The sequence below is a fragment of the Falco rusticolus genome, chromosome 3 (assembly GCF_015220075.1).
Source record: "Falco rusticolus isolate bFalRus1 chromosome 3, bFalRus1.pri, whole genome shotgun sequence".
Taxonomy (NCBI): Eukaryota; Metazoa; Chordata; class Aves; order Falconiformes; family Falconidae; genus Falco; species Falco rusticolus.
The window spans coordinates 80,615,306-80,903,663 of record NC_051189.1 but is presented as its reverse complement, the minus strand read 5'-3'; the positions used below and the strand labels follow the sequence as shown (position 1 = coordinate 80,903,663).

The following is a 288,358-nucleotide window of genomic DNA, read 5'->3' as shown; positions in this document are numbered from 1 at the left end:
TTTGTTGGCCTGTATTTCCATTAGAATCGATCATTCCTGATATAAGCACATTCCATTAATCAAACTAAAAGTGAGAGATATCAAATGCCAGTAATAACTTGGATATGATCTATTATCTCTTTAGTCACAGTGATTTCTAGTCTGTAACTCAACATTTATTTTTATTTTTTCATTTTCATTCTAACATAAAATTGTCTTAGAGGTCCACAGACTCTGGGCTATTCTTGCTTGTCCTGTTGGCTCCACAAATTTGGCATTATCTTCTGGTAATACATATGTAGCTATGGGATATACCTCCTCCCTGCAGCTGTAAGACTTTGTTACTTTTATGGGCAAAGTGAACTCTTAGCATCACCAGCAAGTGTGCAAGCCACAGGTTCATGACAGAAGGATGGATATTGACACCACTGCCTAAGGGAAAACTGGACACAGCTTGGGACTTTGCTGCTGTTCTTTCTAGTTTCAGCATGCCAACTCAACTTATCCAGGAGATATCTTAGCAGATGCAGAACTTCAGTTACAGCATATATAGAACCTGCAAACTTATCTGGAAGATGACTAGTAAATTTCGAAAGTTTTTAAGCTCAGTTAGCAACTGAGCAGTTGTTTTCTCATTTGTAATTTTGAAGCTTGACACCTGAGATTTATCTTTATATTATATCTGGCACTGAAGGCCTTTCCTGTATGTTCTCATTATTACAGGTACCACTGAAGTTGATGACAGTTGCTTGTTTCTTATCACCAAATAAAATTCCTGCTAGCAGCCTTTTAATTAATTCTGATGTTCAGTAGACCAATCATCAGAGAAAGGCAAAAGGGGTTCATAAGATTTCATTTTGTCTATGCTTACTCCTACTGAAAATTATGACTCAGTGGGAGAAGAGGAGGCCAATATGTAGCACTGAATGATTCATTACAAATATTTCAGAACTCTGACAGCAGTTATTAAAGCTTTTATAAGAGTGTTTCCTGGAGAGAATCCCATGGTTCAGATCTTCCAGTACGGGCAGACTTGGTTTTGCCCAAAACAAAAGTGGGCAACAGTGGGTTCAAGCAAGATTTATAGGCTTCCAAATTTCTAACTTCCCGTGAGATAATCTCAAACAATTTTGGATTTATGTCAATTTTCCCCAAGCTTTTAGAAGTGGCAAATAAAGACTGTATGTGTTTTGTAGATACAACCCAAACACAATTCCTGGGGAATTTGTTAGTTGGGTGTTAGTAAAGATCTAAAAAGTTTTTGACGACTAAGCGAAGGCAGTATATTTTTTATTAGACTAAATTGCATAGACAGAAAACCAGGAAAATTTTAATATACAGAAAAATTTCTTTGTGTATGGAGCAGAAGGAACGAATTTTAAAGCTGAACAGAAAGTTAAGTTCTTCTTGTGCAAACCAGAAATAAGCGTATCCTTATACCTGATCATTTTGCTGTGACTGCTGAAGCTTTTCTGTCTGAATCTCACTCAACCAAAAGAAGAGTAGACTCTTCCAGATGATTAGATACTGTATCAGTTAAAACTGCAGCAGCTGAAACAGAGGAGTCAGTGAGTACTTTCATTTAAAAGGAAAAACTGAAGCAGAAAATGTTTAATCTTGGATCACAAAATGTGTAATTGAGGTACAATCTGAATCCCAATAAACATAATAGTGACCCAGGTACCACCTGCAATTTCTTCACAGACAGCAAGCTGTAGGTGATAACTTCCCCATAAGCACCTGCCTCCAGGGAGCTCACCCAGCAAAAGCTGTCTCTGCTCTGCAGCATCTTAATTTCAACATCCACGCTATTCAACAAAGAGGTTGTGAAGGAATGGGTCACTGTGGAGGGGCACCAACAGTTCAGTCCTCCTACTCTGGGCCATCAGAGCTACGCATTGCCTAATCCCTGATCAGCACCATTTGCATGAGCTTCCTGCTGCCCAGATGTGTCTTTGGAGAAAAAAAATCTTGTTGAAGAAATGTGTGGACAGCATGATATAGCTGTAGCTGAGGAGCAACCTGATGACTGGGTGGTAGGAGAAAGAGCTGCATCCAGATCTGGCTTATGAATCAGTTTTGGACTTGTAAACCGGTCCAGCTGTCTGAAATCAGAACCTACAGCTCTTTCACCATAGGTCTATAGCATCTCTCACACTGAGCTGCCTGAGCTATGCTTTTCTGTAGTGTCTTTATTGAGATGAAGTATGTCGATTAGCATATGACTAACTTCCACTTTTTTGGTAGGAGAAAAAAACCAGTGTAAAAATTATATACCTTATTACCATACAGGATGTCTGTGATCGTGACTTCTAAAACTGGAAGAAAATACAAAAGAGACCTTTCTTAATCATTGCTTAGTGTTAATATAAAGGCACCAGAAGGAGCAGATGAAACAAACCATTTAGGTTAATATACACTTGTCAAGCAAGAAGCAGTATGATGGCATGACTCCAGCCTCTCAGAGGAAGGAAATTTTTTTGTTCAGTGAAAGCTGGTATCTCAGTAAGCCGCCCAGCACAAAAATAGGAAATGAAGTTAAGAAATGCAAAGCAATTCTATTCCTCCCATCTTTTCTCCCCACACTATTAAGTGATTATGTGTAATGTTATGGGAGCATACAGAAGAGAAAATAACCCTAGCTTGTCACCAGAGCTTCACAAAACTAGAAATAAGTTTTCTTTTATTGTCAACATACAATGACAGTTTTCATAGTACTATTACAAGTGTCAGCACCCTATAAATACTTATGTCCTGTTATGGGTAAGCAATACTTATGGGACAGAAACCAATTGAATGAAAACCTATCACTTGCTAAATGAAGAGTCAATGGCATGCCGACAATGTCATGTAGCAGATTCTGGATGACACACACATCACAGTTCATTTGGATGTCTCAAATTTAAAGTACAACGTACTCTGTTTACCAATCTTTATTTCATTATCTCATTAGGTAAAAATCAAACAAGAGTTCAATCCTCTTTCAACAGACTAGTCTAACTTGATCATTCCCTAATTCATACCTTCATTGATTCACAAATTCATTAACTCACAGAGGCACTAGCTCACAAATTCACTCTCTCATCCAGTGTACATGTTGCTCTCACTTTAGCTTAATGGCATTGCTCCCACTATACACCAGGCTTTAGCATGAGCTGTGTGTTAAGCAAAAACCTGTGCAGGAGTCAAGTGAACACCCACATTCCACCACTTGATATAGGCCAAAAGTCTAGTAAATCGCGTGCCTCAGTGAGTGGAGGTTCTGTTACTCCTTTTGCCTCACTGAGGGTGAGGGTAGGGGAGGACTCTGAGCAGTTTCATGGAAGTCTAGCATTACAGTTTCTTATTAGGTAACATACTTTCAGCATCATGATGTTAGCAATAAACCTGTATATATAAGTATGTTAATAGAAAACAAATAGAATACAGAACAACAATACAATGAGCATAAGGTTCAACATATGTGATACGTCAGTTGCAGATGATGCATAACCCTCAAAACTGTCATACCAATGATGTCTAGCAGTTTGTTCGATTCCTGTTGCAATCTTGACAATCTAGTCAGTAACACACCTGATAGCAACAGTCATCTGGTTTTGATAAGCAATTGCTTTTTTATATTTGGTGATTAAAATTTCAAATTCTTCAGTCTGAGAATGTGCCATGTCCCATATTCGTGCCAATGGTCCTATCTAAGTTGTAGGTCAGGGGTCCTCAAACTACGGCCCACCGGCTGGATACGGCCCCCCAGGGTCCTCAATCCAGCCCCCGGTATTTACAGAACACCCCCCCCCCGCCGGGGGCTGGGGGGGAAACCAAGCAGCCGCAGATGGCTGCCTGCCACTTCATCCGCGCGCCGGCCCCCTGGTTAAACAGTCTGAGGACCCTTGTTGTAGGTCAATATTCCACCAGCATCAATGTGAATTATCTTTTTGGTTTCTATAAAGTCACTGTCATTACGCAGAACATCACAAAGCAAACCCAACACATACATAACCCAATTTTCACTTAAGTACAACCATGCAGTTACCATACGTAGCCTAAATAGCAGGTACCTGAGGTCATATTACTCGTACAAGGGTCATGTAACCAAGGGCAGCACTGTTCATGGCATCCCCATTTTACATCCACGAGTATTGATTAGGTTACCTTTGTTACCCATGCATTTGGTCCCTTGAACTGGCAGCCATATTCTATTAGCTACAATAATGGGGAGTGGAGCCTATTGGTAAACGGGTTCTTCTTTCCTTACTTATGGTGCGGTGATAAATAGATACACTCAACAGACTACTTTTATTTGCTACCTCTAAGCTTTGATAAAACGGAGTTTATGATACTGGCACCAATCCATTAATAGGGTCCCTAACAGCAGAATTCCCCTATGGAACCAAATGGCCTGTGTTTCATATTCATTTATAACAAAGGTTTGCATGGTAACACAAGCAATGTCACTGCTGGTATTAGCCACAAATTTGTGAACACCAACTCATGTTTTCTTGAAAATCTTCCAGAGTGTTTTCCAAGGGTTTAGGCTAATAGTCAAGGTATTGGTAGTTGCATTTTTTCCATTTATTAAATCCATGGTTTGACCCATTATAGTTTGTTTGCTTAATGATCTTACCTTGGATACTTCATTAAATGGTCCTAGCCTGGATACTTTATTACCAGTGATTTCTAAGTTGATAGAAACCTGTTCCCAGTCCCCTGGAAAGATCCCTAACTGTGCAGGTTTTCCAACGGGATGCACTAGTGTTCATATATAGGTACTATCCATTGTAAGCAATTTGAATAAACATATGTTAATGTTGTCCCATTAAATTTGAATGTAAGATTCAAATACTTCAGAGGTAAAACCTGCATATTGTGGGGGAGATCCTTGGGTAACTATTACTGGTGTAGCAGTGGTAGTGGGAATCAGGGAAATTTCAAATTGCATACTGCCTACTGTGGCATACGAGCCATAACCAAGGTTACTTGGCTCACAGCCTCCTACAACGAATTTTAATGGTTCCATTCCCAGCAGGCATCACTGACCCCTGTTGTGTTGCCTGATATTTTTGCATGTGTACATTTGTATAAGAGGAAAAACTGAATGGGACCTTCAGTAGTGTTGCGATCATTTGGGGGGGGCTGTCTCTCCTTTATAATGTATTGGCTTCTCCACTCAATTCCAGGTTCCCAGATACAGATCTTTAAGCAAATTTAAGGTTCATAAGGGCTTTCAAGTGGATACCCTGCTTCTTGCTAGCCTACTAGTGGGTTTTGAATATGTTCAGCCACACACTCTTGTGTTGTCATGGAAGAGGTTACCATCATCCTTAGGTTTGCCTGATTATCGCATAGTGCATCAACATTTATCTAATAGTATCCTAGATATCCCAACACAAGGGTCAGAGCTGTTTGATATATAAAGGATCCCAACTTTGCAGATGTTGTCAACATTCTTTCTGATGACAACTTCCTGACAGGAAGTGTTGTTAATGAAGTTCCAGGGAACATTTAGTGTCCTCACTAGATGGACACTTTCCATAGCATGCAGGGCAAATGGCATCTTTCACTCATTCATGCAGGAGGTCAGTGGTTCCTAGGGAGTGAGAACAAAGACTTATGACTTGTACTGTATCCAAGCCTCTGTAATGACAAATTTCACTCCCATACTATCTGCAGCTTCCTATGTTCCTTTCCCTCAAAAGCACTGCAAAGTAACCCGGAGTTTTCCTAGTAATGCGTGTTGATTTCTCACCTGATCCACACTGAGGTGTTCAAAGCATCCTGCTGGCACTGGATAAACACAGGAGATTGTTCAAAACCTTTATACAGTGGACTACCTGTCCTGCCTGTCAGGATTTTAGAATTGCATGGTGTCCCGTAAGTTTCCTCCTCAATCAGTGCCACCTATGTGCCATTTGATTTTTTTAAGCAACATGCTTCATCTTTCTTCTCTACCATTACTAAGGTCAACAGAGTAAGTGCAAAGTCAACTTAACTCCATGCCCAAGACAGCATTCCTGTACTGATTTATTTTTAAAATGTGACCCATTATCTGACTGTATCTCTTGTGGCATTGGTGGTGTAGCAAATCATCGGTTTCATCACGCTACAGTTTGCAATCTGGATGCAGTGTGTGCAAGGTAAGCACTATCCAAACCACTCACTACTTCAGCCACGGTCATAATAAATTTCCACCCCTTGGAGGTACATGTCATGAGTCTGATATAGTCTACTTGCCCAGAACCCCAAAGGACTTTTCCTTCCCTAAGTTTTGCTTGTAGTTGAATAGAGAATTCTTAATTTCATTATCAAATCCACTGGTTGTCACTATATGATCTGTTTGTTTCTCAGTAATTGGCCAGCCTCGTCTTCACATGCTAATGCAAGTCATATGCTCCAGTGTCTCCAACTCATTCATGCAGTCATTCAGCACGCAAGGCAGAAAGCAGGCCTTGAGTACTAAATGGCTAGGAAAATGCCATCATTTTCTGGTGTGCTGCTATATGCCCTATAGTAATAGTACGACAACTGGAAATATATTTGCTGGCAACATTTGCTTCCCTGTATATTGAGATATATAGGGAATTTGCCCAATTTCCTAGCCATTTTGTAGCACTAGCCCATACAGCATAGGAATCAGCATACATGGCCCGTGCACCATTTCTAAGCACTAATACTGTGGCATAGAGCTCTCCTAATTGAGCAAAACCTTTTATTTGCTCAGTTACTACAGGTTCTTTGGCTACAAATACAGCAGCAGCCATCCCTTGCCATTTACCCTGTATTCTGTGAGCACTCCTGTCAGTAAACCAGACACAATCTGGTTGACAGCAGTTGAATTCGGGGGCACCCTGGATAAAAGAGCAAGGAGGCTCCATGTATTCAATGAGAATTCCTATATGCTCTGCTTCGGTAATTTTATTCTGCTTAGGTAAGCCATCTACAGTTTCATGGTGATAGATATATAGTACTCACCTTCGTACAGGGGTCTTACACACTATAACCTAAAGGTACTGGTTTACCAGCAAGCATAGGTTTAAGAATAGGTATTGGCAATGTAATTTTATGCTCCCTGGGCCAAGGGTTAGTCCTCTCTGTAAGCTGCTAACAGCATCTTTTCAAAAGTGGGATGATGGTGCTCGTCGCTCTGCCAGATATACATATATACTGCACAGCAGTGACCTCCTGTGGTAATTTTAATGTTTCTAGTTCTTTAGATAATACAGCATGAGCAATGGTCAGCGTTTAAAACATGCACTAAGGTTTTGTGAGTAAAACCTTAGTAAAAGCTCTGCAGGAGGTGTTTGTTCAGTACCTAGGCAACAGGTGCTGGTCCTTCCAGTTCAGCTAAAATAGTGGTTTTCAGGGAGGCAGTCTGCAGGCTGCCTGCTGAGGTCCACTGCTACGTGCTTGCTGCCCCAACATCATCAGGATGTAAAGTACGTTGTCAACACAAAATGCAAGTCCAGGGACTTCTAATATTTGTCCGTGCAGTATTTAGAAATAATACTGAACCTAATGCTAATGATCAAGCCTCAGCTGGGGTATGGTGGAGCTAGTTGGCTCTGGCTGTCCAGATTTGTGCTAGACAGCCAAGGGTGTTTCCCTCAGGGAAACACAGGGGCTCCCAGCAACCTCCTCTTGTGCCTTTCTGCGTTTGTAACTAACTGGGGCTAAACTTTTGACTAAAGCAACTTAGTTTGAATTTCTAGTTGTCTAAAATCTGTTTCTCATGTATACCTTTCCTTTTCCGCATCTTCCTTTTCCTTTTTCCATCGTACAATTTCCCCCTTCAATTCATCAATCTTATCTGCTGCTGCTCTAAGACTGCTACCTAATAGCCAGCGTATAGCATTTTCCCCCTTTCCCTTCTTTCTGCTACATCAGGAAGATTACTACTTCATGTCTGAAGTCCTACCTTTCAGGCATTTGCATTAGACAAATGACTAACCATTGGTTAAATGATGTTTTTGCATGGGTTGAAAGGAGCAACCCCTTCAGGTAGCTGTGAAATTCATACAATAACATGCTCCTGGTAGAGGTGTGTTGGAAGTCCCTTATTCATTGTGGAATCCATGTTCTTCACCTCTGTTTTCACCTTTTTAATTGCTAGCTTCCCTAACTATGTTGGGGAAACAGGGAAATTATAGCAGCACTTTTTCAATTGTTCTGCAGTTTGGACTAGTAAACAAGCACACTGGCTTGGAATACCTGCACTCACCTAGACATGAATATAGAAATGACCTAGTCGTGCACTTACTCACCACCTCACTGGGCTGAAAGTTCACTGGTGGAATACACACATTACCAACTTTCTTTTACAGCCCTCTCTTGTACCTGCTACACAAATCCTAGGTGTCTCCAATACCTGGCTCTTCACCTGCTCACCAGCTAGTCCAGCTTAGTTTAGGAGATCTCACTCACACACAAAAAAACGTTCTAAATGGAGTTTACAGAACAGACTGCAATCACCAGGCACAGCAGGATAATCGCATAGACCAGCAGCTTGCTGTCTTGCCATGGACCCCTTTCATTACTCATCTTTTCTCTGCCTTCCCACCTTTGCTATCCCTGCTGGGTACTCTTCAGAGTCCCTCAGAAAGGGTCAGCCCAGTGCCCTCCTTAGAAGGAGCATGGGGTCTGCAAGTCCCATCATACAAGGGGGCCAGGATCCATTTCCCCTGCAAGCACTTCCGATCTTTGCAGTCAGTCCCACCTCTTCCTCTTTTCCTGCTGCTCATAAGGGTGCTTTCCTCATCTCCTGGTCTCCAGTGTTCCAGCTGCCTCACTGCTAACCTTTGGCACCAGCTGGCATCACCACCCTCTTCTTAATTCTTCATGAGCTCTTCCTGGGCCAGGGCTTCTTGCCAACCCAACGGCACCCTGCATGACAGCACCTGTCACAGAAGGTACTTCCATACAACTGCTTGCTGCATTTTCTTTCCTTGAGTTGTATCTAACTGTATTTTTAGGCTTCCTTTTGATATGAGTGCATATGACATGGATTTTGTAAAACTCTTCCAGTGTCTGACTGTGCTCTATCCATCAGCTCTCATCATAAACTTGACAACAAAGCCCATTATAACCTGTCCAGAGGGTCAGTTAAGGCTGCCTGTTAGAGGGAAGTGTTTCCTCTATTGTTAATTTTAAATACCTGCTAAGTGTCTGCAAGATTTATGCGGTGTTTTGGCACAAATGGGAAGAGTATCTACTGCACCACAGAATAAAACGGGGAACTTAATTTTGACTGTTGGTTTTTATTTAAAAAATGAGCCATTTAGTGGTGGGCCCAGCTTCACAGATATTACTGTCCAGGTACTTGTACTCACTGTTAAGCCGAAGGCTGCTGTCCTGTCCTTTTGTTGGGCACAGAAACCTCAACTTCTTTAGAAAAAGCCTCACAGAAGATCAGCCCAGCCTGTTGGAAAATGAGGGTTTTTTTAATGTTTCTCTCATTTTCCTTGTACCAGAGCAGTATCTTTCCACAAAAGGAGTCCATCCTGTGTGCCTGTTTCCTACTGAAGGAGATTCAGTCCTTCAGTTCTGCTGTTCCCTTGGCTCCCTATAGCCCTTGAAAACCACAGCACTTGCAGAACCAGTTGCTTCTTTGGCTTCTCAGCACTATCCAGGTTGTGTCAGGCTGAGGGCTGGCTGCTACCTAAGGTATGGAAGCCCAGAGTCACCTCTGGGCAGGGCACCCACAACCAGCACCCACACCACAGCACACGTCCACTGCCTGTCTCCCACAGACAGGCTGGGACCACTGAACAAGAATTCTGTTTGCCAAGAGTAGTGAATTGCATAGGAAGTAAAGCCTAGGAAGGTAAAAACTAACTACTGGCTTTCATCCACACTTTAATATACGTCCTACATCATGTGATCAGGAACTGCATTTCTGGGTCCTATGCTGTGCCTGCAGGACTTCAGAGAAACACAGCTTTCTTCTCATTCATTAACTGCAATATGAAAACTGCAGAAGCTTGGGTGGACTACACCTTCCCTTCAGTAATAATCCAATGGCCCAGCTAGAAGCATCTTGCCAAGCACTACTAACAAAGCATCATCCCAGAGTGTTTCTCCATCATACCTATTGTACCTTCTTTTTCTCTGCATTTTAATCGTCCACAGCATCCTGCTGCCAAAGCCTTTGTGCATCCAAACCAAAAGGCTCTCTTCCCAGCTCTTAGCTGTTACCATGATGGTCATAAGCCTTAAACTTTCTGTGAATCATAAATTCTGGTAGAGATGAAACAGCTCTTGCAGGTAAAGATATAATGCTCATTTGTGCCAGGGATACATTCTTAAGTTGCACTTTATTACAGAAAGATTCTGAAAGGCTAACAGGCAAAGAAATAACCAAAGAAGTTATGTGGGCTCTCGGCTGACTTGCTGTGGCTCATCAGTTCCTGGGGGACTGGAGCAGTGCAAGTACCAGTCAGGCACAGCATATGCTGCTGGAGATGACATCCTTGTCTCAGGAGCGTAGTACCTCCATTGGTCTTAAGATAAAAATACAGGAGGAAGTAAGGGATACTGGGTTTTCTGTGGATTCTGTTGTTGCTGGTAGCAAGTAGTGACAGGGCAGCCATTCTGTTTCAGTTGCTTTGTAGAGAAGGCAACGAGGCATTATACTAACACCATTGGGTGTCACTGCATACTGCTGCAGTCCTCCAGAGGCCTTCTTTGCCAAGCTGTCCCATGTGGGAGACACATGTCGTACATGGACTAAAGCTCTCCTTACACTTCAGACTTGGTCTAAGGCTGGGTTGATGCCTCAGGCTGCCTGGTCCCCTTTCTGTGGTCATGATGGCATACAGGCTCCACAGTGGACAGACATTCCTTCCCCTGGAATATGCTCCTTGTCCTGCAGAAGCTTCTCAACCTCCTGGGGCAGGCAAGGTTAGCCACTGCCTCTCTCCTTGGCTTGAGAGAACTGGCTTAGCCCTCCTGAAGAAAGCAAGTCACCCCTTCCTCACCGCAACACCTGTTCCTCTGAAGCAGGGGGGGCCGGCATACCCCTGTCAGGAACTTTCTGCTCTTAGCTGGGTTCCTCTGATCACAGCAGGGGAGAAGTTTGGTTTGGTCCTGCCTGCAGACCCCAGTGCTCTGGCAAGCAGCAGGTCCTTGGCTTGCAGATTGCCTACAAAAAAGGAAAGAACTTAGATGTGTGAGGCAGGCACTACCAGCATAACTGGTCTTGTGAAGGCTGAAAAAAGCAGGCTAAACTGAAAAATAAAAATCCTTTCAGCCTTGCAGCCCAAGTATTTCTTACTGGAAGGGCTGCCAGGAGCTGCCTGAATCCACAGCTGAAAGCACAGACAGGTACACACGCAAGGAAGCTGCTACCTAGCCTATACCCCTACAGTTCAACAGTCTGCAGTGCAGGGGGGTTGTCTGTCTCCCATCTAGCAGCATTTCTTTAGCAGCCAGCTTGTCACTGGCCCTTTCCGTGGCATATTTGCAGACAAATGCAGACTGAGTAAAGAGGAAGAGAAGGAGGGAAGGAGGGCTAAGTGTAAATGCATGCTGGTAAGTCTGGGGGAACTCCAAAGAAACATCCCAGGTGGCTAGGTCCTGTGCTGCATCCCTGAAGCGTGATCTGCCAAGAGAGCACACACAGCTCTGCAAGGTGCAAACTCCTCCTCTGTATTCTAGGAAGCTCTGGAAAGGTGTACAGCATACAATTCATCAGGAATAAACAAGCCACTTTTGTTCTACTAGGAAACTACCACCCCGAGGATCCTGTGCTTCTTTTCCTACTGCAGACCACTAGTAAGGAGCTGGCCAGGCTTCTGAAGCAAACCTCACCTGTCAGGAACACGAGTCAAATCCACTGCCAAAAGAGGTAACATCGGTGTCCTTCTGGTTTGGGTCGAAAGGAAAACCAGGACAGCTAAGGGACATAATCCATCCTGCAGAGCGCAATACCGGCTGCATGAAGCTCTCACAATCCCTGTAACAAGATGTATCAGGGCAACTGCTTGGGACTCCCTCAGTGTGTTCCAAAGTGGACTTGTCCCTCATTTCACTGAGACAAAAACCTTTCTAGGCCTAGTCCCGGTGTTCATGAAGAGAGTGGAGAGACTGCTGCTGCCTTCCACCCCCTCCCGACCCAGCTCTCGGGCTGCCCTCATGTTCCACCCCCACCACACCAGCTGATGAGGTGGAACATACACTTGGGGAAAAGGGAAGAGGATCTTTCAAACAACCCCGTTCAGATCTTGGGCCTTTGGTGGCTGTCTCTCCGTATCGGTTGTGGTGCATGCACCAGACACCCTGAGTGAACCCAAAGCTCTGCAGTCTCCATTCCCTCCACACTGAGAGTGACAAAGGCACAGGGACAACCTGGAGCTGATGCCCCGCTGTGTCTGCCTCAGTGCCAATGATGTGAGGCAGGTGGCAGGGCAAAGGATGTCAGAAAATTGTCAGCAGGGTACCTTACTGCCTGTTACGGAATACCAGCTGCTGGTTTTTTTCTGTAAATCGAGACCAAAAAATGGAAACTCCCAGAAAGAAGACTCATTAACGAAAAGCAAGGCCATTTTTGTGACAGCCTGCAGCGCGGTCACAGAACCCAGGGCCTTGCGCCCCAAAACCTTGACCCTGCTCGGCACCGCCGACCCAAGCCCAGCCAAGGTCCCGAGAGGGCTCCCCCGGAGAGGGGCTCCAGCCCTCGCTGGTCCCAGCGCCGCCCCGGGCTCTGCGACCGACCGGTGGGCCACGCACCGCTTGCCCAGCCCAGGGCGGGAAGAGAAAGATGAAGAGGCATCCCGCCACAGGCTGCGGCCGGCGAGGGAGGGCGAGGGACGGACTCACCGTCCCGCCCGCCCGCGGGGCAGCCACCCCCGCAAGTCCCGGCTGCCGCAGCGGGGCGCGGGCAGGCGGCGGCCCCCGCCTGGCTGGGGTGAGCGTCACGGGCCTCGGGCGCCCCCCGGCGGCTAGAGGCCACCACCGGTCGCGGGCCGACTCCGCTGCAAGAGGGGTGTGGGGCGCTTGCAGCGGCGCGGCCGGCAGCCGGAGAGCGGCCGGGGCTGGGTGGGCAGGGGGCGGTGCCGAGGGCACCTCGCAGCGGGCGGGCGGTGCTCTTCGGGCAGGGCCGGGGCCGAGGGAGGCTGCCAGCGCTCCCCGGGCCAGGCGCCGGCTATGAGGAACGGGTAGCGCCGGCAGGGGCGCGGAGCTCGCTCGGCTGCGCTGCTGCCTGTAGCGAGTACGCGCTGCGCTGCGCTGCGCTGCGCTCCGCCTCGCACGGGCGCCAGGAAGGAGCGCTGCCCGGCTGTGCTGCTCTGCCCCCGTCCCGAGCTCTTGCCCCGCCCCGAGCCTTTGCCCCTCCCCGAGCTTTTACCCCGCCCCGGGCCGTTACACCGCCCTGAGCCCTTGCCCCGCCCCGAGCCTTTGCCCCGCCCCGAGCCCTTGCCACGCCCCGAGCCCTTGCCCCGCCCCGAGCCCTTGCCACGCCCCGAGCCCTTGCCACGCCCCGAGCCTTTGCCCCGCCCCGAGCCTTTGCCCCGCCCCGAGCCCTTGCCACGCCTCGAGCCTTTGCCCCGCTCCGAGCCCTTGCCTCGCCCCGAGCCTTTGCCCCGCCCCGCCCCTTTGCCCCGCCCCGAGCCCTTGCCCCGCCCCGAGCCCTTGCCCCGCCCCGAGCCTTTGCCCCTCCCCGAGCTTTTACCCCGCCCCGGGCCGTTACACCGCCCTGAGCCCTTAGGCCTCCGTGCCCGGGCGGCAGGGTGTGTGGGGTGCGCTCCGAGGCGGGCGCTGGCTGCAGGCGCTCGGGGGCGGCTCTGTCCCGGCCTGGGGCCGCAGCGTGCTCGGGTGGCGCCGTGTGCGCCTTTCCCTGTTCGGCGGGCCAGCGAGGGAGCTGCCGCCGCACCGCTTAGCGGGTTCCTTTTCCTGGCGTCTCTACTCCGGGGTGGTGGCTGTCGCTTGCTGCTGGCGCCGCTCGGTGCCGCCGTGCGGGGGAGGTTGCCGGGTGCTGCTGTCGGGTTTCCCTCGGGATGGCAGCCAACGGCACGGTAAGGCGCGGCCGCCTGGGCACCCTTGCAGCGCCCATCCCGCTCGTTTGCCCCCGGCATGGTGTCTATGGGTAGCGTAGCTCAGGGTCGAGCTGCCGACGCCGGGGGGCTAGGCCATCTACTGCAGCCAGGTCAGAGTGGGCACGTCTTTCTCGGTGCCAGGTGAAGAACTTGCTGTTTGGTTGGATGCTGGGAAGGTCTTGGTGGGGTTGGATGGAACATGGAGCTGATGGCTGGCTCTGGCTTACCTCTGCCGGGAGAGTGCCATCATCATGGGCTCTTCGCTGGCTGGTTCCTACCCGACGGAGTTTCCTCAAGTACTGTCTGAGCTCTAGGCACCTTGACCACCCCCAAGCCATTTTACCTGGTGTCCTCCTGCAGTCTGTCTGAATGCCAGCATTTCATCCTTTTGCAGAGCTCTTCTAGAAGATGCCAAGTGGAAAAAAGTGGTCTGAAACATTTTGCCCTCAAGATGAAGCCCAGCAGAGTACGTTTCTTGTACCCTGGTGCTTCTTTCACAGCTGTTTTTTGTATCTCCTTTTATAGGAGGTTTTTAACCAGTGCTTCAAGAGCACCTTCCTGAAGAGTCTTCAAGTGAGACAACGGACCTGGCCTTACCAAACAGTCTTGATTTTAGTTTGCTCACCTACCTCTTGTATCTTGAAATGCAAGAGGTGTATTCCAAAACACCGCAGGCAAATTTTTAAAGAATGTTCAATTTATTTGTTTGACTGCATGTTGATACTGCAGCAGAAAATTACCTCTGAGTGTTGGGACTGAACATACTGAAAATATTTTTCAGTCCAGTCTGACTAAGCAGTTGTTCAGGTGAGGGATATGTAATCACGGAGGTAAATCCCAAAGGGTACCCTTAGGAGCAAGCACAAAGACATTTCAACCTCTGAGGGTACATCTTTGACTCAGTTTGAAAAACATTGTTCCCAAGTGGGGCCTTGCTTTGGAGCTTTAAGCCTTTATGCCCCTTTGTTCTGGGTTGTTGGAATCTCAGTTGTTCTTCATATTATGGTTGTCACTGCACAGAGGAAGACTGGAGATCAGGGGGACCATTACATGCTTCTGCATGCCTTGGGATGGATCTTGTAGTTCCTCTGTAACACCTTAGTTAATGGTGATAATTCTTGTTCTTCTGGAAATTTTGTGAAGCAGCAAATTAGTGCACGAAGGCTTTCAGCCTTTGTGTGCATGGCAAAGTGATGGACTACTAGCCCAGGTGGAAGCATCCTTTCACCTATGCATCCTGTGGACCAGCCAGGCTGGGTTGAGAATGTTGTGACCTTAAGAAATAGGTGGGCCTGTGTATGAGTGGGAGATCAGCTGAAGGTGGTATCAGGGTCAGCATCAGTATTAGGCAATCTTCCTGCAGCACGGGTAAGATTACTACTTTGTGTCTGAAGCTGTCTCTTTCAGGCACTTGCCTGAAATGTATGTGTAAATATGCATACATACTTAACGTATATATGTACTGTAGCAAAAGGATTACTCATCTGAGGTCAGAATTTTACCTCAGAGAGAGATTTGAAAAGTAATCTAGATTTTTTTCCCTTGATCCTGGGGAAGCGAGGATTTCATCTGGGGGCTTCTAGCCTCCCATGCTGGCAGCAAGTATCCGTTGTTCTTTGTATGCCAGCCAGGCACAAAGCACATCACATTTTATGGCTCTTGAATCTGAGACTAATAAATGTGTATTAGTAATAAGTGTAGGTAGTAATTTTTAGGATATGTCATTGCCATCTCTTCACAAAGGGAGAAAATGCTTTAAACCAAGAACACGTAAAAAATGTCTTACATAGTTTGCTTCACCTGGGAAGGTTGATGGCTATTAAATAGAGGCTTCTCAAAGTGAAGATGCCTCCTCAGCTATAACCATTGAGATAGTGGCCACAAGGGTCTGCTTTTAATGCTGAATTTGCCCAGTAAAGTAACAAACAGCATCTGGTGGGACTGTAGGTGCCCTCCAAAACCAAATTCTTGTCTGTTCCCTTGTTCCTTTTCTCAGTTGTTAGCTGGTTTGAACAGTAGGGAATGTTTTGAAACTTGTAATTTATGCTAGCCTGTCTCATTTAATCCCAATAAAAGAAAGACAACATTTAAAACAATGTGCAAGACTTGCTAGCAGCCTTCAAGTCTTTTCTCATTGCCTTTCTTTTTACCTTTTTTTTTTTTCCCCCTTGACTTTAGTTTTGATACTTGGGTCTTTGTCATCTAGACAAAATCTCCCTAGGCTTCCCCCCTCCCCCTGCCCTTTAATTAACTCTTTAATTACTAGGCTTCCTTTTCTAGTGCTTCTTTTTGGTGCCAAGAGGAGAGTCTCATCTCTTTCCATCTACTATTTATATATCCTGCCTATCAAATCGTTTTTGTGCTGCCCCGTGTGCCATCATGCCTTCAATATTTGAAAAAAAGTTACCTGAGTTTGGTAATCTCTACTTGTCTAATTAAATTCTTTTTGTTAGTTGAAACTGTTGGTAACCGTCCTGGATCAGAAACTTCCATGGTATGTCAGATCTGAAATGGTACAGTTTAGTGATAGATGGAAGACAGCACTGCAATTTTTTGCACAGTAGGATAGCGTTTTTGAAATGTAAAGCACAAGTAGGCAGCTTCAGCAGAGAACGGTGTTGACGGATTTGAAAAGTAGTTCTAAGAGGCTAACATGTTTTGGTAACGTCCAGATTGGACAGCAGACACCCCTCTTCACCCGACATCACTGCTTCTGACATCACTGCATGCTTTTTTGCTAGTCTCATCTTTTTTTCTTTGACAGGTGTCCCAGTTTCTCATCTCTTTAAGCTTCAACGTAACTGCAGTCAGGCTGCAATCTTTACCAGATTCTGGAACTTCTGGTGAAACCTGGACTCCACTGAAGTCTGTAGGGATTTCAACACTGACTTAACGTGTTGGTTAGCACTGATGTCCTGTTTCAGAATCAGTAGAACTGTTTGTCCTAGGCTTCGTTTTCTCCTGGAAAATAAGAAAACTTACACTCTCTGAACATTCAGGTCTGCTTCTTTTAATTGGTTCACTGATCAGATGTATTCAAATGCCCTTATACTTTTCTTTGCTCTTTCCATACTAAATGTGCATGGGCTTCTTGAGAAGTTTATGGTGTATTTACATCTATTTTGGAATCATCTCCTTGTGGATGGTTTCATGGGAGTTGTTTTGTAGTGGCTGCAATCCAAGTGCAACTGAAGCTGATGCATCTGATTTTTGTACTCTGTTCATGATTTTTTGTTCTGTTACCTGTATTGCAGTAGGTATGTCCACATAGGTGGGAAGTATCTTTATCCTTTGTACACTTCTAAATTTATAGAGTAATACATTTCACTTCTAGTTACCCTTCCTGATTTTTAAAATAACCTGCAAGTAGTATCTTTTACCCCATGGGACTCTCCTAGGAGTGTTGCATGTTTAAAAGAGAGAATGCTCAAATAATATGTAGGTTCTAATTAAAAGGATTTATTAGTATAATACAAAATAATGTTAAAAAGCTTTGAAAACTTTGTGCTATCTTTAGGATTTTTTTCCCCTTGTCTTCATGCAGTGAAGGAAGCCGTGAATAGTCTATAAAGATGTTTTGTTTTTTCTTTAATCTCAGGATTTCTTAGCAGCTGTAAGTGAAAAATATTTGGGAGTTGTTTGGGATATTTAATTTAATGCTTTTATTTAGGAGGGAAGTAAGTTGACCTTTGAGCAGCTATTGATCTTGATCGAAGTTATAATAAACAGCTTTGATATGTGTTGCTAATGTCTCTTCATTGCTTTTCAGTTTTCCAACTTTCAGGCCTAGATTTTGTGATGTCCTTTCACTGGCTTTCTTGATGTCATCTTACCTTTCTGTATTTCAGTTAACACTGAGTTTCTTTAGTGATCATTAGCAAGTGAAAGATGATAAAAGTAAAATATACTTTTCTGCTCTAGGCTTCCCCCAATATAGCTGTGTTTGTTCAAATTTCAAACCTCTGTTCAGTGTACCACAACTGTTTTCTTATATGGGGTTCTATCCTTTTTATTAAAAAAAAAAGTAGTAATTAAAAAGGAAATGAATGTCTGGTCCTGTTGACTTTAGTAAGACTGGGATGTTTTTGTACACTGCATACAAAGAAATGAGCCCAGGTGAGAGGTTGCAATGGGTAAGTTTCAACTTGAAGCTTAACTTTGGGTAAAGTGTACTGTGAGGGAAAAGCTTGTGGAGAGCACATTTTGCATTATTGACATATTGAACAAACAGCTGATCTCACCTAGAATAACTAAAGTGCTGCTTTATTTTTTGCTATTCCTTTATACTCTACTCTTACAGAAATTACACAGATAAGATAGTTGTATTTGAAGATATTTAGGACCTTTAATATAACCTTCAAAAGCAAAGGTTATATTATCAGATAATCCTTATTATCATAATTCCTTTTCTTAAATTAAGATTTCTCTCAACACAGGTAAAGCTCCCAGCTATAAACCCTAAATACCCAAGCAGAATGCCAAATGTTTCTACAAACAAGGAATTTAGTGGGAAAAATAAGCTTTCCTTCCCACCTATGTAAGTAGTACGCTTATGAAATCCATTAAACTCCTAAGCCTGCAACTATTTGTGCATGCAAGTAGTATTACTCCTTGTAAAATTGCAGGGATCAGTAGATGTGTGTATGGACTTCGTGGATCCTTACTGCTAGTAAACTTGCCGTCATGTGCGATGCTAAAATAATTTTACAAACAACTATAATAGTAGCACTTTAACTCATATGGAAAAGCTATTCAATATACATTTACTTTAGGAAAACTAAGCATACTGTTGCATGTCTTCATGTAGCACTTTCATCGTATTCTAAATTGTATGGGTTTTTTCTCAATACCAGTGAAATAACAAGTATACCTTGTTAGTTCTGTAAGCATAGGTTACAGAGACACAAGTAAGACTACCATTTTAAGAAAACATAAACTGTAGCCCATATAAGGTCAGGCACAGCAAAAATACTGTAATGAACATCTGGAAGATAAGTCTTTTAAGCAAATTGTTGTATCATCTGTGATGTGATGTAATCACATCATCAGTTGTGTGCACAACTGAATTGTTTCTGTGTACTTTGTCTTAAAAATTTATTGCAGAGCGATCAGTAATCCCAGTATGGTTTAGAAATGTTAAGGATACAAAATAAGTAATTAAACTGTCTAATGAACTTGAGAGCAAATCTGTGATAAACTTTCACCTTCATGCAGCACAGAATGAGTACTGTCAGCCTTTTTTACTTACGCATTCTTTGTATGATTTCCCTTTTTCATTTTTTCACCTCTAAGACCAGCACTGTGTAAGTATTATACATGTAAAACTGCAATAAAATGGGTGGCTTTTCTCATGTAAGATTACACATTACTGAATCAGACATCATTATGTGCTTTGATTTTGTTAGTTTTGTTTATTAGATGATTACATGTAGAATATATAATTAGTTACTTAGAAATAAATTATAAGGCTATTGCCTCTTCTGTGCAAAATAAAATCTTCCCACCTAATCCCCGTTTTGGTTTATTTATGCTTTGTTTTCCTTAATATATTTGGATTTACAGGCCTGCTGAGAGAAAAAGTGAAGCAGTAAACTTGAGCAAATTAATTGGCAATGGTTATGGGACGGACTGGTTTCAGCAGTGTACTGGATGTGAAAAAAAGATTCAAAAAACATCTGAAAATAGTGAGCAGTCCAAAGGTAAAATTATTGAAAGCGGTTTCTTCTGAAGTGAGTTTGGATCTCAAGGTAACAGCAGAAGTTAGCCTGAACAATTTGTGTGGTGCACTCTGAGTATGATGAGACTTAATGAATTACTATGCTTAGCTTACAGTACGCTACGACCAGCTAAAGAAAAGAGTGTTCCTGTTTGTAGCTGGTGAATACTGGGGCTTTCATGGATTTTTTTTTCATCTTTACAAATGCAGAAGTAGGCTCTGTTCTGATCCAAGGGCTTCTGTGTGATGCGTTTTTGTAAAATGTTACAGACACATGCTGTTCTTCTGCCTAAATTTAAGCAGACCGTACAATATTAGTTGCCTATTTGTTGTGAACAGCATTTGGCCCCAAATGTTTTTCTGAAAACTTCTGTGACAAATGTCGTCAATACTTGTGCTTAAGAAATAGATGACTATTCATAAAAAAATTACCAACATAAATATATGCAGGTTGTTGAAGACTGTGTCATTGCAGCAAGTTTTATTCGAGTGAAAGAAAGTTATCCAGTGTTTACCTATGATTTTAAACCTTTATCATGCATAATGGTAATAGTGATTAAAGACATCACTCGAAAACCCCTAGATATAAAGGTTAAAAGGCAGAAAATTCCTGTTACTTCTGTCCAAGACCTTTTGCTTGGTCTTTATACGGTGGCTTGGTAACCATGGTAGTTACATCAGTTTTCTATAGCAATCTCTTAAAATGCTGTTGAACATACACATTGCAAGCTCCAGACTTTTTTTGTTGTTTGTATCAGTGAATGCTTATGTATACACTGGGGATTGCCATCACTCCCCTGACTTTGATACATCAATGTGTGAAAGTCTTAGAGACCAGTTAATTCAGTTTCTCTGGCAATTTAGCATTTCCTGGATTCATCTTTGTCTTCCAGTAATATTTTTTTTTTTGTGTGTGTGTGTGTTCAGAACCTCTTCCTCCGGGTGAGCATCAGAAGAAAACAGGCAAACAGAAAACCAGAAGTGTGTTATTGTTCAGAAGAAAAACTGCTATAAAACTATGGGATGAAGCCTGATCTTGATCTGGACCTGAAAGAGGGTGCACAATCTGAGAAGCCACTCTTCAAAGTCAGCTTCAGTATCCAAACTCTGATCATGCAGAGGATGCTGCCTTAGGAGGTGCAATGACCTCACAATTCAACTGTGGAGCCTAAAAGTGCTCTTCCTTAGTATGAAAGAAAATCTTGAATATTATTCTTTTGTTTTCAGGTTCAGTGTAGCTTTCCTGTGCACTGATATTTTTCTTTTCCATTACTGTGAGTAAACTGAAACGATTTGTGATTTTTTTGAAATGTCAAATTCATTCATTTGGTGATAGTTTATTTCTTTAATGTGAAGTGTTCATCTTTTAAGACATTTGGGATATATAAAGCAATCTGAAGAGTTTTCAGAGCAATCATGGTATTGGTTTGGTTATACCACTTATGCATAGAGAACAAAATTATAGGTATACTCTAAACCTGCTGAAAAGTCAGTATGCTGCATAGTTTGATATATAGATAGATCTTATTTTTGAGATGCTTTTCTTTCACAGATTCTGAGGTAACATGACACCTGCTTTACTCGTATTGCCCTCCTTTTTCAATCATAGCTATTCTGATTGAGACTGATTCTGTATTTCGGTGTAAAAGGAGATTTTTTTTTTTTAATGCTCTTAACAGTATGGTTTCATTCAGGCATGTACCTTGACTCAATTTTGACCTTGTCCTTTTCATTCTTACGCATATGTATTGAAGGTAGTGCTTGTATTTTCTTCCCACTTGGGTACTTTTGTCTGCTCATCCAAAGCCATTGGCAGCATGAGCATCTTGCAGCTCCCTTTTGAGATAGCGCTTTCTCTGTTCTCTCTTGTGCAGGACGAGTCCAAGACACATCAGACAGGGGATATAACCCATTCTGTATGTAAATCTATAACCCATTTGTGTTTGATTATAGATTAGCATCATACTGCAAACTTTGTAGGTAGCTTGTCTGTCTTGTTAGTTAAAAAAGTAATGGAATTTGTATATATTTTGATGTGAGAGAGAAACTGAAAATTTTAGTTGACCTTTGTATTCTTATGGTTGAAGTTATCCTAAGAACTTTAATCTTTTTTTATTGTAGATTCAGAGCCATCACAGTCTGAATAGGCACCTGCAGGTAGAGTCAAAGCCACAGTTTCAGGGACGTTAGAAGTAACTTAAAAAGACTATTGGGGAAGTAAAGCTTTATGTGGCTTATATAGTCCACTATTTACATGTTTGTCAGATAGCTTTTTTATAGTTAAACTCATTCCTGATTGAGAAGTTTATTTGACTTATAATATGGATGAACTTTATTGTGCTTGATTACAGCAAATTTTAAAGAACAGGCAACAGCTGTCAGTGCATTTTCCTAGACATTTTTCTTAATGTAATAAACAAAAAAACCCAAAGCCGAAGTTTTCTCCTACACTAGACTAGTGCTCCTTTGCTGCTGTTAAACAGTTATCATATTGCTGCTGAATTGACTAGACACAGGCACAGTATCGATGTGTCCAAACCAGCAACTTTGTTTAAGTACAGTTATACTCATGACCTATGCCATAAAGAAAGGTGAGGGGGAACTGTATGATATGGCATAAAATGTAAATAGAAAGAATCAAACTGGTATGGACCCTTGCAGTGAAAAAGGCAAACCTTCACTGGAAAGATGGCTTCTTAGCCGTTTATCCAGACCAGCTATTCAGCTTTCTAGGACAATTCTGTTGCTATGCCTGCTGCAGAAGAACTAGTTGATCAGTCATAGTGTTCAGCCACATAATTAAATTAAGACCTGCTGGCATTTCTTGTTACAGTCTTGATACACAGAAGATGAATCATTGGGTAACGGTGCTGTGAACTAGGCTATATATGATGTCTGCACTTTAAACTGTTAAATAAAAATTTTATTTATCCTGAAGTTCTGACTGAAAAAAAAAAATAGTATGTGCTAGATCCCCATGTTTATTCGCACCAGCAAAACAGTTTGTACTTTGTATATAAATCATCTGAATATTTTGAAAAAGCTAGATATGCTGATATTTTTAACACTTGTTCTTTTATCTACCTGAATTAGGCTGTATTCATGAAATCTTATGAATAATTAAATATTTATTATAAAGCACATTAGAATTTCAGTAATTTTTTTTTGCTACTACTATGAAAAGTGAAGGTTTTCATAAGGAAAAGAGTAATTTTTAGTTTCATTTTCAGAGTGCACTCAGTACATTATGCACCTCTGAATCCAAGAGCTGAAGATTTTAAGATGTATTACTGAATATATATTTCTTTGAACAGTATGTTTAGAGGATTTGGCTCGATAATGCTTTTCTTTAGAACTTTGATATGAAAATTGATTTGAAATAGGTAAACCTGTTGCTAATCTGAACCTTCACAATTTTCAGTGAAAGTTTGTGGAAGTTTTACTGTTGATGTTAGACCCAGCACCTGAATTTCTTTCCTGTTCATTCTAACCAGCAATTCAACTACATTTTATTTACAAAAATAAAAGGCTAAACCATACGAAAATATCTAAGTAAAACATGTGAAAATACCTAAATGTACAGTTATTGGTTATTCAGCAACATTTTCCAAATATAAAAAAGCTTACATCAGGCTGTATCTGAGGGGCGAGGGGAATAATTACTGCCTTCTGTCTGTTTTCACTTACAGTTTGTATTATGGATTATGTTCAGATACATTGAAACCATTAATTTTGCTGTAAAAGCAGAGCTTTTGGTGAGATCTACTTTTCTAGGTTAGAGTACAAGGAGATGCCAGAGCTGGTGCTCTTAGTATTAAAACCTGACCAGTAGAAAAACTGTCACCTGCCATTATAGAGAACCGCTAAAGACTAAGGTTATGTGAAGAAATCGTGTACATATAACAGTGAAGTTGTTGATACCGTTAGAATTTCAACAATAAACTTTTACATCTAATGCAGTAATCACCAGTAGCTGCATGATGTTCTCCTAAAAAATAAGTACATTTTATGAACTACTTAGATTTATTCAGTCATATGAACATGCCTAATCCATGAATTCAGCTATCTTTATTTGATAGAGTCTTTGGATAAGGTTATAATTTTTATTTCTAGTGTCTGTAAAATGTGTAATAGAGGGCTGGGTTTGTTGTGCCCAGTGAAACAGTAAAATAAGTTACATGTATGACACCCTTTGTAGCATACTTTCAGGGTATAACTATCAGCAATAGTACTAATATTCAGTCTCACTTTGATCTCTTGACTCCTCTTACTGTAGGAAAAACTTCTATTGCAAATACTAATTGTAGTTACACGCTTTACTGTAAAAAAACTGTACAGTTACAAAACATAAAAGAAAGGGGAAATGTGAAATGATGTTGAAACTTTCCAGAGTTAAGTAGCTTAACGGTTTTAATGCTCATCACTTGAGTAAGAAGGGTTTTGTTCTTGAGCATATATGGAATCTATTTCAATGTGGTTTTTTTTTCTTGTAGAAAGTTTTCTGAAAGGGGTTTAGTACACATCTACTGAAAAGGTTGAAGACAGTAATGTTACGGCAAAAAAACGCAGCAACCACCAAATAAGCAACTAGAATGGATATCTTAGTGTTTACAAATTTATAGATCACCTATTCACATAGACTTGAAGGTGCTTGCTGTGCCCAAATCCTCAACATCTACTCCATAAAGTAAGAATTCCTGTGTGGCTGCAATACTGCTGACCTGCAGACAAGAATCCTAATAATTCTTTTCTATTTGATGGTCTTGTTAAGATCTGTACAAAGCTTCCTAATGTAACTTTATTACTTTGAGTTGTTTAATGTCTGAGTCCTCTTCACTTTTGGACACTTATTCCTATGTATTGGAGTTCTTTTCCAGAACAGTCATATTTTTAGGCAATTCTTAGAGGCAGAGACAGAAGGACAGCTGAGATCCTAACTTGGTGATTCAGCGCTGTTTTGCTTTACTGTAGCTGTGTACTTAGAGGTATTTACAGTCCTGGATTTCAGATATTTTAAAATTGTACACCATATCCTGTTGTAAAAATTGTCTCTTTTTACCTTGGTCACCATTAGGTAATACTCACATGACATTCCTCAAATTCTTAAGTTTGCTAATGTGGCATTAATGTATACTCGGCTTTCCTTAATCAAGCCAAGGAGATGTTTGATCTGCACTGTTGGCCAGCTGAGTCTTCTTGGATCACAGTTTGAATACCATGAGTTAGAATATTAACAGCCTAAGATTTCTCTTTATAGGAGCAGGTAGAGAACCCTGGAATTTGTGTTTGTGCGTTCAGAATAATGGAGAGCTGCAGAAGAAGCATAACTTGCCAGTTCTCCAAGGGACATGAAATCAAAGCAGGGTAACAAATCAAAAAGCTCCATCTGAATACAAGGATGGAAATGTGTTGCTCAGGTTCACCTTACCCCAGTAATTATGTTGTTTTATTTACTTCTGAGTCAATGCAGTCATGCTACTGGCGCTTTTCAAAGTCATCAGCAGTTCCATATAAAAGCAGGGGAAGGTTCTGGGTCTGGAGGGGTTTTCAGTGTTTGTTTTTCAGAGACATGCTGAAGTCAAAAAGCTGGGCACTTCCGTACAAAGTCTAGCCTTAGTGTTTTAAATGCTGAAATGTTTATTTAATTGCATTGTGCTTCATCTCTGACCTGAATGCCTTTTAGTAATAAGTGAGATTTTTATATTTTTTTAAATACTGATTGCTTTGCAAGCCCAAAGATAAGACAAAAGTGCAATTACATTTTATGAAATCATCCAAGTATACTGAATACATGGAATATTTTTAAAATAGAATTCCAGATACAGATTTAAAAATAACTTGGCAGTTTATGTACTGAGGATTAATTTTCCTTTTACATGCAACCATTTCGCTGTAGTGAAGTCTAATGGCTGTTTTAATTTTTATGTGACCAAATATATACTTAATTCTTACCATTTATGTCTTTTTAGACTAAAATATAAACACGTTTGCAGATCAAGGGTATATATGCATTAACTTTCATTGTGTAGCAATGCAAACAAAAATTGAATTGGCCGATGCATTTCTTAAGCATCTAAAAGTTCATTGACTTTAGCATATCTGTTTCCTAAACACTTAAATCTGCGCTGAATATGCAGACTTAGTTGTAAAAGATGTAGGATGAAGCCATTTTTTTTCCGTCAGCAAATATTCTGCTTTTGCAGTCCTCTGCAGATTATTTTTCAGAATGTAGTTACATATTGTGCTATAGCCTGGGAAAAAGCTAGAAGGAGAAATACGGGAGTTCAGTCTTAGAATGTTTTGTCCTGCTATTAGTAGTTTTACTGATGCTAAATATGCAGAACGACAGAAGAATCAAAATGCAGTAGGTATGTGTCTGAATAGCTGCACTGAATTATTTGACCAATTGACTATAAAATGATATATAGTAAGCAGGAAGGATTATACTTTTGATTATAAAAGAACAGCCAGCCTTATTTTCCATAGATGTAAGTTTTCATCCATGCAATATAAAAGTTTGTAAATTGAGGCTAGTTGCAGGTTTTGCAATTTATGGTTGTAATAATCCCACTATGTAGTTGTGTATTTTTCAGTCTTCTAAAGTAACACATTAACATATTTCATAATTATACTTGAGGTGTTTTTCCCACTAAAATAAAAAATTGAATGAAAACCCAAAGATTAAAAAACCAGGAAGCTTAAAGTTAAATTTTAAAAAAGTTTTCTGGAGATTACTGAGAGCAAAGGTTACTACCAATTATTAGTCATAGAGCTGCATTATTTATTGAACGTTTCAGACAAAGTGGTAACTACAGTAACCTGATTACTCTTTATTTACAAAATAAGTAATTTACATTGACTATTCTCTTAATATATAGCTTAATGAGAAACCTCCTGAAAGCCAAAGCAGATTTTTCAGTGGACCCTGAGATCAAGGGGTAGGTAATATTCCTATTTAAAAGAAAAGTTTCTTCCACAGAATTAAAATGTTGTTCTAAGGTCCTTATTTTGGATTGTCTACTACCATAGCTTTCAAGTATGCTGTTCAAGGAACAGAAAAACAGAAGATGCCTTAGGAGGCTGTGCTTTTATTTTACCTATTGGAGATTTAAACAACTTGAGCAGGTGACATTTTTCTTAGTTTGTTAAGCAATCTCTCTTGTATGCTGTTAAGGACTAGAAATGCATCTGTGTGCAGGGCATTTCTCTCTTTTATATTCCCATACAAAGTCCTTTGGTGTGAGACAGGATATTAAGAGATTTTACTCTAAATGCCCAATACATGATTTTGTAAGAAATGCATCTTAGCAATGGCTTGTGCCCATTGTGTTTACCCTCCTGATGGACAGAAGGGTTTAGTTGCTCTGTCTCACAAGAATTCCCTATTATGACAAACTACAGTGTGGTTCTGGTAGGAAAAACTATGTTAAAAATTGTGTTGAAGGATTCTGGATTTAATGTCTTCAGTTACTGTGTGAACAATGTTTATGCTTACAGAGTATTTTATGTTTTTTTCTTTGGTTTTGCTTTAGATTTCTTGCTAATTGATGGAAAAGGGTAATCCTTTAATCATTTTAAGTTTGTCTGTTTCCAGCTTGAACCAGTTCTGCCAGATTAAGTACATCTTCTCTGGAAGAACTATTGCTTGTCCTATGTCTCTCACATAAAAACCGGGGACTTGACTCTCTAAGATAGACACAGGAAAGTGTGTGTCAAGCTAAGTAAATTTTGCAGTCTCTCTTTGCAGGCTCCTTATAATTTCAGACTTGTGGGATTGTAGCTCTATTTCCATTGCAAATGTTACTTCTGTAGCTAAATGCCATGGGTTCCTCTTGCAAAAGTTTTCATTTCTTGTTTGGGATCTCACTGGTGCTTTATGAGGAACAGGTACTCTTTCAGAACTAAAAATGGTGCAAGCTGAATTCACAGCTTAGTTTTGCTTATTTTTCTCAGGCTAATTGATGTAGCTCTAGCAGGGTCAGCTGTATCAAAGTAACGCTGGAGATGCCACGGTGACAGTTGTGCTGTGCTTGCCTGTCTAGCTTTAGGAGCCAAGGGTGTATTTTATATTCCCTTGCTTTGCAAAACTTTGAGCTTAGCTAGGAGCTATTTAATTGTGGAGAATCTGTTCTTTTTATTTAGGCAGAGGGGACTTGTGAGAACTTTGTGAATTAACAAACAGTTGCAGGCTAGCTGCTTTAGTGATGCAGTGTGTTAAAACCTGTGGATTGATGCTCAAGCTTGTAACTCTAAAAGATCATCTGACCTAAGATGGTAGTGTCACACTCTCCAGGTTTCTGTGTATGTTTAGGATGCCAGACATAAATCAGGTTTTTGTTATAATGAAGATTAGCCCTCTGTTGTGTTGGTTTGATTGATGTTGAGTAGATTTTTTTATTTTAAATACTACATCATTACCACTGGCTGGTGCAGAGGCTGAGTAAGCTACTAGTCAGGCAGCTCAGGTTCTGTTTCCGAGGCAATTTTTCAGACCCACATGGTGGTCTTTGTATTAACACTTGTTTTCCATCCAAAATGCAGACCTGCATTTTATATGCTTTGTAGCTGTTAGTTGGTTGACACACTGAATTTGATACCAGCAATGATACTCACTGGTGCCTGTTTTGCCAAGTTAGGTACACCTAACTTAGTACTTCTCAAGTAGAGGAAAGTGTTACAGTGCTGAGACCTGACAAGATCCACCTGTCCTGATGGGGAAAACACATCTTTGGATGTAAGTTGGTGGGAATGATTGAGAGGGCTTTACACTAGAATCAATGGTGGAAGGGGATACCAACAGGATTGCTGAAGGTAAGCCAACGCTTGAGGGTAGCAATGCTAGTGGGAACGTTTATGCTGCCCCTGGGAGCATTTGAAATGCTCATACACCAATGCATGCAGTATGAGAAACTAACAGGATGAACTGGAACTGTTGGTCAGTTCCCAGAGCTACGGTATCATTGGTATTAGTGAGATTTGGTGAAATGGTTCCTATGGAGTGCTGGGATGGAGTGCTACAGGCTGTTCAGGAGGGATAGGCTGGGCAAGTGTGGTGGGGGAGTTGCATTGTATGCAAGGGAGAGGTTTGATTGTACAGCCCTTACAGTTAGTGATGATGTGGTTGAGAGCCTTTGGATGAGGATTAGGGTGTGGAAAACAAAGATGTTGTAGTGGGTGTCTACAACTGATTGCCCAGCCAAGATGTAAGCACTGAGGAGTTACTCTATAGGCAATTAGGAGAAATTTCTGGATCAGTAGCGCTTGTCCTTATGGGAGATTTCAACTTGATAAACATCAACTGGGAATATCATACTGCTATGATGAGCAGGTCTTGGAAGTTCTTGAAGTTTGTGGAAGATAGCTTCTTGTCACAAATACTTGGTGAGCACACTAGGAAAGATGCTCTTATAGAGATGCTGTTTGTGAATAGAGAAGGACTTGTGGGAGATGTGATCATAAGTGGCTGTCTTGGCCACTGTGATTGTGAAATGGTTGAGTATAAAATTTTTAGTGTAATGAGAAAAAATAACAATGAGTTGCTACCCTGGACTTCAAAAGAGCAAACTTTAAGCCATTCAGGGACCTATCTAGCAGAGTACCCTGGGAATCTGCTTTTGAGGGCTTAGGAGTCCACAAGTGCTGACTAGTTTTTAAGAACCACCTTTCAGAAGCATGGGAGCAGGCAATTCCACTGTGTTTTAAGTGGGGCAGAAGACCAGCTTGGCTGAACAGGGAACTGCTTATGGAGTTCGAGAGAAAAATAAATCATATGATCTCTGGAACTGAGGTCAAGCTTCGCAGTAAGATTACACAGCTGTGGTTTGTATGTGCAAGGAGAAGACACGAAAGGGCAAAGCTCAATTAGAGTTGAAACTGGTCAGTGTTGTGTCACACAATAAGAAGGTCTTTTTTAAGTGTGTTAATAGCAAGAGGCGGTCTAAAGAAAACATTGGACTGATACTTGTTGAAGATGCACATCTGGCTAATGAGGAAGAAGAAAAATTGGAGGCATTCAGTGCTTTTTTTTGTCTCAGTCTTTAATAATACTGATAGACCTTGGGCTGCCCAGTCCCCTGAGTCAGAGGATTGTGAGTGTGGGAACAGTGACTTTCCATTTGTGGACGCTGAAATTGTAAGGGACCAGCTGTATCAGCTGAATGTTCACAAGTCCGTGAGTCTGATGAGATTAATCCCACAGTACTGAGGGAGCTAGTGGATGATATGGCAGGACCCCTCTCAATCATCTACCAAAGGTCTTGGGAGTCGGGGTGGGGGGTCCCTGATGACTGCAAGCTAGTCAATGGTATTCCAATCTACAAAAAGTGTGTGAGGGAACAACCAGGGAATGACAGACCTGTTAGTCTAACCTCAGTTCCTGGGAACTATTCAAAGCCATTTAAAGATTAATGCTACCATCAGGCACAGTCAACATGGGTTCACAAAGGGAAAGTCCTGTTTTACAGATTTGATAGCCTCCTATGACAAGGTCACCCACCTAGGGGATGAGGGGAAGGCCGTGGATGTAGTTTTTATGGAATTTAGTAGGGCTTTTGATACTGTCCCTCACAGCATCCTTCTGGAAAAGCTGTCCAGCTGTGGGATGAGCAGGTTCACGGTACGGTGGGTGAAGAGCTGTCTGAAGGGCAGAGCTCAAAGGGTTGTAGTGAATGGGAATGCATCTGACTGGTAACTGGTCACCAGTGGTGTTCCTCAGGGTTTGATTCTAGGGACAGTCCTGTTCAATAGGAGGAGGCTGAGGGGTGACCTGATGGCTTCTCTGCAGCTCCCTGAGGAGGGGAAGGGGAGAGGGAGGCGATGAGCTCTTCTCCCTGGGATCCAGCGGTAGGACACGTGGGAATGGTTCAAAGCTGTGCCAGGGGAGGTTCAGACTGGACATTAGGAAGCACTTCTTTGCCGGGAGAGTGTTCAAACACTGGAACAGGCTTCCTGGCGAGGTGGTCAGTGCCCCAAGCCTGTCAGTGTTTAAAAGGCATTTGGACAGTGCCCTTAACAACGTGCTTTAACTGGGTCACACTGAGCTGGTCAGGCAGTCGGACCAGGTGATCCCTGTAGGTCCCTTCCAACTGAAACAGTCTGTTCTGTGGTATGAGCAGAAGCCACCAGTGCTCTTTCCTCACCCCCTTCTTCTGCCGTACAAAAGTGCTCGTGAAAGACGTGCACTTAAAGACAGTCTGTACGAATATACATTTACAGATGTAGGTACCAATGCCGGCGCAACGCAGCCCGACTCCGCAGTCCCGCGGGTGCCAGCACGTACGTACAGGACGGCGCTGGGAGCTGGCAGCGCTGCGGGGGAGCGGCGGGGGCCGGCGCTGCCCGCACACGAGGCGCGCTGCTCTCGCCTCCCCACCGCCGGCGTCCGTGGGGCCGGTGCCACCGCCCCGAGCGGCCGCGCCGCCGGCGCGCAGGGAGTTAATGGCGCCCGGTGCTGCGGGCCCCGCCCGTGGCGGGGCGGTGCCCGCCCGTAGCCGGCAGGCGGCTGGGCCCCCGCAGCGCCCGGGTGCAGGAGCGGCGCGCCTCGGTTCGCAGCGGGCGGTTCCCGCCGCCGCAGGTGAGAGCCGGGCCCCGGCGGCTGCCGCTCGGGGGGCGCGGGGCGGGGTGGGGGGTGGGGCCCCCTGCAGCCCGCGGGCCTCCCTCGGCCGCCGCGGGGGGACAGCGGCGGGGACAGCGGGGGGACGGCGGCGGGGAGGTGCGGCGCCGCTGCTGCGGGAAGGGCCGCTGCCGCAGGGGTCTCGTCGGAGCGGGGTGCGGGCGTGCCGTGCCGTCGCTGCCGCGGGCAGGTGGGTGGGAGCTGCCTGCAGGTACCTCCGGCGGCGGAGCAAGAGGAAGGGATGTGCATGGTGAACGAGCTGTCGTTGTCTGTACCACCTCAAGAGGGAAGCCGCGGTGTAAATACCGATTTTGCGCTGATGCCGAACTAGAGCGTTTCCTTAAAGATACTATTAATTGGGTTTTCCGTTAAAAAAAGGAGAGGGAGGGGGAAATGAGAAACAATAATTGTCGCGGATTCTGCCCGGTTTTAAACATCGGCCCGGGGATTTGCACACTTGTTACGGCGGGCTGTGCCTGCTCTCGAGCTGAGCCCTTCTGGGAGCACATTTTTCTTGGACATCAGTTTTAAGTTTGGCTGAGGAACAGTGCTGAAGCCCTTGACGTGGCCATAAAAACTTCCTTCTCTTTAGGCAGTGTGAAATTTTTTGTGGCTTTATATTAACTGGCTGCCTGTTAGCTACCACCCGATTGCCAGAAGGGTCTGCTGTGGGAAAATGCTTCCGCACGCTCCTGTTCCTGCCAAGGCAGCAGCTTGGGGGCTGTGGAGAGGGTATTCTGGACTTTCGACTCGACCAGGGAACTTTGTTCTCTGTTTTTTTGAAGTACATCATTACCTAGAGGAACACAGAACCAAGAACACTGTTAAAAATCACGTAGTTGCTTAAGACTCTGAACAGCAGCTGAATGAGTATCCTCAGTTTATTTGCAGCGATTTGTCATCTAGGTACATCAAAATCACTTTGTTGTTTGTTCTTCTTATCTTCTAATGCCTTGTTAATAGGACTCAGAGCACTGTAGTTTTCTTGCAACAAGTTACACATTTTTCTCATAATATACATGGTATAATAGCGTAGTAGTAACTTACTCTAGTCATACCACCATAAAGATGCGTAATTGATTCTAAAAGCAACTTTCATACTTTGACTCCTTGAGCACAGATTCTAGTATACATTTAGACATGTTATGTGTGAAGTTTAGGTGTATTCAATAAAAGTTAGTATTTTAAATGAAGAAAACTAATTGTCCTTATACATTTTAGTACACTTCCATTATTCAGTGGCTTTTAATAGGTGGACTTCAGGTTTATTTTGTTTCATTCTTCAGTTCTTTCAAAATTCACGTATTACGTAGTTCTGTGGCAAGATTGATTTTTTTTTTTTTTTAAATTTATTTATTTATTTCCTTGTAGTGTAATCCTGGGGCTTTTAAGCATTCTAGTCCTGTCTCTATTACAATCTCTGTGCTGTCAGGACCTTTGCAAGGGAGGGTAAAGAAAAACTTTGTGATTCAGTACTTCCTGTAAAGACATTCCCAGGAATTAGCAACTTTGGCATGTAGCCTTAGTCACTTCTGAAAATAATAACAAATGAGTCAGTCTGTGATTAGAATTCTGTCATCCTATCAGCACCAAAGCCTCAGGGATACATTTGCCTATTTAAATGTAAAGGAGAATGCAGAAAGGTTTTTGGTATAGGTTATGGTAATGGATTAGGAAAAAAGATACTCAAGATGGATGATAAACTAGAGTGCTGCTGCTTTTTGGAGTCATATTTTGCTTTGGTCTTCCTCATCCTTAGGCTGGGACAGATAGAAAGTCTCTTCAGGTCAGTAAGCGGAGTTTAATGAAGAGGATATTATGAGTATGATGCTTCCTGGAGTCAGGTTTCGGGCATCATGACAGTCAGAGATGAGCTTTGGAAACCTTCTGGAGCCAGTGGTGAAAGGGCTAAAGCTATTTCAGCAGTCACTGACACTATGGGAGGTATATAGAAGAAAGAGGATTAGTTAGTCAGCTATGAGAATTAACTCCCTCTGGCCTGTGAGCCAATTGTTGTTTATACCACACAACAGAAGTAGTGGGAGATAAGAGTTATGTTAGCCAGGGATTAGTTTAGGCTTAAGTGGTTTGAAAGTGGTGATGCTCAGCCATAAAAAATCTGAGATGCTAATTTGCTATAGTTATAAAAGCTGTAGTGTGGCTGGATTACTTTAGGAGTTTAATATTCATGATAGTATCATTTGTATAGAAGCTTTCTCCCACCGTTAATTATGCTAGCTTTACAGATGGGAGTATTCTGATGCACTTACATCTGATTTTTTTAACATAATTCTAGGTATAAGCACACATGGCTCCAGGTGTCTCAAATGAGAAGAAAACTGATGATGAACAGTCTTCAAAGTAAGATTCAGAAATTAATTGCCTTGTCCAAGTTTATGTTTACCTTCCTTCCCAAACTCATTACACGCTCATTTAGTTTAAGATAAAGTTTAGGGTACAAATACTAATTATAACATCAGTTATCTAGTAGATGCTGTTTTGACAAATGGAGTCTTTATCTGCTTTAACTACACCTACACAGAGGGCTCTGCTGGCTAGCTGTTTTTCATTTTTTTCCAAGCATATGTGATGTCTTTATTTTTTAACCCAGTGAGCTGTTGAATTGTTGACTTTGGTTGCTGCATATGGCCAGACCTACCTGCTTCAAGAGTTTAAACAAATATTTCAATTTGTTTCTCTAATCCTTACTTTAAGCTTATTTTAGTAAAACCATACATGCATATTTAGTTCTCAGATACTCATGTTTTATTTAAACCCCCAGAAGTTGTAGGTGCTTTACAACAGTATGAGGGGGATAAATTGTCTGCTCCTTAGAGTTACAGGACAAAGATTTTTATCAGGCAAACTTTGCCTCTACTGTAAATCCATGGCATTGATCCTATGTACACATAGTAATACACGTACTGTTATTGCCCATTTTACCCCAAGGTCCAAGTCTGCAATTAGATCTGGATGGGCAGATAACCAGTATAAGTTAGTAAGAGCCCTTAGCTGCAGTGAGGCGGTGGGCTGAAGAGTGTTGCTGGTGGGGTATGAGATGAAGAAGGTAAAATACAGATGCTGCTGAGCAAGGAAGTTATTTAGGCCAGGCATGAGGACAGCGGTGTTGGAGCATACCACGTGAATTTCCCTGTACTTTTAATAGAGGCTTCGCCCTTTCCCATTTTGTTTCCTGGAGAGAAGCTTTGATTGCTGGTATTCTCATAAAGAAGGAAATATGTTTTGCTTGCCTGAGAAAAAATTGTAAAGTGATACCAAATCATGGGCTATTTGTATGTAAAAGCCATTCCAGTAAACATCAGCACAGCCAACTATGTGATCTGCATTAAAGAATGACCCATGAAATAAGGGTCAAGAGTCCCACAAAACTGAACAGGAATAATTCAGAGGAGACAGCCTGGGAATTCTGTTCACATGAACTGGCAAACTCCTGGGCTGTCTGCACTACTTCTTCATTTCTCACAGAGTCAAAGGTGTTGTTTGGAGGAAAGAGCAAAGGCAACTAAAGCCTTTGCTTCCACCTTAGGTGTGATTAGTATGAAGAGAGGCAAATGGGGCGTGTGGGAGATGGAAAGAAAGTACTATTGAAGGGGCAAATAAACCACCTGCCTTGTTGGGCTGCTTTTTCGCTTGCTGAAGGTGGTAGTCTGTGGTGGGCAGGGACAAATAGGATGGATTGGGATGATACCTCTTTCTTCGGTTGTGCAGCTGCTGCTGGATAGTTAGTGACATTGGAGAGAGAATTTCAAGAACAAAAAATGATTGTACTGGAATATTGAGGTGGTAACAATTTTCTTTTGCTTTCTGAGGAACAGTTCAGTGACCTTAGTGTGGGCATCCAGGCCACTTTAGGCTTCTTAAGGTAACCAATACATCCTGCACAGGACTGACAGATAAGACATAGGATCTACAGAAAAGCATTGCCTTTCTGGACAGGCATTAGGAGACAGATAAGATAACCTAAAACATCTAAAATAGCACTAAACACCTCTGTTTAGGCTTCAGTTGTTCCTGTGAAGTCGTAATTTTTTGCATAAACTCCAGGCAAGCTCTTTTGTTTCTCCTCTGACAAAGCAGTTTGAATTTGCTGAGGCATGCTGTGGCTGCAGTGAGCCTTCATTAAGCTATTAAGTCATCTTCTTGTGTCTGGAAGGTATTTATTGCTTGATTTAGTCTCTCAAAAACTACTTTGAAGTATTGGCCGGTATTTTGCTTAAGCTTGCGATTACTGGCTAGTTTTTACTACCTGTTTCAATTTAACTTAAAACATCAAGGACACAAGGCAGACATTTTATGAATCATTCAGCTTGCTTGCTTAGTCCACTATCAGATTTTCCATGAAGGTGATCCCATGTGCTACGTATCCTTGCCTTGTTGTTTCCTGGTTCTTCAGAAAAGCCTTTTTTTGCCCTTTTTTTTTTTTTTTTTAAACTATATCACTTTCTTGCAGGAAACAAGAGGAAGTGAACTATTACCTTTTCTTCTTTTCCTTTTTCTTGCATTTTTTTTTCTTTTTCTCTTTGCTTCAAATTCCCATTTGCCTCTTTCCTATCCTATTTCAGATCATCTGTACTTGTTACTAGTCCCATACTGTAGAGTTTTTTCCTTCTGACTGGGTGACACAGAGTTACAGTGATCCAAATAGCCAGAATTCCCCTTTGTGCCTGTCTTTAAAGCCCAAATCTTCCTACTCCTCTTAGGTGGCCAGGGGGGTCAGTCAAACTAGAGGTCAGGTTTGCTTTTCAGCTTAGTTACAGATTGTCTGTGTAGTAATGTGGCCTACTGAATATTCCCTGGTCCTACTCCTATTGTTCTGCTCACCATAAAGGCCCAGCCTGGTTCACAGCTTTAATACTCTTTAAGGTAAAGGTTGTGCTGTTGCAAATGCATCCTACCATCTGGGCTTTTCTTCAGCTATTTCATCCTGTGCCATGAATGGAAGTTAAATATCATATGTGATTTTATTATAAGACATAAGATGGTCAAGAAATTTAGAATTTCCTTAACATAATGCATGAAGAACCGAAATAAGGTAGTGCAGTCATGCTTAGGTGTGGCATTTTCCAGCTTCTCCTGCTTGACTTTGCAAAATTAGCATGTTCAATGTAAGGGTTTGTATGTACTCTGTGTTTCACAATGCTGCTGTCCTGGTAGAGAGAATTTTATTCATCTCTGCAACCCTCATCTGGAGAAAATGAAAGAAGACTTCCTGTACCATTTTGCTCTTGGGACTGGTACCCATGATTTTCCGACATTGTTTGGAGATGTAAAGGTAAGATGATTCATTTCATTCAGCAAGACTAAGCTTTTCTGCAGAAGGTGGAAGTGTAGCTGTCTTCAAAATAAGACTAAATGTATCAGCATGCCACCAACTGAGGAATAAATGGAAAGGTGGTAAGATTTTGTGGGTTCTTGTCACTTTCAATATCAAGCAAATGGGGATAATTGTTTCTGACTGTTTCTTTCCATCCAGTAAAAAAGAAAACACTGAACTTTCTGTTCAGGTAGAACTCCTTTTTGGGTGGCCTTTAAGTCAGTATCTGTCTTTTACTAGTTGAAACAAGATGAAGGTGTTTGAGTGCTATATAGAAGGGTTGGTGTGGTTTTTTTTCCCCCATGATTTTTCTTCATGGCCTTTTAGAATGATTACGAGAAGAACTACATCTGGGAATAGCTTTGTGTTAACTGAAGGTGTTTGCATCCTCATGTTGATCTTTGCATGTTCTTTGATATGCTGCATCGTGCAATTGATTTTGTTTTGTTGAATACTGTCCACCCCAGTTTGTATGTGTTGGAGGAAGTCCTTCACGGATGAAAGCTTTTATCGCCTACATAGCTGAAGAGCTGGGGCTTGGGAGCCCTGATTGTGACTATCCTAACATCTGTGCAGGAACTGACCGTTACGCAATGTATAAAGTGGGACCCGTTTTGTCAGTCAGTGTAAGTGCCTCACTGAATCAGGTATGCGACACAGTTCAATTTTGCTGTTCAAAGTAGAAAATATGAATGCACATTTCTTTTAAACACTTAATAAACAGAGTCAGGTTATTAAGTTTGTGTCAGCCACGCTCAAAATAGTGCAGTCAGCTAAATAAGAATTCCTTTTTAGCCCTTTCTTGTAAGAGGTCAAATCTCCGAGGCCTTCATTCCTTTGTTACCTCCTTTTTCTTTAGCGTACCACTGAGATATTGCAGGAATTGCCTTATAATTTAACAGACTTACTGTTGAGTCCTCCCTGTTATGTTTCCTGAATAATGGGGGGAAAAAAGGTCATGTGATGCATGTGGGGTATTGGAAGATATTGCTCTATTGCATCCAGAGCTAAGTAAGTATCTGCAGTGGCATTATCAGATATGCTAACATAGCTTAAGAGTAGCATTCCATGGGACTTGTGTTGCTAACTCATGTGTGCATTTTATAACTTCATACCTTTAATTTGTAGATATGATTACATATTTCAGTTGCAGTTACATAACTGTAGTATCATTCTGTACCCTTTCTTTTGGGTTGTAGTTATTGCATTGTCATGCAAGTTAAGGTGGATTTATGTTTGCTGAACTTCGTGGTGATAAACCACAAAGTCTGTGTTTTGAAAAAAAAATAGCTTAACTACTTACTAGCACTTCAGGTTGGTAAAAAAAAAAAATCAGAGTGGGGTTTTTCTTGTTTTTAAGAAAAGTTCTATGATGAAGTGCATTTGTCAACTATTAGGAAAGGACACCACTTAAACTTTTAGGAATATAAATATTTTGTAATTCATGATTTTTAGAAATATTGTACTTCATCCATAGGGTACCAAAGCCAGTGGGAGTCTTTCTGTTTATCTGCAGTAGCCTTTCAGTAGGCCCATAGGTTAGGTAGGGTTTTTGTGGGAATGAGTTGGAAGGAGATACTGTCCAGCTCCTTCTTCCATATATGTTTTGCATTGTCTATGTGAATGTCGAATATGAATTTCTGCTTTCATTTCAGCACGGTATGGGCATTCCTTCTATTTCAATCATGTTGCACGAGCTGATCAAACTGTTGTATCATGCCAAGTGTTCCAACATAACCATTATTCGCATTGGCACATCTGGTGGAATAGGTATTTCCCCTCTTGATTTCTTTTTATCTTCAAACCAAAACATCTTTGTAGGAGAGTAAAGCATCTCTCTTCAAGTAAGTGATTGATGGTGAGAACAGTTTTGCACAGGAGATGAATAATTTTACTTCCATAATTTTAAAATAAAAGGCAGTATCTGTCCTTGGATAGAGAAAACACACTTAAGAGATCTGACAATGTGAGGACAAGGACATTCCTGTCCTGTACGAGGTATGAAAGAATATATAGTGAAAAAGGAAAAATTTCATTCTTTCAGATATTATTTATAATAATAAACTGAAGCAGCTAGTCATGCACAAAAAAATCCCCTTGGTGAATTCAGGGGCAAAAGTGCCACCTTTAAAAGAAGCAGAGTTCAGTCAAGATGTGTATTTTATGTGTATGGAAACAGAGCATTAACTACATTGTGAAGCTATATCTGTTTATTTTTACTGCAGGTCTGGAGCCAGGCTCAGTGGTTATAACTAGGCAGTCTGTAGATGCCACCTTCAAACCTCAGTTTGAACAGGTTGTTCTGGGAAAGACTGTAATTCGCAGTACAAACCTAGATGAACAGCTAGCTAAGGAACTGATGCAGTGCAGTAAAGAAATCAATCAGTTCAATACAGTCATTGGAAACACGATGTGCACTTTGGATTTCTATGAAGGTAAGGCTGGTGACTAACGTAAGTGTATTGGTAAGCAGAGATAGGTAAGTAAGTAATAAATAATATTTTAACATTAATGTTCCAGTTCACTGAACAGAATGCATTTCCTACTTTGAGTAGTCTTGTCAACTGTAATTAATCTATTTTTCATATATGTTAAATCAAGCATTGTGTTTAGTAGTTTACTGTATTAAACTTTTAATTTTGTGGAAGTTTTGTCTTCCCCCAGCTCTAGTAGATCCTCTGAACTACATCTAGTACATCTACTGTACACTTTTCATGCACTCACCAGTTAGGTACATTTGTCACAAAATTTCTGTGATTTTTTGAGGCATCCTAGAGGATTAAAGGAGTGTGAATTATCTGTGGCTGTTTCGGGGTTGGTTTTTTTTTCACTGGTTAAGTATCTAAAGTAAATCTTTTCTAAAAGAAGTGTTGAGACTTGTTTCCAGTGCTCATTTTGAGCCAAGTGGTGGTGATCAGATGACTGAAGACAATATTCTGCTGAGTTGTGTAAATGCGGCTACATAGGAGGGGCAAAGCTCCAATGCTTACTTTGGGTAAACACATAGACATTCAGGTGATTTTTCATCTCCCATGTCTATTCACAAACATCTTTCAAATCTTGCAAGAACAGGATGTAAATGGCACCTGATGGCACCCGTCTTTCTCTAGGTGTTCCTGAATAGGTGACAAAGGGTGCAATGCAGAGGGGAACACATGGTCTTTCATAATAGTGCTCAAACTTGGTCAGAAACTGTCAGTTTGTGTATCTCCTCAGACACCAATCACAGGTGCAAGCTACACTAAAAAACATCAGGAATGTTTTCAGCTTATACAGCAAAACCAGAACAGGCTCAAGGACATTAATTTAGGAGTATATCTGCTGAGAAGAAAAAGATAGAGTAAAACACTGTGTAATTTAACTTTACTGTACCTAACCTGCTGCCGTTTTATCTGTAGGTGTTATTCTTGAATAATTGGAATAAACTAATTTTTTCAAAAAAATACAATAGTATTAAGCTAACTGGCTAAGAGACTCTTCACCTCTTACCTTAGAGAGTCTGTAAGTAACAAAACATTCATCCTTTTAAGGTAGCATCAGGATAGCATTTTCAAACCTGGCAGTTTTTCTAGACAGCGATTAAACAGAAAAAATGCAGCATTTCCATACAGCTTAAAGTTTGCTGCTGATTTTGATACATGCCACGCATGTGGAAATCTACTATTTACATTTTCCCATTCATGAATTTGAGAATTTAAGCTGGAGAAGATCAATTACTGGATTCATATTACAAAAAATACAAATAATATGTAGAAGCTCTAGCAATAGACACTTTGTCCTATTTGTGTTGTTCATGACAATAAAGAGTAGTAGTAAAAAGCTGGATACTTATAGGGGAAACTGCAATAACTGGGTGTTTTAGAAACTGAATTTGTTCTGTGGCTTCATCACTCTGAAAATTTCTACAAAATGACTTTGTAGGACAGGGCAGGTTGGATGGTGCAATCTGCTTGTATAATGAAGAAGAGAAGCTGCAGTATTTAAAGGAAGCTTATGATTCTGGTGTCAGAAACATAGAGATGGAGTCTTCCGTATTTGCTGCAATGTGTAATCTCAGCGGTGTCAAAGGTAAACTAACTTAAAGTCACTTTATTCAAGCTATAGGAAGTTTTCTGCATTGCAGGGGGCCTGTGGTAAAAACTGACTGAGGTGCTAACATGCGTTCTGCCTATTAAGAAAACAGTTTTGGTTATAGTTTTGTTGCTATGAATGTTTGATTTGTGTCATATATATTCACAGTTTATGCAAACTTCCTCACATCGTTCTTACACAGTTTAGTTCTGTCATTTGCTGTTCCAGCCCATGCAAGCACATAAATAATTAAAATACCTAATTAACCTATAGCATTAATTTGCTTTCTTCAGTTAGTTTTAGAAGTTTACAGGAAGCAACTGGTTAATTTAAGCAATCAGATGATACTCATATATATAAAACTATAATAACTTTCTGTACTTTCATATTAAATTGAAAATATTATGTGTCGACTTAGGGCTTTAGTTCTTGAACAGTTATAGATTTTTAGTGGCCTCATGAATAAATAATTCCTAATCATATAGACGTTTTTAATATTTTTACATAAGCTAACTAATTTTCAGTAAAGATCAGAAAGAAAAAAAAAAGTTTACAAATAATATGATATGGTGTCTTTCTACTTACCTTGTTAACTATAGTCTCTCACTTCCCTTGGCAAGGAATTTACCAATTTAAAACACTGATGTTTCTCAAACTTCCTTAAATTTGAGGACGAAATGAAGGAAAATAAACAAGTCATCCAACAGTTACATCAAACATCCTCAGTTCTTACTGACTTGAGGATGATTGATTAAATACCCAACCCATGCTGTCACTGAGCCATTAGGGTGCCTGGTCCTTTTGCTGCCTCTACTTTGTAGGTCTGTGATGTGTGTTACTGCTTGTGCTCTGCAGATTGTCACTAGCAGCAACCTCAGATACAGAAGAGTGGTGGTTGAGCTCAGATTGAGTGAAAGCCTCCTTTACATTACCTTTGGGGCTTTGATTACCAAAAGGTGGTAGATAAGCCTGAGATGATCTGTGAGATCCTCATGTACTTGCAGTGCTCCCCATCCATGGAAGTTGAAGCGGCTCATCTGCTAGTTCCTGAAGGATGCTATGCACAGCACAGGGATTTGAGTTGGGGATAAGGTAGATAGCAGAGGGCTCTAGCTACATCTGCTAGAACAGCGTCTCTCATCACTTCCTAACAATCAAGTCCTGGGTGCTTGTGAAATACATTTCCTAACCAGAAAAACATAAGAATCATGATACAACAATAAGTATCTGCAGCTGCCTGAGAGCTTTTGCTTTATTAATGTAGTGATCAGTTGCCTGAAACTATTTTTAACTTTTTTGTGTATCATCCACAGCACGCTAGTCCCCTAACATCTTACAGTATTGTGCACCATTTTTGGGGTTTGTTTTCTCTCATATTTCTAATATTCTAGCTGTTCATTCAAATGTTTATACTTTTGGACTGTAGAAGTGCCAGAATGTCATTCCTAACTAATGCTGTCTTTTAATTTCTAGCTGCTGTAGTGTGTGTCACTCTTCTGAATCGGCTTGAAGGGGATCAGATTAGTAGCTCACATGATGTACTTCTGGAGTATCAGCAGAGACCGCAGAAATTAGTGGGATATTTCATTAAGAAAAGTCTTGGGAAAGTGTGAAATATTCATCTTTGTTTTATAGAAGCAGAAGTCCTTTGCGCAGCTGAAGTCCTGGTCACGACTTGTGTGTATTAAAGGTCTTTTGCCTCAGAATACCTTATGGCATTCCATGTGTCTATGGAAATTAATCATTTATGTCACTGCTTTGGGAACTGACTGTGCTGAATGGACTTCAGTTAAGTATTGCTTAGTCACGTGTTGCTGGATATGACTCACTTTTCTGTGACTTGGAAAGTGGATGTGTTGTGAAGGAAAAGCCTGTTATAATATATGAAAAAGCTTTATTTATCCTTGCTGTAAAACTAGGAAGAAAATCAAACTTTTATTGCCAAGTACTTGCAAGCCACCAATTTAATTTTAACTTAAGAATGCTAATCCCTTTCTTGTTGTTATAAAAATTATATAAATTATAAATGTATTTGTTGCTTCACTTGTAAAGAAAACTTAAAGTGAATGCAGTTTATTTTTTTTGCAGACTTTGACAAATAAACAATACTATTTTCATATATTAAAATTTCATGACATTACAAAATGTGGGACTGAATTTTCTAAGCATTAAGGACTTGACACTGAGCTGTTGAATGTCTATACTTCATAGATATTGATCCAAAAAGGTCATTCATATCCCATTTTAACTATATGATTGAATCAATACCCAGGAAACATTTATGCATTAAGTAATTTTGCACTGAAGAGCATTAGTCCTTCGCTGAGACAAGGCTCCTGCTTACTGAAGAGGAAGCACACACATTCAGGAGATGCACAGCATGTTCACAGGACTGCATTATGGTAGTTCATTTTTTTTCCTTTTACTTTGTTTCTTTTTAAATTCTTTTTCGCCTCCATGTCTTCAGGACATAACACTCACTGTTGCAATGGTTCCCGGTTCTTCTGAAGACCTGGAGAATGCCTATTGACTGTACATGCCATCAAAACAATTTCTGCAATTTTTCCAGTACCGTTGGCCTAGTAATGAATCATACTCATTGCAGCTTTGCTGCTGTGGTTAGCATGTAAGTATGTGATCAGCTAAAGAAAAATGAATATTTTTTTTTTCCCTCCTGCAGTGGAGGAGTCGTCCTAGGAGGAGTTACAGGTCAAGAGAGTCTGAATAAAATCTCAGAACAGCTGTCACTGGTCCAGCTAAGGATTGTAGTCTGCAACACTGTTAACGAGCGTAGCGAGCTAGGTCTAAGAGGAAGTGATGTAGTAGTAGACACAATCACCAAGATGTGGCAGAAACTGGAAGCAAAGTAATGAAAACATCAATAAAGAAAGGGATGACTCCTGTGAACAGGAAACTGCCAATGAGGATTAGTAGTAAATTTGAAGAATTTTCAGCTGGAGAACAGGTAAAAATGTTAGATTTTTAAAAATTTACTTATTTAGTCTTCCTTTATTTTAAAAAACATTTTCTCATTTATGCTCAGGATATACAATGAATGTAAGTTTTCAGAGAAAGCACTTTTTTTTTTTTTTTTTTTTTTCTCTTAAGCTTAAGGAAAGGAGTTGGATGGGAACGGCTCTACATGTGTTTGAACCCTTCCTCCCTTATTTAAAAAAGCAAAAGTCAGTGCTTAATTGTTCCTATTGCTTGCCTGGGCATTGCAGGAAGCCTGTGAGGTCCCTTGAGAAACATGCAACAAAGCACATCCTTGCTTTGCAGCCTCCTGTTCCCAGTAGCAAGGAGATAAAAAGATCACTTAAGAAGCAAAGTGCTGCACTCTGAGCTCAAGAAAAGCTTATACCAAACTGACCAGTATGGGTTTGGAGGAGGCAGTGTGCTGTTGTAAAAGAAATACTTACTATGAATTAACTAAAGAGAAGAAAAATACCAAGAAAACAGAGAAACGCCTAATGTGGCTCTTTGAAGCTTTAAGGAAGCATATTACTGCAGTTGCCCTGGAGGTATGAATCTGGAATGATGTGATTTGTCTTTTTAAAGGAAGGACAGCAATAATTTGGAAACTGCTTAAAAAGAAAAAGTTCTTAAATCATTTAAGTGTGAGCTGTCAATTGAAACTACAAAGATTTTGTGTTTACAGTCATATAAAGTAGGCATATCTCTTTTGATAACTAATACAAAAATCTACGTGCTACATGCTGAAATATAATTAGCATTATGGCCTAGCTAACTTGAAGCTAAAGGTCAAGCGTTCATGGAGTGATGCAACTATGCTATTAAATCAATACACAAGACCCTAGCAGAAACCCCTGGACAAATGTAGCCATTCACTTTTTGCCAATATGTTCTTTCTCCTTCCCACTGTTCCTTAGGACACTGTATTTTCTTTCTGCTAAAATATTTTGCTTTCTAACGGATGGAGTAAAGGGATGTATGACAAGGTAAAATTTGCATTCAAAGGGGACCAAGTATCCTGTTGTTTCTACTGGTCACCATCCTGTAATGCTGTATTCCTAATGCAAGAGGGTGCTCTATAGACATTTTATGTGCAGCAAATACTTGGCTTCAGAGGAAACTTGCCCGAATGTTACCCTGATAAGAACTATTGTATTTTCCCTTGTGACTGCAACTGGGCAGAGAGATAAAGAAATGAGTCAGCTGTGTGCATCCGGGAGTGAAGTTACCTTCCTGTAGGTTTTACAAAGACATCCATAAATAATTATAAAATATTTAACAGGCTTTTATATGTGAATCAATTATTTAATGTTAGCCATTCACATTTGTTCTGTGGAACATGAATCAGGACTTGGACTGGTGATATTTTTAAAAGCATCTATGATATTACATATATGTTTGATATTACATAGTGCAGCGTCTCCTGGTAGATATACAAATCCTGCAAACCCTATACAGTTCAATTTCAAGTCAAAGGCCTGCTTTAGTTCTCTGTGCCACCCTGTACCTAGCAATAGACTATGGAATCAGTTTATTCCAGAGATCAGAAAAGGTAAAAGCAAAAGGAAAGGTAGAAGATATGAATAGTGTGGAAGTGTGAAGGGGGAAAATAGTGGTTTCTACAAATGGTTTGTTCTGTGATTCATGGTATTCTGGCCTGTTACTACCTTTTTATTAAAGAAATCATTGAGACCATGATGAACATATGCTAGAATGAATTTGTGTCACATTTGCAAGAGATTGAGAATGTGCAGTAACTTGATTAGCGACTTGGAGTGGATTTTTATTTTTGACATCTTGATAAATTTCAGAGAAGGATTTTCTTAAATGGAAGGTATGAGAAATCCCGAAAAGGAACATTTTGAAATGACCTATTGACAAAATGCTTAGAATATAAATATTTTTGTCTTTAAGAAACAGGCAAAATAATTCATTAATTTCAGTATTTCTTGAAGATATACACATGTAATATGCAATATCTCTTTTTTAACATTCTTCCTAAGTCCTTGCAAAGGCTTTTCAGTGCATTGTGTAACAGAACTGGATTTTCTTCTCAAGTCTGGTTCTCAATACATTCCTAAATAGAGTTTTTATATAGTTGAATCAGAAATGTGTTTAATTTCCATTGATAAGGTAGGTGAAAGAAACTAAAGTGTGAATGTTTCTAGATTTGCCCATCAACAGGCAGTTATGTTCTGGATGCAGCACTCAGTAGTGCAAGCAGCAAACTGAGATTTGGGCACTGGATCTGCATGCAACAACTTGAATACAAAAAAGCACAGAAATGTGATTTGATGAGATTATTGCTGTTTGCTACAAGGTGATGAGGTTTGCTTTCCTTTAACGTTTGTCAGTTTTTAAGTTGGAGTGACCTAAATACATGCTTTCTCTTTCTAAAATAATTACCATTTAATATTATACTCCAGAGTATGAATTAGATTACAGTTAAAAAAAATCTTCTGCCTGAAAGGCAGAGAAAGGAGGTCACTGAACAGAGCAACATTAAATCTGAAACTCTATGGTACAATAATAGAATAAAGAGTAATGCTGACAGGGACGATGCTTTTGCTCAGGCTGCAAACAAAATGCAGCAGTAGAAAAAGGTGGACAGAGCCGGTTTTACACGACACAGAAACCTGGTTCCAGATGCTTCTTGTTGGCACTGAGCTTGTAACTCTGAGAAAATTTTCAGTTTAGTATCAGTCTGTCATATTAAAAGAATAAAATTCCTAGAGCTGTCCAGAAGCTCAAACAAACCACTGGCCACCTTGTGAGATTGGGTCTGTTTGTTTGTTTAATGTGCTCCATTTTATTCAGCCCTATTATTTGACCTTGCCCACAACTATCTTTTTTATCATATCCTAACTTTGCATACAGGAAGTGTCTCTCAGGAAAGTTGTTACTAATTGATGTCATCTTGCATCTTTGCATACAAGTGCAAAGGCACTTTGTAAAACAGGTCTGTGCTATGTAAATATTTACAAGCACTACTTCTAAGAATGTTAAAAGGAAAGCCTTGTGATCACACAGTAAACCTTGTGAAAGGAATTGTGGGTGGTAATAGGAAAATATGCTAGTTTAGCAGATTCCCAGCCATATTCTCATATGATTTGACTGCATTCCTGTCTACCAAACAATATTTTTGGCTCCTGGGCTTTAACCTACTTAACATATGAAACTATGTTTCTTTGAATGTACTTGTCAACCTACTTTTAATTAGTTTATATTAAAACTGTAGGCTAGACATGGCATGTTGATGGTATATTATAAAGCAGTCAAGTTTTAAAACCAGAGTTGGATGCTGACAGAAGATTCTCTGCCTTTTCTGCCCTAGTGATTTTGGATATCTTGCATATTATAGGAGTATTTTTTTAAGTTAAAACCAAGACAAAGCCTGCTAAAGCTAAGTAGAAGCAGAAAAGGGCAGGTCACTGTCTTGTCCTCACTTGGAGACCCAATTCTGGGTGTATTTTTTTTTCCATTCCAGAAGGAATGAGTGGAGCACATGATGAAATAGATGACCTTCTAATTTGCCCTGAAATATTCAAGATGATGTTGACTACAGCTGCTCTGTTAAGGAGCCCTGAAAACATATAATTTATTTAGCCTAAAAGCAACTGTGCTGTGTTTGAACCTTTTAAAAAAAGTTGCTATTTAAGGCTGGTACTTGCACAGGATACTACTTGACACTGTACTGATGAAAGCTAGATCACTCAAAAGAGCTTCCAGCATGGCAGCAATATAGCTGGCATGTCTTTCAATAAATATTCAGAACTGATTTGCTTTTTCTGTCTGTATGCTTAATTTTTAATATTGTCTCTTTTGTGCCAAGGGTTTGTTTTAGGGGGTTGTGGGTGGTGGTATGATTTCATATTTCTCTTATTTCTATAACATTACAGATAATACAATCAAGCTTATACATCCTGCTTCTTCTAAAGTCACTGTTATAAGCAATTTCCCAGAATACCACTGCAGGGATTGTGCTTGGTTGAATGTTTATAAGGTATCTTTTACTTTCATAAATTTTGTTCTAGAAAAAACAAGTCTACTACTGGAGAGCACCATACCAGGCAAGAATGAATTTCTTTAGAAAGGACAATGTATGAGAGCAAATAGTTAACAGAACTCACTGGGGAAAGGTGTTTGTCTATTGGGTATCTTGTATAGTAACATAAGGAGTCAGTAGTTCATTAGTGCTGAATACTAATTGCATACAAAATAGTTGTTTCCTGTGTCCATGAAAAGCTGTTTAGCATTAAAAAACTGAATGCAACATTTATGAGTATGTAATTATATAGAGCATAATAAATATGCACATTATACAGTTGGCTGAAGAGAAATATGTAGAATTACGTGTTCAAAATAATTTGGCAAATGGTTCATGTGAGCTGTTTTGGCTTACGTACTGACCGTCAGGAACTGTCTTCTGTATCAGATGCTTTGATAAATAACGGCTTACAATTACGCTGAATGATTAGTTTATAATTTCCTACAAATCACACGTTGTAGATCCTGCTCCACAGCTTTCTAAAATGGCTGTGTGAACTCATGCATATATTCACAATATTCAATTATTGACAAATATTTGTTTAAAAATGCAAATTGTGCACAGAATTTTCATCTTGGCTATCTTAGAATTTCACTTTTGGTCCTAGTAAACAAATTACTGTACGTACTCTGAAATAGCAGGGATTTTAGTATTGCTTGACTAAAGGCAGAAACGTCCCTTATGCAAATGCCAGCCAGCTGTGAAGTGGAGCTCCTTGGTGAGGTAAGTTCTTTGTTTTCAGTTCTTTGTCCAGCTACACTTAGCCACCATAGGGCATGCCAAGAGGAGAGCTGCATAGTGGGGGCATGATGGGAGAGAGTAGGCACCGGGGACATGTGGCTCTGCTCCACAGCACTGAAGGAAGAATAAAGATAGTGACATGCTTGATGACTGCTGAAGATGTGCACTTTGATGGCAGAGTGGAGTGGGAAATAGAGGTTAATGGAAGAACAGAAGATGTGCTCAATGGACCCACATTCATGCATAATTAATCCTGTCTTAGAGGTACAAACATGCTTAACATCATTCAGGTAAACACTGAACTACTTAGTTTTCTAGTATGTCCTGAGGACTTTCACATTTCCATTTAAAGCAAAATGATTACTTTGTAATTTTTCAGTCTCAGAGCAGAGAAACAGAAATCCTGCCATAAAGAGGAATAAAGGTGTTCAGCTAATCATATTCTACATCTGTGATTTCTGCTTTGCTGGGAGGAGATTTTTACCACTGTATAAAAAGTTATGAATTCATGACACCGATATAATCTGCTTTTTCTCTACTCTTTGAACCCATGGAAAATGTAAAAATTCAACCATTTCAAATACAAAGATTTTAACAGATTAATCAGTCAATTTAACATGGATTAACTAAGATTCCCAACATGCTTTGGAGGGCCAAAACTTGCTGCTAAGTGACTCAAATTCACAGCTTGGGAAAGGGAAGCTCAGGCACTGGACATAAGGCACCAGCTGAACCTCATCCCATGGAGACTGGCAGAGCTCAGTGGACTTACAGATGCGCAGTTGCTCATTGCAGAAGTATCAGATTTACTAATTTTTTAGATTGCTGCCTTAGCTCAAATCTAGTGGAAGTCAGATTCCTCACTGCTGACTTCTGTATCCAAAAAGTTTTTACATTGATGGGGATTTTTCACTTAATGTGGAAAAATAGCTGTGAATGTTAAAATCTATCTTCCATTCAATACTAATAAATTTTGCAGAAAGTGTAATGATGCAATTTACTCAGCAATAGTGAGACATGAATATTTTGCTCAGACATCACACTGTCCTAACGTGTGTCTGTGTGACTCGTGATTCAGATTATAGGTGGTTTGAATTGCCTTCTATAATGGCTGTGTTATGTGTCTCCATTGACCATAAAGAGAGCTTTTGGGGATCAGATTCTACCTTAGGCAATTCATTCGTGTAGAACAAAATACACAGAAAGTTTGCTTCTCTGCTCACAGTGACATTCCCAGTCGGTAGGGCAGTCACTCTCACCCCCCAGGAAAACTGCACACAGCTGCACTGCCAGACACCTGCTGTGTCTCTGGGTGGCCCTGCTGCCACACATACTTGTAGGCTCCCCCCCGCCCCCACCCCCCCACCCACCCACCCCCGCTGCAGATCCCCACACACAGCTCCAGGAACTTTCCTCCTTCTTTGCTGAAGGAAATGCTGGAAGACTGATTTTCATCCTGGGCAGCATGTGGCAATCATTAACAGTTTTCTGACTCATCAGAATATTCCATCTTCATGTAAGTAATGTATACTGGAAAAGGAGAATGAAATGTCAAACACATCCTTTATAAGATAAAATTAAAACAGTCATATGATGATGCAATGGGACCACCAAGTGCCAAATGTGTACTTGTAAGGGTTCTAGATGTATACAGAAATTTATAAGGCTACGTGGTTAAGCAGCGCACTTATTTTCCTACTATGCTTTTTAAAAAAATTCTAAGCATATACATGCATGACATTAACAATGCAGTGACAGAAAGTCACCAAACTGGAAAAAGACAAATGTGTGTTGCTTATTCTTTTTTCCTGTTGTTTACATTCATTTTTACTCCAGAAAAATAGAAACAAGTGCAAAATATGTACTGTGGAGTAAAGCACCCTGAAGGCATTTATACAAACCCATCCCCTTACTGTCATTGCACTGAGAAGCAAGTGGAAAGATGAGATTCCTCAACGAATGCAAAACAAGAGGCAGAAACATAATCTCATCTTTTCTCAGCAAGCAGGAAAATCTCTTGCACCATTCTCTAGTGCTGGAATTAATCAGCTTCTGAATAATACTTTCAGACTGCTTAGGAAGATGATTGTATGTTAGAAAGTCTCAGTTTAAGAAGCCACTCTGCAAGTGGATGAAGGAAAGAGAAGACGATATGGGGCATGCTGTACACCAGTTCAAGGCTCTGTTTTGGAAGAATTGGCTCTGCCGTGTGAGGCAACCGGTGAGTTTTTGGAAATCATAAAAAAAAAGCAGTTTTTTAAATCTTCTTTTAATATCTGTTGGAAAGATTGTACCTATTGGTTTCCCTTTTTTTTTGCTGCAGATTGTTAAAGGTAGGCTGGCTGCAAGTGGTTCTTGTTTTGCCTTTGGTCACCTAATTGTTGGAAATACAAGTAGAGAATAACACTATATTTTAATTCTGAAATAGCCGAATACATCAATGCTCCCCAATTTGCAAATGAGATAGGAAATCTCATAAAAGTTTTGATGAACCACAGCTTATCTTTAAATTATCCATGGATGCTACCAGTGCTTCTAGCAGTGGTGAGGATGAAAATAAATTTTCTTCACATTACAGGTACTCATTTGTAATGTAATAAAACTTGCAAAAATGTGATAAAAATCTAGATATGGGGGAATGCAAGGACTGTATGTTAAAATTGTATATACTTCTAAATTACTTTTCGTACCCACTTTACAAAGCCTAATGTAACCTTTCAAATTCCAATATGCAAAAGAACGTGGCAGCTACTTCAACAGCAGTCAAAATTAAAATAATACTTAAATGTGAGATGAGATGTCATTTGCTTTTGCTGTGATTGATGTGATAATTTAATATAGAAGGAAGTGAATTTTCTCAAGTGAGCTAAATTTTTTTGCGGGAAAAAAATGTCACTTCAATTAATAGTTTCTCATTGATTTCCCTTGTCTGTGATGATCTGGGGATTTGCAATGAGGCTTCTTGGTTGCTTCAGATAGGATTGCCTCAATTAAACATACAGCTTTTCATTTCAGAAATATTTCACTTAAATAAAATTGTGATTTAGAGAGACAATTTCTTCTCCAAATGATTTCAAGTGATGTTTTTTAATATGAAAAGTATTTCTGGGAGGGATACTGTTGGTTATATTCTTATTCATTCCTAAACACTTCTCTATGCTGCCTGTCCCTTGTATGTCAGGGTGCATTAAGCAGCTTCTCAGTATCTCCTGTTCTCCTCCATACTGATCCATTTCTCTTCTTTCTCTGCCTAGCTTTCTCTCTCATATATTTAAGGATGAAATCTTCATTTATGTACGTTTTCATTTTGCCTAACTGGTAGCTTTCCCAAAGAGAGAGCTCACTGAGATGCATACTTCCCCAAACTAGGAATTACAGTGAATGACCCAAAGGAAACTTAATTCTGCCTGTTCAGAACTAAAAGCTGCCCTGGGAAATTTTCAAAACTTCCTTATATACTCATTGTGCAAACACTGAGCTGTGAAGGTGCTCCATATGCAGTTATGCAAGAAGAAATCCAGGTGGATTGTCCACCTACGCAAAAGACAGGTCAGACCCTTGTGAATCGGAACAGAAAAGCATGTCCTGAAAGATCTGATGTGCTTCAGCTCTGTATTATATTGTGTAGGTCTATCTATAGAAGGCAATTGTCTTCCCATGGTTATTTATCAGCAGTCAGGACTACAAGACAAGTGTGGTCTGTTGAACTAACGATGTGTCATGAACATCACATTGTATTAGTTAATATTACATGTGAAGGGAGTGAAGGGGCTATGAAAGACATTGTGTTCTGTAAAGAGTAGGTGTTTTGACTGAATTCAGACAGGCATCAGTGCCTCTTATTAACATGGTTCAAAGGCAGCAGAGAATAATATGTACATTTAGACATCAGTTGGAGTTTGAAATTGCAGTTGTGTAGAAGATACCTTCTCATTTCTGTTTTCAGAAGCTTTTGCTCCTGATCTACAGATTCTGGAAGCTCAGGAGATACATAAAAAACTTAAGTAGTAGAGTTGCCTGTTATCACTGCATTTTTTAAATATTGTTTATATAGTATTTATTACAGTCCAAATTTGCTACTAGGTAAAGAAAGAAATGTGATTCCCAAATTCTCTTGTTCTGATACCTTAATTTAGAGGAGAATTGGGATTATAATCATGTTGTGAAATGCTTTGAGTGTGTAGTTGCTAAAATGGCTATTAAAAGAAATATGAAACAAAGACTATCCTAAATCTATGCCTTTCTTTAAAAGCTGTTACTATTCATAATTTTCATCTTGGATTAATGTTAAGTTCAGAGAAAATGCTGCCATAATTATTTCTCTTCATCTGTCCCTACACTGTGTCATCTTTGCCCTGCTTCTGTCCTTTGCAGTTCACACTCCTTTCTTCCACACTTTAAAAGATATAAACATCCCTAAAAGTTGCTCACTGCTGAGCACAATGTTTTGCACATGTATGTTTTTGCATCAGTGCAAAACAATAAAAATAACAGTGAACAGTTACAAAGTTGTCCGTTTTATCTGTCAGATCCTAAAGCTCTATTACCAAATTCACCATTCCTCCCAAGCGCAACTCACAAGAATGGCATGAGCTCTCAGATCCCAGTTCCGCTCAGTGCCTGGTCAAAGCAGCTGCACAGGGGCTGCCATCTTTCAAATGCCCTTTTTTTGGACCTTTTTCTGTTTGTGCCTTTCCTATTTGAACATGAATATGCCTTACAAAGCAATATTACTTCCCACCTTTACCAGGAATAACTTGCTCAGTGAGATCAAATTTTCTTGCTTAATGTCTGCAGCATGCTGATGGTTCATTGAGTCCTCCAACCTATTGTTGCCTCTGCAGCTGCCTTCTCACTTCTTGTACTTAACCCCAGATTCCTCTTTTATCATGTGCTCTGCTAGAAGCCAGCTGAATGGGATTTGCTTCATTTGTCTAAAAAAAAAAAAAATCATTAGTTTATCAAAAGACAGGACTGCTAAGGGCTCTTTTGGGGGGTTGGTGAAAAAACCCCCAACTATTTCAGACTCCCTCATGTCCAAGCATCAGCTACGTGGTTGCTGCTGTTGCTATACAGGCAGTGGTTGTGATGGTAGTAAGGACAGCTGGAGCAGACTACAGCAATGTGGACAATGGGATTATTTCTTAATATTCCTAGGTTCTCTGCAATTGCTGTTATCAACATCCAGACTCATGGTACTTTAACAAAGAAAGGCATAAGCATGTTAGACTGAGAAGTCTACCTCTGATAAGCCATTAATGCATAATGAAGTTTTGGAGGCAAATGGAAAATGAAATTATTTGTGTTCTTAAAGTGTTGTAAACAACAGAAGTTACTCTAAGGGGTCTATTCTTGGCTCACTGGTATTCTTCAGCTGCAAATTTGATATCTTTATTAAACCTTGAATTTTGTATATTCACCAAAATCATTGCTATTTAACTTGTTCTATAAGTGCAATGAGGTTTCTCAGGTGAATGGTAACAGCCAAGGAGAATGCATCCCAGAATAAGAGTAACAATTGTTTACAGCTCTTATCGTTTCATTAGATGCCTTTCTACCCCAGTGCCAATGCTAATAGCATTGTGCAATGTTCATTTTGATTCCTAGGTTTATGAAAAAAAAAAAAAAGAATCTGCCCTTTTAAAAATAATGTATTTTTATATTTTAAGAATTTTTGGCTCATGTGTCCCAAATTTGGAATAGTAACCCTTCTCTGCATGCCAGAGTTTTGGATGTTCTGACTAAGCCAAATAATTTTGGAAGAGCTTAAACAAGAGGCGAGTTCTTACCTGTAACTGTTCTGTACCTGTCATACCCTACAGTGTTACAGCCTGTGTGACTTTTCTAGTCACAGAATATTCTCTTGTATTTCTAGCCAGATGACACTCAGTTATACCTATGAATGGGTGATTTCTTCTCCTTTCTCTGTTTTGCTTTCTACATACCATCAAATAATCCAGCAGCAATTCTCAGTGGGTCGAACTATTCAAGTTCAAAATCTAATTGCAGACAAAAAAGCCCAGGAACAGGCCAAAAACTATTAACTGAACTCTACCTGAAATAAATTAACTTCTTTGGCTCCATCCAAAGTACACAGAGATGTAGAAGAACATCACTCAAAGTTTTAGGCCAAGTGATATACCACACCCCATGAAAGTTGCAAAAGTGGACCTCTGGTCACCTGCTATGGTATACCAAGGGGAGTGTCAATGGAGAAAGTCCAATTAATTTCACAGCTATCTTAAACATGAATGACTGATCCTTAATGCAGCCTGAAAGGGGAAATGGTAAGAAAAAAGAAGGTGCAGACCGAGGGTATTTCTGTACTTGTTTGGGTGAACTAATCTAGATTTTGAAGTCAGAAGCTTGCCATATTCTGAATTGATGGGAAATTTGTTTCTCCATTAGTAGGTTTTTTTCGGTCTCAGTTAATGGGAAACATAATATGTTTTCTGCTTTTCTGTTTTGGTAAGCAACTAGAATAGAATTTTTCGGGTATCATAACTCCTATAAAGCTGTTTGTACAAGCTCAAATGCATCACACAGTGCTAGTACCATGCTGTTCCTCAATTTTAGTGATAAGATAGCGTGATATTTTTGATCCTAGGTCTAATTCTCCAGATAAGTTTAATAAAATCTGTTCCATCCCTCTGGGAAGGCCTTTGTAATGATTAAAAGCCTTCAAGTCTGTCCATTCTCTGCTTTGTAGCACAAATAAATCCCTCTCACTAACATATTTAATCCCCTGCATTTTTTTGCCTGAAACCTTCTTACTAAGTACAAACAACACATTAGATTTCCTTGAACAAAGAGGTACTATCATCAAGAAGTGTCCTAGTGAAATGCTGCTCCAAATTCACATCTTTTTTAGTAAGGCCTAGATTTAGCTCTATGCAGTAAGACTAGCTTTTTTTCTTAACAGTTTGGATACTGGTGACTAAGCCAGCAAGTAAAACCATTCCTGTTCTTCCCACATCATTAGCCCTTGTTAAATATAATGAAGAACCTCAAGGTTTTTTGGCTGGTGGTTGACAGCCGGTGACAGCCGTGAGTCCAGTCCTAGGCTTTCAGCCGTAGAGCTGCCTAGAATTAGCTGTGGCGGCTCCACACCATGGCTGTATTTACACGACTTTGTGTTTTGTCCTAGTTGTTGTACTGAAAGAGCAAAAAGCTGGTACAATTATCTTAGTGCCCAGGGCTCACAAGTATGATCCTGGATATTGTGCAATTGACTTAGAAGCTATTGAGCCAACTACTCTTTCAATTTCTTTATTTTTGCTTGATCAGCTTGCAAGAGGTAAAGGAAGCCCCTGGTAAAAGTTCAGTACAGCAGGACAGACAGAGAACAGAATAGCAGGTTTGAAATCAGGCTTTGGTGACTGCCCAGAGATGGTGTCCATGATACAGAACCCCAAGGGGCTCCTCTAGCCTACAGAAAAATGACTAGGAGCAAAGAAGGGCAAGGGATAAGTAGCTCTATCCTATCTAGACATCATTATCAAATGAATACCTAAATACACCTACAGCTGTGCTCCTAGATGTCAGGGCCCTGAGGGCACTGATAGCTCTTAATGGCCCTGAGCAGCCTCACCTGGGGCAGCCACCCACACACCCAGCCCTGCCCCTACTCAGACACCAGCTGGGGCCCTGCCCTGGTTTTAGCTCAGATAGTTTATTTTCTTCCTTGATGGCGGTACGGTGCTGTGTTTTGGATTTAGTATAATAATAATGTTGGTAACACACTGATGTTTTAGTTGTTGCTAAGTAGGTTTACCCTAAATTAAGGGCTTTTCAGTTTCCCATGCTCTGCCAGTGAGGAGGTGGACAAGAAACTGGGAGGGAGTTGTTGGGACAGGTGACCTGCAGTAGCCAAAGGGATGTTCCATACCACAGAATGCCTTTGCTAGGAACGGTGGTCTCTGACTCAGCTGTACCTTTCCATAGGCTCTGCCAGTGATTACAGGACCGTGTTTGATCCTGGCTGCTCTCACTGAACATGACCACAGCCTGCAGATCTGCCTTCTGGCTTGATCTTAGGCCTGTCTCACCACTGCAGACCCACCTAGAGGCCCAGACTCTCAGCTGAACCTAGCTGGTGCTACCCAGCCCACTTGCCTTGCTAGGGTACTGCAGGGCAGGCCCTGCCTGGCAAGGGCCCCACTGGCATGGCATTGCCTTCGGCCCCCTGCCCCCTAGGGAGTTGAGGGCTGGTGCTACACCCTGACTGCCAGCTTAGGTTACCTTGAACCCTGAGGTACCAGGGAGCCCAGCCTGTGACTGACCAGGACTTTCCCCCTATAAACAACCCCATGAGGTCTGGTCTTTCACAGCCATGACCCCCTGCCTGAGCTTCTTGTGGGAACCTCCTCCCACCCTTTCCCCCAGCACTGACCTGGAGGTGGTGGTAGTATGTGTCTCCAGGGGCAGCCTTGGCCCTTTCCAGCCCCTCATGGGCAGCCTGGTGATGCCTTTTCCAAATCTCTTCTGCAGTACCCTCTTTCTCATCTGCCATGCCTGGCTTCAGCTCCTCAGATACCCCAGAGCAAATGTATTGCTCTACAGCAAGGGCCCTCTGGTTCCAGATAGGAGGTATGGAGATGAACATACAAAGAAGGAAGGCTGCTTCCAGGCCCCTAGGGGCACTGATAAGCCTTAAGAGCCCTGATCAGCCTCACCTGGGGCTCCACCTGGGCCCAGAGCCCAGTTGAAATGGGGCTTCCAGGCCCTCAGCTCCTGTCTGGGTGGATGCTCCCCTGTTCAGCTCCTGTGCTTGGTCATGCTCTAGCTCCATGTGCCTCAGGGAGTAGCTGGCCTTTGTGGCTCCCTAGAAGTTTGAAGGTACTACACTTCGTGTTTTTTGGTTGGCTTCTATTTGGTTTGGAGTGTGTTCAATTTAGATAAATGAAAATTTCTCTAAATTTCAGGAAGTTTTTCGTTCCTTGTCTCATGTCCAGCAGAAACATCTTTTTCTGCAGGGAAGACTGCCACTGGATGTTGTTCTTAAGTATTATGTTAATTTTCTCAGGTATTTTTCTAACGTACCCAAGTTTAGGAATCACTTTTCTAGTGGAATTTGATTCAACTCTGATATTTTAGAAATAAAAATCCATTATATGCTTTGAAGAAGTTAATAAACTCTAATGGGAGAACTTCAGTGGTGTTCTTTGTAATTTGTACTACATTCCTGTTACAGAGTTTGGTATTCACACCTTCCTAGTACTTTTATCAATAAATCTAGAAGTCCTTGGCTGAGTGGCAGTTTCTTCCTTTTTGCAGCTGAAAATTGAGTCTATTGTTTATGTTTGGTTGGTTGGGTTTTTCTTCTTTGTGTAATCCGTTTGGGGAGTTGCATCCTCTCCACAGAGGTGCAAGCATATATCATGTGTGTGCAATTTGCTCAGAGGAGACATGCTCAAGACCCACGAATCCCACAGTGCACTGGCTTGGGTGCCTTTTCATTGTGGTCCTGGAGGTGGGAAGGCAGGGAAATGTGAAGTGTGGTGGTAGGTGACCTCAGGCCTATTAGCTTGGCCTCGCAATGCCTTTCTGGAGGTGACAAAGGCAGCTTTTGGAGAGAGGCAACTGCAGGTGAAAGAAAGGGTGTAATGGCAGCAGTCAGAGACCCTGGGAAGGACAAGGAGGTACGCCACCAGGCAGGGTTCAGGGGAGCATGAGAAGTTGCAGCAAAGGTGCAGAATGCTGCTAGCTTCTTAGGAGATATGGGAAATCTGTATGTAACTATCGTCATGTTGTCAGAGTCACTGTGTTGACCAGTGGGAAATATCTACAAATAGAAGTGATAACTACTTTTGTACTCTGAAAGCAGTGTATTTGGCAAAGTTACAAGGACTTCAATAGAATTTTTAATTACTAATTTGCTTTTAATGATCTTATTTTCCCTAAGTAGTTGTAGAGGGGATACTTATTTATATTTTTTTAATTAAAAGATACGTTAATTTTAATTATTTTTCCAAAATCCTGTTTCTATAGTACTCATGATGTCTTGATTTCCCTTCTCAGGTCCTGTCTCTCACTGAAATACTCTGGCCATGCGTGCTTTTCTTGATTCTGGCTGCAATCCGCTTCCAGGAGCCCCCAAAATACAAGGAAAACTGTATGTTTTATTTCACCTCTGTTCTATTTTGGTTGCCTCTGCTTGCAGAAATATTTAGGTATTATTAAAGATATTCTAGAAGGGGAGACTTACATGTAGTGGAGTCAGTGGAAAGAATCCTATAGTGGTATTGTCTTGTCTAACTGTGGGTCTGAGCAAGTCCTATTTAGGTGGGAAATAAATACAAAATTTAAGGTCTGATTTGTCAGACAAGTTTTAGATATTTACTCTGAACTAAGGTGTGTCACTTATGTTTTAGTTGTACTTATTCCTTTCTGTTGAGTAATGGAGTTTCAATGACTGGCTCAGGAGTAGATAATTATGCAGTAGATACTAACAGTTAGACAAGATGAATCTTACCCCTATCCACTTCCTGGGATTTTGAATGAATATTTTGTAAATAATAAAATCTTCCATTTCCATCAACACTTCCAAACTTTTTACGACTACCTCCATGTTATAAAGTTGGTTTTGCTTTTATCTTGTCAAATGTTAACTTCATTCAGGAAAGAATGATTTATGAATTATAATCTACTCAGTTTATTATTCTGTTACTCACAGATGCCAGTAAGTTGGGGATAAACCAGCTAAATTACAAACCAATTTGGTAAAACAGTTGTAGATCTGTAGAGTGAATCATCTGGAGAGAATCTAGCCAGCGCTATACACATTTACTTTAGACTTGCTCTAGTCTGGACACAAAGATGCAGTGCATAATAATGGTTTGAGTCCTTTAAGCGTGCTCCTCCAGTACATTTTCTGCTTTGTTTTAGCAGAAAGGTGTACAATGTACATGCTTGGAGAGCTTGCTGCACTGTGAACTGGAGTGTGCTAAGTAAAAATATCTCATCTGCAAATGGTCATTCACAACTCAAAATTCATTATTTTATACATAAGGTACAGTTCCTGAGGAATGAGGGATGGCTTGATTAAGAGTGCAATTTCTAATGGTACATGTCTCAAAAATATTGGCACATGAATTTAAATAAAATTGGGATTTTTAAGTATCAGGTGCATGTAAATTCCCCATTTCTGCATCTTTCAATTCTAAATATTCAGTAAGAGTGCTAGGCCAAATACTAGCTTTCTTATTTTGCTCTCATTTAATTCCTTTAATTTTGGTGCAATGGTTGCCAAAAGAAGGTTATCCAGAGGACAAGGGGAAGTATTGCAAGTATTTCTCATTTTTTGCTATTTTAAAGAAAGAAATGAGGTTAAATATGAATCCTATAGCTATTCCTTATGTTTCAAAATAAGAAAAAAGTTGCTTTATATTTTGAAGTTTAAATTGTCAGAACTATGGAAACATGCAATGGTGTTACTACCGTGAAAATCAGCTTTTCAAAGACTGCTCTCAAATGTTATACCCTGTTGTCACATTCTGACACAGGTTATTTTGTTTTCTGTGGTGAATTAGTTATTCTTAAATGGGACACCTACCATTGATACAACTTCATTGTTTGCAGGTGACAAAGCCACTTTCTAGGAGAAAGGCACACAGTGTGATGGTACAGGTTTGTAACCTCAACATCACTGGTTTTAATTCTGCTGCTGCTTGGTTTTAGGTTACTTAGAAGCTCGGGATTTACCAAGTCAGGGCCTTTATCCTTTCATGCGGACTCTTTTCTGTAATGTTGGTTCAAGATGCAAGAATTCTAGTTACACAACACAGACAAACCACCGCTTACGGTAAGTTACGAATTGGGCAGAGCTGTCAGCATCACACTGCGTCTTTTTCTAAAGCAAAGGTTGTCACTCTGTGCTAAGTTTCCTTTAGTGACCTTATGAATGCAAAAGGTGTAGGGTCTTTAGTCATGCCTCTTATGAATTTTTGTTTGCCTTTCTTGGGCATTTTATGCTGTTATTAGATACTGAAAACTTTTTTGGGGGGAAAATTGGAGGTGTGCCTTGTATTCTCGCCCTTTGTTGCTGCTTTTATTCTTCACTCAAAAGTTTTTTATTACATGAGGGTGAGACTGGGCAGTAAAAAGTGTATTATGCATGGATTTAAACTTTGGGTAGTTTGGGAGCACACATGGTAGGAGAAGTAAAGGCAGAAAAGCAAAACAAGGATAACTCTTAAGTAAGACCACAAAAAGCCAGAAAGGAGGAGTAGTAGTAACTCTGTACTAAAAAGAACTTGAAGTAGCCTGTAAAAGGGCCTTGTCACAGGATCCCAGAGTACAGAAAGAAAAGGGATGGACCTGAATTTGAGCTTTTTCTTTAAGAAATGTGGTAATTTGACCTACTTCAAAATGTTGAATAGCATTGAGATGCAAGGACATATGTAAATTGGCTGAAGGATGCAGTCATAAGTAATCTTTCAACATACATAACAATAAAGTCAAACTGAGGTGAGCTAATCAGAATATATGTGTATATATATGTATGTATTACTGTTAGAAAATTGAGAATATCTACCAAAAAAGATCTTAGAGAGCTGAGCCAGGTAAGTGTGTAAGACCATTAAGTTTTTATGGTTTATTATTGTAGAAGTTTATAGATAGCAATAAATTCAGCATGCAGCAAGTTGGAAAGCTTCAATATCACAGTAATGGGCCATGATACTTACCATTTGATCTAGACAGTCTGTTCTAGTTATTTGTATATGTAGAGAACTGTTGATTAAGCATAAGATCATGCAAAATAAATCTTGTTTATGGGCAAATACCTTTTACATAAAGCAATCATTTCTTAGTAGAATTGAAATCTTTATGGTTTAAGCCACAAATTGTTATTAGGCCAGTTCTTTTATCATAGAAAATGCTTATATACAGAAATAACAGCATTACAGTAATCCTAAACAAAAATTCTCCTAGTAATAATAATACAGTTCAAATGTTACACAGCCACTTAGTTTCTTCTCCTTTCCCTGGGGTTATGCTTACCTTTTCACTGTTGCTTTGGTTCATAAGGTCAGTGGCTACAGTCTGGTGGTAGTAGGGTTGTTATGGTAAATTGTGATCTGAAGCTCCTTTTGCCTGGAGGAATGTGTTGTGTTGATGGCTTCTTTTTCACTCTAGGGTACACTTGGGGTCATTTGTGTTTGCTAAAGTGCTTTTAAACCTTCTTTGTCCTCCACTGGTCTGCATGTCTATGATACATCTGAAGGTATATGGTATCTTTTACGTATGTTAGGTATCTGTTCTTTTTTCTTGATACTTATAGCCAGACAAAGCTGATTTATAGTTCTGCATTTTAACTGACCGCTGGCGAGTTGTTTATAGCCATGGGATCCTCGGTGCCAGCCTATGCCCCATCTCTTATCATCCTAGACCTGTACTCCAGTACAATGCATCCTGTGTCCCCGCTTCTCAAGGCCTCTACTGTTACACTGGGCCTGAGTTGCTCTGCACTGATTTGCTATGTTAATCATAAATACCTCATTTTCCACAGAATGATCACTTGTTACTACTGTCTGTGTAAAACTATGGTGGTATTATACAATGACAAGTGAAAGTCAAGTAAATAGCCATAGCCATCTGGCCAGAAAAAAAATAATAAATTAAAACTAAACCAAATCAAAAGCAAAACTGCAGGTACGTTAAAACAATCCAAACAAAGCAAAGGTGTCAAGCCTCTGTGCTATGGTCTGGCAAACTCAGTACAAAGCCTGTAGCCTGTTACTTTCAGTGGCAATATTATATCGCTATGCAATAACTGTTGGCCTTTTTAAAAATTATGTCCTAAAAGGATAGGTCTTATCTTTATCACTAGTCCAGATGCCATCTAAGTGTGTTAAATCTCTAAAAAATATGAAATATATTGACTTCTCTGCATGTTTATTTATACTGTTTTGACTGAGTTGCCCAAATTATATTTCAGCTCAAAAGAAAAGCAGGAAAGAATTTCCTGGAGGCAGTCTTAGACCTACTTAAGAATTGGGGAAGTTATTCAGCGGCTTTCAATTTTTCAATGAAAAAATAAAATGCAAGCATGTATGTATATGTACATACTCAATAGGCTACACTAAGTAGCATATGGCCTGGGTAAGGAAAAGAGGTGTAAATGTAGTATGAAGTTCATTCTGAAGTCAGTCTATTCCAGTAGGTCCATCAAGTATAAATTAAATCAACCTTAGGTCTGCTCTGACTTATGCTGGCTGCGAACAGCCTTAGGAATACAGACTGTCAGCTTGATCAGCCAAACATAACTAGATCCTACAAAGTCCCTGTATTGACTGGAGAGAAGGGATGGCATAGGAACAGTAATACAGATTATCTTCCCTTTCAGGATTATATCAAACCATCGGTGGCTCTTTACAATCATTTTCAGGGACATTTTTACATCAACAATGTTGCATTTATTAAGGGTAAATCAAAGACTCTGCACAGTTTGCATGGACACTTAACCCATTTATTTTCGCAGTATGTACCACATCAGTGCTACCAGTTGGAAATATAGTTGTTGTCTTTTGGAAAAAAAGTAATTCTATGACTTCTCTTGGAACCTCCACTATGAAACCCATAAATTACCCAAATGACTATTTGTCAGTGAGCAGCCTGAGCAGGACTGCTCCTTGAGGGGAGCTGAGCCAGGGGTTGAAGTCATCCTGGTGCAGGCCATGCCCTCACAGATGTGGTGCCATCCCCTCAAGCAACAGGCTCTATTAACAGCCATTGATATAGTGAGAAGATGAGCCAGGTTAAGTCTACAACTACCTCATTAATTCTGATTTACAGCAAAATCCCTGACGACTTGAAAACCATCCATTTGTTAACAGCTCTGAAGCTTTGCTCCTTGCTCCTCTCTTCAGCCACTGCAAAAGCTGGTGGCTTGCAGCTCTTTGATGTGATTCCCTAATCTGTTACACTCAGCAGTATCTCAGAGCAGAGTAAGGAAATATTTAGGAGGTATCTTTAGGAACTCCCATGGCAAATGATGTTTTTCCCTGCTCTTTCCAGAATGTTCCACCCCCCACCTCACCTTAATGGAGCACAGAGTAAAACTGAGAGCATGCAGATAAGATAAAACCATGCAGCACAGTGTCCTATGGCCTAACATCTGCAAATGCAAGTGCCTGTGCATAAAACATAATATATCCCCAGTGCTCTTAATTCAACTGCAAATATTGCAGAATGTGGTGGGATTTGCCCTTGCAGCTCAGACTCCTAGATCTATGTTCATTAGACTTCTCAATACCTAAAAGAAAATGAAGCTTAGGTTTTCTTGGACTTAGAACTACAAAGATCATTAAAACAATACTCTAAAATGTTGTTTCTAAGCTCATTAGTTTATTTCTCTCTATTTATCTACAAGCAGTAGCAGCCTGAGCAGTGCCAGGCGAGGCAAACCCTGTAGGTGTGTCAGAGCCCCAGGTCTGTCTCTGGCATCTTCTCCTGGATGGACCCCTCAGACCCATGTGGTAGCTCTGTCTCCTTTTGCACCTGACTGGACTCCTGGGTTCATTCTGCTGTGTTGGGGCTGTTGCTGGAGCCTGTGACCCACCCCCAGCTCTGCCTGCTTGCCAGGATTGTGGGGGATGGTGCCTCACTGGGGAGGATGTGGCCTCCTCCAGGGGTGCTTCAGTTTCTAGCTTGTCCCCCCTGCTGGGGCCATCCCACTCCCCCTGGTCACTTTCTTGTTACTGTTTTTATTGATACCTGGGCCTCTGTGGTTCTCTGGTGGAGTAGTATTGGAAGAGCTCATGTACAAGAGCAGGTGTGGAAGAACAAGATCAAGCAAGATCTAAGCAGTGACAGCACTTGCATAAAATTGCTTAAAGGATCAGATTTTTCTTTACTTATGTATTTTAAAATGAAAAAAGAAATAATTCTGCAAGATAGCTGTATGTCTGCAGCAACTTACTGAATAGTCACCCTGGCTTTTGTAGTCTTGTGCTATGTAGTTGGAAAACAGAAACTTAAGCAATTTTAGTGATCTTGCTTACAGATTGTCAGAGTTGTGGAGAAAAGGAATTTTTAACATGAGTTTTCTCCATTTTATAGCCAATTAAGAACTATGTTTTTTTAGTTCTTTATATTGTTTGGTCCGTTGCATTTTATAAGGGTTATAATAGTATGCAACATGGAGGGGAAAGATCTTTCTGTGACAGACCTGCAGTAAGCTATTTTCCGGCATGTGTTTTGGTGTTGATGGAGATGTCATGTCTCCAGGCTGTCCTGAGTTGGTGAGAATGGGAGCCAGCAGAGTTGGGGATTTGCAATTTTAGAGACAAATTTTTAATGTGGTGGCAGGGGTGAGATTGAGACAAGAGTGTGCTGAGAGGCTCATGAAAATCACCAGTCTAAACGGCATTGCACATCATAACTGAGGTCTCAGATGAACATTCTTATCATCATCCTGAGTAACTGGGTAATTTGAACAGAATTAGCATTTCTGAGTCATGGCTTTAGGAAATTGCTTTTACATGCTCAAAAAGATGCAGAGTCTTTTTGCTCTTTTGCAGTGTTTTATCAAGGTCAAAGTTTGTGTGAATGTATGTCTTTAATTTGATTTCTGTCCTCACACAGGTATTTCTGGAAATGCACAATTAAGGAAAGAGTTACCATGGATGATAATAAATTCATATATATATATATATATACACACACCCCTTCTCCTAACACCCCAGTTCTAATTAGATATGTTCTCTCCTATAAATTACTAGCTTCCTCCTTTTGTCCTTTTTCTCATCCCTTGCTTCTCTTTATTGTTCCTAGTAACTGCTGCCGTTGACTTATTCAACGCATACACAAATAAGTTCATGTAGTCTTCTGCTCCAGAAAACACACACTGAAGGCTCTCTGGGAGAGTAGCAGTACAACTAAATATTTTTGTTGGCACACTGTCTGAAAATTGCTTGTCTTGACTGTCCTTGCAGCTGGTTTTGAGTCTAGTTTCTTATCTTTTTGGCAAGACGGTGACATCTTCCTCCAATTTTGTGTTGTTTGTGTTGAATTAAGAAACTAGTGATCTCTCATAGCATTCTTATTAGGAGGTAAATATCATCCCCTATTACCATGTTGAAAATACGTAAAACTCCTTAAACTTAACACAGATATTCAGTAAATAGAACCCCTGTAATATTTTAAGCTGTTTCATAAAATGGAGCCTGATAACTAATATCAGGCCCATTGTGATTTCCTCTTCCAAAGGAGGTTGCTCCAAGAGTGACCAGAGCAAGGGCTGTGGCAATGATGGCAAAAAAGGGCATGAGTGGCAGCTGGCTGAGATTTGGTCCTGCCCTGGAAATCCCCATAAAGCTAATAGTTTAGAAACAGCATGTCCAAACAGCTGTTCTCATCTGTTGAGAGGCTTGTTCTTGGGAGTGTGGTGTTTCTATGAGTTTCTCAGGTTGCATGTGCTGTCTTCTCTTCTGTAATAGCTGGGCCTTATGCCTCTGTCTTAGTCCTTTTTTCATACTATAAATATCTACACCAACTTGCTTTTCCTGGCACTTACCCTGGAGCTCTTTAGAGCCACCATGCTCTGAGTGCTGCCAGGTATTTTCTTTGTTTCTAGTCTGTGTACCCTCTCCAGTTCCACCCTGTGTAGTCTGTGAGACCCCTCACAGGAGAGTGGCTGGTCTCCCCAGCCCTCAAACCCACAGATGCTGAAAGAACATCCCAGCTGAGCTGCTGTCCTGCTCGGTTAAGGGACAAAGCAGGAGGGCTAAGCAGGCTGCTGCTGTCTCGCACAGCACCTAGGGCAGTATGGCCTGAAGCCTTCTTTGTTCAAAGGAAGCTTTATAGCTGTCAACAAAATATTGTAAAGCTAAGTGATGAAGAGCAGACAGTGTTTTTCCTTACTTAAATTGTGGGGTGAGGGAGTTCAGTTTTCCTCGTTTGAAAAAATATTGCTAAACAGATCTCACTTAGCTATTACATTTGCTACCTACCTGCTCCAAGAACCACCCACTGCTCTGCTCACACAGTGTGAGGCTGAATGGTTTCTGGGCTGGGATTACTCACAAGAGATTCAGATTAACAGAAGAGATTAATAGTCACCTAACTCAGCCTGTGTTGTCAGATGTGCTTCTGCTATATATCAAACAGGTGGCTATAACACATAAAATTTGGTGCCAAGATCAAAAGGGTTGTTTTCTGCTCCCCCCCAAGCTTTGCAGATCCAAGATGCAGCGGAGTCAATGATGGGGGAAGAGGAGAGGCAGTTACTGGCTCCCTCTGTCATTGTTACCTGTGCAGCCTGCTGCTGGCAGGGAGGCTGGGGGGCGCCTGCAGCCCTGGAGCCAGACCTGAGCCCAGCCATATGCTCCTGTGTGGGTAAAAGTGTCCTTTTCCCCCAGAGCATTATTGTTTGCAATGCTTCTAAACCAGGGACAATTGTACATGGGGATGTAAGGCTTATGTCTAATTTGGAGGGAAATCAATGTGGGTTGAAATAGTGCCTTTATGCTCCACTTCTCTGAATACTTGTGATTGTATTAAGGCGTGATATTTTGTAAGTTTAGTTGTCAATTTAAAGTTCATCAAGTATTTAAAAAAAATAAAAACCCATGGCAAATCCTGTGGAAACTGAGCTAGGGTTGTTTTATTTATTTATTTTTTAAGTTCTGACTGGATCTGTGTTTTAACCAATGTGGTGGTTGTTATTCTGGTCAAGTACTGGCCACTTTTTCATGCTTAAAAAGCGCAGTGCTAGAAAGTTTTCAGTATGTAGTTAGCGTTCCTGTTCTTTGCCAAATACCAGTGTTTCTAGCTGTCTGAAATTTCAGGCAGTAGGTGTGTTGGTAACACTGGAATTTATGTGGTGGTTTTCAAAATCAATAGCTAAAGCCTAGCTGTTAATCACCTAAAAAGCTGCCCTTTGAGCAACAGAAACCTGCTTTTTAAAACTCCATTTAAAAGGAGAAAAAAAAAATGTAGTGAGGAATTTTTTTACTTTAAGCCGTTGAAGTTTGAAGCTGGTGAAAGAGTTTTCCAAAATCCTACTGGCTATTTGCCAAGCTGGGATCAAAATAAGCTGTACTGAAACAATCAAGAACTTGATTGTTTTAAGATTAAATTTTTTTCTCATCTCTTAGTCTAAAGTTGCAGACAGCTTGGTGGCTGTCTAAACAAATGAGCATCGGGGAGGGAGGGAGAGAGAAATGAAAGAATCAGAAAGCAGTGGCTGATTCTTTGGTTTAGGAATCTGTCTCATTAGATTTTTCTTTACTAATAAGTAAGAATTGTGCTGAAAACTAGTATTCAGATACAAATTTGACAAGAAAGGAATGTAACTCATGATATTTTTGTAACTGGTGCTTATGTGACAGTTAATTGTGCCTATAATGAAAAATAGCAATGTTTTTGCTGCACAAGATTTCACTTTAAGATCCTTTGAACTTCCTATAACATAAACCAGAATTCAACTGCCTAATGACATGCTAAAGATGATTATTCCATTGTTTATGGTGCCTTAGGAGAGTCTAAGTAATTTTGTCCTGTAAAGTAATGTTTAAATGACTCTTTGACTTCTGATTTTATTTTATTGTTAGAAAATTGTTGTGCTGTCGAGTAACCACCAGATGGTAGTACGATAGAGATAATAGTGATAACAAACTTTAGCTGTAAGCTAAAATCAGAGGAAAGCCAGTAGTGATAATTAGACATTATTTTTATAGATTCTGTGTGTATTTGAAAAAACAAGTTGTCGTAGCTCAAATACAAACTGTATAGGGTTTCCTTACAACGGACACTGAAAGTGTGTGAGTCAGCATAGGGCAAAAATGTGTAGCCAGAGATGCCATTCTCACTTTTCAAGTAGAAGGGTGCCTTGGGGAGCATGTCAAGTGGAATGTGCGTGTTTGTTAGTGTGGGCATTTTTTTGCTAAGGTGGTGGAATTGTTATCATAGTTCTGTTGCTTAGTAAACTAACTAAAAAGGAAATGCCAACTTTCTTCAGGGCCCAGAAAGAGGGACTTAACCTGTATTTGGTGACATTGACCAACTTACCTGTTCTGGTTGCAGTGTGTTGCCTTACCTGCAACAGGAAAACTTGAACTTCAGGGTACAGGCTATCAAAGAACTATGACTTGGACTCATGATAAACCAGGGGAGAAAAGTTAAGTGTGTTCAGAAACACCAAAGACTTCTTTGAATGTGTCTGTCTTTGGCTGTTGCCAGAATTGTTTTACTGGTGTAGGTGAGTGGCTCCAGCTCAGAATTTTTAAATTGCTCTCTTTCCTGAGGTTTTGAGACTTAAAGCTGCAACTTTCACGCTAATGAATTTAACTAAATGAAAGTTGTGTAAATGTGTAATAATTTAAAAAAAAATCAGAATACTGCTGTGAGTATATACACATTTTTCAGCTAAAATTTCAGCTAAAAAAGCTTAAAACTTGCTTCCAGTTTGTAATTACATCCTCTGTTCCATTTTTTTCTGTAAAAAAGTACTGCAGGCATCCGAAGTGGTCCAGAGAGATTCACAGGACCTGATCTAGACTTCATGAAAGAGGTAGAAGAACTTGCAAAGGGATTTATTGAGACCACAGAGAAAGCGATGGCTCTGGAAAAGCTATGGGAGGAAACTTCAAAGCTCTCAGGTAAACTGTGATCTTTCTAATAATGAATTGATTTGTCTATCAGGTAGTGATAAACCATCAAACAAAGGAACACTCTTAAAAATAAAATGAACAAACTAAAATTTTAGTTAATCTGAAAAAAACCTACTTTTATGATTACTATTACTGTGGCTGCCATAAAATTATCAGAAAAAAAAGTTAGATTTCTAAAACTGTGCCCTTGTTTTCCTACTTGGTAGTTAACAAAATACTGGGAGGGGAAAGGTTTAAAGCTAAGGATTAATAATCTAAGCACGTGGTTACTTGGTCTAGCATGCATTCAGAAGTAAATTATCAGGCTTCAAGTCTTTCTCCCCAGGTTTTTCTGTTGTACTGGAGAGTATAGGGATGGAAAAATCTCAGTAGCTCACACCTGGTGACCTTTAGCAAACAAGTCACTCTCTCAATAAAAAAGTGAGACTTCAAAAACCAATGTCTATTGTTTCTGCTCTGTTCCCACCCATACTGCACAGCCTTGCTGCTGTAGCAGGTGGACATTTAAGGCATATTACTACTACCCTGCCTTTCTGGCTGAGTTTTCAAATATAAAGATTTAGGTGAAACAGTCATTTTCATGGCTGTTTGGGAGCTAGTACATTCATGTAGTGTTTCTTTTGCCATACTGAGAAGTGAATGGTAAACAATTTCTTTTAAATTATTTTTGTTACAATAGTAAAAGTATCAGAAAGCCCAGAAAATCATTTGGTTCACTTTCTAGGTTATTTGTTGTTTCACATGCCTTTACTCCTGTAGAAATGCCCTTTGTGCACTACTTGTTATTGCTTATAAAATTGATTATTCTGAATTTAATAATGCATCTCTGTAAAGAAAAATATTTGATTTTACAGGGCTCCATAACATCACCACTTTTCTTACTGTAAGTATTTTTACAGTCTATTGCTAAATTACAGTTCTGGATATTGAGGCATCTTTATTATAATGGTCAGAAATTTGTAACCTATCAAGTTATAGTAAACTATCTTTAAAAAACAAAACTGGTGTGCTGTTGAGGTAAAAAATTATGTTTTGTAAATTTGATAGAGGTTCACTGGTTTCTAGATTACTGATTTAAACCAGTCCAGGCTGTTAATAGCTAATATCCACAGCTATTTGAAAGCTAGTTGTTCATTAGGAGCAATTTCAAAGTCCATCCACTAGACTTTGTCTAGCTGTATAAAATCATATTACAAAATGTCTTGCAAGGAACTCTAGTGTGTACTTACCATTAAAAAAAACCCCAACAAACAAATCAACAACCCCCACCAAAAAAAAAAGGCAACCCAAAACTTAAAAAAGAACTGCAGTGAGATTGAAAAGATGAGCCCTTTGCTTGGGTGAGGTTACTTTGAATTTGAATTTGTGATATGGCAAGCAGACTCAAGCAGGGGTGTAGGAAGACAAATATGCAAGAAGTAACATGATTCCTTCCAGAATCTGTTTGGCAGTTTGTGTGACATGAGTTTGGTCTTTATGCTGTCCCTAACGCATTAGTTCTTTCACCCTTCTGTTCTCAACAGAAAAAGGAAGGCTGAATGGGCACAGTAGTGGATCTCCATTACTGCTAGTTTTGTAACTTTCACAGATGACTGTTTTCACTTTAACAATAGTTTAAAATTATTTTTCTCCATATTTGGTTGATTGTAACTGCTACTTCATGGAACTTAGGTTTCCATTTTATAACTTGAAATTAGATATCATTTTTATAGTAACACTTTTAAATTGCTCATGATGCTTGATTGAATGGACCTGTATCAATAAGAAATTTCATTTCAGAAATGGAATATAAAATAATAATAATGTAATTACAAATATTAAGAAAACAGTTGAAAGCAGCCTATCATTATTGGTAACAGAGCTTGTATACACAAGCTTCTTTTTGTATAAACCATGCTCATGTTACTATTATCCAAAAGACCTCTAGTGAAACATAAATTTAGAGAAACAAAGACTGCATAATAAACAAGTGTGATAGAACCTATGTTTTGTGTAGGCATCTGGTAGTGTAGTTCTATAAAAGAGTGATTTTTACCCTAGTCAGTTCAAGAGCCGTTCTTATAAATTGTTATTTCACAGCCCCCCCCACACTCCATAAGGAGCTGTGAGGCAAGAATCGCATGTCCCTGGCAGTCCCCGGGTCTTTATACCCTAGACTTAGAAATTCATTAGAGGGCTAAAGAGCTCCTTGTGTTTGAGATCTCAAAGATAATTCTTCTTTTTGGCAAAGAGTTACCCTTCTGAGTAGAGATTGATTAACTTTTTTCCTAGATCCATTTTCCATCATAGTAGGGAAAGGCATCTGAAACAAAGCTGTCATAAGTTCAAAGTACCACCAAAATAATGTGGTGAAATACCAAAGCTAGAGATGCATTTCTATGCATTTAAAATTCAAGAAGGCTGGGGTAGGGGAAATAACAGGCACCTACTACCTCTTTATCCTGTTAATGGAAGTGTTTTGTGTAAATGTTTTCTTCACATAAAGATGGATTTGAATGAAGTGGAGGAAATGATTTCTAGAGCAGAAAGCCTGTACAAGCAACCATATTTCTGGAACTTTCTGCATTCACTCCCTTACCTTGAATTGGATAACTTTTATACAGAAGATGAGTTAGCTGCTGTAGCACAGTTTCTAAAAATTATTCAAAAGTAAGTACTTTTACATTCTTAAAAGTGCTCAGTTTAAATATTTTACCTGCAATTCTTGTTCTTCTCACTGGCTATTTAATAAAATAAGCATCCTTATCAGTGTAAACAGGCTGAAATTTTCTTTGGTTTATCAGATTCCGCTTTTATAGAAGCGTAGTAGGAGTTTTAAGTCATTCTGATTCCTTCATTAACTGTATTTTTCATCTCTGTCAAACTCAGCAGAGATTCTTTAGGAGTGTCCAAGAAGTAGCTTTGTGTTAGCAAAGGCTATCCCATCACATAATTGGGCTTTGAACTTTGTAATGTGCTTTGGGAGTCTTTGAAAGACAGAATATTTATATATGAATTTAAGAAAATGATAGTTTGGATTCTAATCAATTTAATATGTATGTAGCACCTAGACAATATCAGGAAAATTACTCTATTTTGTTTCTCAAGCCTCTGGTTATCAAAATTAGTTGCTGTCTTGCAAGAAGTGAAGCAGTAAGAAAAAACCCAGAGTGTATTCTGAATATGAAAGTTTTCTGCCTCAGGTAAAGGACAGCTAGATTCAGAGGAAGACCTGGTATCAAAAGCACAGACTAAGACAATTATCTACAGGAATTTCCAGTAAAATAAGGGGATTGTTAGGAAAAAGTCAGAAATATATTTGCCAGAGTAGGCAGTTGGCTGTAGTATGTTGATAGGTAATTGTCATTGTAGTCAATTAACATATTTATAAGGCTAGAAGAAGCCACTGAATCCAGCTGCCTGTGCAAGACTGGCCATGAACTTCACCAGCCTTACCCTACAAGGAGGCAGAGGCTCAAAGACTTTAAATGGGAAATTACTGTGCTGATCTGTCACCCTTTAGCATTCCACCACCTTTTTCCCAATAAAAAAGATATGAATTATATGATTGCATTTTTTTTTTTTAAACTGGGAAATAAGTCTCCTTTGATGACAACATGGATTGCAACTGTGTTGGGCCTAGATTTTTTTAAAATCTTTTTTTCTCCTTTATGCCCGAGTAATTTGTAACCTTATTCCAGCTAGTTTTCTGAACTATTAACATGCAAAGCTGTATTAGCTGTGCTCATAGTACTTAAAATTTCAAAAGCGAAGGTCTTTTCTGAAAGATTTGCAAACTGAGTCTGAATGTTCCTGAGGTAAAACAGGAACTTGATTATAAAGTTATGGTTATTGTTTTCTTCTTCAGCAGTGGTAAACAAAGACAACAGCAACTACTGGCTGCTGTGCTGGGTCACATTATTAATCTGTTAATATAATCTCAGCAGTGGTTTCTCTACCCTGAGCCTATAGCACAGATAGAGGGAGAAGGGAAATAAAAAAGTGGAGGGTGTTCATGGTTATGGTGTTTTTCCTCCCACATAACTGTTACACATACTGAGCCCTGCTTTCCAGGAAGTGGCTGGGCATCTGCCTATTGATGGGAAGTCGTGAATAAATTCCTTGTTATGTTTCATTTGCATGCACAACTTTTCCTTTACCTGTTACCAGGGGTCCTCAAACTTTTTAACCAGGGGGCCGGCACGCGGATGAAGTGGCAGGCAGCCATCTGCGGCAGCTTGGTTTCCCCCCCAACCCCCGGTGGGGGGGCGGGGCGGGGGGGTTCTGTAAATACCGGATTGAGGACCCTGGGAGGCTGTATCCAGCCCACGGGCTGTAGTTTGAGGACCCCTGTATTAAACTGTTATTGTTTTGATCCATAAGTCCTCACCTGCCTTTTATTTTTTTCCTGTCCTATGGGAGAAGGGAATGAATGAACAGCTGTGTAGGTGCTTAGTTGCCAGCTAGGTTTCAAAGCACAAGAGAACTAATAAGGGCGCACTCAGATGTTTATGTTTGGGCTTTGATTTTTTTATAAGACTTTGATGCCCCTCGATGACCAAATTTGCCATAATCAATTTAGCAAGCAAACCACAAAAACAATACTCTCTTCTGGACTAGCTTTGTATTACTAACATACATTTCTAGAGGTCGTGTCTCGGGTAGAATTTAGTCAGCAGAAAGGTACCCAAATTTACAACTTCCCCCACTTCCTGGGCCGTACCATGCTTGCTGTGTCTCTGAGGTACTTAAAAGAGACTTTTCACATCTACTTGGTGAAGTTAAATGATGTTGGGGTTTTTGGTTTTGTTTTTTCTTCCTCTCGTGTTGGAGATTGCTGATCCACTCTAACAAAATGAGTTTCTTATTTGCATACCATAAAAAGAATATAGGAAATAACTGGTAAATTTGACATAAGCTTTATTAAATTACAACTACATAAGCAAGGAAGTTTGTTTCACAGTGAGGGTGACTGGGACTTGTAAGAAGTTCAATAGATATATTTTTATCAATGCGTTCTGAAATATGTTTTGTTTAGTTTGTTGTGAGAATAACTGTTCTGTTGCTTTAAAGGTTCTTTTTTTCTCTGCAGACTGAAAGTAAAATGTAAGTATTTTGTGTCCACCCTGCCTTGTTATGGGGATAACTGGGATAATGCTTGTGGTGGTTTTGCTCTCACTTTGAACTCTTTTTCTCTCTCTCTTTTTTGTTTTTGTTTTGGTGTTGTTTTTTTTTTTGTTTAAAAGAACATTGGTCCTTTTACGAGACATTTCTTTAATGAAAACTGAGTGAAACACTAACTGTAAAATCTCAACTTGTGTTTTTTTTCATGAAAAGTCTAATTTGAAAAAAATGTTAATTTTTCAACAATATAACCAACTATTTTAATGTGCAATTGCTTGAATGTCATCTTTTTCCACCAGGCCCTTTCAGTTTTTCTGGGTGTATAGGAAGCTTGATTTTTGGCTTATGTTTCACTTTCAGTACCTTACCATCATTGAAGGATTTAGCTATGATGCCATTGGGCCAAAATTTCTATGAAGTGGTGAAAAAAGCACTGAATCTAACTGCTGCATTGGTACAGGATAGTAGCTTAGAAGGTAAAGAATTTGCTTCAGGCTTTCTTTGAAGTACTTTGTAGGCATGCTGGGAATATGTGATAGCAGTAACTGAGCTTCTGCCAAATTCCTAATGTAAAAGCTCTAAGAGTTGACATAAATTGCTGTAGTGCTAACCTATTTCTTTACTGATTTTTTTTTTAAATGTTTTTAGGTTTAGCTTAAAGTTTTAAACCTGATTTTTTTTAAATGCTAATAACTAAATTTCATCAGAAACTTTGATAAGCAAAGCATGTTGGTCTAATATATAGAGTTTAGAGTGATCTTTCAGTGGTGAATTTTGGAGAGACTAAATCACTACAAAGGACAATTTCTTCCATTTTATAGAAGTATAGCCTCTTGTTTTGGATATACTTGGTAAGCATTATGGCTGTTTTCCTTCAAGCTTCTTTCTTCTGTTATCGTAAATTCTGCTGAAGGGCTATGTTTCCCCATCTGCTACTTGAGTATGGGAGATGAGTTTAATTGGAGAAAGTAGGCTGGCCCCAGGACAACTCCTCAAGAAAAGGTCAGGAACATGTTTCATTGGCAAACTGTCTGGTGGCACATGATTAGATTCTAGGTGCAGCTGTCTGCTCTGCACGGAAGGTCAGGCTAAGAATTATATGCAGTCTAAATCCCATTTCACCTGTCAAAATGAAGACTGAAGTGGTACAAAGGTGTGTGTTGGAGCCCTTACACAGAAGCTGGACTTGAATTCCCTGGGTCTTCTGGTATTCTCCTGGTGTTCTCCCTCTCAGCAATGATTCATATCCAGCCCATACACACATTTGCTGTCTACATGCAGAATTAGACACACAGTTCAGAATGCCACCCTGCTGGCAATGGCTCTGCAGGGGAATCTCACCATTGTTATGACCTTGCCATACTACTATTGCAATCATGGATTTTATCTTAGTGAAATTGGTGTTTAGGTACACAGGTGTTCCCACACCCCAAAAAAACTAGAAACATGGTACTTGTTTCTCACCAAGTATGAATCATCAAGAAACAGAATGAACAAAATGCAGGGGTGATATAAACAGAAGTTTTTCTTTCTTTCAGGTTTTCAGTACAATCTTTCTCTCAGGGATGCCTTGTGGAATCCACATGCTGTGAGAGCAGAACTCAAATCCAGGTTTGGTTTTGATGATCTTCATGTTGAGAAGCTGCTAAGTTATACAGCACAATTAACAAAGGTAAATCACTTGAAAATTTCAGCATCCTCCTTTTATCTTTGTTTTGACTTATATCCTCAAGGGATGTTTTTATGTCTTATGAAAGCTTCAGTTACAGTTTAGATTTGTGAAACAGCTACAAGACTGCTAAATATTCTGGATTCATTCCCATCAAAATAAATGTATTTAGCTTCAGCTGAAATTTCTGCACATGAAGATCCTGATAGGTCTTGCTGTGTACATTAGTGAATTTATGCTGCTCTGAAGTCACCATTGAGCATGGCAAAGTCCTGAGCTTATTATCCGGTCCTGTAGAGAATTCTGGTGTTTTCTCCGCTAAGTTTTTAAACTAAGTCCTAGATTTGAAGCTGCCTGGATTAATTTGGCAGGTAACATTTTTCATCTGGTATGTTGGACAAAGAATGCTTGTCTCTTCTGTCCATAAATTAAAACACATCAAGAGTTCTTTCTTCTCAGCAGTGCAGTCTTGATATGAATATACTTGACTGATGAATTGTCTCAGTGGAGCTATTCAAATATACCAGTGATGTGTCAAATTTTGAAGGAAATCTCTTTTCTCAGAGAGCGCTTTCTAACCTGTCTTCTAGACGAAAGTGATCTGTTAGGATGATCTGCTTTGAACTGCAGAAAACTTGAAACGTCTTCCACATTTCTACTGAAGTCCACAGTTTTTGAATAGAACATGTTGGTATTTATCTGAAATATGTTTGTTCTTTGACAGCTACAGTCTAAAGTTGTACTCCAGAAAAGCTTGTAATGAAAATAGCTGATTTACACAAAGAGATAAATTATAAAAAAACCCTTGACTCAAAAGTTGAAGCATTTTAATGAAAGATCAGTGATGGCCAGTTTGATCAACTGAACTGAATTTGATTGCAGCCTGGTAGCTATGGTTGGCTATGTAATCCCAGGGAACTCACTTGTTAGCTGTTTAATATCTTGATATTGTGTGCTTGTGTTAAGGCACTGGAGACCATTAAAAGGTATGAAAGGAAATATGAAAGCCTGGACAATACCTGTTCTGAGCACTTCAATTCTGTATGTAGTGTCCCTGCTTGTTTGGTGTTAAAACATCTGCTTAAATTTTCTAGTCACAATTGAAAGGAGTTAAGATGTAAAGGGTCTCAGAAAGATATTAATAGGGAGAATTAAAATATGCTGAATTATTTTTGTATGCTTTAATATTTGTATGATTTGGAATAATAAATTTTTCAACATGGAATTTGGAAGTCGGGGTATGAGGAAAAAATCTGGTGTTATGGCCACACTGATGAAACCTGCCAACTTCAATTTAAAACTAGTCTGCATGTAATCCTTGGTTGAAATGTATCATTCTACTGAATACTTTTTACATCAGTAATTTTTATACTTGTGAAGTTGCTTTGATATATTTATTCTAGTGTGGGTGCATTGTATCATTGTCAAGTTAGTTCAGCATCAGCATGCAAATGACTATAGAAGTAGCAACACTGGTGCAGACACATGGTGAAAATTCCTTGCATATACAAGCCTCATCATTCTGCCTGCTGTTTGAGCACCCTAATGGGGCCACTGGTATTTTAAACAGACAGCACTCTGCACGTGGAGTTCTTTGAAGAAGCACTCAGAATATAAGGCTGGATTAAATGGGTTTTGTTCTCACCAAAGGAAGCTATGTGATACTTTTTTTTTCACCAGATAAGTAAGTTGATAGCAGAGATAACACTCAACAGCTCTTTTGAGATACTCATTAATTTCTTATGTCCCTGCCAGATTCCCACAGGAGAGACACTGGAGCAGTTTGTGTGCTCTGCTCTATCCACTGTGATAGAAGATGAAGCAAACAAAGAGAATAATGAAGAGGACTGTATTTCTGCATGGCATGAGGCCAAATTGTATCTTGTTAGTGCTGTCAGCAAGCTCAGACTTTATGTACAGGTACACTTTAATAAGTTAATAGATTAAATTCGTAATGTTTGCATGTAGACTGTCAACAGTAACTCAGTTAAAAGATCTGAGTTGTCTATTAAATATTATTGTTGTGATTTTTTTTCATCTTGCTAGTAAGACAAAGTAATCCTTTTAAAGAATTGTTACAGTAGAAGTATAATCTATCACCACATGTCCACTTCATCAGATTTTCTCATTAACTCAAATACAGGTTTGAAATCTAATAGGGAATATAGTCAAATATAGTGCATTGCAGAGGCCTGACAGAAGGAAGACCTATTTATTTACTGTCCCCGTCTGAGCCTGAATTTTGGGCAAAACTGAAAGCAGACTACAGGCCTCCACTGATATATTGTATAATTTGTTTATTTTTAATTCCCCTCCACTATCTTTGGCAATAGTGGTTGAAGCATGTTGAAATGATGACAGTAAAACTCCAGCACAGTATCTTAAATTTCTGCTCTGGAAGAAGAGCTTGGCATGCAGTCTCTATGATGACATATGTGTAGTTGCATGGAGAAAAGGATAAACCATTCAGGTGTTTCTGAAGGAAAACACTTTCCTAGCTGCCCTAATGCTGGTGTTTGTTTTTCCACTGAAATATGGTTGGTGAGGGTTTTTTTCCCATTAAAAAAAAAATAATCAGTTGTGCATTGAGCTTCTCTGGAGATGTTTGTAATATCATCTAAAGAAAGCATGTAAAGCTTATCGTGTATTTCCTCAGAAATGTAGCCTTTGATTTCTATCTTGATAAAGGTTTCACTGATGTATGATGGCTTGAAGTAATAATTTAATGTGATTGCCAAAATGAATGCACTGATTTTATTGTAGCTGTAGGAAAATCCAGTAATAACTTCAGCCATGATTTTAAAACTTTCCACAAGACCTGACACCCTTATAATGGCAACTTGAAGTACTGCTGACCACTGGGAATTCCCTTGGTGAACAGGGTATCTCTTAACAGTAAAAAATGTTAGAACCACTTGGCATTAAAAAAAAATAAAAATGTAATGTTCGTGGAAAGGACAGCAATAGGTTTGGCCAGGCCTCTGTATCCCTTATTCTAGTCTACACAATAGAAGCATACGGGCTCCTTCTCCATCTTTTTGTGTAATGGGACCCCAAAAATGTTGAGGCTGCTGCCTTTCATTATGTTGGTAGTGTAGGCAGAAGTCCTGTAAGGGAAAGCAAGCCAAAGTAATTGACTGTGGAGGAGGTCTGCTTTTGGCTGGTTTCAGTCTTAGGCCATCTTTTTACCATTCCTGGGTCTTTGGGCAAGGGCAGCACAGCACAGGACATTAGCTCTCTGTATCATATGGCATGTTATGTTGCAACTTGCAAGTTAGTCCAAAATATTGAAAATCAGCTCTTGTAAGGCCAGTCATTTCAGAGTCTAGACACATTGTTAGGGAGAAATTTTGCTGTCATTTTTTTTTTTTAAAGACATTCAAATTCTGTATATTGAATAAATAATGATTCTCTAAAAAGGTGCTTTCTGTTTTGCATTCAATCTGCCAGGTATTTGAGCAATGGTTCAGCAGCAGCAGGCTCTCTCAGAAAGTCCTTTTGGAATTTGAAAGAATCATAGCTGACTTAATGTCTCAGTTTCTAGATGACGGGCAAGCCAAGAAACTTTTTTTGGAGATAAATACCCTGATCCAGCAATGGAATGAGAAGTCGGATGCTTACTTTTCTGAAGGATATACTGCATCTCACGATCTGTAAGCTACACTTACCTTTCTGCAAGTTGTCTTACAAAGTTCGGATCAGCTTGTACATTTATTTTTCACATTACCTTTAACTGATTTCTGATTTTTGTCTCTTTTGTGTTTTTATTTTTTATTCTGTAATTGAAAATTTCTTAGAATTTCAAGTTGCCCATTTGGCTTATCGCTTAATGCAAACGTAAGCAGTTTATATGAAGATATAGCCATACATTCTGCACTTGTTCAGAATGAAGCAGTCTCAATCTCCCTGTACAGTATAGTTATTCTTTTAGCAGTTGGTCACTGATCTAGTAGAAATCTATTTTGTTGCAACTTTGGAAATTACTTCAATTCTCATTTCAGGACAAGTTTGTAAAGATTGACTGTGTTTTAATTTCAGGTATTCTGATTCAAAGCATATGTTTTAAAATAAAATCAAGACAACAGTTCTGGGTGATTTTTGCAAAGTAAAGTGTTTTAAGAGCTCTGTTTCCCCATGTATAAAAAAAACCAAAAGGACTCATTAAAAATGAACTGGAAGGTTCTACACAGGACTTGAAAGTTGTAGGTACAGGGAGTTAATGTTTGTATGAGTTGGCAGAGCCTCATGAAGTCCGTGGCAGAGCACAGGAACTGATTGATACTTCCCTCTTTCTAACTGCACATCGGATGACTTGCATTGCTTCTGGGAGTTATAATGTTGGTCTCAATTTGGCATTGCTTGTAATGGCTCTACTTGTTCATATCAAAAACTCTCCTTCATTGGAGGAGATATGATCCACACTATACAAATCAACATCTGAGGATAAATCTGAAAGATACAATCCATTATCCACTGTTAAGAGACTGCAGTCAAATTGTTCAATAATTTAGAGTACATTTTGGAATTCAGTTCCTTTTTTTAAAAAGGAAACTACTATACTGCTGTTGTTGTAAGAAACTGCAAAGTAGATGATATAGTGACTGCACAACAAAAAAGCCTCATAATTTGTCATCAACTTTACCTTTTTGTTTGTAGTACACGATGTTTCTGTGCTCTATCTCTTTTGATTGCAGAATCATGCATCTGGAGAGAATGCAGTCTGTACTTCATGATGTACCTCAATGGCCTGTTACAAAGAGATTGCTTCTGGTAGATGGAGCTATAAGGAATGTAATAGCGCAGTATTTATACTTCACTGAAGGTAAAGCTGTGCATGGTGGTTATTCATTACTGGCACTCAAATGGCTTCCACGGAATAACATGGGAAATGGATAACATTCCTATCTCAAGGAAGGCATTTGGGCTTTAATACATGTCACGCTTAGATATCTACAGCAGCTTTTAAATTCCTAAAATTTTGCTTCTCGTAGTGACAGTAGAACATGACATAATACCTGTTTTCACTTCTCATATCAGGAAAAAACTATTTCCTTAGGCATGTTATCGGATGTTATATGATTCTGTGGCTGTTGTTTAAAGATCTAGCTCAAGAAAAAGAGCCTGCTTAATAAAAATTAAAATTATCAATGCCTGAGAAGTTTCTCACACCATCAGTCATGCATGTGTGAACAAAAAGTCTTAGTTTTAGATTTAGATGCATCTTGACTTTTCTGGCTGGTCATTGCAAGTGAAGCAAAATGTTGAGTTGGACATACGGCTTTTCTGATTGCAAAGTAAGGGTTTAACTGAGGGCTGTGAAGCACAGAGGCAGGTTTCTTTTCTCTCTATGCTTTTGGACACAAAGCTAGTCTGATGGTGAAGGAAGCGGAAGATGCCATTCCTAGAAGACAGGGGACAGTACTGAAGAACTTGGGGCAAGTGGAGGTGTATTTTACAAAGAGCTGGAGAACCGGATCTGTTTTCAGCTGTTTGACTGAACAAGATGAAGTGGCTCCCATAAAGTTCTTGTAAATATGTCGGTTCAGCAATCATGACTTTCAGGTTTGGAATATATTTATAGCATTACATATTGTGCTAGGACTCAGATTGTGTGATGCCAGCACCATTGTACCCAGGAGCTGGTCAGCAAAGCAATCATATTACAAGGTCCACACACATCTAGAATAAAAAAAAAAGGGGGGGACACACATGACACGGGGGGACGGGGGACACGACAAGTTATCTTCCTGTGAAATCTTGTAGTGGAGACCCGCAATATTATAATGTGGGCATATATAGAAAGAACACTTGTATTAGTTGTAATTAGGTGTGTGAAAAACATTTTGGTCTTTTTGGGGACATTGATAGTCTTGAATTACTTTATATGGCTTTACACTAAAGAAGAAAATATATTAAAAGTACAAATTTTGTCCAAGATGCCACTGAAATTGTGCAATTTTGTTCTTGATTTCTAGCTCAGATGTCTTCAGATTGCAAATAAAACCTTCTTGTTTGAAGATCACTGTTGGAAACTGACACAGACTGTGGTGCAAGTTTTGTGTATTTCAGTCCTGTGCATTGTTGCTAGGGGTAAAGATTGTGCAGGTCACATTACAGCATCGGTGATGACAGCAAAGCCCACTTTCCTTGGGTTATGTTGTATGACATATGTATGCTCCTTGCCTTTAATGGCTTTATAGCTGATCACTCTGGGAATTTAGTGAGCAGTTCTCTTGTTGATAGGCAAAAAAATTATAGAATCCAACACAACCTTTAGTTGTATCAGCTAACTGAACTAAACTGTAAATCCTCTTTAGCCTCTAAAAATGAATAAGGACTGAGTGCACAGCAGGGAGCAGATCTCTTGAGAAAACAAGTACTCCTTCAACATAATTTTCCAAAGATGCACTTTTAAGATATTTAATATGAAATTTGATTGTTTATCTTCCATGTTAAGGTCATTGGACCAAAAGGTGTAATTTTTGTCTTGTGGGTTTTGTTTTATAGCCCATGGCTGCACGGAATTGCTACCACTAGTTGTATTATTGAATCCTGATGTATTTGCACCCAAACCTGCAAGACACCCCTGGAACTTCAGGATAGTTTCTGCAGTCTTGTTTTTAGGATGGGTTGATTTTGAAGCCTGCTACACAATTTTGCCTATATACTATTCCTTTCTTCATGGTGGTGGAGTTAGACTGACTTATTACAGCTGGGCATCTTCCCTGCCAGTTTATGTGGTAAAATACTCATATTCACCCACACAAAGGAACATACAGGAACAAGGGCAAGTGAGAGATTCCCAAACAGTACCATGTCACAAGGCTGGGTCACTTTACAGACTGAGGGGTTTACTGTCTAGGGGTATGGGACTCATGGGAAGCATGGAAAGAGTGTTTGGGACTGTACCACACTTAGTATGGGAGGTTTGGAAGAGGAACCAAAGTGGTGGAGTGGAAGTGATCTAGGTGGTTTGAGAGGAACAAGTACAGGACAATAGAAACAAGGTGATGAAAGGGGCTGCTCACATATAAACAGGCTGCTTGGTTAATATGTTTGCCTGGCCATGCCCTGCACCTGACCACTGCAAGCTGTCCTGCCTTCTTGTTAAAACTTAATTCCTAACTCTTTCCCTGGGTGAGGACTCTATTCTGTGTGTATGTATGTGGGTCTGTGTGAAGCAACTGAGGTCAGACTGTGGGATGTATAGGGGCCCATAGGAACACCTGGAAGAACTGGAGTGAGTGAAATCAAGTGCCAGCAAATGGGGTGGGACCTGTGTGTCTGTGGTGCCAGAAACTAGAGTGAGGGTGGGCATATCAGTATGTGGCTGCTAGTGAATAGCAGGCTGGGCTGGCTGAAGGGTGGGTGAGGTGACCTGGGGGCTGCGGAGGTGTGCACTTCTTTGATAGTGAGGAGTCGTCAGCTATGAGAGGGACCAGGGGGTTTAGGCAAACACCAGAGAGACCATGGGTCTGAGGATTGACTCAGAGATCTGTTTGTGTACCTCATATGTGTGAAGCACCTGAGGGACCAGGACTAGCTGCTAGATGGCCTGTGTATCCGAGAGCAGTTATTGCAGGGATCCACTCTGTGTGTGAGCAAGCTCATCTGTATCAGAAACTGGAGCAGGGCTGCAGCCTCAAGGGCTCGTATGCCCAGGTGCCAACAATGGGGAGGGAGACTGGGATCCAGGGGCAGCTGCTGGGCAGACTGTATATTTGAGCCCAGCTGCTGTGGTGGATCCACACTGTGTGTACACTGTATTCCCTCTAACAGACCACCATGTTGACCAACCAGGGAGGTGAACAGGGTGAAGCTGTTGGTGCTGTTTGTGTGCGTTGGTTCGAGGTGATCTGTGTGGCCAGCCATGTTCATTTACTGTTTATGTGTTAGTTTGTGTGCCTACCTGTCCAGACTTGCTGCTGGTTGGACCTGGGGCATGGAGCTATTGCAGCCTCACCTCTGTAGGGCTGCTGGGTTTGGCAGCTTCCTAACATGACCTGGTAACATTTCTGTGGTTGCCTTTTTTTTTTGAGAAGGGGGAGATTAGTTTTGCTTGGGAGCTTGAGGAATTAGTTCTTTCCATATTTCAGAAGAATTTTCTGGCTAAATCAATAGTTATATATGGAAAGAATCCAAGTTTATTTACAGCATTCAATAGCTAGAAGCCCGCACAGGACCTCATTTCCTTTTCCTGAAAATCATGAAAGCTCACTGAAGTAATTGGAGCTATTCTGATATAACTGAAAGGGAATAGCGTCATGCTTTTGCTGGTGTAAGAAGACTGGTCTCTTCTTTCTGCCTTGTCTTGATCAAACTTTCTTAGTGGTGGTGCAGGGGGGAAGTAGTCTTTGCTCCTTAGAAGTGCAGAGTGCAACTGTGTGCATATTTTGTGCAAAATGATGGAGTGCTTTGGGCAGAGTTGACATCTAAACCAAAGTGGAACCTTCGTGCCTCTGTAACTGCTGTATTTTTAAACCGTGTCATGCACAATTTTCCTTCCTAGAAGGATGATTCCTAATATACTGTCTCTGAATTACTCTGTAGGTTAAATATTTTCTTTATGTGGGGTGTGTGGGGAAATGTCTTACAGAAGCTTTGCATAGCCTGGAAAAACTGATTCCCTTTGCCCAAAGAGATGGATTCGTTCATCTAGACATCAGAAAGCTCTTTGTGGAGCTAAAACAGGTATGTTGTTATTTAATGTTTGTATATTAATTTGCATAAAGCTGCAAAGGCTTATTTTGAGGGGATAAAAAGTATGTGCTGAATATTTCACTTGCTATTCAGCAGCGTTTTGGTCCAACTTTACTCTGTACTTTTTTGCCTTTTGACATTTCATTGTGAGAATTAACATGGAGAGTGAATAAAATCTGTTCCTTCACACCAAGTTCATTTTTAAAGTGACCGTATATTCATTAAATTTTAGATGTTTATGAGTAATGCTTCCTATATATGCAACGACATGCTTACAATGTTTGAGAAGACCCTGAGACTTCCACAGAGCTCAGACAACATTGACATTTTAGCAATACACATGTGCCCTGGCAATGGCTCAGAGGTGGCTTTCAGGCTAAGTACCCAGGTCCAGTCACTAAAGGAATCTGTAAGTATTTCTGGTTTGGGGTTTTTTGTTGGGTTTTTTTGTTTTTTTTTTTTTTTCATGTTGAAAGCTTTCAGTGCCTTAATTATATTACTATTACAAAACAAAATAAATTAGCAGGGGTTGTAGCTTACTACTTAGTATTTGCTGTTAATAAGTGGATGGGTAGCAAATAATTATTTAAATAAACTGATTATAATGTGCTTGGCAGCGAGGGACAAGTGGTCCTGCGGAGTTTCTTGAGTAGCTATGACATTCTAGACATGTTAAGTAGCTGTGGCTTCAAAAAAAAAAAATAATTGAGAAGGTTTGAAAGACTGCTTATTTAATCCATTTTATGTTGGTTTTTAATATAATCAATATTACAAATCTAAAAAGCAGGGCCAAAGTCTCAGATGAGTTTCCCTTTTACTGGTTTCAAATATTGCTTTCTTTCTTGTGAAAGGTCCTGCTTCTGCAAAAAGTAACTCAGGGACAACAGAGCCTGCCAGATTCCATAATGGATGGTTATTTGGGATGGCAAGAAATAGAAGAGAAGCTAACTGAAAATTATGCTTATTACTGTGAAAATAATCAATTGCTGAACACAGAGGCACCATCTGAGGAGGGTGTCCATTTCAGTTCTTGTCAGGAACAGCTGCTCTTTTCACTGTATGTATCTTGTATGCCTTCTAATACATAAGGATCCTGACTAGTACCCTGCTTTTTCTTTTGATTACCACCTAGTGTTAACAATTTTTTATAAGCACAAACAGGAAGGTAGAGGGTGATTTTTTTTTTTTTTTTAGTAGTAGTGGTATTTGGGAGCATAGGGGTGGAAACAGGCTGAGGATAGGCAGGGCAGGTATCTAGGATTCTAAAAGTCTATTCTCCCTTTTTATCTTCTCACACCCAAGCATTTTCTGCTACTTTTCAGCCTGCTTCCTGGTACATACCTATACCTCTCTGGTACTGTGCTTCTCAGGATGCTTGGAAACTTGGATCTGGAAGACTCCTGGGAGACACAGGAAAACATTAAAGAGAGGGTAGCTAGGAAGTGCACTAGGAGGGGTATTGCAGCCTCAGATTGCTTTCTGAACACATCAACTGATCACTGTTTCTCTATTTTGCCATCTTTCTATTAAGTTGATTGTAATTTGCAATGACTCAGTAATTCTACTGATTTCAAGCTTTAATAATGTTAAATCAGAGTATATTAGAGACAAATTCCTTTATTGATAAAGTGCTTTAAAATAGGATAGGATTTTATTATTCTTGCTTGGCAATGTAAAGCATGAGCATAATGCATTTAATTGAAATTGCATTTATGCTGGACATATGTCCTAGGTCACAATTTAAGCATGTGTAGAAGATAACTACATTACTTAGGTGTATGAGAAACTTAGGTGTATGGACAGAAGCATTGGCTATTAAAGCAGTAAAACTATTAGGTCTAAGCATTCAAGAATCTGTCAGAAATTACACAAGCTGCGTTGGCAGTAGGGATTAAATCCACAGATATTAATAACATTTTGAACATTAGAAAATTTATGTCATTTTTCCTGGCCCTTTTGCTGTTGGTCTATGGTTGATTGCCTTCCCTCCCTTGGTGTATGTAAATGGTTATGAAATAACCAGGAGGACTAGTTTAACATCTCCTCCTTTTTGAGCATCAAAAAACCTGATAGAACTCAAATGCCCTTAGGAATAGAGGCTTGTGTTTAGGTAACATTGGAGAGCAAGAAAAGCTCAGTGCTGTGTTTATATGAGGGGTTTTGTTGTTTTTTTGTTTGATTTTTTTTTTTTCAGGGAGAAAGCAATCGTTTTCTTTAATGCAGAGGTGTATTTCAGGACAAGAGAAAGCATTTCTCAGTAATTTTTTTCAATTTCAAAATGCTACTTTTTGAATCAGAGCATTTTTTTGGAAGTTTCTTAAAAGGCTTTTTAGATTTATCTTTTTTTAATGTTCACAGACCTGTGTAGTAAAGTCTAGTTATGCTTACAGTGATGTAATAACTATGCCACTGTTTCTTTAGCAAAGGACTATGCAATTAGCCTGCCTGCCTCAGTTCTTCTGTATATCAATGGCACTCTAAGCATAAATTAGCAATAGAATTTAGCTAAAGATTTACAGAGAAACTGCATGTGTTCACAAGGTAATTTACTTCGAAAGAAATCACTGGTTTAACCATGGTAACCTTGTTTTCTGTGTCATTTCAGAATTAATAGTACACTTGAAGAAATTTTGTTTGCTTTTGAGAGAAACCCATACTGGAAGGATTTAACAACTTTTGTCAGTTGGACATGCAAGGTAGCTCAATACATGAATGAGGAAGCAGGCTCCACAGAAGGTCAGTCAGGTGAGGAAAGAACTACTGTACAGCACAGGCTATGGTTCCCTGTCTGTTTTAGAGTATGGATTTCCTCAGAAAGGGAAATGGTGATGTTTTTTACATCTGTGAGCCTGTTTCAGCCTTAGGATTCATCAGATGACTGAATCATTAGCAAGGAAAATTTCTAATATACAGAGCCTGTCTCCGGTAAATAGCTGTGATTTTAGTGCCAGCTGGAAAATTTTTTGATTGTCCATTTCTATTGGGAAAATTCCAACTGGTTGAACCAGGTTGGGGTATCTACTTTTGCAGTAGTATTCTGTCAGGAAAGCTTCTTAAGTCCAGGATATAAATGGGACACCAGACTAGCTGGTCATCCAGTAAAGTATTTCTAGGCTTGCTTCATATTAGACAAGGACTTCATGCTTGATTTCCTTCATGCCAGTTGTCCTGTGATATTTTAGATGTCCTGACGCATCTGCTGTTAACTTTCTTGTTTTATATATATATGTATATATATACATATATACAGTAGTTTTTCATTATTTGGGGAAAACTTTGAAATACCAGCTTTATGCTGAGGAATGGGAGATCTTGCATTTCAGAGTTCTTGCTCATTAAATATTTGTGTTACTCTTCTCAACGTTTCAGTGGAGCTAAGAAGCAGGGCTTCTTATCCAAATAACTCTATGCGGCTTATCCAAATAACTCTAAAAAATTACCTCACCCAATATCACCTATGTGTTTCCTTTAAGTATTCTCACCATGTTCCCAATTCTTACATTTTTTGGTCACTTATTTTCCCAACTTCTGAAGGATTTAGGTTACTGATTTTTGTTTTAAGCTAATTCTTGGGATTTCAAAAAGATCTCGTTCTTGCTAAAGATCTCTTTTTCTGAACATACTTCCCCCCCACTCTCCGGCGCGTTTTGTCTGTAGAGCTAATGAGAAATATGCTGATTACCTGTTCAGTAAGTGGGCAGCTATGGAATGTATGCAAAATTAAGCAGTATTTTTAAAAATTGAATAACTGTGCTAGTGAAATGAACTGTTCAAATGTGAATTGCTTGTGCTTGTTTTATAATCTATTACAGTTCCAGATATTTCAGTTATCTGGTTAGTAATAGCAAATTTCACAGAACTGTTTTCTCTTTACTGAAATTCCAAGGAAAAAGAAATATTAAAGTTCATTTCAGTGCTGAGTATAGCACTAAGTGTGTTCTGGTATAATAAAACTAATCTTATTTGAACTAGTTCTGCAGTTCATATAACTTCTATCAAGATATTTGCTATATTTCCTTTTTTTTCTATAATAATTGTTTTTGAATTTTTCTGTAAGGAATTCTGTAAGGAAAATACAGGTGTGCCTTATGTAGAGCTGATGTTTATTGCTTCTGCATTTCATTCCTTTAAATCATTCAGTGGAAGTAACATCTAACACTTTAATAAAAACTGCATATTTACTTATTTTAAAATATAAATAATGTATTTCTTTTTCTGTACACATTCAAGTCCTACTGAATTTGGTAGGACTTAATCAGGTTGTTTCAGTGGGAGTTGATCAAGTTGTTCTTAGATGTGTTCATAAAAACATTTTTAATCTGTCTCTTGATACTGAAGTGTTATTTTTTCTGCAGATGGACTAGAAGCATCTTTATGTTCTAGACAAAAGCTCAGTTTGGAGACCATGCTAGGTCATTATTTAGCATTCCTGAAAGACTTACCAGATCATTCCTCATTTATTTCCTGGGCACGGTAAGGTTGAACTAGTCTGTGTAGGTTTTTTTGTTTAACCATTTTCCAGAAATCCTTTATTCCACCTTCACTTTGGACTTTTTGAATTCTGGAACATTATTACCCTGCTTCTTTTCACCGATTGCCTGGTGTTTTTTAGTATTACTGGGAAATTTAATCCTGAAAAAAAGTTACGTCTTTATGGCTGTCATTCAAAAGCATTAAAAAAAGACATCTCTATCTCTGGTTATCAGAAGTAACAAAAGTAGTGGACTCCTGACAGTTCCAGTGTATTGTTACAAGGGCTTCTTGTCACTAAGTTACTTGCATTATATATAGCCCTGCTAATGTCTAGATGAACAGTGAAACAGAAGCCACTTACAACTCTGTTTAAAAAAAAAAGAAGAAAAAATATCCATCATGGAACAACTTCAGACTAATTGTTGAGTGCTGCCTCTTCTGTTAAGTGCTATTAACTATTTACTATGCTATGCTGGTGATCACAGCTGTTAATAGATAAGAATACTTTATAAATGCTATTTCTGGACTTTGAGCTTTATTTTTCATTGTGCTGCTATTTAGGCCTTTGCTAAATTAATCCCTTGTTTAACGTGTCAAATGGAAATAACCACTGGCAATGCAGTGAAAGACGAAGAATCGAAAGTTTATAAATGGCACAATTTGTGTATTTCCTCCACTGTTAGGCAGGTCACATCCTGCTTTTCCTTCAAGCAGAACTTGACAGAACTTTAGTAGCTTGATTAAAATGGTCTCTAGAGGCAAAGAACTCCTGGTCTGAGTTTTCAAAATCTTAGATATTCTTGATATCTACAGTAAAAACAAAATGGAAGTTAAGGAGTAGAACACAAATTGATATCTGGCATATTCAATCATTTTTCTGGTCTTTCCCAACTATGTTATAAAGATCAGTGCAGGCACATTTGCTGGGGCAAGGATTTGGATTTGGTCTTGAATGCTGTTTCTAGAGTATGCACTATTTACTCTACACAGTACTACTAACAAAATCACCTGACTCTTTTGGGCTTTCTTTGGTATACATGCAGAGGTATTTCTGTGACTTGAATGAATCTAGGAAAGAGCTTCTGTGTGGGGAATGCTTTTGTTTTTCAATGGTTTCTCTCCTGTAGAAGCCATTACAGTAACTGACACAGAAATTGCCTCATAAAGCTTTCCAATGGTGTGTGGTGTTCTGTATTTGAATTATTAAAAGAAAACATGTTTAAGGAGAAGGTATTCTCGACTTGAGACCTTTGGAGTGCTACTTTTCTCATGCACCTGAATCTTGACCAGCCTTAGAGAGCTAGTAAAATTTTTTATTTCTTTGATAAATAGTATTGACACAGTGGAAACATCAGTGGGAACATTCAAATTTTCACTGTGATTTCATGTTTTGGTGTTTTTCTAGATATTAAAATAGCAGTGCTCAGCTATGAGTAGCTTAGCTGGAATGTTTTGGCTTTCAATAGCTACGATAAAACAAACAAACAAAATCTTCAGAATTCATGGAAAAGTAGAGGTTTTGATTGATTTTATTGATAAAATAATTAGTCTGTGGAGCATAAAGACTTTGCTTTTTTCAGCAGCTGAAAATGTAACATACTTAAAGGTATTTGACTCTTTGTGGCTTACAAGCTTGATAATAATTACTGATAAATGCACACTTCTTTAACCCAGGTGCCTATATTCTGGTTTTGTATTGAATGTGGCTGTGACTTTTCAGTGAGTTTGTTCACATTTTTGAAAAAAAAAGTGATTGTGATTTGTGCTATTTCAGGTGATTAATTTGTAACTGCCATTTAAATGATATTTAAACATTTTTAAAGTAAATATAACTATATTCTAAAATTATAAATTATACATATATATTTAAACAATTCTTGTCTGCCTGCTAGGTAACTAACAAGAAAAAACTCGTGCTTAATTTTTCAGGATTTTGACATCTTTCAAAGAATTTTTGAAGAGAGAAGAGAACTTAAGTAGTTCTGGTGAAAAGGAAATGGATCATCATTTTAATTTTGTAGAAGTCATAGAAGAAATCATGCTTGATTTCTCAACTGCTTCAAACCAATCTCTAATTGAAAATGTCCTGAATAATACAATCATATGGATGAAAAATTTTGCTGAGGGGAAGGAATCTGCCACCAATTTCTCACTTGCAGTTTCTGAACTCCCGGATGAGCTACAAAGAGATTTCCACCCTCTTCAGAGGCTCTGGACAAAAGAGATGACAGAAGTTTTCTGGCATATAGGGAAAATTGTATTCTATGAACTTGATTCTAGGCTTTCTCATTTGAGTCAAGTGGAAGAGGAGGAGGTGTTGGAGACTTTATCTAGAATTATATTTTCCATTACAGAAAATAAAATCCACCACAGAAGCATGCTATTGCTCCAACATATCCTGACTGATTGGCCAGAGTTAAATGTTTCTGCTTTGAACCATCTAAAACACTTAAGTGAAAACTTCCTAAGGAAAATCTATGAGATTGGATCATTGACTGATGATCACGTCAATATGTTTTTAAGAACAATCCATGGGGGGAGTAATGCTTCCTCTTTATTACTCTCAAATGAAACTTTTATATATAAAGTAAATACATTAGAAGAAATTGTGCATGATTTCTTCAAGAACATAAAAAAATTAAACAGTACTAGTGCGGCCTCATTTGTTCAAATACTTTTCTCTCTGTATCAGAATGACGATTTGGTCTTAAATATTGAGAGCAACAGCACTCTGTTAACATTTCTCTATGAGACTTCAAAAGATATTTCATCTTTTCAAGTATGGTGTGATTTCCAAGATAGGGATCAAGTTTTTGATTTTCTGTCTGGAACTTTTGATCTTCTCTGGAACTTCACCAGTAAGTCCCTCTGTGAAAAGTTACTAATCATTTACAACTACACCGAGTTTCAGGCCCAGTCTCTTGCACATAAAGGAAAAAAAGAGATGCAAATTGTCTATAACACTCTGAGCAGCCTTAAAAATTTGTTTATAGATGAAGAGCTCCAAACAGCTGCCTTTTGTTATTTGGAACAGTTTCTTGATATCTTCCCAGAATGCCTGATAAATAATGGGTGCATTGATTTTTATCTATCAAACATTACTTCTGTAGATCAATCAGCAGAAGTTGACAACTTATTTCTGCTTCCATTGGATGGTGTTCTGTCTAATGCAACAAACATGGGAGATAAGGTAAGTGTGCCTTCTGCTTTGCACTGCACTTTTACATGGCTTCAAACCTGGACAGACATTTTTGAAGAAGCATCCAAAATCTTAAATTTGAATTCAAGCTTTTTTGTCTCTCTAAGAAATGATTTGACATATCTCTCTGAAAGTCTTGTAAATGCAACCCATGATGAACTCTGCAATAACACAGCTATGGCTATTGTTGAAGCTACAACAGCAGCAATGAAGCTATTAAAAATTATATTTGAAGGAGGTGGTGATGTAAATGACTGGAAAGATTTTGAAGCTTTCCTTAATCTTCAAAGTCTATTTAACAATGCAGTTGGTGTCACAAGCTCACTTAAAGGTAACAGTTTAGAAAGTGTTTTAGAAATTATAACAGTTGTGATAACTGAATTACAGAAATCTATACTGAAAATTGTTAATGGAGAGTTTTTGAACTCTCAACTTGGCACTTTCATCTCAGGAGGATCCGAGGAAGAGTATAGGGGTGCTGATGTATTTTCCATTGGAAATTCCCTTTCTAATATTCTCAAACTCTCTGAAGAGGAACTTGGAATTATTCTCACTGAGATAAAAGACACATCTGATTTCTTTAGAAGTGTTACTCAAGGCAAATATATGGTTTGTATCAACATGTTCCAGGATATTACCAAATTAATTTTGGACAATACTCTGAAAGATGTAAGCCATTTGCAAACAAATTTTTCATCTTATTTTAATTCCCTTCTAAACTTTTATGATACAGTGGATGAAGGAGAGGATTGTAACAGGTGGCTACGTGGATTAAGTAACCTCAGTCAAAACCACAACTCGCCTTCCCACCTTGAAAGTGCAAAAAATATTTTATTTCTACTGAAATCTCTGGGAAACATTGAGACAGATACTAAGCTAATGAACATGATGGACTTTGTTAATTTTATTTTAAATTTGATATTCCCTGAATGTTCCCTAACTGGTTCTGATATGATTTGTGTAAATGTTTATTTCAATATTATAGCAAAAACTTTAAAGTTTATTCTCCCTGAATTTTATGTAAAAGATGACATTCGTGTGCCTAAATTTATTTTTAAACTTTTAAATAACTCTGGAGGGCAAATACAAATGGGTGTCAAAGATTTAGTGGGGCACTCGCGGTACATGTTAAATAAGACCCATTTTAGTCAGTCAACCCATGGATTTAACAGGACTTCAAGGATGTTCCTTAATCCTTTTCACCATCTTCAACTTTCATCAGTAGAACTTTTGGCAGAAATTCAAACTCTTCTGAAAAGTAAAACTTTTGAAAACCAAGAAAACAGCTCCTCTCGTGTGGATATTGCGTTTGAACCTTTCTTGCATGAGAAAAATACCAGTTTGTTGGAGTTCTTTCAGTATGTGATTAATGAACTTGACTCAAACTTGCAGGGTGAACACAACACATTTCTCCAGAACCTGATGGAAACAGTAGCTCTAAATATTGAACTGGTAAGGAAGGCACTCGAAATTTTCAGTTCTTCTAGTTTTACTGGCTCTCCATTAAGAGTTGATAAAGAGTTTTTAAAGCATGTGGTAGCCTTGGTGCAAAATATGAGGGACATGGATGCTGAGTTCTTGATAAGTCAATTCAAACAAGTCCAGAGGAGCCTAGACAATGTCTTTAAAAATATCAAACCTTTGTATATTGAGAATTCTGAGTTAGGAATGTTAACTGACTGGTGGGATGCATTTGAGAACAATTCATGTAATTGGAACCTCACTGGCTTATGGCAAATAACACGACTCTTTGGACAAGATGAGCTCTATGATGTAGAAGAGATGTTTCATCTTCTTCTCAGTGTCATCAGCCTTACAGAGAGATTAGCTCATGGAAACGTTACAGAAGCACTAGCTGAAGTATATGCTTTCATACTGACTCAGGAAGCAAGAATGCCAATGTTTACTAAAGAGGAGTTCTCAAATCAAGTAGAAAGTCTTCTAATATTACTTGAGACACTGACAGATATGTCTGATGAACCTGCAGAGGCCTCAGTCTGTTTTTCTGCAGCGTTCTGCTGGAGTCTCACAACAGCAACACCTCAGATGGAACCTTGTGACTTTGTGCATAGCAATTCTACTCTTGGTTACAATGCAGTCATTCAAGTCATTAAGGAGCTGAAACTCATCACACTGGAGGACAGCTCCTCATGCACTGTGGAAGACTTTCAAATGGATATCACTCGCAATCTGACTTGCTTTTTTCATCAGATCAAAGAATGGAACTCTATTCTTTTGAAGTTTTCTGAGCTCACTCGTGTAAATAGCTCAGTTCTCAAAGAGCTGCTAGATTTTTGGAACGAGCTATCCTTCTATGCTGTGCCACTGCAAATGAATTATACATACTCAGTCAATTGTTCCTCTGCACCAAAGAGACAAATGGTTTTACAAATTGTAGAAACACTGGGCAGTATGCCAGTGGCAGAAATGGAGATGGCCAAAGTTGTTCTTGAACAGCTGGGTGGTCTTTATGGTGGTCTAAGTTGGACCACGTCAAGAACATCAGTTATAAAGGCTGTGCTTGCTAATATTAAGAATATGACTAGTGAAATTTCTGGACTCCTGCATACAGAAGCTGTCCTTTCTTTTCTTTCTGTAATTCAGCCTTTAATGACGCTGTCTCCTGATGGAAACCAGACATACTCAATGCTTATGGTAATATCAGCTTTAAATGGAAATAGTAATATTTCTGGTAACTTTGAGAACTTCTGGTTTCCTGTAGTTACAAGCATAGAAGATTTATTGGTGGATTTTAATGTTAAACATTTACTTGAAATGATAGACAAAGAGTTTCAGTTACTAAGGTTAGCCACTGGATGGTCCTCTTCGATGACTCTTGATGTTTTAATACAGCAGTTTAATACATCATCTGTAGATGTTATGTTAAGAAATTTTGAAGACATACAAGAGAATGTGAACAGCTTTCTATGTGAGTGTAACAATAAAAATTATTCTGAAATAATGCATGCTCTAATTCTCCTTATGGCTAATGAAAATTCATCAAATGACCTACTGCTGGTTGTTGAAGACATTATTGACTTTCTGGAACTATTCCAAAATATGTCTAAGGAAGGTTACACTGATATATTATTTGCTGATGGTCATCTTAACAGAGAAAAATTGAAGAATGCTCATACAGCTAATTCAGTTTTGTTAAACGGTCTCCTTCATATAATTGATGATCTTGCTGTTATAGAAGAAGCTCTGCATACAAACAACACTGAGCTTCAGATGGTTGACTTCATTGATTCAATTTTTGATAATGCACATCATAAAGAAGTTTCTACTCAGTCCCAAAACAGAACTCTGGAGATAATGCAAGAGGTCTTGCAAATGATATTTCAGTCTACCACAGAACATGACAGGAACAAACTAACGTTCTTATTAAAGGATTTGCATAAGGATATAATGGCAGAATTGAGGTGAGTGTTTTCTACGTAGTCATTTTGACAGTGTGCTAACAATGACAGAAGGTCTTTTTGTGAACATCTCAATCAAAACTTTTATTGAGTTACTGTTTCATTTCAGATTTGTTCCTTTGAGTAAAACAATCTTTTATGTCAACTTCTATTGTTCAGACCAGCCATATTTGGTATCACACTATATTGTGTGAAACAGATTATTGATGTGTTTAATCATCTGTATTGATACTTGAGGTAGTTTCTGTGGAATTATTATAGAACAAAACATTTGAAGATAGTAGTGTTTTAAAATCTTTGCAGGTCTGAACACTGAACCCACAGTTATTGGTGGATAACAGCCATTTGGCTATGGAGCTAAATATTGGGAAATAGGAATGCTTGGGACTAATGTTTTGTGGTGGGGTTTGATTTTCCCTTCCCCCCTTCCCCCCTTCTTCCCCCCTTCTTCCCCCCTTCTTCCCCCCTTCTTCCCCCCTTCTTCCCCCCTTCTTCCCCCCTTCTTCCCCCCTTCTTCCCCCCTTCTTCCCCCCTTCTTCCCCCCTTCTTCCCCCCTTCTTCCCCCCTTCTTCCCCCCTTCTTCCCCCCTTCTTCCCCCCTTCTTCCCCCCTTCTTCCCCCCTTCTTCCCCCCTTCTTCCCCCCTTCTTCCCCCCTTCTTCCCCCCTTCTTCCCCCTTCTTCCCCCCTTCTTCCCCCCTTCTTCCCCCCTTCTTCCCCCCTTCTTCCCCCCTTCTTCCCCCCTTCTTCCCCCCTTCTTCCCCCCTTCTTCCCCCCTTCTTCCCCCCTTCTTCCCCCCTTCTTCCCCCCTTCTTCCCCCCTTCTTCCCCCCTTCTTCCCCCCTTCTTCCCCCCTTCTTCCCCCCTTCTTCCCCCCTTCTTCCCCCCTTCTTCCCCCCTTCTTCCCCCCTTCTTCCCCCTTCTTCCCCCTTCTTCCCCCCTTCTTCCCCCCTTCTTCCCCCCTTCTTCCCCCCTTCCCCCCTTTTCTATGCCCAAATGTAGATATCCTATATTTGAAATTTCTTCAACTTAAATTTGCTGATGACTTCTGCAAACAAGATGACCTTTTTGGGCTATGGTTATAGTGGTGTTCAGTTTAACAAATACAGTTCCTGAAGGAATCTTGAGACGAAGATCACTTTTGTCAGATTATTTAGATCAAATGTTATTCAGCAGCAGAGGAAAATGTTTACTTACAACTTATTTAATAGAAGTACTGCTAGTATGGAGTTACTGCATTTAAATAATACTCACTGAATGGATCCCACAAGATGATTGCTCCAAACAGCTCTAGGGTGCCTTGCTGGTGGAGCTACTGATCCAAGTGACATAGACTACTGAAAAATGTCATACTGAATTCGATGTGTTATGTGGTATTTAGACTTTTATGACTAATTTTATGCAAATATGTGACATGTGTGGTCAGCAGGGCCAGGTATTAACCAAATTTGTTGAGAAATCAAAAAACAATTACTAGAAAAGTGGTTTATTTTCTCTAAATGCTGTTTGTCAGAGATTTTGAGTATTCTGCACTTTGCCATCAAATCAGTATATGCTGTGAGCTTTCAGTATTTCTGAAGCCATCATGAATTTGCTTATTTTGCGAAGGTACTTTCTAGTACTCTTAAGCTTCTAAGAAAGCTGATGACTTGCTACCTTGAGGGAAAACTGTTGGGTTTTTTGTTTGTCTGTTTTTTGGTTTGGTTTTGGGTTTTTTGTTTGTTTGTTTGTTCTTTGTTTTATTGTTTGTTTTGTTTTGTTTTTACACCGAAGAATTGTGTTAGGATTTTAAAACACTTCAGACAAATGTAATAATACTGAAATCCTTATATGGTCCACTGAAGATTGCAATTGTACATAGTCAGTTGTTGAAAAATTTCTGTGGTACCCTTGTTTTGAAAATAATACCTTATTATTAATCTTTCTACAGAGCATCTAAAATCTGCAAGATTCTTCATAAACATTTACACCCTGCTACTGTCCTACTATTGCAGAAATTGCAGTTTACCATTTTGAATGTGCTTAAAATCTTTTCAGGTTGGTTACTACAGTAGTGACTGTATGGTGATACATGTTAGTACTGTAATCTTAAGGCTTTACTCTAAGCAAACTTTTGTAAAAATAAGTTAATTTGGGTGATGCCATGCAAGGCAAGTATACCGATGCCTGGAAATTAAACCAACAGAGGCACAGGAAAAAATTTGATGCAGATCACATAAAGGGATGATTTCTTTCTGGAGTGGTCATGTTGATTCAAAATCTCAGTGGAAGCAGGAGGTCTTGCAGCTCTTTTCTTTCAGTTTTAGTCATGTGTTCTTCCCCTTCCTCCTGGGCTTACTGATACACGAGGACTTCTTTTTTTTTGCTTTGACTCACAAACCCAGCAGAATATTGTATACACATTTGGGTTTTGTCTTACCTTTTTTACTGGATATTTTTCTGCCAGGCTAGTGAACTAAGTCAAATAACAGTTTTTTGACTGTAAGGCAACATATAGCTGACAAAAAGGAAAAATGTGACAAATATATGTAGGAAATGGCACCTCTCTCTTCTGGCTGTGTTAAGCCAGTGGGTTGGCTGACTGTAGCTGAATAACTTCACATTCAACAAACTGTTCAAATTTTAAAGTGTTTGGCTTGTTTGATTCCTTGGACATAGGCCCTCAAGATAAGCATCAGGCTTTGTATTGACCTAAGGGTGTAATTTAATATGTTTTCTTTGGGGAAACCAACACCTTTGCTTTTCAAGCTATATATTTTAACACAACTATGCCCAGCATTGTTTGCAAAGAACAATTAGGAGGCATTAACTTCTTGTTCTAGAGCAAGGGATGATACCAGTAATGTCTTATGCCAACTTAATTTCCAAACAAAACATAAAATGCAATTACAATCCAATTCTATGTTCTCCACCCTCCCGTGACTTATGGCAGTTCCCAAAGAGTAAAAAAAATAGCAATGAAGAGCTCACAATGTGATAATGAAAATGTGTGCCAGGTGCCTTGGATCTGTCTTTGACCTCCTGAAGAACAGTTTAGTCATTGAGAGAACTGAGATTAAGGAACTAAATTTTTGTCATTCTTATTTCGATACTCTGGTCACAGGGATGTTACAGAATCACAGGATGGTCAGGGTCGGAAGGGACCTCTGGAGATCATCTAGTCCAACCCCCTGCTAAAGCAGGCTTTCCTAGAGCAGGCTACACAGGGTCACGTCCAGGTGGGTTTTGAATGTCTCCAGAGGAGACTCCACAGCCTCTCTGAGCAGCCTGTTCCAGCACTCTCTCACCCTCAAAGTAAAGAAGTTTTTCCTCATATTGAGATGGAAATCCCTGTGTTGCATTTTGTGCCCATTGCCCCTTGTCCTGTTGCTGGGCACCACTGAAAAAAGCCTGGCCCCATCCTCTTGGCACACAGCTTTCAGATATTTGTTTGCATGGATAAGAACCTCTCTCAGTCTTCTGTTCTCCAGGATAAACAGTCCCAGCTCTCTCAGACTCTCCTCATAAGGGTGGTGCTCCAGCCCCCTCATCATATTTGTAGCCCTTGCCTGGACTCTCTCCAGTAGTTCCCAGTCTCTCTTGAACTGGGGAGCCCAGCACTGGACACAGCACTCCAGATGTGCCCTTACCAGGGCAGAGCAGAGGGGCAGGATCACCTCCCTCGACCTGCTGGCCATGCTTCTCCTAATACCCCCCAGGAACCCATTGGTCTTCTTGGCCACCAGGGCACACTGCTGGCTCATGGGCAACTTGCTGTCCACCAGCACTTCCAGGTCCTTCTCTGCAGAGCTGTCTTCCAGCAGGTCAACCTCCAGCTTGTACTGGTGCATGGGGTTGTTCCTCCCCAGGTGCAGGATCCTACACTTGCTTTTGCTGAACTTCATTAGGTTCCTCTCTGCCGAGCTCTCCAGCCTGTCCAAGTTTCTCTGAATGGCAGTGCAGCCTTCTGGTGAATCAGCCACTCATCCTGTTTTTGTAATATCCACAAACTTGCTGAGGGTACGCTCTGTCCATTCACCCAGGTCATTGATGGATAAGTTGAACAGGACTAGACCCAGTACTGACCGTGGGGGAGCAGCGCCAGCTACAGGCCTCCAACTGGGCTCTGCACCATTGACCACAACCCTCTGAGCTCTGCCATTCAGTCAGGTCTCAATCCACCTCCACTGATCTAACCCACACTTCCTCAGCTTACCTATGAGGATGTTGTGGGAGACAGTGTCAGAAGTCTTGCTGAAGTCAAGGTAGACAACATCCACTGCTCTCCCCTCATATAACCAGCCAGTCATTCCATCACAGAAAGCTATGAGATTAGTCAAGCGTAACAAAACGTTTCATTTGATACAGAAAGCAATAAATTTGATACAGAAAAGCTAATGAGAAAAGATGAAAACTGCTTGACTTGGTTTGCATTACTGAGTTGCATTGTATTACTTCTGTGAGCAAGATGTTTTAGAAGCAGTGGTAAATGTTTATTATTCTTTCTTCTTGACTTCTGAACCAAACATAAGGAAAAAAAACCATAGGGGAAAAATACCTAACTTCATCCTTCCATAAACCATAATTCAACTGTCAAGGTAAACTCTTTCCCTGCTACTCAATGTACAAACCCACTACAGGTAGGGGAATGGAGTTTTTTTCCAGGGACCTGGGGGCTTCAAGCTTGGGTAAAAACTTCCTCCATGGATGGTCAGGTGATAAATATCTCTTATATGGATTCTTTATCCCTAGATACACAAAATGTCTATGTAATGCTCTTTCCCTCCCCTTACACTTAGGGTTTGAAAGTTGTTACTGGAATTTTAGTAACATCCTGTTGTCTTCACAGGAAAATAAAATCAGGGGTGCCTGCCCGAGGAGGAGGTAGATGTGGTTAACATACAGAGCTTCCCAGAGTTATGCTTGCTCACAAAAAACAAAAAAGAAGATTTCTTTTATGGTCCTATAGTAGATATTGCTGTTCTTATTATTAATCAGGCACAATGGAGAAGAGTAATGGAAACAAACTAGCCCTTCTTGCCCTCTGCAATGATAAATAAATTTAGCCAGAAATATTTCTCATTGCCTTAACACATCATATTTTCTTTGTTTTTAAAAACTTTTGTTTCTTATTATTTGGTTAATTTTAATCTGATTACAGTAATTTATTTGTTTCTTTAACTGATTAAGTCTGGATATTTTCTCTTACAGAAGAACCAGTTGTCATTGGCAACCTGTTCTGTGTTGTTAGAAAGTGTAAAGATGGAATAACAAGTCACTTACTCCTCTCTGTCATTGAAGGAATCACTCTGGTTCAAGATCATTATCAGGTTTGAGCGGTTTCCACACCTACAAGTGTTTTTTACAACACCCGTTAAACTTTGGAAACTAATGGAAATTTCTTCTTTTTTTTCCTACTTTCTGAATGATGAGTCCCCACTGTGCCTATACAAAGCTGAGATAGCTCTGATACTTTTGATAGCAATACCTGGAAATAATTTCTTAAGTAAACATTGGTAAGCTTTGAAACCTGTAAATATAACTGGAATAACTAGCCACCCGATACAAAACAGTAGCCCATTTTTAATTCCTTTAGATTTTGTGATACTGCTAATTTAATGAATCAGAGTACATTTATACTTCTAAATCTGCACAGGAACAGCTGTGTAATCAAGCTAGATACAAATAAACTTCTTGGTCAGAGTAATTCAAACTAAAACAGGAATGGTGGTTACCAGTTGGGTTCAGTCTTTCTTTAACAGTGCATGAAATTACCAGCAGGAGAGAGTAACATTTGACATTTACAGACTCATCCAGAGTTGGAAGCAGGCCTCTGGATAGCACACACATGTGCATAGAGACAAAACACTAAACTCATGCTTCTAGTATAGAGTTTCCCCCCTCTTTATGAAATAGCTCTGCTAGTTTGTCTACCTGGACTTTTGCTGATATGAACAGCAATGTTTTAAGGTAAACAGACGCCAGAGGCATCATTGATATTTCAAAGTAGACTTTTACAGAACAAATGCATTTCTGCAGTCACCACCACTCTATGACCTCATTTCATTATTCAAATTAAATTTCAAATGAAAACATTGGCATTTCTGTTAATGGATGGATCTCCTTGATAAAATATTTTTGGTTGTTTCTAAAGCCCAAATCTTTGAAAATTGCTTGGTTCTTGAAAACCTCTTGCCCAGTTTCAATTAGAAATACAATGAGTAAAAGACTACTACCTTTTTATCATTTGAAAATAGGCATCATCTAGTTGCCAAGACCTGCTGCTTCAAGCAATAACATAATCTCATGAAATTGCTAACCCTATGATTGCTGTCTTTTGCAGGATATTGAAAGAATGTGGCCTGCTTTTAACAAGGGGGAATGTGAAAATGTGGCATACATAAACCAGAAACTTTCTAACACTTTGGAGAGCTCCCTGAGAGCCTTGCAGAATACCAGCAATGGCAGCTGTGAATGTCAGCTAACGCTGGGGAACATAGAGAGACGACTGCAAATGTAAAACCTTTTACATTTTGGTGTCCTAAACGGTTCTTGTTAGAGATATCATTTTGTGCATATGCTTGTGTTTTAAATTATGTAATTACATGAGAAACAGTGTTTATCCATGTCTCTAAGCTTTGTTCACTTAGCTGGAAATTGAGCAGATACAATGCACGCATTATTTAAGTAATTAGCAAAATTCTGGATATTTCTAATAGCCCTTACAATTTTGCTGAGCACTTGCAGCAGATCTTGCTGCTACATAAGGAGAATGTTTTGGATCACAACTAAGAAAATTTTTAATTTTTCATGACCTTGGTTAGGTCAGAATTTTGATATTTTAGTTTTTTCTTTAAAGCTGTTTTGTTACGGCCTTGTCCCCTCAGCTGCTGGATATTGTTTGCAAAACATTAAACATTCAGATCAGTTCAGTAGTTCAAACAGTCAGAAACACAGGATGGTTCTTCTAAACTGACAGGCTTGAACTCCAAATAATTTCAGATATTTGTTAATACCTTGAGGAAAAGTAGTAGATTCTAAGTAAATGAATAAAGCTGCTGCTACAGAGTATTTAAAAGTTATAGTCATTGCTATACTGGTTTGATTGTTGGATCCTTTCCTTAATGGACTTGAATATTCTCTGTGAATTACAGTAATAATACAGAAGAACTTGTGCTTAGGTACTGCTTTTATGGACCATAGACTCATGTTTATTTTTTGAATTATAAATAATAACTGAAGTATGTATACTCTTTATTTGTTAAATTATTATTAGATAGACTTTATTCATCCTGAACTGCAGTGCTTTGTATCTCTAGGGTCTGAAAATATGTGTTCAGTAAGAAACATGGAAGTGAGGCATCGCTAGACCTGTGCTTCTCCATGAACTACTGTTTGCTAGAGCACTTAGCCATCATGGGCAGATCTCTAGATCTGCAGTCTCATATAGGTATGAAATATGGTGGATGCTGCACCATATAAATACAGTGTGAGAAGGTCTGTAGAGGTGCTTACCACATGCACGGTGTGTGCACATAAAGAGCATAATGTGACCCTTTTGCATCATTTAGTGGCCGTTTCACTATTCATATTGCCCTTTATACATAGTAATGTCAATGACTTAGTTCTGATAACTTGTGAAACTAAGGCTATCATTTCAGGGTGGCTGAAAATTTGGAGCTACAGTTGTCAGAATATCCAGCGGCAGCTTTTCTCAGCAATTTTAACATTTTGAATGGTGGGTTCCACTTTTCTTCACTTTTTTACAAGTCAGGGCTGTGTAATTCTGTAGGACAATAATTGTTTCCTTGCTCATCAAACTTTAAAAGGATACTGCTTATGGAGACTACTGACTTAATGCAATAGATTTTCATTGTACATATATGCACATACATGCACTTGAGTTGACATAGAACAGCATTAATTTATTCTGTCAGAGTCTGTCCAATAAAGTGCAAGGATTTATTAGAAAGAAGAGGTGACAAATCTTAAAGGACTAAAGGCGGCTTCACTAATTTCAGATGTTCTTATAATACAGGGATGTGGGATAACTTGTGCTCTTAAAGGATAATGCAAACTGATGCACAAGCCCTTCAGTCTGCCAGGAGAGTGATCCCTACATTTGAAATAGAAGTGAATTACATGATATGAAATTTTTGTGTCCTTTATCACCCCTCCAAACAAATCTAACAAAAAAGTTATAGTCCGTGGGCAATTTAATCAAACAGATTGGTATTGTTGGAACTGTTTTTCTTCTCTTCCAGATGTGAAAGTCAAAGACTGTGTGCAGAATCTTACTCAGCTGAGGCTGGACATTGGTTCTTCTGTCAATATTTCTGAAGAAACTATCAATACTGTCTTGGAGGCCAGTATCTCTCATTCAAAGGTAAAAGATCAAAAAGAGGTGTTAAATTAAAGGATTAACCTGTAACCTGGTGTGCCAACTAAAACAAAACAAACAACCTTGTTTGTATGGAATCTTATATTTTCACTCATCACTTCTGAGATTTAGGACTTCAAAATAGTGATGTGAAGCATTGAGAGATCAATTTATAGTAGCACTAGTCTCCTGCTCTAAATGGCACCACTTCATTGCTTTCAGCAGTGTTTTACACCCTTGTGCTGGCATGGAATTAGAGCTTTGCTATCTTGGTACTGTAGAAAATGTGAGGGTTGTGGAGAAATCAATTCGTATTTTCCCACCTCAGATCCTTGCAGTATGAAGTTGTCTGGTTTTTTTTTTTCCTTCCTTCATATGCTCCTCACTGCTATTACATTATCTTACCAGTATCTTGACTTATGCTCACGTTAATTATCGGTTGTCTCCTGAGTATTCTGAAGGGTGGATTGTGTTAAGTTTTCTGAGTGAAGAACTGTGTGTGTTATCATTACTGCTGTTTCCTGTGATCTCAGTGATTAGTAGAAATAATGAAAAATGCCCCCTAACTTACAGGTTCTCTCTCAGGTTAATGATTGTATGACTGAAAAGAGTTGGGGGTACATTTGGTATAAAACTAGTCGGGTCAATCAAGCAGCCACTGGGTGTCACTGATGCTCTGCTTGCAGAAACAGTTTCAAGTTTTGTCCGTGAAAAGTCTGGTTATTAAAAAGGCAGTTCAGACCATCATAACTACTTATAGACGATTTATTCTTCTGCTTCTTTGACAGTGTGACTGCCTTTATTGGTAGCTTGTTATTTTGATACCAGTAGATGGTAATGAGAGAAGACATCTGGAAGTGATTCAGTTAAATGGGATTCAGTACATCTTTGATCTTTTGGAATAATAATACTAATTGACTGAATTTTCAAATTACTTCCCTTATTTTTTGAAAAGTCCTATGTAGAGTTGTGATATATGTACACATCTCACATTTGCATATCAATACAGAACTTTTTATTTGCTTAAGTGCTTAAATCCTTACCTAGTCCAACTGGATCACTAAAGCTTATTTCTTGTACTGATTGTGCAAGATGCACAAGTACTTTTTAAAGCTATAATTTAGGCATCCCCGTTATGTTTATCGTATATATAGCTACTGCCTGATAACTAATGATAGCTGCAAGCCCATAGCAGTCCCGTGACTGTATGCTACTACTGTGCTTGCCTCTGGAATGGAAAGAGTAAGCCTGCAAGTTATTTGTGCTTATTGCAGTTAGCCTTAATTTCTACCACAATATTATGCTCTGGCCATGCTCATTGCCATATGATTAAGTGTTTTGAAACTGCTCAAAACCTGTAACCTGAAGACTATAAACATTCATCTACTGAACACAGGAGTCTGGATTGGCTCTAGGTCTCACAAAGCTGCAAGGAAAGTTCAGAGGGACTTGATCTAGTGGAGAAAATGCTGAATGAGTTAAAACTAGACTGAAATGGTGATATTAATGTGGAGCATGAGGAAATAAATTTAAAATGTATTCGAGTCAAATTTCTTCTACAACAACAAGTCCAAATCAGTATCTTTTTATGCTGCTAGCAGAATTATATTCACATTCATGTTCTGTTCCTTTTAGATACACACAAAAAGTGAATATTTAAATATATAGGAATTTTTTTTGAATCACAAAGCAAAATTCTATTCCAGAATAAAAATTTAAAAGTTAATTAGCTGGAAATTGCAATGTCGTAGGAATTAAGAAGTGAAATTGCATATCTTGACCAACTTTGACTCCTAATTTGATTTTCTTGGGGATCCTCTCCCTCACTGAATACTGTTGCTAGCTATAGGTACATTCAGTGGAGGCAGTACAGGTTCTGTCCTAAGGAGTACAATGGGACCCTGAGTACTTTACTTTGGCTCCTACAACCTTTGAAGTTGTAATTTTTCTGGACTTGCTGCCATTTGCTTTCTTTCAGGCATGCCAGGAGAAAGGGTAGCTAAGAACTCTTGAGATATCTGGAATGCAAGCATTTGTCTTTTGATGTGTTATTTTTGTAGGAGGAAACAAACCATCATTATTCAAGGAGTTTTTACTTTAGTCTTGCTCAGGTCTGCTTAGGCATTTCTCCCTTCATCCACTATTAAATAATAACACTTCAAAGGAGTGTTGAACTGAGAATGTGAGCTGGTTCAGAGTGAGCATTGCTCCACACAGGCAGCCCTAAGTGTTAAATTTGCATGTCCTCTGAAAGAGGGAAGGTCCACATTGTTTGGTTTTAGTGATTCATACATCTGGATTTTGATTTTTAGGTGCTTTGCAACAAAGGTGTACATCTGCTAGAATGGATGTATTCAATATTATAAATATGCCTGCTTATGGTATGAGTATGAATGCTCATAGAACAAATGATCAACCTGCTCACAGATGAAAGTAAATTTTTATAAGAAATATACTTAATCTCTTTATATGTACATGGAACATAAAGTAAGAACATACCAGTCTGATAGTTGGTAGAGCTCTATAGTTCCTTATTTCAGGTCTGTTGATGATTGCAAATTCTCATGCTACTGTGACAAAATTTTTCACCTTATTGACTATAAAAGAAGGTGATGCATATCAGGGAGAAAACGTTTTAATATACATTGTGACAGGTTTTTTACAGTGCCTTTGTGGTAGCTTTAACTGGAAGATGTGATGAAGAAGTACTTAGCCTGCTGCTAAAGCTACCTGAAAACAATAAAACTTCCCAGGTGGTGGAAGAATTATGTTCTTTACCAGCACTGGACTTGTATACCATGTTTGTACTGGTTATAGAGAATTTGAACTTACGTCATATCATTTACAAGGTAAGACGGGAAAAAACATTCAGTTCCTATGTTTTTGTTTTGAAGGTGGTCTAAAGCATGCAGGTAGATAAATGAACAATTCTATTATTTCTGCAGATGTTCTTTCTCTGTGGAAGCAAACACTGGACATATGGTATTTTTTGTCCTTATTTAGCTCCACAAAGCAAACACAAGAGTTGAAGAATTGGGTTGGTAGATGTTACTGTATTCTATTTCTTGCTTCCTCAGGAAAATTATCACTGAAGAGTTTATTACAAAGCTTTAGATAAAACACAGGAAGATGAAGACATAGCTTTATTAATCTTTAACAGAGTTTGCAGTTCATGCAATTAGTCACTTAATTTTTAAGTGTGAAAGACTGATCTGGCATCATGGAAGCTAAAGCATAGGAGCTCACATTACAAGAATTACAAAATCATTTTATAGGAAAAAATCATAGCACTCTGGAATGCGTTTTATTTACTGTAGAAATCATGCTGGCAATTCAGGTGGCTTCTTCAGGAAGGAGCTTGTGCAGCTCTCAGGATGATCCTATAAGGGCAAACCTCCTATATTCCATATGACCCAAATCAAACGACTTTTACAAGAATAATGCAGTGCTAAAACTGTAATGATGGGAATGCAAAAGTCTTTATCAGAACTGTATTAACTGTACAACTGTATGTAATCTGGGATCTAGTATGGGTTTTCAGTGAGTTAATATTTTTACTTGTAGAGCAAAATGGGATGGGATTTCTGACAGCAGATGTTTATCTCAGTTCTTTTAGGGTAATTGATTGACAGAATATAAAATGTTGCAAGTACAAGCATTGAAAAATAGTTATAACATTGGGAGGAAGAATGTTTTGTTCTAAAGCTGTAGGTGATGAGTTATATTCTGGATGTTGTGTGCACAGTTAAACAGGTTGGCCACATACTTTTAAAAACAAGACAATTTCCCAGAATAGGTTAAGATACCAGAAGGAAAAGAAAAGATTCCTACTTTCTGAATTATCTGCCAACCTGGGTGGGTGGGTGGAGGGAGGTAGGGGGAAGAAAAAACCCAGTGCTTATTCTAATGGGCTTTTCTACTGATCCCTACTGAAGCATAATGAATTTCTAGCAAAGCATAAAAAATTATGTCAGCTCACCCTAAATTATTATGGAACTTTTGCTAATTTTTTAACTGAATAAGTTTTTTTACAGTTTCTTTTTTATTTAATGTGTGAAAATAGGTGAGGGCTGAGAAGAAAATTAAGCACAGACTTTATTATAGTAGCAAGTCAAATAAAGGTGGATAACTTAAAGATAATCACAGGAAGCAGCTGAAAGTATATAATAAGATTATATTGTTTTTATTATCATGCATAGAGAGGTAATGAATCAGTTTGTATTACTGTATCATCTAAATAACATATAACAACAAAGGAAATAGAGGGAAAATTAATAATGCCAAAACTTGCACAGTAGAAAAAGCAATTAGCCAACTGAGCTGTCAAGTAGGGAATAAAATATACACAATTATTTTAGGTAAAAGGCAAAGGGAGGAAGAGTGTGACAGGAAAGTTTGTTGTCTACTATGATTCCTAAAGCAATTAAAGTCATTGCTAGATTTAATTTAATAATTATTTTAATATATTAAACTGTACATTACGCATCTTGAACCTATTGAAGGAATAGTTCTCATTTACACTGATTTCCAAGGGGGCAGGATGCTGCAGATCCCATTAGCATCTTAGTAGGAGAGTTCTTTTCAGCTTAGTAAGTATAAACATGTTCTCTGGATTTTTAATTCCTGATTTGTCACAGGCCAGTTCTAACATTACAAGAGAATTTTTCTTTAGCTGAATTTGACAGTAAGTGGGGAGTTAAATGAAAATTAGCCTTGTTAAACAGAGTTTGCTGTGACATTGTATAATCAGTTTTAGAAAAGTACTGAATGATTTTGAGTATTTCATTGAAAGGTTAAAACTTGTTTCTAATTGGAATTTATTGTTCCAATTTTCCCTTCTTTTCCAAGATTAAGGTACCATCTGAGATAGGCAACATACTAAACATGCTACTGGATGTGGTTTCTAGTATCAGCTCGCTTCTCAATAAAGCCCATCATGTCATGGAAAACCTTCCAGTATTCCTCCAGGGAGTACAAAACACTGGTGTGCTTGACATCTCTGCATTGCAACAGGTATGTGTATGATTTTAATATGCAAACTTAATTCCCATTGTGAGGTGCTTTGGTAATGATGCGTGCTTAGTAAGGAGGAACACTAACAGAAATTGTGTCCCAGAAAGTTGAGAACTTAGAGGGAAGAGAGTCCATAGATTCTAGGAAGATTCTTTTGGTCTCCTTCAAGCATTGTGGTAATTTTGAGACTATTGAGGTGTTATTTCTGTCATCTCTTTTTTTTTTTTTGGTTAACTTACAAGGTCATAGCCTAAGTTAAAATGGTGTTAGGCTACTGAATAATAATAAGATGTATTATCTGTGATTTGGAGATAGCCACATTTTTTTCTGCTAATATTGTTTATTTTTTTAATGAGCAGACTATTGCTTTGTTTTTATCAAGATAGCATGTGCAGTTCTTGTGTCTGCCATGGGTTTCTGTTTCTGTCATTTTAAGGATTTTGTGTGATAATTGTTCTTGACATTTTAAAAAGAGTGGCATGAGGTGTGAGTGAGGATATTTCTTTTGTCCCTGCCTTTAAGGGCAGCTGCTGTGTGGGCATCTGTAACAGCTAGCGCAGTGGTGGATCTAGTATTAATTAAATCTGAAAAATGATTTCCGTTTCTTAGTAGGGTACAATTCCATAAGATGACCTGCTGACCTCTCTGCCATTACCTGCTGCATTTGCTTTTCTGTGTGGAAAGTTTAGGGTTGAATCTGTTTCTAAAATTGCAAACCTTTAAAAAAATCCCTCAGTGGTAAACAGTACAAACTGGTTTGTGAATACAGTACAGAGTAAATACTGTTTTCCCTACTGATATGAATCTTTCTCAAGATCTTCTAATTTATGTGACAGAGAGGCATGTTGTAAAATGCTGTTCTGTGCATATCAGTTTTGGGTTTTATCCTCTTTTATTTGCGGTAGCTCTTTGGCTGCCACAATGAAAGCTGGCTTTCATCAGATGCTTACATCCTTTCTGCTTTCCTTAACCCATTTCTGCTTGTATCAGACTTTCCTTCGAACAGATTTTTTTTTTTTTTTTGAGTGAAATCACAAAGTTGCTTATTTGGTAGAAGACCCTCTCAGTCCGTCCTGTTGAAAAAAAGCTTGCAATAAAACAACTTGAACAGCAGAGGGCCATCTGGTCACACTTTTAATCTTTGCGCCATGGCAACACATATCCTGTAATATAGCATAGATTTAACCTTGGAATTGTTCCTTTTCACATCTTACCTTTTTGGTCACTTTTTCTGAAACAATCTTTATTTTCTTAATTTTAGTTAATTCATTTTTTCTTGAGAAATTGCTGGGTTTTTTTGTCACCTAATAAATTGTGGAGGATTAAAAAATCAGTGTCTATTTCTTTTGTTAATAAATTAGATGTTTGATGTTTTGAAGGGCTTTACTGTCTGTAACTTTTTTTGTTTTGTAGACTAGTAAAATTTGTTTATTTTTAAGTATCCTTTCTTTTTTTCAGTTTTAACTGGATTTTCTTCTACTTTCCAACCATACCTTTAATTATTGATTATTTTGTTTCCTTCTTTTCTATAGTGGCCAAACTTGTGCTACTCAATAAGTGTGCTTCTGAAGTGCAAATATTGCTTGTACACTTTCCACCTTTAAATATTCTCTTCTATTTTCAAGGAGTCCCTCCTCCAGGGTTTTTATTTTCAGGATAACCAACAGCAAAGTAGTTCAGTGACCTAGGAAGTTTACCAAATAAAGTATGTAAAGCTATTAAAAGTAAGAATATGTAAAATTTCAGCATAGAATAAGACTGGTTGTTGTCTTCTTTAAATTCTAATGGAAAAAGTTTGAAGTTGATTTAAAAAAATTAAATTGCTTCTATAGTGAAAGAAGTAATAAAGTAATTGTCAATTATAGATGTGGACTTTTGTCTGAAAGACAAAATGAAAAGCAAGAAATACATTTAAAATATCTGTAAAATGTGAAGTTGAATTGATATGCTACATATTTTGTAATAAAAGGCCATATTAAATTCTACTGCTCACATAATTTTTGCCTTTAACTGCTCACTACTTATTGTATTCACAACTTATTGTATGTCTTGCCCTATTAAATGTCATGAGATATCCATTATTCACTGGAACGTTGTGTCACCCGTTCTTGAGTATAGATGAATTTTCTACTTTTCATTCAAATATTGCCATCTAAATTTGACAGGTTTCTGAAAAATAATTTAACCAGATCAGCAATTTTGCCTTCACCCCTCCCCTGATTCTGTCAATTTCAATACAATAAAGACTGTTTTGTTTATGACTCTACCCACAAGTAAGAATATCTGTTTCTCTGCATTTGTTTCCTGTAGCACTTTGGTTTCATCAAACTTTGAATTATCTTTAACCTCCTTGTAGTTTTCCAGGAATATTACAATTAATTTTTATTTTTTTTTCTCTCTTAATGTAATGATTCTGAATTTTATTTTAGTTTTACGTGTGAGCTGTAACCTGGTATGACTTACAGGATTCTTTTGTTGAATAGCTGATATTACTACTCCATATTAATTTGTTTTTATACGTAATATTTCTTTTAAACATACAGCTGTCCAATTACATCAGAAGCCCCTGTGCTGTGAGGTTTTTTTACTCCATTTGAGAATCCAGTTCCAGATAGCTTTCTAATCTTCAGTACCAGCCTTCCTCTTCCATGAATTTGTTGGAGCAACTGACTTGAATGGTTACTTTGTAGGATGCTGCTTGTTTAGATTCATCAGCCTTGATTACAAGCCTGCTTCATCTAGTTTAAACTAGAAAAACTGGATCAAAGACAACTTTTTGTGAACATTCATCCTATATAGTTCTCCTACTTTATCAAAGCCAAATTTTAGAAAACATATCTTATTGAGTCAGTGGATATTTAGTTGAAAGACAGTAAGTAGATTCAGTCTGTTGGTGGCAGCTTACTGCATAAATATTCATTATTTGAATTTCAAGTTATTTTGATTGGAACTGGAATTAATTAGCAGGTTTGTGCTTTTTGACTGAAATAAGTCTCATTTATCCTTCTAGTGCAAATAGTTACTAATATAGATTCAAAACCACTTTTATTCAGCATTGTACATAAATAAAGTTTATTCCTCCAGTAAAGTCCATGCCAGCAGATTCATTCAAGAGCTGTAGATGATGGTATTACAAAATCTGCATATTATTTATTTACTATGCTATAAGCTGAAACTGTATGCAAAAAGTCAGATTTTGGGACCAGCCAACACTGAGTTTTAAATAACACTTTCTAATATTCCTCCAGGAATACTAAAGAAGCACCTGGCACTTCAGTAAATGCATTGATCAGGATAAACTGTTTCTAACAGTACAATCTTTAAATTGTCTGTAATTCATTCTTTTTGTACTCTTTGAGAATTGACTCTTCTGTTTAAAAAAAATCTCCAATGATAAAAATGCTAATAAATTTCAGTGTCAAATGTGTATGTTTGACATATCAGTGTCTTTTTCTGTTTGCCAGTTGTGCAGTCTTCAAATGATATCTGATAATCTAGTTATGTTTTTCTTGACGAGTGTCTGCAAGAGTGATGATTATCAGGCGGGCCAATGCATCCTTCAGTTACACTCTAGAAGCATGTTGCCTTGCAGTTATATCCTCTCAGAACTGTGCACCTGTACAGCCCGCCATGAGATACCAGTTACAACTGAGCACGTTAGCTGAAAAATGAAGCTGCACGGAGAAAGTTGGTTTTAATTTCTATTTATTTAATTTTAATGTGGGGAATGGAATGATGGTGCTTAAGCCATAAAAGTAGTCAATCGCTCTCCTTATTAGACATATGCTAGTCATGAGCAAATGGCAATAAGAAATGCTGGTATGACTCAAGATGTGCAAAAACTAGAAGCACATCTAACAAATTAAAAGACATACTTGAAAAATAGGCTTTTAGGGCATGTGCATTTGAATATCTTTTTTGTTCTTATCAACTGTTTTCACTGCAAACATTATATGGAAGATGGGTTTGGTTGTTTCTAGTGCTTTGTGACATAGCAGCAGTCTGTCAGAAGAGCAGACTTTGTGAAAACTGATGTTACAATCAAGGAATCTGTAGTGCAGTTGTCCTGATATTTTCATTCCTTTTCTGCCTAGGCAATACAGAGTATTTTTCAAAGTTTAATGTTTCAGAGTTTAATGTAGTACACTATACTACTGTCTTAACCTGGAAATTAAAACTGCATTACTGTTGTGTCGTCCCCACCCCCCTCCATGATGAAGGTGATAAGGAGAACAGAAACCAGCACAGCAGGCCCTCATTCTTGTAGGCAGTTTCAACAGACTAATTTTGTCAATCTCCTTGGATGCCGATATTGAGAGAACACCAGGGCTACTCCCTGAAGCTACTAAAAGCAACTTTGATTCATCTGTGTTTCTGTTTGTTTGTTTTAGTTCTTGCAAGGTGGGCAGTTCAGAAGTTCAGCTGTTGGATCCCTGGAGTCTGTAATCAAGGCAGTGTGCAAAGAAGAAACTTCATTTTTCAGCAATGCAAACCTGTTCATCGACATGCCTAGAATCATGGGACTCTTGGATGACAATAAGGCAAAATATGGCATTCCTGAAGACTCAAGTAAGAAAAACTATCAATCACAAGTTGCATGTATGCATTCAGGGTGTAGGGAAGTTTTTCCCTCTAAAATGGAAATATTTATATACCAGCTGACATCTCAATTGACACTGTAATCGGGAGCATGAGGGTCAATCAGTAAAAGTTTTATGGCTACAAGGTAATTGTTTATGAGACACAAGCGATTCTGGTTGTTTTCTATCTTTGCAAATAATAAACAAGACTATTTCTGTCTTAGAGACATATTTATTAGAAATTTTAAAGCACTTGGTGTTAAAAATATATCTTTGAGATACAAGATTAAGAATTTATTGCTACATGCCTTTCTGCTGTGAACACAAAGCTGTGGTATTATTGTGCAGTAAAATATGCAAGCCCTCTGGATAAAGTAAGTTTTTAAATAGTTAATACTCCTGTTCTCTTGATCACCTTTTTCTCCCTTTCTTCAATATACATTTGACTTTACACTGATTGATTTTAGTATCGTTAATAACATTGTTAGTGCCTTGGTGGCCCTGTGCAAGAGAAAAATACAGTGATAGAGTGTCACTAGAGAAGGATCTGTGACTGTAAATCATGACTCTTATGAACTATCAGTTTCTATAGTCTGCAAAGTCTTTCTGAAAATTGCAGCAAACTCAGGTAGTCTTCTGTGTCTTTAGCATATTGATGTTTCTGACTGGTCAGCTTGGAGCCTCTTAATTCTTTTCTGTCATTTATCAATGATTGCATTTAGTAATGATTGTTCCCTTGAAGTAAGTAAAAATTTGGGCAAAGAACTTGTTTTTGGGCAAAGAACTTGGTGTTCTTGATACATTTCTGACACTTGTTTCTTTAACTTTTGGCAGGAATTTAGATGTTTTTGGCCTAGTTTTACATTATGTACAATAATTTGTCTTCTTTGAGGACTTAATGACACTATTTAATAATTCCTCATAGTGCTAGAAATGGGTTGTTTCTAAATCTACTCATAATAAATTTAAAAAAACCACCAAAACAAAACCAAAACCAAACCATCCCAAACACATGAACTGGACATAAAAATCTAAATGTTTCTCACAGGAAACTCATTGTCTTTACTTGAGTGCAAGTGCAGCAGGATATCTTGGAAGATATTCCTTGCATCCTAGTTCTGAATGACATGCACCCTAATGCATTAATAGCTCCATCTGATGCAGGAACATGTTTTTTTGGTTAAGGAGTGGAAAAGTGAATTGACTAGATTTTTCAAATCAAGAAGTTGAGTGTCATGCCAATTTTTTCCCGTACTTTTGGTAGGTTCTTATGAAATTATACAAATAAAAAAGTTTGTATTTATGAAGGTACTTTTGTATTCCTACTTCTTTCTTAAGCAGGAGTAGAAAGCTACAGAACAGAGAGTGTGGAGTTAGTCCATCTTTTTTTTTAAGGTGACTTCCCTCAGCATTCAACTTTTAGGATAGATGGGCTTCATAGACTGCTTTTCAGAAATGTGAGAAGCCCTTTGGACTCTGATTCTTTTTTTCTTGTCTTAATGTTTAGAGTTCTACATCCTCAACACTATCATAGAATGCGGTTAAACAATTTCTATTCAGGGACCTGTAGTGGTTACTTAGTGACAGGTGGATGGTATTTGTCATGGTGCTAAGGCAGATCTGAAATTATGACCCAAGATTTTCTTTTAATTAAAGAAAAAATAAAATAATCCAACTTCACCTGTGTTGTATGTCTTAAATGTGAGTCTGTCTTTGTTTTTGCAGCTCCATTTTGCTTGAAGCTTTATCAGGAGATTTTGCAGTCTTCTAATGGGGCTTTGCTATGGACTTTCCTGAAACCTTTATTACATGGGAAGATACTGTACAATTCAAACATCAACATGATTGACCTGGTGATGGAAAAGGTAAGTATCAAAAGAAACACTATTTCTGTTTATTGATTTTGCCTTTGTACTTCATTTTAAAGGTCCACTTTTTCAGGGTAGGTAGAAACAATTGGATAATTGCCTTTTAGAAAACTGGATCCACCCTGCCCCTGGAGTTCTCACCTTATTCCTACTTTAAGCTTAGTATATCTCTTGTTACAGTGGTTTCACTTCAGCATGAAAAGCAGAAGGTTGTTTAAAGTCCCTTAAACCTTGTATAAAAAGAACACATTAGCAGAAGTGTCATGCTGTATCAAGGTGTAGGATATACATATTCCAAGTAAGCATTTGCCTTCAACATTTTCTTATGATGGGAACTCCAATGGGGCAGCATAGGGAGCTGTGTGGAAGGGACACCAGAGTAATGAAAGCCTGTTCTGAGGGAGTCACTGAGCTGCCTTGAAAAAAATACAAGCCAACCTACAGTACGTCCTTCCTGTTTATGTTTCTAACGCCAGTAGTACGAATGGCCAGTAAATAGCAGAGCTGCCATATTTGTGGATGCTGGTGACTTGATATTATTCAACAATTTTGCTGTCTCCGCAGTTCTGGTATGGTAGGTACTCTGTCTTGAGCATGATTATCTGCAATGATATGTTTGTTCATGACTAGCTTTGAGGTACTTCTGTAAGAGGAGGAATGATGACTTCTTTTAAATACACATTAGTGTTCTGTGTAAATTTTGCATTTATCTTGCAAATGTATTATTTTAACCTGGAATATTACTTATTGCAAGAATGGTAACTTAGATTAATTTAAAATGTAGAAAAAAACCACTACTGCTTGTAAGTAGTACACAAAAAGACTGTAGTAACTTTAAATGTGATGGTAACTATATTCTGTGTAAATGGAATATGTTGTGGTATTTTGATTTATACTCTAAAAAGATAGTAAAAAACTAAGCTGAAAAGCACATACATAGGTAGTAGATACTAGAAAATTTTATAGTTTCTGCTGTGAATTGGAAATAAGGTTTCAATGATTACAATCTTTGCTGTTAAATAACTTAATTTGGGCAATGGGCTGTCTCTGGAGTTGAGTATAATTAATTTTAAATTTTTAGTCAGCTAAAAATGAAGCTGTACTTGATGTTTATAGATGGAAATACCACAAAGAATAAGTTGTAAGAAATGATAAAAATCCCAAATTGTTTTGAATATATGGTTATATTCTATGTTACAGTGATATTTAGAATAATGCACTGAGAACATTTCCACATTATTTTCCCAATTAATATATCAAAATGACATTCTTAAAAATATGTGTAGAAAAGATAAATATCCTGAAATATGCCGTATTCCCCTATAGATCTTTTACTGAAATTAAGACTGAATAATACAGTTAACAATGAAGTTTGCTTGTGGTTTTGTTTTTTTTTTTTGTTTGTTTGTTTTTTAATACTCTGGAGCAATACAAAGATTCTGGTAGATGCCTCTAGCACAATCTCTCATTCTCATTATGTATTCTCAAGCTCACAAAAGTTCCATCAGTTTATTCAGGAACCTGTCTATGCACATCTTCACCCTTCCCCTAAACCTGTAGATCTAACAAGCAGTTATGGATGTATCTGTTTATGTGCAAATATGAAAGTAGTAGGAAAGTTTCTTCAACAGGTTTTTAATTTATTTTATTACAGAAGCCTATCTGCTATTGCTTGAACAGAAATAAAATTTAAGTGCAAAGTATTGTTCCAGGTACCTCGAACACAACTACTAAAACCCAACCCTGTAAGCCCTTACACAGCCAAATCTACTGAAATCGGGACAGAAGTTCTAATTTCCTTTAGACTATGTGACCACATGGCAGCTGTTTACTAGAAGAAAAAAAGTAGCTGTTTAAAGCTAAAAAGAACATTAAAGTTTGTAAGCTAAGCTATGTTCTTGAAGTTTTTAATATGACTGTTTTGTTTCAAGACTGTATAACTGATGATTCTTTGTTAAACTGTGAGGTTGCTGGTTCTACCTTCTGAGAAGTCAACAGTTCTACTGTGTAGAATAACAGTGACTATCACAGATACAGGCTGTAGTGCTGACTGAGAGCAAAAAAGTTCAGTAACAGCTGACATCCAGGAGTTCAAAGACCATGTGTGATGTCTTTGATCCTTGCTTTTGCAACTGTACTTTTTGCAACTGAGGAGCTATTCTTATGAGACTATTTGGTATTTCAAAAGATTCTGAGCTGATCTTGGGCAATCACATTAGGACAACCTTGTACTCTTTCTTTGTAATTGGAACAGTCAGAATGTATATAAAAAACATAAATGTAGCAAGACAATTGAGAAATGAAAGAAAGGAAACTAGCAAATTAAGTTCAGTTTCCTGTCTTTTTGTCTAGTATAATTTGAAAAATTGATAATGAGTTGTGTAAGTTCTTATTTTAAACTTATCACGTCTAGCTTTGCAGGAGCACACTTGACTTGTGAGCCTGTTAAAAGATGTAATTATAAAGGCAGTTCAATAAGCTCAAAATACCATTTTTATTTATTCTTACATCAGGAAGAGGCTTAGACATATTCAATCCAGACAAAACCATAGGTGATATTGAAAGCTCTAATTTTAATCAAAGGCAATATCCAGTCTAGGTGTTACCAAGAATATTTATTTTAATGAACCTTCATTGATTAGGAAGAAGAGAACTTGAAGAGACTTTATATTAAACATCTAAGTCCAGCAAGTCATTAGCATACAAAATCACAGAGGCTGCTTTATAACGTGTAAGATTATACATTCACCTTACCCTACGTTCTGATTCCTATTGTAATCAGTAAAGGCTGTATAGGGAAGAACTGAACAACATGTCAGTGAAGTGATATTCCCCACAAATACTGTTGCAGCTTCCAAAATCTCAAGGGCCAGGCTTGCCAGGACCTTTGCTGACTTTAATTTCTTTCAAATAAGCCTATACATTATATAAGGTTCACCTTTTCCAAAAATCCATGCTGCTGCAGTAATTTTGTTTTCTATAGTTTGTATAAAGAGGTCGAATACAAGCACATTGTGGTTACTGTAGCTCTTTGAAAGTGACTTCAGCAAAAAAATAAAAAAAAAACCCATCTCTTCTGAATCAAGTCAAAAAGGACTAAGCGTAGAGCTCAGATCTTACAAGATGCTTGATATAACAGTTTCAAATGATGTCCAAAAATTTGATCTCCTTGTGTTCCAGTGTGACCTGTGCTTGCTCTGGGCTGCAGAAATAGCACTCTCCTATTTTGGCTGTTTGCCACGCTTGCAGCCTTTCTGGTCTCCCTCTGCTTGCCATCATCATGCATGGACAGTGAGTTACATGATCCTGAGAGTCAGGCCTGGGATTTCAGTCCATGAGGTTTCTGTGTTTGTTAACAGAAGAACTTTTTTAGTTGATTTGACACCAAACTTTAGTTTAACATTTAGGATCACTCTCTCTCTGAAAGTGGAATGGGGAATGTCATGGAAGTTAAGTGCATAAATTCCTTCAGAAAAATGAAATTATCTGCAAGGGTCTTATTGGGTCTTCTGTCCTACAAACAGGAGAAAAGAATCACCACGAATGGTCTTCCTATGTTGTGTTAGGAGTGAGATTTAGCAAAAGGCACTTAAAATACTATGGCAAAAATTGTTTGCTTTCAATTGGAATTACTGCAAATAGTATGGTCCCAAATTGGAGTTTACAACTCATTGCAGACACTCTTTGCTGGGAAATGTCATGATCTCTACCATAATAACAATGCTGGATTGTTCTTAAATGCACTTCTGTGACTCATAACACCAATTTAAACAAAAAGATACTGCAGTGTTTTCTAAACTTGAGTATACTTGTGATCTGTTTAAAACAGGCTAGAAAAAAATGGTCGTTGTTTGCTAGTGGCTAAGAGAGAAATTGTAGCTTAGGTTCGACTGGGACAGAGACTATGTTGCTATACTCAAGTCTTCCTGTGTGAGAGTATTTTGAAATTGATTTATTGGTCACTTCAATTTATTGCCCACACCATGCTTCCAGCTTTCACTTTTATATTTGGTCAAAGTAGCTTGAATAAAAGACCTACAAGTTCTGTAGAGGCTTTCTTTTGAGTATGTCCTATTCTTTTTCTTTTTTTTCCTGTCTCTCTGAAACACCTCTATGATACTCTGTATGAAAGAGACATTACAAAATAGAGGTCTTTATGATACTTCAAGTAGAAAACATACATGCTGCAGGAATAATTTTCTTTGATTTACTTGATATCTCGAGACTGCAACAAATACTTTTCTTAAGTAGGACAATGAAAACATTGATATCCTTACTGCTGACTATCAAAGTGAAATGGAAAGAAATTGCAGAAGATCTGAAGCATGCCAGTTTTTCCCGTTTTTAAGATTTGCTGTGCACAGTTTTTACTTCATTTGTCTCCATGTATTCTTTTTCCCAGGCTAATTTCACTTTTGCTTTTGTGGAAAACTTGAAGACTTATTCTGAGACATGGCTTAGGATGTCTGAGGTTTTTAAAACCAGTGGAAATGTCCTTACAGTCTCACGGCTGCAGGTTGGTGAACTGTGGGAGGGCTGCCTATTTTCCAGTTTGCTATGTCACCTGGACAGAATTTCTGTACATGTAAAACTGCATATCTATCTGGCGTCAGGTTTAAAAAGAGCTGAAAAAGAGGCAGATTAGCTTTAGGTTATGAGCCTACAGTGTGATACTGAAAAAATTCTGAGGTGAAAAAACTTAAAAGCAATGTTACTTCACTATATCCAGTATTACCAGGCAATAAGGGAAATAAGTACACCTAAAAGCTTTATGCAGTTACTTAAAATAAATGTAAGATTGTAGGAAATAAAATATTTTCTGGAACTTGCTTGTTTATCACTTGCTATTTTCCAACAATGTGTGCAACTGATAAAAAAACCCCTGATATAGGAAATACTGACTAAAAATAAAGAGCATTTTTGTTACTGGGGTTTTCCCCATTCTACATATTTGTGTCCTTTTCCTTTTTTCCCCAATAAAATTTAGTTTTGCCATGGTTGACTTGTGAAAACATGCATGGCTGTTACACTTCAGGAAAATTTTACACTTTAGGAGTATTTTTTTTACTACTTTAAGAAAAAAGCAGAATCCAGTCATGGCCCATACATATCAATTGAGCTATTACTTTTAAGTTCAGTTAAGGAATGATGTCACTAATCATTCATTAGACTGGCAGATCTCAGGATGCTTTTGTAGAGGTAGCAATTTTTTCCCCCCTTAGAACCTGGCAAATGAAGTAATGAAGCTAAAATAATGTAAAAGGAATTCCCAAATGCCAGTTCTTTTAAGATATTTATTTTGCTATTGCTAGTGTTAATTTGGAGTTAGCCTGTTAAGAGGGGAAGACTGAAGACATGGAGAGGCTAAGTGACTTCTCCAGTGTTATGCAGGAAATCTTGGTCATAGAATTGAGCATGAATGCATACTTATATTTTACATTTCTTTAGAGACAATGAACCTGATGTAACATCTAACACTTTTCATTTTAGGAAGCACTGCAAAGCAATTTCATAAAGCACTTTCTAGAAACGAATTTGGATATTGACATGGAAAAACTCTTTAAAAAAATGCAAGTATACGGTATGTACATAAAAGTACATGTACTGATTACGCTTATAAGACTTTAACTTGAACTTAGAGCTATGTTCACTTGTAATTGAAGGTTTTATCTACTTAAATAGTATTAAAGTACTAGACTTTAAATTCTCTTCTTCAGTTAGTCTCAAATATTTCTAATTGTCTTTTTTCTTCTGAGTGAATGGTTAATTTGCATTTCAAAATATTGAAAGACTTCAAAAATCTGGTAACAAGTTAGAAGTGGCAAACTGTCATGGGAGAGTTATAAACACAGGGGCTATACTTAAAAGGAGTAGGGAGAAGTAATCCCAGTAGCCACAGTTCCATTAGTAGTAAATCTTTGTAGCAGATTTTGAAGGAAATCTATATACTTTAAATGGAAATAAATAGAAAATGAGATTGGATACAGTGTGTTTAATCAAAAGGGGTCTGTATTTTTTTTCTCCTTTTATTTGAGGATTACTTTCATGTAGTCTCCTTAAGCCTCAGAAAAGCTTGAGATACAATTAAAATCAGAGGGTGGCAAGTTTGGGTTCAGATCAGCAGAGACTAACCAGGGTCAGACCCAGCCCCTGGCATGGCTGAGTGGGGCCATGTGGGGTGATGCTGAGGCCAGGCCAGGATATCACCCTGTGGGTAGGGGGTCTGGGTCCAGACTGGCAGGTCCATGGCCAGGTCCACAGCCAAGTTGTGATGTGGTGAGATCTGCAGCCTGGGGCAGGCCCAGCCACAGTTCTGTGCAACATGGAAAAGCAGTGGCCCTGGCTTGGGCATCTGCACAGGGCTGTCCAGCAGTGTCCCCCTGGGTCACAGCCATGCACCCTTCCTGCATTGGTGCTGAGCCCTGGTAGTCAGACCTCCAGGAGTAGAGAGTATGTCCTCCAGGGCCAGACAGGTATCCCAAGGGGAACAGTTTATAATGGAGGACGTGGAGATTATGATGAGTAATTTTGGGTATACAGGGATTTAAGGAGAAGAAGAGACAGGATAACGTTGGAAATTCAAGTTACTTTTAGAAGAATTTGGTAGGTGACAAAAAATCAATATGGCCTGCTGTCAGTAAGGTAGGTGCATGATAATTAAAATGATTGCTGACATGTGCCAGAAGGAATTGTCCATACCAATGTAGAGTCTAACATCATTTAAGAAAAGTTCATGATTTTGAGGACCAGAAAGAGAGAAAAGTGGGATAAAATCCAGTAACAGGTAGTATAGCATCATATACAAAGGGAACTGGGTGCTTTCTAAAGGAGGATAGTGGTAGAGAGGACCGATCTGTGTAGTTTGTTATCAATGAGTGTTAGGATAACTATGAACCAGACACAAATCTGTTCCAGTCATTTGTTGGAGAAGAGAAGTGATGAGCTCCCATAAGCTCCCATAAAGGGGCTGTGTGGCCCTCAGTGCTGGAATAAATGGACATTACAGCAATATAGGTTATGAAGTCTGCTCTACAGTCAAAGATTTTTTAGTCTAGAGCTAAAATAAACTAATAAATGTACCTGAAGTGCAGCTTTTATTGGATTTCTGTACCTGCCTTTCCACAGGAGACAGACAAAAGCTCCTGAGAGATTGTAAATAATGAAGTGTTTTTCACTTAAATTGTACTACTTTCCTGAGCTGGTTCTGTCATGGTTGATGTGAGATGAAGTTCTTGGATTTTCTTTTGCATGCAGGATGTGAGATTTATTTGAAACTGGCCTTGATTTGGCTCTGTTTGAAGGCTAGGACTAGCTGAACTTACTTGCACTGAGAAAAATGGCACATGTTGCCCAGAATTCAAGCCAGAAAGTAAGAGCCTGGGCTCAGTATCCTCCTTAGATTAGGGACTCAAATTTGAATTCCTTACATCTCAGGAAGATTTTCTTAATCACTGAACTGTTGTCTAGTCTGGGTCAGGCACAGCACACCTCTAATGGTGAAGCTGGATCACAATACAACTGAAAACCCCACACACAGAACCACATAGTTTGAAAGATAAGAGGGAGGAAAGAGCAAGTCTCTCAGCCCACAAGGCCTGCTGGAAATATAACTATCTCAATATATTAGTTGAGTAGGAGATGGATTTTGTTTGGATCTAACACTGGGAGCTACATGATAGGTTACGGGCAAACAATATTTCATTAAGTAGGTATCAAGATCTCTGGACTTATCAGGTCCATCTTCACTGTTGCAGACAACATCATCACATGTGCATGTGTTTCTCAAGCTATAGATTTTTATGAGAGCTAAGGGTATGTGAAAATATGTAATAAATGGTCAACAGTCTTGGATGGTGAGTACAGGAAATCATTTTAGTAGAATGGCTTATGAAACTAGAATTTCTTTATTTTAATGGAATACAGCCAAGAAAATTAACATCATATAAAAAAATGCAAATCAATATGGGCTATAGCAATAGCATTTATGCCTTTGTCAAGCTGATATGTCCAAGGTGCCAAAGCACTCTTCTGCATTTACACTTTGATTACACTTATATTTACAGATTCACTTTGTCATTTTGGTTTTTGAAAAACAACTATGCCCTCTTATTTTTGTGTTGGTTTTGTATGCTTTCTTTGTTCAGTTTATTAGTCTATAATCATGTGCAGCTGTTACTGTAAACCTCTGTTCTTATGTGTGGGTTTTTTTTTTTTTAATCATTACTCTTATACTGCATCAGCTTTTTACTTTTAGTCCTGTAATTATCTTACTTGGATCCAATTAAAGTCCTAAACGAATCCATATATGTTATTGGGTTTACCACTCACAATCTGTTTATTTCTATCCAAAGCTGAGGTTTTCTAAAGTCACCTAATCTGTGTGATTATGTATTTTTCTTTTAACTAAAGCAAACATTCCCTTGGTTTATTACATCTACCCTCACATTAAGATAAATTCTAATTATGCTCAAATCCAAGATGTTTGTGTTTGTATTTTTTTTTTAACTTTTCCACAATGCTATAAAAATGGTTAACAGTCTTAGTGACATCTTATTAACCCTGCTATTCCTGCTGCAAAGTGTTGGGGACACAGAGTGGATTGATGTAGCACTCTTCCAACCCCTATAAAATTATTATGCATAAGACCTCGCAAAGTTATCAATTTCTAAAACAGTTCTTCAGGGTTACTGTGCCAGTTTTACTCACCTGGAACAAAATAAATATTTAACTGAGGGCAAAAAAGTTTGTGGTTTTCTTTTTAAACTCTTTACCTTCTAAGCTAGCTTTGTGTTGGCAAGGCAACTCTATTCCTCTATGCTTGCTTTCTGACTCTGTAATCTGCAGTCATTTCCTGGGTGCCGCCAACTTTATACAAACTCTGTCCCACAAGAGCTTGTGAGCTCCTTGCTGGCCACAGTCCTTATGAACCTTTCAAGAAGCACTGGGAGGCAGCTGTGCTGCAGGGTCTTCTTTTGGATTCTTGCTTGCTGAGTCTCTTTCTTGTACTACTTCTGTGATTTCTCCCAGATATGTTTTTCACAGGGATTTCCCTTATAGAGGGCTACCTGTGACCTGGGATGTAACAACCAGGGTAGAAAAAAATCAGGCAGCTTTCCTCCATGCTACAGCTCTACTGCCCTCATTGAAATGAAATAGTTTTATGTGTATATGGAAAGCTGGAAACAAATAGCTCTATCATCACCACTGAAAACTATGCCATCACCAAAACAGTCTGATAACTAAAAACCTTCTCCTAATTTCTGACCTAAATTCATTCATTGCTGGTTTATTACAATTTATTAATCTTGCAACCTTTTACTTAAATAGCACTTCTACCTGGTAGATTTACATAAACCAGAAATATTTTCTCCCAGTAACTTAATCATAAGTTAAACAAGCTAAGTGGAAGATGAGGGCTGAGTTGGTATGTAACGAAGTATGATGATGATAATAGTAAAAACAGATTTGCTGAGTTTTTTATTTGTAATTCCTACATTTATAAATGGGAAAAATACAAGATAGGCAATTCTATAGATGTTCATTCTAAAACATTCCTATGGATTGTATCAGTTCATATATATGTGTTATTTCTATACTAGAGTACCGAAATTCATGCACATTGTGAAAGACAGTATTTTGCTTCCAGAAACAGTTAAATATGCCATACTCCAAGCAAACAGCAATCTAGTTGGTATTTCTTATGCTAAAATGTTCAATAGTTTAATCCATAAGAGAGAAGGTGTTTTGGTTAATTACTGATTTCAAATTAAGGTCTTTCAAAGATCAGCTGGTAAAGAGATCTCTGGTGGTTTTGGGTTTTTTTGTGTGTGTATATATATGTATAGGGTTATATATAGTTACACACAAACACATAGGCATATACGAATACATATATATATGAAAGCTTAACCCTACTACTTAATGTTAGGAATATTCTATTCTCTCTAATGCTGCAAAAAAAGTAGCAGCACAGATATTTCCTTTGTTGTCTTCCTCAAGGATAGCAGTAAATAAGACTTGAAGTTTCTACATTTGGCTCTGTTTTCACTCAACCCATGAATTCACCTTGTCTTTGCTTGCCTGTCTTCTGAGTTCTAGACTATCAGTTCCTCAACTTTTTTCTTGTGTTCTTTATCCTTTCTCACTCGTAATCATGTCTGTTCCTCAGACTACTCCATGCATTTTCCCACTTATCTACCTTCCTATTTCCCTATACGGATGCTGAATAACATCGATGATTCAGATTTATCTGTCACCACTGTTATCAAATGAGGTCATCACCTATCCTTTTTAAAGCCTATATCTCCAAGTGAATCTTGAAAAATTTATGATGGAAATCTGTGTTGGATGTTTTATAATATTGTTTATTACCTGAGAAATTCAGATGTTTCCATTAAATCCAGATGAGTTAAGACTGTTTCTAGACCATGCTATCCTGGTTGTTCTCTCAGACATAAGAATATAACACTCTCTCTACATTCTCTACCAATGTATGGAGATCTGAATTCCTCCAAAGGTCAGCAGTTTTGGGAACCAGGCTTTAAGGTATACATTCATTCTGGATCCATAGAAAGGATCAAAGTAAAAATAGAGGGGTTGTAGGTTTTTTCAGATGCTTTTTAAATGTAGAGCTCGAGTCAAAACTCTTACCCCCTATACAACGATATTTGCAGTGTCAAGGAAAGAACTAGCAAATATATTGCTGGATGAAAAAGATCTCTGTTGTGATGTTTGAAGTATAGTAACTTGTATTTGTGTGAGTAGTTACGGAAAGATCGGGAAATGTTAAGTCCTGCAGCTTCAAGGATGTGGTCTATTTCTAGAACTTTATTAGAATTTGTTACATTTTTGTTGCTCTGAAATTGAGGGAAGACATAGCTGAAGACTTATAAAAGCCACTGAAACATGAACTATGCTTCCACAAGTTCACACTAAAATTCCTATGGTTTTAAAACTTCTTCCTTTTTTTTTAATACAAAGGGTATTTACTCTTATAGGATGTGCAACTGAGAACATACCTTTCTGTTCTGATCATTAAAACTAAGGAAGTCAAATTTATTTCCTCATCTTAGAAACTATGATGAACAAGATGCTTAACAGCTCAGCAAGTAAACAGATTGACCTGTTGTCACAGCTTGTAGTAAATATCTCTTCCTGTGTGTTACTGGACCGTTTCCAGCCTTTTGACTCTGTTGAGAAATTGGAGGAGAAGGCTCATGAACTCATGCAGCAAAACAATTTTTTAGCTAGTAAGTACCTTAATTAAAATTCATATTGACATCAGACTTTGTAGTTGTCTATGTTTATTGATAAGGTAGGTTAAACTTACACAGCTTCACATTATGTATTAAAACACATATAATACAGGCAAAATAAAATACGTTTACCTTAAGAGGTATTCCCTAACATTTGAATGCTGTAATATATATTGTAAAGACTAATTATGTTGTTTTAATTGTGGAATTGCCAAACGAATCCATGAAGTCTGTTATTTCTAACAAAATGTTGAAAAGAATAGTCATAAATGTTTAAAATAGAACAAAAAAGCTGAAAATTGTATAGTACTAAGGAGACTTGATTAATTATTATGATGAGATCATAGTTTACATCCTTTCTAATTTTAATTTTTATATTCTTGTTTTTTCAAAATGAAGCAAAGGAAGGGTTTTTTTTTGGTAAGTTTTATTCTTAAACCAACACCTCAGAGAAATTAGCTTGTTTATTCAAAGCAAATAAATTATTAAGCAACAGATATATCTCTTTTCTTCCCTGGGATTCTACTGTCTATCCTTTTCCTGCATTATATTCTTATTGATGAGATTCAATTAACTGTACAGAAGTTTAAAAGACAAGAATATTTTTCTTGTTGCACATGCTTTCTTTTCTTGCATAAAATGTTTTAAGTTGCATCTAGCCTTTCCAAAAGAGAGCCCCATTTAAGTCTTCATAAAGTGTGCCATGTTTTTCCCCCCTGTTGATTTTTATTGTCTCCCCAGACTCCTGTAAGTACACAAGAAAAGACATGTCTAAACAGTTCCAGAGAATGAAACTACTTAGTCTGGAATCCTATGTTTGTTCTACAACCTGCACAGTACCCCCATTTGCAGAATATGGAAATGACCGCCCTCCAACAATACAAAAGCGACAGGCCATACCATGATATAAGGAAAATTTCTCAGGAGTACTTTGAGGGGGTGAAATTTTTTGCCTTTTCAGGGGAAGAGATGGATAGATCTTGACCCTCAAAAACTGAATTGTCAAGTTCTAGATCCATTTTGCTTCTGTTTACATAGGGAAGGGTCATATGCTAACATAAGCTAACATTTCTTGGGAGTTTTTTTTCAGTACTGTGGCCTTATAATCTCTTTATATGCTTAAATCGGTAAAATGGCATTTTAAGGGACCTAATGAGTCCAATATGCCAATACTACATGCTCAGATATAGGCATATCTGGGCCTTACCTTTCCACAGTAAGGTATAAAACTAAAACAGAATAAACAGAATTTTCTTTGCTTGCTTTTTTTATAGTTTCATAGCTTCATGAAATGTCTTGGGAAACTAAATGTTTTGCATAAATAGGAAAATGAGATTGGTCAGTTGAAAAAATAAGCTTTACAGAAGAGGAAAAAGGTCAAAATTTTACATTCATCAAGAAGTCTTAAAAAATCTGGGTCATCCAGAAAGAAAATACCAACCAATCTGCTGTATTGGTACAGATGTATCTTCATCTTTTCATCTACAATTAAGCTTTCACCTGCTTTTTTTTTTTTTTTTTTTTTTTTTTTACACAAAGCTAGAGAAAATAAACATGCAAATTCTGCTGTGCTAAAACAGAAGTTTTAAAATTGATTCAGAAATTAAAAATCAGAGTAAATTTTAGTGTGTTGGTACTGTTTACTTTATCACCCACTTCCAGGGGTTGTTATCCTTTGATGGACAAATTTTATGGCTACTGCTTTCACTGTAGAATTGAGATCAGTCCCAAAGAACGAGTTAAATCTGGATATAAAAAGAATAAAATGCAATTCAAAGCAACAAATTGAGAAGGAATTTTCTCAGATAAAAATGGTTGTTGCAAACACATTTATTATGTGAATAATCTTCTACATTTCATATTTATGAATGTAAAAAATTTAAGTCTCTATGAAACCTACCATTCTTGTGTTGGGGGGTCAAGAAATTTTAGAGGCCTGCCATGAAAGGTGAATGTATCCTACTATCATATGGTAATTGGCCATGAGTTAGCTGTGTAAATGGCATAAATCATGTAAGCTTGGGTATGAAGCTCTTTTTCTTCTTGTGGCAGGTATCATCTTTGATACACCAAAGAACAAGACACAAGATTCTAGCAATCTCCTTCCACGACACATTTCATATACAATTAGAACAAGTGTTCTCTACAGCATGAGAACAGATTTGATTAAAAACCCAGCGTGGAAATCTCATCCACAGAAATTGCCAGCTGATGGGTTTAAATACAACCACATCTTTATTCCTCTCCAAGACATGATTGAAAGGGCAATTATTTCAGCACAGACTGGGACAAATACCTTAGAGCCATCCATTCAGGTGCAAGCCATGCCTTACCCTTGTCATACCAGTGATCTGTAAGTAAACTTTCAGCTTTTTAATTCAGTATATTATCCTTATTAGATTAATACTAGAGGACTTGGGAAACTACTAGGTCTTTGTAGTGGGTGAATGTGTGTATCTCAGCACAAGACTGAACCAGTATGTTCAATACCAGATGTTACAGCATAGCAAATGTTGTTTAACAGCTGTGACCACAACAGATTATGCAACTTCTGTCTGGCAAATGACCCCTGATGAGCTGTTGGTGGCTATACTGTGGAGTAGTCTGCTGGACAGAGACCGTGTCAAAATATGGTGCAACTAAATTAGATTATGCTAAGAAACCCACTTTCCATCCTTAGTTGTCCTGTACACAAACTGTAAATTAATCCCTGGTATGTGTTATAATACAGCATAAGTTGATGAAGAAAAAAAAATAGTGTAGAAATGTTCTTTGTAAAACCATGCAAACATCCTGAGTATTAGAATTAAAACTTAGTGGTAATATATCTGTTAAAGTGGAGCAAAAGTTGACTGGCTCTTGGTATTCCCTACTGTCCAAATATATTATTTTGCCGTAGAAACAAACCTGAACTTTGTTTAACTTTGAATGGAGCCCTGAAGAATGATTACATCAGTTGTACTGTTGACAAATACTAATAAAACTTTATAGTACTAATACATATATTTAGCTTCTTCCATGAAAAATAAGCAATTCTAACCAGAACAAGAATCAACCTTATTACTCATGTCAGATCTTATTTGTGCATACTTTGAGAATAGTCCCAGTATTAATCTATTAGCATTCTGCTAAAAAGTATTTTACCTTTGGGGGTTAATAACTCTGCATATATGTTCTTTCATAGATTCTTGAACAATATAGGGTTTTTTTTCCCGCTTATGATGATGTTAACATGGATGGTTTCAGTTGCTGGCATGGTTCGCAAACTGGTTTATGAAAGAGAAATTCATCTAGAAGAGGTAAGAGGCAGATTAGCCTCTGAAAATAAAATGTATGTATTAAAGTGTACTGTAATACAAAACTTAAACTTTGAAGTATGTTTATGTATTTATAATCCAGCTGGCTTTGTTTTCACTTGTTTCCTCTGAGCAGTAGGTTTTAGTTCTACCTGCCAACTCAGATTCACAACCATTGTTTAAGCATCAGTCTTCTTAATATGCAAGTATTGTCTCTGAGACAAAAAGCAACAAGCAAAACATCCATAAAACGTGAAGCTGGAAACTGTTTTTTGGGAAAAGTCCTTGTGATTAGAATGATTTTTATTTGGGATTATTTTTCATGTTTTTCTATACATGGTCTAAAATGATAAAACTTCCTATACCAAATTATTTTTTTTCCATATATTGTGTAATTCTCAGAAATATAAGGGAGGATGATACAGAAAAAAAGCGAAAATTATTTGGTTATATCAAAGGCTAGTCCTAGCATGTGCTAAGCATATGGAAGGACAGGGGGTTTATGATAAGTTTTCTATATGGACAAATATACTTTTTTGGAAGAATTATACTGGCCTTTAGACTGCTAGAGTAAGCTTCTTTTAATCTGGGAAATTATCTAATTTCTCTAGACTTTGTGTTCTAATATAGGCCTTATTGTTTTAAAAATGCTTTAAAATATTAAATCAACTTAATAAACTTAATATTCATCATCATATGAAAAATGTTTCATAAGTAGCATTGGCTTGTTTCCAAAAGCTTTTTTTTTTTTTTTTTTAAAAAAAAAAAAAAAAAAAGAAAGAAGGGTAATACATCATACCTGGCTAAATTATTATTTGCATGCTAATACTTAAAGGTTTACAAACATATCCATATGTTACTTTTAGTTCAGCAACAGGCTGGGAAAAAAACATTTGCTTATACAGCGCTGTAGATACCTTCACTACTTTTTAGAGTATAAAAAGGCGAACTCCTCACCGGAGGACCCAGTAATCTGACATCTGGTGGTGCAACCTACGCATAAGGGTTGTGCCTGAGCACTGGTATTCCTCATGTTAATATGTGATAAGCTCAGAGGCAGCCCTGCTCAGAACGTGGTTCCAGGAGAAAGCAGCAGAAGGGGTAACACAGGAAAAGAGAGAAGAAAGTAGTAATTTAATGGGAAAATTACATCATTCAGGAGCTAGTAGTGTCTTGGTGGTAACATGTTAAGAGAAGAAGAAAATTTGTTTCCTAACCTTAACTTGCTTTGCTGTGCTGTCTTGCAGTATATGAAGACAATGGGTGTGCATCCAGCCGTTCATTTCTTTGCTTGGTTTCTGGAGAATGTCATTGTGCTCACAATAAGCAGCTGTGCTCTGGCCATTATTTTAAAAGCAAGTGGTATCTTTGCTTATAGCAATGGCTTCCTCATCTTCCTTTTTCTCCTGGATTTTGGAGCTACAGTTATTATGTTAAGCTATTTTTTGGGAGCATTTTTTAGCAGTGCTGACACAGCAGCTCTGTGTGCCAGCCTTGTATATATGATCAGTTTTTTACCCTACATAGTTTTGTTGGTCTTGCAGAACCAGTTGAGTTTCATCAGCCAGATTATAATGGTAAATATTTATTTTCCTTTTCTAATTTTTCCTCTCCAATCATGCTGTGGGTTTTCCATAGTTTTGAACTTTAGACTGTAATTCACTTATTTTTTTCCCCAGGTTTCTGTTTGCTTTTCTGTTTCACTGGAAATAAGTCAATTAATAAATACCAAATTGAGAAAATGTTTTGAACGTACAGAGGAATAAAAAAGAAATTCTTAAGGAAATTTTGTAAACCTACAGAAAATATAAGGAGGTTGCATTCCTCATGCTCAGAAGTTCTCTTTACGTTTTGATGTCAAAAAATTTTTAATGTTACTGTACTTTCAAGCACACCTGGTGACATGCCACTCCTGAAAGTCATTATTTGTTTGGACAAAAACTAGTGATTGATCCTCTATTGAGTACAATTGGGGATTAGATTGGAAATTTGTCTAGTGTTTATCTAGCTATACATATAGCTAGTCTGAGGTAATATGTTTCTTTGGTGTCAGTTCTTCCATGTCCTTTCCTGTTTTATTTACACCATGTGCTGTTTTATGTCTTTGCATTGTCTTAATATACTATATCCCTGATTGGGTCATCAAATACACCATCATACAATGCAAACCGTATTTCACATTATGGCTTCACTCTTTCAAAATAACTCACATACCAAATTAACCTGGTGGAATAATTCATAAACTATTAAAAAATATGGTTGCTTTTTCAGTGTCAGTTGGTCAGATAAAATATATTGGTTCTTTGCATACAAGTAAGCAAGATGTAAGACTACAGAATTCAGGCATAAACAGACAGGGTGGAATTAATTATTTTTTTTCTGTTGCTTTTTTTCACCCCTCCTTTGGGCCACAGAGAGGGAAAAGTATGAATCAGATAATTTGCACACTTTAAAATAATTTATTTCAAAACTCTTCAGATATCCTGCATTTGCTGAAAATCAGAGGCAGCAGCATGTGAAAAAGGTAACAATTTTTGAAGAGAGAGGAGAGGCCATCAAGTGAGATAATGAAACCTTAGCAATGTAAAAGGCAGAAACTCAGTTGATGGTAATTAGCATTAACTTCTCTGTACAAAAATGTAATCCATGCCGCTAATGTTTTTGAATTTTTTCTAAGTAGCAGCCTATGTTATACTTTTTGCTTCATACAGCTGGCAGGATGCATTCCTTTTGTGTCAAATATTGCAGAAAAAGTATTTAATTGCATTATTTTGAAATAAGATAAAATGATCTTCTGTTTCAGCTCACTCTCAAACTGCAGAACTTTGTCACTGAGTAACACTTTAATTGCAGTAGTGTTTTGGATCTCCCCATCAACCTTTATGAGCTCACCAGTGTTTTTCCACTGATCAACAGTCACACTTCCTTGTTATGCTACATCACACTAACTTGCTTGTTTTCCATTTTGTAGTTTTGTGATACAGCATGATTATGTTGCTTCTTGGAAGTCAAATGTTATTGCCTTGCACAAAGATGCTGTCTCAGCATATAGGACCCGGTGTGTGTGTTCCTTCTGCTTCTGTCTCTTCTTGAGTTCTGGTCTTACAAAAAGGAGTAGGAGCACTGCTTTTACTATAGAAATTATATTTATTTGCTTGCCTTTACAGTGTTATGTATTATAAATTTTCAGTATACGCTAGATTTATGATGGTCTATAACTTGTTATAAAGTTAAATAATGCTTTCCAATATTAATAACTAGATCAATGGTGCTCTTTAAGGTGGAGCAAATACTACTGCAGTATGTGGAACAGAATTGTTAAAATGTAAAAGAAAATAATGACGATTAGTCAATGTGAAACAAAGGTCTGTTTACTTTGTGCTTGCTTTTAGTGTCACAAAATATTTTATTTCATGGAGCTTGTTAATGAAATTTTATTTGATGTTCACATCCTGTTTCTCCTTTGGTGTTGTAGTGTCTTCTTTCTACAACTGCCTTTGGGCAAGGAGTATTTTTCATTACATTCTTTGAGGGCCAAGAAATAGGTAAGCTCACCAGTTAGAAGAAAAGTTTTGCAATTATTTCAAAAACTACAGCTGGAAATGTTTTTCATTTTGTTCAGAAAAAAATATCTCTAATAATGATTTAAGAAGGTAGATCATAATAGGAGAAAAACTTTTTAGTGCCCCTTGAAAACAGCTTGTGCCACTTCCTGGCAGTAAATGAGAGTGCTTAGCATTGCTCTGTTTGCAGTACAGGTTGGAGGAAAATCTCCACATCCTGTTAGATGACAAAGTGAGTGTATTCAGCCAATGAAATTGTTCTGGAGATGCAAACCCAAACTTCATATTTAGTGAAATTCAGTAGAGCTACCTAAGGGCGAGCATCTGACTGAATATTATTTCACTCATTGAATGTGTTATTTCTCAGTCCAGTGGAAGACGTTTTGGCAAGGCATTTAGAGCAGTTTGTTGGAAATGGTCACTGGTGTCAGTGGCAGCTCTAATGATTGATTTCCGGTGAGGATATTAATAGGGAGTTTTGTAGGATCACAAGGTGGTTGAGGTTGGAAGGGACCTCTGGTTGTCATCTAGTCCACCCTGTTGCTCAAGCAGGGCCACCTACAGCCAGTTGCCTGGGATTGTGTTCAGATGGCTTTGGAACATCTCCAAGGTTGGAGACTCCACAGCCTCTCTGGGCAACCTGTGTCACTGCTCAGTTACCCTCACAGTGAAAAAGTGTTTCCTGATGTTCAGAGAGAACTTCCTGTGTTTCAGTTTGTGTCCGTTGCCTCTGGTCCTGTCTCTGGGCACCACTGATAAGACCCTCACTGTGTTTTCTTTGTACCCTCCTTTCAGGTATTTATATACATTCATAAGATCCCCTTGAGCCTTCTTTTCTCTAGGCTGAACAGTTCCAGTTCTCTCAGTTTTTCCTCATAGGAGAGATGCTCTAGTCCCTTAATAATCTCTGTGGTCCATTGACGGACTCTCTAGAACCTCCATGCCTCTGTTATACCAGGGAGCCCAGAACTGAACCCAGTACTCCAGGCATGGCCTCACCAGTACTGAATAAATGGGAAGGATCACCTCCCTTGACATGCTGGTAATGCTGTGCTCAAGACAGCCGCGATATCATTAATTTTCTTAGTGGCAAGGGCACGTTGCTGGCTCATTTTCAACTTGGTGTCCACCAGGACCCCCAGGTCCTTTTCTGCAAAGCTACTACCCAGCTGGGTGTCCCCAGCATGTACTGGTTCATGGGACTGTTTGACAGGTGCAGGACTTCCAACTTATTAAACTTCATGAGGTTCCTGTCAGATTGTTTCACTAGCCTGTTGATGCCTCTCTGGGTGGTAGCATGACCCTCTGGCGTATCAATCACTTCTCCCAGTATTGTGTCATCAGCAGGCTTGCTGAGGATACACTCTGCCCCATTATCCAGATCATTAATGAGGATGTTAAACAGGATCAGACTCAGTATTGGCCCCTGGGGTACGCCATTAGTTACTGGATTTCAACTAGACTTCACTGTGCTCTGGGCCTGGCCATTCAGCCAGTTTGTAATCCACCTCACTGCCTGCTCCTCCAGCCCATACTTTATTAGCTTCCTTAGGAGGATCTTATGGGAGACAGTGTCAGAAGCCTTATTGAACTCCAGGTAGACAAGACCCACTAGTCTCCCCTCATCTAACAGGCCAGTCCTTTCATCATAGAAGTTTAATCAAGTTGGTCAAGCATGACTTCCTGTTGGTGAAGCTATTCTGACTACTGATGATGTTCTTGTCCACCAAGTGCCTGGAAATGGTTTCCAGGATTAGCTGTTACATCACCTTCCCAGGGGTAAAGATAAGGCTAACCAGTCCGCAGTTCTCTGGGTCCTCCTTTTGCAGATAGGAGTGATATTTGCTTTCCTCCAGTTTTCAGGTACCTCTTCCAGTTGCCATGATTAATCAAAGATCATCGAGACTGGCCTTGCAATGATGTCTGTCAGCTCCCTCTGTGCTTTTGGGTGCATCCCATTAGGGTTCATAGACTTAATGTGTGTGCAGTTTGCCTGACCTGACCTGACCTGAGTCTCTTCCACAAAATGTACATCATCCTTGCTCCAGACTTTTCTCTTGGTCTCTGGGACCTGGGATTTCTTCAGACTTGCTAGTAAAGACTGAGGCAAAAGTGGCATTCAGTACCTCAACCTTTTCCACACCCCATGTAACCAGATCCTCTGTCTTGTTGAGCAATGGGTCCACATTTGCCTTAGTCTTCCTTTTGTCACCTATGTACTTACAGAAACCCTTCTTATTGTGTTTGATATCCCTGGCCAGATTCAATTCTGTTTGGGCTTTAGCTTTCTCCGCTTCATCCCTGGGTGCTTAAACGATATTTCTGTACTCTTCACAGGTTATCTGTCCTTGCTTCTACCCTCTGTATGCTTCCTTTTTGTGTTTGAATTTGGCCAGGAGCTCCTTGTTCATGCATACAAACCTCCTGGCACCTGACTGACTTCCTATTCATTGGGTTAGACTACTCTTGAGCTTGGAAGTTGTGTCTGGGTTCACACGTGCACTAGTGTATAACACAATGGAGGTTTATGAGAATATAAAAAACAGGAACAGTGTAAGTTATTCACTCTCAACATAATGTTAAGATGAATATTTAACTGTTATACATTGGAAAAAGATCACCTTTACTTTGTAAAGCATTTTCTATGTTTCTCCTGTATGACCTTATTCATACTCAGCCTGAGTAGCAGCTTGCTTCTGCAAGCTTGGAAGCAGCTGGTGAAACCCTTACTCAGCTACTGTGCAGGTGCGGAAATGCATGAGAATACCCTATTATGTTTATATGTTAGGAAGAAAAGAAATATTTGGAAACTGCTTAGATGTTCTAACAGGTTGCTAGATCTTTTAACATGGTGATACCAACTATCCCTGAGCTAACAGCTGCCCCTATAGATGCTGAAGTTTTAGAAAAGTAAGAAATGAACACCTCAGCCCTTGATAAATGTCTACAAGTGTATGTATGTAAATATACAAAGGGTTGTAATGCCTTTATACTTTTACTACCATGGCAAGATCAGTATTGATGTCAGTGGATATTTCAAACCACTACACACTGAAAAATATCATAATGATACAAAAGTTGTGAAGAGTGGAAGAGACAGTTGCAGGAAATAGTATTTAAATATCCTACCAGTCCCTTCAACAAAATGATTCATCTTTACTGAAGAAAGGGCAAAACATGCTTTGTGGAAAAACTGCTTTTCTTGACAATTGTAGAAAAAGAATTGGAGAAACAGTATCATGACCCACTGTACTGCAAACAAAGCAGCATTTTCAAAAGTGCAATGCTTTTTGTAAATCTACAGTTTGGTTACTTTTGTTTTCCATTTAGCAATATGGTAGCTTTCTGTAGTACTAGTGATTTGTACCATCACAGAATCACAGAATGGTTGGAGTTGGAAGGGACCTTTGTAAACCATCTAGTCCAACCCTCTGTTAAAACAGATTCTTCTAAAGCAGGTTGCACAGAATCATGTCCAGGTAGGTTCTAAATGTCTCCAGAGAGGGAGACTCCACAGCCTCTCTGGGCATCTGGGCAGCCTGTTCCAGTGCTTCGTCACCCTCAAAGAAGTTTTCCTGATATTCAGATGAAACTTTCTGCATTGTAGTTTGTGCCCGTTGCCCCTTGTCCTGTGACTGGGCACCACTGAAAAGAGCCTGGCCCCATCCTCTTGACACTTGTCCTTAAGATATCTGTAGACATTGGTAACATCCCCTTTCAGTCTTCTCTTCTCTGGGCTAAACAGTCCCAGCTCTCTCATCCTTCCTCTTGAAGGAGATGTTCCAATCCCCTAATCCTTCTTTCTTCCTTTCATGTCTTCTGCAATGTAATAATTTTATGAAGCAATTATTCAGTGAGTTTGTTGTTCCAGTTTACCTCTGAATACGGTTAGTGCTCACAAATACTTGCTTCTTAGAATTCACAGATTCAAGTTTTCAGATTAAGCATTATATAAATGACTTTAAACTTTGTGTAACCCATTTTTATAATATCAGCAGAATGACATAAGCCTTATTTACTGGTGAGGTCAGTGCCCCATTTTGTCAGAGTCGTAGTTCTTTTTCTTATGCCAAATTAAGGGCCAGCTAAAACTTCATAAACAGCCTTTTCTACAACAGCTTTTCTGCATTCTCCCACCAGCAGTGTCACCTGCTGTTCTAAACAGAGGCTTGTAGAAGCATAAAAAGTCGCTTCTATTCATTAGGATTACCGTTATTAACTATGGTCTTTCTTGTGTCAGTGCTTAAATACCCAGAAGTGTGTAGTGATGTGTTTGTGATCTTTAATGCTGTACTGATTTAGCACTGACCTTTTAAAAATAATAATTATTATTACTATTACTACCAGGAATTCAGTGGAATAATGTGCACCAGTCAATGGCACAAGGAGGATACATGACCTTTGGATGGATGTGCTGGATGATGTTCTTTGACTCCATTTTATATTTTATAGGTGGCTGGTATTTCAGCAATATTCTTCCTGGTAAGATCATGGACTTGTTCTTATTTTATGTTTTTGAAGAAGTTATTGAATGGAATGGATAGAATTGGCTTTTCTCATTGAATGCAACTAAAACAAAAACATATCTTATTCTGAACCAAGGTTTGATATGCAAAACTAGGCGATTATCATTAGGGACTGGGTAAGAAAGTCTTCCTACATACATAAATATTGCATAGTGCTAACACATGGACTAGAATTTGTAGCTGGGCATGAAATAGCTTTTGTTTGCTTATGGAAATGACTAATATTTGAAAGATTTAGGAATTTGTTGGTATTTTACAGTAACAGAGCTCAGTCTAGTTGCAAAACTTCCTGTGAATATGGTGAATCTTCTGAGTCAGTACTTGGGTTGAAACCCATGAACCACAAGTTTTCAGATCACAAAGACTTCAAACTGCCTGGTAAATATATCCCAGTCAGTCCACAGTCCAATGCATAAAGGAAACTATTTAACTTTCAAGTATATTTTCAGAAAGTGGGACTTTTTTTTTATTAACCAAGTTTTATGAATATTATGGAGTTGGTTGATGCATTTTTAATCATAAGCTAATGCCTCACTAGCTGTTTGAAATTTACCTTTCCTCTGATTTGCATAGGTCACCTTTACTTCCAGCTACTCTCTGTTTGTTTTAAAAATGTAAAAATAAAAAATGAAATTTGCATTGAAAGACAGGGGTGTGTGGAATATACAACTGAATTTTACAGACTTTAGCTTAAGTTGATGTCTGCCCTTCAGTGTCAATGAAATGCGACTCCAAACACACAGAGTGTATTGTGTGATCGGTAAGTGAATCCTGGAAAGATTGGGCAATGCCAAAGTTTAGGTTGTGTGTAGGAATGTATTTTTTTCCCCTTCTGTTTGCATGCTACAAGAAATGTTTCTTATGCTGTCTGATTTGTTTAAATTGTGCAGATAGTAATGGAAGAATAATCTTTAACAATTGGCGCAATGGATTATTGTTATAATGAAAAATAAGGCTGTTTGCCTTGGCAGGCCATTTGGTGCATTTTCTTTCCTCTAAGTTACAAGATTATGTTAGGCTGTGACTACATATTGTTGGCTTTATGATTGTGTTGCACTTTAAAGATGATTTGGAGGTAAAACAAAGCACAGTATCACTGAGGACCGATTATTTTATAGCAGGACCTGCTGTTATGGCCAAATGACTTTTTCCCCCCTTTTATTAAGGTTTGTTAAGTGCAGCTAGGAGTTTGAGCTAATTAAATGGTCAAATCAGCTCTTCATAAGGGACAATAGGACATTAGTAGCCTACAAACAAATATGAAATGAATATAAATTTTGCAAGAGTTTCTATCATAATTTTCTTCTAGGAAAAGTTGGATTAAAGAACCGATGGTACTTTCCCTTTACTGTTGCCTACTGGAAGAACCTGTGTGGTGCAGAGAGGAGGAAGAGGCATCATCTGAATTCTAATATGCTTTTCTTCAATGAAAACTTCCAAGAAAAAGGTTTGTAATCATAATAGAATTTTAATAAAGTCTTTTTTCTGAATGCTGTGCTGATTTTTTTCAATCCGCTTTTATCACTGCTTGGTCCTTTATTAGGTGTTTAGATCTTGTCCCTTTCTCTCCTCCATTATATAATGTATACTACGAACATTATATACTGTTAATTCTGCAGTCACCAGTAATGCTTGAATCATTCAATTAAAACTATTATACATATATATTTATTAAAACTCTTTAAAAGATGTAAAATAGCTGTCTCTTGGGTTCATCCTGTCCCAGTGTATTGCTTCTTTGCTTTTTTAGGTTCTTCTGAAGCTCCTTGAACCTTTTCATCCCTTACTGAATCTAAAAAGTGTTGTGCTTCATTAACACTTTTTTTTTCTCTGCAGTTTGATTTTCTTCCTCCTCCTCCTCCTCCTCTGCTCTTTTTATTTGCTTCTTGTTTAAGTGGAAAAATTAGCTTTGTTCATTTATTTCCCTTTTTCTTATTTCCCTCTTCTATGATCACTGTTCTTTCTGTCTCTGCTTTTTAGACTTTTGTTTAAAAAGCTGCAGGTATTGTAACTAATTTTTATCTGCCTCCAGATACTTTCACTGCTCCTCTATTTCTTTGTTCACTTGCTTAAAACTAATTTAGATTTTTAGTGGTTTTTTTCCTCTCTCAGGTCTCTTCAAGGACTTGCTTACTTCTGATTTGTTTTGTGCATGAAGTCAGTCACCCTCACCTATATTCTCTCTAGGGCATCAGAAGAACATGGTGGGTTGTTGGGGGTTTTTTGGAAGTTACAGTGGTTTGGAGATGATCCAGTTGCCTGTAGCGTAGGTGAGGAAGCCAAACAACTCAGCAGTTTTGTGTATTGATATCTCCTCCAGAAGGGCAAACTTGAAAATTTCATTTCGTGCTAATATTTGTGGAAAAACTATCAGTATGAATTTTGTCTGAATTTCTGCAATTTGGAACAATTCCATTTTGTTGAGATAATTGTCTTTGGTCCTTACATAAAATGAAGACTTCCCTTTGGTTTCACCACATCCTCTGTGGAGACTAAAGAAAACCCTTTTCTCTGCCTAAAATGTTACTAGCGTGGGCTCTGGCTCCAGCCATCCAAATGATTGCCTGCAACTTTGTGGATCTGTTCATCTCGCCTCTCCTCTGCTTAAACTGATGCACCTCATGCTTGGTAGTAAATTGCCTTTTTGTGCACTCTAACATTGCCATGCATGCAAAGGAACTTGCTCTCTTTCATTAGAATTGGGCATCCTTGTACTGATAATGGGATAAAGGCATTCATGGATAATTTGCTTGGAACAGCAAAATGACTTGCTCCCAGGTAATTTCTCCATTTGTTCTATATGGCCCAGGTAAGGGCTGATTCAGTGGGGTTGGAAAGCGCTTTGGAAATCAGAGGTGTGACAGGGAAGGGCTGGTGGGAATGTAGGTCCTACAAGCTGGAACTACAACTACAGTAGGGCTGGCAGAGGTCTGGGTGCCGAGTACCCACTTGGAACTCCTGTTAGGAGAAGTCCTAGGGTAATCAATTTACTACTTTCAAGCAATTTAGAGCTCTTCCTCTGAATTTTATCTGAGATACATTGTCTGAGGCTCACTCTGTATTTAAAGGATTTTTTATTAAGTTCCAGGATGTACTTGAAAACTTGGGAAGCAGTGGAAAGGGCATGAATAATATTTGTTTAGTGGTTTTAGTCTGCAGACCAAAAGATAGAGAAGCTAACTGGAAGAGAGGTTCATGAAATGTCACAGGGGCTGGCAGTGTCTTTCTGTAAGGTAACCTCAAGCTTCTGGCAAAAGTTCTTTCTAAACTTAACATTGTGAAAGGAGCAAAACCCCCTTTTTCATTCACAGCCTAAAGAAACCAATCCTTGACCTCATTGCGTAATTTTTAATTTGTAATCTGATTTATATATTTTTATATAAAGCATATTTCTATTTCCTTGTAGCATTTGTTTATATTTAATGATATATAAAATTATTACATAAAATAGAATTATACATAATAGATTTTATATATAAATCTATAATTTATATATTTGATCCATAAAGTACTGTGGTGGTTTGACCCTGGGCTGGATGGCAGGTGCCCACCAAAGCTGCTCTATCACTCTGCTCCTCAACTGGACAGAGGAGAGAAAAATATAACAAAAGGCTTGTGGGTTGAGACAAGGACAGGGAGATCACTCAGCAGTTACCATCACGGGCAAAACAGACTCGACTTCAGGAAATTAGTTTACTTTATTACCATTCAAATCAGAAAGAAACCCAGCTTCCCCCCACCCCTCCCTTCTTCCTGGGCTCAACTTCACTCCTGATTTCTCTCTACCTCCTCCCCCTGAGCAGCGCAGGTGAATGGGGAATAGGGGTTACAGTCAGTTCATCACAAGTTTCTGCCACTCCTTCCTCCTCACACTCTTCCCCTTCTCCAGCGTGGGTCCCTTCCACATAGTGCAGCCCTTCAGGAACAGCCGGCTCCAACATGGGTCCCGCACAGGGTCATAGGTCCTGCCAGCAAACCTCCTCCAGCACGGGCTTCCCACGGGTCACAGCCTGCTTTGGGCCTCTGGCATGGGGTCCTCCATGGGCTGCAGGTGGATATCTGCTCCACCATGAACCTCCATGGGCTGAGGGGAACAGCCTGCCTCAGCATGGGCTTCACCACAGGCTGCAGGGGAACCTCTGCTCCGGTGCCTGGAGCCCCTCCTGCCCTCCTTCTGCTCTGACCTGGGTGTCTGCAGGGCTGTTGCTCTCACATACTCTCCTCTCTTCTGTTGGTGCAGATTTTTTATTTCCCTACTCCCCTGTCCCCCTTAATATGTTACCCCAGAGGTGCTACCGATGTTGCTGATGGCCTTGGCCTTGGCCAGCAGTGGGTCTGTCGTGCTGACATTGGCTGTATCAGATATGGGGGAAGCTTCTGACATCTCACAGAAGCCACCCTTGTAGCCCTCCACTACCAAAAGCTTGCTATGCAAGCTTCCAGGCTTTGGTCAATGGCAGCAGGGATCACACGCACACGCACATGCGCATGCACACAGACACACAGACACAGACACACACAGACACAGACACACAGACACAGACACACAGACACACACAGACACAGACACACAGACACAGACACACACAGACAGACACACAGACACAGAGACACACACACACACACAGACACACACAGACAGACACACGCACACGCACACACACACACACACTTAAATTCAGCAACCTTCTTGATCTGCTGCTTTTCCCCATACAGACACAGCACCTCCAAGCTGGAGAGGCCCTTGCATGGAAGAAGCCAACATTGGTGTCATGCTATTGTCTCTCACCAAAGAGCACGAGGATGGCCAGAGGGCTGCTGTTAAAGATCTCAGCCTCACTTTCCACAGAGGTCACATAACAGCGCTCTTGGGACCTAACGGAGCTGGCAAGACGACAGTTATGTAAGTCTGCCATTTAATGCTGTTACACTCCCCCTGATCTCTGCTATGCATCCTCACTTCAAAATGTTTCTAAACTCTTTCCTATGTCCTTTTTTTCCTCAAATAAATATTTAATAAACTCCCCAAAGCACATGGAAAGTGCTATATGTCTATGACAAAAGGCAGTGTAATGAATAGTGAACCAGGTCCTGTGTGCCACTGAAACCATGATGGAATAGTTCAGGAGCAGCTTGAATAGGAGCTGGGCATGTCTAGCTGTGGAGTTGAACACGTCTCAGGGAAGTGTTCTTTTCTGGCATCCCATATGTACTCCTATCACATGGAGACTGTGGAGTTTTAGGGGGTTTTGTGCTTTTTTTCCTAGAAGTTGCAAAGAAATTCTTTCTTGGCAGTTGACCAGAAGTGAAAATAACAAAATGAAAATGACACTTAAAAATGCCTCAGTTAAGAAGTCTGTGTGTTTCTACATTTACGTTAATTTTGATCAGCTTTAATAAAAACAGTGGTGCAAAATGGGATACAATTGGGAATTACTCCTCAACTAGAAAACACACATGAAGAAGGAAACAATGGTCTGTTATATTTGGTTGGGAAAAAATTCATTTTGTTTTGGAAGTAAGGAAATGAAGGATTGTTGAGATCTTGTTTTTTTGTTTTGTTTTTGGTTTTGTTTTTTTTTTAAAAAAGGCCAAACCACTAGTGGTGTTTATGTGACTATGTTGCTCTAAGGATGTTAAGATGTGCCTCAGGATATCCAAGTGTGAGCTACGTAATATGGTCATTACACATGATCTTACTGTTTTTTTAAATCTTTTTCCTGTATCAGATCCCTGTTGACTGGTCTGTATCCACCGACCTCTGGTACCATTATTATTAATGGGAAGGACATACGTACTGATCTGGCTGCCATCAGGACACAGCTGGGTGTTTGCCCACAGTATGATGTCCTGTTCAACATACTGACGGTGCGAGAACACCTACTGCTTTATGGATCAGTGAAGGCACCTGGCTGGACAAAGGAACAGTTGAATCAGCAAGTCAATGGGTAGTTTTTTCTTTCATTTGTTGCAATTTGTCAAGTAAATCGTTAGTGTCTGTTGCAAGCCACTCAAACAAGAAACTGCTAAAGAAAAATTGCAAGTAGAAGCAAATGGAAATGGAAGGTTTTCCATGAGTTTTTATCACACTTCATGTTCTGAAAATGTGCTTGAAAATACATTTCCTGGTTTCTAACCTTTACTTGAATGTATTTGTAGTGCAACTGTCAGTGTTTAAAAACCTGGTGTATAAAAACATCAAATAATCATGTTTGTGTAGAGATGGTTAGCCTGGTAGCAGCTGTAGTGGTCCTGCCTCATGCTGTCTGCCTTACCTCCGTCCTTGCTGGAGGGCTGGATAGAAAGTGAACTGCTGTGTGCTCACCCTGAGCTTTCAGATAAGTCAACACTGACTTTATGTATTCATCATCCTGTATTCCTTCACCTGTGGTAGAGGGAAGACTGGAAAACAAGAAAAGGCAGATGAACTAGTAAGTAAACCTTACAAAGTGAGATCTTGTTCACTAATAGCAAACTTAGTTTTTTTGAACTTTAGGAACAAAATGTATCCTCTTCTAATAGTATGGCAGTGCAAATAGTTTCTGTTTACCTTCTGATTCATGCCAGACTGTGTGGGGGGCTGGGCACTTCCACGCTTCAATGGAAATAAATGCCAAGTTGGTGGAACTTCTCCTTGAGTGTGCAATTAGGCATATGCAGACACATTTGTGGCATAGTGGCTTTCCTTTTTAGTAGCTAATCATAAAAGCCTGTTACTTTAAAATTTTGATCTGAAAACTCTCTGGTGTGGGACACTGCATTCTCTCCAGAAACAACTGTCTTAAACAACCAAGACAAACTAAAGCTAGTGTTTGGTTAAAATTTATGCAAAATAATATTCTGTATTTTACTGTGCTTAGACTGCTGAATTTTAACTTCGGAAGCACCCTGTCATACTAATGGCACGTAAGAATACTAAGGATCATTCAGGCCTTGCTACTAAGAAAAACAATTATTTTAAAGACAATGAATGCTTTAATATACTTCAGACAAATTAAAAAAGCAACAAAACAGTGAAACAAAATTTGCTTTTTATTAAGCAAAAGAAGAGGGCTTTTAAAGAGATTAAGAATAATTTTTCTAGATATATCCATACAACATTTATAGAAACCTGTTTTCTTAAAAATAAAAAATTCTTTAAGAGTAAATGGTATGTTTTACAGACTGTATATTCACTCAAATAATTCAGGAGATTAGTTTAGGACTATTGATATTTTTATGTCTTGCTTGCCAGGCTCATAGCAACAGAAAGCTTTGAGGTCAATTGTTGCCCTGTAGGTGGGTTTATTACCCAGTGCGCAGTGCCATTTCACAGAATGAGTCAAGGTATTTCTGTTCCTGTATTCTAGTTAGTGCAAAACAGAGAGCTAAATGGTAACCCCCAAATACTTAGCTCCCCAGTTGTCCAAATTTTACACTATTTATACAGTTTAGCATGCAAAGACACTAGCCTGCATTGGTTACAAGCTACCTAACTCCTCCGTTACCTTTTATTCAGTTTCCTATTTGGCAAATAATTCTGTCACTTCTCATGTTAATTAGTTTGCATGCTCAGTCTCAACTTCTTTTTGGGTCTGGGGGATTTCTTGAGTCAGTTGTCAATGATCTATCTCCCCCTGCTGGAACTAACCTTTCCGCTTGTTTTTGCTGAGCTCATTCCTCATGGTGAACTTCCAGTCAACTGATCTATCTTGTCGAGGTGCTTCCTTTGGAAGTTACTCTTTTGAAGAAAGTATTTATCAGTGCTCAACAAAGCACTTGGCAGGGTATACAAAAATACTTATATCTTGAATTAGCCATTAACAACTCATTTGTTTCAATTGTCTTAAAGTCAAACTTGTAACAATACGTTTGATTTTATTAATCGTATGATGTCACAATGGCTTGAATATTCAGTGTGACAAAAAATAAAATGATGGTCTTTCAGTACTGCCTTTATTGAGCACGTTTCCACACACTGCTCAGATGCAAGATCATCAGAGGGCAGGGGCTGAATAGACAATGTCTGTAAGGCATCTCCTAGTCTTTAACACAGGAACTAGATTAGGTTGTATTAAGTAGTACTGTTCTGCCTAGGGATTACTAATATGTTTACTTCACAGAAACACATCTTAAAAAAAATAAAAAAGGGCAAAAAACCTGCAGTGTGACCTTATTTAATTCAAATGACTACACATTTTGTCGAAACTCAGGTGTTTTTAAGGTTTCTTTATGTAGTTGCTGAAACTGAAGCAGTATTTAAGTTATGAAACTAACCATCTTTACCATGGTTTATGAAACTATAATCTAGAGTTTGCTGAAATCATTGGACAAATTGGTATTTATTTCATTGGACTTAATTTCAAAATTTTCTGTTCTTATCCTGCACAATACTTATCCAGAATTTGTATTTCAGTTGGTGATGAGTGTTTATACTTTGTAGGTAAAGAGTTAGTTGGATTTTTCTATTTTTTTTTTTTGTCATCAAATTGTATAGCCAGTTGGAGGTGGTGTTTTTTTCACTTTCCGTTTACAGTGACTTTTCAGTAATTCTGCTCTGAGTGGACATTATGTGACTGGAAAAATTTTTCAAAATTGATCTCGTTTCAGAGTTCTGGAAGATATGGATTTATGCCAACAACAGTACAAACCTGTTGGAGCCCTTTCTGGGGGAATGAAAAGGAGGCTATCAATTGCCATCTCCTTTATTGGAAACTCAAATACAGTTGTTCTAGATGAGCCCACCAGTGGAGTAGATCCATGTTCTCGCCGTAGCATCTGGGATGTTCTTCTGAAGTACAAAACTGGTACAAAGCTTATACACAAAATTTGCTGCTTATTTTCCTTTCTGGAATTCTGTTTTGATAAATTTAAACATGATATTTTTTTATATCCTGCATGTAATTTTTTACATAATATATAAAATATTAATATTGTTATTTGGTAACTAAATACATTAATTTCAGAAATTTAATCAAACTTGGGAAACCTTAAAGCAGCCAAGTAAGACTGCAAGTATTGTCTGCTATTTTACAGAAAGATGCCTAATTTAATAGAAGATTGAGCTTAGTTCTGAGTCCTGTCCTGAAGTTTCTCTTTTCTTACTTTTTTCTTTTTTATTAGTCTCAAAATTATTTTGGGGTTTTCATTTCCCATTTTGTGCATATCTTTATATAGATGCATCTATAATGCCAATGAATACAGACTCATCAGTCAGTCAGCTACATTAATCTTTTAAGTGCCATAAGGTTAGAAACTGATTGTGGGAAGCAAACCGTTCAGCTAGTGAGCGCTCGATTAGCTGTATTAACTCACAGCGAATGATCCATTGAAACAGACACTGCTGTTATGTGGTCTTAAGGAATCCTTTTAGCCTGTAAAATAACTTAAAGTGGTAATGGCTTAATGTTGCTTACTATGTCTAATACAAGGCAAAGCAAGTTTAGACCTGACTCTAACTCAGACTGTAAATCTGAATGTTTTGTTTATGTCTTGCAATTATGTTTTGAAGGGACCTGAAACGTGTTTCCTTAAGGTTAAAGGATCCTTGTGAAGCAAAGATGTGTTTCTCTAGAAACCAGGTTTTGTAGACATGTACCAATCTTTCTGATGCAGGTTGCACACTGATCTTTACCACTCACCATCTTGATGAGGCAGAGGTGCTCAGTGATCGCATTGCCATCCTGCAGCGTGGCCAGCTGAGGTGCTGTGGTTCTCCCTCTTATCTGAGAGAAACATATGGCCAGGGACACAGTCTGACACTCATAAAAAAGGTATACTAAAAATGTACTGTACGGAACTTAACAGTGTCTGCCAAGTAATAGCTGTGTATATTCTAAGTGAGCTGTATGTCCCTGCCAGGAAGTAATATGTGATATAGATTATTAGAGAACCAGCAAAACATGGTTTTATCAGTTTTCTTGGTTGTTTTGCATGGGTGGTATTATTAGTATTATTATAATTATTAAGAACTAAATGAAATCTTTGAAAATGATGAATTTCAATATTTACCTGAAAAGGGATTTGTCTCACTGTTCTTTATTCCTGGCAAGTAGTCTGCACCTGAGGTTTCACATACTTTCATCAATGGAAGTTTTCCTGTATGAATTCTACTGTCAAGTCCATACTGCTGGTAACATTTAATTTTTTGTGCATTATTATCTTTCTTTCCTCATAGCCCTCTGTGTTTGAAATCCAGGATCCTAAGCATATTGTTCAGGTCACATCTCTGGTACAGACCCACATCCCAGAAGCCTTCTTGAAAGATAACAGTGGGACTGAGCTGACCTATGTGATTCCAGAAAGGGCAGATAAGACCTCTTTTAAAGCTCTTTTTCAGGCTTTAGATCAAAGCCTTCATCATCTACATGTGACTGGCTATGGCATTTCTGACACCACCTTGGAAGAGGTACTTATAGTTTTTCTGTGTAATGGTATTTGCTTGGTTAGAGAATCCTGTATTAGCTTCCATCTACTCTTAATTGTATCTTTCATATTATACAACACTTTATTGTTTTCTTGTGTGAAACATGTTTTCTAAAAAAACCCAAACCAAACCAAAAACCTCAGATGAAATATATACTTCATATTTTGCTGTGCTGTGAATTTCAGCACCTACTCTACTACAACTTATTTCTTATTTCAGGAATTTGATGTAAAGACTGATGAAGTGTGTAACCCTTAAACCTATGTTTCTGCATTTGCTTAAGGAAAATCTAATGTGTCATTGATTTAATGAGAAGCACTGTTCTGAATCTCTGGCATTGGAATGAACTTTGAACTTGTAAGGCTGGAGGTTCAGTTCAGGCAGCTCTTGGGGCAGAAAAAAATTGCTGACAATGCTGTCTGACTTACAAAGTTCTAAAGCTTAGGACTTGGCAAAACTGTGTGGCAAAATCTCTAAAAAGTATTTTATGTATATACCGAGAAAGAGATATACATGTATACAGTAACATATATGCACTCTAATATATGCATATACGTGTGTGTGTGTGTGTATCTAATGGACCAGACAAAGAGACTCTGTTATGCTTTTTATTTCTGAATTTAGCTCTGTGTAAACTGCCATATCAGTGAGAAGTTATTTGGCTTGGACTGTTTTTATCCCAACTGTAACTTCTAAAGATTCCCTAACCCACCACTGTTTAAGTTCTGTATTATAGACTCTTCTGAAAATATTTTTTTCCACTTATTCAAATGATGATAGGAGACTAATCTCAGTATTTTTTGATGCACAAAGAAAAACCCCTCTTTTTATTTGACAGCACAATTAACCAGTATTACTTTGTGAAATAGATTTCTCCAGTGATTACCTATCGGGTTAAATATAAAGTTGGACTGTTTTCTAACAGAAAATTTAATATATGCTAGAAAAACATCACTACAAAAATAATCAAATCCAGATTCCTGTACAGTGATTTTTTTTTTTTTAAAATATAGCAATAAATACTTAGTATAGAAAAGGGATGTATCCCTTCTCCCTCTGTTCCCTGGAAACATATGTGATAATATGATATAGTACTGTGGTCAGCTAGAACACAAGATCCTCTAGGGATGATGTTTACCTTTCCTGGTTTTATGAAAATAATACACTTTAAAGCTTGTCAGACATCACTTATGCATTGTATTTTATCTGTGTGAGTTATACATATAGGAATTAATGGGATCAGGTATTTGAAAATATATCAGCAGTTCTGGGTTTGTTCTGAAAGTTTAGAATTGTACATCTTATATAATCTCTGGAAAAAAATATAAATAGAACTGCAATAATGCAAGCAAACCTAAAATGACAATTGTTCATGAAATTTATTGAACCAATACACCACCATGTGGAATTTCTGTATCCTGAAGTGGCCCACTGGGACACATCTTTAGGACTAAATTGATTTGTTACATAGTTTTTTAGGACGCTGCACAAGCATAAAGGATATGGTTTTGCACATTTCTTTTTAAACTGCAGTCCAAAGAATAACCTACCACAAGGTATGTGTTTTCCTTTGAAACTAAGCTCCATACAACTGAGTTATTGATGAAGAAAAAAAATAAAAAAGCATCTCTTCGGTGTTATAAATGACTACAGTATATAAAGCTAGTGTGGCAAGCATTTGCTATGCCAATGGGATGGGGGGGGTGTGGAGGAAGGAAGGCCCAGGAATATATATCATACAAGTTTAATCACCATTTTACTTACTGCTATGAAGTAAATTACATTTCTGTTACACAATTCTATAAGGCAAGTCAAAAGCTCATTGAAAATGCTTATTGAAAAATTGTTGGTTTCTTTCAAATTATATAGGGTGATTAATGTGCTATAAGAAAGAATACTGTTCACTGACAAACTTTATGATTATGAGGTAATGTATCTGTTGATAACCTTTTGGTTACATTCCTGTGAGACTCCGACTTTCCAAAACTGGCATCTGTAAAGTAAATGTGAAGTTGCCATGGAATACGAGGAAGCTGCCCCAGTGTGCTGCATCTATTATTCAGTTGAGAGCTTACTTTTGGTTGTTTTCTGCAGAGGAGGTTAAAAAAAGCTTTAAAGGTGGTGTTAGTTATTGAAGTATCATTCTTCAGCTTGAAGACTTAATGCGTTAATTTGAGGTGATTTCTGTCATCTCTGCAACTCATCATTAGTCATCATTACAACCTCAATTCTCCGTTTTCTTATCAACAGCCTCCCTGCACTGGCAAGTAAATGGATAGCACATAATAGTGCTATTTAGTCTATTCAAACAATTCAATCTGGAAACAAAGAACTCTGACTTTAAAGGAAAAAATGTGTTATAATTTGTATTTTACCCTTTCTTCTTGTTCTCTCATACACTCATCATTTATTCGTTTTCCGTCTGAGGGACACTCAGGCTCTCTAAAATCATACTCTTCAAGAGAAACCAGGCTTCCATTCATACTTCAAAGGAGTCTTGAAGTTCTAACAAAATCAGTTCCTGACACTTTCAGATCTCTGTAATATTATAGTTGCTTCATTTTAAATATCTTTTCCAACCATTTGTATTTGTGTGCTTCATAATTCTTGTAACTTAAAGAGTGTTAACAGAACCAAAAGGAGGGTAGAAGGGTGTTTAATTAAATTAAGTGTATGCTGAGAGCTTTCTGGAGGATGATGTTTCACTTTCTGGCAACTCTGGAGAAGCTTATTGCTTTCTTGCTTTGCTTTGAGGAGAGAACAAAACATTGAAACATCTTTACAGAGTAAGATGTGTCAAAATACCACTTAATGGAGTACTGCTTTAAATTCTCTTCCTTGAAATGACCAGAGATTTTGCCCCAAAACTTTCTGGGGAAAGTCATGTACCTCCTTGAAATATTTTAGCTTTAAAAGACTATGTAGCTTCTAATGAGATTCAGTTTTTTTGAGGGTGCTGTAACAAACATCTAGTAATGGCACAATCATATTAATCTATTTCACTGTAGTATTACCATCTGGCCAGACCTTTTTTCTAGTAGAAAAAAGCACTTCCTATATCTACTGTATATTACTATATATATATACACTATTACTATATATTATATATTAATATAATTCTATATTAGAGTGTATATACATATATATATACACACACACACTATTACTATACTACTCTATCAGTCTGGTGGTTTGGAAGAAGTAGCCAGGGCGGTGGCTGCTGCTTGCAAGTAGGGCAGTCCTCCTCAATGGCCAAGCACGAAGACTTGCTCTCTCCATCCCGAGGGTGACCGAGCTGGTCCTTCAGTGCCTGGTGTGGAGCAAGCTCACAGGTTCAACTGCTGGAAGCGAGCCCTGCTACTCCTTACATATTTTAAGTACTTTCCTTGAAAGCATACAGGGTTTCTTCCTGTGGCTTTGAGCTGTGCCAAGTGCCTGTCTCCCTCTGTGTATGCATATCTAAGTCTGACAGTCAGAATTGTTCCTGTTTAGCAGCTAACCATTGACCTGCTTGCAAATGTTCCTCAGTCAACAGTCACCCACAGTGAATGGCTCTAAGACTGCTTCTGCTTCATTCTGCTTAGTGAAACACACCTGTAGCTGCAGGAGGCTATACTGAGCATGGACTGCCTGGAAAGAAATATAAAACCAATGTGAATAGGAAATGTAGTAGGGCCCAGAAGTGTTGCTAAAGTGTCAGGCAGTGGTTTTGGATGATAGACGTGTCTATAAGTGTTGGTTTGTTCTGGTTTGGTGGTTTTTTGTTTTTTGTTTTTTTTTTTTTTATGTCTATAGGTGTTGGCTTGGTTTTGGTGGTTTTTTTCCCTCTTTGCTTTCTCTTTCTTTCAGCCATTTTGGTTTTCTGCATATTTTCCTTTTAGAGGAAGATGGTTTTAGGAATGATCAGTTAGCTAGGACAGTGTCCCCATGCTCTGCAGTGAAGTGTCAAGGATACTGTGCCGCTTGGTTCTATGATGCTGTCCCAAAGAAGAAATCAGGAAGAAATCAGGGAGTAGCTGCCTAGTCAGCTTAGAGGGGGTGCAAGAAATGTCTTTTTCCTCAAGTACCCCTACAGACAGCTGTCTGGACAAGTCCCTGGTCAGATATGGACTTGCTAGCCTAAGCAGGAATTACGAAGGCATGTAGGGAAAGGCATGCTCTGCTGAAGCCCAGGAGATACCTCGTCTTGTTGAATTTATCCAGTCTGTTAGCTATGGGAAGAACACATTGTCACTCTGTCATGGTGTCTAATCCTGACTCTTCCAGATACGTGTGTTTTGGGGTGTACTTACTCTGCTAATACCATTGTTAGGCTAATATTACTTCTGTCCACAATAGCCTGTGCAACATTAGATAAATTGTCATTTCTTCTCTACACTATGGTCCCTAATGATTCCCATTCTTAATGGGATGTTTGAGAGCTACCTGGATATTATGGGGAGGACTGGACAATGCAGGTGGCCTTTTGCTTGCAGAGCTGTATCAGAATAGCTGTAGAAGTGAAGCCACAGTAGACAAGAGTATGTATTAGAAAAATGTTTTGCTGTTCTGCTGCTTTTCTAAGGCATAGCTATGTCTTCAAGTGACACAATGTGACTAAAGAAATGTCCATCTGCAACCCCAGCAGAAATTTTGACACTGAAATGAGTATATGCAGGCAACATTTTGTAGTGTAACCTATGTCCAAGCCCGAGAGGAGCAGCTCCTTTGTGGTTTTAGTCAGATCAGTTTAGTTTGGTTTGCTTGATAGAACTGATGTATAGAGGAGCCATCAGCAAGCAGATCCATGGCAACAAATTAGAATGGGTCTTTGGGCAGTCAGGATCTCCCTTCAGGGTCTAATAGAAAAATGTCAGGAGGTATTAATTTCTTCTGGCCTTGCAGTTGCTAATGGTCAAAAGTGTTCCCTGAAAGCTGGCAGGTAACAAATGCAACCAATAACCACTCTTAAATGGCAATTGTATTGCAAGCAAAATAGGGTTTATGTAATAGTCAGACTTCGGCAAGTAAAAAAATATCTTCCCAAAACAATAAAGCACTTCAGATTGACTGGGTTTTATTTTCTATTGTATGAGCTTCTTGGAAACAAGGAATTTTTTGTTATAGCTGATATCAGGTTCTTTTGTGGGAAGAAATAAATAGTTTCTAAATGATTTCTGAAAGTCACGCTGTGGTTACAATCCAGCTCAACCCAAACAGAGAAGAGAAAGCAAGAGAAGGCTCTCATCAAGAGAAAGCAAAACTTTCTTTTCCTTGTACTTCTGTTGTTCGGTTAGAGATGCTCATGGTAGCTGTATTTTACGTTATTTTTTCTTTTATTGCTTTTTATCTCAAGTTCCTAGATCACTGTTTAAATTGCAGTTTGGGTTAAGATAGGATTAATTTTAATTTTCATTTGAGCTTACATGAACTGGTGTGAATGTTAATAACAGACTCACTATGAAAGCTGTTCCAAGCTTCTGCAAGGCTGAGGGACTGATAAATGAAATTAATCCCTATGAAATTTAAAGGACTTTATGTGGACAGAACTGTGAAGCAGCATTAAGCAAGTAGTGGGATAAACAGTAGGATGAACAGAAATCTACTTGGCAAAGAGTATATACCATTTAAATAGATCTCATGATTATAAAGTTTGTGAATTCTGCTGGGGTTTTAAAACATTATCTTTGAGTCCCTTCTGATGTGTGTTCCCCTGCTTAGGAAGATTCAACCCTTACAAGTTTACTGTAGTGCATATTTTTAGGTTGTTACTTTTACTAAAAAATAATTCCAGTTTTTTCCATGGTCATTTTAGGTAACGTCTCCCAGTTTCGGGTATGCATGATAATACTCTTGCTAAAAACACGTATTGTTGCCCAGTCCTCTCCGTAGCATTGATTAGACAGGACTTTGTTAACGTTGACTGTGCTTGGTGATTGCGTTGTCCTTTAAATGTCTTTCAATAGCATTATTGCCCACATGCTTGCATAAATCTATGGACACTTCCCAGAGCTCTGTGAATTCTCAGTTCTGTAGGATCTTGTACATTAGATTTAGTTGTACTGGTACAACTAGAACTCTGGTAACAGTTCCAGTTGTGCCCACAGATTTCCAGCTAGAGTATCAGAAAAGACTTGCTTTCAACATGCCTTTGGTAAAAATGGCAGTAACTGAATTCCAACACATACCACGGTTTTGGAATGTAAAATGTCAACTAAGAGTAGCCAGTCCATTGTAAAGTCTATACAGACAGTAGTGTGCGTGGGGCAGCAATGCTTTGCATAGGTTCTTTGGCATCTATTGGTATTTATTCCTTTCCCATTATCCCCAGGATTCTGCCACTGGAGAGCTTAACTAATTTTATAGTCATATTCCAGAAGGGTGGCTACAGAAGCCACTACTAATCTCATAATCTGAATGGTTTGGGATATATACGTATATATTAAGTAGTTTTTAGAAAATGGATTCTAAAGTTATTTTTTTCCTATTTCATGAAAGGTATTTCTGAAGCTACTGCAGGACTCGGAGAAGATGCCCTATGTTCCACAGGCAACACACCTGGACCATGCAAATGATGTTGAATCAGCCAGTAAGTAGAAAATTAGATACTTTCTGAAGCAGCCAGATTTATAAAGATCACAAACGCAAAGACAAATATGCATAAAGTTCCCAAAGTTGAGGAATGCACAAGCAAATGGAGAGCACTGCCTGCTACCATCTGGCAATTCTTTTTTGTGTCAGTGATCTGCCTTGTGTAGTAGGTTTTTATACGTCTACTGTGATCCACTTCTGTATCGGTTCACAGTTGTCTTCCCACCCTTCTACTATGTATATACATGCACAAAAGCATTCTCTCACTGTGTCAGCATTAACATACTGCTTCCTTCAAGCCTCTGGCAGCTAATTACTTTCTTTGACTCATACTGGCAATGGATAAATATTGCTGAGATACACCACAGATATAAATTCTGTAAACTATTAGAAACGTGTATTAATCTCCATCCATGTGCAAATAAAATAATAATAAAAACTGTTGCTCCCCATAGTAGAATATAATTTTTCCTCTCAAGTGGCATGTTATTTCAGGTTTCCTTACATGTTTGTTTTAAAGCAAGCTCCTTTATCCTTTCTATTTTATTGCCATGCAAGTTTGGGATGAGGTCCTCATTAATATTTCTGAAATCTTAGGAAGCTTCTTTCTCCTCAAAAAACTTTTCTTATAAGTCACTAATGTGATACCTCAAGTTCTGTAATGACAGTGTTCACCAAACTGATCAGTATTTTCTCATTGTTCCTGGGATTCTCATACTTCCATACTTACCATGTTTCTATTTGATGATTTATATCTAGATTGCAGTCATCTTTGGTTAGATGTCAAACTCTTTATTCTATATGCAGTCCTTTTTGGTTTGTTTCTATAGAACACAGGCACAGACAGGTCCTGATCTGTGACTAAGAACATTCATTGTTACAGTAATGGAAATAATAATTGTGAACCAAGCTTGTGTTATTTGTTAAGATAAACTCAATTGGATCTCCCAGTAATAAGTAATCAGTACCAAGAACTGTGGCCTAAGATGAGACCTTTTCTTACAGTGTTAACTTGACTGGATGACTTTTTCCAGAGGGTCTTTCTGGTGGACTATTTCAGTCCCCGTTGAATCAGAAAAGATGTAACTGTATAGCAAAACCCCCTTCACTAAGCAAATAAAATATCCACTCAAGTGAGGTGTGAGAACAAGACTTCCATTCAAAATACAACTTTGAATATCCCTTATTTTATAACAATCAGTCGTGTATATCTTCAAAGCTCAGCTAGGGTATCTGAACCAATCTGAAATCAAAACAGTCTGTCTTCTCCATGTTGCATTTTCATCAAAGAGCAAGATTTACAGTTCCTAAAGTAATGAAAACAGAATATACTGTACCTAAGAACTTGATAACTTTTATCATCTGCATTTCAAACCACATAACAGTATTTGTTCAAGTTATTATATTAATAAAGAATCTAGTAATCAGAGACTGTATTTCTCGGTCTGATAAATTATAGAAGAAAATATGATGATAATGCCATTTCTTCAGGGATGAGAGTACTGGAAAATTGTCATTCATTGCAGATGACTGTCATTCATCATTAGGGACAGTTGTGAAGTGTAGGCATAAGGGATCTGGGAAATGGTCATGAAAGGTATCCATCATTGTCAAAGCTAACCAGAATACTCCATGGGCAATAGCTTGATCTGTATAACTTTGTCTTTGAAAGCAGATTCAAAGGCAGTCAAACTTCCTTGTCAAAATAATGAAATGAATTTTCAAAACCCCCTAGAGCAAACAGCTGGGTTATTGAGAAGATCACAGGATGCTTCTATTTGATTTGTAAAAGAATTAGGACTAGTGAGCTGCTTTGACAAAGCATGGATCTGAGCACAAGCAGGACTATTGGCTATCCCTTATAGTACTGAGCCCTTGGGGCATCAAAACTGTGTAGAAACCCAAATGATGTCTCTTGTCTCTCAGCCAAGGAGGTGTTGTGGAGTGGTGTGCATGTCCCTTAAATGAAACTGCAAAAAATTAGTTGTGATTTAGGTTGAAGTCTCTTGCCAGTTTTTGGCATTGGTCATCACTTCAGCAAAATATGACAGTATGTTACTGAAGTTGGAGATTTGATAATTTCTAGTTGTGTTTTACAGTGTCTTATTGTCCTGGCTGGAATGGAGTTAATTTTCTTCATAGCAGCCCTTATGGTGCTGTGTTTTGGATTTGTGACTAAACCAGTGCTGATAACACACCAGTGTTCTGGCTATTCCTGAGCCGTGCTTGCAGTATCATGGCTTTCTCTTTTTCCCATTCTGCCCTCTCTGCCTGTGGTGAGTAGGCTGAGGATGAGCAAGAAGCTGGGAGGGTATATGACATGGACAGCTGAGCCAAACTGACCAGAGAGTTATTCAATGCTGTATAGTGTCATGCTCAGCAATAAAAACTGAGGGGAGGGTGTTTTTTTTGAGGAGGTAACCATTGCAACCAGACTGGCTGAGCATCAGTCTACTTTGGGGGAAGTGGTGAGTTACTGCTTTTGCATTGCTTGGTTTTTTGTTGTTTTCTTCTTTCTTCTTCCTTCACTTCTTAAACTGTCTTTATCTTAACCCTCAAGTTTTCTCACGTTTTCTCTTCCTATTCTTTCCCATACTCTGCTGGAGGAGGGGGAGCCTGAATGAGCAGCTGTGTCATGCTAAGCTGCTTGCCAGGGTCAACACACCATGATAACATAAAATAAACTCAGAATTATATGACCCTTTCTAAATGCAAATATTAGGGGTAAGTAGCATTCCATTAATTAAATTGTAACAATTTTAATATTGGCAACGTTAAATATATGAAGCACACTGTGTAATTTCTAGTGGTTTAAGTTTCCTTTGTGGAAGGTTTACTCATAATTTTGAGTTATATTCCAAACGAAAAACCTTGGAATAAAACTCATCTTTTGGTGAGAACAGTTAACATTTTGAGTCAGGGAATGCCTATGTGTGCAGGCATAATATGTGCATGTATTTTAATAGAGATGTGCAAAATTAAATTCTCCACAGCTGGGGCACACAATTGATGGTTACTGTTTTGTAGATGTATAGAGAGCACGCAGAAAAAAAGCTAGACTGAGCTTGCAACAACTGCATCACAAGATCATTGGAGCCAAGTAGTCTCGAGAAAATGGAAAAAACAAACTCTGTGCAGTCCAATAAAATCATAAACTACAGCAGGCAGTATATGAACACAAATAATCAGGAGAGCTAAGAGGAAATCTAGGGGGTGACTAGCTAACCATGGATAAATAACAAAATATTCTGAGCATATGCAAACGCAGGCAATCGGCTAGAGAGTGGGCTTGTTGGATTGTTAAGGGACTGCAGAACTAAGATATTCAGATATGTTGCTGAAGAGCAAAATTAATTACTTTTGTAGCATTCTATGTCTTTGATTGATTGATTTAGATAGATAGTTTGGGAGATACCAACTTTGGATCTAGCCTCTTTTTGCAGTAAAATACGGTTGGAACCTGAGATATAGTAAAACTAAACTGCAGAAAATTCAAAATGGATTAAACTGTGTTTCACACAGTGATTCATAACATTTGAAATTCATTGCCATAAAAAGTTATGAAGACTAAGTGTGTGGTGATATGTTTTAAAAAAGTGAAAGAGTGGTTCTTAGTGTATATATAACATTAATAGCTATAGTCACAGAAGTGCTATAAAAGCTTATATGCCTTTGAATTTGGGTAAGTTAGCCATTGAAAGTGTGGGAGTGGAAGCAGGTTGATTCATAACTAATTTTTATGGTTGCTTAAAACTTTGTCTGAAAGAGCTGGTGTTAACCATTTTGAAGGCTATTGGGCAAAATTTACATTACTCCTATTTGGATTTAAGAGATCAACAATATGCAGTGCTTATAAAGCACATCTGAAAGCTAATTTAAGTAAGAAATTGTAGATGACAAGAAGCGGTCAGCAGTAGTGAAACATCAAGCTGAAGAGATTTCAGTGAATTTTCACTGGGTTTCAACTATGCCTTTTGATTATTTTCATCAGTGATACTGAAGTAAATATAACCTCAACTGTTAAAAAACCCCAAAACAACACTGCAAGGGATTGGTAGAATGCTGATGAGTCAGACCAGTCCTAAAGAGTGAGTTAGATCATTTGAAAAGCTAAATCTATTCTAAATAAAGTGTGTTTTAATTCAGCCAAATGCTGGCGAAATCTATGTAATAGAGAGTACTGTCCTCGAAAACACAGACTTTGAAAGTTACTTACTAATCCTGGTGGAAAAGTGTTTTAAGACAGTATAGATAAGATGATTTATGTTTCAATTTAATGTACTAAAGGATGTGAAGAGGTCATTTTGACTATCAGTACAAAATTGATGAGATTCATGCTACAATATCATGTACAACTTTTGTGTCCATGTTTTGAAGTTTTAATGTCTTTAAGTTGGGAATTTGGAAAGGGAAAAAGGAAGAGTTAATATCGGAGGTAAAGTCCTTATAAAGGCACCATCAGGGCTCAGTCATTGTGGTTTATTAAAAGAAAGTAAGTTGTTCGCTTAAAAAGTCTAATTTTTTTTATGCATGGAGAATACTGCCTATTAAGCTATAGTTCTAACTGTTATAGGGGCAGAAGTGATAAATGTAATAAAGAACAAAGTAAGAGAAACAAATAGCTGGAAGGTAGAGGCAGGTGCTTCTCCTATAGGTTATTTAACAATTGGAGTTAATCTACCAGGGAAATATGATCCTTCTCCTGGGGCTTTTGACACAAGCCTGGGGGTTTTGCAGAAAAAAAGCTACAGTAAGTGGTGCTATTGATTTCTGTGCATGGATAATAGAGTGGAATTTGATGTTTGTTGACAGGTGATCAAGTAGTTTCTTCTGTTTTTAGAGAGAAGCTTTTAATCCTCTGTGATTAATTGAGCTTCCTGTATTTACAAAATAAGGGCCGACAGAGTATTTGTATGTTTGATGTTGTATCACAACATCAGTTTTTAAGTAGAACTCCCTTCTTTCATTTCTCTGAAAAATTCACTTAAAAGGCTATAAGAATGAATCGAATCCTCTACCTTGCAAAATGTAACTTAATTTCGGAGTAGAAAACTGTGGACAATTAGGAGCAGTAGCTCTGTTTAGAGGAAGTGGCTGCTGACATGAAGACTGATACTAAAATTTTCAATTTTTTGCCAACCACTGATGAGAAGATACAGCATACATTTCAGTCTTCTGGTAATCTAATAGTATAGATGACACTACCACTTAAATTCAGCACTAGATCCTGAAAAAGAAGTGTCAAAATAGCTAGTCTAAAAATCTTGAATACATTATATTTTCCTACAGCTTTTTTATTGTTGTTTTAATTACTTTCTTGCAGGAAATCTTGTGATTCTAGTATATGTTGAAAACTTAATTTCACCTCTTCCAATTACTTAGCTTTATACTCCTCAACCCTGAATCTTGCTTTATTTTTCATCACCGTTTCAGGATTCTCTGAAGCATTGAATGAAGATGGAGCATTTTTATAATGTAACCAATCAGTAGTCATAAAAAGATACCTGATCTCAAAAATAAGACAATCTAACTTGTTTAAGGTTTACATAAATTTGTTTTCTCAGTAAGTGCGTAAATGTAACTCCTTCTATCCTCCTGAAAGTAAATGGTCATGTTCTTCCACTTACCTTAAGCGTGTTTCATTCTTTTCATCCACTATCTTATCTTGTCTTATCCAAACATTTTCCCTACCAGCTGCTTTCCTTGTGGTTGCTGCCTGGTCCTTTTCCACTTTTCAGCTACAGTATGGACATCTTGGGCTCTTTGTCAGACAACAGAAAGCTATTAGAAAAATAATGGAAAGAGAGCTATTTTCCAGTAAAGGGATGTACTCTTACAGTGTCCAGAATCTGATCCACTTCCTGTTCTGCACCTCCTTGTCTTCATGTTCATCTCCTAACTGCTGGCAAATGATTGTAGTGAACGCTCGCTGCCCTCCTCCTAGAGGCCTTTTGCTCCCTTCAGATCTAGAGAAAAAAATGGTCAGTAAAGCACCTACCGAAAGGGGGGCTCAAGTAAAAAAAGGCTATAGTTTTCTGCAAGTGCTAGAGCACCAAAGAAAAAACCAATAATCCCTTCTGAAATTTCAATTTTGAAAATGATATTAATTCCTCATGAATGTGTTCTGTTGGTGAAATTAAGTTGGTTCCGTAAAAGGTCACCCATGTGACTTAGTTGCTGCTTTCCTTCGCTATGTAATTTGGTATTTTTGCACGTTCTTAAAACGTATGAATCTCAGTCAGACTGAACGGTATGCTTGAAGAAATGTGTTGTGCTATAGATATAGATCCAGACTTCAGATTGTGGTCTGAAATTTATTATTTCCCATTTCTAACTACTTGAAAATGAATGAGGAAAGTTGCTGCATCATTCCATCTTATGAGGGAAGAGATGATGCCTTTTGTATCCTGCCTAGAAGAAACAGAATCATCAGAGACTTCTTTTGAATTTGTGGGTCACCAGAACTGATATGCATGTAACTTTTGATGCTGATGACTAGATATTGAATTTCTACACATCTCAAGTGCCTTCTAAACAGAAAATTGTATTGACATTAACATTTCTCAGCTCTTGCTGCCTGATGTGGATGCATGAGAATATTTTGAACCTGTTCTTTCCAGCAACCTGCTGCCTTCACCATAATCTAAACTGTTTGTCATGTTAGTTATTAGTAGTGCTTCTTTCAGAAATTAAATAGCTTGGAAGTTCATCCACTATGCTCAGATATTTCTTTGAGCTGAAGGACAAAAGATACAGACAGTTGTGAGTGCACTAGGAATGCTTTATTTACCCAAAGGTAAATGTTAGAATGTGAACTTCCTTAACATCTTGAAAAGCAAGTGATCCGTTCATTCTGCTGTGTAGCTCTTATGTCTTGCTTATAAGCTCTTCTTTGATTTCTTCTTGACAGTATATTTCTTCGTAGAGGCTGTGTTTTCCCTCAGACTTGCTAATGCTCCCTTTTGTCTCTCATTCTCCAACCTTTCCTTTGCACTCCAGGATTTCCTGTTGCTTTCTTTTAGTTCCTCTGTTTTGTTGAGGCTATTACAACAGCTGCAGACAGGGAAAAACTGTTGACAGCCTTTATGTTTTTTCATGGTATTTTTGAAATCCTGTCCTTTAATAAATTATTCAGGAGTCTTGTCCTCCACTCTGCAGGACTGCTTGTCTTCCATTTCAAGTTGTAATAATCCCTAAATAATTTTTACCAAAAAAAGGAAAAAATAAAATAAGAGAAGTATAACTCTTTCTCAGAGGACAAATTAGATATGGCAGACTGTATTCCTGTGTTCAGTTGTTGCTTTTGTAAATGACCTGATTGCAGTTTTTGGAGATACTCAATTTTTTCCATATCTGTGACATCTTCAAAAATCCGTATTCCCTGTGTGGTTTATGTGATCATCTGTTATCTGAAAGCAACTGAAATTTAAACAGCAATGGGTTGCCTGGTGCAACAGCAATGATGAGTTGCCTGGTATAACACTAATGTGTTTTTTGCTGCACCTATAGTAATATTTTCTTCCTAGCTTAACTAATGAAATCCTTTTTGACTTACGCTTTTTCTGTTGCACAGTAGTAGGAGTTTTCCAAAGATAGCAATTCCTTCTCGTGTTCAAGACGAAATGATTATTTTTCTCCTTCATAATATGGGGCCTATGTGCTGGAGCAGTTTGACTCTTAGATAATTAATACAAAGTCACACATATAGTGTCAGAAAATATTTGCTTTTAATAGCTAGTCTTTAGGTTCTATATGCAAAGTAAATTTTGGTGGTTCCTTGCCTTGCAATAAGGTCAAGTATATATTTTCTAGATATTTTTTCCAAGTGTGCCTGTATTTGTATATATTTATGTATTTTGATAAATGAATGTAGTGTATGTGCATATACATACATGCACACAAATAACTTTGCTTTGTTAATGCTGTTGCACCAGTGAATAAAGATACTTTAAATTCAATTATGTAAGTATGTAAATGGTCTATTTTTTGAAGAAATGCTTATCAAGACTAAGTGTACTTACTTTTAATTTTGAAATGGAACATTGCTTACGGAAGGGTCTTCATCTTTTTAACATCTTGCTTCATCTAATAAGTAAATGCTATATCCATGTAGGTGTGTTACGCATCTTAGTTACACTAGAAAGGCTGTATTTGATGTTGATACTTCCACGTGAAACCAGATTATCACGTGTCCAGTAGCTTCTTGAAATGATCTCCTTTGGTGAAATTGTTGTCTCTGCTCTGTCACTAAAACATTTATGTTACAAAAGCCCACAAAGATCTTATCAATAGTCACGCATCTGCTTTCTCACTACTAGCAACATTCTGCAGGATCACAAGGTTTTCATTTCTTAAAGCTAACAAAAAAGTGCTTTAAGAAGTTACAGAGACAATATCCAAAGTAGATTCAGTATGAAAGGCAGTACACTGAGCAGCCAGCACTTAAGGCTGAACTTTTTGCTATTGTTCATGCAATAAGCTTATATAGGTCACAAAGTGACACCATGGTAAGATTTGTATATTACACTGTTGCCAGTCAATTCCTCATTTGAAATATATAAGTGGGACTTTATGATACGTAGACCTGGTGTTGGGACTCTTGTATAGTTGAAAATTTTTATCTGTGTCATTTTTTCTCTTTCTATCTGTCTCTTGATCTATTTTGCAGTTTACTTAGGTTACCATTTTCATTGGAGGTATTAGAAAAAATGAAACAGTTGGTTCTGTTAATCAAGATCCTTGTAGCTGTTTAATACCACTGTTCATGAGATACCAGCATGCCTGAAGGAAGAGATTATTCATCAAATACATTTTTCAATTGTTTGCTATAGCTGTGGGTCTGAATAAAACATGCCTCCTGCAGAACTCAGTCATCTTTCAGTTTTGAATTGTTTCCCTGCACAAACTTTGATATGATTTTATTGTTAACAGAATAACTCCAATAGAGATGGTGTCTAAAAATATTCTTGATTTTGGAAGTTGCAATATTTCAGACAAAGTACTTTGTTCACATTAAGCTAATACTTGCACAATTTGTAAAAGTTGAAGTGGTTAAGAATGTCCTGTCTATCAGGGTGAAATCTTGGCCTTACTGAGGAGGTTTGCTCCATTTGTTGTCTGAATTTTCCCTAGAGCAATTCCAGGAGGTTTGTTCCAGAGTGCCTTATATGGTGCTTCCAAAGGCCACTCCCTGCAAATTTTGCAGTTGCATAATCTGCAGTATAGAACTGGATAGCTCTCCTTTCTGGGAAGAAAGTTACCAGTGGGGAGTACTGGAGAACACCTGGTTTGAATATATACTTGGACCTTTGCTACATTTAATCTTTCTAATTTGAACACGCTAAGATATTTGGCATTGTCTCCCACTTAAGTGCTGTGCTAAGGAGAACATTCAGATTGTATTGCTGTCCTGCTCTTTCACCAAACTTTTGCCAAACACAGCAAAAGTCCTGTGGGTTGTAGCCCTAATGTCTACATAGTATTCAGTCCTGAAACGTAATCTGAGTTTACAGGTTGAATTCACTGGATTGAATTCTAATAGCTTTCTGGCTATGGATTTCCACTTCTATGAAGAAAAGGAATCCATCCCCAAAAGTGTCCTACTCATTGTAATAAAAGAGCATATTCTAGTGCAGATATATCTGATGGATGTTTGCTTGTGCATGTGCAGGAATGAAATAATGGACTCAATGACATATCAATATGATCCTAGTTGAAGATGCTTTACTTAAGTTTCTGCAAGCTTATATACAATTTTCATATTCGTACACGTCACACCTTAATTCTATTGGTTACATACGCTGTTCAAATGTTGCTATACAGATACTAATTGATTAAAAGCATACAAGCAGTTAATCCCATCTTTAAAATTGTTGACATTCCTGCGGTTATCAGCTCCCAACTCAGCTCCTGTTTTTCTGCCTGCTTAACTGCCAAAGATCCTGTTTTCTTTGTTCACGGTGTCTTTCTCACACAACCTTGCGGCCTTGCTGAGCAGACAAAACTTTTAATCATATCACGCTGCTAAAGCAAGAGTGAGTTTTGATAGGCCACATGTCCCTTTTCTTCCAAATACATTGCCACATGCATGTACAAGTGTATTCTTTCTCTCTGCCAAGTCTGATATATATACACATATATATATATATGTATGTATATAAATATGAAATCAGTTAGAATTCTTTTTTTGGTAGTTATGACAGACTGTGCTTCTCTCCTTTTGTACTTTAAAGAATACAGACAGAATGTTCAAATAAGCTTTCACTTTGTGGCCACCATTCTGTGCCTGTTTTTCAACTGTTCCTGCTCTTGCTCCATCCTCCACGCGGCAATTCATTGCAGGTGCATCACTGCAGGGGACATAGTACTACAATAAAAGCATATCTATTTGGAAAATTATCTCCTAGAAACTGAAATTAGCATATTTGTTAATATTGCAAGTTAATCATGCAGGAATTAAAACTCAGAGAATTAGGGCTCCCAAAATTATAGTAATTTTCCCTTTCATGGCATGATAGGATTGTGCCCGCCTGGCCGAATATCTGTCTTTTATTTGTTTCCAAAGAATACGCCCGTTTCATGATGATGAAGGTGCTCTGGCCACAGTAGTGTTTGCCACAGAAAACTAAAAAATACTTGGTGCTTAATTCCAACTTCTTTTTCAGTATGGTTTAGGCTGGCAGCAACCCCAACTAAAATGTAGAGAAGAGATACAAATCAAGGCAAAGTGGAACACATGGAAATGTTATAACAGAGATTGTATTCGGCACCAAAAGACACATCTCTAGAAAGAAATGAAACCCTGTATTTACGAATTATGGCAACAGCGCATTAAGCAATGTGTCCTCTTCCATCAGGACCAGACTAGTTTAGGTGGCCATTCATCAAATCAGCTTGGCTGTCAGTGTAACAACCCTTTTGGTTCTCTTTGGGTGTCTGTAGGGTAATGGATAGGAAGACAGCAGCATTATTTCCCATTTCTTTAGTCTTCTGTGCTATTTGTTTGCTTCTGACTGGAGAAGGGAAGGAAACAGACTATTTTGTACTAGAAAATGAATTCCCTTCATTGAAATTTATGACAGTGCTTTTATAACCAGAGTAGGTGCTGGTACCATTCACTAAAAGTGTTACATTCCAAAGTAACGATATACTCAGTTGAGTTTCTGTTATAGCTACATGCCTACCCATTTTCATACTAGTAAAAACAAGTGGAGTTTTAACTTCAGCAGCAAACAGGGCGTTGTTTTTTTCCTAGCTGTTGTGTTGGCCATTATTGTTTATTATAGTAGCAGCAATACCTTGGAAACCCAATCTAAAGTCAAGCCCTGTTGCTCCAGACACCCTATGGACTAATAGCATGGATAAAAAATCCCCAGATTCTCACTACCTTTGACAGCTTGCAGTCTAGTTTTAAGACTGAATGCAATGAGTAGATAAAACAGACAAATGGGATTGGGAAGGTAAGATTATAAATACAGTCCATAAATTAAAAGCAGAGGTCTCAGTTCACTGACTTTCTATCTACCATATTTACTTGCTGAATGCTATTTGGACTCTTTTGCTTCCCCAAATTTACCCTTATAATAGAGAGTGGCTGTGATGCGCATCTGTTCTAAAATTCTTATCTATCACCACACATGAGGTGCTGTTGCATGGTGTGGCATTTATACTTTAGAGGATTTTCTGTTATTTTGATATGAGTGATGAGAAAGCTTAATGGATTTTTGCAGTGGTATGAGACTGGGTATTCTTGCATTAAATAGAAGGTTAAAACAGTCAGGAAATGCTATGTGTATTTCAGTATTAGTTATACGTGAATTCAAGAGGCTGGCTTACCTTCTTTTTATCTTGTATGGGCATTATAGATACATAAATTACTACTACATATAATAGAATTATAATTTCTAATATAAATAGTAATGGTTGTCAGTGAAGACATAAAGAAAGGGAAAATTTGAATCTAATTTTTTAGTTTTTATGTAACTCATAAAATTGCTAAGCAATATTTGCATTCAGTAGTGCCCACCTTTGAGAGCTTTGGCTGGAACTCAGGAGAAAAGGAGAGTTTACCAGTTTTTGAAAAAGGGGTAGAAAACTCTGGGGGGCTATAAGGATGTCATGAGGTTATGCAGGGTGAAGATTAGAGAGGTGAAAGCCCATCTAGAACTCAAGTTGGTCACCATCATAAAAGATAACAAAAAATGTTTTTACACATACATTGGAAACAAAAGGAGGGTCAAGGATAATCTGTGTCTTTTATTGGATGCAGCCAGGAACGTTGCCACAAAGAATGAGAAGGCTGAGGTACTTGATGTTTTCTTTGCCTCAGTCTTTAATAGCAAGACCAGCTTCCCCCTGGGTACTCAGCCCCCTGAGCTGGAAGACAGGGAGGAGAAAGAGCAGAATGAAGTCCCCACAGTCCAGGAGGAAAAGGTTAGTGACCTGCTACTCTACTTGGACATGCACAAGTCTATGGGGCTGGATGGAATCCACCCAAAGGTACTCAGGGAGCTGTCAGAGCAGCTCACCAAGCTGCTCTCCATCATCTATCAACAGTCCTGGCAAACTGGAGAGGTCCCAGAAGACTGGAGGTTAGCCAATGTGATGCCCATCTACAAGAAGGGCAGGAAGAAGGATATGGGGAACTACAGACCTGTCAGCCTAACCTCAGTGCCAGGGAAGGTTATGGAGAAGATCATCCTGAGCAACATCATGCAGCAAACGCAGGACAGCTTGGGGTTCAGGCCCAGTCAGCATGGGTTTATGAAAGGCAGGTCCTGCTTGACTAACCTGATCTCCTTCTACAAGAAGGTGATCCACCTAGTGAACGAGGGAAAGCCTGTGGATGTTGTCCACCTTGACCCTAGTAAAACCTTTGACACTGTCTCTGATAGCCTTTTCCTGGAGAAACTGGCCGCTCATGGCTTGGATGGTTGTGCTTTATGCTGTGTTAAAAGCTGGCTTAATGGCTGAGCTCAAAGAGTGGTGGTGAATGGAGTTACATCTGGCTGGTGGCTGGTCACAAATGATGTTCCCAGGGCTCAGTACTGGGGCCAGTCCTGTTTAGTATCTTTGTCAATGATCTAGATGAGGGGATTGAGTGCACCCTCAGTAACTTTGCAGATGACACCAAGTTGTGGGGGGAGTGCTGATCTGCTTGAGCATAGAAAGGCTCTGGAGGGGGTCTGGATGGGCTGGACCAATGGGCCAAGGCAATAGTATGAGGTTCAACAGGGAGAAGTGCCGGGTCCTGCACTTGGGTCACAACAACCCCAGGCAATGTTACAGGTTTGGGGAAGAGCAGCTGGAAAGCTGCCTGGAGGAAAAGGCCCTGGGGATGCTGGTTGACAGCCGGCTGAACATGAGCCAGCAGTGTGCCCAGGTGGCCAAGAAGGCCAACAGCACCCTGGCTGGTATCAGAAACAGTGTGGCCAGCAGGACAAGGGCAGTGATCGCCCCCCTGTACTCAGAGCTGGTGATGTGGCACCTGGAATACTGTGTTTGGTTTTGGGCCCCTCACTGCAAGAGAGATGTAGAGGTGCTGGAGTGTGTCCAGAGAAGAGCAATGAAGCTAGTGAAGAGAAGGATTTACAGAACGTGTCTTATGAGGAGCAGCTGAGGGAACTGTGGTTGTTTAGCCTGGAGAGGATGAGGCTTGGGCAGGGGGAGGGGGATCTTATTGCTGTCTACAACTGCTTGAAAGGAGTTTATAGACCAGGTGGGAGTAGGTCTTTTCTCCCAGATAACAGGTGACATGACAATAAGAAACAGCCTCAAGTTATGGCAGGGGAGGTTTAGACTGGATATTAGGAAAAATTTCTTCACTGAAAGTGTGGTGAAGCATTGGAACAGGCTGCCCAGGGAGGTGGTGGAATCACCATCCCTGGAGGTATTAAAAAACTACATAGATGCAGTGCTTAGTGACATGGTTTAGTGATGGACTTGGCAGTCCTGGGTTAATGGTGGACTTGATGACCTCAGAGATCTTTTCCAACCTAAAAGTTTCTGTGGTTCTGTGGTTTGTATAATAGAGGTAATAGTATGTTCTAACTGAAAAAAAAAAAAAATCTTGAAATTAAAGGATGATATTTGTAGTGTGGATAAGGCTATGGCATGTCTGTAAAGAATAAGTAAACACCTTGAATTGGATTCTTTCTTACACTAATAATCTGTTCTGACTGTTTTGTAGATCTTTGCAGCTGCATACTATGATGCTGGACTTTGTTCAAGTTCACCTAGTAATCTGTACAGTAGTTGAAGAAGTTGGGGGACAGGAATCAGTCTTTTTGAGGCAGCCATTTGCTGCAGATGTCTGCAGTGTTGAAGCTGTGATTCTACATTTTCACCTCTAATTGCTTATCCTCTGTCAGCAAAAGCAATATATCCATTTAATGAGCTGTTGAGAATCTACATAATGTATTCTATTCAGTTTGTTATTTTGGTAAGTGTAATGTATTGTGTTCAGTTGGGTTATTCAGTAGCGAAAACTAGTCATGGCTTTATTTCTGTTTACTTGTTAGCCATCCCAGAGTTGTCCTGTAGAAAGTAGAGTTAAGATGCATCAGTGTGCAAGAGGCATGGAATATTTTAGATTGGTGGTTAATGTGTTTGTATGAGTCATCTTTCATGTGAAAACATGACTGGAAAATTCCTCATTTTAACTGTTCCTCCTCTACTAACAACAACAACAACAAAAAAGACTGAAGTTAATTTATTTATTATTGAGGTGTTGTGTGCTGCACTACACATTTTTCATATTATCTCATAAAGCTTTGTGAAAAACTAAAATAAAAGAATGGGAAGGAAGGGGAAAAAAAGCCTCCTATACTTCTGTCTTGTTTCTTTCCATTTACTGGTGGATACTACCAATGTATTTTCCATTGCCATTTAATTATGTGCCTTTGGTGAGTCTGTACAATGTGTTTACCACCTGCAACAAACCTGAATGAAAATCCTGGATGCAAACAGTTCAGGATCAAATGCTGTTGCTTGGCTGCATCTCTGTTGTTGATTTGATAACAGCGCAGCAAGAAAGAGCAAAGAAAAATATTTTATGGATGAAGGTTTGTTGTCTGCTAACTACTGCAGGCTGTATAATTTTCCTTTTCACAAAAGCACTTTACATGACTGTGTGTTTTGTTTAGCAAGTGAAGGTCAGATCTATCTCCTCTTCAACCTGTTGAGCAGGGGTACCGTAAAGTGTTCCTGCCTTTAAAGAGATTTAGCTACAATGGTGCCCTACCAGTTCTTCACACTTTTAGACATTGCTGTGGGTAGATCATAGCTGCTGTGTTTAGGCTTGACTATAGAATGTATTTCTTCTAAATAGATGGTGGGTGGTTTGAATTAAGTTTGCCCCCTTCTTTCCTAAGTTTCTTGCCAACAAATGAACTTTTGTTCATACCATTTTCTCTGGGAAATGCAAAACCAAGGTGCTTAAAAAGGCTACTTTACAAGTTTGTTGGTAGTTTTTCTAAATACAGGTTTTTTGGTTGTGGGACTTGGGTGTTGGGTTTGTATGGTGAGAGTATTCAGCGCATTTTTCTGGCTATGTTGGCTCTTTCATGTTTTTCTAATAAGAATCAGTTACATGCTTCAGGCTTGGACAATAATCTTGAACAATAAGAATGTCATAGACAAAGGAAGGAAATCCTCTGATCAATCTGGATTGAGGAAAAGGGCTTGGGAGATCTGAGTTGTGAAGAGGCTTCTCCACAAGGTTGTGTAGAGACACACACCAGTGCTTTGGCTTTAAAGTGTGTAAATTTTACTGATGAACTTTAGAGTTACCTAGATCTCTTGTTATTCTGTCTCAAAGATCTTCAGACCCATGCAGCACGCATTCTGGAATATGGAGACCAGAATGTAAAGCTGATTTTTTAATTAAACAAAACACTTTTCCCTTCAAGAAATGTCACTTAAGTGGATTGAACAATATTTATGGGGGAGGGAGGAGCAACTGCAAGTTTTGCTGAAGTTTTGCTTTTCTGGACAGGAAATTCTTGAGATGGAAACAATTTGAATCAACATTTTAGAAGAAATATTCACAGTGCTTAAAATGAAAAATACCCTTTTTTCATTTTAAATGAATGAATGATGGAAAATGAGAGGATTTATACCTAAAAATGCCAGAAGGGAATTTCTCCTGTGAAATTCTCCCCAAAATACAGATTTCTCTGACCGGCTTTGTAATGGAGACAGCTCATGACATTATTGCATACAATCAAGACTTAATCATAGTATGTAACACAGGCTAGAGGCATTCCCTTTATACCTCACACAGTCAAAGTGCTTTTTATTCAAATGCACTGTTGAAAATTGGTCGTGAAAGTTCTCTTGGAAAAAAATTAATATTTTACTTATTTTTATAATGAGTAAATAAATATATAAGAAGATGAAGTTCTTGTTGGCACAGAACTTCTGATAAGCTAATAAATATATACTGCTTCCAAATGCAACCAGTTTAATGTAAGCTAGCTCAACTGTTTTGCCATGGTATTTCAGTTCCAAGATTTTCTTCCCCAAGTTGGACCTTCTCGACTTGTCTAAATGACAAAATGACAGAAGCAGAATTGAAAATGTCTACTCTTGGCTGTTAACATAGACGTTGCATAACCTGTTTTTTCTCATTTTATTGTGCCATGAAAGAAGTTTAGAATAACATTATTTTCTAGAAGTACAAAAAAGGGGAGGAAGAAGACCATCTAATATCCAGTTAACGACTCTTAAAATATTTGGATCTGCTCCTAATTCTAGAGCAGTCTATAGGGAAGGATTTTCAATATCTTGGTTCCCAAATTTTAGAACTTATGCTGTTTCCCTGTACCTGGTGTTAACTATATGAATTGCAAAGCAGCAAAAATCTCTTCCATAGTACAAAGGAGTGTCTGGATGAATTCGGAAGTACAACTTCATTGTGAACATAATTGCACTTCTTGCACATAATTGCAATCGTAAGTCAAACAAGACAGCTTCTAACAGTTGGGTCAGATTTTTAATTTTATGATCTAAATTATTAATAAGAATATTTCCATAAACTTTCTGCATAAAAATTGACTTCATAACAGAGAGGTCAGTTGGTCTTGTCTTCTAGCCTTTATGTTTATCAGTGGTAATCAGAAACTGTTTTGCCATAAATGCGTGCTGCTTTTATGCCTCCTGACGTACATACTAAATATAGGTGGTGAATTACTTAAAAGCTTTATGAAGAAAAAATTAATTCTGTAGGTTCTAGTTAAATTAGATTATGCATGGATTAAGAAACATGAGGGGTTAAATGGCAAGTGTACACAGGAATACTATTTAGCTTTTTCTTTTTTTTTTTTTGAAATGATTTAAAACCTTGGGAATCTTAAAAGCCATAATCAATCAATTATGGAAAGCCCGATCCAGGCTACTTTTCATAGTGTGGCTGCAGTCAGACAAAATGGTACGGTGCATAAAGACGACAAGCAGATCAGTACAAGAATGCATAATGCTATTGTAGAAATCAGTAGGGTTTCCACATCTGATAGACAGCCATGTTGAACACAATATTTCTTGAGAATGATACCGTGGTAATATAAGCAGACTTGCAGCAAGTGGTGAGGTTGATTAGGACTATAAAGATTTTTATAAGAGAATACTGAAAGGTTGAGATTATTTATGCAGAAGATAGATTGGAAACTTCTATAACCTGCCTCCTAAAGTAAGATTTAAGAGCATACCCAGTACTGTCAAATAGAATAAATTCAAAACAGATAAACAAGATTTTTGAGCTTTACCTGAACAGAAAGAAACTGCAGAATTCAAGGTCACAAAGACTGAAACTTAAGATGATTCAAAAAGACATTGGACACCTTTCTCAGTGAGAATTTTAAATAATAAGCATATATTTTTTTAGAAAAGACAAATCATTTTAAAAAGCTGTGCCCAAGGCAAACGTACACTTTTAATATAACAGTATATTGCATCTTCTTGTGGTGTATCTTGTCTGGCCAGCATTAGAAATAATGAGTAAGAGTCAGGATATTGGACAAAATGGACAATTATTTTTTTTCAAGATGACAGTTTCTCTTCCTATTGCAATCTGAATTAGTTTGTTATAATTTCTCTCTGCTCTACTTGTCAAGAAAAAAGAATGAATGGCAGCTTTGGTGTCCCTTTCTGCCCCCAGAAAAGGAAATCTGTCATAGTCCTCTTTCAGAGATTCAAAGGGTCAAGTATTTTGAGGCATCTTTCACTCACATTTCATGCTTATAAGCTGTGAACAGGTCTGGGACTAGGGTAAACATCTCATTCTGTGCTCCTTTTCTGGCATTTCACTACTTTGATAAATGAGAGGTGGTATATTTTACAGTTTCAGGCATGCTCAGCTGGAAACACAGGATCTGTTTTATTCTAAGAACACTCATCCCTTGAAAATTGTTCTGCTTTTGAGTTTCTCAATTTCTGTATTAACTATTGAAAGTCTTACCATAATAATTCAAAGAGCTTAATACATTCATAAGAAGTTTGCTTTAAAGAGACTCTTCTTTTACTAAGATTGTCTTCTACTAGCCCAATTTATGGAAAAAACAGGTCTGGTCTAAAATATAGCAGTTCTTGATTAGGGCACAATGCTGAACCAGGAACTGAATTTCATAGCTACTTTCTCCACAGAGATTCAAAATCCTAAATCCCATTTGTGTTAGCTGTCAAATTACAAGATATGGCTATGATTAAAACTGCTTAAAGACAGAATTCTTATTCCATGGGATTTTCTAGGGAAAAAAAAGAAATGTCATTCAGTTGTAGAATTAAAAGAATAGGTACTAGATTTTTTTTTTCACCCAGAAATAAAACCAAAGTTAATTACTTAGAGTTAATTGGAATCTGATAGAATCAGAGAATATTAAGGTTGGAAGAGCGGGTCAGGTGGGTGAAGTAACAGCAGTTACTCAGTGCCTGATCCAGTCTGGTCGTGAGTTTTAGTTGTCAACCTCACAGTGAAATTATTTTTCCTGATATATTGTCGGAATTTCCCATGTTCCAGCTGGTGCCTGTTGCTTCTTTTTTTTTCCCTGAACAAAGATTTTGCTCCCTGGTGCCACTGGAGTCCCTGGGAGAGCTGCTTCTGTTGCCAGGAAGTTCCCCTTGTCTCCAGTGCCTGACCTGCAGGTGCCTCCAAACAGTGGGGGTCCCCTCCAGGTGCAGGTGTGCACGTGTGTGTGTTAACAAGTACTGTCAGTCAGCATTTTCCTCATCGCCACCCCTAAGGGACAACCCTAGTAACCAGCTGCTCCTCAGCTGGCCCATTCCTGCTGCTCACTGCCCACAGGGTGGTGCTGGCAGTCCAGCCAGTGGTCCTTGTAGTTCTCACCCCATTTGCTCTAAGGGCACTGCAGGAGACCATGTCACAGGCTTTGTTAAGTCAACGTAAACAGCACCCACTACTCTTCCTTCATTCGCCAAACCAGTCCTATATTCATGCCAAGCTCTCAGATGGCACGATTTGAACTTACAAAGTCCGTGTTGTTTATTACCAGCTATTTCTTGTTCTTCGTATCCTGTGTGTTTTCTTAAGGATTGGTCTGTACCTCTTGCAGGGAGTGAGGATAATTAGCTTGTGTTTACCTGGATCCTCTTTTTTGCAATTAGAGGTGGATGTGATGTTTGCCTTTTTCCAAAAGTCTTAGACTTGAGGAGTCCACATGAGGTATTCTGTGTCACCATGAAGCCCTGTCTCACCTGACTTCCTCCTCTTGTGTAGGCCCAAACCCTAAAAGCCACAATCTCCCACAATGTGTCTGCTTGATTAAAACTTTTCATGGCAAATTACACATAATTTTTAATATAAGAAATCATAAGTTTGCAATTCACACTCCAGTTGTCATGGAGTGCAAAATTCGAGCTGTTTTTCTCAATAGCCACTGTATCAGAAGTTCAACCTATTTTTCTGATTATTTCCCACCCACCCCCATTTGTCCCACAGCTCTCTCTTCTGGGATTAAAGTTCTAGCATATCAGGAAAAACCTTTTGTAATTGAAAGAAAATTAATTTGAGGTTACTTGAAAGCTCCCATACAAGTACTTGTTAAAATGTAACATGGAAATGCTACTTAGCATGATCTCAGTATACAGAAGGGAAGGTAGTAACAGACAAATCACCAGGGATCATAAAATGTAGTATGTATTTGAGCACTATGATAAACAGACTATTCAGTCTTGCTACGGTACAAATACCTGTGGTAGTAAATCTACCAGATGCTGCTAGGCTAAAAGGAAAAAAAGTCTGAGGTATGTTCAGTCTGGCAAGGCCACAAGTAAGAGAGGCTGTAATAGCTTGCTCATGTCTCTAGCATCTGTGATGCTCTATTACATAATCTAAAGATGTCCCTTTGAAATCTCAGTGGAAAAGTTGGCACTGATTTGAGTCAGGGTTGATCAAGACCTTAGTGCTCATACAGGCCATGTTTATCATAGTAATTTGCCTAGGAGTAAAGGTGGCATTGCATGAGGAATGGTTTTACCAGTATGAAGATCATGGGAAGATATGTATTCAGTACTCCTTTAGCTGTGTACAGGGATCTATAGAGATAATTTGTTAGCTGAATATCTATTTTCTCTTATAGGAAGAGTTAACTAGTTATACTTGAGGGGGTTATACTATTCCATCCAAGAGAACATTGTAGCTTTGCATAGTTTTGCCTCTTTTTTTTCCTATCAAAAAGACATGTTCTGTATTTGAAAATATAACACATGAAAGTTAAATTTGGTTTTCCTGCTTGTCAGGAGGTTTTGTTTTGTGGTTTTTTTTTTTCTTTCTTTTTGCACTCAGATATGTCACTCCCGGGAGCCCCAAGCATGCGTGGAGCCCGTCTTGTTCTCGCACAGACTGCTGCCCTTCTGGTGAAGAGGTTTCACCATGTTAGGCGAGACTGGAGAGGAAGTGTGTCAAATGTGCTGCTGCCTGTCATCTTTGTTGCACTGGCAATGGCCTTGTTTAGTGTGAAGCCGCTGACTATTGACTATCCTTCTCTCAAGTTGACACCAAAACTTTACGACAACGCAGAATCCTTCTTTAGGTGAAGAGCTCATCTGTCATCATCAATATCCAGGGTTTTGGGACCTTTATTCTTGTGTTCTCATATTCTAAAGACTATTTGTATTCTAGGAAGAAGAATAGGTTACTTTTTACAATAGATGTTTATTTTTTAGATGTTTAGTACATTTTTATAGGTTATTATGAGGGAGAGATAACATTAGAAAAACATTATGCAGAGGATTTTCTGGAAGGAAGGGCAAAGACTTTGAACAGGGTGATCTGTTTCAATACTAGCCACAGCCATTTATATAAAAATGCACAATTGGAATTAAGCAAGCCTTTGCATGCTTCATTTTTGCTAATTGCTTAGGTCTGAGGCCATTTTCTCAAAATAATTCTCAGGTTTGAAAGTGTCACACAGTATTAACAAAGCCTGGTACCCTTCTTACTCAGCCTTTAGTTTCCATGTTTAGCTTTGAAACCAACTGCATTTATTTATTATCTACAGTACCTATAGATCTGAACTATTCTGTACTGAGCGCATATCACACGTAGATCACTTTATCTACTGAACAAATATCCAGATATCTTCATAAACATCATAATGCTGTTTGAATTTATAAATGAATCATAAAACCATTTAAACCATGTTAACTGTTAGGAATGCATGTTTATAAAGAGGAAGATGGCCATAAGGAGAGATTGAGATTTGTTTAGCCATTATTGTATAGGATTTTATTTATACATTCACACATAGTTTTTGAAATGAGATAATTTTGCTGTTTTGGTATGTTTCCTATGCATGGATTTTATAGTTCTTTAATTTATTGGTAAACATGCAGGATCTTGAGCCTGAAAGTTAATACAATTAATGTGTTTGTCTTTCTTTTTCTCCCCTTTCTTCCTTTCCCACCCCTGTCACGGCCCACTTTGAACAGCACTGAAGATGATAACCTAGGAAACCTTTCTCACATTCTGCTGAGATATTTCTCTGATTGGGACCACACATGCATGCATTCAAAACAAGGGTAACAATGACTAACATAACTACTTCCTTAATTGTAAATTGTAAATATTGTAAATTCAGTATTTTTTGTCTGTGGAATGTGGACTATCTTAAGCTTTTCTTGGCAGCATGAGGTTAATGACAAATCTGTTCTGATGAAGGAGCTGGCATCCAGGTAAAGTACGTAAGCAGCCTTCATTGTTAAAAGTCTGATCCAAATCCCTTAAAAGCCAGTGACAACTTTCTGATTAATTTCAGGAGGACTTTGATCAGTTCTGTTGCCTATATGAATGAAAGCTAGACAATAATTACAATATTAGTTTGGAGGCATTCCAGATTTACAAATTTAGGAGTGCAGAGTGGTGACCATGCTTTACTGATTTTATTGCTGCAAACATAAGGCATGTAGTTAATTTGCTGCATTAATTATATAAATATTTTTAGTAAAACCACTTTGATATAAATAAGTAAAATTGATGTATCTCTAGACACCACTGCTGCTGTGATAAAATGCTAAGAAGGTGTTCAAGATGCTAGATCTGCTCGTTACTCTGTGGATTTCTTCTAAGTATACATTCCTTTCATTTAATGTTTGTTCCTATTGTTATGTTTATTCCCATTAGAAAAAATAACTCATGTTGGCAGATGGAATCTACATCACCCCTGGATTCATGTGGATGTGTGGCTGAACAAGAGGTATGCCATTTTATATTTATTTATGTATGTAAAAATTATGTCTGTATATTACATCTAATACACATAATACACAATATGTATAATATACATACTTGGACTCTTCTTTTTGAAAGACTAGAGAAAGGACTGAGGAAATAAACCTTCAGAGCACTGGCTTTTTTATGATTGGAGATTTTCTTCTGTTTCATATAGTGTTTGGGCTACGTGTTTTGAAGTCTTCAGAGAAAGAGCTTTCACAGTTTTGATGTATATATATATGTAGATAAGTGTGTACTTACATAAGTAAGTGTACTTATGTATATTATTATGTACTTATATATATACAATTATATATGTATTTAAGTGTGTATATATGTATACACACTAGAAATGGCTATAGATTGATGTAAAATAACAGGAATCAGAGATGAATGAACTATTCTCAGGAGATGCAACTTTGCTTTAAATAGGACTTTGCTTACAAAAACACTCTTGTAAAACACAGTTAAAACATAACACTCCCATAGTCTGGAAGACTACCTGCTTTCAAAAGGACAGGGTAGGCAATCTAACTGACAGAAGGTACCAGGGAATCCACATGTGAATGCAATTTAATTGTTAGTGGTTTGTTTGGCTTGTGTATTTGAAAATAGATCTTTGAGGAAAGAAAGAATTTTGAAAATGATAATGAATTTCTGACCTTTTTGATTAGTGAGTTTTCCTGCTGACTGGCTCTGGGGTTTAGCAATAGACAAGAATGTGAAACTGTGGATGAACTGACAAATATATTTCCCTGGATGGAACCGATCAATCAAATACATTCTCTCCTTCATAAAATATAAATATGTAAAGTAAGAGTTGCATCTGAAATATAGCAATACAGTTTTGGGAAAAGCAGAAGGAGGAAACTAATTTTTTACTTTGCTGGGCAAGGAACAAATTTGCCTCTAATACTAGTGAGATTTATTCTTAAAATATGAGAAGCTTAAATAAAATATGAGAAACTTAAATAAAATGGGAATGGGAACTCACAAAGGGAGAGGCCCATTAACCATGAAAGCACAAAAGAGAGGTCACTTGACAGTGGAGGCAGAACCTGTGTCTGTGACCTATGGAAAATCAAAATCTCTGAGAGGGAATTTTAGTTTGTGTAAGGTTAGGATGTCAAATAAGCATTAAAATTTTTCAGTTGATATACATAATGTACTTTACAAGGCTTCTGAGATATTGGATCATACCATCTGTCTTTTCTTCGGTTGTGAGAATATCCCACTGAATCACTAGAAAACATTTTCCTTTATTCTTCTCTGCAGTCCATTTTTAGAGGTACACCGTTTTTAGAAGCATGTTGCATTGATTAGAATTTTGTTTTCATCTCATATTCATATGGTGCTTTTTTATGTTTCTTCTCAGGCACAAGTGAATAACAGTCTTGCCTTTCATTGTTGTAAACCTTTCTAAACATATATAAGTCTTGATGTCTTCAAAACAAAACTGATTGGCAGGGTTGCAAGAGAAATAAAAATTGATTCTAATATGTAGGTAAAAATTATTTGAGATGCATTATAAGTATAAACCATACATAATTTATTAAAAGCTATCAAAGCTGAGAAAGGCAAATACAGTTGAAAAACAATGCTATAAAATCTATGTAAAAATTTAAAAACATGGCTAAACATAGTGCCACTGACTTCTAAGAGTGCTTTACTTTTTTTTTTTTTTTGTATGCTGGTTTTCAGATGTGTCCAAATTTCAACACCTCTGCTCCCTATTTGAAGAATAAGAATGGACATATTTTGTACAATCTTTCAGGGTTCCTTGTGGAAGAATATTTAGTGAGGCCTTCCAACAAAGCAAGGTAACCTTAAATTATCTAACCTTTGTTTATCTTTTGAGTATAAAACCCACAGTCCTTCCTGATCCAAAGCATAGACATATGTCACTTAGGATATAAGGGGTAGTTGCCTTTATCTGTTGCCTGTTATCGAGGTGTACAGGCAGGTTTAGGTGACATGGAAGCGCCTTCATGGTCTTCTCAGCTTCCTTCAAGCACTTCTCAGAGCTTCCTCAAGCAGTTACATGATAATTGTATCTAGGCATACCCTGGTTCTTCTTGCCACATAGTGAGTTATTTTAGCATCTCAGAGAAATAAAATGTATATGCATATGCAAATCAGACAACCAATATAGTTTCCATTCCCCAGAGACTCAAATAAAGGTGGACATGCGCCGGTTTATCTTTCTTTGAAGTAAAAAGGGCTGGTATACCCCTAGTAAGACTTCATATTCTGTGATAACAGCCACAAAGGTTTTAATCTGCTGTATTTTAAGGTTTACTTACATGCCTTTACAGATCAACCACTTCCTTTGACCTAAGTGCAAATACTAGACCAAGCATGATTTTATCAAGGAGAAGAAAGTGTTAGCCATGTATGCATTAAAAAAAAAATGTATCAGATTTGATAAAAATAGAGGTAAACGTCTTAGAATAAAAGATTTGAGCTAGAATATGAATGTAATAGGAAGAAATCAGACTGTTTAAGATGTTTCTGAAAGTCAGGAATACCTCACTTGCTCACAAACCTCCCTGTTGCTCAGGGATTTCAGCTTTCAGAAAGTAGAAATTCTTATCTGGGGGAATCCCCCTGACTGAAAAGCACAGTAACATTCAGCTGATTCAAGAGGATATGGAGCTTCTCCTTTTTTAACCGAGAAGGGGTTTATGAAGGGTGAAGTTTTGCTTTCGGTTGAAAAATAAAGTATTAGTGTAGATGTTACCACTTTATCATTGCAAGAAAAGACTGCAAAGCTTAAGGCAGGTAACTTGTTCTTACTTTGTTATTATATTCTATTACCAGATATGGTGGTTGGTCTTTTGGAGGGAGGAAAGCATCTGAACTTCAAGATAAAAAATTGAATAACACCAAATCTAAGCCTCTGGCTAAGGTAAGGGCTGCATGTATGTGTATGCATTTGCATGTAGGTATTGCTTACTTATTCAGACTCCAACATCACAGCACTTAGCAAATAATAAATCATTACATTAAATCCTTGCATTTAGAAATTGGGAGAAAACCCCTCTGTTATAGTCCACTTATCTGTTCATAATTCTTAAAGTATTCTGTATTCTGAGAAGCAGTTTTAAATGAGTTAGATGATACATCTTTTGTTTCTCTGAGGTCAGCTTTAAAACTTGTTCTTAAATAGTCAGCCCAGATATTTCTTTATGGTTTTTGTTTTCTACAAAAAGTCAATGTCAGAACTGACAAAAGTTCATTGAATGTCTCAAAAATGAGTTTTTATTGAATTTTTTAATTCCTGCAAATAATATTTTTCTTTGCCACATTTGTCTCTTTCTTCTCCACCCTGTGCCCATGTCCTGTGTATCCCATCCCCCCTTTGCAAAAAAAAGAAAAAAGTAAAGATTTAGCTTCTAGGACTAGTTGCTTCTGCATAACAAATATGCTACCCTGTGTTTATAATCCGCTTTTGAAATCTGAGTAACTTTCCATTTTTAACTCAGAGAAAATGTGCCTTGCTAAAATTAGTCAGGTTGTGAAATCCAAATCTCTTCTTGATAGTAGATTGTACTGTCTTGAAATGCTACCCAGATCCATTGTTTTCTGTCAGGAGCTACCTCTGAAGTTAGGAAAAGAAGGATTTGTAAGCACAATTGAAATAAAGAGCTTTTCCTTGAGGCCTTTTGGTATGCACTGGAAAGATACAGGATCTCCATACTGTGAAAACCTGGGACAGGACCTAGAGGCTAACAGGCAATTTAATAGTGCAAGGAATTTTATTTTCCTTGGCCATGCTTTGAAAAGTTCTTTTGAGATACATTCAAATGTAGACCAGTAACAAGTAGAGGAACAGCAGTCTCAGAGGAGTACTGAGGATCAGCGAGTGGTCTCTATTTTTGTATTCAAAGCAAAACAGATTTGATAAGAGGAAGCTCTGGACTTTCCAGATTCCAGATTAGAATATGAAAGCATGATGCTTCTGCCTTTAAACTGTTTTATGGGAGTATACAAACTAGATTTTGTTTGCTCTTATAAAAGAACAAGAGATGAAGCAGTGTAAATAAGCTCTATCCCAAAATCCATTGTGGGGCAAAGTGTCAAAACAATCATGTGTTAAAACAACATACAGATATTCTCCAATCCAGTATCATTTCACATTTCTTTTTGTAGAATCACTGCCGGTTTGCAATGCCTCTTCCATGTAGTTTTGTTAAAAATCTTATATATGCACCCTACCTTATATATATTTTCATTTTGGTCATTTGTGACATCCCTTCTGCCCCCAGATCTATTACAGCTTTCAACTTCAGTTCCATCAATCCTTCATTAGGAACTTGAAGTCCTACAGGGACTGCAGTAAGATGTGTTTTCTAACTGTTGTTTTTCTCCTATGTATCTTTAATCATTTTATACTCTTCTTTTGACATGCCTGCATTGTAGTTTTTGTCAGGGTCCTTTTTTTAAATTGTCTTTTGGCATAGAGCTCCACCTGCACAGGGATAAATTATAGTTATACTGTTAGTGAGTAAGCTTCATATATGAGACCCAAAGAAAATAGTGGAGTAGATTTATAAAGGGCACTGTGTTATATAAAATACCTCCTGGAAGTGGCTTTCAACTGATGCAATGTCAAATTATTGCATTAACCTTTCAGTAATTAATGACCAGACTTTTACTTTGACCTTTCAGGCTTGTTCATGAGACAGTGACTGTACCATTTACATAGCCTTGTATGAAAGAAAATGAGAAATTTGCATTTGAAGAGACTTACCATATGATTCATTTCATTTCAGAAAATTTCTGAATCTTTATCTGTTATTCTCCTGCACTATAAAAGGCCAACAGTTTTTCCAGTTCAAATTATATTACCTATTCAACACCTCTTTTCTTGTACCTAATCATACCATGCTGTATATACTGCATACGTATGCATGCACACAGAGAATGTGTATATGTGCATGCACAAGAAAGAATATATCTACCACATGACAAATATGGCTGATTAAAGCCATTATGACATTCATTGATGATCACTGCTATGTGGCAAAAGCACAACTCCTCAATTTTCTTATGTTTTCATGACTGTATATTCTTTAGTTTTCTTTGATAATGTGGGCAAAAAAAATATTCCATAATGATTTCACAGTTTCTATTGTTTATGACAAATAAGTATAGCAAGAACATGTGGTAATTTTAGTCCTGAAAAGCAAATTGTACTATTTATGTGGCATCCTGAAGGGTGTATATTTCCAGTCTCTACAGTTGGGATTTGAGGTTTTACTGTACAGTAACAGTATAAGTGTCCAGAGGAATTTACATCTCTCCAGTCTAATACCCTTTGTCTGGATTCTCATCATGAATCTGGTCCAGCAATGCTTAGAGATTCTCTACTCCTCCTGATCCTTTTTCTTTTTGATAGACCATAGATGTCAGTCTAGCATTACTCTGAAATATTAACGGCAGGTAAAAATGGTATAGAATAATGGAAAACACCTTGTTACAGAACTCGTATCTAATTTGGTGAGGTGCCACGTTTTTCCTTGGGAAGGAATTTTAACAATCATGGGAAAGTTGATAAAATAATGACTATAAAACCAAATCATCTTAATCTATATATATTTTTTCCATTGCTCACCTCTTTTGTGCCCTCTGTAAATAACTACCTGTGTGGTACACAAGAAATATGAAATGTATTTCAGCTGGAACCTTTGCAATCAATTTAGAATAAGCCACAAGACTTCAGAAAAAATGAGCTTAAATGCATGTACTGATCAACAGCTTCAAATGCCTTTTTTCCAGATTATAAACAACTAAATTTCCAGCTTCAGTTTGGTTATTTCCTGGTGGTTTGACTCAGTTACATAATGTAGCTTGGACGAAGAATTGTAATTAAAGTGTGGGATACTGAAATGTATTGTTATACACAATGACCTATTGTGGTTTTTTGTATTTTGTTTGAATATTGGTCATATTATTACATTTCTAAGGTGTTCTGTGAACACTTGAGACCTTTCCCCTACTTCAATTAAATAAGAAAGTGTCATCAGATTTTTGTTTTATTGTTTTCTTAATGCCTTTTTTTTCAATATAATGAGCACAATTGTAGTGGAGTTTCGTTATGTATGTGTAACTTTCTATTTGGCCCATTTATTAATTTTTTTTTTAAATAGAATAAGAAATGGGTATGTGTGAGTATGAAAAAGTCTGGTTACCCTTTATGACTTGTTTATGTTTCTTTGCTCTGGTTGACGTTTGTGCAGGAGATTCAGAAATGCAAAGACTTGCAGTTTTCCTCAGGACACTTAGGTTTTATTTCACTTCATTTTTTTAAAGAACTGTCTTGTTGATTAAAGAATGGGGGATCTAGTTTTTGTAGTAATTTATGGGACCTGAACTGGAGAACAAAGGAGTTAGTTGCACATGAGTTTGCAGAGAGATAAAGAGTTTGCAATTTGATATTTTTCTTTTCTTTAAACACGGGGACATAAGATGCTGTTGAGGTTTCAAGCAGTTGTGAAGACCACATAAAGATGAGTACAAAATGTGAAAGATAATGCAAGCAAAAGCAGTGGTAGACCACAGCTGCTCATTTTTTAAATAAGGACTAAACAGATCTTATGCCAAAGAAGGTTCAAAGGTGAAAGGTATAGAAGCTCAGAGTGGTATTTGGAAGCATGATATAGTATGATGGGAGAAAATGGAATGTTCAGTTACGAGTGTTGTAAACTTTGCCTCACAACAGTATAATGTGGAGATTCTAACAAGTAGGTAATCAGGAAAATAATAAGACAGGGGACTTGGACTGAAGATTAGACAATCTCACTGGGAAACACAGAGAAAAATGTGGCAGCAAAAACAGTCAAAATCTGGAACCAGTGTTTAAGTGAGGATTGTAGCTGGATACTACAAGAAAGAAAAACAAGAAGAATTTTCTGCAAGTAAATAAAAAAAACATATCTGGAAATTTACACCAGTATCAAGAAGAGGCACATATATTTCGAAGAATACTAGATGAGAACAGCATCTGAGTGAGGGTAAAAGAATCTTTAAGGAAGTTTCTAAGATGTAACTGTATAGATGGTAATTTTAGAAAGGATCTAAGATAACTGAAGTCCTAGAAGGACTGTTAAGGCAAGAAAGACCTATATAAATCTTTGTGCACTTTGCAGTATGAATCAGAATCCAGACACAAAATGAGAATTGCCCAGCATCCACCCAAGATGTACTAAAAGCAGATTATCAAATAGCTTGGAATAATTTGGAAAGGTTAAGAATTTTTCAACTATATAAACAAAAAGAGGATACGAAAGGTTACATGGAGTGAGGAATGAATAATAATCAGAGATTACTTTAAAAATGTCACTAAACCCCAAAACAAACATACATAATAATTTGACCTAGTTTTCAATATGGATGATGTGGGTTCAAAGGCACTATAAATAACAGTAATAAGGCACAGAAATGGAATCGATTTTCAAAGGCAAAGCAAAACTCAGACCTCAGTATTTTCCATTTTGAGACATATCAGTCTCCCAGTAATGATCCTAGCACATGGAAGTGTGAATTTTAAGTATATTTATCAAGTCAGGGTGATTCTTCATGATTTAGGATAAAGTATATGTTACAGCAGAATTGATTCCCTGTGCTTCTCAGAAAGACTGGCTTGCCTTGTCTGCCTTAAAATTTGTCTGCATTAATTTCCTCCATCCCTAACAAATTACTCGTGATTGCTTGTTGAAGGTGGAGGCACAGCTTTGTCCTTTATGGAATAGTTTCATACTCATCTTGTAAACAGTACCTCCTTGATTCTTTCTTCCCCTATTTTCTGGGATATTCTGTTTGTGGGGTTTTGGGGTTTTTTTATACTATATGTCACTTGCAGGTATTGTTTAGACAAGTATTTTTTTTGGAATTTCAAAGTGCTCTCCTCTTGTAACACTAGTTTTACTCATCTTTTATTTTCCATTGAATTGGCATATATTATTTTTGCATTGTTTTTCCTCTAGTTGTTCAATCAAATGTGTGTAGAGGAAGGGACACTGTTCCATTAAATCAGAGAAACTCAATTTAATAATTAACAGGTGTACAGCTCCAACAGTAGTAAACAAACTGCTGCAAACTGTTGAAAGATCTGCACAAATTAACAGATTCTGCTCTGCCTTTTTGACTTTCTTCTATAAATAGGTGTCATAACAGGAGAATTAGATACCTTTATGCAATTCTTAAGGGTATGGGAGCTTTTAGATCAGCATTCCAATTGAACTAATTTTTGCTTTACAATTTTCATTCCCTCTTCTAGGTGTGGTACAATCAAAAAGGTTTCCATTCACTGCCATCCTACTTAAATGAACTCAATAACTTCATTCTGTGGCTGAATTTGCCTCCTAATGTGGATTGGAGACAGTATGGTAATAGTCCTTCTTTAAGTCTTTTTTCATGTATTTTGAAAAGTAGTTTTTAAATAAACTAAAATAATCAATATTAAGTGTGAAATTTTTCCATAGTATAAAGTGGGATTGCAGGGTAACACATTTCCTAGGAGGATTTGAAAGCAGAACTTTTATTTAAACAGAAGGTTTGTTTGTGTGAAGAATGTGGTACACAAGTTAAAATTTGAATTTACAGCTCATTATGTCTTGTGAGTTTCTTACAAAGGACATTCCTGTGGAGTAAGTGTAAATTGGTTTACTACATTTGGGATGTTAATCCCTGTGAAAGCTGTGCTAGAGCTTGCTTAAATGGGATGATTAATGCACAAAGAGTATGGATTTATAACTTCTTTGTCATTTTACTCTATCTCCTTATGTAAATATCCAGGGTAAACCTGGAGTATCCTGTAAATTCACACTACAATGTGATATTCCATAGCATCCTGTTACTCAAGGAACATGGAAGGCTGGTATATCTTACTATTGTACATAACAAAACAGAGACTAGCATGTTTAACATCTGAATTAGCTGATTTAAATATCCCAGAACTTTATAAGAACTAGTTATAATATGGATTTTACAAACTGACTTTAAAAAAAGAAAAAGACTGTAGCCAAAGAATCAGCTGTCAACACAGGTGACATTTCAGGATGTTGAAACCTAGTTTGAAATCTGGACTTGATAGTTCAGGCTAACTTCTGTTCATTCCAATTCTTTTCATTCTTAAGGTTCTGTTAAAGAGGAATTAGTTTGGTTTAGAGAAATTGAAAAATAGCTTATGACCAGAGTTTCTGAAAAGGTGACATGATTGTCTGTAATGGTAAAATGATTTTCAGTATGTTTGTAATGAAGAAGGAAAAAGATGACAGAAAATCACCGAGAAAGGGGAAGGAATCCTGAGTATCTGAAAATAGAAATCCATTAAAAAAGTTTCTAGAATGTTAATGAAAAAAGAATAATTCCTTGCTTTCAAGATAGCTAGGGGTTTATTTTTCTAAATGAGTTATGAGAATGAATCAAAGTTAATGTATTTCTGCAGCAAGTTTGAATGAAATGAAATCAGGTATTTTAATGAGAATTTTTAATAGAAATAAATTTTTAATCACGTTTCCCTGCACTTCATGAAGAGTACTAATGCTACCTTGTTTTCTGTAGCATTAGATAATCCATTCTGGAACTTAAATGCTTAAGTACCCTTACTTTTATATCTGTCATGGAGAGCTGGGGCCTTACCATCCAGATTACAGCTGGAGAAAATTATAGTTGTCCCAAGGATTGTGGAAATTTATGTTTTATGTTGTTTCATGAACATAGAAACACAATAAGCAAAACAATGCTTAATAAATATTTGAAGTCTTGGGCTGTCATCTATGCAAATATGGGTTCATTATATAATCTTCTGGGAGAATATGTTGGCTAAGTCTCTGCAGACATAGATTTTATGAACTAGGAAGCAGTTTATTTATGTGTGTATCTATTGGAAAGGTGCAGTAAAGATGGATTGATCATACTCTTGAGACAAAATGCAGAGGAACCTGTCAAAGAAATCCTAGAAAGAGAAGTTATTTACCTATCTGTATGTATTTATATGTGTATGTATGTGTAGAAACAAATACATATGTATATTTTATTTTTAAAAAAACAACAGTTTTACAATGCTATACAGGGCACTTAAGCTCAGTTAACTTTTAATGGTCTCATTTAATGATACTGTGCTGATGAAGAACTATTTATGTGCTTTTCTTACTAAAATGGTTCTATGCATTCGTATAAATTAGCACTCAGAAGATGACATACTGTGTTTCAACGCTGAAATCTATTTTTCTGATTCCCCCCCCCCCCTCCTTTGCAAACTCTTTATATGCAAGGTCAGTTCTAAAATATCATTGACAATTGCTCTGAGGAAGCTTGTTAGGATGTTGCAGAAATGTATCTTTGTAATTCTGACTTGCATTAATTCCATAGTTTTTTGCACAGGATGACTTTTTTCTGTCAACAGAACCGGTGCTTCTGTATTACTTTTAAGTGACTTAAAAGTAATCAGACCCTTGAAAAGGGAGTGTGAGAACAGTCTCTCCTTACTTCACAAAAAATACATCTTGCTTTACTGTATGATACTTCAATAGGGCAGAGCATTACCATGCATGTAAACAGAGCAGCAACGACTATGATATTGAAACAAACCTGAAAGAGGTCAACGGCTTATTTAAACAGTCATAAAATTCTGAGGAACCCTGTCACTTAGCAGTTATATCCTGTGGGTATTTCTTGAGCATGAACCCAGCTGGAGTTCTCCCACGTTCTCTGGAGGAGAGAAGTCATTGCAGACAGTGCCTTGTTCTACCTGCTTCGCTCACAGGGACAGTCCTACTAACTTTCATAGGAAATCAGTAGTTCTGGTCCCAGTTTGTGATAGGATTTAGTGATAAGGAGCTGAGAAGGAGTCTAAATGCTTTTGTCTAATGTATTCTCTTCAGTCCAGAGGGTACGGGGAATACAGACTTAGGATTTTGTATGAGAGTTTGAAGAAAGTTATACCCAAGAATACAGAGGACATTGCTACCCTGTGCTGATTTATATCCTGAGGGATTTGTATCTGTTCAAAACACAGTGACAAAAAAATGATGATTGGGGTTTTTTTTGTGTCAGTCCAAGTTACTGACTTTTGATCATCCTGAGCATGCAGGAGCAGGAAATGGTAGTTATTTAGTGATCAAAAATACTTCATTTTTATTATTGTGTAATCTGATCTTCAAATACTTCCTTTGCAAGTGGAGAGATTTCTCTTTTTTTACCCCCATAATGGGATTATCAGTAAACTTCTCTGTGAGGATGCTTGGAAAGTGACAATGTTTACTTCTTGTAATTTTCATGTAGAGTAGTATGGTTGTTGAAGAAAATGTGTGTGCCAGCTGAAGGTGCATGTAAATAGACAGAGCAACAGAAGTTAACCAGATTGATTTTTGTCAGTTTATCATAGCTGATCGATCTATTTTGGAACAGCAGTTCAGGAATACTTCTTATGTGAAAAAAGCTCCATGTGGATAACCACCTCTAGCTTCATAATTTTGTAAGTTTGTGGTTCTGTTGTGGAAAAAGTCTAACTCATCTGTCTTACTGCAAAGGAAATCAAATACATTTTGTTCTGTAGTTGGTCATAAATTCAGTGACAGTTAATGAAAATGAACATGTTAAACAATAAAAAAGAAGTGAGAAACACTATTCAACAGAGAAGGTAATATGTACTTTTGTCAAAACTCTTCCTCTTAAGGAAAGGCTACATAATTAAAAAATAAAATTAAAAAAAAAAAGTGCTAGTAATCTATAATAATGTCTGTAAAATATAGTGGTCAAAAAAAATTTCTTACATCGATACTCAAAGAACAGAAATGTATCAATATAGAAAGGCATTGTGTGGTGCAGGACTTCTACTGAGGTCACTGATTTTTTAAAAAACCTTTCATGCTAGGGCTTATTGTAATTATTCATATAGCATCCTCATTTATTTCAGATTTAGTTCTTCAAGAGAGATGAAGGGATCAAGAGACACATTTTCAGCTGAGTTTTGGTGGAAAGTGACTGTAAAATGTCCTGACTGCTTTGCAAATTCTAAATTTAAACCTCTTTTCAAAGGAAACTGTGAAATGGCATTTAGTAGGAACCTCCTTAACCTCTGGTTAGTGGGGGAAAAGTAAAATAGAAATTATTAATGAGGGTGCTGCCTGTGAAATTCTCCATAAGATATCACTTGTAATTTTCCATAAATAGTAATATCTCATTTTATACAATCAGAAATCTCATAATAAATTTTAAATGGCCACAAAGACAAGCTTGTAAAAAGCATGTATGTATATATATGCTACTTCCATTTTTGTTATACATATTATTTTATTCTAATCTGAAATAAAATGTCTGGAATAAAGGAACCTGATTGGTCCTTTATCCAAGTCTGTAACAATTATGATATTTAGAATTAGTAGCACATATCCATATTGATCTGTGTACTCAAGACTCAGCATGCTACATGACAGAAAGAAGAGACAGTTTACAAAGGAGTGCCGAGAGACAGGCTCAGGCACACCCAAAATACAGTACAGAACCACAAAATATACCTAAGGACAGCTCCGATTAGCCTACAGTGATGGCATACAACCTTGAAGATCCTTGAGATTTTTTTCTTCTAGATCTCTCCACCCTATACTGAAAAAGTACTGCTTGGTTCATATCACTGTCCTCGTTTTTACTGCAAACCCATAGATTTTCTAATGTGATTATGTGGAAAGTTGCACTCAGACAGGATGGCCTGGGCTACCAGTAGCTCTTGTTCTTTAGAACCTACAGGAAGGAAACATTCCAAGCCTCTAAGACTGCCAAATTGCATGTGGCTTTCTTTTCTGACAGTCAGGTGGTTTAGATTTGAAATAGAAGACCTCGAGCGCTCCTGAAGGTACCATTTGCAGACCGTTATAGTAAGATGTTGGTATAGGAAAAGGTGTCTTGAGTTGTGCAGCTCCTGAATGGCAACAGGGCAGGATTTTTCCTACTACAGCCAGGATGCTGTTCATTTCAAAAGTCATAGTGTGGATGTGTTTTCCTTTTCCCTGGCAACTGTCGTATCCAGAATGGAAATTGGTAGTATTTTATTCTAGAGAATGTTGTAATGCTTATAACATTTTATAAAGAATTTATTTCACCAGGTTAGGGATGCCTTTTTAGCATAGTAGAATCTAAAATTAATTTAATCAGAGCAATGTAAGAAAAGGAATAGAATTGTTCAGCTTGGAAGGGAGAATTCTATGGGGAAAACATGGAGAAGCTGAAGAGGGTACAATTAATTGTTTATTGCCTCTTCTACTATTAAGCATGCAGTATGGAGCTCTTAGTGGCATTTCCAATGTAAATACTTCCCCCCTTCCCTGGCCCCAACTGGGTTATTAATGAAATTTATAGTTAAATTGTGAAGCTCTGAACACTTCCCTTCTCTTTTTTCCTTACTAATGTGGCTTGCAGGAGTGGTAAAAATGCCCTTGTTTCTCTGTTGTGTAAAGATAAGCCTTTCACTGAATAATACAAGAGATAACAGCTGAGCCTTTTATTTAAAAAAATAAATAATTGAAAAGAAAAAAGAAAAAGAAAGAAAAAAGAACACCACCACCCCAAAAAAATAATGCAGTTAGGTGTAGAAAAAACTACTGAGGAAAGAAAGAACAGTAAGTTTCTTAGGTTTCTTAGCTGAAAACCAGCTAAGAAAATATATTACCAAAATAACTTACTCTGTTGGGATCTGGCTTCATTCCTTTTCAGAACGATACCTGCACATATATATCAATTATACAGTTGTGTTTCTTTGAGATGGCTTCTTCTTCAACCCACTCTAATTGGGGAAATAATGCTTTTAATTTCTCAAGTTCATCTTTATATTGGAGAACGTTAAAAGGTCTAAGAAAGTCTTGGATTGCTGGTGTTCACTTACTCTCTGCATACAGCATTAACCCCCTGATACAGTATAAGGATCTCCATGGTCACAGCTTTTTCTGTTCTTGAATTGCTTATGCAGGGCTTTGGAAAGGTTGGAATTGGTGGCTATCACAATTTGTCAACTGTGCCCATAAAGAAACCTAAATTGTCACTATAAAAATAATGTGACCAACTCCATGCCAATGACATAGACAGAAGATGTTTTAGGACAATTGGGAAAATTCTGGCTGTGATTAAGTCAGGAGAACATAATGGTAATCTGTAGATGTCGAAGAAATAATTCCACACTGAGAAATTTATGAAAAGGAGCAGAGCTAGAGCTGAATCGTATCACATTTGTTGATATTGCCTGTCTTGTTTTTTGCCTCGTGAATACTGATTTGTTAAAATTTGTCTTGAAGGCTGTTCACACACAGTTTGCAATACAATCCTTAAAAAAATCCTTCCATAAACACCATAAATCTACTTAATAGGAGCTTTGTCATTTAGAACTTCTTGGTTTATCTGTCATTTCTGGTTTCTATTTTAAGTCCTCAAAGGTGGTTAGTTTTCAACTTATTGAGCATCATTATAGCAGCTTTCTATAGAAAGAAAGCATATAAAGGCAAGAAAGAATAAATACATTTTACATCATGTTAAGAGCTGTATTGGGACAAAGATACATGCAAAAAAAGATAGTCTAGGTGGTTAGGAGGAATTTAGGAAGGAATAGATTATAAAAGTACATGGAAATTTTCTTTATTAAAAAATACATATACCAGCAGATAGCATGAATCAATGTTGGCTTATTTTGCTATTGGAAGATAGTTTATAATTTACTACTCATTAGGTTCAAGGGAACTTTTTTTCCTTGGAATTACGAGCCATTTTGTTGGCTTTATATAAATTCAACATCTATTTTTGGACAATGTGGTTGAGGGAAGAAATCATTATACTAAAATATGTAGCAAATGTAGAAGACCTTCATGCTCTAGACTAACTGAAAATTTAAAAAAAAGAATGAAAAGCAAATTATTATATTTAATTTACATGTATACATTGATATATTTTTGAATTCTAACATAGAACTCAACACGGTCATACTTTGGTTAATTGTAACTCAGCAATCCTGGGAAATTGAATCTCATTTGTGTGTGTAAGTTTTCAAAAATGCAATTCTTGGTTTCATCTACACAGTTTGAATGGAAAGTGACTGTAGATAATAGTTGCTACTTTTAAGAAGGGTAAGTACTTTTTGGGACTCTTCCAGTGAAGGAAATTAATTCAGTGCAATTTTTTGATAGTTTTGTATGATATAAGACTGCAAGGAGAATTTTGCTATTTAATGGCATGTTTGGGGTTTTTTTATTATTTTCCCCAGCAATTATCTGCCTTTCACAGTCTTTTTTTATTCTGTACTAGAGAGTTTTAGCAGTGTATTTCTGTGTATGGAACACAGTCAACTACTGTACGCTTTTGTTAAATAGCAATGCAGTAACCTGAAAGTTTTGCTAGTTTCCTCTTGGGATCTGTACACTTAGTAGGGACGGGCCATGGTGATTTCAGGAAAGCGATTGTTTCCAAACATATTAAATATTCCTGAGCAGAAGTTATTCCTTGTAACATATTTGGTGTCATTTTTGTCTTTGTTATATTTTGCATGTTTCATTAATTGCCTGTGGGTCTTTTTCAAAAGTTCCAGCAGTACAGATGATGATCTATAAAATTCATCGACTACATTCTCAAAACATACAAATGGGCAAATCTATGTTTATGAGCATGCAGTCACTTGCACAGGAAATTGCACAAGCATGAATTCATAGCTCTGGTTTTGCTAGTGCATGTTCTTCTCAGTGGATACAGTAAATAGCTGGTAGCAGTAGAGCAATGGGATATGATTCAGATTGGCCTGGATTAATTCAGGGAATATAGTGGAGAACCTTCCTGTATTCCTGACAAACTGCCCCAGTTCTGGATACATTATGGGCAGTAATTTTCTAGCACAGTCCACATGATAGGTTTATCTGTCTCACAATTCTGGGAAAAGGGGTGTGAATCAGTAGGACCTGTAGGTCTCCAAGTCTTGGCATTTCTTGATTATGGGCAGTATTTTCAGATTTGCAATCTCTAAAAATGCTGCCCCTTGAACTGGAGCAATTTTACTGTAGGATTTCTGTCATCTGAAGCTTGGTGGAGGACAGCTTGGTTAGAACATCCAAAGTTTTGACCATGGAGAAAAACCTTGACAATTGCGGGAAGATCCAGTATAACTAGAACTTGGCTCATGGCCCAAAAAGAAGGAGACCTGGAAGACATCTTTCTGCCCTTTGCCAATTTATCTGACAACTACTGAATATAAGTAGCACATTGAATGCTGTTAACTTTGTGTTTTAGTGCTTCTGAAATTATCAGGATTCCCATTTTCCAAAAGCTTTCCTCCACTATAATTACATTAAGTTTGAAAATCAGATTTTTTTTTTCTCTTTTCCTAACAAGATCTGAAAATAAATTCACATTGGTTTCAGTTTGTCTGTGAGTAAAAATCTGATTTAATTCTATTTTTGGCTACTAAGTTCTGATTCAACAGTAATCCTACATATATATGAAGTAAAGACATTTGTTCTTCTAATATGCATACATTTATTCAACTCCTGGAAAAATCTTAGAAAAAAATTCTGGGAATGAAGCTTTTTTTCTGTCATGCTACTTTTACTTTAGATAAATGGAATTTTGGCTAATACTGGTTCCAGTGGGAAAAAATAATTTTCTTTGATATGCCAGTTTTAGCTTCAGGACAAATAGCAGCTATTGTTTAAAAAATTAATGGTGTAAAAGGAAAACAAAGGAAAACTTTAAACAGTCCCTCTAGGCAAATGACATGAAAGACTTCTGCAAATATCACATGTATCTACTAGGGATGAATCAAAACTTTATCGACTTGAATCTTCTTTTGATTTGTTAACTACCACTGGGCTTCAGTGTATAGCTTTTAACCATGTTTGAAAAATCATTACCTTGTACTAGTTTTGTGTGTGAGTTAATTATCATCCTCTGTTGGTCAGCTTTTTATTGCACAGTGACTTAATCATTTTTAGATTACTTTTTCTTGAAGATAAAGAATGAAAAAATGAAGGGGAAAAATAAATTTATAGTTATACTGGGTCAGATTGCACCTGTTACTAGAACGAAGACAATTTTTATCTTTATGCAGCTGGACTCTAACAAAATACGACAAAGTGTGTTCAATTAAGTGGCACCCTGAAGAGTCCATCTCATCTAAGGCGACCAAAAATTTATTTCTTCGCCAAAGATACTTGACAGATTATAATTGCTGTTAGGATGGATTTTTTTACTATCATTTTTTAAATTGGGAACAGGATAGATTTATTTAGATACTCTAGTAAAATAGTGCTTGTTTCATCTCACTGCAAGAATTTTCAGTTGGTATTATATTAACAGCTGGCACACCTGCCAGGTGCACCTGCAGAAATAAGTCAGGAGCATCACCATGACCAGTTGGACAGCAACTTTTGCAGTGACAAAGTTTTGCACACACTACACCACCACATCGGCCCCCCTCCCCCCCTTCTTTTTTTGTGCCTGCTTTTGGTGAACTTAGCTAAACAGTTTTTCACTGCCAAACATAAGCAATCTGTAAATGTTTTTAGCAATCATAAAATACCAAGTATATAAATTTTGATAACAACCTAGCCCACTCCAGAAGATTAGCTATATGGACAATTTCTACTTTAGGCTTTGTATTCAGTCTCTCCTGTGCTGTAGATCCTGCAGCAATATACAACATTGTTGAACCATTTGTGCAGTTCAGAATGCAGATAAACAGCTATTACTAATGTTTATTCATTATATTTGATTTTATTTTTTTAATGGATCCAGATCTGGAAATCACTTAACAGGAGGCAGTATTTGTTTTGGTAGCTCAGTGGTTGACCTTTTCCTATTACTTATTAAATATTTAGCCTTTTCATTCATCTTCTGTAATAAGGGCTCAACAGTGTGCTCTAGAACTTGAAGTCCTGATGTAGCATTTACTATTTCATAATTTATTTTTCTTTTCACAGGGATCACACTCTACAGCCAACCATATGGAGGAACGTTGCTGGACGAGGACAAAATGTGAGCAAACCATTTAAAACACATAGCCGCTGTAATGAGCAGACAATTTAAATTATTAATTCAGTAAGCATGTATGTTGCATGCAATAGATGTTGTGACTTGATGCAATTCAATTCCACTGAGTGAACCATTTTCTCTAGTCTGGTGTTTTTGTGTCATCTGCTGTTTATACCAGATATAGTTGCATTATTTTGTAGAGAAAAATACTGAATTAATGCTGACTTTGCTTTAGAGTTTGAACAGGTCATGATATTTTCAAACAGGTTAACTGCCTAAAATGATTGTCAAGTTATTAACTTAATTTTTTCTAGAGGGGGAATATTTGCAAAAGCTTCACTTTACTATTCAGACAAAGTGAAAAAGACAAACACATGTGTTGTTCTGTAACTCATGTACAGTTTTGTAACTTAAGACATCATCTTGCTCCTGTTTTCTAATTAGATGTTGACAGCATACAAACACAGTGTTTGCAAACAGGATTAAAGTCCTAATGTCTAGTGTTGTTTTGGTAAGAAGTTGGCCTTGAAAATGACTGGGTTTGATAGCTCTTTTTCCCCATTGTGTTTTCATTAAGCAATTTTGCTTTGTGTTCTAGAATGGAGAATGTTCGTCAGTGTGGGGTAGCACTGTGTATCATGCTGGGTTTCTCTATCCTTACCGCATCCATTGGAAGTGCCATAGTGAAAGACAGAGTATCTGGCACAAAGCGCTTGCAGCACATCACAGGCCTGGGTTACAAAACTTACTGGCTTGCTAACTTCTGCTGTGATATGGTATGTATCTTGTGGGGCAGCATGCGTTTAGGTGTAAATTTTTAACTAGTTTGTCATAAATGAGTAAAAAGGAGATATGGTCACAAGATACATGAATAAGATTTGAATTGTGCAGAGCAACAGCTCTTGGATGTCATGTTAATTAGCTTTGGGACACCATTCCTACTTTAATACTGTCAGATGAAATTCTTTAAGGCAGGGATTGTGTTCTTCATTTTCGAAAGTTGAATTGTAAAGTAGAGCATATGATAGCTTTAGGTACCTATGCTGTTTTACGAATAAAAGGAAGCTGGCTAATCAGCCTAGACAGAGAGAATCTTCCACACAGTAGTTGATAGCAGGAGTTTCTGTGCTTTGAGTTGCCACTGGCAAAATCTTTCAGATTATGGGAGAAACCTGAAGGTACTAGTCAGCTACTTTAAAGGCATAATTATGTTGTCTGTTGGTGGGCAATATGAGAGATACTCATATCTGAAACCTTTTCTTCCTGGCAAGACAGACAGTAGGAAAATATTGTTTATGAATTCACATAGACAGAAAGACCTAGATAAGAAATAGGTGAAGTCTCCGTCCTGAACATTTATTTTTCTCACACAAAGTAAATTTTACTATTGTTAGCATTACAAATAGTATTGCTGCGTGTAGTTCATTAACAATTCTGAAAATCTTATTTTTTGAAAATACGACAAAATGTATTATTTTTTTCCCTAAATTTTCCCCTTTTAATTAAAAGTAAAGACAGAAATGCCACTGAGACCTTACTTTGGCAAGTGGGATTTAGGCCAACATAGTTAAATAAAATAGGAATTCTGTTTACCTTCTTCAAGCCTGAGAAGTTGATTTCTGTTCAGGCAAATAAGCAAAGGTTAGGAAATAGAATTAACTTTCTCACGTCATTGCTAGTCCCCAGTCACTGATTTTTCATCAGCTGTGTAATGGGGCATGAATTCCACAATTTATCCTCAAACATCTTTTCAAAGGTGACTTTTTAAAAACTAAAATTAAAAATGTCTTCATTATATATATGTATGCATGTGGTATGTGAATATACATATACATATACACATATAAGGCAGAAATAGATGTCCCTTACTGACAGGCTTTTTCATAATTCACTTGTGATGATGTTTGATAGTAGTATTAGTTGAGTGTTTGGTGGGGTTTTGAGATTAGGTCATCTACTTCTGGGAAAGGGATAGAGTTGCTATTTTTAAAGAACTAGGGTGATGTTTGTTGGTAGTTCACTTCTCAAAGAAGGTGTTCTGGATTGGGAAATTGATTTCAGAGACAATAGCGAACAACTGGAGTCAGTTAGGTTATTCAAAAGTAAAAGGATTCCTGTTCCCAGAGAGGGAATATAAACTTTCCACACCTTGCTTAACACACTGAGTCATGGAAGGAAGGGCTGGGATGTAGCATAGGCCACACAAACATGAACTAGGTTGGTGATGAGCAGAGATTTTTGGAACACTCTCTGTTCTCATTCAGATATTCTAAATCTGACACATTAGAGCTTCACCCACCCATGCTTGAAATCAAGATTTTCACACTTGAGCAAGCTTGAAGTAAAATCACATTTCTCCAAACGTTGTTTACCTGGCCAGTCAATCTTTGTATTCCCTTTTTCTGCCGTGTCAGATAAGGGCTTGGTTAAAACATCAGTCCTTCATCATTCAGTTTCTCCTTGTGTAGCAAAGTCAACTCCTCATTATTTTCTGCCAATCTCTTCCTTTCAAAATGTTCTCACAAATTCAGCACAGTACTGCATGATCAATCATGATCTGGGAAAGAACAGACACTGCTTTAAATGCTAATTGTGCAGCAGATCATTTAGGGACACTGAACACATGAATATATGAACTGTCAAATTCAAAATCCCTCTACATATTTTAAGTGTTACAGGCTGTGTCCTGTATTATTGGTAGCATAATCTTTACTAGACCTGCAGAAGTATTTGATTTATGAAATTGCTCTCATGAGAATCATGCACTTCTTACTGTATTTATACAAATGGATGGGATTCTTTACTATTTTCAACAAATGGAAAATGTATAAATGCTAAGAAAATTTCATGACAAATAGAGATGTTTTGTTCAGATTAAGCTTGTTTCACTAGAGGGGCAAAATTAAGGTTATTTTATTTGTGTGTGCCCAACTTTATAACACACTGTAAATTCAGGTAAGATTTCTAATATAATTTAATGTTTCAGGTTATTTATTTCTAGAAAAAAGTCCCAGGTCTGTTGAAACATACTGGGAATCAGATGATTTTTGACTTCTCTACCATATTTCTTAAACAGCTCCAGAATAACTGAAACTTAAATCTGTGGAGTGGTATGGTATGATATTTGTGTAGGGTGTGATACATGTATATGGTACTGAATAAAGTACACTGTGAAAAAGATGTGTCCACATTTGACTCCATTACCCTTCTCTTAAAAAAATGTCTGTCTTCCCGTTGCCTTTAATTTTGAACAGGTTTGCATTGTACTTCACTAAGAAAGCCCAGTTTTAACAGTAAGAATGTATTTAGCTAGATCTTGATATGTTGCCTCAATTGCAGTTGCATATCAAAATCTGTTATATTAGGATAAAGTTAATTATTACATAAGCAGAAATGGAGGCAGTCACTGCCCTAACGAGCTCAGCTTCAATGCACAGAACAGGCAGACACTGAGGATGGAACTGAGCGTAGATTTTCACATCTTGCCACTGCTAGTTGCAAGCAGAACCCTTCTCTTGAATACTTGGATATGAATCCCCTGTACCAATCACATCCTTCCCCCTTAGGCATTTGGTTACTATTATGTCAAGAGACTAAACAGAGAAACTGCTTTCCCTGTTGCCTAATGGCTATAACTCTTCTAAATACTATGTCTGTTCCCATTAAAAGTTGTCATTTGCTTCATCAGCACACATGGTCTTTCATTAAAGTCTCTTTTTAAATTGTATCCTTGCTATTCTCCTATGACTGAAGCACCAATCAGTGAAACTGTTATTTCTGAATTGAAGACTCTGTATTCGCAGTATAATTTGATATTCTGGAGCAACAGTCCCATACGGACTCATTATCTGGAAGAGTTAGCTTGTTAAATGGATGTATTGGAAAGGTCAATAGAAATGGAATTAAGGGGAATATTCTGTAGTCGGATTTTATTTTGTCAGGCTGTTTCATGTGTATGTGTAAGAGGGACAGTTGCACAGCAAGTGTGGACTATGAAATCTCAGAGCTCTTCTGCCTAATTCTTCCTAATTTATAGTGTAATTATATTGCAAATATGGGAAAGTTAATTTGTAGAGTCCTTCTACGCTAATTAAGTAAGACCAGTAAGAGATGCTCACTTGCTAAGTGCCTTTTTTCTTCTGTTTCTAGCTGTTTTACATGGTTCCAGTCACCCTGTGTGTTGGTGTTATTAGTGCCTTCCAGCTATCAGCCTTCACTTGCCGAAAGAACTTGGCAGCCACTCTTCTCCTGCTGATACTCTTTGGGTATGTGATTGGAAATGGTACCATGGAATTATAGCTTGTAAGAAAAAACCCCCAGAAATCTTTAGACTCGGTTTGCACCTGCTGCTGGATGCATGAGTTTCTTCCTTTGGAAATGATTATGATTCAGTAAAAGGTAGTGAGAAAACAGGCTGAAACATGAGTTGGAAAGTTTGACGTGGAAGGTGGAGGTACAGTTGCTTACACATTAGAAAAAAAAAAAGGGTGGGTGGGTGGAGGAAAAGACTGGAAATGTCTTAGAAAATATTCAGTCTGTGTAACAATAATTTGCTGTTAGAAATTGATTGTATGTTATCTTCCAGAAAATGAGGGAATAATAACATAGCCAGGTCAGAATTTCAGTGTTTAGCTGTGTAGAATATCATTAAGAATGTAAGAAGTGTCTGTCTTTTATTACAGTTCTACCCAGTTTCTAGAAAGACAGAAATACATAGCCAGGAATTTATATTTGGAATGAGAAGTCTGTCCAGTGTGGAGTACTGGGCTGGTTGGAGATTTGTCTCCAAATAGTACTGTGAGAAAGAGAAGTCCTCACATATCACCCTCTTGCTTAGTTTCACATGAGAGAAACAGTTATAAAAAGTTAAAATAACTGGTTAAACAGAAGAGCAATTTTGCTATAGAAATAGGGCTGTTTAGCCCTGGGCTCAATCAAACTAATGGTCTGTCTGTTCTGTTCCTTAAACTCTTCCTATGTGCAGTCCCAGGTGATGTGAGAAATGCTGAATAGTTACAGGATAAGCATTCTGGGAAGTTTCTTCCTTATCTCAAGCAAACTGTCGCTCTCTTTTTAGGGGGGATTACATGTCTTGGAAGACAGATGTTTAGATAATGAAATATAATTGCTCCATGAGAGAATGACAGAGATGGACAGTAGAAAGGACTTTCTGCAAGATCAGAACATGTTCTATTATTGCAGCAAGAATCTCAGATAAACACCTTAAAACACCCACATACTGTATTTAATCTTGAAACTGTTTTCAAGGTGTCATGCCTCCAGCAATCCCTGTTTTGGAAAACTGTTTCGGTATCTCCATAGCTGGATGTATTCTTTGAAATTCCAGCCTAATTATATTTGGAACTGTACTTCATAATTTTCCCTCATCAAACATCTTTTTCAAGCCCAAACAAGTCAAGTACTATCTTGTAAAATGGCCCTCCCATTCCCTGGAATAATTCTATTAATCATTTTTCCCTATAACTCCAGTTTGAGCTCATCTTTCCTAGGCATGAGTGGCCAGATTAGTATGTAATATCCTAGAGGTCATGATGCCAGGATCTTGTAAATAATTCAGATGAAATATCCAAAGTTCATACTTCTCTCTGTGTCGCTCTCATCTTCTTCCTCCTTTCTTCTGCTCTACTATCAATTGATTCCTTTAAGTTAAAGGCATGAATTCCATCAGTCTTAGTGCAAAGGCTTTACACTACTAAATCTTATCCCTGGTTTGTTTGGTTTTTTTTATTACAATTGTCGAATTCTTCTTGCAATCCAGTTGCTGTGACCCTAGTGTAAGAATAGGCATCTATAGATATCTTAGTCAAGTAGCAAATGAACCATACAGTACATATTTGTATGTCTGCTGAGGTCATGACGTGTTTTCTGCGGTGTGCTATGGGCTTTAGTCCTGCCCACAGCATACTGCTGAATCCCAGGTGCTAAGAGTTATGCTGGCACTATTTTAACCAAAATGTTGGGTTAGAGTCTGGGTATTTCAGAAGAAACAAGCATTGACTGAAAACCTGCACTGTCTTCGAAAAAACAATGTGTTGGCTGCAGATGCAGTTTAATCATCTCAGCATAATCCCTCTTGAGCTGTTCAGCTTTCGCTGACATAACAGATATTATAGTGATTTTTAAGAAGAAAGTCTATGTATTCAATGTGTATTAACATGTATTAAAGGTACAATAACTGTCAGTCAGTAAGCTTACCATGTCCCAAGGACACTCTGATAAATTGCAGATCTCTTAACTAAACTGCATTTTTTCCTCTTCTAGCTGATAGCAGAAGTGTTTTATGCTGCAACTGCTTAAGCACTTTTGTCCAAAATGTTCTATCTTTGATACATACAAAATAACAAATTACAGCTGAAGCTGAAGGAAAAGAAAGAATTAGGATAGAAAGGTAGGCCTGACTGGCAGCTACTTTGAAGGCTGCGTTTGAACATCATACATCTTTAGTATTCCAAAAGTCTTACTCATTTTTTAGCAGCCATAAGCAAACAAATCAAATTTTGCTTTCGTTTACAGCAGAGTAACAGCACTCTAAATCATGTCTCTTTCCTGAGCTGTTTCCAAGGATGGACTTGTCTCGCATTTACAGGGTTGTAATTCAGAGCAGATCTTAGAACAGTGATTTTGGTGTGTGCATGAAGAGAAGTAAAGATGGTGTGATTAAGACTAGCAGAGAATGCTGAGAAGTGTAGTATGATGGTGAATACTTACAATCTTCATTTGAGACCCAAACATTAAGTCATTTAACCTTTAACTTCCTGTAAACTGAAGATAATATCACTGTTCACAACAGGATTTGAAATTTTGTTTCATAAGATAAAGGATTCTATAGATGAAAGAAGCTCATCTGTAAGGTACACAACACTGAATTTAAAATGAACTTTTATGGCTCATAATCTGAACTACTGTTTAATGCAATTAAATGAACTCAGATTTTTGGCTAGTTGCTCTTGCATTGAGTTCTCTATTAAAGCAATTATATATACACATATTAATGCTATACAAGAAGTGTTTATATATACAACCATACATATAAGAACCATCATGGGATGGTTGTATGCTGATACTTATGCTCCAGCTGTCTGTATACTGTTTGCTTGATAGATATGTCTTGCACTATGTTGAATGGAAAATAAATTTCCTTTACATGACGTTCATGCTCAGCAAATTGCCTGAACATTTTTTTAGTCTGGCTAGAAATATCTTACTCTTTATGAAAAATATGACTGCTCCATTTTGGATAGCCATCATTTGACTTGCAAAAATGAAGTGTGCCTTCCCTCTTCCTTTAAAGATTTGCATTGAAAATGATGTAGCCACAAACATGCTGTCTTACCATCATTATGCTATGAAGTAACTATGCAATCATTTTTGGTGGCTACTGCTCTGCTAACTGATAACCTCTTTTAGTTAATAACAATGCTAACATGATGTCTGGCAAATTTCTTTTCTCAGATATCACCGGTACAAATATCACTTCCAGTTCAGGAATTCATGTGTTTTTTCCTTCTTTTTTCTTTTTTTCTTTTTTCTCCCGACTCCCACTCCCCACCCCCCTACCCCAGCTTGCTCACTCTCTCCTTCCTTTTTGGTTCTTTTCTTTCTTTATGAAAGCCTCTAAGAAAAGCTGACTGCTCAGCATCCATGATTTAAAGTTCAAATATTTGGTTTTAATTCGATCTCTGTGTAGGAGGCTTGTTAGGATGCATGGTTTTGCAATCAGTCAGAAATTAGAGTTGTGAGCTTTCTGGAACAGTGAAAGTAAATATATGCAGTTGATACATGCAAAAATGGACCATATCTTCGCATCACATGCCAGTACCTATGTGTACGCCTACAGAATTATAAGGTAATTTGATAAAGAAAACATACCCCATATTTGTCCTCTTTTCTCAGTGGGTCAAAGGAGTTGTTTACATGTCTTAAAAACAAGGATTAAATGCTGTTGGTTTTTTGCTAGCATGATAACTATTTTTTTTTTTTGTGAGGTGAAAACATAACTTATTTGTGATAATTTTGTTTCTTTGAAATTTCAGATATGCAACTTTACCATGGATGTATCTTGTATCCAGATTCTTCTCAAGTTCAGATGTAGCTTTCATTTCTTACATCTCCTTAAATTTTGTGTTTGGCCTGTGTACTATGCTGGTGACTCTGTTACCTCGTTTGTTAGCTATAATTTCCAAGGTGCAGGTCAGTGTAAAACCTTTGCTTTACATTACTTGTAAGATATATGCACAGATGTACATACGTGTATATGTTTGTGTATATATATTGTATGTTTATACATATGCACAGACAAGATTTTTTCCAGCAGAAAAAAATTGGTTTAAAATATCCATTATTTTTCTGTTTTAGTGTATACTATAATGCTTGTTACCATCTTGAATTTTAACCTGTTTATTAAAAAAAAAAATTAAAAAAATGTGCTGTAATAATAGAAAAACAGCGTTAATTGAAACCTTGACATTTTCCAGACCATTAAGTTGTAATTGGCACATAATGGGAGCTGTTCTGGTCCATTGAATAGATTATATGCATTGTAAAATGTGTTTGAATAATATTGACATAAGGGATAAACTTCATATTCCTAGGATTTGTAATGCACTGTATGAATAGTAATATGCGTACTCATTCTATGTATGTAATTTTCGTTAGTCATAATGATAATTAACCAACTTAATGGAGAGGAGATCCAGAATGTGTATGAATATCTATGTTTGTACCAGGTCAAAAACCTGATGTTTGAAGTCAAATCTGGATCACATGTCACTCAAGTCTGGAGGCAGATTTGTTATTGACTTGTATTTAAGTTGGTGATTCAGAATTTATAGCATTCAAATTTTAATAATTTTAAGAAAACAGAATGATTATGGACACATATATTTCGTTACTCTCTGTGAACCTCAACTAAAATTAGAATCCCATGGCCATTAGGCCATCTAAAATCCAGTAAGAGATGAACTCTGCCCCAAAATAGTGCACAATACACTCTTCTGAAATCAGTTCACCTGGAGTAAGATTTAAATGCTGTATCCAGCTTTGTAAGTGTGCTTATTATGCTGTTGGAGAAAAATAATTTAATTTATTTTTCCTGTTCCCCCCCCCCCCCCCTTCCCCCCCTTGGTGAATCTTAATACAGAGTTTTCAGAGCATCTACAATATCCTCAAATGGGCATTCATCATATTCCCACAATTCTGCTTAGGCCAGGGTTTAATAGAACTTTCATACAACCAAATCAAGTTTGACCTGACCAGCAACTTTGGAATAGATTCATATGTGAGCCCCTTTGAGATGAATTTCCTGGGCTGGATTTTTGTGGAAATGGCCCTGCAGGGAACACTACTTCTACTTTTACGGCTTTTTCTTCAGTGGGACCTCCTCCAGAAATCAAGGTGTGTTACCATTTGTATTCTGCCATAGTGGACACTGAACTAATTTTTAAAGGAAAAGAATGGTGAACACCTTTGAAAACCTGAAGATAAATGCTTCTGGTAACATGATGTACCTGAATTAGTGGAAACTGCAGAAAAAAAACCCAAGTAGTGGCTGTTTTCCTTGGATTATGTGAGACCTGATCACCAGGACTTAAGGGATTGCAATCAGGGAAATAAAACAGTTATCCAGAGTTCGGCAATGTCCAATTTGCCATATGTCATTTGTTATGATCTTCTGTTTTAGGGGCCAGTGCTCAATTAACAGCATAGTCAGCCCTTCAGAAGATGTTGATGTAGAAATGGAGCGGCAGCGTCTCTTTGGTGGAAGAACTGGTAATGATGTTCTTCTTCTGTACAACCTCAGGAAGAGTTATGGAGGCTTCAGTAAGAAGAACATGGCTGTGGAAAGCATAAGCTTGGGAATACGGAGGGGAGAGGTAAAGAGGTCTTTTTTTCCGTTCAGAAAATAACACTTCTTTCTGAACAATTGTTCAGACATACTCAAGATGTCTACAATCAAAGATCTGTAGATAGCAGCATAACAATTTCAATTGCAGTAATTTCCAAAAATCAATAACTGGGTAAAAGCAGAAAGTTTGATGGTGTTTAAGAAGCAAGTGTTCACTTATTTTTTGGGTTACAAATTCATCAGTCTAACTTTTTTTTCTTGCTTATCCTTACCAAGTTACTGCTTTACAGGCTAACATAAAAAGCAAGTAGGTAGCATAGTAGTTCAATGTTCAAAGAGAAAGCAGGGAATATCTAGCTCAGTTGTAAACTGTGGACTGAATCCTAAAATTATCATGAAGGCAAACTTGTAGTTCCCATGCTGAAATCATCACAGTATATATATTTTAATATTTTAATTTTTTTATATATAAATATATATATATTAATATAAAATATATTAATATTCACTATTTTAATAAAGTGAAATTTAGCACTGAATGTGGTACTTCTAAAGATTTCAGAACAGCATTTATTTGGTTTTGTTTTGGCTTTTTAAAAATTATTTTGATGTTTTTGCGAATTGCAGATACACGTTTCAAAAATACTCATAAGGAAAAGACTTTTCTTCGTTCATAATAGCAGACTGGAAGATGTAAGAAACTGGTGAATGACAGCGCAGGTTCAGTGACATCCTGCCAGTTATAGATCAGTTGTTGGGTAACTGGGATAACCAGGAGGATGTTATTGCTGATTAAAAGCTATTTATCAATAAGAAAGATCATGAAACAAGTATTTTGAAAGTTTTGAAGTGCTATACATAGACTTACTATGAATCTTGTCCTAACTTAAACACATATTCATCGCAGCTTGGGGCCTGAAATAACCATTCAGAGTCAGCATGTGTCTTGGCTCTTTGGTGTTACTCTGCTTGTACAGAGTAAAGCAGCTCAGGAGAAACCGAGAAATATTTACTCTATGGACTGGTACAGGGCTCTAAAGTAGAACTTGAGATCCTCAGGTTCAAATCTAGTATTTACTAATAATGTGGAAAGACAATGTATTTAGTTACTGGGCAGGGTTTTAAGTGAAGAGCTAGAATCCTAAATAAGTCACTTTTAGGAATTATGGGGTAATAAAAATATTAAAATCATGGGTTTTTTGAAAACTGATTTTCAACTGGAAAGGGAATTTGCACATACAATATATTCATATGCAGTATCTTACAGACATATGATAGAAAATACAAAAAGGTGAGAAACTATTGAAGAACTAATATTACTTACTTCTTTCAGCATAGCAGATAGATCACTTTTGCTCCTTTGTTTTTGATCTCTGTTAGTGCTTTGGACTCCTGGGAACAAATGGAGCTGGGAAAAGCACAACATTTAAGATGCTGACTGGTGATATCATCCCATCGGCAGGACGTGCTGTTATCAGGACTCCTACAGGGTAAATAACACAGGGTTTGATCAGAATAGTACTAATTGATAATGCCAATGATCAAAGACACAGCATGTCTTCAGTCCTTTATACTGTACTCTAAGGACCTGTTTTGTTCCCTTTTAAATGTATATTGCTTTATTGCTGTTATGTCTCTGCAGGAAAGCATTTTAGCATTATTTAGTTCTGACAGCTCTGTTAATTGAGAATAAACTTGTCTGGTAGAAAAAATAGTAGGCTCTAGGAAGCCTTAGCATACAGTCTGTTTGAAATTGTAACAAGAATCTTAACATACAGTATGTCCAGATGCATGGATATTTATCCCCCATACTGCTGGTGAACTGAAAAGTTTTCAGGCTTAGGCTGATGAGCAGTGTTTCAAGTAGATAATTTCAAAATGTTTTCTGAAACTTGTGTCCTTCAGAGTCATTAATTGGTCAATATGCTATGTAGTTAGGATAGGAGGTAGCGTTGGTGATATTAAAGTTAATGTTGATGGAGTGATATATGAATAATGGACTTTTGGGGTTAAATGTAACCAACATTTAGCATTTTTCCCACAAAAATTGGAAGTAAAGTTATTTTTTAGTCAGGCCAAAGTAAAATGTATATGTGTATATATAAATGTATTCTGGACTAGCTAACAATTTTGAAACTTCAAAACATGCATTTTGGAGACGGACAGGGGAAAGGTTTAATTCCGAAAGTTTTTAAAGTAAGAATAATGGATTTTCCAAAATGACAGATTACATTTCTTCGTTTTAGAAATTAAATACTTTCATAGGTCACTGTTTGCTCACTCCTTTACAAAGATAATGAACAGCAGATTTAACTTCAAAATGTGAGTAGTTTCAAAATTCAGTTTTCTGAAAAGTTTACACCTCTTTTGAAATGGACACCATCACCACTACCAAACATGATTTTACGTAAGTGTATTTTGTTTGATTTCTTCATTATCTTTCATAACAGTTTTTTTCCAAGCGATACAGTGTAAAAATAATTTGATAACAAAGTACTCCTAAAATGACCAACAAATCATGAAGAAGGAATTACTAGAAAGATTTTGGAGAAATTATTCTTAAAATAAGAGGAACTTACATGGGTAAGGGTTTGCAATGGTTATAGACACTGCTAGACACTTGTTTTCATTTATAACTTCCCAGAACAGAAAACAAAACTTTTCAGACATTAAGCAACAACAAAAACAATAACAAAAGTTGTTTGGTTTTTTTTTTTTAATGATTTAAAATTAGATAAAAATTGACATTTGGTGTTCTTTGGAGCTGATGGAATGCTTCGCACCAGGATATCATGGAGGTCAGATTAGCTTGAGTCTGAAGAGGATTTGAGATTTACAGAAATAAAATAATCTGTAATAATTTTTTATAAGATATTGCCTTTAGGGCAGTATTTATGCTCCCAGGTTTTGTTTGGATTTTGAGGGGTATTTTTCTATAGATTTTAATGTGATTTGCCTTTGGTCCCACCTATGCATTTGTGGATTGTATGTGGCTTTCCCTGTACAATGCAGTACCAGATCTGTATTGGGGCAAATGATTTGATCTGGTGTGACAATTCCAAAATTCTAATATCCGCTTGAAAGCAAATATAAAGTTATAAAAATATATTTCATCATCACATTTATTGACATTTATACTATTTTTATTGGCTACATAACTTATTTTACCAGAATCCTTAAAGATAACTTCTAAAAAAAATCACAAAACAGTTTAACAATGCCTGTATTCCTTTTACTAGACATGTTATATACCTGTGGCTAAACAGATAAAAATTCTTCTGAAGTCAACATTAGTATGCTACTGGTTAAACAACATTAACAAAATTAAACTAAATTAAAAAAAAATAACAACAGATTAAATGCTCTCCCTGCACATGATGTGTACTACTTCCATTGCCTCCACTGTGTTTTATAAATCCAACATGAAAGCAAACTTTAAGATGCAGTGTTATTTTCCAGATACTAAAATATAGGTAATGAAATTTGACACACTTAGGAGGCTCGAGAGGAAGCCGCAGACATTTACATGTAAATGTCCAAAATACTCTTGACAACATTAATTATCACCCTGTATTATGGTGGTGTCAATCCAGGTTATGGATTTTTATGTGTTTGAAGTGGCTGAAGTGAGGGTAAAACTCATATTCCCGTTTTCAGAACTTACCACTAGCTTGAGAAAGCAGCCTCAAGCAAGAGGTGCAGCTACACAGCGACTAAACTTGGGGAAACAAACAGATTTGAGGCTGGGAGAAGAGATTCATGTTAATCCTGACTTTGTTCCTAGCTTCTTATTTTGGCAACTGCTGTTAAGCAGATCATTGTGCACTGTGTTGCTGTACTACTGAAAATCACTAGCGGGCAAATTCATTGACTCTTCCGTAAGTAAGATGGTTAATTAAGTTGACTATTCCATAAGTAAGACACAACAGGTCGGGAGAACCCTTCCTCAACAGTAGAAAAATTACTAAAGTTACTCATCCCAGGGACTTTTAGGTTAATTGGTTTCTATTTAAACCCGAGGAAGGGGGATATCATGGTAAGAAGTCTTCTTTTCTTACTCCACTAGTGTGCTCAAAAGGCTGGTATTCCTGGCACAGAGGAAGAGGAGAATTAGCTGAAGAAAGCAGTTGCTAGTCACAGCTGCAGACCATTTGCTGCTCAGCAGATCTAGACTTCTTTGTTTAAAATCTGTGTCATGAAGCGGCTTCCATAGAAACATTACCTTTGATAGCGATCCCTGATGAATAGTTTGGCCATCAGCTTAGATGTAGATACCAACTCCATTGTGTTTGACTGGGAAGAACACAAATTTTGTCCTCTGTGACCCTGAAAGGACAGGATATTACAACCTGATGGATCCTTCGTGATTTATTTTTCATGATCAAATAATGAAATGAGTATGCAAAATTATTACTATAAATGTTGGAGAACCTAACTAATGTAACTCTATGCAGAAAATCCTTAATTCATTACAGTTCCCGTTTCCTTTAATAACTATGTTTTAAAGTTCCTGGTTTGAAAAAAAACCCACCAAACCAACAAAAAAGACAAAACAAACAAACAAAACCCCAAACCCAGAAACTCAAACAAAACTATATGTACATTTTCCTGATTGCTATTGTAATCATTTCACCAAATTTAAAATGAAGTCAGCAGTGTCTCTTTGAGGCAGGTGCACTGCAAACAGCCTTGAATTATTTTCCAGGACAGGTCTTGCACCTTTGCACAGTACAAGGGACCAGAAATGGGCAGTGGGCTTTTTGAAAAGTGCATGTTGAATCGCAAAGTAGATTTTTGGGAAGTTCAACCTAAAACATCTTGGAGGTGCATATAAGCCTTATAGTAAGAACCTCACACATTGATAATCAAATTGTATTCAGGGAACTCCTGCTAGATTCCCAAAGAAAGTAAGAAAAATGTACTGAGCAGCAGCTGCCTTTTTAACAGGGCAGAGGAGCAGATTCACATCATCTTCAAGTACTTCTAAAAAATTTGTTGGCCTCTAGGTTTGTTTGTTGAATGTTTGATACTGCAAAACAGAAGCTTATGCCTAAGAATCTGAGAGAAAACTGCCTATGTTTTCATAACAAAAACTTAGAAAAATACATAAAAGCTAGATGTTATGTGACAGTTTTCAGTATCACTGAGATTCATAAGATGGGGTGTTTTTAAGCAGGGATGTTTATTAAATACTAGAGCCAACTTCATCTCTTCTGCAAATCAGGGCTTCCTAGCATTCTTGTTGGTAGGGGCATTCTTTTGGGAAGGGAAGCCTAATCTGTTTTTATTAAGCTTTTCTTTTTTTTGTACACTACAAATTAAATAGATATTTGAAATCCACTGTGTGCTTAAACTTTGTACCTTACCATTTACGTGGCAAATACATGTTTAAGGTATACAAGCAGGGCAGTCTACCAAAAACCTGATGTACTTTTTTTTTTATTTTCATATCCTTCTGCAGAAAATGTTTTTAGGAAACTTCTAATCTTTGTAAACCATTCTGGTTGTAACTGTGATGTGGTATAGTCCAGAAAGAGAAATAACAGGAATTTATCACAACCACAGCCAACATTGCGAAGATAATAGTAAAATGCCATTCACAGACAATTTTGCTTTTTTCATTATTTTGTGTACCTCATTAACATTGCCATTGTCAGTGAGATATCTGTGCAAATGAAACACAAAAATATTTATCATATAGTGAATGCATCTCCATATTAGGGATACTTGCAACCCCAATATTAAAGAGTGCCAAAGGAAGAAGCAGCATTGCAACAGTTACTTTGGAAGATGTGGAAATAAAATACTGATACTGAAGTACCAGCAGTCCCTCTCATAAAGGGCAGAAATACTAAAAGCAAAAAGGAAAATGACTAGCGAATATTTTAATAAAATTTGCTTACCTCTATTTATAAAATATGGTGCCATAGAACACTAGGAGGCTCTGGCATTTGAACAACATATATACGAACAAGTTGTCAGGCTTAAGTATGTATAATAGTTAACTGCATGGTCCGCTTGACATTTAGGTTTTATTGTGTTCTCCATAGCACAGCTGTTCCTCTTTAAGAGTACGAATGGACTCAAATTAGCTTATCCTTAGCTCTGCTGCCATAACTAGATTGCCACCAGTGTGTGAGCTGGCCAAATGAAAGCTAGTGCATAAAGCTGTAAACATTTTTGTAGTTACTTTTCCTGTCAAATAGCTTGAAGAAGTAAGGTGTTTATTAAATATGTACTAAGAAAAGCAGACACTTAACAAAGTGGTAAAACAAAGGAGAACAAAGCGAGTCCTCCTAGTCTTTGAATATCTGCTGGGCTGATTTGTCAGCAAATACTGTATGTCTGTTCCCCTTGTTTTGTTTTTGTTTTTTGGGGTTTTTTTGAGTGTACATTGGCCATTCTTTGTTTTTTTCCCCTTTCCATATTTGTGTCTAAACCTTCTTCAGTTACTCAATGTCATAAAGCTTCCCTTAGCCAAGGAGGGCTAAACACAGCTTGGAAGAGAGAGTATCAAAATCCTTTTAAGTGTCATGTCAAGATCAATGTAAAATAATGAATAGTATGACTAGTGGTTTGTTTGCTTTTTCCACAGGCTTTATTTTGCATTTTTTGCCATTGTAGCTTGCTGAATAGAGTTGACTTTAAGTTCATAAAGCAAAGTCTCACTTGTAGTGGGGTGCACAGAGGAAGAAATAGACAAGCTGGGTGTCATCTTGTTCATAAGGTGCCCCACTGAGGGAGGCCTGAAGCATTTGACAGTCTTCCTCATGTAATTAGTTTATCTCCCATGAATTTCCATCTTCCTTCTGCAGGGAGATCCTCAATGACAGCAGCTCCCCATCCTATTTAAATTATGTGTCAGTCATCTCAGTCGTTGAATTACAAAGTCACAGGACCAAAGAACTGCTTTCCAAAGAGGGGAAAATAAAATAGCTTTATAGCTTTATAGCTAGAACTTGGACTCTTTTGATAGTTATGATATTCAGCTTGATAAATAATTAAAAATGTAATTCAAATAGATTTTACTTGAAAGGCAGAATAAATTTACATCAATATAATGGCTGAGATAGCTGTTGTTACACTGTATATCAGTATAATTAGTTTAATTATATCTAAGCTATAGCTACATTAATTATATTTTAACCTTGATTTTTTTATAATGTTAATTGAGCATTAGCATGCACTGAGTTGAGTGTGCAGTTAAGAGTACAATGGAATGTCCAACTACTTTATCAATTTGTAAATTTATATTTCATTTTGACTAATTAATGGAATTTATCTCTCTACAGAAGCCATTGTAAGTACCATATATATCACTGCCTTTATTTTAACTGCATTCAGAAACTGCAGAAAAAGCATACAAAAATGAAGCAAAGTGCATAGCAGAGTCAATAGTGAAAAATTTTTTCCAAAAACAGCCATAAAGCTGATATTGAGGGTACTAAGTTGTCTCTGGAAACTTGAAACTGAGGTGTACCCGTGGATGTCAGCCCATAGCTAACCGCAGACTACGTTGCTGGTAACCACTGTAACAAATAAGAACCAAATCTAGTCTCTGCAATAACCTGCAATAAACCTCCTGGAAAGTACAGGTCCAGTTCAGACAAGAGAAGGCAACAGGTTGTGTCCAAGCTTATTCTCATTCATTCCAGTGTCTTAGTTTCTTTTCAGTGTCAGCAAAGGCTTCCTGAGCGCCACATGCCACCCAATGGTAGCCTTCAGGGCTGGAATCAGGTTTCGAAGGTTTCTTTCAACACATAAAAGAAATTGACTGATGTAAAAGGCCTTAAAATGCTCAATGGAGGAACAATTTTGATTCAAAAATTTTACTCACTCAGAGTTTAGGTCATTATCCCCAGTATCTTTGAAGTCTGGCAAGTTTCTTTCATTAATAATACAAAACTCTGTAAGATGAGCCCTCCAAACTTATGGAAGCCTCCTTGAGTCCTGGATTTGTTCAGGATGATTTGCACCAAAGTATCATGATTCTCACTGTATAAATGGAGACCAAAGCACTTAGAATGAGATGCAATACAATACCTTCCATGCTTCAAAGGCTGGACTGTGATATTTTCTTGAGGATGCTGTACATTCTGTTGACTCTTACCAAAAATGTACTAGAAATGTAATTTTTGGGCACATTCTGTTGGTTTTGTCTGTTGCAGCTCTTCTACTTTTAGGGAAAAATTAAATAATAAGTGGAAGCATTGACTGCTTATAACAATATTGTCTAAAAAGAAAGTCTTCACTAGGAAGGAGATAACTCATGTTCCATGTTAGTTATATGTCTTACCTTTCATGATATGTAACGAAAGTTACTAACAGAATTTAAAGATAAAAATCACTCAGTTTTTATAACGATACAGGAAGTCTTCTAGTTGTGTAAAATTCTGGTTTCCTGCCTATAGTTTTTAGATATTATACTGGAATTCATTGTGTCTACTGTACTATGGACAAAAGAGCTGAGAGGGGTTCAAAGCTCTACTTATATGTTCTTTATTTATAAAACAAGCTGATTTTTCATCTTCTGTGCCCTGTTGTTTATATGAATAACCTAATGAGAAATGTTAGTATGCTGATATTAAAAGGGCAGAAAAGAAATGTCTGTTTTTCTTCAGGTTGACAAAAAAACCCACAAAACAAACAACATTTTGCTACATGCTAATCCATATGTCAGAAAATATTTTAAATCTACATTTCCAATTTTATTCTGGTGACATCATACATGAAGATGTTTGTTAAGGAAGAAGAAGGTTATCATTAGTTCAATGAATAACAGCAGAATTAAAGAAATGAAAAGGGAAAAGCTTTTACAGTATATCGTTTAGTGAAAAGGTTTTCTGGTATCATGTCATTACCACTTGAATTGTTCATTTCATTTAGACCCATGAAAATTAAAACTGAGAGATTAAATGAATTTCAAGGAAAATAATTTTGCAGAGATGAGGGCAGTTTTCTGTTATATGATAGGTACTATAATTAAAAATTATGCTGTGTTTTTCTTTCATCTATTCTTTCAGTATTCAGAAAAAAGCTTAGAACCTGGCTAAACAAAACTGAAGGATGAGCTCCAGCTTTTTGATTTGGAAATCTACTCAGGATATTGCTAAGGAAGGAATAGTACTATATGTACCAAAAAAAGTCTCAATAAAAGACCATAATCATCATATAATGCCCTCAACTTCCCCACCCCAACCCCCCAGTCTGGTCAGATTGTTTTCTGCTTTGACAGATACAGAGATGGAAAAAAAAAAATAGATCCATGAGTTCTTTAGTGAATACATTAGAAGCTCATTATTAATAGGAACTCTTTAAGTGTTCAAGGTCAGCATTAATGAATAAAGTGACAAGATAAAGACCAAACTGAGTAAGAATATTAAATGATGTATTCTCACTGTACTCTTCCTTTATGAAAGCTAAAGGTCAACAGGTGGGCTATTGTTCATCTAAGGCCGGGTGCTTTATGGGAGGCATAACACTAAGATCATATCTATACAATTAGCACTGGAGACACTGATAATGTTTTTAGTTCCTGGTGCAAACCTGAGTAACTATTATCTGATATAGTTCTATCTGAAGGACATTAGATATCTGTTATTTTTTGCAGCCCTGAAACTTAATTTTTGTTTTTCATTGTATTGGACCCATTCCAGACTAGAAGTTTCTATCCAGCTACAGGATTCATGCTGAGTAAATGTCCCTGAAATTACCCCTGAGTGCGATTTGTTCTCTTATGCCTGAACTTGGCATATTACCAAAACCTCAGTCTTGTTTCTCCAAAGACAGCAGCTGCACCAAAAGGAAACCTTGTTAGTGTGCCTGAAACTTCCTAGTAAAACAAACCTCAGACACATCTCTCTGTGTCATCTCTAGATCTCTTTCAGATCTAGATTGCATTTCACTGTGGAGAGTGTTTCACTATGTTAGAGTTCATTGAATAAGGAATCCGCTGCTTCTGACAGGTTATGCAAAAAGATCAACATTAATCAATCCATACTTTAAAGTATAGATCACCTTAAAAGAATAATTTAATTTGATTTAGGTGTGGCTGGAAAATGAGCTGGTAAAACTCTTTACATACCTCATTTAAAATAACCTATAAGTGGATATAAATTAATGAAGAAGTACATTTCTTGTATCCTTTTTCCCCTATTTGTGAAGACTTTGTCTAGAGACATGTCTAAGGACAGTTAACTTCCTTGGCACCATCCAAAGCTACAAAGACAGGAAATTTTTATATCTTTGCCATTAAGAGCAAAAGACCATTCTAATTAGCCCCCAGCAATGTTTTTCATAATCATAATTTATCTTTTCATAACATTAAAATATATTTTGATGCTGTGGTTCATTATGTAAAATGCAGAATTTGTGTTTTCTTTTCCTCCCCAGACTCCTGAAACTTGTTAACAGAAGATACATATTTATATTTTCGCTAGTGATGGTATTTGTAGATCCTGCATTTAATACATTTATTTTGTGTCTAAATGATTAACCATATATTTAGTTCTCTTAACTAGAAACGTAGAAAACCACTAAAGGGAAAACTGTTCTTTTACTTAGAACCTTTTAAAAAGTTTTTTTCTTTCAAAGATCATTTTTTTTTTATTATTAGGTAACTTAATTATGACAGGTCTTTTCTGTACATGTAAATCAGCATCACTGAATGTTGAATTAGATGTTGGAATAAATAGGATAGGTTTAGTGTCATTATGGGTAATGAGACACCCTTGCAATCAAGCTTGCTTCTTAGCAATGAATGCAATTTCAAGTAATGCTGTACAGCTACAGTGATGGCCAAAGTCTCTTAAATCAGGGTAATTTTATATTTTTTTCCTGTATTGTCTTTTCACCTGCTAGGCTTTAATATTCTGTGTTTTGTTTTATTCTTGCTCTTTAGAGAATGAATGCACACATATGTGTGTGCACAGGCACGCAAAGAACACACAGCAACATTCCCTCCACCACCCTACTGCCCTTTTAATATTGAATGTAATGCATGCAGAATGGTTTTGAATTCTGACTCCTTAGAGCAGGGTCTACCAAAGAGATAAGGGAGGTAAACCTGGTAGGAATTCATTCTCATGGATCTGTCCTTCTGTGTTGATCTGTTCACCTTGACACACAAGCTGTTAGAACAGTGATGTGTGGGTGGCAGTGCTAATCTGAAAGGGACAAAAAGCATGCATGGCGTGTGGGTGGCACTATGGCAAGTAATCATACCAAAGAAGTTCAAACTTATTTACTCTACGAAGTTGAGGGGGTATGTGTTTGTCTTGAAGACCCTGTATGCCAAGGGTGAAACTCAGGGCTGTGTTTTTCTTAACGTTCAAGGTTTTATTTTTTCTTTAAACAGATCTGAAATGGATATACTGTCTGCTAGCTCTGAAGGCATTCTCATTGGCTACTGTCCACAGCAAGATGCCCTGGATGAACTTTTAACAGGTTGGGAGCATCTATATTATTACTGCACACTGCGTGGAGTTCCAAAACAGGATATTCATAAGGTAACTATCCAGAACAAATTTGCAGGGGGACCTGAACCCAGGTTGGTCTGCAGAGTTTATAAAACAATTATACTTTTTTTACATGAGAGAATAGCTAATATTTCATCTTAACAACTTTAGTAGTAACCGTTTTCATAACTATTAATTTATTTAAACAATATGGATTTTTTTCTGTTATGTCAGTTCAAAACACAATAATGTCACTGAGGATAGTAAAATAACAGTAATGTAAATGAAATTTCAGGCACAAAAACTCTAAAGAAAATGAAATTTATGAATGATTCAACACCTTCATTATCACACTTAGAGAACTGGGAGGGAGTATCACATGTTCTGAGCCATGCATCTCTGAAAAACTCTTCTTCAGAGGGGACATAAAACTCTGAAGGAATTAAAAATTGTTGAATGATTATATAAATAAACCAGACATCTGGATGCTAAGATGGCAGCTGTCAGCACTTTGCTAAGTAAACATTTTATATTTCACAAGATGGTGGCTGCATTCAAACCACCTGCCTGGAGCACTCCCTAAAATATTCCAGCTGCCATACCAGGCCCAGGGCTGTCCAAGGAGAAGAGGCCAAATTCATGTCATAAAATGTTTTAAGAACTGAATAGCAGAGATGATGAAAATATCTGGGAACATCACTGAGAAGTTTTAAATTTACAGATACAGATGTAGCTTTGCTGACCAGCAAACACTGCTCTTTTTCTGTAATGAGGCAATCAGCCAGCCAATTCCAGAAATTAAGTACCAAATGGGCATCGTGTAAAATGTGGGGGGTTTTCCTGTCTCTGCAGATGGAAGTTTCTGATCTGACCTGGACTTGAGCAGCTCAGTCTCTGGTGCTTAATTGCATCTCTATTCACATGAGAAAACTGGAGCGTGATACGAAATCTGTGTCTGTCATTCCTGCTGTATAGATTGGTTCCATGTAGTTGCTATGGCTCTTGATTGTCCTCCTAACCACCTGTGGTCTTCCTTTTCCTTTTTTCCAGAAGCAAAACTGCAAGTAACTGAAATGCCTTTTTTTTTTTTTTTTTTTTTTTTTTCCCCTACCTACTCAGCATTTTCCTGGCTATTGCCTCAGGATCCACTAAGTTGTTTACATTCATTTCCTTGTCTGTATGTGAGAGGGCCAACTTCTGGTTCTTTGCAGTCTTTTTTTCCCCCAGCAGCTAGGTACTCTTCCAGAAAAAGGTATGATTGCTGCAATGGGACATTGAGTATTCAGAAGTAACTGCCATTATACCTCAATAATGCATCAGGACAGGCAATGTCTTAAACTGATCATTTGGGTGTTTGTGGACGAGTCCCACCTGGCTGGACTTTTAACTGACTGTTTTAACCGTACAGTTCTTGCTACCTGCAAGAAATCATCATATGGTCTTTTATTTAGTTGTTTGCTTTTCATAACTCATTGGTGGTATTTTTTTGTTTCTGAGTACTGGCAGAGTGCTGAAGACTTGACTATGTTTCCCTTGATCTAAATGAACTATATAAGGGATAATTGTTATTGCACTAAACCCCTCAACTATAATTACCTGTTTTCTCCATGAACTCACAGTTCCTCGCTAACAGTTGGGCTAAAAGCCTATCATAACTAGCATCTATTATCGTGGCACTTTAATGGACACAAAGGTGGCAACATCTCCTCCAGAGCTTTGTAGTCATTCGAAAGAGTGCTGTTAAATATCCATACATCTTGCGTGTTATTTAATGCTTTTGGTTCTAAGTGTAATTTAATAGAGGAATCAAAGTTTGATTGTTTAATTATGCAGGAGTGCCCTTAAAATGCTCTAAACGTGGTTTTTAAACTTTTCTGTCTTCTTATTTTCGTAAGAAAATGCATATGCCCAAATGGTACACCGTGTACTATAAATGAAACAGTTTTTAAGACACCCTAAGAAGAGTGGAGATTTCAGAAGAATCTGAATGGTAGAAGTACATAGTTTTAATTAAATTTCAAGGGACTCGCTTATATAACATTGGGTCATATACATACAGTGTTACTCTCACCAAGCCCTCTCCAGAGCATAGACTAAGCATACTGCCCATTTGTGAATAAGCTAAAGCACATAAACCCTGGTGAATGGTGGTCCTCTGAGAAAGAAACTGAGTAGGAATGAGCCTAAGAAGGGCTTCTCTACAATTAAAATAATTGCATCAGCCTTATTGAAAGAGTTACTTTTATAACTGACTTGAAATTGCCAAGAGCGGTGTCTTTGAGTGAGAGCTGAGTAGGGCTTTTAGTCCTGTGCCACCTTTCTGACTGATCAGCAGACTCTTAGCTATTTTATTTTAATACTCACAGGTGTGAGGAAAAGCTGTTCAGGTGGCACTGGCAGACACCTTCTTTCTGATAATACCTCATCTGCAGACAACTGGAGATGATAGCTTTAAGCAGTGCGAACTGATCTGTGCGTTACAACAGGCTATTAATGCTTTAATCTTACACTCTGCGCAAACCCTGTCAACACCAGTAGTAGAGGAGACTCTGTGTGTGTGTGTGCACGTGCCTGTGAATCCTGCTGTCACTGCTTGATTTGTGACTCCTTCAGGTCATTTAGCCTCCCAGAAGCAACTGCTTGGCAGGGTAAGGAGCTGGATCAGGAGCTGTGTGGAACCTTGAGAATGGAGAGAGATCTGTGGTGTGCTTATGGACCTGGATTTCATAAGTAAATTGCCCCATGCAGCACTGAGCTTTTCTCAGGTGCCTGGGAACTTTTCCAGATTGCGATGATCAGGACGATACCAGCAGATTTCTATGCTGTGCCTGCAGGGTGTCTCTCTGCATGTGCATATGTAAATGAATACTACTGCAAATGCAGCCTCATGCCTGTATTTGGTGAGAAGCAACAAGGGTAACCTGGCTTCATATACCTTCTCAGTAGGTAATGTGAGAATAGTGCTCTCTGTGAAGTATCTGGCATTCATAAACCCCATTTCAGATGCAGCAGTCTTTAGGAATAATTGGTGTACCTAAAAGCTTTCACTTTATGTTCAGATCCAGCTATTCTGTGGGAAATTAGCACACAGCTACTGGAATGGCAGTTTTCAAACCCATTTGGGGAGCAGTTCTTCACACAGTGTGGTAATTCACGTACGGGCCCTGCTTCAAGTGGATCAAAATCAATTATGCACTATTTAGAAGTGACTTACATTACTACGGTGCACTAGGAGAAGATAGATGTTAGTCTTCTGGTTATCCTGAACCTTAGATGATCTAGGTGTAGACTCTAGACTATTCTTTACAGGCAGCCTTCTGTGCCTCAGTTTCACAAGTGATATAGAGACCGTTCTTCCTTCCATTGTCTTAATTTTTTGTCTGCAAAGATTGCAACGCAGACTTTGTTGCCATATGTTTGTGATCAAGGCATCAAAGGGCTCCTGCAAATAATATTTAACTACTCTGGTTTACCTTCATCAAAAACTGAAATGCAGCTATCTCAGAGGAAAACAAATATTTTTGTTAGCAGGCCCTTCTGACTGTGTGCCACTGCTGTGAAGTGTTGAACAGCTGCTGTGTTTCAACTCAGAAATGGCTGGTGCCTGGAGAAAGTGTGCATTTTAGTTGCCTATCAAGAAAATAAGGCCTGGGAATGCTTTGGAATAGCCAGCTGTATGAAAATGTAAGCTGTTATTTTCTCATTCCCTCCTGCGTATGATATGGTGCTCCAAGCCTGCCTCTGAATGTTTACCAGTCAGTGTTTCTGCTAATGTGCATGCACACATATATATTCTAGAGTACATGGTTTTGATGTGGAAAGAAACATACATTCAATTTGTTTTTTAATAAATTAGTAAACAGGCAGGCGACTTACAGGATGTGTTGCTGCTAAAGTTATGTATTGAAGCACTAACTTCAAGGATCAAATCCTTTGCTAGACAGATATATCAGCAGCAGGAGTTAAGTGCCTGACATAAAGCTGAGTGCACTTAATGTTCCAAAACAGTAATTAACTGAATGGGAAAGGAGGAGAAAAATGGGTCATTTGCTATCAATGTTAAGCTTCATGTAACATGAAGTTTTGCTTTACTTCCCAAATTAGCTCTGAAAGTTTCTTTTTACTGCAAAACTGGAAAAGTTAGAGTAGAGCTTTTGGACTATTTAGACAGGTACTAATTTAACTTAGTATTTTTAATTCTTATTTGTATTTATTTAATATATTGAGTTTTAATATCTAAATTTGTTCCAGAAGACAGGATACACTTTGTTAAAAAATGTAGGATATTAACACAACATTAAATGACATCTCTCATTTGCATTAAAACTTGTGTTGCAAACCTCAAAACAAGCTTCATCAGGCCTTCAGAGGCAACTTCTGTAAGAATGTCAGCATGATTTCTCTTTACGTTAACTCTAGGAACATTTTTGCACTTACTCTGGAATCTCATTGACTTCCTTACATGTTATATTCTGTAGCTGCTGGAAAAGGAATTTTTAAATTCATTTATTCTTTGTGTGTTTGCTTTTTTTGGACTTCGAGCAGAATTAGTGTGTACAGTTTTATAAGATTCTGGGATAAAGGACTATTTTCCCCTGGAAGTTTGACCATGAGTATATGCTTTCCTAGTGTAAGAAATCTAATAATTTCGAGTTTACTCTGATGCAGAATGAATACTGTTTGGTGTGGAATTGATGAATTATTGTTACTCTAGGATGTTCAATCTACACTGCAGTTACTCACTCAGAACCCGACACTACGAATGACTATTTTGGAAGTGTATAATTATTTTTCAGATGACTCTAGAATTCATCCCGTGTTTTTCATTTGTACTAGGTATGATACTAATTTTCAGTATTTGGTTTGGTTTGCTTTATAAGGATATGTAAAAAAAAAAATACCAAGAAGATATAAATTGTATTTATTTGGTCAGAAATGATGCACAGATCAGTACACTGATGCATAAAACCTGTCAAGTCAGGATGGACATGCTACCACATTTCTAGTCTTCTATTAGATTAAGTCTTCACTAACTCCAGGTTTTTGTGGATCACATACTAACTGATGACTCTCAGTACTACTTAATTTTTTACTGGCATATTAATGGTAAATTTCAGAGAGAGTGAAAAATCATTAGTGGCTACATGATTAGCATCACTTACTGCTTTTCAGTGGGGTGGATGCGCTTTTCAGTTCCCTGATGGATAGAGGACACCATGACTACTTTATTAATGCAATATTTAGCACAAATAAAAATGTTTGCAAAAATTCAAGTTACCTTACTGCCTCTTCTGCAATGAATATAGTCTTTAGGAAATCCACAAAGTATTGAAAGATTTGGTGTAGACTTTACAGATTGAAGGGTTTATTCCAATGACTGTTCCAAACCTAGAGGAACTAGTCCCAGTTAATCTGCGAAAAAGAACTTTTGCTAAAGATGTTAGATTTGATGAAGGAAAAGTAAACATATTTAAGGAATACTGGAAAATAGGGAAATCGTTAGTTGATAGATGTAAAACTGTTATAATCTGGATGGGGGTAGGGGAGAGGAGGAAAGAGTTTAAATACATAACTACAGCCATGACTATAGGTAAAACATATTTATGGTTCAAGTGCATTCAAAATATATATTTTTGTGTATAATGGAGTCTTTTAACTTGGCCTCAATGTTACCAGCTTGCTAAATAAATTGATGTATCTTCTCACTCTTCACTGCTGAAAGCAATTGAAACCAGAAATAGAACATCATGATGAATTTGACAAGAAGGGAGAGAAGGTGCTTGTGTATATATCTCATATGCACTAAAGGAATAGAACCATTAGAATTGTAAATCTCTTGCATAATTGCATATATCTGTTTGAAGATTTGTCACATGTTCAATTCTGAATTTAATTTAAAGCAGTTTAAGAGGGTTTTTCATTTTTACTTTATAGCATACTATGATACAAGCCACAAGGTACCACTGGTTATACAGATAAATGAAGTTATAATGGAGATGTGCAGGCTCCTCCACAATATACCTCATACGTAATATTTATAATTTCATTCAAATGACTGTGTTGTTGTTTAGGGCATACTGATGAAATTAAGACTTATTACTGGAAGTCTTATTATATACATTAAAGAAAAGAGAGAAAGTTTTGGGGTCATCTCTTGAAAGAAGAATGAACTCTATCTTATATTTGCTGAAGCATGCTCTGCAGAGCTCCTTTGAAATGAAAGGATTGAGGAGGATAGCAGGAATAGATCTTCTAGTTGCAGCGGGGAAACCATTAGGAGTAAGAAAGCTGGCTAATCCTTCTGCCTTTATGTTGCCGATGTGATTCAACTCCAAATCTGGTCTAATTTGATACGTTTTGCTCCGAAGAAGCATATCTAGATATCAAGCCAGACTGCAGTGTGTACTGCAATGATCTGCAAGGTTTATCTTGGAAGCTCTATACAGTCCGAGCAGCAGCAAAGTGGGTACTATGAAATGATTCTTAACCCTCTCTTTCTACCTTAAGTAAACCTTGTCTTGCAAAATTCCCATAGCAGAGGACTTGCCAGGCTTTCTCTACTAGTACAAAACAGGAGATGGCGTGGTCATGAGTATGTATGCACTGAATGCTTGAATACATACCAGATAGTTGCGAGGATTCTATGTTTGAATTGCAAATCTGGCAAAGTCGATTCTTTTTAATGTTGCTCCCTACAAAGAACATTGTGTTCATACCTGATACTTCATTGAGTCTCCTTGGGGACTTAGCTTGAATGTTTTTTCTTTTCTCTCTGGGACTGTTCCTTGGCTTTCTAAATTCTTCCCTGTGAGGCATTCATTGCCCCTTTCAAAGAAAGGCATTTTTCTGATTTAAAGTTTTGATAACATTTCAAAGCAGTGATAGAAATAGTGGTTCTGGCCATAGCTAAAGGATGGTGATTATTATATTTCAGCTGTGATATGTAGTCCTCTTTTTTCTTGTTGTTTAGTAACCCTTGAAGCCTGTTGTAGTTTTGCAATATGTGTTAATTTTGGTGTAAACAGAGATCACAATGGTGATCTTTCACTTTCTGGTTTTATTTTTTTATGAGCTTTTCTGTGCAATTCTCTGTATATTGTTGATGGATTTGTAGGAGGATAATATTGTCACTAATATGCATGCCTTCCCAGTGGTAGTAAAGTCAAGTCAGTTTAGTATAGTGGATAAGCTGTCTACTATATGCTTTAGAGGTGTTCGTTTTACAGGCTATTTCAGTGTATAATGAGACCTATGTTTGCTAGTTAGAAAAATAAGAAACCAACCAACCAAACAACCAACCCCCCCCCAAACAAACAAACAAACAAAAAACCCCCCAAACCCCAAGAAGCTTGGCTATTATATCTCAGAATATAGCTTAGATGCTTGACCATTTCTAAAGCCACAGAATGTTTGAATCTGCAGCATTTCTACAGATATATAGCAATAGTTTATTTCGTTCAAACAAAAGTAAACCACTGTGAATTAACTCTAAAATAGCAGATTTTAGCTTTTCAGTATAAAATTACTTGTGGGTGGTTTACTTTTTATTTTTTTTTAACTATCTGCATCTACTGTAGTCAGAGCAATATTTATAAATTGTAGCTTTTATCTAAGAACATGCATTGCTGTCAGGCTATACATTAACATATACTGAATGCAAGCGACTATTACTACCAGTGCCAGGATCCACACTAGAATACTGCAGATTTTCACCAGTGCAGCATTATTCCTGCTTACAGACAACTTGCTCTCTCAGAGTTGTCTCCTGTTTTTGTACATAGCACTGAAAAATCTTGCTAAAAGGGTCATGAATCTCTTGATAAAACTGTCTTATAAAAATATTACTATGCTTATGGCAGTTTATTTGAAATGGATGGTGAATATTAATTCACAATATAGTTTATGATATATTTTTTCTATTAGATTTTCTGAATTAATTGTAGGCTGTCCCTGATTGACTTACCCTTCCAGTCAACCTTTCTTTTTGCCGAAGGTAGTGCAGAGGCAGCAAAAGGAAAGCACTATACTGCTGGGGATATTCTGGCTGTTGATCTCAGACTATAGAGCACCACACAACTACTTGTTTTACAAGAATCTCCTGGCTGTAGTACATCCAGGTTGAAGACATACTGACTCTATTACAAATTAAATCACCCTTTGATGATACAGCCACCCAGCAGCATGCCACTAAACACCTGCTGCTTTGCAGGGTGCACCTGGCGGTGGTGATTAGAAAATTTGCTCCCATCATGTTTGTGCATGATGCAAAAAACCATGATTGTGTCCATCATGTTTTTGCATGAGGACTCCCTGGGTGGTCCAGCAGTGATAACTGATGGAGGTCGAGCAAGGCTCTTGCTACATTAAAAATTCTCTAGTAGCAGTATTTGAGGGAGCCTTGTACATTAGGACTGTCTCTGACAGGTAAAGAAAGGCCATAGAGGACAGCGTGAACATTGTCTCAGGTATGCTCATGTCCCTGCCCTGCTTACTCAGATCACACATACTTATTTAAGCAATTACAACCAAATCAGCTAGGGTCAACTTTCTCCTCTCAGTTGTTAGAAAAGTACATGAATTTAAATCTAAATTACCTTGTGTGTTTAAGAAGCTCTAAATCCTTGACCTGTGACTTGCTTTTCTGTCATTTCCATCTTTTTTGTGGCTGATACAGAATTTTGTCTCCTGAATTTTCAGTTACTAAGATGTTCGATCAAATAAATACTGGAGAATTAGAAATGAGGAACATTGTAGATCACTGACCCATCGATGCAAAATGAATGCAAATGACTGTTACAAGCAATGACAAAGCCAAATTACATATATAAGAAAATACTTATCCTTTGTGGAGAACTAAGGAGTCCCAGAGCAGATTTTTATATGTGTCTAGGATTCAAAAGTAATAGTATGCAACAAATAGGGGTAAATAAGGAAACAATATGTACATTTGCTTAATATGCATGAACAGAGTATTCTTTCAACCTAAGCGCAAGCATTACCTGATTTGGCTCATCTTTGCTGGCCTTCATATTTTTGAACCACAGGTTGCAGAGGACCTTGTTAACCAGTTACACTTCAACACCCATGCTGACCAACTGGTGAGAACATACAGTGCTGGCACAAAGAGGAAGCTCTCTACTGCTGTGGCTTTAGTTGGTAAACCTCAAATACTTTTACTGGTGAGTAGAGGTAATACTGTGCCTATGATAAATAGGTTATTTTGAATTTTGCTGTCTTGTATGTTGCTCTAAAGAAAATCAGGTAATTTTCTGATCAGTCAGGGAGTAATTGATACATGGATGTACAACTGTCCTCTTCTGCTGTATCAACACTCCTTATTTCATTCTCCAGTGCTCACAAAGATAGAAAGTGAAGTTGTAAGTTGTTTTTCCTTTCCTTTTTTTTTTTCTTTATTTTTTGGTCCTAAACACACAAACCCACATTTGTAGCATCCCATAGCCCAGGGGTCCTCAAACTGTTTAACCAGGGGGGCGGCGCGCAGATGAAGTGGCAGGCAGCCATCTGCGGCTGCTTGGTTTCCCCCCAACCCCCAGCGGGGGGGGGGGGGGGGGGGAGGGGAGGGGGCAGGGGGGTGTCTGTAAATACCGGGGGCCAGATTGAGGACCCTGGGGGGCCGTATCCAGCCCACGGGCCGTAGTTTGAGGACCCCTGACATAGCCCAAATGTATACGCAATTTTTTTAAAGATTTCCTTACTCAGAAGAAGAAAAAAAATTAATCCAAAATATATTAATGCTTTATATATTTTATACTTTGTATATAAGATGAAAAAATATATATGAACGTTCTACTGGCTTCCTTAAGAAGGAAAATTCTAATTTTAATTAGTAATTTGGAGCTGGTGTTATTAATTATTGACCAGTCTTTTTCAGGAAGGATATTCATATTCCTTGCCATGTCATGTTTCATAAATCTGGCTAGTTCTTATATTTTTGTTGGATTCACAAACCATACAACCAAACTAATACTCCTGGATGATATTAATTTAAATTATTTATCACAAGTTGTTTTGGTGCTTGCATCCTACTGTTCATTTAAGCCTGAAACTGGCCTTTCCAGTTTAAACAATGCCTCTTGTATTGAAGATCAGGGTATTACAAAGCTTTGGGAACTGCATCATTATGACACTGCATTCTCTTTCTTATCATTACCTATTGTTTTACCAGAGAAGATTGGACATCCCTTTCTTAAGACTTGTCCGGGAAGAGCTAAACCAGTTCAATAGTGGAATAAACCTTTCAAAACTGTCAGAGGGAGGGAATCAGCTTCCCAGAGCTGGGGTGGAAGCTAGTGCTTCCGAGAAGAGATGGACTAAGTAGAACCAAATTAAACTGGTGTTCTCACATGGTTCATGTTTCAGAAGATCAGACACATTTTGTTTCTTCTAACTTCCTATCATTGCTTCATTTCTGAGTTGAGTTATTTTATTTACATTTTATGCTTAAACTGACCCTGGTTCAGTTAGTAAAAGGAGGAGATAATCTTAAATCAGTGCTTTCCCAATCTTAGAAAATGCTCCAACTGTTTTTAATGCCTTTATGACAGCATGCTACTGCAAGTATCCATTTCAGCCTACTTCTTGCTACAGGGCACAGACTATTGTGTATATAGTGACAAGATGAAAGAAAAATATCTAAACATGTTAAATGCTTTAAAACATTTGGCTGGCTTTAGAAAGCTAGCAGATTTTAAAGAGTTATTCAGTATTTTAAAAGGCACTCTTTTTTTGTCTGCAAGCAAACACACCAATGTAAATCACTGAATCTGCTACTAGATTACATCCAAGATCATAAATATAAATTTAAGTAATAGCATGAGCTGCTTTATTTTTATTGCTTTTTATGTTTTCTTTGTTAGCTGTGCACAAATAAAGGCTATTGAAATGATTTCTCTTTCACATCTTCCATTGGTAGCTAAACACCAAAACTGCCATCAAACTGGATGTTTTGTTTGCTTTGTTTCTTGACAATTTTGCTTCCAAGTTTCAGCTGGGATTCCTTGCTGCCCATACATTGGCTAAGGCAATACAACACTAACAGATGCTGATAACTCTCATGAAATTCCATTATATAAAAAGCAACTGGAAGAGTTTTTTCCTCCCTAGTAATGTAGTGACAGAGATTTACTTTTGGCAATCAGATATCCTTCCTTCTGCTTCCATGAGTAGGTGAAGTCAAAATTTGATTTAGTGAGGACAGCAGGATTAGGTAGGAAGGGGAAAATAAGTTTTTGTAGCTGCACTTCTTTCTCCATGAAAGCCATCCAAGTGGGAAATGGGTTTGCCAGACAGTTTGCATTGAGCAGCACTGATTGGGTTATTATCTAATCCTGTGGATTCTCCCCACTGTGGGTTGGAGTTTTCCTCAAAGGGACTCTGGGAGTAACTGCTGGAGGATGTTGACTCCAAACATATGATCTGCCTGTCCACATCTTGTTATGGGATGGGCAGCGCAGGCAGCCAGGAGTTACACAACTTCTCCATTTGTTTGTGCTCATGGCAGATGTGCATGCAGGGGAAAAACAGGCACCAAACCCTCCCAGAAAGTAAGGAAAAACACCCGCAATTCTCTCCTATTCAAAAAGGTATATGTGTATATATGTTATTATTAAGCACATATATGTATATTTATGAATAACATAGTTTAATATAGAATTATATAATATATATAAATATTATTTCTATGCAAAATTAATTAAAAGTGCCTTCTATAAATTTAGAAATTAAACTATAGTGTTAAAGCAAAAAAGTGATCATGGTGTCTTTAAAGTGGCCTCCTGAAAATGTAACTTTTTTGAGAAAAATATATTACTTTATTGTGCATTTTGTTAATTCTTCATGCTGGGCTGGAGCTGCTATTCCCGTGCTGCTCTATCATCATTTTCATTTTTCTTATAGGATGAGCCCAGCTCTGGGATGGATCCCTGCTCTAAACGCTACCTTTGGAAAACCATCCTGAAGGAAGTTCAGGATGGCTGTGCAGCTGTACTGACATCCCACAGGTAAGACCTTTATCTAAGCAACCAGAATATTCCTGTTCTTTCTTCTCACCTGCTGTCAACTGAGAGCAGAAGAGCATATTCTGAAGGCATGCTCACCCTGGTATCATATGTGAAATATGTCTTGGTATTTTATGCAGTTCCTTCCTGCTCATGAAACTTGAACCTGTGTAAATTCTAAATAATTTTTATATTCAGTTTTTAAGGATTAGAATGTGGCTCAAGGAGGCTGCAGTCACAGAAGAAATGATGCAATGAATTTTTCCTTTTCTATGCTCTTTATAATCAATGTTTCAGTGTCTCTTCTTGCTTGGAACACCAGCTTATTCTTTTGTCGCTGTTCACTTTACAAATCCTTAAAAATGGAGGTGAGAGTGAAAAGCCCTCTTCTAATTTTGTTAAGGATTCTGTTTTGCATCTGTGTATGAAAAGAGTATGCCATGGCATCCTAAAGACAGATACCTCAGGTATTCTCTGTATGCACTACTGGAAATGGTAGAGTGACTCTTGTCCTCTTAGAAGAGTCTATCCACATTAGTTATCTTGTCAATTCTCTGATATGGTCATTGGTGTATCAGTTTAATGGAGAAAAGATACTGTTTTGTAAAATCTACAGTAAAATGGAATGAATAAAAAGTTTCCCTTAAGGAATATAGTATAGTATATATAATTATACATAAAATGGCTTTAAATGATGCCCAGAGAGGACAGAACTCATCAATCAAAACAGCAATGTAATATTTTGACCAAATGAGACTTGAAGCATAGATGAATCACTAAAAGAACCCAGCAAAACTTCCCTCAGTCTCTTCTAGATATTGCTAAATTTTTTCAGAGGTTCTCAAAATGTATTTGTTGTCTCTGTACATGTGCTCAATTATTGATGGAAAAATGCTCTCAAAAGTTTCTAGTATTCTGTTTATGAAAGCTGAATCTTGAAAATTACATATCTGTATTTGACCCCCAAGTGCTTACCAGCTCACTCATTTAGGGAATGCAAGTTATGCATTGTGAATTGACTGATTTTTGGTAAACTGTGTGCTTTGACTTTTCAGTCCAGATAAGAACCCTTAGTTGTCAAACATCACCTAAACAGAAGAGACCTGTCGTCTCACTACTAATATGCTCTAAACAAACAAACAAAAAAAATCCATCAAATTGTTACTAAGTACTCATTTAGCTACTACAAATTAATGACTGGAAGCAGATATGAGTACAGTGATAGTATACACATTTCATTTCTAATTAAGACATTGTGTGCTAGGGCGGAGGAAGGAGAAGTTATTTTATACTACATATACTATCTGCTGAAGGCCAGATTGGAGATTTATTTGAGATTCTTTCAAAGAATACTTGTATAAGTAAAGAGATTTTTCTTACAAAGTGAATCTTCATGCATATCAGCAAATAAGTGCATAATGTATAGAGATAATTTCCTGTGTAAAACTTAGTTTTGGATGTCTATCATACTTAATTCTCAGAGAAAAAGCTTTTTTTTTGAGAAACTGAGGACTGAGATTATATTAACTGTTCATACAGGCCTAAATTTGTGTTATTTTGCCACAGCTGGGGAGTGTTATACCTAGGGGAGCATTACGACTTACTGCACCCCAAGGAGACTCGGCTAACTTCCTGATTTTTGGGAAGATGTGTTAGCAAGCCCTCTCCCCATCTCTCTTAAATGTAGTGTTTTGGCTGTTCACACCATTTTCCTGTCCTGTTTTAAGGAAATTGTTCCTAGGAGGGTACTTAGTTGCCATGCTTGTTCAGTAAAAGCACTTTAATTCGATCAGGCACATGGCTGAGGTACACAAGACAGCTCTTGTTTAGCTATCTCAGAAGGGTTGGGGAGTGCATGCAGTGAATTGCAGGAACATCAAACGACTTTGACTCCTCTTTGAAATGATGGATTTGTCCTGACTGGTATCCTATGTCAAAAGTGATGCTTTGGAAGAACTGCTCACACAATTCTGTATAATATGTAGAATGGCAGCCCATCTGCCCTAAGCTTTACATATCAAAGTTATTATTTATTATCTGAAGCAGTAGTTATTTATTTTCTGAAGCAATTGCATCTAACAGGATCGTGCTTTTCTATTCAGCTGCATTTCCATGTCCTAAATTCCATTTAGACTGTAGTGTTTTGTACCTTCTTCTATCCTGCAGACTATAGGTAACTACTTTCTAAGTATATGTACTATGAAAGAGGCAAGCTGAACAAACTTACCTCATTCTTCTCCCTCTATCCTTCAGCTCAGAATGACCACAAACAGATAGTACAGGGAATAACAGAGTTCATGGCTCTCACAGTTACATTTCTGAGATATGTGCCTGCAGTAATAAAACCTTTGTGACCAGAATTCTCCAATTGGTTCTGGAATAAAAACATAAATTCTATTTTAGGGCTCTCTTTTCTACCTGTCATGTGGTAGTAACCTTTGGTATGTACTGATTAGGGTTACAATTTGGACTGTTGCTTTTAAAATGAAAGGTCTTGTGTACTCATTTTTGCAGCTGTCCAGATTCCTTCCACTTTAATTAAAGTTAGGTATAAATAATGTTCTCTGTTTTCAGTATTATTCTTTTAATTCTTTTTTTTTCCCCCACCACTTGATTTTGTAGTATGGAAGAATGTGAAGCCCTCTGCACACGGCTTGCTATTATGGTCAATGGAAGTTTCAAGTGTCTTGGTTCTCCCCAACACATTAAAAACAGGTATTATATGTCAATATCAATCCTTCTGTAGCTACATTCAATCTAAGAGCTGGCTATACAGTTTAATAGTGCCAAGGCATAAATACTTACAACTGCTAAGCACATCTTTCTTTCCCTGCCATCACTGAAGTTAAAAAAAAGCCAATTAGGATTTCTTAGCAAGCTAAACTGACGTATGGCATTCCTAAAATGCTTTGTAGTCTGCACTAGTAATTGAAAGAGACAGATCTGTGTCTAAAATGAAGCACTTCTGCACTCAACCTGAGAAAACAGTACGAGGGTTCAACATGCTGAGATGAAATACACTTGGGTACCTTGTGAGGATATCTTGTAGCAGGAAGAAACACTTTTGAACCATCTCTGTTTCCTACTGAATTCACTGGCAACTGCGGATATTTATGCTATGTTTTCTGCATCCTTTTCATGGTGAGCATGAGAGACTGTTCTGCTTGAACTTTGCTCTCCAGTTAATTTAATGTGTTAATGAGGATGTTTATTTAGAGGATGGTCTTAAATCACAATAAAGGAAACAGGATCAGAAGCTGTGGGGAAAGTTGCTACAACTTATAGCTAGATCATTTACATTCATAGTAAGTAGAATTCTTATGACACCCAGACAGTCAGCTGTATAAAGTGATGCAGCTCATTTACAAGCAGCAAAGCTACACTGCTTTGTATTAGCTCGGCATTCAGCACTAAGTGCAGATGCATTTGACAATGTAAGCAAGCTGTATAGAAATGTTTTGGAATTGCTGTCTGCCATTGTTATAGGCCAGAATTTATCCATGTCTCAACTTCTTGTCCCTTGAGGGGACTTTTGGCTTTCTGTCCTTCCTTTAGGGTAGAACGGTAGGCCCTTGTTCGACAGCTACATTAGCATGATTGGCCCGATTCACATTTACTTTAAGCTTTGCTTTCTCCTTCCAAGTTTTTTTCAAGACAAACTTTAAGCTAGAGACCTTAAAAACTGGGTGGTGAAAAAAGTCTGAGCCTTCTTTTCATGTTTGCATACCTTTCAGAGAGTATCTTCTTCAATTTCTGGAGGCATGAGAAGTCAACGGCTCTTCAGCAGTTTCTGGTTCTTTTCAGTCTAGCTCTTTGTCTTTGCCATCCTCTCTTATTCCCAAATTTCATAGCAAAATGTGGCCTGTTGTCCCACTAGCTGGAGTACTTTAGCAGAAATGCAGGCACCCTGTGGTGAGTTGACCCTGGCTGGATGCCAGGTGCCCACCAAAGCCATCCTATCACTCCCCTCTTCAGCTGGGCAAGTTCAGGAGAAAATGAGATGGAAAAAGGCCCTCATCGGTCAACATAAAGGGAATTTAATAAAGCAATGGCAAAGGTTGTGTGTGGAAGCAAAGGATGTTATTCTCTACTTCCCATCAGCAGGAGATGTTTGACTGCTTCCTGGGAAGCAGGGCTTCAGTATGCGTAGCGGTTGCTCTGGAAGACAAATGTTGTAAATAATGAATGTTCTCCTTTCCTCCTTCTTTCTGTGAGCTTTTATCGCTGAGCAGATGTCATATGGTATGGAATATCCCTTTGATCAGTTTGGGTCAGTTGTGCCAGCTGTGTTCCTTCCCAAGATCTTGCCCAGCCCCAACCTACTGGTGATTTGGGGAATGTTGGAGAGACAGCCTTGATGCTGTGCGAGCACTGCTCAGCAGCAGCCATAACACTGCTGTGTTAACCAACATTCTTCTAGCTGCCAATACAAGGCACCAGCACTATGAGGGCTGCTATGGGGAAAATTAACTCCATCTGAGCCAGACACAATACCCACCCTTTAGTCCTTTTGTAGTAAGATAGACAGATATCTGTAGAGGACTGTGCACACCTCAGACAGGCAAAACTGCTTTTTGAAGATGTGTGTCTCTCCTAATAAGGAAAAATGGTATTAGGCACTTCAGCTGAGTGCATAAAGTTAGCTGGAATAAATGCAGTTCTCCCCTTTTAATGTTTCAAATCCTTTGAAGTGCATCTCTGTCTTCTCAAGCTTGACCTTGAGAGGGCAAAATCAGACATTCCACAAATACTAGCTTCACCTTTATCTTCTCAGTGACTTTGTCATTGTTTTGCCACTCCTGATGTTTCCTTTAACAGCACCTTTTCATCTACCTTCTTAGGAAGCAAAGCATCATAAGCATACTCATAAGTATGCACCATATTCATATAAATAGGACAGTTATTTTTCAGTTTGCTGCACTGTGTCTGTAGATACACCTCTTTCAGATCACAGTAAGCAGATCAATGCAGAAGACTAAACTATTTGACACACTACAAGGATCTTCAAATTATTTGTAAAGATCTCAAGACATTCACAGAATAGCCATTCAGGAGTCAAGGCTATATGAGCACCGCTTTTAAATTCTCCAAAGCAAGACCATGATAAGAATGTTTGGCAATCATATTAATAACAATTAATTGATTAAAATCATTATAATGTTGAAAAAGCACACCTTCTCTACGGTAAGAATATTTCATACTATCAGTAGGTTTGTGTTCCTTGTATTGCCATGACAGTTCTTTAATGTATGTCAGTGGCATTCATGTGGGATTATATGTGTGCTGGATACAGATATGGCTGAGGCTTTCCACAGAAACCACGTACCTGAAGCTCCACTAAGGTTTTTTTCATTTAAGGAAGAACTAAAATCCCTTTAACTCCTAGCTTATTGATTGATTTAGTCTCCAAATTTTCCACAGTTATTGTTCAGGAACCTATTGAATTTTTCTAAAACTTTAGAACTTTTTATTATGAAAAAAATAGCCACTAGCTTTATCAAAAAAATTAATTAAAAGCATGCAATTGTCTGAATTTGCTCTGACTGCCAAATTCATTTTCTTTGCTTCTGGGAGCAAAGCCACTGTAGAGAGCACAGTCGGAAAACCTCATATATATACACACTTTTTTTTTTTTTTTGTGTGTGGTGGGTTTTTTGTTTTTTTTTTTACATTAAGTATACAGTAAAGATATTCCATGCTTTCTTTGGAAAATCTTTGCTAAGTGCTGGGCAGAAGCCAAAGAAATTCCCTGTACTATTATTTTGTTGCTTACTCTAGCTTCCCAACTTCCATCCAATACTTGCCAATACAGTACGCTATCATAAATCCCAGGCTACCACACACCTAATAAATAAAGTAATTGTTAGGAGATTAAAAACTCGGTACCTCTGTGTAATTCATATTCCAAACTTCTTTGAAGACCATTTCCAGATACACTACCATGTACCTTATGGAGGACTTCTGCATCTATATGAGACGGGAAAGGAGAACAGAAGCAGGATTATTTTACTTGTTACTTCAAAGAAAACCAATGAAATAATTAAACTTTAAATGATTTTAATATTTTCATTTTCTCACTTTCCACTCCATTGTAAGCATCCTGAACAATTTTGAGGACTTGAAAAAGGAGTCAGTTACTCCTTCCATCCTGTTTTCCTTCCCTCCCTGTGATTTAATAGCCTTATTCTCACTGCCATACAGAGCAAAACATTGCTCCTTCTAACATGATAGACCGTAAGTATTTCTAAATCTACTATTATGAAACACCTACCAGCAGAACACTTTCCTTAACAAACACCTCCACTGATACGGTCACTAGTCCGTTCTATTTTTGAGTGTGTTCCTGCAATTAGCTCTGCCTCGTATATTTGTCCCTGGCACCATCCCCTTACATTTTGCTTAACAAAACTGTTCCATGAAGCAATGTAAATGAAGGAAAGTATAAGAAAAACTGATTTTGCTGATTCTGATTTAATCTAAATTACTCGTACCATAAAAATTGGTTTTTAATGGTGTGTTCACACACTAGCTATGTGTGTGAACAAATTATGCTAGTAATATACATATTTATATTAACAGGCAAGAATGGTACCAAAATAAATTAATGGAGGCCATAGTTGTAGATTATAATGGGTTTTCTATTAGATTTTACAGCTTTTTTTTTATTTGCTCTTATTTATAAGTAGCTCTTGATATCCTTTAATCTGTCTTCAATTTGTTTCTACAAATCAAATTGAACAAATTTTAAAATCAAGTGACCTGATCCAGCTTTGAACTTTGGAAGAAGGAAAGAAATCTAAACTGTATGAACACTTAAACCAAAGAAAACATTCATACAGTTTTTATTTATGATAGAATGAGTCCTGTATTGTAAGAAATAACAGAAGAAGCATATTTTGATATTACATGCAATTACATTTGCATGTCTCAAGAATTGTTTTCTTCTTTTAAATGCAGCTACATCCACTAAAATGACATTTTTTCTTCCGTGGCTGGCCATTTTGTCTGTCTTGATGGAAATAATCAGAATTGTTTTATTTGTTTTTCCTTTAGTACCGTTCCATCCTGTAAAGTCTAAATTATGATCACCTTTTGGATAGATGTGTGATGCAGGCTTAATGGTTCTTCCTTGGGGCCATGTTAAATTTCCTTCTTTGCTGTGGTGGGAAGTTTCAAGTTTCAGCTTTCTCCTCACTACACTTTCAGCCCTTGGCAGATGTGAAACACCATAATCTTGGACTGAATACAGCTTTGTCAGATGGTGGTACAAAATTCTGCTATGAAGGGTATCAGTGAGCTCCAGGAAGATGCTAATGTGAAACATAAAAACTTCATAGGGATATAAAAAATGACGCTGCTTCTAATGTGTGGGACTTGATTCATTTTTCCAGCTCTTGTGCAAGCCTGTTAAAAAACACTCATCCAAAAATGTCTTCTCACTACAAATGTAGGTGTTTGGGTTTCTGCTCCCAACTGTTGAGCCCTGACTATATTTATCTATGTTTAAACAGACTTAAAGTGCCCTCAGATGTTTCTCAGTAGCATAATAAGTGTTGGACTTCTTTGAAAGGCTTTTGAAGCAGGTGGCAAATTTCTTAATAATGCCAAGAAAGGTGTTAGCTGGAAAGAGCAAACTGAAGGGCAATTTCCAAAAAGTTAGCATCTTAGTTCTAGATGTAGTTTGTATGAGATAAATGTGTTAGCAGTTGTGCCCGTTAAAACCTAATTTCAGATGACTCCTGCCAACTGAGTCAATTACTCTAAATTGTGAATGGATTGCATTTAAATGCTCTCTCCAGTACTCTCCATTATACTTAATGTTTTTTTAAAAATTCACAGAAGCATTTCCATGTTAGATACAGCTGGCCAATTCTCTGGGAACAACATTTTGAATACTATCCTTCATTCTAGGGCCATCTGGACAGATTTCTTATAGCTGAAAAACCCATACCAATTTGTCAAGTGCTGGACACACATCAAATTTTTTCTCAAATTTTATCAGCAAGCCATCTGATTAAATTACTCAACAATTAATCCATTTGTTATAGCAGCATTAGAATGGAAAATGTGTTAGCAAGATATTTACACTTTACTTTTTTTTAAAAGGTTGATTGAGAATATTTTATTGCTTTTTTCAAACTGATACATGTAGATTTCTAAATGGAAAAGAGAGGATTAAATTTAAAGATCTCATCAATATTTCAGCCTTTAGTGAACTGACAGATACACTAGCAGTAAGTTTCTTACATACCATAAAATATGGAAGTGATATAATTTTTATTCCTGTTGATTAGAAAACAAATTCCTTTTGTACATGAAAATTGTATTAAGGCAGTGGATGTGTATTCATGCAATGCATCTATTAGTTTATCTTTATAGAGGAAAGCTTGAAGAAAAGACTTCTTAGAACTTTAGAAATACACAGATTGAGAGTTCAGAAATGAGCAATGTCTTTGCACTCTCATAAAACTTTGTGCAACGTTAATTCAGCCCTACTGTGTATGTGCATTGCAATACTTTTTTAATCTCTGTTTTCCACAGGACATTGCATTATATCTGTGTACTTTTTCACTCCATGAGCAGCAGATAATTAAGATTTCATATTCTCCTTTTTCCTTAGTATGTGATATGTACTGGTTTTACCAGACATTTTTCAAATCTGTCTCTAAATACAGTATTATCAGCATTCATTGGAGAAGGGCTTCATAAATATCAACATCTATGTTTTCCACAATACTTCTGGTAAGCTGGATTTGAAATAATTATTCCCATTTTATGGAAGAGTAGCTGAAGCATGATTTTAAAGTTAAAAGGATTTGGGTAGTCAATCTGAGCAGCTAAGGCTAAATAATTTCCATTTGTTTGACATTGTGTTCAAAGTATAATGTCTGTTAAATGCAGCTGTAGCTGTTTTTCTGAAAGTACTACAAATTCAGTCTGCAAATTGGAGCCCTAGGTCTCAAGGTAGGCCCTTAACAAGACAGGAAAGCAGTAGTGAAAATTTTTTGAGTTACCACAGTTCACACAAGTATACTGGTGTGGAAGGGTAGGATTCGATTCCCCAGGGCTGTACCAGAAACATGAAACACGCTCTTCCCTTTTCTCATCAATCTGCTAAACTGTTTGCAGATGACACCAAGTTGTGGGGGGAGTGCTGATCTGCTGGAGGGCAGGAAGGCTCTGCAGGGGGATCTGGACAGGCTGGACCGATGGGCTGAGGCCAGTTGTATGAGGTTCAACAGGGAGAAGTACCAGGTCCTGCACTTGGGTGACAACAACCTCATGCAGCCAGCCCTACAGGCTTGGGGAAGAGCAGCTGGAAAGCTGCCTGGAGGAAAAGGCCCTGGGGGTGCTGGCTGACAGCCGGCTGAACGTGAGCCAGCAGTGTGCCCAGGTGGCCAAGAAGGCCAACAGCACCCTGGCTGGTATCTGAAACTGTGTGGCCAGCAGGACAGGGGAAGGGATTGTGCCCCTGTACCTGGCACTGGTGAGGCTGCACCTGGAATACTGTGTTCAGTTTTGGGCCTCTCACTGTAAGAGGAGCATGGAGGTGCTGGAGCATTTCCAGGGAAGGGTAACAAAGCTGATGAAGGGTCTGGAGAACGTCTTCTGAGAGGCAGCTGAGGGAAATGTGTTTGTTTAGCCTAGAGAGAACACTCAGGGGTGACCTTATTGCTCTCTACAACTGCCTGAAAGGAGGTTGTAGGCAGGTAAAGGTAGGTCTCTTCTCCCAGGCAACAAGTGACAGGAGAAGAGGAAACAGCCTCAAGTTGTGCCAGAGAAGGTTTCAATTGGATATTAGGAAAAATTTCTTCACTGGAAGGGTTGTCAAGCATTGGAACAAGCTGCCCAGGGAGGTGCTGGAATCGCCATCCCTGGAGGTGTTTAAAAAACATAGATGTGGTGCTTAGTGACATGGTTTAGTGACGGACTTGGCAGTCCTGGGTTAGCGGTTGGACTTGATGACCTCAAAGGTCTTTTCCTACCTAAATGATTCTGTGATTCTATGATCTTCTAGATGTTGTAGTAAATAAGGTTACTTATCTGAGTAGGTACCTCCAAAATATCTTGTAAGATGTTCATGATAGGGATTTCATGAAGAGATGCTATGTGATGATGCTATTAAAGCTTATTACATAATGCAAAAATACCAGTTATTTTAATTTTATTTTCATAGCTGGTCTCCATTCTAGCACTTTTTAACATGAGAATTTAGCCTTGAAGTGTTGACAAGGCTTTTTTTGTAGACATTTCAGAATGTAACATCCTGATTATTTATTTTTTTAAACTAACTTTAAAAAAACAGTAGGCCAGAAATTAGTAATGCCAACATAATGATAAAGTTACTTCCTCCTGGTTTTTAATTCTTGATGCCCAGAAGCTGCGGAAACAGTTTTGGTTCTTTGTAGGCTGTGCCATCAGTCTTGCGTAGAATTACAGTGCTGCTGTTCCTGTTTCTCTGGGATTGTAATATATAAATAATACAAAAGTAACAGATCTCTGATACTTGTATGTATGTGCAGGCATACAAGCTTGTATACAGACAGATTTGTGTGTGCACATGTACAAAAAAATAACAAGATTTTTGGAGGGTTTTACCACATATTTGCAAATTGTGCTCAAGCACTTAAATGCCTTCACGCAGAGAGCTAGGCAAAGTTGTACCCTGCATTGTTCATAAACTGAGGCTGTCACTGTTATGGCAATGATATTGAATACAGAAATTAACTTTACATGGCTTTTTATGAAAGCCTGGAGTGTCTGTAAATGAATAGTTCAGGTACAATATACTTGAACAAGTGTTACTTGTTGTATTAGTTACTGTTTTCATGTTTCTATTCTTACTCTGGAAAAATCGTAATCAATTAAAAAATGATGAAACAAAATCTTTGAATAGTATATGGAAGACAGATTTTATAATTTGTTATGTATGTTTACATCTAATCAAGTTTATCTGTTCAGCAAGACTGAGATAGTTCTGAATAACTGCAAAAGGAATTCACATTTTGCAAGTGATAGTATATTTGCATTGCTCTGTTTTTTTAAAAAAAATGCTAGAACCCAATGATTTCAGATTTAATAACCTTTTTTCCTTCCTAGATATTGTCTTTACTGCCACTTAATAGATGAAATAATTAAATTTATTTTCTGATTTAAAATTATATTAAACTGTGATGCATTTTTTTTTATATTTTAATTTCATTTTTTTTTTTAAACATTGAAAAGTGTTTTGTTTTCAATGTTGTTCAAGTTTTGTTCTTTTTGTATATTGTACTTGTGTCTAGGGCTGTAAGGGGAATGACCTGACTCTGTATCCCATGCCTCAGCAATCATACTGGAATAACTGTTAGCTTGTCTAGATAAGAGCTATTCACTTAAGGAAAGTAGAACCGTATGTCTGCAAATGGGTATAAACCAAAGCAGAGGGGCAAACAGCACAGTAACAAATTATTCCCGCGCTTTGATTTCTGGCATCTATTCTAAAAAATGCAGTTCCTTGCAGACATTGTGTCAATGTCTCTTTATTATTTTTTATTTTGTTACCCAGTAATGTCATTTTGGAGTCATCTTTTGATCAAACGTGAAGTATGCACATTATATTTCTCCCAGTAAACTTTCTGGGAGCTGTAATTTTTTGATGTTAGCGCAACATTCTCCAGGAAATATAATCTTTGATTAGTGGGGGAAAAAAAACCCCAAAACGTATGGATGATTAGAAACTTTTCTTACTTATCAAGGTTTAGGAAATAGGGCCATGTTCTTGATTTGCTGAGGTTACATTCAGCAGTTTTGATTGGGGGAGAAAAGAGATGTTAAATGGGCTTTTGGAAGAGTGTGGTTCAATGAAGTGGTCATTTGGGACTGTTCTGTAAGTTAAAACAGTGCTTTCTAGGTTTATTTGCAGACAAGCAAACTGTTAAGTGTTTTAAATTAAAATACAGGTTTATTTTTTTCTTTTTAAAGCAAATAGAAGTCTGCTAATAGTGTACTTGCTTTTTCACCCCTCAATGAAAACCGGATTTCATGGGTCAAGCTTCAAAACACACTTGGTCAGTATCTCTAGGGACCCCTTGTGACCAGCCAAGTGTTGGCTCAGCTGTGTGGCCACAAGGCATTGCGCTTCACCAGCTTCTCTTTCCCCAGTTCAAAGCTCTGAACAAGGACCTGTGAGGAACAGGCAGGAAGGGATCATTGAGTTGTTAGTATTACTTGCTTTACCTCAAGTGGCAACCCCTCTGCTTGGTATTTATGAGAATTTTCAGCCTTTGGGCAACTAAATCCACTTCCATTCCCATTGCAAGGCTAGAAAGACCACCAGGAAAGCAGCCAGGGGACTTCCTTATCAGCACAGATCTGGACACAGTTTATTCCCATGTGTGACTGCAGCTTTAGACACATATCTGAAGTAGTTTTATATTATCTTTGTATTGCTGGCCATGTGGCTATGGAACCGTATCATGTGCTGCAAAACCCTTCTGAGAACTGAGGAGCCATTTGGGCCATTAGCCCAGGCTAATGACCTCTTTGTGATATTTATACTGAAAGAGTTGTGAGATCAGGGCAAAGAACGGTCTAGCACAGTATCCTCTCTCTGACAGCAGCCAGAAGGGAAAAGTACAGAAACGAGATAAGCACATAAAGTTACTTTTCCACATTATTCAACCACCCTTCAGCAATTTGTTGCTTAGAGGCTTACTAAGCCAGAGGTGGGTGGTCTTAGTGGATTTCCTCCCCCCTCCTGAATTTCTCAAATCCTTTATTCAACTCACATCCAGCTCTGGCATCCAGCACATCCTGTGTCAATGAGGTGTACAGCTTCCCCATGTGCTGTAAGGAAAATTACTTCCTTTTACTGATTTTGCATTACCTCCCTATAGTTTAATTGTATGCCCCCTGTTCTTGCATGAGAAACATAGGAGAATGAAGAATCTTGACTTACATTCCTTAGGCCAGTCATGGTTCTGGGCTCTGTAAAAAAAACACCTTTCTACCACCTTGTCATCTTTCTTCAATGCTGAAAAGTTTTAGCCTATGTAATAATTCCTGATACAGGAACTGTTCCATTCCTTGTTACCGTTTTACGTTCCTTTTGTTCCCTTGTTATTTGAGCTGCTCAGCTAGCTTCAGGACCTATGTAGTTAAAGGTGTGGAGTTCTTGGACGTGATTGTAGTCCTTGCTAAGCTCATGCTTCTGAAGATGCTGCTGCTGTTAATATTCAAGTTAATTAGTTTACAATCAGTCTGGGAATTTATATTTTAGTTTCAGTCTCATGGTGACATTTTAGTAGGTAAAGCACTCAATAAGTAATACTCCCTGAAACACTAATGAGGTGAAAGTCAAGCTTGAGCAACTAGTTTGAGGGAAAAGAGGAAGGATAGAGAGGAAAAATATTTTTTTTTATCAGAATATGTGTTTTCGTATGTGTGTATACCCCAACAGAAATGCAGGTGTTTTTAACTAATGTGATAGAAATTAGCAGCAGAATATATTTTTGTTGAATATTTTTGAAGAGATAGTGATTCTTTTGCAGCAGATGGCTACTGAACAGGTGTGCTGGCTCAACTTATGCCATTTTAATGATAATGGTTCCCTCCTTAGGTCTTGAACTATCAGGTGCTAAAGGATTGATCCTAACAGCGCTAATCAAACCAGATTGTGCTTTTCTCTCTAATTCCACTTTGGGTTTCTGAATTAATTATATTGTCTGAATCGGAGAGGGAAACAGAGTGAAAAAAATGGTCAACTCAATTTCCACTGCCTCAGTTCACTACTGAAAGCAGCTTGCTGATTATAGCAAGGGGAAATGCTTATTGCTGATCAGCTTACTCTATACAGGGAGCTCTTGTACTAAAATGAATTATAAAATGAAGGTATAGAAGCATCATAATTTGACTAGCTAAAAGACAAAAATCTTTTACAGCTTCTTATTTGTACCATGCTGGTGTTTATGCCGTTCACAATTTAGAATTAAATCAAAGTTACACAGACTTATCTGTGTTTTCTGATCAGAATTTCGATTCATTTTCTTTGGAAATTTCATTGCATACAACAATTTCATTTTATAAGACTGTTTAACATCTCCATAAGCCAGCATTTTTCAAACTGTAATTCAATGGTGGCTGTGTAGAGATACCAGAAAACTTATCAGAATCAATGATCTCTTGTAAAACGTTGCCTCAGGTTGGCTGCCAACTAAATTGAACACCCTTGTTAACTATATCTGTCTTTGTCACATCTTTTTTTATTGTCAAATGTATTTTCTTCAGGGAAGATGCTATGCATTTAAAACATTTAATTAGAGATGTGTTATGTGTTAGTAAATCATCGTAAAGCAAATCAGCCACCCACTGCTTCGGATTCCACCTTATCCTGGATCCCTTTGGTGTAACTGTTCATCTATCAGGTCACACTGCCCACTGAATATTTGGTACCCTGCAGCACAGACCCATAGGACTTAATTCATGTAACATCCTTCAGGAACCAAGACATGGGACACTGCCATCAGGAATGTTTCTTCTTACTCTGTTTTAAGCAGTTCAGTGGTTGCATTTGACTTCAACAATAAAGTAACTTAAAAACACCAACCAAAGACTAAAAAAACCTACAATAATGTATTTGTAATGCAGCTTTTCATACAGTGCAATTTTTTATGCAGAAGCTGCCAGTGTCATACCTAAAGTGTAGGCAACTATGGTTTCATTCTACACAAAGTCATGCACAAGTCTATGGGGCCAGACAGAATCCACCTGAAGGTATTGAGGGAGCTGGCAGAGCAGCTCACCAAGCCGCTCTCCATCATTATCAACAGTCCTGGCAAACTGGAGAGGTCCCAAAAGACTGGAGGTTAGCCAATGTGATGCCCATCTACAAGAAGGGCAGGAAGAAGGATCCGGAGAAATACAGGCCTGTCAGCCTGACCTTGGTGCCAGGGAAGGTTATGGAGAAGATCATCCTGAGCGCCATCACATGTCATGTGCAGGACAACTGGGGGATAAGGCTCAGCCAGCATAGGTTTGTGAAAGGCAGGTCCTGCTTGACAAACTTGATCTCCTTTTGCAAGAAGGTGACCTACCTAGTGGATGAAGGAAAGGCTGTGGATTTTGTCCACCTTGACCTTAGTAAAACCTTTGACACTGTCTCTGATAGCCTTTTCCTGGAGAAACTGGCCGCTTATGGCTTGGATGGTTGTGCTCTATGCTGTGTTAAAAGCTGGCTTAATGGCTGAGCTCAAAGAGTGGTGGTGAATGGAGTTACATCTGGCTGGTGGCTGGTCACAAATGATGTTCCCAGGGCTCAGTACTGGGGCCAGTCCTGTTTAGTATCTTTGTCAATGATCTAGATGAGGGGATTGAGTGCACCCTCAGTAACTTTGCAGATGACACCAAGTTGTGGGGGGAGTGCTGATCTGCTTGAGCATAGAAAGGCTCTGGAGGGGGTCTGGATGGGCTGGACCAATGGGCCAAGGCAATAGTATGAGGTTCAACAGGGAGAAGTGCCGGGTCCTGCACTTGGGTCACAACAACCCCAGGCAATGTTACAGGCCTGGAGGAAGAGCAGCTGGAAAGCTGCCTGGAGGAAAAGGCCCTGGGGGTGCTGGCTGACAGCCGGCTGAACATGAGCCAGCAGTGTGCCCAGGTGGCCAAGAAGGCCAACAGCACCCTGGCTTGTATCTGAAACTGTGTGGCCAGCAGGACAAGGGCAGTGATCGCCCCCCTGTACTCGGAGCTGGTGATGTGGCACCTGGAATACTGTGTTCGGTTTTGGGCCCCTCACTGCAAGAGAGATGTAGAGGTGCTGAAGCGTATCCAGGGAAGGGCAATGAGGCTGGTGAAGGATCTACAGAATGTGTCTTATGAGGAGCAGCTGAGGGAATTGGGGTTGTTTAACTTGGAGAGGAGGACACTCAGGGGGGACCTTATTGCTTTCTAGAACTGCCTAAAAGGAAGTTATAGATCAGGTGGGAGTAGGTCTTTTCTCCCAGAAAACAAGTGACAGGAGAAGAGGAAACAGCCTCAAGTTATGCCAGAGAAGGTTTCAATTGGATATTAGGAAAGATTTCTTCACTGAAAGTGTGGTGAAGCATTAGAACAGGCTGCCCAGGGAGATGGTGGAATCACCATCCCTGGAGGTGTTCAAAAACTATATAAATGCGGTGCTTAGTGACATGGTTTAGTGACGGACTTGGCAGTCCTGGGTTAATGGTGGACTTGATGACCTCAAAGGTCTTTTCCAACCTAAATATTTCTGTGGTTCTATGAAAGAAATAGAAGTCTTGCATGATAACATCCTTGGAAATTATATTTTAAATTCATGTGAAGTTCTTCACATAATAAAATCCACAGTCTAGAATTTTTCATTGTGGAAACTTGCCCTCCCCTGAAATTAGTGAAGACTTTATTCCTTTTTACCAGCAATGGTATAATGGTACGTGGCAGTGCAGTCTGAGTTCCCTGTCCATCTACCAGCTCTACTTTTATTTTTTTTGATTGCTCACTGGCAACAGGGAATAGCAGTGGCAGAGAAAATCTCTTCTGACTTGCCTCCTGCTGCTCTTTCTTCCCTAGCAATTAACCAAGCTGGACCCAATGGGAAGATGCAGAGCTGCAAAGGAGAGATGGGAGGGCAGGGATGCAGCAGCAGCCCTGTGTCACCTTGTTTCTTTGCTGATGCCTGCCCTTGCATGTTGCTCTTGGAACTGGTGCAGTGTAACTTCCATTGCTTAAGCAATGTGCATAAGAATATGGTTGCCATTTCAGTGTTTATGGGTTTATTGCAGCTTCCCCATCTAAATATCAGCAGTGAGCAATTCTAATAAAAAATAATGTGTTGGCTAGATTGCCTGTACTTAACTTTTATCACATGTATGTTGAGGAAGAGAAGTTCATTTCCTAAATTATTCTGAGACAGATTGTGTGGTTATAGAGCTAAGGAAAATCCATTAACTTTGCCATCTCCCTAAATACCCCTATATTTGTCTTTGTGTATTTGTGAGACACAGTTGTACTCACATTGCTGAAATATGCATATGAATGTGCATCTTTGTTAAAAGATTTGAAAAATAATGCTACAGGCCCATTTTTCTCATTAAAAAGTTAAAGAACTTTTTTTTTTTTCTTTCTTTCTGTATTTATGATTGGTAATCATAGCTTTTTGCTAACCATTCCAAGCATTACAGCAATTAAAGCATAGTTTAGTTAACATAAGTTCAGGTACATTGGAGAGTGAAACATCCTGTAGTAATTAAAACATAGGCATAACACATGTTTTTTTTGTTTCTCTTTGTTATCATTAATTTAACAACTTTCTCATTGAAATCCTGTTGTTCAATAGTATAATACCAAAATCACAGTGATAATACAGTAGGCATACATGATGTTATTTGACATAATCACAGGAAAATCAATTGAAGCAAATGTTCTTCCTGTCTTCATAATGTAGACAAATGGCTTTATGTTTTTGTGTATCATTCTCAGGTTTGGAAATGGCTATTCTGTCAAGGTTTGGCTTAATAAAGAAATAAGCTATCAAAGAAAGATTTTGGACTGTCTACAACTGCATTTTCCTGGAACACAGTTTAAGGTACAGCTAAAACATTATCATCATAGTATTTTTTCTATGGCACGATTAAGTATGGGCTGGTAAGAACAATATATACACATTTGGATATATTGATCTTCTTTGAAAAACTACATATGAGCATCCTTTTTATTTTTCTATTAGGCAATACTTACAAATCTGACTTGTTATATCGATAAAATCAACTCCAAACAGTCATGTAATCAAATAGGCCCTTTCTCTGAGTCAAAATTTCCTTTTGATTTTATTGTTGATGAGTTGAACTTGCCTTTATGTTCATCTGGAGTAGGAGTGCAGTGTAGTCAACAAGCGTATTTGCTTTGATTGCTTTCTGATATGGTCCAGAGTTGATAAGTGTCAGTCTTTACTGAGATTCTTTTATTTGATACGAAGCCTTACAAAAGCCCTATAGTAATTACACTCAAAGAAAATTTCTCAAAGGCCTTTAATTATTTTGTTGTTTGGTTTTATTTTTACTTTATTCATGTTTAGGAAAAGAATCATGTAAAACTGTGACTACGTTAGATACAAACCTGTTTGTGTATATAAGCTTGCGTGTGTGTGTTTGCTAAGCCTTTTCCCAGACTGCCTTGAATCTGTGGTACAAAATTGTCCTTTAATGAAATTAACAAAATGTCATCTCAGAACATGCACAAAATGTGTGCTCTGAGTCTGATAATTTCTTTGTGCTAGCAGTGTAGACAAAATATATCCTTGTTTAAAAGCTCTCATTTTACACGTTGATCTGCAATGAGAGCCCATTGAAGCTAGACTGGTTACAAGCAAGTGTAACTCTGTCATAATGTGCATTTGCTTTTATCTGTTTTTATAAATTTTGCTTGTTTTAAGGGACAGCATCTTAACCTGCTCGAGTACCTCATACCACGAAGCCAAGGGTGCTTAGCAGAGCTCTTCAGAGTCCTAGAGAATCTCAAAGCTTTTCTTCCCATCAAACACTACTCCATTAGCCAAACCACATTAGAGCAGGTATTTTTTCTTTATCCTTTTTCTTTTTCTTTTTTTTTTCTTTTGTCTAAATATGCTGTGTATTGTAATTATTGATGTAGTAGAATACTGTATCGTTTGTTGGATCACCCAAATGTATGCGATAAACCAGCAGTTTAAGCCATCTGAGGTCTACACAGTAATTTCATAAACCCTACTGCTTTTACACTGAAGGGGAGCACAAAAAAAGCATTGCAAGTAAGCCTTATGTTTGTACTGTGTGCAAGGAAAATCAGTGCTTAGATGCATCTAGATCTATGTGGAATAAGAAGATGGGACTGTGAACCGCTACTTTCACAGTCCAAAAGTTGGGATCTTACCAATGTCCTTGAAAAGGTTGAACCAGTCCCTGTGAATTACAGTAAAACTTAGGCTTACAAGGACATTTTCCTTTGAGAGTTTTCTTTTGCAGTGAGTGTCACACTGAACGTTAGGGAACAGTAGAAATACACAAACAGACAGAAGAGATCCCACTACCAAAGGCTGTGAAATCCTATTTGGGTGAAAGAAAGAACCGACTTGTGGCAAGGATGGAATTTCTGGGTGGTTGTGATGTGTTACAGCATCTTCATATGCAACTTCTTATGTATTCTACAAACTCAGAGAGTTGCATCTAGTCAAAATATTAATTTTCTATGATAGATGGTGTGAACTTATTCCTTTTTCTCATGTGCAAATCATTAATGAAGTATTCTGATCTGTACTGATCTATTAACTGCTTGTAAATGATCTATTCACTGAAAGGCTGAAAATAAGGTAATTTCAGCCTGTTGATTGTTCAGGCATTGTTCACTCAAGCTTATTTCCTCTCCATTATTCATGGTGATTCATCACCTCAGTCACCTACCATTGTTTCCTTTCCCTGACTGAGTGTCAGTTTTAAACAGGGAAATCTTTTTCCTGAGTAACAAACACCCTTATAATACATCCTAACTTTGTTTGCATATGAATATGATCATTTGAATCAAGAATAGCCATCTTTCCCTCTGCATTCCGTGCTGTCAGATAGATGTGTGATTAAAAAGCAAACAAGCCTTTCTGTAGTAAGGTCTGTTAAAAAAAAAAAAAAAAAGGAGCTACATTAGTCATCGAATCATCACTGCAACGTTCATAAGTACACTTTCACCTTGAAGTAGCTGAACCCTCATCTATGATGGTTATTGATGGAAACAGCAGGCTTGAGTTCCTTAGGTGTGTCATTTTGAAGCAAACTAAAACAATTGTTTCCCACTAACTTGTGCAGCAATATAATTTTCATACATAAGTTGCTAAGTAATTTTACCATTATTTTTACAATTTGTCAAGCACTGTGTTAGCTGGAGAGGTGAAGAGGAATTATTTCTAGAGTTTACAAAACATACCTCTAGAGAGGTTTCCTCAACATCAGCTATTAATTTTTGTGTCACTAAAGCTTAGGAAAAGAACTGAAAATGTCATCAGCTACGTCTCTGAAGTTTCAGTTCAAGTACTGTTATTTTGAAAGTCCTACTTTTTTCATGTCTTACAGGTATTCATTAATTTTGCTACACAACAGCAAGGAGTCTCACATTCTTCACAAGAATCTCCTGTTGTTCATCATGAGCACCTGCCAGTCTAGGCTCAGAACAGAATGCAGCTTCAGCAGCATGTGTGTGTGTATTTGTGTATACATATGCCCATTTTACATGCAATAAATTTTCAGCTGTTTACAATCTGTGCATGAGAAACAAATTGTAGAAGCAGAGGTGAGTTTGCATTTGTAGGCTAGAAGGAATGCTACCAGTTCTGAGTAAAACAAGAAACTGGTTACATACAGACCAAAAATATGCCAAAAAGTAATGATTTTTAATTAACTGCAATTTTATAACATAAATGGCCTAATTAATACAGCTTTGTGTATTAAAAAAAATCAAAAAAGGAAAAAAAAGGGTGATTTGTAATGTCATGAAATGTCACAGTGTATAGTAGATTTTTTTTGTGTGTGGTGACTCTACATTCGACTACAGTAATCTTTTGTATGCACACTCAATATCTAATTTTTACATTATAAGACAAGAAAACCCCATTGAATGGTAGCAGTAGCTGGGCTATCATCCCATATTTGTATTTAATGGCACAGATTGAGAGCCTTTTGACTTCTGTATTAATTCAGTTCTGTGTTGTGACAAGCTAAATTAGCTTTTTTATTATATAAAGGATGCATTATATTCCATAAGGTTTTATGTTAAAGAGGTTATTAGTATATTAGTCTGCCCCCAGTTATCTTAAGTAAATTTAACAAGGTTTCATAAATCATACTTGACAATGGGTTTTCCCTTATGCCGGCAGGTTGCTGCTGGAGGAATTCTCAAGTATCTTTGTAATGACTTATTTCCTTTTTCTTATCTTGTTTCTTTTTTTTTTGCAAAAAGGAAGTCAAAGTGCTGTTTAACAGGCATGTTAAAGGAAAATAAGATAAGCATTCAGACATTGATCAACGAACTTTTCAATAAATGTATATTATGATGCTAGATACTTCAGATAAGGCCATGCCACAGCCTTCAACCTATACATGCATAAAATAGGTGAATATTTAATGAATAAAATCTCCTTGTGTATTGTAATGGGAGAAAAAATTACCAAAAATTTTGGAGTAAACTGCTTCCTCTTTCAAAACAAGTCTTCGCAGCTCCTGTGAAAAGTGGCTGATGCCACTTTTATTAGACTACATTTTCTGATAGTTGAAATTGTAGAACCGATGGCTTAGAAGTGAGTTGCTGCAATATAATTCTGGGGTAGGCAGGGGAGGGGGAAGTCTACTTTAAGATGGAAGAATTTGATTTTAAATAGACAATTTTGCAGTGCTGCTGCTCTAATTCCTTGCTGTACCATGATGGAATATTAAAAAATATATTCTTGTGGTTTAGGGTTTGCAAGCTGACTCAGAACACAGTTTATTGAGGCTTGACTCGTTGGTGAGTTTTTGGCCCACTATGCTTTTTTAAAGTCAGAATTCAGGTTACCTATTTCTATAAAGGTGAATTTAAATCCTGGAAAACTAAAAAAAAAAAAAAAAAAAAAAAAAAAGAAGATTTACAGTCTTGATCTGCATGTACATATAGATCAGAGTGAGCAAGCTTATGAAACTGTTTTATCATTACAACGGCTTGGTATGTACAGTCTGCTGCATAATATTAGAGCTCTGCCATGGTCCTCAAGATCCAAAGCACTCGAGAGCCATTAGATCCCAACAGTCACCATGCTGGTAGAAATGCCATGGCACAATGGGGTGGCCATGTTTGAGGTGAAACCGGTTATCTTTAATTTCTGCACGAGGCTGAGAGTGGAAGGTTTCTGAAGTCCCCAGTTCAGAACAAAAAAAGGTCAATCTTACAAAGCAGAGTGTGAAAGAAGTAGTGGAGGTGAAAGAAGGCATCGGCAGATGTAGGAAATTTGGGCAGAAATAGGGTTATGCTGTTGAGATTGTCCTGCTTTATTTCAGGATCTTAGGGTGGAAGAAACTGAAGGTACAAGGCAAAGCCAAGAATCTTTGAGTTATGTCTCAACAGAATAACATTTCTGGACCCCTTGCTCAGATGGAAAAAGTAGAAGGGAATGTATGGGATGAACACGTGCACAGAGCTTTTTTATTTTTTTTCCTGTTGGTACGTTAATTTGTAAATTGCTGACATTATGATTGATTAGCCTTTTTTGGGTTTTGTTTGTTTTCATAAACTAATATCTCTCAGCCATCACAAGTCCTTAAAATATGAAACATACACAAGGAAATTTAGAGGATGGATTTGGGAAAGGAGATGGTGCCAGTTCTTGGGGTGTGAGGCAGTTGAGCCAAAAAGTCTCATTTGTATGAAACTGTGACATGAGTGCCCATTCCTGCTTAGGAAATGTGCCAGGGAGCTGAATTAATAAAGCAGTCGTGCAGTTTGCTTAGACCAAGGGAAGCATAAAAACATACAAGACTCACTGTGGTGAGACTGAAAAACAGTAGCCTAGCTGAATACTTAGATAGGGGAGCTTTTTCAAGGTTTGGCTGTGTAACACTAATTAAATGTCATTTTTTTCTGATTAAAATGTGAAAGATTATATTAGTTTAATAGATGAATACAGTAAATAAAGTTTACTTCAGATTGATGGTTGAGTAAATTCAGTTAACAGTATTTTTCTTTTTTTAAATTGCTTCATATGCATCTCAGGAGAGCCAATTTAATTCAGCAAGTAGCAAACAATGTCTGTCTACCAATCCTTTATGGCTGAAGAAGGTCAAAATCTAACTGAGTTCCAGAGTACTGGGCTCTGTCTTAGAGGATATTTTCCCTCTCTTTGACTTGCTGCATTCCTGACGTACGTAAGTTTCAAGAAAAGTCTTCTGAAGATTTTTCAGGGTTTTTAAAATTTAAATAATAATAATAATAATAAAATAATTCCTAAACTAGGAGTTTAGACAGAAAAGGTCACTTATACATTAATGATGGAAGAATCTTCGTACTCATTAATCATGCAGAAATGTCTCTTCTTCTAACACCTCTGTATTTTGAATCAAAGACAGCTGAGGATTTTAAACAATAACTTCTCTTGTGAGATTTTTTTTAGGAAAATTTCATTTTCTTTCAACTGGAAATTTCGCTGACTATGAAAGTGTGCCCTTCACCTTGACTCATAAAATACAATTAAGCTCAAAATTAGAAAATCAGCTGAATATCCGAAATGCTCAATACTGAAATCAGGGAGATTATTTTCATCCTTGTAGGGGACTATTCCCCTATCTAAGTCAAAAGAAGGGCTTCTGCCAATCATAGAGCACATTGTTTCATGCCCTAATTTAATTTTCATACAATTATAGAATGAGGTGGGCAAAAATAAACTGTAGGTCTGAACCTTACATCAAAGTACCACAAATGCAGTGGAGGAGGAGGGGTGGTGGTAGCAGTGGATAGGATGGTGAAAAGTCATGCACTGTCATTTTGAATCTGGCTACATATTAAATTTCTGTATGGATTTTTGTTCTGAGAGGAAAGAACTTATTTTTCTGGTTTGGTTCAGTCATGACCAAAGATGATAAATTTCCCCCAGGGTAGCAGAAGACCTGTAATGTGATTTCCAGCAGAGGAATTGGGCGCCCTTTGAGCTTGTTGGTCCTTGTGAAATTTGAATCACTGGGGCTTGAAATCTCATAAATTAGGGAGTTAAATCTGACTTTTGCTAGAACTGCTCAACTCCTAGATCAGTCTAAACCCAATTTAAGTAAGAATATTGCTTTCCTGGTCTTTTCCTAGAAAGTAGTAAAGCTGACACTTGCTTTGGTTCAGTTTAATATGATTTAATCTTTTTATGTCAGAACTTTCAATTTTTCTTTCTAAAGAATAGGGAGATCAAAGCTAGCAGTGCAAAGATCTTGCTTTAAGTGATTGAGAGCTGACTAGGTCAGACAGCTTTCCTGAGACCTACAAAAACTGAAAAGAAAATGCTTCCTGCGTTGTGTGTTGGATACTTATATTACAAATAAAATTGATACTGCAACTCCAGGGAAGGTGGGCAGCAGGTACAAAGCAGAAATCACAACTATCTTATTCTTGCATGGAAAGAACAGTCTGCTACTATCAACAGGCAAATTACTGCTGAATGTTTTAACAGATGAATTCTTCATGCTGAATAATGATATGGATCACTGAAAGAAATCCAGGTATTTTTCTTCTTTATTAAATTTTTGTATTACAGTGAATATTGTTCCAGCAGTACCCTCATGCCTATTGCTACATGGAAATACATGTTGGGGTAGATTCTGGCCCCTTTCACAATGGCTCTGTAAAAGCTTTAATCAGACATAGGCACTATAGACATGTGTGGACTTCTTTAGCTTAGGCAGATCAAATCACCAAGGTTCATATCTACTTTCCCACAGAATACAGATAGAAAAAAAGGAGATACAAGCTATATTGGCAAGTGATTAAGTCAATAGTTGAGGTTTCCATCTGCAACTAGTTTATTCCAGCTATAGGACACCATACATATGTCATTTTGCTGCCTGTTAGGCTGCTGGTGCATGCCATGGACAATTTAAAGAAGTGCCTGAGGATTCAGCTGACTCTGAGGTACCCAACAGGAAAAGAATAGGAATATCTAATGTGCTATGGAATAAGGTAAGATCAAACAGGAGCCCTTCCACCTTCATGTTGAGGCAATAAATGCTACTTTATAATTAAGTGTAATGCATATAATTCAAGAGAAGTATCAGAAACATTTTTTCCTTTAACTTGTGTTAGAATAGAGAAATTGCAAAACTTATTTCATATAGCATTTTGATACCATGCTTAATCCCTATTGTGTATCCCTTACTATATGCAATAACCAGACCCCCAAACCCCTCAACTCTCCCCTCAGACATCAATCTTTTGCAGCTTGATTCACCTTCTACAAACTGTGAAAGTTTGTGGGGTTTTTTTCTTTAATTTTATTCAGATCTGGTTCTTAAAACTTTAATAACTATAGCTGAGAACTTAAGTGAAGGAGTGTGTGGCATTTATACTGAATCAAATGGAATATGCATGTAATGGTCTAGCTGAGCAGTTGTAGTCATCTAGTACTTTGTAGCTGGTGATAATTGTCTAATAAGAACCTGAAATTGTTTTCTTAGGAGTCTGTTAATATGAATAATTCTGGTATCAATGTGTGAATCCAAAATACATTTAATCTAGAGAAGAGGGTATTCTCAGTACATAAAAGGTTAGAATCAAGGTCATGCACAACATTTTGAAGAGTTGTTTCGTTGGAGTGGTTTTCCTCTCCCAAAGTTAATGATGCGATTAAAGTGGCACTTGTCAGTGGCCATCTAGTCACTGAAAATACTGATGGCCCAGAGCCGAGATTGTTTACATGCTGGTCATTGAGACAAGCCTATGCTCCCATTTCAGTAGTCTCTTTTTCACTAACTGCATGCTTTAGATGAACTGGTAGTAAAAGTTAATGCACAGTATTATATTTTCAAGTCTTTGCAAGCTGTGCAATTAGAAATTGATTTTCTACATGTTCAGCAACTGGCTAATGTAGAAGATTTTAAGTATTTCCATATATTAAATGATTTAAGTAAATTTTTAAAATAGTATTCACAGAAATGTGTTACAAAGTTATGAGTTATTGTATGCATATACTATATAGACTTCTACCTTAAATCTAAGTGTGAATAAATAGGTCCATAATTATGTATTTCCAATTGTGAAAAGGATAGATTTAGCTTTAACCCATTTGGACACTTTTGATTCTACAGTTCTGACAATTATACAAGATATTTCTATTATTCATGACAACTTTAAGAAAAACATAACTATTTCCATCTTTAAATTTTCAAAACTTAAGAATTCTGACAGTTAAATTTTATTTATAATGTGATACTTTTCCTGAATTTGAAGTTGGGCTTGTCCCAATGCCAGGCTAAATAATGATCATAATAGCACAAGAACTCTGAGGTTGTTGAAGGATGGGAGGAGCAGAGGAGTGCTGTCCAGTGAGTGTGTAATCTTGAGCCCCATGGCTGCTTTATTTCATGAGGAATGCAAAAAAACTTATAACAAGTGAGTACTATCCAAAAAGTTTAGTTAGAAATGTATGTTATTGCAAGACTTTCTAGCACTGAGATGAAAAGTGTTATAAAACAATTGTTTTGACTTTTCATGCACCTGTTTTTGCTTTTAGAGGAAACCAACAGACTAACCCCAAAGAAACTTGATCTGTTTTCCCAGTTATGAACTCTTTACTGGAAATAAAGATACCAATTCACAGCAGAGCTTCAGGTATCACAGTTAAACAAATAAAAATCTTCCAAAGCTGGTTTCAGATCAAGTGCAACCATATACTAACAATGCCTTACAGATCTATTTTTTTTTTAAATCCTTCATATCTACTCTTTTGTTGTGCCAAAGAAGCAAGTGTTAGCTGGATCAAATGCAGAAGGTGATTGGAGACATTTTATACAACAGTGTATTCTTATTTCAAGCAAATTGCAGTAGATAGGATTGGACAACGAAATCTGCAATCCAGATGCCTGATGTGTCCTGAAGGCACAACAGTCCATGGTTTCAAAAACTTTCTATAAATAGTCAAAATAGTTTTATGAAACAAGAAGGAAAGCACAACCTCACTTGTCTGAGGTTGCAAAGGAGGATAGTGGCAAAATTAGGAAAAGGACCCTTTTTTCTTTTCCCCCAAGGTTAGTAAAACACATATGCAGTCTTGTTACTGAGTTTAGACAGAGCCATTTCACCTGAGTATCTGGATTTTTTCAGTCCATTGGTCATATAATACATACAGGTTTCACTGTATTTCGGGCTAAATAGAGAAGGGCTGTGTATTGGAAAATAAGACACAGAGTCTTACCCATCAGTCAAACCTAACCCATGCATGCAGCCAGGGCAAAAGAGAGAGAGTGGGACAGAAAAAGAGGAATGAAGTTAAGAAAAGAGGGAATACAGCAAAAGACATTTCTGAGACAGAAATTCTGTTGCTGAAAGATAGGAGTGGAGGAGCCTTGGAGGTAGCCTGCCACTGGTGATGTCTTTCTCAGAGACAAAGGAATAAAAGAGAGGTCATGTAAAACATTTTGAGGAGGGAAGGATAGGGCTTTCATAAGATAGCAAAGAAAATCTTTAATACTGTGCAAAAGAAACCTAACATAATATGATGTTAATTTCCTTGTTTATATATATGAACACAATTAGGCCAGTTTACTTTCCATTTGGAGGGTTGCTTACTACATATGAATGTGGCTGTGTTCTGTTGATCAACTACAACCCTGCTCATTTCTAAGACTTTTGGGTTTATTTGATTTTTAACATCCTGATGTCCAATAGAAATTATAGGATGAAACACTAACACATCAGGATGGAGAATTCTGTATTCCCAGGTAAGCACGGAGCAATATGGAATCAGGACCTGGCCTTTGATGGGAACTGGGCTAATTTACTGTGGTGGGTTGACCCTGGTTGGATGCCAGGTGCACATCAAAGCCAACCTATTACAGCCCTCCTCAGCTGGACAGCAGAGAGAAAATACAAAGAAAGGCTCATGGGTCAAGATAAGGACAGGGAGAGATCACTAATGGGCAAAACAGACTTGACTTGGGGAAATTAGTTTATTACCAATCAAAACAGAGTAGGATAATGAGAAATAAAACCAAATCTTATGACACCTTCCCCCCACCCTTCCCTCCTTCCTGGGCTTAAGTTCACTCCTCATTTTCTCCACCTCCTTCTGCTCAGCAGCACAGGGGGACAGGGAATGGGGGTTCCTGTCAGTTCATCACACGCTTTGTCTGCTGCTCCTTCCCTCTCAGGGGGAGGCTCCTCACACTCTGCCCCTGCTCCAGTGTGGGGTTCCTTCCACAGGAGACGGTCATCTGTGAACTTCTCCAATGTGAGTCCTTCCCATGGCTATACAGTTAATGAACTGCTCCAGAATGGATTCCCCACAGGGTCACAAGTTCTGTGAGCAAACCTACTCCAGGCTGGGCTCTTCTCTCCACAGGGCTACAGTTCCTGCCAGGAGCCTGCTCCAGTGTGGGGTTCCCATGGGGTCACAGCCTCCTTTGTGGGGGCCCACCTGCTCTGGTGTGGGGTCCTCCATGGGCTGCAGGTGGATACCTGCTCCACCATGGACCTCCATGGGCTGCAGGTGGACAGCCTGCCTCAGCATGGGCTTCACCACAGGCTGCAGGGAAATCTCTTCTCCAGCACCTGGAGCACCTCCTGCCCTCCTTCTGCACTGACCTGGGTGTCTTCAGGGCTGTTGCTCTCACATAGTCTCATTCCTCTTTCCAGCTACAGTTGCTGTTGCGCAGTAACTTTTTCCCCCTTCTTAAATGTGTTATCAAAGAAGTGCTACAACTGTCCCTGATGAGCTCAGCCTTGGCCAGTGGTGGGTCCATGTTACATCTGGCCAGCTTTGGCTCCATCAGACATGGGAGGATCTTCTGGCATCTTCTCACACAAACCACACCTGTAGCCCCTCTTCTACCAAAACCTGGCCATGCAAACCCAATATGTTGAACATCTCATAGAGCTTGACCCTATGTATTCATTGCTATTGTTTGTGCTGCTTTTTGTTGCCAAACCCATCCCTGAAAAGAATGAATCAAATTCTGTTTTCTCAAGAACTGTGTTCCCATAACAGTTCAGTCAGGACTTGGCAAGACTGTGGTAAAATATCTGATTTTGCCTGTTCCAGAAGTTGGTTCAGATCTTCAAGAAGACATAACGGGAAAAAACAAACAAACAAAAAACCCACACACAATTTGATGACGCCAAGATGGGTGGTGTGGTTGATAATCTAGGGCGAAGGGATGCTGTCCAGAGACACCTTGACAGGCAAGAGAAGTGGCCCCATGCAAACCTCATGAATTTCAACGGGGCCAAGTGTAAGGTCCTGCACTTGGGTTGGGGCAGTCTCAAACATGGATACAGGCTGGAGGATGAGTGGACTAACAGCATCCCTGAGGAGAAGGACTTGGGGGTATTGGTGGATGGAAAACTGAATATGAGCTGGCAATGTGCACTAGCAGCCCAAAAAGTCAATCACACCCTGGGCTGCATCAAAAGAAGCATGGCCAGTAGGTCAAGGGAGGTGATTCTTCCCCTCTACTCTTCTCTCATGAGACTCTATCTGGAGTACTGTGTTCGGCTGTGGGACCCACAGCATAGGAAAGACATGGACCTGCTTGAGTGGATTCAAGGGAGGGCTACAAAGATCATCAGGGGGATGGAACACTTCCCCTAAGAGAACAGGCTGAAAGAGTTGGGTTGTTTAGCCTAGAGAAGTGAAGGCTCTGGGAAGACCTTATAGAGTCTTTTCAGTACTTAAAGGAGACCTACAGGAAAGATGAGGTGGTACTTCTTATCAGTGAATGTAGTGATTGGACAAAGGTATTAAACTGAAAGTGGGTAGATTAGATATTAAGAAGAAATTCTTTATGGTTGGACTCAATGATCATAGATGTGTTTTCCAACCTAAAAAATTATATGATTCTACTGTGAGGGTGGTGAGGCACTGGAACAGGTTGCCCAGAGGAGCTGTGGATGCCCCATCCCTTGAAGTGTTCAAGGCCAAGTTGGATGGAACTTTGAGCAACCTGGTCTAGTGGAAGATGTTTCTTCCCCATGTCGGGAGGGATGGAAAAAGATGATCTTTAAGGTCCCTTCCAACCCAAACCATTCTAGGATTCTACAATTTTCCTGTTCATATAAAATTGCATCATTTTCTTCTCACTTGCTTCCCTCATACCCTGTTCCTTGGATCCAGCTCATGGGATCATGATTTGGTTTTATTCCCATGTGTATGCTCTGTTTACAAATTAATATATAAAGAATTTTACATGTTACACAACATTTTATCTCAATATTAAATTAATCTTCTAATGAAGTTGTGGCTGCAGATAAGAAGGCAGGGAGGTGACTTTTGGCCTTAAGACGATGAAGAAACATGATTCAGTGTTTGAGAAAGAACTGACTATGCAGCTGTTATTAAAAGCTGACTAGAGGCTATGGTTTTATTATACAAAAAGGTGTAATGGAAAAGAATAAAGGGCAAAAGACCAGCAACATTCCATTTCTCCAAACACTAACAAGCCCTCAGTTATTCATTTGCAATTAAAGTTCACTGAATTAGCTACACGAAAACAATAAAACATGGGTTCTCTCAGGCATATTCTCAACAACAGTGTTAGAAAAGAAAGGTTTGATAGGGCAAAGAATGAGAGTACCGTGACTTTGAACTTGCTCAGTAAATTGATTCAGTTTGGATTTTTCCATCGTCTGTGCACTTTCTCCTTTCTTTGACTTCTGTGCCTCACACCTTCAGGTGAGAGTAGCAGGAGCACAAGGATCTGCTACGTGTCTGAACTCAGGGATGGAGTCTGACAGCAGATATCTAATGTTACTCTGTGCCTGAAGGGTGCATGTCTCTAGAAAGTGGAAAGAACCTTCTTTTTAATCACTCCAAGATATAGACTGTATGAAGAATAGGAAAGCTTCTTTCTGGTAGCCTTGCTCCCTTATAAATATCTGTGACTACATACGTATAGATGTAGCAGAGAAACTACCACAATTTTTTCAGGAAGGACATTTGCACCAAGGCTGTATTTGCAAGGACTTTGCTCAAGATTATTCTTCTTTTAATAGGCTTTTATCAATCAATGTTTTCAGTCATTGGCTTTTACTCCACTGCTGTCAAGCTGCAGCTCACTTCATGGTTTTTTGGTACTACATGTTACACAGGTCTTTAAATACACCAGAGCTGAGGCTGCAAGGTTTTTCTCTGGGGGAAGTATTTCCCTTGATAGCTGCTTTGCCTTTTGCTCACTATACTGGTTGCCAGATCTTGGATATGAAAAGCTTCCCCTAAATTGTCTTTGTAGGGAATACTGAAGAGCGGAGACATTTTCTGTAGGTCATTACTCTGTTTTACTTCTGCTAAATCATTAGACCATTTTTTCTAAATAAATTAGCTACTCTCGGAAAGCTCAAAAACATTGGCAACGTCTGTCTTCTGTTCTGCTCAGTGTCTTGGTGTCTTCCATTAGAGGGTGCATCAGTAGGTGTCAGATGAAAAACACCATGCTCAGGAAGAGCACTGAAGAAAACACTGACACTTCTGCAGCGTTCCCAAAAAATGTATGTAGAGGTCCATTTATTAAAGATTTTTTTCCTAGTTGTTCACAGGAGTAGCAACTGTTTAGAAACATAATATTAACAGAAAGCAAATTTACAGTTCGTTTAGGCCAACATTCCAAGATTCAAGGGTAACAGTCAGAGCTGGTTTTGCTCTTTCACTGTCATGTACGTTGCTTATGTGCCTGACCAGATCTAAGTGCAAGGGTTTGAATCTATAACTGCAGAAAGTTATGGAGGGCTTTTGGCAACTAATTTTCATTGATAGCACTACAAATTAGTTTTAGTTGATTTCATGGGCTGGGGAAAAAATGTCAGTTTGACTGCTAGCCTTTCTTCACGTTACTTTGGAGATGGTAAACGATGTGCATGTCTCAGAGAAAGGTCCTTGTTGACACAATCAAGAGCCCAAATAGTAAATGTGTCTCAAAAGTTATAGACAGGTTGTCAGGCTTTTTCAAGTGTGTCTGAGCAGACTTGGGAAATCTATTATAGATTTAATTTTTTTCTGTTCAAGGTTTGAATCTTCTGAGGCCAGAATAGGTGGGGCTGTGATTACCAGTTTGACTGTTGTCCTCAGGTCAGTCCTTTCATTTTGAACTGAATGGGAAATGTAGAAATGTACAAAATGCTGCAGGTGACCCCAGTTGCTGCAGTTTCTGACCCTGTTGCCAAGCAGCATAGAAAATGGTTATGACGCTGATTTAGATCACAGTAATAAAGAGTGACATAAAAGCAAATAGTGTGTTTACATGTAGCCCTTTGGCTTTAATGAAGCCCAGAGGGCTGTAGCAGTCCAAGTCTTAATTATATTATGACTGCAAATCTGATGGCAAGAGCCATCTCAAAAGGACAATACCTGCCTAGAAAAGCTACTGTGCTAGGTGTAAAATAGATAAATGTCTGAAAACAATAGCAGTATACCAGCGAGCATGAAGAAACCAAGGACATGTTCTTTTATGCAGTTTCTTCCAGCAGAAAGCATTTATGTTAGCTAGCAGCCTTGCAAAGGTGGAACTGTGACTGTTCAGGATACAACAGTACTTTTCCCCTATTATTTGGTTTGGGGAAAGGAACAACCCTTATATGGACTTTCCATATGTTGTAATATGTTCTTTTTCAGGGTCATCTGGTCTGAAACTATTGAAATTTCTCTACTGGAAAACATTGTCAGTTACCTTTTACAAAGAATAACAAATATTCTTTGATACTAAACCAGTAAAATACAAGCCATTCTTCTGGTGGTTTTTTGTTTGTTATCCTGCTCTCTTTTATTTTTCCTTTCTCTTTTCTTTTGTGTGTGTGTGGGGTGATTGTGTACGGTTTGTCATTTTTTTATTTTTTATTTTTTCATGTGGGAAGGTATGAAGATTGGGAGCAGAAGAGGATGAAAAAAATATTTTTGGCTGTGAAGTTTTCCAAACAATGTAGATCTTTTAAAACAATGTTAAGCTTCTACTTCCCCTCCCCACTCCCTCCCCCAAGTCTACCAAATGAAAATTACTCTGAAAATTAACCCCTTAAGTGCCTTTGAAAATTCTATGCATTTTACCCTACAAATTTGATCAAATAAATATAAACACTTATTTTGGTAATAGATATGTTCATTATTGTTGTAGTTAATTTACTTATCTGTGTAGAGATTTTATATGGTTTTACCTTGTAAGTGCAGATAAAGTATTTACTCTATTTAAATAAAACTTCATTCTCCTCAAACATATTGCATTCCATTTTCTTACCAAAGCCAATAAACCCAAATATATGAAATACTATGCAGTAGGTAAAAGGAAATATATTTTGGTCAGATGTGAATAACAGATTAGAAGAATCTTTATTTCATTTTTATCTTGCTTTGATCTGAAACTGAACTATGAGCAGCCAGAAACATTAAAGACTGGGAAGAAATAAAGATGACTCATTTTCTTGATTCACATTGAATTGATTTTCTAAAGAACCGAATATGACCCTGTTTGTTAAGACAGCATTATGTGAACACCCTTTAAAATGTTTTGAGTTGATTTCTCAAAAGGTACATCTGTGTATCAAAAGGATCTATCACTGCATCAGTGATTCTGCCTTAGGCACAAAGCTAAAACTTTCTCTGGTATTCCTTGTTATGTTACAGTTTTTCCTTCTAGGTAGCAGTTGGCTTAAATCTGCCTTCCAAGACTTAGGCATATATCATGGAGAAGGAAATAGATTTTGGATTTAAGTATGCAAGTGAAAAAAATTGCCCTCCTGATGTATCATTAAAGAATATGATGGTCAATTAGATACAGGAACTGGAAATAATATTTATATTTTCAGACCACCATTGTCTATGGCAAGCTTGATAGAGTAATTTGTAGATGTAGAGAAAAGAAGAAAGTGTCTTATTTTATATCGTTCTGATCCAAGATGTTCCTATGCATAGAAAAAATAGCTTTTGAAAATGTCTTTGAAAACTATGAGAAGCAGCGGCTCTGCTCTTCCCCATCTCTGATCTAGACAGTGGCAGGAGGATTGGGCCGATGAAGCAGAAGTCCCTTTATGTTTTATCGCCACAGGGATATTTTCATCTTGCCACTGGCAGAAGTCAGACTGGAAAAACTACAAGTGCTTATTTTTTAGGCTCTGCCCATGTTTTGATTGCAGAATAGTGTTTTCCACTGTAGATTCTGCAGATGCTTATACTGTAACTATGTCTACTCATCAGCAAGCTAATTAACACAGTCTTGTCTTGCTAGCTTGGCTTTTCAGACTTCAGCTTGTTCCACTGAGGTGACTGGGAGCAACATTGTTTTAGGTAGATTAGAGTTACAGCCAGCCAGCATGTCATTCTGTGTGCATGTTTTTGATCTGAGCATTGCAAATTTTCTTTTTAAAACTAAAGGTGAAGCTTTCAAATGTAGCAGCAGTGGTGTTTGGGAAAGGGTGTAGGTTTGGTGGTTGCTATCCTGTGCTAGGTAGCAGTGCTGCTTCTCATATACAATCAAGTAATTCAGGCATTCATTATTCAGGAATACTGCCATATATATCAGGATATAAGTGTTAATGATGACAGCTAGTGGAGGTTTGCTTCTCTTTTAAGCTTGAAGCTAATAGTCTCTAGTTTTATGTATCTGCATCATGATACAGATAAGCAATCAAGTACAACATGCACGGACATTGTTTTCTTTGGTTATAGGAAAGTTTACTTGATTATCACAACTTAGGTCTATGGCACCAATGTCAAACTAAAATGTGTGCTTAAAAGCAGGAAAAAACTCTTTGAGTGTGACAGAGCACTGGAACAGGCTGCCCAGAGAGGCTGTGGAGTCTCCTTTGCTGGAGGCAATCAAAACCCACCTGGATGTGACCCTGTGCAGCCTGCTCTAGGTGACCCTGCTTTAGTAGGGGGTTGGACTAGATGATCTTTACAGGTCCCTTCCAAACCTGGCCATCCTGTGATTCTGTGTAATGCATGTGTATCTACTTTGTTTCTCAAGTTCAAATATCCCTTTGTCTGCAAATGATAATCATAATAATTTGAGCAACGTAAAGGACCTTACAACAAATTGGATTACTTAGTGGCATGCCAGGTGAAGATTTACATTTCAAATTATTGCCATAATAGTCACTCTCGGTTCTTTCCTATCAAGTCACTTTGGGTGGACGTGATAGGAAAGGAAATAATGAAAAAAAAACCTGGTTAGGGTTAGGTTTGTTCATGACTTCTCAGAACACCAGAGGGAGTAAGAAGGTAAACTTCTTGAAAAGCAGCTGCTTCCTTGGAGGTTGAATCCTTAGAAAGTAAGTTTGCCATACCAGCCAGGTAATTAAAAAGGAGGCTATTACACCATTAAAAACAAACAAACAAACAAAAAAACCCCAAACCAAACAAACGAAAATCAAAATCACAGTGATCTCTTACATGTTTCTGGGGTTTTCTTTGTCTGTTGTGTTTTTTTTGGTTGGTGTTGTTCCCCACTGCCCCCCGCTGCCACCCCCACCCCACCCCCCAAATACTACTAGCATTCTCCCCCCCCCCCCATTTTGTTTATTGTTTTGAGAGGATGCTTTTGTTTTTATGTCTCTGAATGCTGACTGTGTGTTTATCTAGGCTAATACTAATGGACTGGCTGTGATGGAAATCAAAGTCCTTGTTTCTCCTCATCAGAGACCCCTTTAGGCAAATGTTAACCTGCCAAAAGCATGTGCATTCCAAGGAAGATTTGCAAATGAACTAGTTGTTTCCCATGAACAGTATTCCCTGATCTAAATATTTCTGTGCTAAAAAAAAAAAGGAAAAAAAGAAAAGAAATGGTATGAACTAAGAGGCTATTACAGAAAATATTTTCTCTAGTGTTCCCTTTGCCCACTCAGATTAATATTAACTATTTCTAGAGTATGATAATAAATTCTGGTGAGTACAGCATTTCATTGTGGTTATTCAAAGAACTGGCCCTGTGACTATAAACTGATGTTTTACCTAAGTGGATTAGCCCGCTTGCATGTTCTTTTAAATAACAATCTGCTAGTAGCATTGGAAAGTCAAAGACAATTGGGGAAATATTCTCACCTTAATGTGTTGGATATTGCCAGCTGACTTTTTTTTTTTTTTTTTTTTTTTTGTGAACAACATTGCCAGTATAATGAATTGAGTGCAACTCTGCAGTACTGAAAAAGCCTGTTTTTCATGTGGCACCACAAGCACCATGACAGTAAATTAATTTAAGTGCTTTCTTTCCAGTTTTCCTCTATCTCTCTAGAAATCTTAAAGCACTGGTTTGAATAAATGAAGAGCAGGCCAAGCCTGGAGATGCAGCTGATCCTTGGTCTACTATTGTACAGTCTGAGGCAACTATGAGCTTACACGCACTCCTAGGGCCTGTGGGGAAGCTGGGTACAGGTAGATGGCTGCAACCCTTGCTAGAGGAATACTATTAGACAGCCTGTGTAGCAGGTGGTACCAAGTACAGAGAGCTGGATTTATGTCTCTCCCAGCTTGCTGAGAGATGCTTTATTTGGACTTTACAGTGTGATAAACACAGTCATGATTCATGTCAAAAATAGAATGTACTGTGGTAAGTGTAATTGTTGTACCCTGTGTAAATCTGGGACCTGTATCGCAGTTGTGGTGAGTGGGCATGTGTGGTTTTCCTTTAAGACAATGTGATGGCTTCCCCTTCCCCTAAGGCAATCGCTGCTTGGAAAAGCCCACCGAAGGAGATAAGGAAAGCGAAACCATGCCAGGAAAGGCCCAACAAAGGAGACAAAGACCTTAGGATTTGAAAAGGCGCGCCAAAGGAGAGCCAGTAGGAGGAGAAGGTGTACCCTAACGACCCAATGGGGAAAGAGCGGGACGGACATCCGGCGAGAAGAGATTGGTCAAGATCCGGGCATAAAAGATGCTGCTTTTAGGACTTAGGTGTGCGTGTGGTGGAACTAACTGAGTTCTCCGCGCACCCAGTGCTGTTTTTGCTTATTGTTTCTCAACCTAAATTGATTGAACCCAAAATAAAATTGTTTTAATTGTTATCGTTTATAACAACAGCACTGTCAGCAGGAGGCAGGACACATTCCCATATACAGTTGTTTCCCCTAAGGCTGAAGTGGGGAGAAACTCTCTGCATGCCTTTTCCCCTCATCTGATTCCTTTACACAGCAGCAGCCACTTTAAGACTTCCATGTTGACTGTATTGGTCCTGCTCTTGCAATACTTCTGCTACAGGTAGCAACAATATGACAATCATCAATGCCAATTCTTATGCACAGGACTAATGGTAGCATGAAAAACAGTGCATAGTGAGATGTGGAGCTCTTTTAAGTAGTTCTTTATTGCATGCAGACAGTACATTTTACTTCAATATTTGTGAACTTGTAGCTTTGTTGTAATAGCTTCTGCCTTGCAATTGAATTCTCCCTTGAAAACTGAAAAAAACCCCACCAAGAACAATCTCTTTATATAAGCTTATTTCTTGACCATATTTGTTGATATCTGTTATACCTCAGCTTTTTGTGCTGCTACTGTTACAGTAAGCAAAAGTAAGACAATTTATACCAGCTGATGATTGGCCTTGGTGGCCAATTCCTTGGTGGTACATTCCCAGCTACCTCTTTAATTTCTCAGTTGCTGTTGGTAAGGAGGTTTGGTGACTTCAGTAAGTCCACTGAAACCAAGAAAGTCTTTTCATTTCTACTGATGTTAGAATAAATAAAGGCCCTTATTTTTTTTCTGAAACACACATGTTTGATCTTTCAGTGCTGTTCATAAAATCCTCTGTGTTTTATAAGTTAAAGCCCCCTGGTAACTGTTGTCTCCAAATTATCTAGCATGTCTCCAAAACACCTACTTAGTCATCCAATGTTTTTGACTATTGCTATGATCAGGTAATATGATGACATGATTACAAGACAGAAGATTCTCACTTACTTACTTGTGGTATACTTATCTGACTTAGATATCTTTCCTAAGATGATAACAAGAAGACGGCAAGCAAGACTCTCTCCTCTGATTTACTGTAACCTACCCCATGATATGGTGAAACAGTGATATGCTGAGCAAGGTCCAGGCATGTGCTCGGTGATTCCTGGTGCAGTGTAAAAGTTGCTGCAGTGACAGGATCAACCCTGCAAACAGAGTTCTTCCCTTGAGCTGGCCATTCCCTCTGCAGGACTCTTCCTTGCCCTGATGCATGTGCTTCCACTGGACACCCTTTAGCACTTTCCTAGGTTCATCAAATAGTTTGAGTTGGAAGGGACCTTAAATATCATCCAGTTCAAACCTCCCTGACATGGGGAAGAAACATCTTTTGCTAGACCAGGTTGCTCAAAGTTCCATCCAACTTGGCCTTGAACACTTCCAGGGATGGGGCATCCACAACTTCTCTGCAACCTCTTCCAGTTTTTTACCACCTTCACATTAAAGAATTTCTTCCTAATATATAACCTAAATACACCCTTTTTCAGTTCAAAGCCATTACCCCCATTCTATCACTACATGATGCCCTTGTAAAAATTCCCTCTCCAAATTTCTTGTAGGCCTCCTTTAGGTGCTGAAAGGCTGAAATAAGGTCTCCCCAGATCCTTCTCTTCTCCAACTGTATTTATTTCTACGTGTCCTCATTTATGAAAACAAAACTTTATTTCAAAATCAGGTCTGAGGTATAGGTGGGAATTTAGGTGTCCAGAAGGCTTTTGAAGCCTGACTCAAGGCTTGAACTATTACTGAAGTATAGGTGTTTTTTGAGAAGGTAAGGCCAGAAGCACTACTTCTACTGCTTAGTGAAATTTTTGTACTGAAGCATATTCCTCCCCAGTGTAGGCTAACAATACACTATTGCTCCTAAAGATTAACTTGGTCACTAAAAATCCCAATTTAGAAAAATATCCCCCTTGAAGAAAATACTGAAAGAGATATTTAATCACATTACTTAAAACTCATTAAGAACAAGAGAGTTCAATGCATGCTTGAAATTTAACATGCACTTAAAATGTTTCCCCAACTGAGAAGAACTTAAAGTTCACCTTTGGATGGTTGCTTACCTGGATGCAAGACTCTGGAGACATTTACTCCAATCCTCTGTTCTTTTCTGAAGTCAAACTCCCTTCAGTTGTGCATACCATGGTTCACTGGTTCACAGGCTATGGGCTGTTTTAAGACTGTTCTGAGCATAGGATCTGGCTTCCTGCAGGTCAGATCTCAGCTTCTGCATCATGCCCATAGCTGTTTGTTGACCCAGAGCAGATCATAGAAAAATGGAGCTACCCGAGTGTCCAGTGCTTAGGAGTGCAGGGTCACCCATGCTGTTGGGTAAGCACTCTCAACCATCTCAATTGCCTTCTCTGTTGTAAGTACAAGCTTACCATTGACTCTGAAAGTGTCTAACTTTTCTGTTGGTTTGTCTTTTTAGCACCTGTGACATACCTTTCATTTCTTTGCTGTCTTCCTTTCTTTCAGATCTTGAGGCCGCTAAAACGATACGAACCTTTGTTTTCAAGATTTTTTTGTTTCTTTTCTCTTTTCCGAGTGTTTCTGGGATTCCAACAATTCTAGGAGGGCAGCCTCTATAAATACGTGTATACTTTATATTTTTTTCTAGAAGATAGATCTTACCTTCCCCACAGTTTTCCAAATGAAGGGATTGAAATCATTGGACTAGAAGCCTTAGATGAACTAGGTCTCAATATTTGTAAATTATCCAGAGTAATAATGACAGACTCATCCTTACTTGAATGTACTTACAGACTCTAATTCTTTTTTCAGAGCCAGAGAATACATTTTCATTATAATTTTAATTAAATATTTTTTCATAAGTGCCATGGTTTTTTTTAATTATCTATTTCTCATAGAGGAAAAAAGAACCACATTTTACTTTCAGATGTTCTGATTAAAAAAGAAAAATGTAAGAGTTTTCAAATATCCTAGTATGAACCCATAGCAGTTGCTAACTCTGGAGTAATTCTTCATTTACATAATGTTGAAGATTGGAAAGGTCTGAAAATAACAGCTGTGATAGGGAGACATTTCTGTTTATTGAAAGTCATGGAAATTGGGAAAGTTGCATGCTTGCATGCCCTCGGTTTATTGCTTCCTTACTTGTGCTAAGAAGCCATAGAAAAGTGTTGTAGATCTATTGTGTAAATTATTTCTGGTTCTGTGTAATCCTTTTATGTATTTACAGAGCAATGATTAACTGAATGTGAATTCTTAAAAACAATTAATGTTTTAGCTCATCATATTGATATTCCAGATATGCTGCTGTTTTGATAATTATGCATCTATTGTCAAAGACTTTTAGAAAGAGGAATTTAACGTATTTTTTTTTTTCCTGGAAAAAATCAGCCTTCACAGTCTCCACTTCTCTAAAATCTGCAGGTGTTTAGCACTTATTAAAATCAGGCAACTCATCTGTGGTTGAAAAAAGTACATGCTCAGCCTTTTTATCTCTGCACAGTATTGAATAAAGTTTTGTCACAGACTTCAAAGATCCATCCCAATATCCCTTCTTTTGAGTTATTGCAAGAGAAAGGAATAGCTCTTGATTTCTTTTATGTGTAGATAGAGAGATAGATAGATAGATTGGATTAGTTGTCTTCTGTTTGAGTATTTGGTGTCAGAAGTGCTTCCTTCCTCTAGCAGTCGTCTAGGACAAGCTGGGAAATGGATAGCTTTTTACTTAAGGAAGACCCTTTCTTTAACAAGGTAAGTATTCTGTGTGGTCTCTTTTGATGTTTGAGACAATAGTTGGGCATGACTTTTAAATATTACTTTGTTTGCTGCCCAGCTTTGACATAGGAAGGGAGTGAATGGAAGTGAGTGAGAGGCTAGCATGTTCAGCACACAGCACCCTGGGGAGACAGTACTGCTTCTCATTCGAAATGCAGAGCCCTTTCTGGTTGGCTCAGCTCATGGAAACTAAACATGTTGCTCATGTGTGCCAGTCCCAGGGTAATGTGGGCTGCAGCATTTAAACTGTTCACAGTGTTGAGAGCACCTTTTCTCTGTGCAGTACTCAAAATCTAAAACATGGAACTACCTTGGCTTCCAGATGCTGTGCCATCCATTACTGCAGATTTGCACTATTTGTCAGAGAAATAGTCAAGCTTTGGTTTTATGTGCCTCACACTTAAAGTGTCTTATACTATGTTTCAAACACTAAGCATTGCCAGCATGCCCAGGTTGAGTGAAGATGTGAAGCCCCATCTGAGATGTTCAAGGCCTCATGTGCAGATGCACATACCCCAGTGAAAAGGAGCTGCTATGGATGTAGCTTCTGCAAAGGCGGGGTGAGGTGTTTCAGCTGAACAAAGCCTAGCTTTGCCACCACGTCTGGGCAAGTCGGGTCTGGGTGCTGTTTTTTCCTATAGCTATTAAGTCTTCTAAGCGTAGTCAGGGATTTTGATACATTACACTTATTTTTGCTGTTCTGTAATAGCGTATTATTTACCTACCTATTTACCAGAAAAATCCCTCAAAATTGCTAGTAATGTATATTATATTTTGTATTTGCTGTCTCTCATAATAGTACACTATACAATGGGAGCACTGATAAATATTCTGTAAACAACATGTACCAATTACCTTTAAAATAAAAGGCAACTAGCAATTTTTCCTGAACTCTGCTTTTGGCATCAAAGAAGGTACAGTCTGAAGAAGTGTTTTTACCAAAGAAACAGTTTCAGTTCCAGCAGAATCATTAGTATTTTTTGTCCCACTTCTGCTAAAGGTGGTTGCCAATACCTTTGATCCATTCATGTTCATCACAAAGTTCTTCAGCTTCATTAGGTTGGTATGGCATAACACTTAACTTACAGTGAGAAGCATCAAAATTTGAATTTTCTTTAATAATGGTGAATGAAAATGACAACCCAGAGTGTCAGGGTATTTTTGAATACTTTCATGCATGATTTTAGAAAACAGTCTTCTCAATAAAGAAGAGATGCCTGGAACCATAAGTTTATAGTTGTTTGAAGGTAAAAGTTTGCCTTGCATTTAACTAATTAGGAGTCTGGCTATAATTGAAAAGGAATGCCTTTTATAAATTTGTAGAAAGGAAGTGATAGAGCAGTATTGCTGCTTGCAAATAGCTTAAAGTCACACCAGTGCTTTTAAACTCTGACTTCATGCTTATTTTGACCATAGTTTGTAGTGGACAGTCCTCCATTAGGAAGTGAAACCATATTATCAGTTTTATTTCAGCAATTTAGCACACAAAATTAGAGTTCCCAGTGGCCTCCCCTCTCCTCTCCAGTTATTCTAGCAAAAGTAGGAGTAGCTGCACTGAAGGGTGTGATTAAGTAAAAGGGGAAATGTTGTCATCAGAACCAGAACCCAGCATATCAGAGGAGACCTGAAACACTTGTCTTCCCTAGTTGGGTAGTGCACATGCATCTGCTAAAATGCAGTGTGGGACTTATTAAAGCTAAACTGAGCACCTTGAATATTGATGATCAAGTGCATGTTCACCCATCAACTTACTGTCTATAGGCAACACCCAGAAAAGACTTTTCAGATAGCCTGGAGTGCTATATTTGAGAATTTGTCCCTTGTCCCTGATGATGTTGACAAAGATCACATTCTAAAGACATTAAATATATCCCAGGATTTCAGTCAACTTTAAAAAGGATACAGTGCCAGGGAGTGCCCAGGTTAGAAGGTCCAGCTGACTAGCTCTCCTTCTGTAAGCTTTCTCTGGCTTACCACTGTTACTGTTATGGATTTGCACAGTTAATTTTTTTGGTGTATTTAGGCACCAAGAGTTAGGTGCTATGAAGAATTTAGGTCTGTGTAGGAAAGCTTAAAATGAATTTTCTTAATTTTACTTGCCTGTGCTTAGAGTTTTGGATATTAAAAAGAAAATATTTACTTTTTAAAAGAGCTTCTCCATCAAGTTTGTGAAGGTACATCAACCTCTCAGTTAATTAATTTGCGATAATTATGGATGAAATTCTACTTTGTGGCTCCACATGTGGATTAGTTGGACAAAGGACATGAACTGCTCATTTACTTTCGTTACCCTTATTTCCTAGAATGGTCATCCTCACACCCAGACGTGGCTTGGAAGAAAAAGCCTTCCTGGGATTAGCAGTGTTTTGAAATGCTTCTAAGACATTGCAGGAATATTTAGCTGGCTTCCTTGGCCTCCAACTAAAATATTCTGAGTACCTACACACTCCATCCTGGCACCTACTTTTTTTATGCAAATATAGAGATCTTAGATTCTGAACTGCACCGAAGTTACTTATTCAAATTTTATAGTGTGGATATCCCCCATTATTTATTATTTTGCAACAGCTCCCTGGCCTCTGTGACACTTTGGCACCTGTTTAGCACTGATGCTGTATATATATTGGAGTTTTTTTGCTGCATATATAAAACCTTTGTCAAGAATATGATACTGAAATAGTTAAGGAACAACTAAGTGAACAGTATTGGAACACATAACCCAGAAAACACCCTGATCTCAGAGATGATTAAATAAACAATTCTGCTTTTAAAAGAGAATATTTCTTGCTGTGATAAAAAAGAAATCTTTGAGGCGCAATTCTACCGTTTATAAGAGGATTTTATTGTTCATAATTTCAAGACAGAATAATTGAAATACTGAGGAAGGAACTGAAGAAAGGTGTAGTGGGAGTTTGAAAGAGCTCTTGGGGGTGAGCCATTGCATAAAAGCATGATTTCAATTTAAAAAGTTATCTGTCTGTATATTAAACAGAATACTGTGCTTCCTTATAGAAATTTGTATATGGAAGTGGTTTGAGAAGGAAAAATAACCTTTTGAAATTCTAAAAATGAAACCATCTTAGCACATCAAAGGGATCACATAGAATAATACCAAAAAAGATCTAACATTATGAAGATACATATAAAGTTGTTATGCCTGTCAAAGTGTTTTTCATGTATCTTGCTTCTATGATGGAACATGCTCACTAAGAAAACAATAATTTTTCTGTTCTCTCTGAAAAGTACTAATTCTGGCAGGCATGGAGGCACTCTCTCATAACATTTTCAACAGGGCAATTGCTGTTCTGTATGAACAAAACATTTTAAGAGAGACAGTTATCAGGGCAATTTTATGATGCCTGATGCTGCATGTGTCTTGCCTAGAGTAAGTATGATAGCATTGGTTAGCTGTCCTCCACTATGTGAGTTTGACATGAGCAGGGAAGATGCTCCTGGCCATCTCTTTGCTTGAGACCTTCATTGGCTCCAGCAGAGTCCAGCTCCCCATGTATCTCCTTTGTGACAGCAATTTAGCACTTGCATGTGTGGATCAGGTTAACAGAGATCAAACTTCAACAAGGTAAATTTTGGAAGCACCGTGGAGGCCTAATCCCTTAAAACTCTTTTGCCTTATAATAGCTTGTGTGTGTCTTATAATAGCTTTAATTGATTAGCCACCTTTCCTAGGCAGGGATCTTACAGAATAGTTACTAAGGGATTGCGTCATGAAATCTTTGGAAAGACAGCTCCTACTATAACAAGACACCTTAAGGTAAAATAACTAATTTGTGCGTATCAGTAAGAGGACTTCATGTATCAGTAAGAATCACAACTGCTAGATTCTCTATAACCCTCTGATTGTCAAGGGTGCATCGCTGATGGTAGAAGAAGGAAGGTTTGGGAGGGGGAAACCTTTCATGTATGCGACAGAGAAGACTTCAAAAATGGCCTATGAAGAGAAGACACGTATGTGTGACTTCTAAAGAATGTCTGGTAAATGCCTTCTTGGTTACATTTTCACTGTTTCAGGTTCACTTCATATTGATGTGCAATTCCCCCTGTCCTGCTTTGTCTATTCTTGTTCTGAAATACATGCGTATTTCAGGATCTAATCTGGGTTGGAAAAGCTCTCAAGACACCTCTAGCCCAATCTGCTGGTCAAAGCAGAGCCATCTAGTTCAGGCCAGGTTACTTAAGATATTTTGGTCCAGACTTGAAAACTTCCAGGGATGGAGGCTGAACAGCCTCTCTGGGAAACTTGTGCCAATGCCTAAGTAGCCTCATGGTGAAAAAGCTTTACCATATTATGCAGTCTGAACTTCTCTTATTTAAATTTAAGCCTGATGTGTCTCTTCCTTGCAGTATGTACTGCCATCAGGACCCTGGCTTTTTTTCCTGGATGAAATCCCTGTAAATACTGGGAGACTGCTATCAGGTACCCCCCTCACTGAAGCTGTCTCTTCCCTGGTCTCTCAGCCTCTCCTGAAAGGGCAAGCGCTCCAGCTTCCAGCCATCTTGGTGGCTCTCCCCTGAATACACCTGTTTATGAATGCCTTTCCTTTACTGAGTTCACCAAAACTGGATGCAGTAACTAGATGTGGACTAATGAGGGATAGGATCCCTTCCTGTGATCTCCTGGCTACGCTGCTGTTCATACAGACCAGGATGCTATTGGCCATCTTTACTGCCAGGGTACACTGCTGGCTCTCTTGTGGCTTGCTTTTTGCCATGTTATCCAGGGTCTTTTCTGCAGAGCTGCTCCCCAGCAAGCTCATCACCAGGCTGTGCCATTGCAGGGTCTCTTCTTTCCCTGGTGTTGAGCTGGGTATCTGTTCCACAATGTTGAATTGCATGCTGTTCCTCTTGTCCCATTCCTCCAGCTTCTCTGATTCCCTCTTTATGGCAGCTCTGTCCTTGAGCATTTTAGCTGGTCCCTCCCATTTGGTGTTATCTCAGAACCTGATGAGACCCCACTCTGTTGTCTCCTCCAGGTCATTAAGAAAGATATGAAACAGAACAGGTCCCAGGGTAAATTCTTATGATATTCCACTTGTTACCGGCCTTCAGACAGCATACGATCTATTAACCACTGCTCTCCAAGCCTGATCATGCAAACAATTTTTTATCCATCTACTAGTTCACCCATCCAAACTATAAGATACTAACTTGGATAAAAGACTACTGTGCAAGAATATTGTGTGGGTTTAGTTTTACTAAAGTCAGGGTAAATAAAAGGTGCTGTTCTTTCCTCCTCTGCAACTCCAGTAATTTTATCATAGAAAGCAATCAGGCTGGTCAGGCGTCACCTGGTAAATCCATGCCGACTCTTCCAAGTCATCTCATCTATGGGTGCATAAATATGTCCCTCTAATGAGAAATGGGAAACTGGTCCTTTTGAAACTAAGGCTGGTCTCTCTGAGTCAGTGAAACTGGATGGCATCTATGTTCCTATGAAGGGCAAGGTGCTGCATGTTTCAAGTCAGCTGGAGTTTTAGCAGTTATTTCAGTGGAAACAGTCAGACCCATAAAGTAGAAATGGGTTTGTTTGTTAATAAAAAGCCTTTCTGAATTAATCATAGTTTAAGACTGAAGACAAGATTTTGTTTGTTTGTCTTTTTAGACAGAACCCATAAGCCAAACAATAATAAAGAATAATGTCTTGCCCTGGGAGATGCTTCATCCAGCTACTCTTTAAATTGAAGTTCATATAAAGTGGAACGCATTAGGAACTAACCGTAAAGAACACTAGGGATATTTCTTTTATCATATCTGTGCCTGCCTTAAGTGCACAATAGTTAAGTTTATAGCTGTGTCTTGAAACTCAGTCTAGAGGGGTTCGAACTCAATAGTTAGGAGATGGCTCAAAGGTCAAACCTGGCCTGCCCCTCAAGGTACCCTCAGCAGTAGTACTGAAAGTATTGTATACCTTTAGTTTTTCTGTCCCTTTTTTTTTTTTTTTTTAACCGAAATTTGCACTCCTTAAATAATTGATTTGAGATTTCGTATCCTAATGTAAAAGAAAAAGGCAGTGAGACACATCAGCAAAGTAAACAACTGTTCTGTTTTATTGACTGATAAAGTAATCCTTCCTTTTTGTTGTGTATTTTCTTTTTCCCCTGTTGCTTATATTTGATTCTCATGTTATTGAAAGTTAGGTTTGAACTGTATGCTAACACAATTCTTAAAAATGGGTGCTTTCTTTGCTACATCATCAAGGGGTTTTGTGCAATCTTTAGGGCTCAGAAAATAACTGTATCCTATGCATGCTGTCATGTTCCATGACTGGTACAGGTTTAAATCACTTGGCCAAAAGGATGCTCATTGCCAGGAGCAGAGGCTGTGCTCCGCATGACCACACACATCAGAGACATTTGATATGGATTTCTACCATCCTCTTGACTATGTACTAATCTGGTGATATTAAAAATCTTGACATCTTTTCTTACTCTGGCTCAGATTCATTTAATCTCATTTGACACACTTAGCTGCAAAACTTGAGTTAGAAGCATGATCATCTTAGAGTGGCGTGCAATCAGTGCAAAGGAATAAGCACATCCCAGGAATGATTCAGACCATCTCTCTTTGCCTGTTGCTAATATAGGGAGTCTTGGATAGTTAGGATCCTATGTAGATGCCTCACTGAAGTAAACATATTTGCCCATGTTTTCATTAAATCTTGGGCAAATTTTGTTACAAACAGGGAATTAAAAATCATTTCAACCCTTTTTAGTCCTTTGAAAGATTTAGGAATACCCCCCCACCCCTTTTAGTATGTTCTTGCAAGAATCAGGGGGTGGGTTGGGAAGGGAAGGACAAAAAAAGATGTTTTGATGAGCAGAAATTTACTTCAGCAGATTTTAATGTTCTGTTGTTGTTTTTAATGACTTTCTGACTGGAAGTCATTAAATGCTCAAAAATGTGCAAAACTAAGGACTATTGCACAGCTATGACTGACCAGAAGGTGATATTATGAGCTCCAAGGGTACAACTTCAGAACCCTAGATGCAGTACATATCTTTATCTTCCAATTGCTTTGCTTTGAGCTTCAGAGCCAAGTAGAAACACAGATAACAATTCAGGATAAGTGTAACAACAAACTTTAAGGTATAGTCTGGTTCTACAAACAGCCAGATTTATTCAGAGAGAGACCTTTTTTTGAAGGTATATCCTTTCTAGTTCTATGGCCACAGTAATGGAGGAACCAGTGACAGCTGGGGAGGAGTCAGATGTTTCTTATAATAGGTTATTGAGTACAGCTGGAGGTAAAAGCTTCAAGAGAGCCTGCACAAGAAGAAAGATGTCTTATAGCCTGCTCTGGGTAAAGGAAAAAAAAAGATAGGATTTATATGAGGAAGTTTTGTTCAGTTTCTTTGGTTTAAAGGGTAAAGCTATACTTAAGCAGTCCTTAAGTAAGGTGCAAATCTCTTTTGGACTGACAAACTCATCTGTGGCAGGTCTCATCTCTTTAGTTGTATGCGTAATGCATCATAGCAGTGCAAAGCTGATGTAAACTGCAGCCTCTGGGCATTACTTGGTGTTTTCAGGGTAATTATAATCAGGGAAGGTCTGCTCACATGCAGGAATAAGGGAAGCAGGAGATCCATTGTAAAAGAGTATGCAGGCATCAACTCATTACCACCTAGCATTCAGCTCTAATATCTGAATCTGAGGTATGGAAGTGCTGTTGTTTTCAGGGTACTGCTGATTAGTACATTAAAGTCTAGAGATATTAAGCTCTTTATGATAAATCCCACAGTGAATCTGCAGAAAAACATGAGAATTTGTGAGGTCAACTCTGAGCTTTCACTCTAAGATGCTGCACCTCTTAACTCTCTAACAGTGAATTCTTCCCAACCTAATGCAGGCCATGTTTTCTCTATTTTGATCTCAGTGTTTTTTTCTGTCCACCCCTCCTAGTGCCTGGATCATCTGAGCTTCCAAAATCAGAAGGTAACTGATGAAATTTCAAAAAAGCAAGAGCATGTTGTATGCTATATACAATATACTTCTGTGGAACTGTTATACTATGTGCAGAAAATAGGCGTGTTTCTCCTCTTACTGATTTAAATTGAAGTTCTAATGTAAATTGCAATATTTATGTATAACTTTTGTTGCCACATAAGACAAATTATCACTGTCTTTACAGTACAAGATCTGGCAATGCCCTATGCTTTGTTAGAACACAAGTGAATCCAACATCATATATGCTATTTCTCTATTTGCCATTGCACATCTGTAAATTACTTGGACAAAAGGGAAAAGAAGGAGAAAAAAAAAAAAAAAAAAGCATTGAGTCTCTGCAGAATCCCATAATCTTCATTGTGTAAGCCCCAGGAATTATCAGAATTTACAAGAGTGCAAGCCTACTTGATGACTAGCCCTTTCAGCAGCAATATCTTCTTAAGAGAATTTTTATGTTATCCCCTATTGGAAAAACACAAGAGATGCTTCAAACAGCTGTCCCCTAGTGCACAGAGGACAGTTATTCACAAAAATATTTGCAGTTGTAACATAGTAGTAGTTACCACTGGGCATTATTAGTCCTTTATATGTGAATCCAAAAATAAACCTGAAAAACCTAAATTTTAGCAAATTCTGTGGCACTACTTGAAAGGATAATATTTCTCATAAAGTGCACCAGTGGTCTCAGGCTGCATACCCACAACATGATAAAGAAAGGCTCTTGGTTTAAACTGAACCAGTTCAGCTTATCTTTAGTTCTGGTAATTTTTCTCACTCAGCTAATCATCATTCCTGTGGGCTAATTTTCTAATGTTGCTCTTTATTTGCTCTCTACAGCTGTACTTAGGAAAGGAAAAGACTCTAACACAGTTGTATTTTTCTCATTTATTCCTTTAAATGAAGTTAAGAAACTCTCAGTGTTAAGGAGAAAAATCTCAGGAAGCGTTTTCATTAAAACTCTGCTGGCAGCAACAACTGTGCCTCTGGCATTGAAGGTTGCCCGTGTGTTGCTCAGTTCTCAGTTGCTGTAATAGACTGTACAACTTCTTCCTGTTGAAGTGATTCGATGTGAGGAAGCAACTCTCTTTTGTTATATTCTGACATTTTATAAATTATTACTCTTAAATGTAATACTTCTAAGGCCTTATCATTTAAAAGATTTGAAAATACTGAGGCAAGGAAAGAGATGCTATGGTTTTACCTTATGCTAAGGTTTTACTTATAAGATCATTCTGTGCTTGCTTTCTCTACCTTGGTAGTAACAGAAGAATTTCTACTCCTTTACTACCTTTGACATGGAGGGATGCACCTACTACTGAAAACAGCCAATTCCTTTTTCCCTAAGCACCTGGTTCTGAGCATGCCACCTGAAAGTCTATCATGGAAAAGAGGAGAAGGAACCATTCTGTAAACCCAGTGACATAAGGTTGGGCCACAAATTTGTAAGGTAGAATATAGATGAATATCCTATTTCTTCTGTTAGCTGTTCTGACAAATACATAAACTGGTAAAACTTCAGCTAGATTTCTTATCAGTTTAGGTATTTTCATATGTTCTTGAGGAACCTTATAGATACCAAGAGGAGGTGACCTCTTTATTTCAGTGACCTCCTCCAAATAATGACAGGCTTCCTTTTAAGCCCTTTCCTTTTCCTGTTTTGTGCACAATCATATTCTTCAACTGGCAAGTTTTACTGCATTAGTTTTCTGGCAAGATCTATGAATAATTCTTGAGACATTTTCCTCTCCAAATTTTCTGCCTGTCATTGTAAAATACCTTATTTAAGGTGGTTAATAATTCGATTTAGTAGGTTTAAGTCTTTGTATATGCAAGAACCATTGGAAAATAATTCTGGATATATAAGAATACTTTATGTAAATCTTGGCATGTTCAGATTACTGTGATTAACAATAATTGCCTGTTTTTAATCAGGCAATGGTAAAGTACCATTGCTTTGATACACAGTCTCCCAAGGGAAACTGCCACTGTAACTGCAGCTTTTCTATATGCAGTTGGGTACTTGCTATCCTTTATATTAATGATTATTTTTAGTCAGCAACGGAACAGAAATTCAGTACTGTGTGCTGGCTTTCCATGGGTTTTTCATCTTGAAAGTGTATTTTGTACTGCAACATCAGCATTGGGCAGAAGGGGAAGTGGAAAGCTTTCATCTTGTACGCAGAGACAAACAATGTATTGTCTTGTCTTGCTTGCCAAAAAAACTGAGAAGTGAAGACTCGGGAAGTCCGAACTGATAGAAGGGAGGAGGAGACCTAAGAAAAGCTTGTGAATGCACAGTAGTTCTGTCTTCCTGAGTCTCAAGCACTTCTTGAGTGATTTGTGTGGATAACTTTAATTTGGGAAGTCTTAAAGCAAAATAAAGACAGAATACTAAGTGTTTTAAGGTATCTAAAAAAAAAAGGGGGGGGGGGGACGACACTGTCTGATAATGCCATTTCTCTTTGCTGCTCAGTCCTGATGCGTTTAATGAGCTGGCTAGGCTACCACTCCTCTCTTTTGGTGGAACTCTCATCATGTTGTATGGGGATCTTAGTGAGAGCAGTGCTGTAGGCTGAGGGGTTTTCTTTGTGGGAGTAAGAAAGTTTGTATATGGAGCTTATCCAGTGTTTTATATATACACTCTTATATATTATGTATTAAATGAGAAAGAGAGAAGATATATAAAAATATATAGAGATATGTATATATTCTTACCTTCTGTATTGTGGTGGGATTTACTAAAAAATGTCCACAACTATTTAAATTCAAAAGGATGAGAAATGCAGCATGGCCTTTGTCCATCTAATTGCAGCAGTATCAGAAATGTTGCTTAATAATAACAAATTTCAAACCTAAGATTTATTTCAAATACCAAGTCTATGGAGTTTTTCAGTTAGACCAGAAAACAACTTGTGAAACTATCCCCACATCTGTGCCCCAGACATGTATGCATGCATGCCACTAGAATTCCTCAGTATTTCAGTGATCCCTTGAGATGTCTGGCAAAATATGATAATGAAAAGCTTCTTGTTTGTCAGATATGCATAGCTGTATAAATTGCTGGTACGTCTGAGGAATATTTGACATGCTGACTGCTTGAAATAAAGCTAAGATCGAAGAGGAACTGACTACGTCCCCAAGGGAGTAAAGTACTCTTAATATTTTAACTTTTTATACTCCATTCAAAACAAATCTTCACAAGGAGCTTTGTTTGTGTACACACAATTATATCTAGTTGTAGATACAGGTGGCAATGCTTTAGTCTTGCAAATGCAGTTATGAGCACTTCAAGAATGTTAACAGTTGTGTCTGGGATTATTTGTATTTCCTGTTATTGAAATTCATATGCTGTCATGTTCTTTGAGTAAAATAGTTCATACTGTTCACATTTTTATAAATTCAGATTGAGATCCAAAAAATTGGCACAGTAACTTGCTTGTAAAAATTATTTGGCAACGTAGAACTTCCTCTAGTTGCAAAGTGGGTCATACTACTGTCTACAGTGAATATTCCTGTTATTGAACCACCAACAGCAGCAACAAAGTCCTTGGCTCTTAAAGTTTCAGTGTGTCCTGTGAAATGGCAGTAGCACAGTTGTGTCAGGGTTCAAAAAGGACAGATAGGCTAGGGGAGACAGGAACCAGCTGAAGAAAAGTCTGAAGAGATTTGCCTGAGTGTATGTTTTAAGTGGTCCCCTGAAGAAAAATGTGCTTTTCTGATTTTAAGTCCTAAGCTTCCTTAAGTTTTAGTCTGTACCCTGGGTTATTTCATGTGACAGAGGTTCAAATAATGTTGATGCATCTGTCTCTACTCCTACAGCATTTTCTCAGTGTCGTCCGTTAATTTATTTTCCAAAGAATAAAGGCCTTTCTGTATATGTTCTTTTTTGGCTAAATTCAAAGAGTCCTCTAATCTTTCTGCCTGCCATCTGCTCTAGTTTTTCCTTTGATTATAAATTTTATTGAAAAAACATAGCATAAATGAATGAAGTGTTATTGACTTAAAAGAATAATGATAGTTTATAGCAGCTGAGGATTTCGCATTATGTCTTATATACTTAAAGGAAAATCAGGATGCTTCTATTGGATATGCCATATCCCAAGAATGCTCTTAAAGTTATTTATTTTTCCTATGTGTGTTGTTGCAGTGTTTTTTGTTGTTGTCTTTTCAGCCAGTATAATCTATAGATCTCTCTCCTTTATTTGCCTTATTTTCAGGACATGCAAATTAGGAGTAACATTCTTTTTGTCATGCAATTTTTCTCTGTAGTAAATTGCCTCTTTAGATGCTTGCTTCCTGTCATAAAACAGGTGGGATTAATCATCTTTTGGGACAGTGTAGAACATCTCCATCACCTCTAAAGGAAGCATAAATGATTAATTTAGACTGGATAGGGAAAGTTAAGTTAAAAAAATTCTGCCTGTAGTCACTATCAACTTTTACTGACTTTGTCAAATGGTTCTTTTTTGAGCATGATATTTCTGAACTCGATGGTTTTATATTGCAATGATATGCAAAAAACGAAGGTATGCATTCTGAAAGTGTATCTACCTTTGGTTTATGAAAATTGTGACTCAAGATGCACCACTAGTTCCTTTTTCTTTGGCTAATCTCTGTTTATAGATGCTTCAAAACATTTTGCACTGTCAGAGGTGTACCTGAACAACACAGCTAAGGCTTGTATTTTACCCATAGTATTCCATCTGGTTAAATTGTAGTCTCCCCCTTTCTCTTTTGAAACAGGATATTAAGGAGAATGATTTCAGCTGTGGCTTGATAGCTAAATCTTCAGACTTGGCAGTTATAAATTTTCCTTTACTGTTTGATAATCTGTAACAGGGCTGCCCATTCTGGGTTCACCATTAGTCACTGACCTAAACAGCATGATTATTTGTAATAACATGTTGGGAAGCCTCACAATGGTGGAATCTGGAAAGGTCAGTAACAGAGAGAAGTTTCCATATATGAGACTTTTTCAAGCATGAAGAGAAAGGCAACAAGTGGCAGCCCCGTAAATAGGAACATAATTAAAAGTGCAGATGGAAAAAATAAGGGGAAGTAGGTCATGGATGATTCTACTGATGCAGCCAGAGCAAAACTGATGCATGTACTAGTGGCTCTGTCATTTTCATGAAGAGCTTTATCCTACAAAGCCAGCAAAAAATAGAGCTGAAAGTGTAAGTAGCATTGAGTGGTTTGGAGCATGTTTACATTTCAGACATAAACAAGGGCGATTTATGTCTGAAGTCAAGAGTTTAAAACTGCAACAAGAAGAAACCTGGAGAGTTTAACTTGGACACTGTTCCCCTCTTTTTAATGTCACTTTCCAATATATATGATGCCCAAAGTGTAGTTGAATTGGTGTTTGTTCCCAAATAGCTGACCTGCTGCTGCGTATAATGAGTCATTTTAGGATCGTGTCATTAGTCTGGTGTGATAATGCTGCTGAAGATTTTGAAAATCTTTTCCTCAAAGCTGCTGTTGGCTTCTGTTTTTAGCTAGGACAGATAGGGATGACTCATGGGTGTTAATTTGGGTTTAAGACTGCGTTTTTAAACCTCATTCTCCAGTTTGTAAGTGCTCAGAGTCTGTGCAGAAATTCATACCTGCTGCTCTTTAGGGGTCATTTGTATGCAGAGCATATTATTGTTTCAAAGGACAACATCAGTCAGGGCATTGTATTAAGTGGACATATGTCAGTTTGACTGAAAGTGTCCTAATCTGCACACTCACCACTAGAACTGTTTCAGTGGTTCTAATTTAAGTTTCTCTCCATGCCCATCCTGATCCTGTTACTGGTGCTGTCTTGTCTGATAGATGTTTGCTTAACATACATATGCTTTTTCTTTGGGTAGTGAATACTAAGACAGTTCCCTCTCTTTATACTTGCAGTCACTTTGAGCTACTTCAATAATGCAAAATGGCAATAGAATTTTCTGGGACAGATCTTGGGTCCCTAGAGTTCCCTTTGCACAGGAAATATGTTAGAAGTGTAGTGTATGTCCTATAGAAGAAATGAATTAGAGGTGGTCAATTGCATCAGAAAACTCACAGAAAATAGCACTGCGGTGCTCCAAAGGCTAACAGGTTTCTAAAAATTTCTGGATAATATCTGTCAATATGTGTGCTGTTTGGATAATTTATGTTCAGCCAGAAAATTTTATTAATTCTGAATACATTATTCACTATAAATAATTCCCATCACCACTATTCTGTTGCAGCAGTCATCAAAACTTAATAGTGCTTTTTTTCTAAGTAAGCTTTTGTTTATTTTCTGCATTTAGGCAGTGGTGAACTTGTGTTTTCATCACATTAGAATTATTTTTCATTCTGAAAATCAGATGTACTGTCTTTTTTCCTCTGGTGCCCCTCCCTATTTTTGATGAATTTGTTTCTTCCTAAACTCATTATTTTAATGCTTTACTAATTTTCAGTCCAGATCATTTGATAAGTAGGCTTACAATTGTTCAAGATCAATCAACATCACAGCTCTGATTGGCACTTTAAAGTTCAGTCATTGATTCTAACCTAAGTCTCTTCAATTACAGTGCCTGTCACTTCAAGTTGCCAGTGAAGTTTGCATCTATTACAAAGAGGTTATGTTAACTTTGAAAGTCCTTTATATAGGCATTTTTTTCTGTCCAGCCTAATTATTTTGTGCTTGTCATGAAGCTGAATTATTACAGGAATCCTCCCTATGTATTCACAGATAAAATATGAAGCCTGTCTTCTCAGTAAGCATAGAATTCTTGGATCTAGCACATTTGAGGTGAAGAAAGTATGCTTCTTATTAAACAATTGTAATTATCAGAGCTTTTGAAAGCTAATTGAGACCCTGCATGTACCTTCTTCATTTCTGCTCCCTGTAATGTTTCTTGTTTTGTCACAAGATAATTCTATGTTTTCTATAAAGGATTTCTCTTGAATGTCCAGTGAAGAACAGGACTTTTTCTGACTATGAACATTATTTTTCAATTAATAGCAACAGCTGCTGAGAGAATCTGTCTGTTTAAAGTTAAGCTTGAAAATGGTCTTTAAAGTCTTTTCTTCTCCCTCCATCTTCCAGTCAGTAATAGTGCTTGCAATGGATGTATGCATGTATGTGCATGTTTGTATACATAAATTAAAACTGTTCCATATATTGTTAGACAGAACAGACAGCTTTAATGTTTTTGACTAGTATGACAATGCTGAAATGTAACCTACAGTTAATAATCAGACTTATTTTTAGGACAAGATTGGTCATCTCTGACCAATTCACATATTTCCGTTATAAGCAATAACATGAAAGGTAGAAAATATTCACTGCATTTTTCTGCTTGTCATTCTTATATGTAAAGCCCTGAAATTTGGATTTAATAATCATAGGTCTCTGAGTTCAAATTACAGTATACATAATTGCTAAAATAAAGTATAGAAACAATTATAATCATCAACAAGAAGCAATTAATTGATTCACTATTTTTATTTACATTTATTCCTTAAGCACTCTTTTCATTAAGTCTCAATTGTGTAAAATTAAAATATATAAAAAAGACAAACATAATGAAGCCCTGGTAAAAATAAGTAAGAAAAAGGAAAGATCATTTGTTTGGTTTTCAAAAAATTGTTGATGTACAGGATATGAAAACTAGATAGGCCTAAAGTTCTCATTAGTGTTTTTCTTCTGTAACTAATGGCACTCCTGTGAAAATTATTGTTATGAGATCGGTCTGAGAATAGTAGAACTGAAGGTTTCTCATTCCCTCCCATAAAATTTGAACTTACGTACTAAAGAAGTACTTCACAAAAAAACACTGTTACATGGTGCAAAAATGACCTCCTCCCCATTTCTTCCCCTTCCCTCCACACCAATTTTGAGAGAAGCAGCATTACATTTCACTGATAAATACAGAAGGGAGGTGAAAAGTGTCAGGGAGGCAATGAAGATATATTATTAACAGTAGAAAACTTACAAAAGCAAATAGCTCCTAAACTTATGGGTATACATCTAACCCTTCTTTATATTTCAGTCACACCTTCCCAGCATTGTTACATTTTCCCTATTTTCAAATCTAGAATATAAGTTAAGGAAACCGGATTGATTTGTTCACACACTATATATTCATCTTCATGGTGCTTCTGGTTGAAAAATATTAATAACAAAACAAAAAAAATCATAGCACAAAAAGAAAGTTAGTGTTCCAACTGTTCTTTGTGTCCTTTCTGTGTCTTGACATCCTCTGAGCTTCATCTTGCTCCCTGCAAGCTCATCTAATCTTAAGGAAGGCATTTGGAGTCTAAGGCAAAGTGTCCAGCTTTGCCTATGAAAGCAGAGATGTTTATCAACAGAGAGTGCAGCATAGTGCAAATTCTGAGCTTCAAGCAGGGATCAAACAATAATCCTCTACACAGTCCTTTCAAATATTCTGCTGGTCTTGGTGCCTGAGGGCAACTTGAAAATTAGATTTGCTGCCAATACAACTGCACAGCCCCATCTCTTTGGTTTTAAAATTCAGTTTGTACTCTGTTCAACACAAGATGAAGATAGCTTTTAAGCTCAAAAGGTTTGTTTATATTTGCATCATCAAGGCTGATTTTCTAAACCACCAGTTCAAAGCGATGATATAAAAGAAGGGTATTTTTTGTCATTTTTAAAAATATAAATTGTGTCCCCATTGTGCATCATCTTGAAAATGACAGCTCTTACTCTTTGAATACAAAAGGTGCAAAACTAAAACAAAATCAAACATTTACTACCTGTCTCGAATTAAAAAACAGTGAAATAGCAAAAATGCACTTTGTCTATCAGAGTGTGATCAGTGTTATCTTTTGAAACACAAGGGAGACAACTAAGGAAATAGTAGTATGAATGCTGGTGAGTTTCTTCCGAGTTTTTTTTTTGGGAGGGGGCAGGTGCGAGGATGTTTGGGGTTTTGTTTGTTTTGGCAGATTTTGTATGCTTTTTGGTTAAAGCTCTGAAGTGAGGTTCAGCAGGTTAGAATTTGCTTCCTTAACTGCGAATTAGCACACATAATTTCAGTCTGCAGTTTCAAAGTTGATATGTAAGTTCATCTGACATTTATCAGTGGACATGGCAATTTGTTAAGTTTTTGCGTGCCACATTATCCATTCAGAAAATGGAGCCATTAGCGTTTGCTTCGTCCCAGCTTTTCTCTCTCCTGTATACAGTTGAGCTCCTTAGACAGAAATCTCTTACAGTGTGTTTGTGCAATATCCAAGTATAATCATGCCTCCCTCTTAGTTGGACTCTCTAAATACTGCTATCATATCCAGAATTATACCAGTAGGTATGATACCAACCTTTATATTTGCAGTCATTTTACTCTGTCTGTAGAATCAGAATAAGCAAGTGATTTAGCAAAAATGCATGGTGCTTGGCTTTTGCTCCTGACTGAAGGGGAATTTCAATGTTACGTGTTACCACTGTAGATAGATAGCTGAATTGTCCCAGAATGGCTGTTTTCCATCCATCCTTGATCTGAATCCTTATGTAAATACTCTAGTTATGTGTATCCAAATATGCAATCATTGTCATCTCTCATTTTTCAGTTATGAACTATGTCCACTGGAGTTACTCTCTGTCTAAGCATTTTCATAATGCTTGAAGACAAAGTACCTTTTGACTTGTGTCCTACAATTATTCACATCACAGTATATATCCAAGTATTCCTCCTGTCTGGTAGTTAAAATAAGAACCCTTTTTATATATTCCAGGAAATATAATTTGAAATAGTTTGGATTTGGGCTTTTTTTTTTTTTTCCTCACAGTGTGTGGATCTAAACCGGAAGTTTCAGAACTTGATGTCTTGCTCAGAATTAATCCTTGTGCCCTTCCCTCCAAGTAAGAACTTCCTCCAAAGGTTTGTGTTCTAGTAGACACCTAAATCACAGAAGCAGAAACTATCATTAAGTAATAGATTGCTACACGTGCATAAAATGATTTTTTTATTTTTTTTTACAGCAAAAATATGTAGGTAATAAATTACTTGTGCATTGGGACTATCAATAAGTAATTAATCATACATATTGAGGAAGGATAGCTTAAATGTTACATTGCACACAACTACCCATAATTAAGCTTATTCTTTTTTCACTTCAGTATTTTCAGAGTTTGTCTTGAGCCCTGTTATGTATCTAACAAGAAGCACAAGAAAACAATTCACACTGAAAGCACTAGTCAGAATTAGGGAAATTACATCTGTCATGTAGACTACAGCTGAAATAAAAATATTACAGAAAGTGGATGGCTAAAATTGAGTATTTTATTCCTTATTTATGTATTTATACGTGTGACTTTATTTTCAAAAAAAGCAGCACAGTCTCAGATACCTGTGTTTAACTGCATTTGAAGCATAACACTCCTTATGTACTGTGCTACGTACATGCAAACTGTACTGTGTGCTGAGTAATATACACTGCCCTCGCTGCATGGAGCCTTCTCTTTTCAAGAGAGCTAAATCAGTATAGAATCTACTTGACAAATAAAAGCCTCATATTTTCCAGCTGCATGTTACAGAACAGATACCAAAGGATACAGAGCTGAGGTTACTTCTGTCCTTTGTCTCTACACCCTGTTCAAACTGAAGGTTAGGACTACCCGGCGGGGCTGCAGTGACTCCAGCTCATGTACATTGCCCAAACTCGTTTTAAAAGAGCTGGTTCAGGTACTCCTGGCAGCGTAGTCAGGGCAAAACAGAGCTTAGCCTAGCCTAATTGCCTGACTATTTACACAGCTTCTCAGGAGGGCTTTCTAGCCTGTGCTTAACTGCTCTACCTTCCTCACCCAAACTAGCACATTTAAAGGTAGTTCAGACGTATACACA

The 288,358-nt window shown here is 37.9% G+C and overlaps 3 protein-coding genes across 6 annotated transcripts; all 3 read left to right on the top strand.

The window, feature by feature from the left end:
- Positions 1-13,675: 13,675 nt before the first annotated feature.
- On the top strand, positions 13,676-22,856 carry C3H7orf57 (chromosome 3 C7orf57 homolog). Its single transcript, XM_037382004.1, has 4 exons — positions 13,676-13,979; positions 18,437-18,537; positions 19,563-19,699; positions 20,644-22,856. The coding sequence occupies exons 1-4, from the start codon at positions 13,962-13,964 to the stop codon at positions 20,748-20,750; spliced, it is 363 nt and encodes a 120-aa protein (XP_037237901.1). The 5' UTR covers positions 13,676-13,961; the 3' UTR covers positions 20,751-22,856.
- Positions 22,857-31,168: 8,312 nt separating this feature from the next.
- Positions 31,169-42,868, top strand: UPP1 (uridine phosphorylase 1). Of its 2 annotated transcripts, none has more exons than XM_037380660.1 (8): positions 31,169-31,288; positions 33,624-33,688; positions 36,503-36,620; positions 37,130-37,288; positions 38,318-38,432; positions 38,888-39,097; positions 40,584-40,730; positions 42,207-42,868. In XM_037380660.1, the coding sequence occupies exons 2-8, from the start codon at positions 33,636-33,638 to the stop codon at positions 42,344-42,346; spliced, it is 942 nt and encodes a 313-aa protein (XP_037236557.1). In that variant the 5' UTR covers positions 31,169-31,288; positions 33,624-33,635; the 3' UTR covers positions 42,347-42,868. The 2 variants fall into 2 exon arrangements, with proteins under 2 accessions (XP_037236557.1, XP_037236556.1); XM_037380659.1 differs by having other exon boundaries at positions 37,130-37,309.
- A 7,594-nt stretch (positions 42,869-50,462) lies between these two features.
- Positions 50,463-250,822, top strand: ABCA13 (ATP binding cassette subfamily A member 13). Of its 3 annotated transcripts, none has more exons than XM_037381325.1 (61): positions 50,465-50,716; positions 58,516-58,609; positions 60,175-60,298; positions 68,947-69,098; positions 69,965-69,993; positions 71,596-71,759; positions 74,574-74,689; positions 75,752-75,885; positions 77,638-77,802; positions 79,333-79,535; positions 80,577-80,704; positions 84,479-84,573; positions 84,815-84,991; positions 85,434-85,639; positions 87,188-87,318; positions 88,938-89,055; positions 90,985-95,676; positions 97,600-97,706; positions 100,860-100,978; positions 101,992-102,164; positions 103,310-103,386; positions 103,913-104,034; positions 106,683-106,877; positions 108,877-109,041; positions 113,433-113,610; positions 115,347-115,486; positions 119,892-120,005; positions 120,980-121,070; positions 126,562-126,738; positions 128,797-129,097; positions 129,929-130,043; positions 131,288-131,617; positions 133,516-133,585; positions 137,951-138,085; positions 139,439-139,576; positions 142,846-143,032; positions 143,859-144,077; positions 146,719-146,915; positions 147,724-147,881; positions 148,286-148,516; positions 155,012-155,102; positions 175,902-176,148; positions 177,047-177,136; positions 177,738-177,810; positions 179,529-179,647; positions 180,648-180,735; positions 186,109-186,217; positions 195,779-195,833; positions 196,429-196,606; positions 199,980-200,095; positions 203,885-204,041; positions 204,991-205,244; positions 205,531-205,723; positions 207,076-207,185; positions 217,052-217,202; positions 226,196-226,330; positions 229,068-229,171; positions 231,791-231,883; positions 246,644-246,749; positions 247,596-247,733; positions 249,259-250,822. In XM_037381325.1, exons 1-61 carry the CDS (start codon positions 50,627-50,629, stop codon positions 249,346-249,348), a joined length of 13,254 nt encoding a protein of 4,417 aa, XP_037237222.1. In that variant the 5' UTR covers positions 50,465-50,626; the 3' UTR covers positions 249,349-250,822. The 3 variants fall into 3 exon arrangements, with proteins under 3 accessions (XP_037237223.1, XP_037237222.1, XP_037237221.1); XM_037381324.1 differs by having other exon boundaries at positions 87,188-87,327; XM_037381326.1 differs by lacking the exons at positions 204,991-205,244; positions 207,076-207,185; positions 217,052-217,202; ... (4 more) ...; positions 247,596-247,733; positions 249,259-250,822 and having other exon boundaries at positions 50,463-50,716; positions 87,188-87,327; positions 205,531-205,670.
- The last annotated feature ends 37,536 nt before the right edge of the window (positions 250,823-288,358 follow it).

Coding starts and splice junctions, on each gene's coding strand:
- C3H7orf57 (XM_037382004.1), top strand. Junction 18,538..19,562: donor AAGCTTTCCTTCCCACCTAT/GTAAGTAGTACG, acceptor TTGGATTTACAG/GCCTGCTGAGAGAAAAAGTG. Junction 19,700..20,643: donor AAATAGTGAGCAGTCCAAAG/GTAAAATTATTG, acceptor GTGTGTGTTCAG/AACCTCTTCCTCCGGGTGAG.
- UPP1 (XM_037380659.1), top strand. CDS start 33,636: ATGGCTCCAGGTGTCTCAAATGAGAAGAAAACTGATGATGAACAGTCT. Junction 33,689..36,502: donor GATGATGAACAGTCTTCAAA/GTAAGATTCAGA, acceptor CTGTCCTGGTAG/AGAGAATTTTATTCATCTCT. Junction 37,310..38,317: donor TAAGTGCCTCACTGAATCAG/GTATGCGACACA, acceptor CTTTCATTTCAG/CACGGTATGGGCATTCCTTC.
- ABCA13 (XM_037381324.1), top strand. CDS start 50,627: ATGAAGGAAAGAGAAGACGATATGGGGCATGCTGTACACCAGTTCAAG. Junction 131,618..133,515: donor TCATCAGCCAGATTATAATG/GTAAATATTTAT, acceptor TTGGTGTTGTAG/TGTCTTCTTTCTACAACTGC. Junction 200,096..203,884: donor CTCCTGCTGATACTCTTTGG/GTATGTGATTGG, acceptor TTGAAATTTCAG/ATATGCAACTTTACCATGGA.